General features: G+C 40.8%; 2 protein-coding genes across 3 annotated transcripts; both read right to left on the bottom strand.

The window, feature by feature from the left end:
- Positions 1–15,459: 15,459 nt before the first annotated feature.
- LOC120860493 (guanine nucleotide-binding protein G(I)/G(S)/G(O) subunit gamma-4) lies at positions 15,460–83,601 on the bottom strand. Of its 2 annotated transcripts, none has more exons than XM_040236310.1 (4): positions 83,426–83,601; positions 50,626–50,867; positions 47,984–48,092; positions 15,460–15,615 (listed from the first exon to the last, which is right to left on the bottom strand). In XM_040236310.1, exons 3-4 carry the CDS (start codon positions 48,080–48,082, stop codon positions 15,487–15,489), a joined length of 228 nt encoding a protein of 75 aa, XP_040092244.1. In that variant the 5' UTR covers positions 48,083–48,092; positions 50,626–50,867; positions 83,426–83,601; the 3' UTR covers positions 15,460–15,486. The 2 variants fall into 2 exon arrangements, with proteins under 2 accessions (XP_040092244.1, XP_040092245.1); XM_040236311.1 differs by having other exon boundaries at positions 50,626–50,734.
- A 16,641-nt stretch (positions 83,602–100,242) lies between these two features.
- Positions 100,243–266,844, bottom strand: LOC120860491 (lysosomal-trafficking regulator). The gene is made up of 53 exons (XM_040236309.1): positions 266,775–266,844; positions 240,057–240,146; positions 237,623–237,821; positions 223,383–223,473; positions 219,666–221,742; positions 217,206–218,229; positions 215,191–215,352; positions 213,134–213,290; positions 210,619–210,845; positions 210,047–210,116; positions 203,501–203,610; positions 201,379–201,796; positions 199,971–200,115; positions 198,396–198,569; positions 194,717–194,877; positions 193,704–193,894; positions 191,282–191,527; positions 189,337–189,510; positions 188,270–188,419; positions 184,545–184,682; positions 182,809–183,007; positions 179,592–179,723; positions 176,852–177,479; positions 175,972–176,149; positions 174,102–174,271; positions 172,526–172,756; positions 170,191–170,357; positions 169,355–169,507; positions 165,534–165,725; positions 163,677–163,855; positions 161,094–161,300; positions 154,556–154,732; positions 153,909–153,985; positions 153,575–153,763; positions 151,390–151,535; positions 151,207–151,303; positions 150,385–150,446; positions 148,370–148,425; positions 146,181–146,333; positions 142,816–143,060; positions 136,427–136,493; positions 134,938–135,094; positions 131,469–131,609; positions 128,442–128,659; positions 121,286–121,516; positions 119,541–119,730; positions 116,285–116,421; positions 113,722–113,820; positions 108,589–108,728; positions 108,204–108,301; positions 104,329–104,485; positions 103,175–103,246; positions 100,243–102,250 (listed from the first exon to the last, which is right to left on the bottom strand). The coding sequence occupies exons 3-53, from the start codon at positions 237,812–237,814 to the stop codon at positions 102,112–102,114; spliced, it is 11,391 nt and encodes a 3,796-aa protein (XP_040092243.1). The 5' UTR covers positions 237,815–237,821; positions 240,057–240,146; positions 266,775–266,844; the 3' UTR covers positions 100,243–102,111.
- Between the last annotated feature and the right edge of the window lie 9,303 nt (positions 266,845–276,147).

Raw genomic sequence — 276,147 nt, 5'->3', positions numbered from 1 at the left:
ACTTCACTTTCACTTTTCACTTTCATGCATTGGAGAAGGAAATGGCAACCCACTCCAGTGTTCTTGCCTGGAGAACCCCAGGGACAGCAGAGCCTGGTGGGCTGCCGTCTATGGGGTCACACAGAGTCGGACATGACTTAGCAGCAGCAGCAGCAGCAGCAGGAGAAGGCGATGGCACCCCACTCCAGTACTCTTGCCTGGAAAATCCCATGGACGGAGGAGCCTGATGGGCTGCTGTCCATGGGGTGGCTAAGAGTTGGACACGACTGAGCAACTTCACTTTCACTTTTCATTTTCATGCATTGGAGAAGGAAACGGCAACCCACTCCAATACTCTTGCCTGGAGAATCCCAGGGACGGGGGAGCCTGGTGGGCTGCCATCTATGTCGGACACGACTGAAGCGACTTAGCAGCAGCAGCAGAGCCAGTAAAACATTGGTAATTAAATTTTAAAAATCACTTAAGAGTAACTAGTGCCTTAAAACAACTAGCTCATAACTGATAGGAAATGTGTGGTCTAATGTTTATGAGGCAGACACTGATTATAAAATCAGAATTTTTCTGTCTAGCATGGATTACTTTTTTAAAATTTATTTTTAATTGGAGGACAATTGCTTTACAATGTTGTGTTGGTTTCTGCCATACATCAATCTGAATTAGCCATAGGTATTCACATGTCCCCTCCCTCTTGAAACTCTCTCCTACCTTCCCACCCCACCCCACCCCCTAAGTTGTCACAGAGCAGAAGGCTGAGCTCCCTATGCTGTAACAACAACTTCCCACTAGCTTTCTTTTTTACATATGGTTGATTACTTTTGTTATATACATTTCCTTTGGCTAGCTGTTAGAATTTCTTTATGGAATTTCTATTTTTTCTGCTCCCAAGTAAAGCAGAAGCTACAAAGATAGTTTATCACATCTTTTGGTAGTTCAGTAAACAAACATGCTCTAAAAAACTGAAATAGCTGTGCTAAAGTAAAAGATGTACTGATAATTCACGTTAAGTATATACAAGTTAGTCAAGATTTTGGTGGGCAAATAAACTCTTGGTAATGTGTTGTTGTCATCTGAGTGCTATAAAAATATAATATAGTCTATATTATAAATATCTGACTCACTCTGACCACTAAAGAATTAATCACATATCTGTATTTAAATACAAATATTCTACTGGCAAAGCTTAAGTTTAGTGTTTTGTAAGTGAGTCTCTCATTTATCCTCAATAGATTTGGGGGAACTTATTTTCTCTTAGTCTTCATGATTAGTGGAATATTTAGATCTTAAGTTTACTTTATCAGCTTTTACATTATAGGAGTGCGTTAGTCGCTTAGTTGTGTCCGACTTTGCGGTCCCATGGATCGTAGCCCACCAGGCTCCTCTGTCCATGGAATTTCCCAGGCAAGAATACTGGAGCGGGTTGGCATTTCCTTCTCCAGGGGATATTCCTGACCCAGGGATCAAACCCAAGTCTCCCACATTGCAGGCAGATTCTTTACCATCTGAGCCACCAGGGACGCCCCAAGGAAAGTGCTATTAATGCATAGTTGATCATCACAGAATCATTACAGATTCTGCATCCAGAGTACTCTGTATTAGAGACTTCTGCAACCAAGATGTTTAGAAGTTCATCTCTTCAAACAATTCCCCTCTTCACAAAAAAAAATATAGCCTGCTTTTAGGATGTTTATAAAATGTCAGAGGTCAGCATAGAAAAAGATAACAGCTTTTGGAGGACATGGAATCCTGTTTCCTTCTCTTTCAAGATGCTCTGATGTCAAATTTGTTTGCTTCTGGGAATCCTCTCTCTCTCAGTTTTTCCAACCCGTTCTCTGTTAGTGGAACTGAGTGTGGCCTCAGTAGTAGGTGTCAGGATAATTACTATAAAGCTGTCTCCTTCTCCATAGGTGGGCAGGGACATTCCCAGAGGTTTGTCACCCCTTGGAAAAGTTTTTCTCCCACTTTCCCCTCCTCCTGCCTTTTCTGGTCTCCAGAGTTGGGCTTCTTGAGTCCCAGACAACTAGTTCCAATCTATGTTCAAGTATCCTTGCCCACATCTGTAGAGTTTTGTCCCCAACCCTTCCAAATGAGGCTGACTTGGAAAAACAGTACCTGTCACCTGGTTGAAATCTGTGATGTTCTTCTGATTATGTCCACCATCTCTTCTGCTCATGAGGCCTCTGCCCTGAATCCTCAGGCCTGACTTCTGCCTATGGTATGTCCCAGTGTGCAAAAAGATTAGACTTCTACTGTGGTCTCTACTCGCCATTCGTTTCTGACAAATTCTAGTTCTCCAGACATTACATGAATCCAGATCTTACTCTAACCAGGCCCATCACAACTGGGGCTTGGCCCCGTGACCTGGCTGTGTGCCAGCTATGTGAAGCTTATGTGTTCCCTGTCCCCGTGATGACCGACTGCCTGCTGGGATCCTTCACGTCACTTGCATCCTCGGTCCCGTTTGGCTGCTTGCTATTTTCACTTGAACTCTGGGTATCAAATATTTTCTGTTTTAATTTTTTGGCTGTACCCCACCACATGTGGGACCTTAGTTCTCCAACCTGGGATTGAACCCATGCTCCCTTCATGGAAAGGTGAAGTCTTAACTGCAGGACCATTGGTGAAGTCCCTGGGTATCAACTGTTACCCATTTACTCCAAGAGGTAGCCTGGCCAAGTGGTTAAGAGCATGCATTCTGGCACTAAACTATCTGGGTTCTAGCTCTGCCTGTTCCTACTTGGGTGACAAGACAGTCACTCCACTTCCTGTACCTCATTTTGCCATCTTTAAAATGGGCATAATCATAGTACTCTAAGTATTGTTCACAGGAGCTATAAAGTGATATTTGCAAAGGGCCTAAGAGTTGGATGACTGTGGCTCAGATCATGAACTCCTTATTGCCAAATTCAGACTTAAATTGAAGAAAGTAGGGAAAACCACTAGACCATTCAGGTATGACCTAAATCAAATCCCTTATGATTATACAGTGGAAGTGAGAAATAGATTTAAGGGACTAGATCTGATAGACAGAGTGCCTGATGAACTATGGACGGAGGTTCGTGACATTGTACAGGAGACAGGGATCAAGACCATCCCCATGGAAAAGAAATGCAAAAAAGCAAAATGGCTGTCTGGGGAGGCCTTACAAATACCTGTGAAAAGAAGAGAGGTGAAAAGCAAAGGAGAAAAGGAAAGATATAATCATCTGAATGCAGAATTCCAAAGAATAGTAAGAAGAGTTAAGAAGGCCTTCCTCAGAGATCAATGCAAAGAAAGAGGAAAACAATAGAATGGGAAAGACTAGAGATCTCTTCAAGAAAATTAAGAGATACCAAGGGGACATTTCATGCAAAGATGGGCTCGATAAAGGACAGAAATGGTCTGGACCTAACAGAAGCAGAAGATATTAAGAAGAGGTGGCAAGAATACACAGAAGAACTGTACAAAAAAGATCTTCACGACCAAGATAATCATGATGGTGTGATCACTCACCTAGAGCCAGACATCCTGGCATGTGAAGTCAAGTGGGCCTTAGAAAGCATCACTATGAACAAAGCTAGTGGAGGTGATGGAATTCCAGTTGAGCTGTTTCAAATCCTGTAAGATGATGCTGGGAAAGTGCTGCACTCAATATGCCAGCAAATTTGGAAAACTCAGCAGTGGCCACAGGACTGGAAAAGGTCAGTTTTCATTCCAATCCCAAAGAAAAGCAATGCCAAAGAATGCTCAAACTACCGCACAACTGCACTCATCTCATACGCTAGTAAAGTAATGCTCAAAATTCTCCAAGCCAGGCTTCAGCAATACGTGAACCATGAACTTCCAGATGTTCAAGCTGGTTTTAGAAAAGGCAGAGGAACCAGAGATCAAATTGCCAACATCCGCTGGATCATGGAAAAAGCAAGAGAGTTCCAGAAAAACATCTATTTCTGTTTTATTGACTATGCCAAAGCCTTTGACTATGTGGATCACAATAAACTGTGGAAAATTCTGAAAGAGATGGGAATACCAGACCACCTGACCTGCCTCTTGAGAAACCTATATGCAGGTCAGGTAGCAACAGAACTGGACATGGAACAACAGACTTGGTCCAAATAGGAAAAGGAGTACGTCAAGGCTGTATATTGTCACCCTGCTTATTTAACTTCTATGCAGAGTACATCATGAGAAACGCTGGACTGGAAGAAGCACAAGCTGGAATCAAGATTGTCAGGAGAAATATCAATATCCTCAGATATGCAGATGACACCACCCTTATGGCAAAAAGTGAAGAGGAACTAAAAAGCCTCTTGATGAAAGTGAAAGTGGAGAGTGAAAAAGTTGGCTTAAAGCTCAACATTCAGAAAACGAAGATCATGGCATCCGGTCCCATCATTTCATGGGAATTAGATGGGGAAAGTGTCAGACTTTATTTTGGGGGGCTCCAAAATCACTGCAGATGGTGATTGCAGCCATGAAATTCAAAGATGCTTACTCCTTGGAAGGAAACTTATGACCAACCTAGACAGCATATTCAAAAGCAGAGACATTACTTTGCTGACTAAGGTCCATCTAGTCAAGGCTATGGTTTTTCCAGTGGTCATGTATGGACGTGAGAGTTGGACTGTGAAGAAAGCTCAGCACCGAAGAATTGATGCTTTTGAACTGTGGTGTTGGAGAAGACTCTTGAGCATCCCTTGGACTGCAAGGAGATCCAACCAGTCCATTCTAAAGGAGATCAGCCCTGGGATTTCTTTGGAAGGACTGATGCTAAAGCTGAAACTCCAATACTTTGGACACCTCATGTGAAGAATTGACTCATTGGAAAAGACTTTGATGCTGGGAGGGATTGGGGGCAGGAGGAGAAGGGGATGACAAAGGATGAGATGGCTGGATGGCATCACGGACTCGATGGACGTGAGTCTGAGTGAACTCCGGGAGTTGGTGATGGACTGGGAGGCCTGGCGTGCTGCGATTCATGGGGTTGCAAAGAGTCGGACATGACTGAGTAATTGAACTGAACTGAACTGGCTGAAGAGTTGGATGGACACCTGGTAATTCTATATGAAAACTAGAAAATGGTATTAGTTTGCTAGGGCTGCTATAACAAAGTACCACAGACTGGGTGGCTTAAACAAGAGACATTTATTTTCTCACTGCTCTGCAGGACAGAAGTCCAAGGTCACGGTGTTGGCGGCACGGTTCCCTCTAAGGCGTCTCTGCTTGGCATGCATGTGGCGGTCCCTTGTGCTCTCACGCTGCCTTCCCTCCGTGTGTGTCTGTGTCCCAAGCTCTTCTTCTTATGAGGACACCACACTCATAGTGCCGTAGGTCCCACTCTAAAGATCTCATTTTGGCCTGATCACCTCTGTCAAGACCCTGTCTTCAGGCTTCCCTCGTGGCTCAGTGGTGAGGAATCCACCTGCCAATGCAGGAGATCCCTGATTGGTTTTGATCCCTGATTCGGAAAGATCCCACATGCTGCGGAGCAACCAAGCGCACGTGCCACAACTACTGAGCCTGTGCTCTGAAGGCCGGAAACCACAACTCCTGAGCCCACATGCTGCAACTCCTGAAGCCTGGGCTGGGCCCTCCAGAGCCCACACTCTGCAACAGGGAAAGCCACCCCAGTGAGAAGCGCGTGCACCACAGCTGGAGAAAAGCCCGAGCAATGACGAAGACCCAGTACAGCCAAAAAACAAAACAAATAAATTTTTAAATGTTTTTAAAAGACCCTGTCTTCAAATGTAGTCACATTCTGATGAATTCTAGGGAGCCATAATAATTTAGCCTGTAACAATAATTAAATAACTGGCCCCTGGACTCTGACAAGCCCCTGTCTCTCCCTAGCAGAACCCCTGGGGACCCCCTCCTCCATCCTCCATCTCTCCTCCAGCATCCAGCTGGGACAACAGGGGAACCTTCCTCACCAGTCCAGCCTGACCTACCGAGCCCTTCCTCCATGTCCTGCAGAACCTGGTATCTAGAGGAGGGGGCCTGCCCTAGCCGTTTTGGTCCAGCGTGTATTCATTCAAGATTGTCTGAGGGGGACTTCCCTCATGGTCCAGCAGTTGAGAGTCCACCTTTCACTGTGAGGGATGGGGCTTCCATCCCTGGTTGAGGGACTGGTATCCCATGTGCCACAGGACAGCTAAGCCCACATGCCACAGCTGAGAAGCCCGGGTGCTGCAACTAAGACCCAACACGGCCAAATAAAGAAATCCTAAAAAACTGTCAAAGGTAAAAACCAGGGGACGACAATGGAGAAAAGTCAGTTCAGCCACACAAAGACAGCACTGCCTGGTCATAGAAAGTTCCAGGCATCAGAGAGACTCTTAATGGTTTACTTGCTTGGATGAATACCGTGGTCCCTTCAGAGACACTGAAGCTTTTACCAAACACTTTGTCCTCCTTCAGATAAGCAGTATTATCACTTTTTAAAACAGCAGTTCTGAAGTTTGCAGACTTACAATTTATAGGCCTGACCTCCAACTCTAACGGTCACAATTGCCAGGTCTTATTTCCTTGTCTAGCATGAGGCCCCTTCTTCACAAGGCTGTTCTAGGCCTGGGAACCTCCTACATTGTGTTCATATATAAAGAAGTCTACACTTCTGATGTGTCAAGGTGCTGGACTATGATGGCTGCTCAGCTACTGGCTGCTAAGCTTGACCTTCTCTCTTTCCTTTTTGGTGCCTCTTTGGTAAATGATGTTTTTTGGTAAATTTTTTTTTCTTCTGTTTTTTGGCATGCAAGATCTTAGTTCCCTAACCAGGAATCAAATCTGTGCCCCCTGCAGTGGAAGTGTGGTGTCTTATCCACTAGACTGCCAGGAAAAACCCAAGAAAGTCTTATTTTAAATGCTAAAACTGGTTTTGTTTTCACAATATACAAACAGAGTTTTATTTTAAATTCTGAAGCTGGCTTGGTTTCCACTCTAATAAAAGATCTATATGGTGGTGGTTCAGTTACTAAGTCATATATGACTCTTTGCAACTTCCCAGACTGTAGCCTGCCAGGCTTGTCTGCCATGGGATTTCCCAGGCAAGAATACTGGCATGGGTTGCCATTTCCTTCTCCAGGGGATCTTCCCGACCCAGGGACTGAAGGCAGATTCTGAACTGCAGGCGGATTCTTTTACTGCCTGAGCCGCCAGAGAAGCCCTCAAAGATGTGTATCAGTTCAGTTCAGTTCAGTTGCTCAGTGGCGTCCGACTCTTTGTGACCCCATGACTCGCAGCATGCCAGGCCTCCCTGTCCATCACCAACTCCCGGAGTTCACTCAGACTCACGTCCATCGAGTCATACCATCCAGCCATCTCATCCTCTGTCATCCCCTTCTCCTTCTGCCCCCAATCCTTCCCAGCATCAGAGTCTTTTCCAATGAGTCAACTCTTCGCATGAGGTGGCCAGAGTACTGGAGTTTCAGCTTTAGCATCATTCCTTCCAATGAACACCCAGGACTGGTCTTTAGGATGGACTGGTTGGACCTTGCAGTCCAAGGGACTCTCAAGAGTCTTCTCCAACACCACAGTTCAGAAGCATATATCAGTCCCTATTTATTGAGCATGTGTATGTCCCAGGCAACGCTGAATACTTACGTTATTCCATTGAATTCTTCTAAAATATGTGTTGCTATCCTCATTTTTCTAGATGAGGTCATGAAAGTTCAGAGCAGTGGTGGAGCTAGTAAATGGCAGAGCTGGGTTTTAATTTGAGTCCCTCTGACTCCAAGACTAGGCTCCTTAGCACTCTGTGTGTTTTGGTCCCCCAAATACCTCCAGCCTCGATCATTATGTGTTGACCAAGTGGGACCTCTCCTTTCCTCTTGCATTTTCTTGTTTGCATGTAATTTTTCCTGCAGCAAGATGTGCCGATGGTGATCTGTACTTCTGAGTATAAGAGACCGGGCAGAGCTAAGATGAGACAATGCATTATTTGATCAAAAAACAGGTGTCATACAAGTGGCATCAGCTACAGAGGGCTGACTTTATCAGGGGCAATGATTTTCTTTATTCTGCCTCGGGATTGGTTTCTACTTAAAATTAAGTTAAATGACGTTTAACTGAAAAACCAAAAAGAGAATTTAACAAAAAACGTAAAAGCCCCAAGTAAATGATAAGAATCTTCCGAATGCTTGGGAAAAGTCAGAGAATTAGTACTTAAGCGCACACCTGGGCATGGCAATAATAGGTCACTTTCGTCACAGAAACACTTCAGTACCCCCTCCTCCAAACACTAGGCATTTAGGCCTGAACTGAACTGGCTAATGTGCCTTCATGCTTCGCGGGACAATGTGTCTTTCCTCTTGCAGCTGTTCTTTCATCACTTATCCAGGAGCTGCCCTCCCCTGGCCTGAATCACTACAATTAAACCAGCATTCAGCCAGACAGTGTGAAAGCGGGTTTATAGCACGCAGGTGCTTTATGGTTTTTAAATGGCTTGAAAGCACAATCATACAGTAAAGCAGTGGTCCCTGACCTTTATGGTACCAGGGACCAGTTTTGTGGAAGACAATTTTTCCACGGACCTGGTAGGGGGCATGATTTGAGGATGATTCAAGCATTACATTTACTGTGCACTTTATTTCTATTATTATGGCATCAGCCCCACCTCAGATCATCATTCCAGAGGTTGGGGGCCTCTGCTGTAAAGTCAAGAGGGTTGGGGACTGCCCTGATGGTCCAGTGGGTAAGACTCCATGGGGGCGTGGGATCCATCCCTGGTTGGGGAATTAAGATCCCATGTGCTGTGGGTGCATCACACGGCCAAAAATATAGGCAGAATGAAAATGGAAAAACAAGCAGAAATCTGAAGTTCAGTTAAAGTTGGAAAGACAAATAAAATTACCATTAAAAATTTAAAAAGAACATTCTCCCAGGTTTCCTAGTAGCTTTTTTAAAAACACAGAGTGAAGGATCTGAAAACCTTTAAACTCTTAGACTCTTTGATCTGACTACAGATGCTCCGGTGGTGGTAAGTTAGGACTGACCAGAATTCCAGGCGTCACTTAGTACTTGTTGAGTGCTGGATGAGGTACTTAAACAAAACTTAGTGTCCTCACATACATCTAAGGCATATCCCTCTACAGAAGGAGGATAAGTAATCTTACAACACAGTTGCTGTGAGGATTAAAATGTGAACACCTCAGCAACTAGTGGTTTCCTTCCTTCCTCCCCTTGGTTATTATTTCAGTGTCTTCTGAGGGTTCATTCACACTGGTTTGCAGCTTATGAGGACTTCTAAGTAGAGCCCCTCAGGGTCACAGAAGTGCCGGCAGTGACCTCCACTCGTTCACTGGGATCTTGCTTGCCTGGTTCGCATCGCGTGCCAGGTGACATGTCAGGGGCCAGGGATAAAACCCTGCCCCCGTGGAGCTGACGGTGCAGTCAGGGAGGCAGATGAGCGGCCACACGTACAAATGTAAACCTGCAGCAACGACAGACGGCTTCGGAGCACAGCAAGACCCTACAAATAGATTTGACTTGGTCAGAGGGTTCAGGGAAGGCTGGCACCTTTGGACTTGAGCTCTGAAGAAGACCAAGAGAGGAATGAAGAATGTCCTAGGCTGAGGAAGCAGCAGGTGCAAAAACCCCGTGGCAGCAGGGAACAGGGCTAGTGAAGTGGACTGGAGTAACGACCAGTGCAGATGGAGCACCGGGTTTTGTGGGCGGTGATGTGTGAAAGCGACTTTGGAGAATAAGTAGGGCCTACGAGGCCATTCTGGCTTCCCGAGGGGCTCAGTGGTAAAGACTCCACCTGCCGATGCAGGAGACTCGGGCTTGATCCCTGGGTTGGGAAGAGCCGCTGGAGGAGGGCATGGCAATCTGTTCTAGTGTTTTTGCCTGGGAAATCCCACGGACAGAGGAGCCTAGCGGGCTACAGTCCATGGGGTTGCACAGAGTTGGACACGATTGAGCATGCACGCACACACACAGAAAAGGCCATTCTATGTCACTGGAGAATCTTTATCTTGTCGACGTACAACTGATTGACACTGTTGTGTTAGTTTTTGCTGTATAGTAAAGTAACTCAGTTATACTCTTTGCGACCCCAGACTGTAGCCCACCATATATATATATATATATGAGCTTCCCAGGTGGCTCAGTGGTAAAGACTCCACCTGCCGATGCAGAACATGCAGGTTTGACCCCTGGGTTGGGAAGATCCCCTGGAGAAGAAAGGAAATGGCAACCCACTCCAGTATTCTTGCTTGGAGAATCCCATGGGCAGAGGAGCTGGGCAGGCTATAGTCCACGGGACCTAAAGAGTCAGACACGCGCTTGTGTGTGTGCCCTCAGTCACTTTTTTCTCCTATTCTTTCCCATTATGGGTTATCACAGGATATCGAACAGTTCCCTGTGCTATACAGTAGGACCGTGTTGTTTATCCATTCTAAAGGTAAGTGGTCACAGTTACTTCAGCGTTTAGTTAACTACCATGCATGGACCTGAACATCTTATAAATCAGTAACTTATTAACAGTTAACACAGAATCAAGTGTTAAGGGTTTTATCAGAAATTGGATGGGGTATCGGGTCCTGACCAGCGGGAGTTGACATCAGCTCATCCACACGTATCTTCAGGGACAATGAAACTGGGCAGACCTCCAGCTTATTCCCCACCCTTCCTGCTCTGGCTGTGCACCCTGGGAGAAGGAGCTGGGACATGGGGCAGGGTGGAGAAACGGCCTGTGCCCTGACGTCCTCCCACCACACTGAAGAGCTGAAGATGAGGTACAGGGGTGAAGTCTGCCGAATCTATGACCTCAGCCCATCTTCTCCTCGGGTCAGAACACCAGCTGTTTTTTGTTTGTTTTGGTTTTGTTTTTGGCCACATGACACAGCCTGTGGGATCTCTAGTTCCCCGATCACGGATTGAACCCATGCCCCCTGCACGGGAAGCATGGAGTCTAAACCACTGGACCATCAGGGGAGTCCCCAAACACTAGTTGTCATTATTCCCATGTCAAATTGGAACAATCATCAGAACAAAATTCCCTCTGACCTTTGGTTGGTTCTCTTCCCATGACTCCCTTGGAGGGAAGCTGCTGCTGACTCAGACTCATTGTTGAGTTCTGTGGGGGTGGTGCTCAGCATCAAACGTAAGACCTGTGGATTCGTGTAGCAGGAGTCCCAGCATGAAGTGGCTCTGTGATCAGCCTGAGATTTGATGCATCAGAGCTGCACAAGGGAGAATGGCCAGGCCACCTGGGAGCTGAGAGACAAGGAGCTCAGAATCAATCAGAGGTTTGGAAGGGGCCCAGCATTCCCATGGGCGGGGGTAGAGTCAAGGGAACTGAGTTTCCCCCCATGTATCTCTGGGTCGGGCTGCCTGGGACACTGGGTTGCATTCAGAAGATGAATCATTGCAAAGCCAGCTGATGCCTGTAGAGCTCTTTCCCCGAGGTGGTGTCTGATAACAGGGCTTTGTGGCCTGTTGTCCATTCCTTCCAGTGGTCAGAAGGCAGGAGAGGCTCAGAGGAAGTCATCAGCCTCACTGACAGAGAGGCTGAGCCAAGAGGGAAATGCCAGGAGGATTCCTCACTGTTCTCCCAAGAACACAGATTCCACACATGGCATTCACACGCCCCGTTCATAGGCACTGTCTGCAATACTCTGGGAGCTACTCTCTGTCCAGAGAGCTATGGATTACAAGTATTTTGTATTTCAGAATGTTATCACATACTTAAATGTCCCACTAATGATATTACACCTAAAGAGGAGGAAAAAGTTGAGCTGTCAAAAAAAAGTCGGGGGTGGGTGGGGCAGATGGGAAATAACCATAGGATTCTCAATTGCTAAGCACACTTTTTATTGAAGTACAACATACATACAGAAAAGGGCACAAACCACAAGTGTACAGCTCAAAGAATTTTCACAAAATAGACATGCCCAAGTGACCAGCAACCGGATCAAGGAACAAACATCCAAGGAACACCCTTGTGCCCCACTAAGAGTAACTTACATAACTACTTGCAAACAGCTTTGCCAGGTTTCTCACTTGATGTAAACAGAACTATACAGTACGGATTTTCCTCCTCTTGTGAGACTCACACAGTGTTGTGTGTGTGTCTGCAGGAGTACCCCTTGCTGTGTAGGGCTTCATTGTGTGAATATACTATAACTTGTTTATCCATTCAACATGGGCATGTGGGTACTTTCCAGTTTGGGGTTATTATGAACAGTGCTTCTATGAATTTTCCAGTACATTTCTCTTGGTGAATATACATACACATTTCTTCTGGGTAGACACCTAGGAATGGAGTCTTTAGGTCATATGATAAGTACACTTAACCCAGGCTATTTCACAGAAGAATGAGGAATTTATTGGATGGAGCTTGAATGCTCACCGAAATGACAGAAAGCTAGAAAGGAGAGTTAGGAAGACAGGTGGGGGCCAAGACAGCTCAGTGGGGCCTAGGAACGAAGCAGAAGCAATCTGCTCAGGACTCTGTCATCCCTAGACACTAATACCAGTGGACACCACCACCAGTGGACACCACCCCTGCAGCCTGCTAGTCTTGGAAACCTTCATGACGGACCACTGCCACCCCTGGACCATCACAGCTCCCACGAAATGAATCTCAGCATCCCTTAATTTCTGTGTCACTTGCACCAAACTCACAGTCCTAAGCGTGGGAGTCCAAGGAGTTCACCCGAGGTCACTGGGCACTGCCTGGTCAGTCTGGTGCTAGAGAAGGGGATGCACCTGAGACAGGGAAGGCTTTCCCACTTCAGCATCCATGGTGCTGGAGGCACTGCATCCATCCCACTACATTTGTTTATATGGGGTGATTTCATGATTTCCCCCTTTAGGAAAGGGGTCAGGTGCTGGACAGTCAAGCTGGAAATGCCACATGACAACTGCTCACTACAGCCAGCTTTTTCGGATCCTTACTTCTGCTGGGGGGAGGGTTTCATCCACACATCCGTGTGTCTCACAGCCCATGTGCTGGAGTTCGCCCTTAAGGGCAACACTGAGTTCAGGGATACATTAGAAGGGGCAAGCCACACAAAATGCTGCAGGTTTGAAAGGAAAAGGTGTAGTGAAAGGACAAAAAACATTTCATGGCGGGATGCAAGGCAGACAGGAGGAGAGGGAAAAGAACATAAAAGTGAAAACAAAAGAAAGGGAGTTTGGTGAAGTCGAGGAGCGCGTGCGTTGTTTCTTGACCTGGTTTAGATGGTTTCTGTGCTGTCCCACTTTCCCAGTCTCTCTGATGTGCTTTTATGGATTGTACTTTGCTTGAACAAGTTAATCACATTGACATGGACCACAGGATAAAGAGATTCTGGTTGTAAACCAAAATAGAGGGAGACTGGAAGTCATATTATCACAGACAGCATACAATTATGCTATAGTTTGAGCACACAGCTTCCTAACAGCACTGGTATTGTCAGGGAGCTTTCATGAAACAAAGAATTGATTTCAAAAAAGAAGCGAAGAATAAAAATGTACTAAAATCATTTACAAAGGTAGCAAGTCACTAATTGATCTGAAAATTATATTTGCCTTTTTTGCGGGTTATTTTACATGATTCTTCCAAGTGAACCATGGATCTTTGAATTCACACATTCTAGATCCCTATACTATATCCTGGCATTTAGTACATTTACTTGTTTTAAACGATAATCAGAGCTTTCACTATGTAGCACTTCCCCGTCTTAGAGCAAAGACAGGAGTTCAGTTCAGTTCAGTCGCATCCACCTCTTTGCGACTCCATGACCTGCAGCATGTCAGGCCTCCCTGTCCATCACCAACTCCCAGAGTTTACTCAAGCTCATGTCCATTGAGTTGCTGCTGATGCCATCCAACCATCTCATCCTCTGTCACCCTTCTCCTCCTGCCCTCAATCTTTCCCAGCATCAGGGTGTTCTCAAATGAGTCAGCTCTTTGCATCAGGTGGCCAAAATATTGGCGTTTCAGCTTCAACATCAGTCCTTCCAATGAACACTCAGAACAGATCTCCTTTATGATGGACAGGAGGAATAACTACCCACTATCCACAATCTGCAGACTGGAATGCTCAAGCATACAGTGGCTTGCCTAGAATCACACAGTGTAGCCACTGCCAGAGCTGGGGTAGAAGTTCCCAAACAAATGGAACAGGGCAAACGTGGACAGAGCACTCACTCTCTGCCCTGTGGTTTACTCCCTTCCTTTATTGGAGTGATAGGAGTTTGTTTTAGGTGGAACCTGCAAGTTTGTCTCAGAAAAATCAAAAGCTGTCTAGCCTTCCACATGGGCAGCCACATATCATTTTCCATAAGCTGTCAGAATATGGGACTGACATGTCTGCTCCCAGGGAAGATGGGAAGAGAAGTGTGCTGCTGAGCAGGCCCCAGCGATGGTGCTTCGTGGCACACGGCTCAGGCTGTTTTCAGGTCTCCCTACCTACCTGCAAACAGGTAAGGCTGGAAGACAGTGGAACTCAGGGGCTTAGGAGTCAGACTGTCTGCACTCAGGTCCCAGCCTTCTAGCTTACTATCTATAGCTTTGGGGAAACTACACGGTCTCTCTGTGCCTCAGTTTTCCTCTTTTTAGAACAGATGTATATTGTTGGAGGATTAAGTAAGTGGGTACATGTGAATGCTTCGATCATGGATGCTATATGGTGAGTTGCGCCCCTGACTCGCTCTTCTGGGGCAGGGGCCACCCAGGTGAAACCCTGCAGGGCCCAGTGCTGTGCCCAGAACAGGCCCTTATTAATGCAGCCCCTGCAGGGCAGGATCCAGAATAGGAGGAAGCAGGATGAAGTGGTATTTGGAGAGAAGAAATGTGCCCCTGGCCTGCTTGGCTGGAGCACGTAAAGAGAAGTAGTGGGGGCACATTTATAGTTAAGCTCACTCCAACATCTACCTAACACCTACATTTGCAGAAAGACCACCTACAAAGGGAATCAATGACAATCAGTGGGAAACAGGGGTCTGGGCTCTCTATCTGGGGCTGAGTCTCAGGGCCCCAGATGACCCTATTTAGAAAACCATCCAGTGATGTGGGTTCTTTCTTTTTTAAACAGGATGATGGAAAAGCAGGAAATAGAAAACTTCCAGAACTTTCTCCAGGAAGAGAGATGGAACCTTTACCCAAGGACTTCAGTTGGTCAAAATTCTCTAATTTGATACTGAATGATAGGTAAATGGGGGGCTTGTTGAGTATCTTTTCTCTTCTCAATAAGTTATCCACTGAAATGTATAAACTTGATGTAAGTAAACTTGGCAACTGATGTTTAAAAAACTTAAGCCCTTACACCCATACTTATTTTTAACTTGGCACATTTGTTATTTGGCTATAAAAAATGTGTATTTTCTTTTCTAATAATGAAAATAACAGAAACATGAAAAGAAAAGGTGAAACTGCAGACAATGAAGAAAACCAATGAAAAGATAGGCAGCAGGATAACGCTGGTTGGGCAGGGGTGAGTGTGGGCAGAGCTCCCTAAAGCTAAGAGCATGCGCGGTCTCTACCCGGGATTTTACAGAAAAGGAGACATTTTCATAACAAATGGAGTCAGAGGATGGTACAAAAGAACTTCTTCTCTCGGAAGGGGTTTTCTGATGCAGGCACTGGGATGATGAGAGGGTCCTCCCGCACATGAGCTTCACAGTAGGCCAGGAGGTCCGCCGCTGCCTGGGAGACCTGGGGGGTACACAGCACAGGTGCAGGGTTAGAGGCCAGTTCACGGTGGGTCCAAGGCGGAGGTGTCGGTCTGGAGAGTGGACAAGCCTGAGGATAGGCTGGGCTGCATGCACTGCCAGTGACAAGGCCATTCCGAGGCCTGGAGAGAGGGCTTGTGCAAATCCGGAGGAGACAGGATTTGAAAGTTGCCTCTGAGGATATGTAACAGAGAAGAACAAGCCTGACTCCATATTGGATCTATTCCTTTAGCTCTAACCCTCGTGCTCTGTTATCTGTGCTTGTCATGCAGGCTCTGCATCTTTCATAAAAGAATGCTCCTCCTGAAATATACAGGAGAGCCCATTCTCAAGGCTCTGATCTTTAAAAGTATAACACTTTTCCATTCACAGAGAGATAGAAAGTTGCAGAACAGAGAAGGGCATTTATCTTGTTGGAGGTTTTTGGGAATATTGTGACCAGAGCTATGTGGACAGTTGTGAGAACAAAGGATTCCAATCTAAGAAATTTTGCAATAACCAGCCACCCTCTCTCCTCCTTTAGTATAAAAGAAACCTGAGTTCTAATTCAGTGAAGATGATTCTTTGGGAGACCAGTCCACCATCTTCTCTATCTGCTGGCTCTCTGAATAAAGTCACTCCTCTTTGCCCTGACAGCTCGTCTCTCAACTTAGTGGCCTGTCATGGGTCAAGCAGTACGAGCTTGGACTAGGTGACAGAAAGAGGTGCCACCCAGTAGAGGTGTAGATCAATACTAGGAGAGGTATGAGGCACCATCAGGAAGGTCTAGACAGCTAATCCTACTCGAAACTGAGTGATGAGCGAAGGCTCCAGGCCAGGAGCCTCACCAGTGACTCTGTAAAACTACCTCTAGACAGATAAAGCCAATTTCTGGCCCTGGCCAAACCAATGTGGTTGTAATTATTATTATTAGTGTTATTGTTTTACTGCAGTCCATTCTCATGACCAACCCAGGCACTTGATCCTCCGCAGGAGAACACAGATCATGAGCACATCACAGAGAACACGTACACATAAGCCACGCACAAGCCCACACTGACTTGGAACGGCCACTCCTGAGGAGAGAGTTGCTCCTCACCAGAAACCTCTTTGCTTTTCCTTTTAGGCTTCTCTGGAGCCTACTGACACTTGGCAGTTGTGGATCAAATTATCTTCCAGGTAATCTCCAGGAGCTTCAGGGGAGAAGCAGCTGGAATAGGCAAGGCGCTGGGAAGTGTTTGCTAAGAGGGGGAAGGGACCAGCTCACTGGGCCCGTGGTCTAGGTCACGAGTCCAGCAAATGACTGGTCTGCGTATCGAACCATCCTGCCGGTTAGCTTGTTCTGCCTGCAAGTGCCTATTGGAGGCTACAGGCTGCAGTAAGAATATAGAAGTCAAAAGGAATCCTTTTCTTGCAATTAGTGTCTAAATCTTCCCCAGAATGATCGCTGCAGGTGAATGAAAAATGTTTGAAGGCCCCCAGTACACACAAGCCATACACCTTCCATCCAGGTTTTAAAAATTGGCTGTTGGTACTTCCCTAGTGGCCCAGTGGCTGAGACTCCGCATTCCCAATGCTGGGGGCCTGGGTTCAATCGCTGGTCAAGGAACTAGATCTTACCTGCTGCAGCTAAGAGTTCATATGCTGCAACTATTAATAAAAGCCTCACATGCCACAACTAAGGCCTGGCACAGCCAGATAAATAAATATTAAAAACAGAACAAAAACAATGTCACCAACGCTCAAAACTTAAAAAAAAAAAAAACCGGCCCCTCTTCCAAAATTTTATAGAAAATCTTCTAATTTCCAGCCCAGATTGACCTATTTCAGCGGTGGCTAGACTATAACAAATAATTTTAGTAGAGATATGTAATAAATGTTTCCTTCTGATGAAACAACTAAAAGTTGAGCCAATGAGTCAACCTAAATCCAGACGAAGTCTACATTTGCTGGGAGTGTGGAATGGAGCATCAGGCTTCCCTGTCCATCTGGGCCCCAAGATGACTGTCCAACTTTAGGTAAGTCACTCAAATTCTCTGAGCTTTAGCTTCCTCATTTATAACATTAGCTATCTCCAAGATCCTGTTTACTCTAAACGGTCTGTAGTTTTCGCTCTGATAGCACAAGGGCAGTACTGCAGAGCCTAAATAAAATGGATGTTGGGTTGAATGAGAATGAAGTTTGCAGTGATTTACAGGACACCCATACAGGGATCTCCCAGGTGAGGTGGGGGCCATAAATATAAGGCCACCACAAGGGACTAGAGAACAGGAGCAGGGAAGCCGGCTCTGAAGCCCACAGAGGTGTGATGAGGGGCTTTGCTGGGGGCCCTTGGCTAAGATGCGCGCTCCCAGTGCAGGGGGCCTGGGTTTGATTCCCGGGCGGGGAACTTAATTCCACAACTGCAACTATTATTAGAGCCATGTGCCGCCACTAAAAGATCCTGCGTGCCACAGCAAAGACCTGGTGCAGCCAAATAAACACAGGTATTTTTTTAAAAACCTCTAGACATACAGAAACCCAGAATCACACCGTGAATGCTTGGGTGTGGAGCCTGAGCCTGGCATCGGGCTTGTCTCCTTCTGAACCAAAGCCAAGGGCTCTCCCCTGACTGCCTGGGTCGCAATCCCCTCCTCTCTACTCCAGGCATCTCCTTCAGCCCACAGAGGCAAGGGGTCTTCTCCACGGCCGCTGTGTTAGGGTGATCACAGAATTCACCCAACAGCTCCTCCCACAACCACCGCGAACCGGTCTTCACCACTCCCCAGGCCAGCATGCACAAGAAGGTGGAGATGTCCGAGCATCTATCTTCCTCCCCTAAGAGCCAGGTCCTCTTAGCTCTAACTTCAGTGAGTTCTTCCATGCTTCATTTAAGAAAGTCTTAGGACTTCCTTGCTGGTCCAGTGGCTAAAACTCCATGCTCCCAATACAGGGGGTCAGGTTGGATCCCTGGGCAGCAAACTAGACCCCAAATGCTACAACTAGGAGTTCAAATGCCACAACTAAGATCCGGGACAGCCAAATATAAATAAATAAAAATACATATTTTCTCAAGTCTTATCATCATCCCCTATCTCTAGTTTTCATTTTTCCCATCTATTTCACTTTTGGGGACAAGAACATGCTTCCATTCATTCTGAATTCTCTATAAACCTTACAATTTCATCTAGGAAGCTGTGTGTCAATCCTTTGGCTAATTGAGAGGCTATAGGGAAAAAAATAAGGCAAGACTTGCTTTCCAGGGGTCTGAGAAGACTCAAAAATTGTAACATTACTAAAACAATCAAGGTGTGCTAAAACATCACAAAAGCACAGCTGCACACCTCTGCAGGGCTTTGGAGACAGGGGTGTCTGAGTACCCCGACCCATCCAGTTCCACATGGGGGCAGTTACCCTGGTAAACCTGCCCCTTTTATCCAGAGGCTGGTTCCAGCCAACTGATCCCAGAGACATGATTTTCTAGCAAGCCAAGGATAGCTCATATCTTGTGGCAGATTCATATTAAACAAGTTCAAGAGGCAACTGTATAAAATCATTAATCAAAATAATAGTTGACATGAACTGAGTCCTTACTATTGATATGTGCCAAGCCCTAGGCTAAACACATTGTCGTATGTCTTGTGTGTGTATGCATGCTCAGTCGTGCCCAACTCTTTGTGACCCCATGGACTGTAGCCTGCCAGGCTTCTCTGTCCATGGAACTCTCCAGGCAAGAAATTTGGAGTGGGTTGCCATTTCCTCCTCCAGGGGATCTTCCTGACCCAGAGATCAAACCCACGTCTCTTGCATCTCCTGCCTTGGCAGGTAGATTCTTTACCGCTGAGTCAAAGCTATGGGTTTTCCAGTAGTCATGTATGGATGTGAGAGTTGGACCATTAAGGAAGCTGAGCACCAAAGAATTGATGCTTTTGAACTGTGGTATTGGAGAAGATTCTTGAGAGTCCCTTGGACTCTAAGGAGATCAAACCAGTCAATCCTAAAGGAAATCAGTCCTGAATATTCATTGGAAGGACTGATGCTGAAGCTGAAGCTCCAATACTTTGGCCACCTGATGCAAAGAACTGACTCATTGGGAAAGACCCTGATGCTGGGAAAGATTGAAGGCAGGAGGAGAGATGGATGACAGAGAATGAGATGGTTGGATGGCATCACCAACTCGATGGACATGAGTTTGAGTAAGCTCTGGGAGTTGGTGGTGGACAGGGATGTCTGGTGTGCTGTAGTCCATGGGGGTGCAAAGAGTCGGACACGACTGAGCGACTGAACCGAACTGAGCCACCGGGGAAGTCCCATTATATGTATGGCCTCATTTAATTATTCTAAATACTATTGTTAAAGTCACTTTACAGATGAGGAAACTAAGGCACGAAAGTTAAGAAATCTGTCCAAGTTCATACAACTGGTAAGAGAGAGACCAGGATTGAAGCTAAGCGGTCTGGCTACAGAAGCTAAACACTACAGTAGCTGCCTGATTAATTGTTCATGAAAACTGTACCTGGAAGGTAGCCTGGAAAGTTCTTGTCTGCTGGGCCAGCACACTCTCTTTGTAGACCAGCTACCTGGGAACTCATTTGACCAGAAGGAGAAGTTCTGCAACTAAAATTTCTTAGGTCATTTGTTTAATCCAGGGACAATTTAAAAATAATCTTTTGGTCATGCTGCACGGCATGGCAGATCTTAGTTCTCTGATTCAGGGATTGAACCTGCACCCACAGCATTGTCAGCATGGGATCTTAACCACTGGACCACCAGGGAAGCCCCCCATGGACAATCTTGCCAAGAAAACCATACAGTTGAGTGTCAGCCGCTGGGACTGGCTTCCTCTTCCTTTGCCCTGGCCTGGATGGATGCTCCAATGTTGCTCTGAGACTCCTTCCTCTGAGCTGTGACCTGCATGCTGTTAGTATATAAACAAGGACGCTATTACACTGGGTCGGTGCTAATTCCTTAGTAGCAGCCTTTTTAAACTAAGGGTTTCCCAGGTGGTGCTAGTGGTCAAAAATCTGCCTGCCAAGGCAGGAGATACAAGAGACCCAGGTTCAGTCCCTGGGTCGGAAAGATCCCCTGGAAGAGGAAAATGGCAACTCACTCCAGTATTCTTGCCTGGAACATCCCATGGACTAGAGGAGCCAGGCAGGCTACAGTCCACAGGGTCCCAAAGGGTTGGACATAACTGCGCACAGCACAGCCTTTGTAAACTAATGCCTAAGCCAGAGAACTTGAAAAAGTGAAACTTAAGACCACCACAAACAGCCAGCCAGGCCTTCCCACCTAATGCAACTGCTGAAGCAATTAAACGGTGCTTTGCTTCAGCATCTTCTCTACAAACACCCTGCCCTCTGCCTGTCAACGGATGGTGCTAACTACCTTTGGTTTGGCATTGCCAGCTTCGACTCCACCTATGTCCAAATTAAATAAAAACATTTTAATTTTCTTCAGTTTACCTACTAACAACAGGATCCAGCTGGTCTGAAGTTTGCAAATATCATTAGCAGATATTTTTTGGGTTTTGGTTTACTAAATATTATCACTTTTTTTTTTTTGCCTTTTTGGTTTGCTAAATATTATTACAGCTTCCTTCCTCTTGATCATTTACTTGTTCAGATGCTTGTCAACATCCATTCACTGTGGGCTGCTGCTGCTGCTGCCGCCGCTGCTGCTAAGTCACTTCAGTCGTGTCTGACTCTGTGCGACCCCATAAACGGCAGCCCACTAGGCTCCCCCATCCCTGGGATTCTCCAGGCAAGAATACTGGAGTGGGTTGCTATTTCCTTCTCCAATGCATGAAAGTGAAAAGTGAAAGTGAAGTCGCTCAGTCGTGTCGGACTCTTAGCGACCCCATGGACTGCAGCCCACCAGGCTCCTCCGTCCATGGGATTTTCCAGGCAAGAGCACTGGAGTGGGGTGCCATTGCCTTCTCCGCATTGTGGGCAGATTGACTAATTTTCTGAGAGCGACTGCACCGCAAGGGGGCGCTGCATCAGGCCAAGGCATGGGAGGAGGGGTTCAAAAAATGGGGCTTTAGGGGTCACCCTGCAGAGGTGAGTTAGGACTGGTCTCCTTCCGGTCTCACGGTTGTGTATTTGCTCCCTTCACAGCCCCGGGTCTACAACCATGCCAGTAACATGTGGCCTTGCTAGCTCTCTAAGCAGGTCCAACCTAGGGCTTTTTCTATCATCTATCAAAGGTGATACTGCGCTTGATGCCACAATTTTTCCTTCAAGAAAACACGCTGTTCTTAGAATGCCTCGCGTTTCAGGGTCACGGAAGTGTTTGCTTAGTTATATCTACACGCCTCTGGATTGCAGAGTTCCATCTGGAGCACCAGTACTACAAGAATGAAACCAGAATTGTTAGTACTGGTACCAAGCGATCAGCACCCAGTTTTGCATGGACCTGGGTCGGCTCCACACAGTATTAGTTTTATAGATACACTCAGATTATTGAGAACACCCTACAGCCCAGTATAAGCATGTTAAGTCATTTTACAACAAAAGGAGTTTTCCACCTTTCCCCACCTTCGCCATCAGCTTTGTTTCATGCACTGTCCAAGGTCCCTTTACTCCTGTGTAACCAAAGTATCTTGGATAACCCCTGAAGCTTGCTGTGATGGGATCTGAAAAGACACACACATGTAATGATCATCCTGATGAGACTTCTGCAGGAAAGGTGACGCCCTAACACACAGTTTAGGATCCGGGCGTTAATTAAACTAAAAACCCACTCCTTAGATTGAAAGGGAGGGTTTCCTTAATCAGCCCTAGATTGATTTTTATGGTTCAAAGCTTCCTTCAGTGCATATAAAATATCGCATGCAGACTTCACCATATCCTAGAAACATCTGCCATCTTTGAAACATAAAATAGACAATTTACTTTCAAAGAGAGATCTTTATTCTGAAATTTAAAACTCCGTTACTGTTTATGTTTTCTTATCAAGTCTGAAGTCTGCTTTGTCTTCAAATCCTCTGTTACAAAATGCCCAGAGCATCTCTGCCTCCTCTCCTTAGTACTGAAGTGTTAAGAGTTACATGATAACAGATGTTGAAAAGAGAAAAGAATTGGGAGCTAGGGAACAACTGTGGAATTTTATCATTACATTTCAGAGTAAAAGAGGTGATTAAAACAGCTCAAGTTAGCACATAACCCCATTTGTTGCACTATAATTACAAGCTTCAATGATGGGGAGAAAATGTTGCAATTACTAAGTCACATTCTAGGACAAGACAGATGACATAATTACCATTCTGGCTGTGACACCCACTGCATTTATCCTTTGCATCTAAAGTACAGCGACTCACAACTATTTTTCAGCAATCCTGGTCTATTTAACAATACTACTTGGAATAGATCACAGGCATTCTTGATGGCCCTGCCTGTTCCTCCCTTCCCCACCAAGAAAACAAAGCGGGATTAGAGTCAAGAGCACAGCCGGGTTGCATCCCCCACTGTGCAACGATATCTTTCACAAGGTCAAATCTGATACAAGTGCCAACAGAAGAAATCATGTGCCTAATAAAACCCTGAGGATATTACAGGTCTGTGCCTCACCTCTGAATTCTGAGCTAAAGCTACAGGGTGAATCCTTGTGAATTTTGTTTCTTTCTTCTAATGTTGGATATTATTTGAGATTAACACACCAGTTTTGTTTTGTTTTTTAAAGAATCTGCCTGCAAGGTGGGAGACTGGGGTTTGATATCCGGGTCAGGAAGATCCCCTGGAGAAGGAAATGGCAACCCATTCCATTGTTCTTGCCTGGAAAATCCCATGGACAGAGGAGCCTACAGCTCATCAGGTCACAAAGAGTCGGACATGACTGAGTGACTAATACTTCTTATTTTTTAATTTTATTGTTTTTAAAGAATTTATTGAATTTGTTACAATACTGCTTCTGTTTTAGGCTTTGGGTTTTTTTTTTTTTTTTGTCCCTAAGGCATGTGGGATCTTAGTCACCCAACCAGGGATCGAAAGGGATTGAACCTGGGCCTCCTGCACTGGAAGCACAGTCTTAACCACTGGACTTCCAGGAAGGCCTAACACCAGTTTTAAGGGCATTCTCGAGATACTTCCAAATAATTATGCTATAGACTGAATGTGGGAGAAGGCAATAGAACCCCACTCCCAGTACTCTTGCTTGGAAAATCCCATGGATGGAGAAGCCTGGTAGGCTGCAGTCCATGGGGTTGCGAAGAGTCGGACACAACTGAGCGACTTTACCTTCACTTTTCACTTTCATGCATTGGAGAAGGAAATGGCAACCCACTCCAGTGTTCTTGCCTGGAGAATCCCAGGGATAGGGAAGCCTGGTGGGCTGCCGTCTATGGTATCCCACAGAGTCGGACACGACTGACTTGACTTAGCAGCAGCAGCAGCAGCAGCAGGCTGAATGTGTGTCCTCTTCCCCACCCCCTAAGTTTATAAGTGAAACCAAAATCTCCAGTGCCATGGAGATGGGACCTTTGGTAGGTAATTAGGTCATGACGGTTGGAACTTCATGAATGGAATTGAGATGGGCTGGGACTTGGGACCCTTTGCTGCAATATTTGCACCTGGTTTCCTTGAGCACAGAAAGACAAAGAAACTATAAGGGACTAAAAATAAATGTGCTACAATGTACAGCTGGGGCAAATTATGGACACAAGATAGGAAAAGACCAAAACCAAACTGCCGCTCCTGAAGAGTTGGGAGCAAAAACAGGGTGCTGGGAGCAAAAGCTGGGTACTGTGCATGCCTCTTGCACACAACAGCACCAAAGCGGTGGGCAAACTTCCTAAACCAGCCCTCTGGCTCCACCCCTCACCCCATGTAAGGAGCCGGCTTGCCCCGCCTAGGAGAGTGAGGAAGCAAGGAAACCTGCTACCTCTCTCCTCCAGACCCCCCCACCAGCTGCAGCAGGAGCCCCAGAAAAGCCTTGCTTGAATTTCTTATCTGGCCTCTGATCAATTTCTATTGATTAAAGAGGCCAAGAACCCTGGTAGGTGATAAAAATTAGTGTTCTTATAAGAGAAAAGGTCTCTCTCTCCCTCCCTTCCATGTGAGGTCAAAAGAGGGTAGCCATTTGTGACCCTAGAAGAGAGGCCTCACCAGAACCTGACTGTTGGTACCCTGATCTCAGACTTCCCAGCCTGCAGAGCTGTGAACAGTGAATTTCTACTGTTTGCGTCACTGAAGTCCACGGTATTCTGATACAGCAGACATTTGGCTTCTAGTGGTTTCCAGCAAATGTTGTGTATTGACTAGATCAATACTGGAAATTCTCAATCATTGGGTCCTAGGCCACAACCAGCATCTAGTAGGGAGTAAGGTTATTCCTGGAGGAAACCACAGGGGGTGGGAGATATGTGTGAATACATGATAATATAACACAGAGTCCTTCTCTGAATTCTAAAGTCAAATGTCCAGACTAACGAATGAGCTGCTGTTCACTATCACCAGCATACAGGTTTTTTTCACATCAAAAGTTGATTGCACATTTGCAGCAACACAGATGGGCCTAGATATTATCATACTAAGTGAGATCATACTAAGCGAGCAAGTCAGACACAGAAAGATAAACATCACATGATATTGCTTATATGCAGAATCTAAAAAAAAAAATGATACGAATGAACTTAAAACAGAAACAGACTCACAGACTTGGAGAATGAATTTATGGCCACCAGCAGGGAAGGGTGGGTGGGAGGGATAGATTAGGAGTTTGGGATTGACATGTACACACTGCTATACTTAAAACTGATAACCAACAAGGACCTACTGTAAAAGTTGATTACATATTAAGAGGTAATTCTGAGATACTTGAAAGAGAGTTTTAATATTCCCAAGTTAATCTAAGTAAGAGCTTACTATTACATGGCTTTCACCATCAGGAACTGCAAAGCTCTCAGTTCGTTTAGAGTGATTAACCCAGGTCCACCCAGGATCTTGATTTAACAAAACCCTTTTAACAGGTTGGTATGTATCCTGCATGACTCTGACAGCCTCTCAGCTTTGACACATCACAATTTCCCACAAAGGAAGCCAAAATTCAGTCGTTTTGCAAGCTCACCAAGAGAGTGATTTATGTGGTGACAGAAGCTAGTGAGTCACTGAAGAGTCTCCTGGGACTGATGTCAGAATGAAAGATGAACATAACAAGTGGGTTCTAGCTCCAGTGATTCTAGAAAGCTAGCAGCATCTCAGAAAGGAAGCGGGGGCTTATGAGTCAAAAGACAACGTCCCAGACGGGCTGCACTCAGCGCTGCTGAGCTCTGTCATCTGGGCACTCAGTGTCCACTCCTGTGGAATCAGCGATACCTGGTAGTCTGTGGCTAAATGACACAATAGATGTATTGATTATATGCACAATGTATTATTATTTCATTATTCATTTGGCCACTTTTTGGTAGGGTGGGAGAGCTGTTTGGGCCATAGAAATGAAGTGGTTTTTGTTCAGTCACTAAGCTGTGTCCGCTTCTTTGCAACCCCATGGACTGCAGCCCATCAGGCCGCTCCGCCCCCCACTGGCTCCTGGAGTTTGCTCAAATTCATGTCCACTGAGTCAGCGACGCTATGTAACCATCTCATCCTCTGCTGCCCCCTTCTCCTTTTGCAAGAAGTAATCTCTCAGAAGTGATCAGGGCAATTTGATCTCTGAGATGTCCTCACAAACAATGTCTCCTTGAATTGGGAGGCATGTTTCATCTTCTTGTTCTCCTACTCACATTCTACTCTCTGATTTAACTGAAAGATTTCTCTCCTTTTATCTAATACCTATCTCTCGAAGGGCTCATTCATAACCCCTGTTCTTAATTTTAGTCTAAATCTGATTGTAGAATGTTATCATCTGAATCATTTAACGTCTAAAGGTCTGGGAAAGGGCTACGAATGTTTCTGGTAGAGGAAGGGGAAATGAAGACAAGGGTTAAACCTCAATTGCTAAACTGGCAGAAGCTGGAATAAGAAAGAGCTGCTACAGAGTATAGAAGAGACATATGAAAAAGGCAAAAATCTACAAGCATTGCCTCTAGACTTTTGGCTAGATCATATGACATAATTTATGTTTAATTTTTTTTAGAAATGCCATTCTTTCTACCATAACATCTAATATCTTTCAGAAAATACTTATTTGGCTGAATGACATGCGAACTCTCAGTGTGGCATATGAGATCTAGTTCCCTGACCAGGGATTGAACCTGGTCACCTGCATTGGGAGTGTGGAGTCTTAGCCACCTTACCACCAGGAAAGTCCCTATTATCTTAATTATATCCCTTTTCCTGGACTTCGCCAGACCCTTTAAATCATCCATCAGTGATCTATCAGAACGTGAAGATCTCCCCAATTTTGCTTTTTTAAAACTTGTTCACAGGGAACACCATGATATTTAAGCCTAACTTCTTTTGTTTTAATAACTACTAACTTTTGCTTCAGAATTTTCTGCATTGGCTTCAGAAACTTCAGTTCAGTTCAGTCGCTCAGTCGTGTCCAACTCTTTGTGACCCCGTGAATTGCAGCATACCAGGCCTCCCTGTCCATCACCAACTCCCGAAGTTCACTCAAACTCATGTCCATCAAGTTGGTGATGCCATCCAGCCATCTCATCCTCTGTCGTCCCCTTCTCCTCCTGCCCCCAATCCCTCCCAGCATCAGGGTCTTTTCCAATGAGTCAACTCTTCGCATCAGGTGGCCAAAGTACTGGAGTTTCAGCTTTAGCATCAGTCCTTCCAATGAACACCCAGGACTGATCTCCTTTAGGATGGACTGGTTGGATCTCCTTGAAGTCCAAGGGACTCTCAAGAGTCTTCTCCAACACCACAGTTCAAAAGCATCAATTCTTCGGCGCTCAGCTTTCTTCACAGTCCAACTCTCACACCCATACATGACCACAGGAAAAACCAGAGCCTTGACTAGACAGACCTTAGTCGGCAAAGTAATGTCTCTGCTTTTCAATATGCTATCTAGGTTGGTCATAAGTTTCCTTCCAAGGAGTAGGTGTCTTTGAATTTCATGGCTGCAATCACCATCTGCAGTGATTTTGGAGCCCCCCAAAATAAAGTCTGACACTGTTTCCCATCTATTTCCCATGAAGTGATGGGACCAGATGCCATGATCTTCGTTTTCTGAATGTTAAGCTTTAAGCCAACTTTTTCACTCTCCTCTTTCACTTTCATCAAGAGGCTTTTGAGTTCCTCTTCACTTTTTGCCATAAGGGTGGTGTCATCTGCATATCTGAGGTGACTGATATTTCTCCTGGCAATCTTGATTCCAGCTTGGGCTTCTTCCAGCCCAGCGTTTCTCATGATGTACTCCGCATAGAAGTTAAAAAAGCAGGGTGACAATATACAGCCTTGACGTACTCCTTTTCCTAATTAGAACCAGTCTGTTGTTCCATGTGCACTTCTAACTGTTGCTTCCTGACCATACAGGTTTCTCAAGAGGCAGGTCAGGTGGTCTGGTATTCCCATCTCTTTCAGAATTTTCCACAGTTTATTGTGATCCACATAGTCAAAGGCTTTGGCATAGTCAATAAAGCAGAAATAGATGTTTTTCTGGAACTCTCTTGCTTTTTCCATGATCCAACTTAATAGTACATGTTTTATCTCTTGGCAAAATAAAACCATAAAATATTTTTTTTCCTTCCAAAGAATTCACGAACTGGCGGTGCAGCTGCAACTCTTAGGAAATGCTATAAAAAATAAGGATAACATGTACAGATGTGAGACCTGGACCATGAAGAACAGGCTGAGCATGGAAAAACTGATGCTTTCAAACTGTGGTGTTGGAGAAGACTCTTGAGAGTCCCTTGGACTGCAAGGAGATCAAACCAGCCTATCCTAAAAGAAATCAGTCCTGAATATTCATTGGAAGGTTTGAGGCTGAAGATCCAATACTTTGGCCACCTAATACGAAGAGTTGACTCATTGGAAAAGCCCCTCATGCTGGGAAAGATTGAAGGCGGGAGGAGAAGGGGGTGACAGAGGATGAGATGGTTGTGGCACCACCGACTCAATGGGTGTGAGTTTAAGCAAGCTCTGAGAGGTGGTGAAGGACAGAGAATCTGGCATGCTGTAGTCCATGGGGTCTCAGAGTTAGACACAAGTTAGTGACTGAACAGCAATGTGTTCAAGATGTATCTATTAGAAGAATTATGAGGGAAAAAAACCCTGGTTCAAACACACATGTGAAACAAGAATCATGATAACTTTTGGACACTTTACTGCTGGCTCCAGTAAACAGCTCTGGATTATGCAGGCTGCTGGAGGAAATGTTTAGTATGAAGACAATCCCAACCAAATTTCCACTTCAATTTGGAATATGTTATGATTTCTATGCAATGTGTTTCCATAAGAATATGCTCATATTTTTCACTGGGCAGTTAATCCTGAAGAGATAGGAAGACAGATTCTATACAAAAATAATAATACAAATAATTAAATTGTTCAGCTGAACGGACAGTAGTCAAAAACCACTCCCCGGTTTGAATACAGAGGCTTGGGCTGACGGTGTGGCAGGGAGACCCTGCACGGAGCAGACAGAGGGGCCCCCTTTCTGTCTCCTGCACTAAGAGGTCACCTCGTGCGGCTCCCTCCCCCTTCGGATGCCCTCGTACTACACAGGTAAGAAGTCCAGAGGAGGGACTTCCTGGTGGTGCAGTGATTGAGAATCCGCCTGGCAGGGGATGCAGTTTTGACGCAGGGGATGCCTTGCAGGGGACACAGATCTTAGTTCTTGGTCAGGGAACTAAGATCCCTCATGCCATGGAGCAACTAAGCCTGCCTGCCACAACCAGAGAGTCTGTGCACCACAACAAAATATCCCACATAATCCAACAAAGATTCCTTGTGCTGCAACTAAGACCCAACACAGACGAATAAATAAATAGCTATAAGAAAAAGAAGTTCAGAGGAGGGAGTGAGTGAGTGCTGGGGGAGGCGGCACTTCTGCAGGGGGCATGATTTCCAGGAAGAACTTGACTTTTGGAAATAGCTTTACCGCCTTTATGACAATAATAATCCTTATTTGTTTGTAAAATTACCCCAAAGGACAAAAATGGAAGTAAAAATCAACAGAAACCCTGCCATTTGGAGAGAACATTTGGTGAACATCTTTACAGACATCTTACTACCCATCTTTGTACATATAATGTCACATGCTGTTTTGCAATGTGCTTTTATAATCACTCAGAGCACACATATGTACATCATTTAATCAGATGATACAGTATAACACTGTCTGTATATAACTTAGATGAAATAAAATTCGTATTTTACAGCAAGACAAGAAAAACTTAAGACACAAAAATTTTTCTCTGCCATTTGGCTGTCTCTCTCTCCACTGCATCGTGTATGATGCCTTGCACAAACCTCCCCTTTGGCAGAAATACCTGCTCAACCATGAAGTGCAACATTCTCCTAGCATCAACAAGTGCAGTTCAGTTCAGTCGCTCAGTTGTGTCTGACTCTTTGCAACCCCATGGACTGCAGCACGCAAGGCCTCTCTATCCATCACCAACTCCTGGAGTTTATTCAAACTCGTGTCCATTGAGTCGGTGATGCCATCCAGCCATCAGTGTACTCATGTACAAGCATCAGTAAGACAACTCCTCCAAGATCACATTCCTTCTTGACCTTATAGGGGTCACATGACCCACCACCACTTTGTACTTGCAGACCAGGATTATGTAAATTGTCAATAACACATTATTTGATGTACAGCCATCTGACTTAAAAAACTTATATAACTCTGCTTTGACCTCTAACAAGCAGAACAGTTCTCAGAGCTTTCTGAGGTGCTCGTCCCGGGTTATAATCCTCAATTCGGTTCCAATAAAATCTTCCCTTTCTTTCTGATTAACTTTTTGTTGACACTATTTAACCAATCCGTGTGTATGCTTAGTTGCTCAATTGTTTGCAACTCTTTCCAACCCCATGGACTGTAACCCTCCAGGGTCCTCTGTCCATGGGATTTTATAGGCAAGAATACTGGGGTGGGTTGCCATTCCCTTCTCCAGGGGATCTTCCTGACCCAGGGATTGAACCCGGGTCTCCTGCATTGCAGACAGATTCTCTACTGTCTGAGCCACCAGGGAAGCCCAATCAATCCCTACTGATGGACAAAAAATATAATTTTTTGACATTATAATAGTGTTCTGATGAAATTCTCACAGTCCTTCATTAATTGTGAGATTGTCTCCTTTGGGTAATCCCTAGAAGAGAGAGTGCTGGCTCAGAGTATGCACAATCAACATTTTGATACATATTCCAAACCACTCTTTGGGAAGACTGTAGGTTTCCACTCCAACTATCAAAAAACTGCTCACTTCCTTTAACAGTTGATAACGATACAGGATTTCAGCGACAATTAAAAACATCAATAGTCTGGATCTCAGTTTTTTTCTTCCCCAAGTGCATCTCACTGGTTTTTGGAGGCACAACTCGTGTGTTATTTTCTGGTTTTTTTTTTTTTTTTTGGCTATGCCATGCAGCTGGCAGGATCTTAGTTCCCCGACCAGGGATCAAACCTGCAGTGCTTCCTGCAGCGGAAGTGCAGGGTCTTAACCACTGGACCGCCAGGAAGTTCCTCTTGTATTATTTTTAAAGCTAAATGTCTCTTCATATATTTGACCCTTTACATGTCTCCTTTTCAGATTGCCTATTCATGTCGGTTGTGCATTGTTTTAAAAAAAGGGAGGATCTTTTTAATCTGCTTTATTTTTTCTTAAAAGGGAGGCTGTTTTTTAATCTTATTTTTTCAGAGAAATTAAATTTAAAGATATTAACCTTTTGTTACTCAGGTAGCAAATAGTTCTCTTAATTTGTTGACTGGAAGATTTTCACCATATAGACTTTTTTTAAAAAAATGCAATTAAAACTTTTATTTAATGAACTGTAGATTTTGTAATATGCTTGGCCTTCCCAAACTCACATTATATAAAATATTTGCTTCTATTTTACAGGTACTTTTATGGTTTTGGAATATTTACATCTCTGATTAAAGTTATGGGATGAAATATGTTTCCCCAGACTCATGTTGAAGCCATAACCCCTGAAAACATTAATAAAGGGGAATCTCCAGGCAAGAATACTGGAGTGGGTTACCACGCCTCCCCCAGGGGATCTTCCTGACCCAGGGATTCAACTCGAGTCTCTTATGTCTCCTGCCCTGGCTCACAGGTTCTTTCGCTAAGTCACTTCAGTCGTGTCCGACTCTGTGCGACCCCATAGACGGCAGCCCACCAGGCTCCCCTGTCCCTGGAATCCTCCAGGCAAGCACACTGGAGTGGGTTGCCATTTCCTTCTCCAATGGATGAAAGTGAAAAGTGAAAGTGAAGTCGCTCAGTCGTGTCCAATTTAGCGACCCCATGGACTGCAGCCTTTACCAACCTTACTAAAATGGAGCAAGGAAGCCAGAAGAGGGAGCTCTCAGGCAGAACTGTGCAAGTCAATTATAGGAAGCATTTCAGTTTCAAACACCAGTAGAAGACTCCTCAACAGAAAAGAATCATCAGTTACAAGCCCCAACAGGAAAAGAGGTACATGGAATCTCCTACAAGAAATCCACTACCCCAGCAACTTGGCCAGTGAGAAACTACCATCACTCTGAACTCTCCTTTTTCTCTCTAAAATAAATAGCATTCTTCTCCTTTGTTTGTTGGACTTGCCCATAGTTTCTGCTGTAGCATGATCTTCCTGAATTGCAAGTCTCTGCTATTTCCAAATAAGTCCATCTTTGCTGGTAAAATAGCTGACTTTTATTTTTAAGGTCAATATTCCCAGTCTAACTGTATGTAGAGACAGGGCCTCCACGGAGATAGCTGGCCCTCTGTATTCATGGATTTGGTATCAGTGGGTTTAACCAATAATGAACTGAAAATGTCTGGGGGAAAAAAAGAAAAACAGAAAGTTCCAAAAAGCAAAACTTGAATTTGCTGCACACCAGGAAGTATTTACATAGCATGTATGTTGCATTTACAATATTTACATAGCATTTACATTGTATTAGGTATTATAAGTAATCTAGAGATGATTTAAAGTATATGAGGAACCTCCCTGGTGGTCCAGTGGCTGAGATTCCGTGCTCCTAACGTAGGGGGCCCAGGTTAGATCTCTGGTCAGGGACCTAGATCCCACCTGCTGCAACAGAGTCCACATGCCACAACTAAAGATATCGCATGTCACAGCTAAGGCCTGGCACAGCCAAATAAATACTTTTTAAAACCTATATGATAGGAAGAGTGTGGGTTATATGCAGATACTACACCATTTTATAAATGGAACTTGAGCATTCTTGAACTTTGGTATTTAAGGAAGGCCCTGGAAACAATCCCCTACAGATAAGAAAGAATGACTATAATTCAGGCTAGATGAGGTTATAAGGGTGGCACCCGAATCAAACAGGATTCAGTTCAGTTCAGTTCAGTCGCTCAGTCGTGTCTGACTCTTTGCGACCCCATGAATCGCAGCATGCCAGGCCTCCCTGTCCAGCACCAACTCCCGGAGTTCACTCAGACTCATGTCCATCGAGTCAGTGATGTCATCCAGCCATCTCATCCTTTGTCGTCCCCTTCTCCTCCTGCCCCCAAGCCCTCCCAGCATCAGAGTCTTTTCCAATGAGTCAACTCTTCGCATGAGGTGGCCAAAGTAATGGAGTTTCAGCTTCAGCATTATTCCCTCCAAAGAAATCCCAGGGCTAATCTCCTTCAGAATGGACTGGTTGGATCTCCTTGCAGTCCAAGGGACTCTCAAGAGTCTTCTCCAACACCACAGTTCAAAAGCATCAATTCTTCGGTGCTCAGCTTTCTTCACAGTCCAACTCTCACATCCATACATGACCCCTTGCATGAGTTAATAAGAAGAGACCCTAGAAGGGTCTTCACATGAGCACAGAGGAAAGGCTGGGTGAGGACAGAGTGAGAAGGCAGCTAGCTGTCTGCCACAGGAGAGGCTTCAGCAGACTGCTCAAGTGTCTAAATTGGCAATTAAGTTGCCAACACCTTAACCTTGGACTTCCAGCTTCCAGAAAGGTGAGAAAATAAATTTCTGATGTTTAAGCCACATATTCTGTGGTATTCTGTTATGCCAGCCCTAGCAAATATGGGGTTCCATGGTGAAGCAACAGTAAGGAATCTGCCTGCAAAGCAGGAGACCTGGGTTTGATCCCCGGAGGAAGCCATGGCAACCCACTCCAGTACTCTTGTCTGGAGAATCCTATGGACAGAGGAGCCTGGAGGGCTACAGCCCACAGGCTGCACAGAGTTGGACACGACTGAAGCAACTAAGCAGCAGCAGCAGACACATACAACCCATCTGATACTTATCTGATAAAACTAGTGGTATGCAACTTTATTTTCAAAAGGGTTAGCAATTTCTAGCAACATTAATAATCTGTTCTCTACTGAGCTGAGATGCCATCGGGATTGTACTTCAAATTCCCAATACACTGGGGCCTATTTAGGGACTTCCTATTTTTTTCTGTTGATCTATTCCTAAAGGAGTATTATAAATTTTTAAATACTACAGTTTTATAATAAACTTGTAGGAATATTCTACATATATTATGTTCAGTTGCTAAGTCATGTCCAACTCTTTGTGACTCCATGGACTGCAGCACGCCAGACTTTCCTGTCTTCACTATTTCTCACTCAGAGTTTGTTCAAACTCATGCCCCTTGAGTCAGTGATGCCATCCAACCATCACATACTATGTTGCCCCCTTCTCCTCCTGCCCTCAATCTTTCCCAGCATCAGGGCCCTTTCCAAGAGTCAGCTCTTTGGATCTGGTGGTCAAAGTATTGGAGCTTCAGTATCAGTCCTTTGAATGACTATTCAGGCTTGATTTCCTTTAGGATTGACTGGTTTGAGCTTCTTGCTGTCCAAGGGACTCCCAAGAGTCTTTTTCAGTACCACAACTTGAAAGCATCATTTCTTTGACATTCAGCCTTCTTTATGGTCCAACTTTCACATCCGTACATGATAACTAGAAAAAACATAGTTTTGATTATACGAACCTTTGTTGGCAAAGTGATGCCTCTGCTTTTTAGTAACACTGTCTAGGTTTGTCACAGCTTTTCTTCCAAAGAGCAAACAGCTTTCAGTTTCATGGCTACAGTCACTGTCTGCAGTGATTTTGGAGCCCAAGAAAATAAAGTCTGCCACTGTTTCCATTTTTTCCCCATCCATTTGCCATGAGTGATGGAACCGGATGCCACAATCTTACTTTTTGAATGTTGAGTGTTAAGCCAGCTTTTTCACTCTCCTCTTTCACCTTCATCAAGAGGCTCTTTAGTTCCTCTTCATTTTCTGCCATAAGGGTGGTGTCATCTGTATAGCTGAGGTGATTGAGATTCTCCCAGCTCTTCCTCCTCAAATATACGTACTTCTTTTTTTAAAAAAAAATTTCTGGATATTCTCACAATTTATCTAATTGAAATTAGAATTAAGTTTCCTTTCTTCAAAAACAGTGATAGAATTACTTTCTTTCTCAAGCTGAATAATATTCTGCTGTGTAGATATACAGTATCTCATTAATTGTGCTTCACTTTTTAGCACTTCATAGAAATCACATTTTTATTATTAATAAGATGTGGACAACCAGGCATTGTCAGATGATGATGAGCAACTTTAGCAATTAAGTGCTTTTAAATTTAAATTTCTGTAACATTTTTTATCCACAATGGTATTATTACACACTTAACAGACAACAGTATAGTGTGACCATAATTGTTATCTGCACTAGGAAACCAAAACATTTCTGTGCCTCACTTTGTTGCTTTACTGTGGTGGCCTTTTAATCAAACCCGTAGTATCTCCAAGGTCTGCCTGTATACAGTCTGTTTATCCATTAATCTGCTGATGGACACTTAGGTTGCGTCTGCCTCATAGCGTTTCTGAATAATGCTGCTATGAGGGGTGTACAAATCCCCCTCCAAGGGCCTGATTCCAGTTCTCTGGGATGCACACTAACAAGTGGAATTGATATATCCTACGAGTAATTCTTTAAAAAACTTTTTTGAGAGGAACTTCCATACTGTTTTTCCTAGCGGCCGCACCATTTACTTTCTTGGCAATAGTGCCCCAAGGTTCCAATGTGTTGTTTTCTGTTTTAGTGACAGTAGCCATCCTGATGCGTGTGAGGTGAAGAAAAACATTTTAACACCAATGCTGCTATTTCAGTTTCATCTCTCCTGTAATATGAGTGGGAGCCCAAAGATACAACTGGATGGACTCTAACAAAGGCTTATAGGGAGGAGACTCTGAAGCTGGTGGGAAAAGGCTTCGGTAACTTGAAGAAACAAATCAAGAATGACTAGATGTTTGGCTGTCGGCAGTGACTGGTGCTGTCAAAAGGGATACTGAGGTCAAGTGGACCTCAGCTATTGTCTCACCAATGAACATGGGGCTTTTGATGTCCTAAAGAGCTCTTCACTGGGCTGGGAGCAGACTCTTCAGAGGGCTAAGCTTGCAAGTCCAGCTCCTATAAGAGGCTGAGCTTTCAGTTGAAGGACCCTTTCTCAGAAGATGGGTGGGGTAGATCACCCTGAAGTGGTCCTAGCAGCTCAGCACAAAGTTAGAAACCTCACAAGGCAAGAGTGGACATCTGCCCCAAAGTAGGACCTTCATTTCTTGAAAAAGTGAAGTGTCTGTCATTCATTCATGTCCAACTTTTTGTGACGCGATGGACTGTAGCCCCCCAGGCTCCTCTTTCTGTGGATTTCTCCATTCAAGAATACTGGAGTGGGTTGACATTCTCTTTTCCAGGGGATCTTCCGACCCAAGGATTGAACCCAGGTCTCCTGCATTGCAGGTAGATTCTTTACCATCTGAGCCACCAGGGAAGCCCTTTTGATGTTCTGAAGAGTTCTTCACTGAGCCAGGCGCAAGCTCTGCAGAGGGCTAACCATGCAAGTCCAGCTCCTTTAAGAGGCTGAGCTTTCAGTTGAAGGATTCTTGCCCAGAAGATGGGTGGGGCAGATGACACTGAAGTGGTCCTAGCAGCTCAGCAGAAAGTTAAGAAACCTCACACAGCAAGAGTGGACATCTACCCCAAAGTAGGGCCTTCATTTCTTCACCCTGATCCAAAAAGCATGCTGGCAGCTGTTGCTTTATTTGTGATGTCTGAGCCAGCCTAGTTGCAGTTTCCTGTGCCTTTTGGTAGGAATAAAGTTGATGACATGTGGATGACCTCACCTGACCCTGATTCTCTGCTACTCCTCTGGGCTGTTCTAAGCCAGTCCATCCTTCAGTGGGACTTTCTATGACCCGAGGAATGAGTGGGATCCCAAGACTGGATGACACTCACCCCTGCTCGAAGAAGCTCCTGATCTAGTGGCAATTTCCCCAGAAACTTTCTTACAGTCCTAACATTAATAAATATCACCATGACACACATTGGTATCTTCTTTCATGAAACTCAATTGTGTAAACTGAAGTAATTTTGCAAAAGAAAAGAAGAAGTGTTTGTATTATATTTAACTTTCTTGCCTAATTGAGAATATATTTATATCGCCTGTGAGCTTCCCAGGTGGTGTGAGTGGTAAAGAACCCACCTGCCAATGCAGGAAACACAAGAGATTTGGGTTGGATCCCTGGGTTGGGAAGATCCCGTGGAGGAGGAAATGGCAACTCACTCCAGTATTCTTGCCTGGAGAATCCCAGGCACGGAGAAGCCTGATGGGTTACAGTCCATGAGGTCACAGAGTTGGACGTGTCTAAACACATTGCCTAGGACATACATGACCATTTGGCTGGGTAGCAAATTCTTTGCAGAATTTTAGAATTTTTTATAGAATTTTAGGTTGGCATCTTCTCAACTGAGATGCAGTGTTGTCCAGATTGATATTTCTGCCCTTTCTAGGGGGACACCATAGTTTAATGATGATCCAGGATCTGGGTTGGTATCCCCCATTCATCACGTAACAACTGTGGGCCCAGGCTTACCTGTCTGAGGACTGGGATACCAGTGGCACCCACATCTGAAGTCAGTGTGAAGATTCAAGCATCCGACACGGGTTAAGTCAGGTGTACTTGTCCTAAATGATAGCTTCCCCTGTCAGTACATTTGATGGGCCCATTCAAGATTAAGCAACCTCCGCTGTGGGCTTCCCTGGTAGTTCAGAGGGTAGAGAATCTGCCTGAAATGCAGGAGACCCAGGGTTTCGATCCCTGGGTCAGGAAGATTCCCTGGAGAAGTGAACGGCTACCCCTTCCAGTGTTCTTGCTTGGAGAATTCCATGGACAGAGGAGCCTGGTGGGCTAGAGTCAACGGGGTCGCCAAGAGTAGGACACGACTTAGCGACTAACACTTTCACTTTCAACCTCAGCTGTATGTGTATTTCAGGGTTGCTTATTTTCTGTTGTGTTCTTTTCTGGAATATGATGAGCTGTCTGGATCTGCACATTCCAATCTTCCTTTCAATAGTCTTTCCTCAGGAGTATTTTCTGTTTCATCTGGCCTCTCTGCCAGGAACATCAGCATTCAACATTGACAGGTTGTTGTCAGTCTTATTTCTGTCATCCTCTAACTGCGTTGATCTGTGTCTTTTTCTGCTTACTGTGAGAGTTTCTTAAGTCTGTTCTCTACATCATTAATTTTGATTTTCTGTAGCATGTGTTATACTCTTTGCCCCTTAATTTTTTTTTATTGAAGTATAGTTGATTAATAATGTTGTGTTCGTTTCAGGTGTACAGCAAAGTGACTCAGTTATACATATATTAATATCTGTTTTTCAGATTCTTTTCCCTTATAGGTTATTACAAAATACTGAGTAGAGCTCCCTGTGCTACACAGTAGGTCCCTGTTGGTTATCTATTTTGTAGATAGTGATGTATCTCTCTGTTAATCCCAAAGTCTTAATTTACCCCTCTCCTGCTCCTTTCTCCTTTGGTAACTACAAGTTTGTTTTCTATGTCTGTGGGCCTATAAGCTTATTTGCATCATTTTTTTTAAGCTCCCACAAACAAACAATACTACAATCTGCAAAGATACACGCACCCCAATGTTCACTGCAGCACTCCTTAAAATAGCCAAGACATGAAAGTAAGCCAAGTGCCCATCAATAGACAACTGGGCTTAAGAAGATGTGATATATGGATGTACGTGTGTGCGTGATGGAATATTACTCAGCCACTAAAAAGAATGAACTATTGCCATCTGCAGCAACATGAATGGACTTAGAGAATAGCACACTAAGTAAATCAGGTTCAGTCCAGTTCAGTTCAGTTCAGTAGCTCAGTCGTGTCCGACTCATTGTGACCCCACGAATCGCAGCACGCCAGGCCTCCCTGTCCATCACCATCTCCCGGAGTTCACTCAGACTCACGTCCATCGAGTCCGTGATGCCATCCAGCCATCTCATCCTCTGTCGTCCCCTTCTCCTCCTGCCCCCAATCCCTCCCAGCATCAGAGTCTTTTCCAATGAGTCAGCTCTTCGCATGAGGTGGCCAAAGTACTGGAGTTTCAGCTTTAGCATCATTCCTTCCAAAGAAATCCCAGGGCTGATCTCCTTCAGAATGGACTGGTTGGATCTCCTTGCAGTCCAAGGGACTCTCAAGAGTTCTCCAACACCACAGTTCAAAAGCATCAATTCTTTGGCGCTCAGCCTTCTTCACAGTCCAACTCTCACATCCACAGTAAGTCAGGTAGGGAAAGACAAATATCATTTTATGTGGAATCTACATAATAATATGGCCTTCCCTTGTGGCTCAGCTGGTAAAGAATCCGCCTGCAGTGTGGGAGACCTGGGTTCGATCCCTGGGTTGGGAAGATCCTCTGGAGAAGAGAAAGGCTACCCACTCCAGTATTCTAGACTGGAGAATTCCATGGGCTGTATAGTCCACAGGGTTGCAAAGAGCTGGACATGACTGAGTGACTTTCCCTTTCACAAAATAATACAAATGACTTTATATACAAAAATAATACAAATGACTCTATATATAAAACAGAAACAGACTTACAGAGAAAACAAACTCATAGTTACCAAAGGGGAAAAGGGTTGGGGGTGGGGGTTAATTAGGAGTATGGGATTAACACTACTGTACATAAAATAGATAACAAGGATTTACTGTGTAGCACAAGGAACTATATTATCTTTTAATAACCACAATGGAAAATAGTCTAACATATATACACATAATTGAATCAGTTTGCTATACACCTGAAAATAACACAATATTGTAAATCAACCCTGCTGCTGCTGCTGCTGCTAATTCACTTCAGTCATGTCTGACTCTGTTCAACCCCATAGACAGCAGCCTACCAGGCTCCCCTGTCCCTGGGATTCTCCAGGCAAGAACACTGGAGTGGGTTGCCATTTCCTTCTTCAATGCATGGAAGTGAAAGTGAAGTCGCTCAGTCGTGTCCGACTCTTAGTGACCTCATGGACTGCAGCTTACCAGGCTCCTCAGTCCATGGGATTTTCCAGGCAAGAGTACTGGAGTGGGGTGCCACTGCCTTCTCCTACTTCAGTTGAAAAATAAAGGAAGTAATGTTGAAAAAATGGAAAGAATGGAAATGCCCAAGAATAGGGGACCAGTTAAATAACTGCACATCAGATGATAAAGATATTAAAGATGTACATTTTAGGAGAGTATTTACTGATCTGGATATATAATCACAGTATACTGGTCAATGAGAAATCAAATTGCAAAAAGTAATAAATTGATGAACTAAATTTTACATTTTAAGGCAAGATAAATCAAACACAAAATCCTCTCTCTCTGGGCCTCCTCCCTAATGTGCAGTGTGCGTTTGCGTTAAACATTAACCAGAGCACCTCAAAGATGGGAATGCTTGCTCAACTGTAAAGAGCATTTCTCCCCCCTTTCTTCTGATGCCAGCAATATAACTTCTTAAAAGAACAGTGTCCTTTTCCAATGCTGTAGGGGATCATGGTGACTTGCTGCTCCCTTTCTACCTGTTTACCTGGACTCTCTAACCTTAGTTAACACTATGTAACATATCAATGTGTCATTTTGAGGTACGATCTTTTCTCTTGAAAATGCATGTGACTGTATCTTCTACTTTTAATGGGTAGAATAGTGCTCAGAGCTTCTGAGAGTCTGTCTCCTAGGTTATCAGCCTCAGTTGGCTCAAATAAAGCTTCCTTTTTTCTTGATTGTTAATTGAACTTTTGTCAACAAAATGTACATGATAACCACAATTTTATAAGAAAACTAGGTATAGTTTATAAGTTAACAGCTAGATGGAAAAACAGGAAAATACAGAGGCTATAGTTTAAATTTTCTTTATACTTTTCTATATTTTCCAAATTTTCTAAAATAAGTGTTATTTGCAGGAACAGAAAAATTGCATTATTTTCAAAGTAAGATTTAATGCCCCTAGATACAGATGCCCACTTTCTCACATTCTCATTTCAATTGCTCCCTTTCTCCTTGAGGAGCCTTAAGTATGCTTCAGGGTGTGTCTAATTCTCTATCACTCATTTATGGTTTGCAGAAAAGTTCTAAACGGAATAAGCACGGCATATATAACCTCTATCTTGAACACCCATAAATTCAGTTTTGGGGTCTTTGTATTTCCTAACTAAAGTGTTTTTTGATCATGTACCTGCTTTTCCTTTAACCATCAAACAAGAAAATCTCCAAGACCAAAAGTAAATGGGAATAATCTTTCTCTAAAGCTATTCCCCTTTTCCAAACTGTTTTCACCAAACTTTTCATACCTGTGATGGAGAAGGATTGTGAGCACTTGCCGTTATTTCTCGCGATAGAATCCCTCTTTTTTCATGTCAGTACTTTCAGCACCAGTTTCACTACTGCTGCCATGACTTTGGGTAGCTTTTTAGCCCACTCACCACCTGCCACTCTTCTTGACCTGCCCTACTTTTTTCAGTAGTCTCTAGAAGGGCAGCTGATGGGGACTTGCCTGGTGGTCAGGTGGTTAAGAATCTGCCTGTCAAAGCAGGGGACACAGGTTCGATTCCTGGTCTGGGAAGATCCCACAAGCCATGGGGCAACTAAGCCCGTGCTCCACAACCAGAGAAGCCTCCACAACCAGAGAAGCCCCCACAATGAGAAGCCCCCACAATGAGAAGCCCACGCCCCACAAGGAAGAGCAGCTCCCGCTCATTGCAACCAGGGAAGGTCTGCACGCAGCAACGAAGACCCAGCACAGCCAACAATAAACAAATAAAATCAGAAAAAGAAAGGAGGCCGATGCGGAACAGGGTGATCTGTCAACAATCAGCAAATCAAGCTTAGGTTGACAAAATTAATGTCAGCCTAAAGGCAACCCTTCTGGGTGATGTGAGCACAAACATAGCTGTTTATCTACTAAAGGTGTGTGAGAGAGCTGGGCCTAGCATTGCTTGGCAAATGTCAGCTTCCTGATCCCTGGCTGAGAGCTACTAGTTCACTGAGGGTGCCCATCCTTCCCCAGGGTCTGCCAGGATAGTCCATGGGGTTGGCCCAGTGGCAGGAGAGTCAGGGCACCCTGAGCGGTGCCCAGTGGAGCAGGAGCTCCCAGCAGCCTTCCTGGGGCCTGGGGCCTGGCCTGCTCAGGGCCTCTGTGCCTCCTCCAGGGACGACGACTTCTCTGGAGCTGAAGTCTTACCTCGGGCTGGACAGGTTGGCTCTGGAGACCATTTTCTTCACATAAGCCTCTTCTACTTTGCTTAGCTCATATCTGCCTTCATTTCTCAACAAATTTTCCCTATTTGATGATCCATGCCATGTATATGCTTTCCCAATAGAGTTTTATATTGCTTGAGCCTCCAATGGGTGAAAGTAAGAATCAGGTTATGGGTGTTCTTTTCCAAGGGACCAGAACATTTTCCAAGTCGTCTTTACATGCTCTTCATTTTTGTTAGAATCCTGAGTGCTATTTTCTAAGCTTTCTGTTTTGGGGAAAGCCATACATGTTGAATCTTCCCTGTACTTACAATGAAGTACATATGGATTTTTTAAAAAATTATTATTTTAAAAACTTTATTGGAGTATAGGTGGCTCAGACAGTATAAATCTGCCTGCAATGCAGGAGACCTGGGTACAATCCCTGGGTCATGAAGATCCTCTGGAGAAGGGCATGGCAACCCACAGTGTTCTTGCCTGGAGAATCCTATGGACGGAGGAGCCTGGTGGGCTGCAGTTTATGGGGTCGCGAAGAGTCGGACACGACTGAGTGACTTCACTTTCACTTTTCACTTTCATGCATTGGAGAAGGAAATGGCAACCCACTCCAGTGTTCTTGCCTGGAGAATCCCAGGGACGGGGGAGCCTGGTGGGCTGCCCCGTCTATGGGGTCACACAGAGTCGGACATGACTGAAGTGACTTAGCAGCAGCAGCAGCAGTACAGCAAAGTGAATCAGCTGTATAGACACATATGTCCACTCTTTTTAAGATTCTTTTTCCCATATGGGTCATTACAGAGTACTGAAAAGAGTTCCCTATACTATACCGTAGGTCCTTGTTAATTATCTATCTTTTTAAAAAATATTTTCAAGTGGTTACTATCTGCTAGGCACTTTCTTTTGTTTTGGCTGTGCCTCAGGGCATGTGGGATCTTAGTTCCCCAGCCAGGGATCAAACCCATGCCCACTGCATTGGAAGCACGGAGTCTTAGCCACTGGGCCGCGCCAGGGAGGTCCCTCGTTTCCTATTTTATATGCAGTGGTATGTATACGTCAAAGCAGCTGATACAGGTTCTCAAAGTGGAACACTCAGCTTTGTTGGGAAATGGTCTGGTGAGCTTGGAGGCGGGATGGAGAAGAGTCACCTGAATGCTGGGCGAGACGGCTGAGTCGGGGGAGGCAGTCAATAAACATTAAAGGAATGAAGGTAGTGTAAGTTGCTTTTGGCAAGAAAGAGCTATCTCCAGGGGGCCCCTTTGTCTTATCATTAATCTTAAACGAGGCACCCCCATGCTCCACTCATCTTGGGCCCTGGCACAGCTTTCAAATCTTTTCATCACACAATATCTTGCCTAACTTGTGGGTTCTCTCCGTAGGTCAAAGAAGTATAATAGAAATGAAACATAAGTAACACACAGGTGACCAAATCTCTTCCCTAGCCTCCCCTTCAGGAATCTCCAGAACAAAGTGTGTCAACAAGACAATATCTCAGGGAAAATCACAAGGAATCAAGAGGCCTGCACACAAGCCTGCACGCAGCGGGGGACGGCTCTGATCCCCCATCTCAAGGCTCCACCAAGATTACATCCCGTGTTCCCCTTTAAAAACTTCCATGGCCTAGCAGAATCCTCAGAGGTGGTTTCTAGGTGACACCAAGTCCACCATCTCCCCAGACTGCCAGCATTCTGATAAAAGCAATGTTTTCCTACCAACATTTGTCTCTCTCTCCAGTATTGAGTTTTGAGTGGTGATCAGCTGGATCTGATTTGGTAAGAGTAGGGAGGTTTAAGAAGGATGTTGAGAGTGAGTGTGGGGAGGGTCTCTGTAACATGTGGGGTTTGCGGGATGGCTGGGGGCTACATGGTGAATTCTTCGTTCTATGTCCTACAAAATCTGCAGTGAAGTCTCCTTCAGTCTACTGCACCAGGGCTTTTGTGCAGATAATGTCTGCGGAGACAGACAGGACCTGAAGATCACAGTGGATGTTTCTACCTTTTACCTCCACGAACTGCCCAAACCTCTCTTGAGTTCACACTGATACTTTTTCCTACCTTGGCAACCCAAATAGCTACATAATGCAGTATTCTTCCCCTTCACTCTCCTTTACTGCCCTGAGCTGTAAATATCATCCTTTCCTTCCTTTCCCACGAGATACTCTTCCAAGCAGAGAAAACTATGACGCCTGGAGGCGGGTTCTGCAGTTGGCAACACACCGTGTGAGCCACAGGGCTCGTCCCTGGTTTCCCACCCAACGTGTGTCCTTCCCGGCTGCCCTCTGTGCGCTTCTACCCAGAGCTGGCTCTGTGGGACTCATCATTGCGATTACTGTTCCCACAGGGCCTCCAGCTGTCTCCACTTGTTCATCCGTCTCTCTGGGCTCCGTGGCTGGCATGGCACACAGGGGAACGCCTGGTGTTCCCCTCACTGTATGAGGTCAGAGAGTTCTAGGAACTGCTCCTCTCCTCCTCCCACACAGCTTCCCTCTGTCATTTACCCCCAGGATCCTTTTTTCCTTCTTCATTTCTCTGTGATGAACTCTCACCCACCCTAGAGAGGCCACTTCTTTTTCCTGGTGACACTCTTCCAATTTCCTCCCTCCCCAAGGCACCTATTGGCTTCCCTGCTGGCTTAGTGGTAAAGAATCTGCCTCCCTAATGCAGGAGATGTAGGCTCAGTCCCCGGATGGGGAAGATCCCCAGAGAACAAAATGGCAACTCACTCCAGTATTCTTGCCTGGAAAATCTCATGGACAGAGGAGCCTGGCGGGCTACAGTCCACACAGTTGCAAAAAGTCGGACATAGGGACTGAACAACAACAAGGCGCTTATCATGGTCGATTTGGGGTATCCTCGACAGATCCTCTTTCCACATTCTGTTTGTCGTCTGGCTACTTGATATCAATATACATCTTTTTTCCCCCCAAGTTGCATCAAGTGGATTCTTCCCCAAAGCCCTCCTGTGCCCTGAACCAAGGGGTGTCTAGTGCTTAAAAATCCAGTGTGAGCTTAACACTCATTAGAATGGCTATTATTTTTAAAAAGGAAAGTAAGTGTTGGTGAAGATGTGGAGCAACTGGATCCCCCGTGCGTTGCTGGGGATGAAAGTGAAAAGTGTTAGTCACGCAGTCATGTCCGACTCTTCGTGACCCTATGGACTACAGCTCACCAGGCCAGTCTGTCCGTGGAATTCTCCAGGCAAGAAAACTGGAGTGGGTATCCATTCCTTTCTCCAGGGGAGTCTTCCTGACCCAGGAGTGAGGTTGAGGTAGATATAAAAAGGTATGGCTATCATGGAAACCAACATCGTGGTTCCTGAAAAAGTTGAACATAGAATTACTATGACCCAGCAATGCCACTTCTGGCTATATACAGAAAAGAATGGAAAGCACTGACCCAAATGCATTCCACGTTCACAGCAGCATTACTGACAAAAGACAACAGGTGGAAACAACTCGAATGTCCATCAACACACGAATAGGTAAATAAAATATGGCAGATACACGCAATGAAATACTATTCACCCTTACAAAGGAATGAAATTCAGACACAGGCTACACTGGACAAGACTTGAAGGCAGATGCCAAGTGAAATAGGCCATACACAAAATACAGACAAATACTGTATGATTCCACTTGTAGGAATGAAGTACCCTGAATAGCCAAATTCATAGAGGCATAAAGTAGAAGAGAGGTTTCCAGGGGCTGTGGAGGCAGGGGACGGGGAGTGAGGGTTTAATGGGTGGAGTTTCTGTTTGGGATAAGGAGAAAGTTCTAGAAACGGATGACCCCTTGATGTTGTGGATGTACATAATGTTATTGAATTACACACTTAAAAATGGTAAAAATGGCAAACTATGTTATGTGTATCTAATCACGATTTTAAAATCTTAACGTTTGAGGTTGTGTGAGCACAAACAAAGACACCACACGCGCCTGCACAGCTCTGGCTGGGATGCGGCTCCGGGGGCCACCTCTGCCCTCAGGCAGCCCCGGATCATCTCTGCAGGGATCAAACTCTGCCAGCTCAGAACCAGACCTGTCATGGGCCCTGTAATCGCCACAGAGGCTGTAGGGGCCCCGGGAGGCCTCTCAAGAGGTCAAGGAGCTGCCGTTCCACAACCCAGAACTGCAAGAACGGGACCGCCCGGCCCGTGACACCACCCGAGTAGCACACTGGACTCTGAGCGGCCCTGGGACCTCCGCTCCTTCTCTGGGAGACTGACATACCCTGCAGGGACTCCTGAAGAGCCCTTCCGCATGGGGACGTGTACTCCACTGTGACTCCTGGGGCGCTGATGGTCGCGAGAGAGGACCTGTTCCATGGAGAGCGTCTTCCTCGACAAAACAGAACTCCCCTCCATGGCAGTGGCTTCTGCTGCCCCCTGGCCTCTGGCAACGTTACTGACTGTGGTTAGGTCATCCCACGGCTCCAGCTGCGCACCAGCTGTTTTCATGACCTGTTGCTGTGCACACAGCTGCCCTCCCTCGGTCAGCTCATACTAGCTTTCCCTCCGCCCCCATGTCACTTCGCAACCAACCCCCAGCTCATGGCTCCAGGAAGTCTTCTCTGAGCAACGTGATGGGAACATTCCATTTGTTTTTCCAGCCCAGGGCCGTGCCAAGGGGTGCTCAGGGATCCCTGTCCAACGAGTGCATCCCCTCGCATCCTTGTCCTCTCAGCAAAAGTCTGTCCTGCCTTTAAACCACTAGTGCCTGCAACGCTCATCCTTAGACCCATTTCTACACCACTGGGCTCCTCCTCTTTTAGAACTGTTTCTTTTCTTGCTCCCTCCTCTAGCCCAGGGGTTAAAGATGTTTTATTTGTAGCTAGTATCAGTATGTGCAGATACAGCCAGTCCACTTGGACCATTGTGTATCATCCTGCATTCCCTTCTAGCTTCGTATACATCGTGTCACTTACTGGGCATGTTGCTGCCTCCTTGGATAGCTGGTACCCGAAGCTCCTTGGGGAGGGGGATGGATGGAGGCCGACTGATGGAGCTGGTGTTATCTGGTCATAGCTCTGGGCAGTGGGAGCCTCGGGGAGGGACTGCTTGCTCCACCAACAGAGGGCATTAGGAGTCACCCGCTGGCCCACGGATTCTGTCCCGTTTGGGTGAGAGCTCTGGTTTTATGTCCCCACAGGGCACAGACACAACAGACTGGTGTTTTCTGCTGTGAGATGCCCGATGCACTTCCAGCTCCATTCGAGTCAATGAACCTAACTAAGCTGCATCTCAGGGCTACTCGCTCCGCCTGGCCTCCTGCTCCCTTTGAAGTGGCATCTGGGGAAGAGCTGGCTTTGTTCCCCCAGCGTGAAGACATCTTCACTCTTCAGTGAAGAGAACAGGGTGGGAGGAGGCTGGTACCCTCCTTCCCTTTCCCCCAAGGAGCAGCTGACAAATGCAGACATGATTCGAGGCAGCACTTACCCCAGCACCCCTGTCAAAATACCTGATGTTGTCTCATCTCCGAGTCACTGGACCAGGCAGGAAAACTATGATGGATTGCATGGTTCAACTCCCTCTCTTGCTTACGGGCATGACAACTGAGTTAAAGAGAGCCGAGATGAACACGGGTCTATTTTAGGCGACTCCTTATGGAATTCACGCACACTGTGTATTTTGCATCCCTTGGTTCCTCAGGCATGCTTGGAACTCTGGAGCAAACGCTCGTCTGTAAATGTTACAGCTGCCAGTGTTGGCTGGATGCTCTACGGGGTGACGTGTTCACTCTCACATGGCTGCTTTGGACACGGGGGGACTGCTGTGAGTGGAGTGCTGGTCAGAGGGCAGGCGGGCCTGTGACGCTTACCTTCACCCTGTCCATGCAGGCTTCCATCTTCAGCTGCTCCACAGCTTTCCGGGCTTGGGAGATGCTGGTGGTGCTGTTATTGGACATGCCTTCTTTCATTCTGCTGCCCCTGGAACAACCAAAGCTAAGGAGGTTGGAAGCATTGCTTGTCTGAAAGCAGAGCCCCCCTCAACTTTCTCCCCCTCCCATCCTCTGCAGCTTCTCTGTCCGGGTTGGGGAGCCACGGGAGCAGACCCTCCTGGGATCAGAGGATCACCTGAGTGATGGGAGCAAGACGGGGCTGAGAAAGCCTGACAACAGAGGCCCATGTCTTCCTCCTATCCTTACACCCCACTGCCATAAGGAATACACTGACATCTGTTCAGTGATTTGTTATAATAAATCATCTTCATGCACATTTGTTTTTTTGGCTGCGTGGCATGTGGGATCTTAGTTCGCTGACCAGGGACTGAACCCGTGCCCCCTGCAGCAGAAGCGCAGTCTTAACCACCAGACCACCAGGGAAGTCCACCAGTCATACACATTCGTTCACTCATTCCTCAAGCATCTCTACAAGTTGGCAAAACAGTCTGAGTTTCGTTTTGCACATCAAGAAAGATCAAATCGCAGAGAAATGAAGCCAAGAGCTTCTTCCCACAGCCAAGACCTGTTGGTCTAGGACCCAAACGCAAAGCGCTGACGCTTCGCTCAGGGCTCTTTCCTCTCACAGAGCGCCCCCTAGCTGTTTATAGTGCAAAGCACAAGTTTCCCCTGCAAGAGCTTGCTTTATCATTCATTTTAATTTGCTATTATTCCAAAAAGTGTACATTGTTTTTAAATAACACACACACACCTCCATCCCCTATCCCAAGTACGGAAGACGCCTGTGATGCTAACTGTTTTGCAGGAAAGCACACGCCACAGGTTACTGTTACCCCGTTTAGTGAGAAACTCCCTGGAGACCTACGTGGTCAGGCCTGAGAGCTGGGGGTGGGTCTCGCAGGCAACGGTGGTTTTGTATAGTGCGCAAGGAGGTGTGAGGGGGCTGGGCTGGTCCCGGGGTGTGCAGACCACACTCTGGGTTTCCTCATTCAAGCAATGACTTTCTGGCCCAGATGAGGCCTGACGTCAACTTCGTTTATTCCCAGACAATGTTTGAAAAATAAAACTTGCCTGTTGTGATACGTGGCAGCCACCGAAGTCAGAGTTAACAGGGGTGTGTTCCTCTCTTGGTTGCAAACTTTTATTCAACAAGAAGAGAAGGAGAAGCAAGAGGAGTTGGGGGTTTTGAAACTGGGGGAGCAGCTGCGGACCCCCCACTCTACAGAGATGTGTGTGCATTTCTGCATGTGTGTTTGGGGCTGTGTCCTTGCCTGCGCCCACGTGCCTGACAGGCATACTCTGCCGGCCTGTGTGTGCGGCGGTCCCCGTGTGGGTGTGGTGTTTATACATCCTTGTGTCCACCACAAAAGGAGGGAGAAGCTGCAGGCCGGTTCCAAGCCTCCCCAGCCCAACTGACCAGGGGAAAAGGACCCTGAAATCATTGCCTTCAGGCCCTGATCCTCCTGCCCCATTTCTGAATCCATCTTTCTCTTTCCTTATCACCAGCTGGGCGCTTTCAGAAGTTAGGGGACTTGGGGGTGGCGGGGACCCAGGGGGCTGGTTAGAGGAAGCTGAGGCCAGGATCCGCAGGAGTGAAGAAACGAAGAGGCGGGGGAGGGCAGAGAAGGAGGAGGGGGCTCTTACTGTGTGTGCGTGTCTGGGTATGAGGATGTGTGTGAGTGTGTGCAGGTGAGGGTGTGTGTGTGTGTGCAGGTGAGTGGGGTGTGGGTGTGAGGGTATAAAGATGTATGGGTTGGGGGGTGAGTATGCACACAGGTGTACGAATGTGACGATGTGTTTGAGTGTGTGTGGTCAGGCATCTTTCCCCTCGGGCACATGGATACACTCACACAGACAGCTTGCCTGGGGAGGTTCTGACGGCCACACTTTGTGGTGTGTAATCTGGTAAACTCAGAGTCGGGGGCAGGGCAGCGCATGATGCTTCAGTCCCCACTGCTGCTGATCTGACCTGACTCAGGACAGTCTTTAGTTTCTGGATGAGTGGATGTCATCGTGCCTTTTCAGCCATCCTCCCTAACATGCCTTATCTCCACAGACCCTTGTGAAGTGTTGGCTGGCAGAGCTCTGCAGTCTGTCTCTCCGGGAAATCTCTGAAGGACAGCTATTGCCTTTGGCCTGAAGGGATTGAGGAGCTTATACTGGGGTCGGGGGGGGCGGTGGTGGTGGTTGACCCCCCTCCATCCCCTTTGTCACAGCAAGTAGCTGGCCAAGGATGCTAGCCAGAGTAATCTCTCTGTTCCTAGGTGGGGAAGGACACAGCTTGATTTCCAAGCCAAGGCCAGCAACCCATGGAGATGGCTTGTATCTCCTGCTGTTTCCCCATCACCCACTCACATGAGGGATAATGTGAAATGAGGGGTGAAACAGCCTTCATAAGGCCTTACATTGGGGCTGAGGATGCAGTGATGGCGTGAGGACCCGGCCACACACCGAGGGTCCCGACAGCCAGTCTCACCCCAGGCCCACATGTGCACTGCCAGCAGCGACCCCCGCCCTCCAGAGAACCTGTTCTTGGACAGGGCCCCTCACGTCCTCCTCACCTGCGGAGAGATGGCACAGTGACAGGCCTGGGCCAGCGACCAGCTGGCGGCAGGAGCAGCTGACAGTCGACAGACGAGAGGCTGCGTCAGGGCCCTGCTGTGCGCTCACCTGGAAGCACAACCAGAGATGGGTCACCAATGCGGCAGGAGCCAGCCGATCCCCAGACAGCCCGTCCCTCGAAGTCCTGTCCTCGCGGCCAGCAGCTGTCTCTCCTGGAGCAGGCCACAGGGGAGATGGTGAGCTAAAGGCGGGAAGAGAAGCCCCCAAGCTGACAAAGAGCACAGGGAACGTCCGGAGGCCAAAGAGCACCAGGGGCCTCCCCCACCCCCACTCATTGTCAGACCTCTGCCAAACAGAAACAGTTTATATTTTCTTAAATTCTGAAACAACATGCCCATTGTAGAAAAATGTGAAGATGGAGAAAATTGGCTTCCCTGGTGGCTCAGATGGTAAAGCATCTGTCTACAATGCGGGAGACCTGGGTTCAATCCCTGGGTTGGGAAGATCTTCTGGAGAAGGAGATGGCTATCCACTCCAGTACTGTTGCCTGGAAAATTCATGGATGAAGGCACCTGGTAAGCTATAGTCAATGGGCTTGCAAAGAGTTGTACACCACTGAGCAAATTCCCTTCACTTCCCTCCTCTGGGGCTTCCCATGGTGGCTCAGATGGCAAAAAGCCTTTCTGCAGGAGACTCGGGCTTGATCCCTGGGTCAGGAAGATCCTCTGGAGAAGGGAATGGCTTCCCACTCCAGTATTCTTGCCTGGAGAATCCGCATGGACAGAGGAACCTGTCGGGCACAGTTCATGGGGTCACAAAGAGTCGGACATGACTGAGTGACTAGCACATACTCCCTCCTCCAGAAAGGACAACTCTGGAACAATGGAACTCCCTCCCCCGGAACTCCCAGCACCCTCCCCTGCAGCACCCATCTCCTGGGATCCCAGGGCTGTTGTTTCTCAGTCCTCTCTGACTCTTTGTGACCACATGGGCTGCAGCACGCCAGGCTTCCCTGTCCTTCACCATCTCCCAGAGCTTGCTCAAACTCATGTCCATCGAGTAGGTGATATCATCCAACCATCTCATTCTCTGTCGCCCCCTTCTCCTCCTGCCCTCAATCTTTCTCAGCATCAGGGTCTTTTCTAGTGAGTTGGCTCTTCACATCATCAGGTGGCCAAAGTACTGGAGCTTCGGCATCAGTTCTTCCAATGAATATTCAGGGTTGATTTCCTTTCAGTTTAGTTCAGTCGCTCAGTCGTGTCTGACTCTTTGGGACCCCATGGACTGCAGCAGGCCAGGCTTCCTGTCCATCACTAACTTCTGGAGCTTGCTCAAACTCATGTTGATCAAGTCGGTGATGCCATTCAAACATCTCATCCTCTGTCGTCCCCTTCTCCTTCTGCAGTCAATCTTTCCCAGCATCAATGTCTTTCCAATGAGTCAGTTCTTCGCATCAGGTGGCCAAAGTATTAGAGCTTCAGCATCAGTCCTTCCAATGACTATTCAGGACTGATTTCCTTTAGGATTGACTGGTTTGATCTTCTTTCTGTCCAAGGGACTCTCAAGAGTCTTCTCCAACACCACAGCTCAAAAGCATCAATTCTTCAGTGCTCAGCTTTATGATCCAACTCTCACATCCATACTTAACTAGTGGAAAAACCATAGCTTTGACTATATAGACATTTGTTGGCAAAGTAATGTTTCTGCTTTTTAATATGCTGTCTAGGTTGTTCATAGCTTTTCTTCCAAGGAGCAAGAGTCTTTTAATTTCATGGCTGCACTCACCATCTGCAGTGATTTTGGAACCCAAGAAAATAAAGTCTCTCACTGTTTCCACTGTTTCCCCATCTATTTGCCATGAAGTGATGGGACCAGATGCCATGATCTTGGTTTGTTTAATGATGAATTTTCAGCCAGCTTTTTCACTCTCCTCTTTGACTTTCATCAGAGATCCTAAAGGAAATCCCAGAAACAAAGCCAGACTAGACTCACATGCTGTTTATTCCCCAGGCTAGAGGGGCCTCCAAATGTGTTTTGGTTTGAGGTGTTTGGCCAGTTGTACGGCTTCACAGACACCAATGCCTTCTGTTTCCAAGGTGATTGTTTCTTCCTGTCACAGTAATTTGTTACGTCTAGACATTTCCCATCCCCAAAAGCTGTTAGGCTTTTATGGAGTCTTATTCTCATCTCCTTTCCTGTTTTGTTTTCTCATTCTCTGCTGTTAGAAAACCCTCTGGGGGCTGTAATTTGAAAAGATACATGCACCCCAGTGTTCACAGAAGTGCTATTTACAACAGCTAAGACATGGAAATGATGCAAATGTGCATCAACAGAGGATTGGATAAAGAAGATGTGGTTCATACATACAATGGAATATTACTCAGCCATTAAAAAGAACGAGATAATGCCATTTACAGCAACATGAACGAACCCAAAGATTATTGTACTAAGTTAACTAAGTCAGAAAGAGTTTACTGATACCAGATATATGTGGAATCTAAACTATAACACAAATGAACTTATATTTGTGTAAAATATACAAAACAAATATGCATAAAATATACGAAACGAACTGACTCACAGACATAGAGGACAGTCTTGTGGCTGCTGAGGGGAGTAGGGAGGGATGGGCTGGGAGTTTGGGATTAACGGATGTGAATTATTACATATAGAATGGATAAACAACAAGGTCCTACTGTACAAAACAGGAAACGATAATCAATATCCCAAGATAAACCACAGTGGAAAAGAATTTGAAAAAGAACATATATATATCTGAATCACTTTGCTGTATAGCAGAAATCAACACAACATTGTAAATATTAATAAATTTGAAAAAAGAAAATTCTTTTTGGCCTATTTCCTTGTTTTTTTCACTTTGCTAACAGTCCTCTCAAGACCCACTTCAGCGTCTGTTTTCGAGTTACTGGTTTTCCAAGTGTCACAGGATCAGCAAACTGTGAGGGCCCAGCGGGGTCCTAACTAGAAAAGCCAAGGAGGGTCCAGCAGGTTTTCCATCAGGAATCCCCACTCCCACAATAATCTTCTAAAGGGCCAGCCAGACGGACAGACATGTCCTAGACACCCTCCAGATGAGGAGCCAGATAATGGCCATACCTAAGACTTCCATGACCAGGGATGTTTTCTCGTGGAGCCGGTCCCACCTCAGTGACCCGGACCTCCACTTCCCTCTCTGCTCTGCAGAGAGATCCTGACATCCTAAGCCTTCCAAGCAAGGCACGAGTCCACTGGCTCTCAAGCTTTGCTGTGCATCTGAGTCACGTGGGGTCCCAGCTAGTCCTCTCAAGCCACACACTCCATCAGCAGGGCAGGGAGGGACCCACAGCAGCAGCCCTGGGGGCTGGGGGGCTGGGCGTAGGATCTCAGCCCCACCCAGGCCTGCATGGAATCCATATTAACCGGAGTCATTCACATGTACCTTGTAGGTGGAGAAGTCCTCCATTGGACTAGATCTTGAGCCCAAGACAACGAGACTTTCCCCAAGACACCTGAGTTGGTAGTGAAGGTGGAGGGGGGGGGGTGGTCACTGCTCTCCTGACCCTCAATGTGAGCCATAGTCCCTTCCAGCTTTGGGGATTCCTCTTTCAGACGATTAATTCTGGTGACACTTTATGAGACCACACATCAGGAAAAAGCTGTATTGATTTCATCCACTTGGCATTTGCACACAGTGTCTTCCCTCTGATGCTTGGAGCGTCTTTCAGATGTCAGCCCACCAGCTGCTCTGGTCCCTTGAGGGGCTATAGGGTCACCGCAGCTTTTCAAAGGCGGACAGGTGTTGGTATGCCCAGGAACCTAGCTCCTCACTGGCTTCCTTGATCTGGTTGCTGAAACATGCTCTTTTTCTTTAATTGGAGGATAACAGCTTACAGTGTTGTGTTACTTTCTGCTGTACAACATGTGACTCAGCTGTACATATACATGTATCCCCTCCCTCTTGGACCTCCCTCCCACCCGACCATCCCACCCCTCTAGGTCATCACAGAGCACCGAGTTGAGCTCCTTATACTATACAGCAGCTTCCCACTAGCATCTATTTTATGGTGAAAAACACTGCTTTTTAATAGCACTAAATGTTACCATGATGTTTTTCAAAGCTTTTTTTTTCCTCCTGAAGAAAATATACTCATCCCTAAATAAAATGCTGTGGTCTCACTGTAGGGGCCTGGGAAGATCTACCAGGTGGCCATGGGTTGGGAGGAGGCCCTGGTGCACAGAGGTACATGGATGCCTGGGTTCCCAGAGCCAACACAACCCAGGTCCACATGGACATAACTCTTGCCTGGACAAGAGCAAATCCAGGCTTCAGAGCAGTGATGTTAATTATCCATGGCTACTGTTGTTTCAGATCCTAAATGGAGCTAATTTAGCTCCTGGATGTGAAGCAGGGTAACTGCAATCACATGCATTTGCTGACGGCAATGCTGGGCCTTGAGGAACAAGAGTCACGGTCTCTGTGGGGTGGGGGGGGGGTGTCACACGTGGTTCCAAGCATCGGGTTGATGGATGTCTTCTTACACATGGCAGCATGTGTTTCTAAGTGGATGTAGAACCAGAAGACTTGATGTGGACTGGAGCATATGTGTGGGTTTCTGTGAAAGACTATGAGGCCAGGGGGCACAAGGCTTGCCTGTCCCCAGAGAGAGCTCAGGGGCTGGAGGAGAATAACTAAGGCAGGGCTGTAGGGTCATAGGTGTACACGAGCATCCAACAGAATCCACTCTCCCCTTTTCTCATAATAATTGTGGCTGATAAAACAGATGCTCACATACTGAGGTATGGGGAGGTCATTCTGGCTTTCATACATGCATGACTTGAATTTTAGACTAGCTAAAATAGCCTGTTTGTGGCTGATCAAACCTACATTGTACAGTGGCTTTAAAAAAATTTCTTCCCCCAAATGTTTAAGTATCCTCTTGCATTTTCCAGCCCCTTTATTTTTTTCATTGCATTTTGTTATTTTTATTTTATTAATTTTAGGCCGTGCCATGTGGCATGGAGGATCTTAGTTCCCTGACCTGGGATCAAACCTGTGCCCCCTGTATTGGAAGCTTGGAGTCTTAACCAGTGGACTTCCACGGAAGACCCCAAACATCTGCTTTAATTACTAAAGAAAAGGGCACACTGACCATGTGAAAAATAAAGATTAAATGCCCCTCTACTTGGGACATTAAGGCTGGGACTCCTTTGATAACAAAGACTCCCTTCCCAGGTGCCAAGGTCATGCTGCCTTGCTGTGTATGTGCTGGTCTATTTGTTTTTTAAAGTTTGAAGGAATGTATCCCTAACTTCAGAGAAGGCAATGGCACCCCACTCCAGCACTCTTGCCTGGAAAATCCCAGGGATGGAGGGGCCTGGTAGGCTGCAGTCCATGGGGTCGCTAGGAGTCAGACATGACTGAGCGACTTCACTTTCACTTTTCACTTTCATGCATTGGAGAAGGAAATGGCAACCCACTCCAGTGTTCTTGCCTGGAGAATTTCAGGGACAGAGGAGCCTGCTGGGCTGCCGTCTATGGGGTCGCACAGAGTTGGACACGACTGAAGCGACTTAGTAGCGGCAGCAGCAGCATCCCTAACTTGTTTAATGTTCTTTGTTCTGACAACATATAAAACTGTGCTGAATACCTTGAGAGGCTGTCTTCTGAACTATATCTTCAGTAGAATTCTTTTCTATTCCTATTATAGATTGTTTGTTGATCATTTTCAGTGACATGGCCACGAACTTGACTTTCTCCAGCTTCCCCAGCAGGTAGGTGTGGCTTTGTGAGTCTTCTCATCAGTGGAAAATGAGTGGAAATACAGGGTGCCACTTCCCTCCTGGGCCTTAGAACACTACGTGCGTGTGTGTGAGTGTGCGTGTGTGCCTCCACACACCTTCCCCACTCCATAATCTGGACCACGGATGTGTCGGCAATCAGCCAGGGCAGGCAAAGACAGGCCCCTGGGCAGTGGTTCCCCAAGCAGGATCCCTGGACCAACAGCCTTAGGATCACCTGGGAGCTTGTCAGAAATGCAAATTCTCAAGCCCTACTCAGACCTGCTGAATGGGAGTGGAAAGCTGTTTAACCAGCCCTTCAGGGGGTTGAGGTGCTCAGGAGAGACTGAGGACTACAGTCCCAAGGCAGGAGTGGGAAGCAGATTATAAGGAGCCTGTGTCTCTGACATGCACTTACAGCTCAGCTGCCCCATCCAGCTGGGCTGCTCACCTCTGGCCTTGGAGGTGATGGAGAGAAATAGTTCTATGCATTTTACATCACTGTCTTTCTGGGGCTCTCTGTCACAGCAGCTTTGCATCTCGCTAACCAATGGTGCTGGTTTAGTCACTAAGTCGTGTCCAACTCTTGTGATCCCATGGAATACAGCCCACCAGGCTCCTCTGTCCATGGGCTTCTCCAGGCAAGAATACTGGAGCGGGTTACCATTTTCTTCTCCAGGGAATCTTCCCAACTCAGGGATCGACTGCACACCTCCTGTATTGGCAGGTGCTCTCCTGCGTTGCTGGCAGACTCTTTACTGCTGGGGCACCAGCTAAGTGTTTCAGTAGAAGTCTGTAGACTGCGCAAGGGAAACACCATGGCTTTGAAAAGACTTTTGAGTCTTGAGACAAAAGTACTAACTTAATGCTGAGAATGACACAACATTAATAAAGGAAACTGAAGATGACTCAAAGAAATGGAAAGAGGAGGAGTCAATATTGTTAAAATGGTCATACTTCCCAATCTATAGAGTTAATGTGATCCCTATCACATTATCCATGATATTTTTCACAGAACTAAGGCAAATAATCCTAAGATTTATATGGAACCATAAAAGACCCAGAATTGCCAAAGTGATCCTAGGGAAAAAGAACAAAGTTGAAGGCATAATCCTCCCAGACTTCAGGCAATATTACAAAGCTACAGTAATCAAAACAGCATGGTATTGGCATAAAAACAGACAAATGGACCAATGGAACAGCATAGAGAGATCAGAAATGAACTTACACACCTAAAGTATATTAATTTTTAATGAAGGAGCCAAGAATATATGATGGGGAAAAGACAGTCCTTCAGCAAGTGGGGTTGGAAAAGTTAGCTGCATGTAAATCAATGAAGCAAGAAAACATCCTCACATCATAAATAAAAATAAACTCAAAATGGCTTAAAGACTTAAATGTAAGACATGACACCACAAAATTCCTAGAAGAGAACAGAGATGAAACATTCTTTGACATAAATCATACCAATGTTTTCTTAGAAAATGTTTTCTTAAAAAAGAGTCAATATAAAATGAATAATGCAATAAATGAGATCAGGGACACTCTGGAGGCAACAAATAGTAGAATAACAGAGGCAGAAGATAGGATTAGTGAAATAGAAGATAGAATGGTAAAAATAAATGAATCAGAGAGGGGGGAAAAAAACGAATTTAAAGAAATAAGGACAATCTCAGAGACCCCCAGGACAATATGAAATGCTCCAACATTCGAATTATAGGAGTCCCAGAAGAAGACAAAAAGAAAGACCATGAGAAAATACTTGTGGAGATAATAGTTGAAAACTTCCCTAAAATGGGGAAGGAAATAATCACCCAAGTCCAAGAAACCCAGAGAGTCCCAAACAGGATAAACCCAAGGCGAAACACCCCAAGACACATATTAATCAAATTAACAAAGATCAAACACAAAGAACAACTATTAAAAGCAGCAAGGGAAAAACAACAAATAACACACAAGGGGATTCCCATAAGGATAACAGCTGATCTTTCAATAGAAACTCTTCAGGCCAGGAGGGAATGGCAAGACATACTTAAAGTGATGAAAGAAAATAACCTACAGCCCAGATTACTGTACCCAGCAAGGATCTCATTCAAATATGAAGGAGAAATCAAAAGCTTTACAGACAAGCAAAAGCTGAGAGAATTCAGCACCACCAAACCAGCTCTCCAACAATTGCTGAAGGATCTTCTCTAGACAGGAAACACAAAAAGGGTGTATAAACCCAAACCCAAAACAGTAAAGTAAATGGCAACGGGATCATACTTATCAATAATTACCTTAAATGTAAATGGGTTGAATGCCCCATCCAAAAGACAAAGACTGGCTGAATGGAAACAAAAACAAGACCCCTATATATGTTGTCTACAAGAGACCCACCTCAAAACAAGGGACACATACAGACTGAAAGTGAAGGGTTGGAAAAAGATATTCCACACAAATAGAGACCAAAAGAAAGCAGGAGTAGCAATACTCATATCAGATAAAATAGACTTTAAAACAAAGGCTGTGAAAAGAGACAAAGAAAGACACTACATAATGATCAAAGGATCAATCCAAGAAGAAGATATAACAATTATAAATATATATGCACCCAACATAGGAGCACCACAATATGTAAGACAAATGCTAACAAGTATGAAAGGGGAAATTAACAATAACACAATAATAGTGGGAGACTTTAATACCCCACTCACATCTATAGACAGATCAACTAAACAGAAAATTAACAAAGAAACACAAACTTTAAATGATACAATAGACCAGTTAGACCTAATTGATATCTATAGGACATTTCACCCCAAAACAATGAATTTCACCTTTTTCTCAAGTGCTCACGGAACCTTCTCCAGGATAGATCACATTCTGGGCCATAAATATAGCCTTGATAAATTCAAAAAAATTGAAATCATTCCAACCATCTTTTCTGACCATAATGCAATAAGATTAGATCTCAATTACAGGAGAAAAACTATTAAAAATTCCAACATATGGAGGCTGAACAACACGCTTCTCAATAACCAACAAATCACAGAAGAAATCAAAAAAGAAATCAAAATATGCATAGAAACGAATGAAAATGAAAACACAACAACCCCAAACCTGTGGGACACTGTAAAAGCAGTGCTAAGGGTACAGTTCATAGCAATACAGGCATACTTCAAGAAACAAGAAAAAAGTCAAATAAACAACCTAACTCTACACCTAAAGCAACTAGAAAAGGAAGAAATGGAGAACCCCAGGGTTAGTAGAAGGAAAGAAATCTTAAAAATTAGGGCAGAAATAAATGCAAAAGAAACAAATAAATGCAATAAATGCAAAAATCAACAAAGCCAAAAGCTGGTTCTTTGAAAGGATAAATAAAATTACAAACCATTAGCCAGACTCATCAAGAAACAAAGGGAGAAAAATCAAATCAATAAAATTAGAAATGAAAATGGAGAGATCACAACAGACAACACAGAAATACAAAGGATCATAAGAGACTACTATCAGCAATTATATGCCAATAAAATGGACAACTTGGAAGAAATGGACAAATTCCTAGAAAAGTACAACTTTCCAAAACTGAACCAGGAAGAAATAGAAAATCTTAACAGACCCATCACAAGCACAGAAATTGAAACTGTAATCAGAAATCTTCCAGCAAACAAAAGCCCAGGTCCAGAAGGCTTCACAGCTGAATTCTACCAAAAATTTAGAGAAGAGCTAACACCTATCCTACTCAAACTCTTCCAGAAAATTGCAGAGGAAGGGAAACTTCCAAACTCATTCTATGAGGCCACCATCACCCTAATACCAAAACCTGACAAAGATGCCACAAAAAAAGAAAACTACAGGCCAACAGCACTGATGAACATAGATGCAAAAATCCTTAACAAAATTCTAGCAATCAGAATCCAACAACACATTAAAAAGATCATACACCATGACCAAGTGGGCTTTATCTCAAGGATGCAAGGATTCTTCAATATCCACAAATCAATCAATGTAATACACCACATTAACAAATTGAAAAATAAAAGCCATCTGATTATCTCAATAGATGCAGAGAAGGCCTTTGACAAAATTCAACATCCATTTATGATAAAAACTCTCCAGAAAGCAGAAATAGAAGGAACATACCTCAACATAATAAAAGCTATATATGACAAACCCACAGCAAACATTATCCTCAATGGTGAAAAACTGAAAGCATTTCCCCTAAAGACAGGAACAAGACAAGGGTGCCCACTTTCACCACTACCATTCAACATAGTTCTGGAAGTTTTGGCCACAGCAATCAGAGCAGAAAAAGAGATAAAAGGAATCCAAATTGGAAAAGAAGTAAAACTCTTATTGTTTGCAGATGACATGATCCTCTACACAGAAAACCCTAAAGACTCCACCAGAAAATTACTAGAGCTAATCAATGAATATAGTAAAGCTGCAGGATATAAAATCAACACACAGAAATCCCTTGCATTCCTATACACTAATAATGAGAAAGTAGAAAAAGAAATTAAGGAAACAATTCCATTCACCATTGCAACAAAAAGAATAAAATACTTAGGAATATATCTACCTAAAGAAACTAAAGACCTATATATAGAAAACTATAAAACACTTGTGAAAGAAATCAAAGAGGACACTAATAGATGGAGAAATATACCATGTTCATGGATTGGAAGAATCAATATAGTGAAAATGAGTATACTAGCCAAAGCAATCTATAGATTCAATGCAATCCCTATCAAGCTTCCAGCGCTATTTTTCACAGAGCTAGAACAAATAATTTCACAATTTGTATGGAAATACAAAAAACCTCGAATAGCCAAAGCAATCTTGAGAAAGAAGAATGGAACTGGAGGAATCAACCTGCCTGACTTCAGGCTCTACTACAAAGCCATAGGCATCAAGACAGTATGGTACTGGCACAAAGACAGAAATATAGATCAATGGAACAAAATAGGAAGCCCAGAGATCAATCCACACACCTATGGATACCTTATCTTTGACAAAGTAGGCAAGAATATACAATGGAGAAAAGACAATCTCTTTAACAAGTGGTGCTGGGAAAACTGGTCAACCACTTGTAAAAGAATGAAACTAGAACACTTTCTAACACCATACACAAAAAATAAACTCAAAATGGATTAAAGATCTAAACGTAAGACCAGAAACTATAAAACTCCTAGAGGAGAACACAGGCAAAACACTCTCCGACATAAATCATAGCAGGATCCTCTATGACCCACCTCCCAGAATACTGGAAATAAAAGCAAAAATAAACAAATGGGACCTAATTAAAAGCTTCTGCACAACAAAGGAAACTATAAGCAAGCTGAAAAACCAGCCTTCAGAATGGGAGAAAATAATAGCAAATGAAGCAATTGACAAGCAACTAATCTCAAAAATATACAAGCAACTCCTGCAGCTCAGTTTCAGAAAAATAAATGATCTAATCAAAAAATGGGCCAAAGAATTAAACAGACATTTCTCCAAAGAAGACATACAGATGGCTAACAAACACATGAAAATATGCTCAACATCACTCATTCTCAGAGAAATGCAAATCAAAACCACAATGAGGTACCATTTCACACCAGTCAGAATGGCTGCGATCCAAAAGTCTACAAGCAATAAATCCTGGAGAGGGTGTGGAGAAAAGGGAACCCTCTTATACTGTTGGTGGGAATGCAAACTAGTACAGCCACTATGGAGAACAGTGTGGAGGTTCCTTAAAAAACCGGAAATAGAACTGCCTTATGACCCAGCAATCCCACTGCTGGGCATAGATACCGAGGATACCAGAATTGAAAGAGACACGTGTACCCCACTGTTCATCGCAGCACTGTTTACAATAGCCAGGACATGGAAGCAACCTAGATGTCCATCAGCAGATGAATGGATAAGAAACCTGTGGTACATATACACAATGGAGTATTACTCAGCTATTAAAAAGAATACATTTGAATCAGTTCTAATGAGGTGGATGAAACTGGAGCCAATTATACAGAGTGAAGTAAGCCAGAAAGAAAAACACCAATACAGTATATTAATGCATACATATGGAATTTAGAAAGATGGTAACAATAACCCTCTATGAGAGACAGCCAAAGAGACACAGATGTAAAGAGACTTTTGGACTCTGTGGGAGAGGGAGAGGGTGGGATGATTTGGGAGAATGGCATTGAAACATGTATAATATCATGTAAGAAATGAATCGCCAGTCTAGGTTCGATTCAGGATACAGGATGCTTGGGGCTGGTGCACTGGGATGACCCAGAGAGATGGTATGGAGAGGGAGGTAGGAGGGGGTTCAGGATTGGGAACTCATGTACACCTGTGGTGGATTCATGTTGATGTATGGCAAAACCAACACAGTATTGTAAGGTAAAATAAAGTAAAATTAAAAAAAAAAAACCAATACAGAATTGTAAAGTAAAAAAAATAAATTATATATAAAAAATTAATAAATAAGTAAATAAAAATTAAAAAAATAAAAGAAAAACAATACAAACAAATGTATCTACAAAACAGAATCAGACTCACAGACACAGGCGAGAGACTTGTGGTTGCCAAGGTGTCAGGGAGGGAAGGATTGGGGGTTTGGGATTAACAGATGCAAATTACAGCATTATATATAGAATGGATAAATAACAAGGTCCCACTGTCTAGCACAGGGAATGATATTTAATATTCTGTGATAAACCATAATGGAAAAGAATATGAAAAAGAGTACATATGTAAAACTGACTTGCTTTGCTGTATAACAGAAATTAACACAAGCTTGTAAATCAACTATAAGTCAGTAAATTTTTTTTCTTTTTTTACTAACTTAAATAGGAAAAGGAGTATGTCAAGGGTGTATATTGTCACCCTGCTTATTTAACTTCTATGCAAAGTACATCATGAGAAATGCTGGACTGGAAGAAACACAAGCTGGAATCAAGACTGCCGGGAGAAATATCAATCACCTCAGATATGCAGATGACACCACCCTTATGGCAGAAAGTGAAGAGGAACTCAAAAGCCTCTTGATTAAAGTAAAAGAGGAGAGTGAAAAAGTTGGCTTAAAGCTCAACATTCAGAAAACGAAGATCATGGCATCCGGTCCCATCACTCCATGGGAAATAGATGGAGAAACAGTGGAAACAGTGTCAGACTTTATTTTTTGGGGCTCCAAAATCACTGCAGATGGTGATTGCAGCCATGAAATTAAAAGACGCTTACTCCTTGGAAGAAAAGTTATGACCAACCTAGATAGCATATTCTAAAGCAGAGACATTACTTTGCTGACTAAGGTCTGTCTAGTCAAGGCTATGGTTTTCCCAGTAGTCATGTATGGATGTGAGAGTTGGACTGTGAAGAAGGCTGAGCGCCAAAGAATTGATGCTTTTGAACTGTGGTGTTGTAGAAGACTCTTGAGAGTCCCTTGGACTGCAAGGAGATCCAACCAGTCCATTCTGAAGGAGATCAACCCTGGGATTTCTTTGGAAGGAATGATGCTAAAGCTGAAACTCCAGTACTTTGGCCACCTCATGCGAAGAGTTGACTCATTGGAAAAGACTCTGATGCTGGGAGGGATTGGGGGCAGGAGGAGAAGGGGACGACTGAGGATGAGATGGCTGGATGGCATCACGGACTCGATGGACGCGAGTCTGAGTGAACTCCGGGAGTTGGTGATGGACAGGGAGGCCTGGCGTGCTGCGATTCATGGGGTCGCAAAGAGTCGGACACGACTGAGCGACTGAACTGAAGAAATTCTATTTAGAAAACCCAATACAAGGAGGCATCAATTATAGCAAGGATTCCACCGTGAGAAGCTGTGTTCATGTCTGAATGACATTTCTGGACACAGACTGGTGGGGTCAGCCTGCTGAGTCTCAGGGTTGCTCAGGAAAGAATCAGATTACTGGAGAGAGAGCCCCTGGATTAATAGCCACACCTGGGGCTGGAGCCCCAGTTTCTGGTCCCACATGGTGTCTTCACGTAGATTTGCTCTCTGATCCAGTCCTCACAGGTTAAAGGGGCTACAGGTAGAACATAAAGAAGTCACTTTGTCACCCTGAGATCCTGATGCTTGACCTACAGGTGACAATGCTTCTGGCATGAAAATTGGGGAGAGGCTCTCCCAACATTCAGAGTCATCATCTAGGATCCCTTCGCAGCTTTTGGATAAATTGGTTCAGAATTGTCACAAAGATACTATGCACTGAGTGCACATTTTGGAGTACTTCATCCCTCACCTGCCCTCCGCAATAGTGCAGGTCACATATGCTTCAAAACAAAGGATCACTAAATCACCCCAAGATTCACAACTGCTAAAGCGGCAGAGGGTGCAGACTTCTACATGTATATATGGAAGCCCAAGTGGTGTGTCTAGCCTCACATGACAACCTTTGCTCTTTCTCAGTCATTTTGGGATGGAGATGATGTCTGGACCACTGGAGGGCAGTGGCAGAGAAGCAGGTGCTGTCACACGTACTGGACCACTTGAACTCCACGTCTTCAGTGGGAACATGGTCCCCTTGGTCCTTTGAGCAGGGGCAGGGCCACTCCCACTCCTGCTAGAGCTGCTTTGCAAATTAAATACAGTTGTACTCAAGCTTGGTGCATTCTACAATCTGGGTCTCAACTACTCAATTTACATCTTGATTGCCTGATACCATCTGCCTGATCTAATAATAACTAATCACACTGATGCCAACCAGGCACAGGGTAAGAATCGTTCAGCATGGTATGTAGTGTAGATTTGAGAGACAAAGGGTCCTTAGGAGGAACACACTAAGTCTGAATGATGCTGGAGCCTGCTGGTTACCAGTCCCCTGGTGACTGCCCTTCTTGTCTGGTCCCAGTCCCATCACTTCATGGCAAATAGATGGGGAAACAGTGGATGACCTGTTATTATTCTTCTGGGCTCCAAAATCACTGCAGGTGGTGACTGCAGCCATGAAATTAAAAGATGCTTACTCCTTGGAAGGAAAGTTATGACCAACCTAGACAGCATATTAAAAAGCAGAGACATTACTTTGTCAACAAAGGTCCATCTAGTCAAGGCTATGGTTTTTCCAGTGGTCATGTATGGATGTGAGAGTTGGACTACAAAGAAAGCTGAGCACCAAAGAATTGATGCTTTTGAACTGTGGTATTGGAGAAGACTCTTGAGAGTCCCTTGGACTGCAAGGAGACCCAACAAGTCCATCCTAAAGGAGATCAGTCCTGGCTGTTCATTGGAAGGACTGATGCTGAAGCTGAAACTCCAGTACTTTGGCCACCTGACGTGAAGAGCTGACTCACTGGAAAAGACCCTGATGCTGGGAAAGATTGAGGGCAGTAGGAGTAGGGAACAACAGAGGATGAAATGGCTGGATGGTATCACTGACTCAATGGACATGAGTTTTGGTGAACTCCAGGAGTTGGTGATGGACAGGGAGGCCTGGTGTGCTGCAGTTCATGGGGTCGCAAAGAGTCGGACTGAGTAACTGGACTGACCTGAACTAAAGCCAAAAAAACTAGAGAAGGTTGGTAGACCAGCTGTCATATTTAAGAGCGCTTGACGAACTGGTGCAGAATAAACAAGAGATTTATCTTCCCTGTGATCCTCTGGCCCAAACACTCCCTAAGTTTTTCTTTGGCCCTTTCAGATGGAGTCCAAAGTCTTAATAGACAGAAACAAGTATTAAAAAGTCTAATAGAGCAGCTTCCCTGGTGGTTCAGTGGTTAAGAATCCACCTGCCAATACAGGGGACATGGGTTCCATTCCTGGTCCAGGAAAGTGAAATTCAAGATCGGTCATGCCTTGGAGGAATGATGCTCATGCTCTAGACCCCGTGCTTGGCACCTAGAGAAGCCACCACAATGAGAAGCTAGGGAGTAGCCCCCACTCATGGCAACTAGAGAAAGCCTCTGCCCAGCAATGAAGACCCAGTGCTGCCAAAAATGAAGTAAATAAATTACTTATTTGAAAGTCTAATGGTGCTCTACTGCTTTTACACTGTGGGCTTCCCTGTGGCTCAAACAATAAAGAATCCACCTGCAACGTAGGCGCCCCAGGTTCGATTCCTGGGTCAGGAAGATCCCCTGGAGTTGGGAATGGAAACCCACTCCAGTATCCTTGCCTGGAGAATCCCATGCACAGGGTCTCAAAGAGTTGGACTCGACTGAATGACTAAGCATGGTTTTACAGCAGCCCTCACAGAGCATGAAGTCACCTCTTTCCTGCCTGCTGGGTTACATGTCCGAGCTGCTCAAGCTGGACCATGATGCTGAGATGCTGAAGGAGGCGGGAGAGTTGGTGTCACAGCTGGAAATCTGGAGATCCCGCATCCGCTGGCAGGCTTTGAAGATGGGAGGGGGACCTCAAGGAAAACATGTAGCCTCTAGAGGCTGGAAAAGACAAGAAACTGGACTTTGGCTTAGGGTCTCCAGGCAGGGCTGGTTTCTTCTGAGGACCCTCTCTGTGGTCTGCAGGTGGCTGCCTTCTCGCTGTGGCCTCAAAGGGTCTTCGCTCAGTGTGTGATGGTGTCCTAACTTCTTCTTTTTATAAAGACACTACATGACCCCATTAATTAGCTCTTTAAAGGCCTATCTCCAAACAAAGTCATTCTGAATTTTGCGGGGCACACAATTCCACTCATTACCCTCTAGCCTGTGGGTCCCCCCAAACTCATGTCCTTCCTGCAAGAAAATAAGGTCACCCCATCCCAACAGGCCAAAAGTCTTAATCTATTTCAGTATCAACGTGAAGTCCAAAATCTCATCTAAATGTCATCTAAATCAAGTTTGGGTAAGAACTTGAGTTATGATTCATCTGGAGGAAAAAATTCCTCTCCAGCTGTGAACCTGTGAAATCAGACAAGTTATCTGCTTCCAAAATACCACAGTGACAGGCATAAGACAGACATCCCCATTCTAACACGGAGACATCAGACAGAACAGGGTCATGGGGTCCAGGTAAGCCTTTAGAAAGAGAGCCTGGTGCAGGTCAGACTATGTTGCATTCCACTTTGACATGACATTATTTCAACAGAAAAGCTCCTTTCCAAAATGGAAAGTGGCTGACAGAAGATGATACTTTTGAGTTTTCCATGTAATTCTTGATTGAGAAAAGAATAAATGCTCTCATATGTCCACTCCTAGCATTATTTAAGAAGAACAAATTTTCTGTAGGCATTCTTAGGGGAAAACATTCATTTTCACATTTCTGGAGAATTCATCTTTTCAAAAAAAATTTAAGATGATTTTGTTAGAAAGCATCAATATTTTACTCTATATTGTGAGTGTGTGTGTGTATGTCAATTATTTCCAGTATTATTAGTTTCCCATGAGAGTTTAGGAGTAAAACAGATCAAATAAGATTTCTTTGTTGTCTTTGGCTCTCTTTAGCAACCTGCTAGTTGTCTTGGTCAAAGGTGCTATTTACAAACTGGATCTTCAACACCAGAGAGGAGGACAGAGAGTAAACTGTGGCTCTTGGGAAAACCTGTAACACATTGGTGACTCTCTTGAACCTAGGGAAGAACTGACCTTGAAAGTAGCTCCTAGCAGGGGAGTGGACAAATGTATGACATGTATCCACAATCACAGAAATCAAATAGAATAGTCTCATTGCCAAAAAACTCTTTTGAGAATTTGTCCAAACCCATAGAATGTACAAAACCAAGAAAAAACCCAGATGTCAACTGTGGGCGTTGGGTGATGATGGTGTGTCAGTATGTGTTTGTAACTTGTAACTGTGTCTGATTTGTTGAGACCCAGCATCAGAGTCTTTTCCAATGAGTCAACTCTTCGCATGAGGTAGCCAAAATATTGGAGTTTCAGCTTTAGCATCATCCCTTCCAAAAAAATCCCAGGGCTGATCTCCTTCAGAATGGACTGGTTGGATCTCCTTGCAGTCCAAGGGACTCTCAAGAGTCTTCTCCAGCACCACAGTTCAAAAGCATCAATTCTTCGGCACTCAGCCTTCTTCACAGTCCGACTCTCACATCCATACATGACCACAGGAAAAACCATAGCCTTGACTAGATGGACCTTAGTCGGCAAAGTAATTTCTCTGCTTTAGAATATGCTATCTAGGTTGGTCATAACTTTTCTTCTCAAGAGTAAGCGTCTTTTAATTTCATGGCTGCAGTCACCATCTGCAGGGATTTTGGAGCCCCCGAAAAATAAAGTCTGACACTGTTTCCCCTGTTTCCCCATCTATTTCCCATGAAGTGATGGGACAGGGATTGGGGGCAGGAGGAGAAGGGGACGACCGAGGATGAGATGGCTGGATGGCATCACGGACTTGATGGACATGAGTCTGAGTGAACTCCAGAAATGGTGATGAACAGGGAGGCCTGGCGTGCTTCGATTCATGGGGTCGCAAAGAGTCGGACACGACTGAACGACTGAACTGAACTGAACTGATAGTGGGGAGGCTGTACACATGTGGGAGGAGGGGGTCCCTGGGAACTCTGTACCTTGTGCTCAGTTCTGCTGTGAACCTAAAACTGCTCTTAAAAAAAGTCAATTAAAAAAAAAAACTGGTCACATTTAAAAAGCCTGAAAATAATCTGGGTATTTTCCAAGAAAAAAGATGCAGAGTATGACCTGAGTTTTTCTTTAATGTATCAATACCCTGCTGAAGATCCCAGGAAAAGCAGTTGTTTGTGGAGAGTAGTCCCCAAAGGAGAGGAAGCGGTGGAAACTGGCAGGGCTGGGGCTGGAGGCAAGCAGAGGTAAATTCTCTGTTCCCAGCAGCCAAAGGAGCCACAGCCTCCAGGAGATGCTGAGCTGATCTGACCTGTGCCAGCTTCCCTATGCGAAGCATTGGAGGAGAAAAAGCTCTTCCTGTACCAAATGGTTGGACCACACTGTGAATGGCCTGAGCCATGTCTGAGTAAGACAGTGGGCCAGGGAGGCTGGCTCTGGCTATTTCTCATTTTAATCAGAAGTCAACTGGCTGTTGTGAAGAGGCATCTGAGATGGGGAAAGTCTAACCGAGAAAAGACTATAAAAAGCAAGAAAATGGGGACCTCCCTGGTGATCCAGCAGTTAAGACTTCCTCTTCCAATGCAGGGGGTGTGGGTTCAATCCCTGGTCAGGGAACTAAGATCCCACATGCCTTACAGCCAAAAAATGAAAAAGCGTAAAGCAGAAGCAATTTGTAACAAGCTCAATAATGACTTTTTTTTTTTAAGTAAGGAAATGATGTAAGTGGTCCAGCTCACATACAAAATCTCTGTAAGTAAATAGAGAAGGATGCAAAGACCAATGTCCTGTGAACAGCTAGGGACTTGGCCATACAAGGGACTCCCCTCAATCTCTCCTTCACTATTCACCTGAAACCATCACACTGTTAATTGGCTACTGCATGCATGTTAAGTCACTTCAGTTGTGTCTGACTCTTTCCAATCCTATGGACTATAGCCCGCCCAGGCTCCTGTGTCCATGGGATTCTCCAGGCAAGAATACTGAAGCGTGTTGCCATTTCCTTTTTCGGGAGATCTTCCTGACCCAGGGATCGAACCCACGTCTCTTATGTCTCCTGCACTGGCAGGCGGGTTCTTTTTATCCCTAGCACCACCTGGCAAGCCCCAATACAAAATAAAAAGTTAAAAAAAAAAAAACAGTACCCTAATCTGATAAGCAGATAAAATGAAGCTCTGCTCAAACAAAGGCTCACCTGGGGATGGGAGGAGACTCCAAACCAGAGAGGGGTGGGGAGGTCAGGTCCCTATGTGATGGCGCAGTTCACCCTGCTGATCGCTAACTAGTTCCCACTTGGCCAGGGAGGGTAAGGGACCAACAGCCAGGTTCAGAACTGCCCTCTACACCTACCTGGGGAAGACCCCTCCCCTGAGGGTCTGCACTCACTGCCTGTGGAAGAAAGGAAAGCTGCTTAGAGAGTCTTCCTGCTCTGAGGCCAGCGGCTGATGTAGGAAAGCAATGAGGAAAACATCGACAGCAAAGATATTTCTCCATGGGACTCTCCAGGCAAGAAAACTGGAGTGGGCAGCTGTTCTCTTCGGCAAGGATCTTCCCAACCCAGGGATCGAAACTGGGTCTCCTGCATTGCAGGGAGATTCTTAACTGTCTGAGCCACCAGGGAATTCCTGCATATTTAGAACGTTTACCTTAAAAAGACATCGTTAATGAACGGAAGGGATTTCACAAACCATGGTTTCAGTAGTTTAAGCATACGGGTCCCTTCCAAAACAATACTAGTAATGAAAAATGCAGCTTCCTTTATGTCAGTACTTATTCGTTTATACACTTGGCTGCATAAGGTCTTAGCTGTACAGGCGGGATCTTCAGTGGCAGCATGCGAGGTCTAGTTCCCTGACTGAGGTCTCCTGTATTGGGAGGGCAGTCTCCCTGGACCACCAGGGAAGTCCCCTTTATGACAGTACTTTTGATAACCACTGACTCAGGAGATATAAAATGATCTAAAGAACTCAGCAATAGACTGAGATTCATTGTTACCATATCACTGTGCAGGAAGCATCACTATGAACAAAGCTAGCGGAGGTGATGGGATTCCAGCTGAGCTATTTCAAATCCTAAAAGATGATGCTGTTAAAGTGTTGCACTCAATATGCCAGACAATTTGGAAAACTCAGCAGTAACCACAGGACTGGAAAGGTCAGTTTTCATTCTAATCTCAAAGAAAAGCAATACCAAAAATACTTTAAGCTAGGCTGTGACAGTAGGTGGACTGAGAACTTCCAGATGTTCAAGCTGGATTTAGAAAAGGCAGAACCAGAGATCAAATCACCAACATCCATTGGATCATAGAAAAAGCAAAGGAATTCCAGAAAGATGTCTATTTCTGTTTCACTGACTATGCTAAAGCCTCTGACTGTGTGAATCACAACAAACTCTGGAAAATTCTTAGAGATGGGAATACCAAACCACTTTACCAGTCTCCTGAGAAACCTGCATGCAAGTCAAGAAGCAACAGTTAGAACCAGACATGGAACAAGAAACTGGTTCAAAATTGGGAAAGGAGTACATCAAGGCTGTATATTGTTACCCTGATTATTTAACTTACATGCAGAGTACATCATGTGAAATGCCAGGCTGGATCAATCACAAGCTGGAAACAAGATTGCTGGGGGAAATATCAACTATCTCAGATGTGCAGATAATAGTCTAATGGCACAAATCAAAGAGGAACTAAGGAGCCTCTTGATGAGAATGAAGGAAGAGAGTGAAAAGCTGGCTTAAAACTCAACATTCAAGAAACTAAGGTCACGGCCTCTGGTCCCATCATCTCACAGCAAATAGATGGAGAAAAAGATTCTACATTCTTGGGTTCCAAAATCACTGTGGATGGTGACTGCAGCCATGAAATTAAAAGACGCTTGCTCCTTGCAAGGAAAGCTATGACAAACCTAGACAGAACATTCAAAAGCAGAGACATCACATCCATATAGACAAACCTATGATTTTTCCAGTAGTCATATACGGATGTAAAAGTTGGACCATAAAGAAGGCAGAGTGCCAAAGAATTGATGCTTTCAAACTGGTGCTAGAGAAGATTCTTGAGAGTTCTTGAACTGCAAGGAGATCAAACCAGTCAATCCTAAAGGAATCAACCCTGATCATTCATTGGAAGAACTGATGCTGAAGCTCCAATACTTTGGCTACCTGATGCAAAGAGTTGACTCACTGGAAAAACTCTGATGCTGGAGAAGATTGAGGGCAGGAGGAGAAAGGGGAGACAGGACGAGATGGTTGGATGGCATCATCGATTCAATGAACATGAGTTTGAGCAAACTCTGGGAGACAGTGAAGGACAGGGAAGCCCGGCATGCTGTAGTCCATCAGGTTGCAATGAGTCGGACACGACTTAACAACAGAACAGCAACAATTCAAAAGCACAGCATCCTGTGTTCAGTCTCCAGGGTTCCTGGTGGAGATGCGAATTTAGAGAACTCTTGCAGTAATTCTAGGCACCATGCTGAGGAAGCTGCAGGCTGGCAGAGGGGAGGTAACTTAAGTCCCTTAACTTCTTTTAACCAGCCAGTCAGTGGTTGATTATCTGGCCTCACTACACTGCCTGGATAATAGTTAGGGATCTTTCCTTTCAATTCCATCTCAGGGACCCTGAGGGTCCTTCCTTTCCCTAAACAGGTGAATCCAGACTAGGATGTAGAAGGAGAATATTCTGATACTTCGTCTGTGCTTTATTTCCATGCTTCCCTGTTCAGTTCAGTTGTTCAGCTATGTCTGACTCTTTGCGACCCCATAGACTGCAGCACGCCAGGCTCCCCTGTCCATCACCAACTCTCGAGCTTGCTCAAACTCATGTCCATTGAGTCGGTGATGACATCCAACCATCTCATCCTCTGTCGTCCACTTTTCCTCCTGCCTTCAATCTTTCCCAGCATCAGGGTCTTTTCCAATGTGTCAGTTCTTCACATCAGGTGGCCAAAGTATTAGAGCTTCAGCGTCAGTCCTTTCAATGAATATTCAGGACTGATCTCCTTAAGGATGGACTGATTGGATCTCCTTGCTGTCCAAGGGACTCTCAAGAGTCTTCTCCAACACCACAGTTCAAAAGCATCAGTTCTTCAGTGCTCAGCTTTCTTTACAGTCCAACTCTCACATCCATACATGACTCCTGGAAAAACCATAGCTTTGACTAGACGAACCTTGTTGGTAAGGTGACGTCTTTGGTTTTTAATATGCTGTCTAGGTTGGTCATAGTCTTTCTTCCAAGAAGCAAGCATCTTTTAATTTCATGGCTGCTAGTCACCGTCTGCAGCGATTCTGCTTCCCTGTACTTAACCCTTCTCAGTCGGCCAGAGGCATCCACAATGCCTGCTCGAGAGCTAGGATTATTAAAGCGAGAAGAGAAAGACAGAGGTGTTTTGCTTTTCACTTGAAGGTAGATTCTGAAAGCCCTCCTCAGAAAGGAGTTTTGGTGCCAAACTTTTGAACTGTACATGGGAGGCTCTCATCTATGTCCTCAGTCCTTCCATCATGTCTGACTCTTGCGACCCCACGGACTGTAGTCCATCAGGCTCCTATGTCCATGGGACTCTCCAGCAAGAATACTGAAGTGGGTTGCCATTTCCTACTCCAGGGTATCTTCCTGACCTAGAGAGCAAACCTTGGTCTCCTGCATTGACAGGCAGATTGATTATCGCTGCGCCGCCTGGGAAGCCCCTCTCATCTATGAGAGGACCCCAAAGGCACCTAGAAAGGGAGCAGAGGAAGGCTGGGACTGGCCTGTCTCTGGACCCCTGTGTTGAGAGAGAGGAGGTGAGCAGGACAAGACAGCCCAGGGGCCTGGGGGGCACGTGTAAGGAGAGCGGTGGGCACTGAGAAGCAGACCCTCCTCGTCACACTGGGAGGCCAGGCATGCGGCAACCTTCGCATGTCTCAGCAACAGCCAAGGGTGCTTCCTGACTCCAGAGCAAGCAAGGGCACCACCTGCAGGGTGCTCAGGACCGTGGGGTGCTGCTCGCTGTGGGGAGGGAGCTGGGAGGGGATGCCTGTGTTCCGAGGTGCGGGGGCAGGTCTTTGGGCGAGAAGCTGACTTCCCCATTGAGGAGGCTATCTTGTGAAACTGATGCATGCAGGCATCCTAGAGTCCCCGGAAAACCTGAGCTCCTGCAGGTGGTGTCTGCTGAGAGTTACATCTCCTGGCTCCAGGGGTGGGGTGGGGGAAGTGGGAGAGCCCAGCCTGGGAAACAGGACCCCGGGATGCTTGAGCAGGCAGGGGGTGATCAGACGCAAGGAAGAAGGACCCACAGAGACCATCAGAGGTTTGCAAAACTCAAAAGACAATCCTGGGAGCTTCCCTGGTGGCTCAGTGGTAAAGAATCCACCTGCCAATGCAGGAGACATGGGTTTGATCCCTGAGCTGGGAAGATCCCACATGCCACAGAGCCACTAAGCCTGTGCCCCACCAATTACTGAGCCTGTGCTGTGGAGTCTAGGAGCCACAACTGTTGACTCCCCTCCACTGCCTGCTTCTTCCACTCTGCATTCCTCACACTTGTAAGGTGCAGTCAGGAAAACAGCAGAACAGAGAGAGTGAGGACTGTGAAAGAGAGAGAGAAGCCCCACCAGGAGCACGTTTCACAATGAAAACCAGAGGGAGCCCAGGCTGGACCCGGGCCCTGGGCCAATCTGTGGGCAGCTTAGGTGAGTTGCCATGGTTACCGTGAAGCCTGGCCAGGGGCCACCAGAGCTTGGGGGTGAATAGAGAGTGACCAGGAGGTTCTGGAAAAACAGAAAACAGAGACTCACCCTTGAAGACAAACACGTTCGCACTGAAGGCTAATAAACTGTCATCCCCGACATCAGCGAGTGGTGAGAGGTGGCGTGAGCAGCCTCGGATCAAACCTACCACATCAGGGGGACCAAGGAATCGTAAACAAGGAGCAGGGCTGCAACTGCTCCAACGGCAGAGAGAATGAGTCATCCAGGGAAGCGGGGTGGTGGTGGTTTGCTGTGGCTTCGAAGAGGGGCGGGCTGAGCAGGCTCAGGGACTGCTGGGCAGCAGGGTGGGTCCCTTCTAAGGGACAAAAGAACTTGCAGTAGAAACAGCATGTATTCTAGAGAATCACTTTTGTTTTGTCCGAGACTTTGCATCTGTTCTCTGAAGCCTTGGTTTCCCTTCTACCCTCCAGGTGGGCAGCCTCACCTACCACCTGTTATCACCTGGGTACCAGTGCAGCCAGACTTCTGCTCCCCTGGAGGGCAGCTCTCCCCACCCTCCATCTCCTACTCACTCCTCACAGCAGGCACAGAGTGCCAGGGTTGGGCCCTGCTAAATCCTGCATCTGCTGAACACCTGCCCCAGGGCCCGCTCCTCCCAGAGAACACGCTTCCATCTGCCGCTCATGAGTCTTCATCCCTGGCTCTGCTCTGCCTGCTCCCCTCTCCTTGCTGCACTCTCCTGACTCTGAGCCTTCACACAGCCTGGTCCCTCTTGCTCAGAAAGCCCCTTCTCCTTTGTCTGGATTGAGAACTGTGACTCAGCTTTCCAGGGCCAGTTAAGAGCTAAGCTTGCTGCCAGGTTCTTGCTGCACCCACCGCTCCCTGGGAGAAGTGATGCTCCCAGCATCACTGCTCCCACAGCACTTTAAATGTGGCTGTCAGAGTGCTAACCTGGGGTGGGTGAGCTGTTTACACACACGTACTTCCCTCTAGATTATGAGTTCTTTGAAGGGCAGGACTATGTCTTATTCATCTTTAAATTGCTAGTGCCCGGAATACCTAGTGCCTGAACTCAACTGCTTGTCACACGTTCAGTAAAGGAACATCTTTTTAAAAAAAGTATTTGTCTATTTATTTGGCTGTACCGGGTCTTAGTTGTGGCGTGCATTATCTGTAGTTGTGACATGAGGGATCTAGTTTCCTGACCAGGGATCGAACCCAGGCCCACTGCATTGGGAGTGTGGAGTTGTAGCCACTGGACCACTCGGGAAGTCCCTAGTAAATGAACATCTTGAAAGTATATGATTTACAAACAAGTTCCCACTGTATAGCACAGGGAACTATATTCAATATCCTATGAAAAACTATAATGGAAAAGAATTATGAAAAAGTATATATACATACATATATGTACAACTGAGTTACTTTGCTGCACAGCAGAAATTGACACAATATTGCAAATCAACTATGCTTCAATAAAACATAAAATAAAATCGGAAGGTCACATTTTTAAAGAGTTCCCTCCAGTGGAAAAAAAAAATGTATGGTTTACATACAGTCTATCAGCCACACATCTACCACTTTCAGCAAAATACATGCATTGAGAAAGTCCTTTCCTGGTGTCCAGCAATCTGGATGAATGTAGATTTCAGCAGTAAAGCTCAGGAAAAGCAGAGAAAGGCCGGCCTCCCTGGGAAGGCTGGTCACAGTAAGGATTGGCAGACTCCGTGGGGACAAATCCCCTGACCAAGAAAATGTGTCTGGGTCCAGGCCAACAATCAACTTATTTCAGACGCTGTTCACAAAAACAGCTTTCAGCACAAGGAGAGAAGCTGGGGAGTTCAGGGGAGTCTGACCCCGAGGAGAGCACAGTGGACCTGGGGGCTGGACAGGGCACACAGTGCTTTTGTCCGATCTCCTCTTAACAGGTCTAAGGTGTAGAGACACAGCTGTGGTCACACACACTGCATGTGGATGGACGAAGCACAGAAAGGTCCGTGGGAAACAGCCAGAAACAGGCACAGCTCGACAAGACCAACCAGGTGGAGAAGAATGGAGCTGAAACATCAAACCCCAACTGCAAGGGAGATGAGGTGAAGCCCCTCAGAGACCCGGCTGGGGTGGCAGGGTCACCCGGGAACCCAAAGTCCAAGTCAACAGAAGACTCCGGTGATCCTGTCCTGTCGGATAAAATTCAGCTGCAGAAGAAAATACAGGAGGCTGACGAAGGCCGGTTTATGTATCTGCACCTCACCTAGTTCTAGAAAGAATCTGGTGGCTGATGTCACTGTCCGCTTCCCTCTGTTATTTCCCTTGAGGTTCAATGCTTTGGAAATCTCCACTCAAGTTCCATCAGCCTTTCCTGGCCACAAAGCCATTAAAACTCCGGAAGCCTGACTGTTTTTACGTCTCTGCAACATTTGCTTCCACATCAAACATACACAGACACACTTCAGTAATCCGTCTCCTTAACCAGGACACAACCCTCCTTCATTGGCATGGCCCCACAGGTGTCAGGGGCTAAATGAGCATCTACCAACCACCGGAACCCCTGGGTTATAACTACAATTAACTGAGGCATAGAGCAAACACAATTTTCCCAAGACTGATGAACAAAAACTAAAAGCAAAGAGAGGTTAGTCATGCTGGTTTTGGATGCTACACTGGCTGAGGGCTTCAGACTTTGCTAAGGAAAGGTTCTGCTAGAAACCCCAAGGCGGATCAGAATTTTATTGTTGTTTAGTCGCTCAGTTGTGTCTGACTCTTTTGTGACCCCAGGGACTGTAGCCCACCAGGCTCCTCTGTCCACGGGATTCTCCAGGCAAGAATACTGGAGTGGGTTGCCATGCCCTCCTCCAAGGGATCTTCCCGGCCTAAGGAGGGAACCCAAGTCTCCTGCATTGGCAGGTGAATTCTTTATCACTGAGCCACCTGGGCAGCCTGGGATCAGAATATACCATCCACAAATGGAGCCACCTTGGTATAAGGATTATTTTGAGCTAAAGGCAGCAGCATGCAGGAGGAACCCTCTGGCCTCCCCCTTTCTACCTAAAAACAGGACATAAATTTCTTTGGGGGAAGGTTTTTCCACACTCCCATCACCCAGGAGAAGGAAAACAACCAGTATTACTGAAGAAAGATACCACCAAGCTAGCCCTACCCAGGTAGACCTCACTAAAATAACTTATGTGTCATTGACTTTTGCCACACATATGCCCCCCCCAAAACTTACCACCCCTAGAAGCTCAAACCTCACCCCACTGCCTTTGTCATTTTCCCACAATTCACCTCCCTTTGTTAAAAGGGTATATAGGCTCTGAAGTGTATTCTTTGGATTTTTCTCCTTTCCTGCAAAGGACCTGTGTACATGCATAATAAACCTTTCCCCCTGTTAATCTAGCTCTATTCTCCTGTTATTTTCACCTGTCATTAGTTTAATTTGCAGGCCCCAGGTACAGAACATAAGAGGGAAGAGAAAAAGTTTTTCCCCCTCTCCTACGCTCCCATAAAAGGTATACATAGCATGTAAAGTTTTTCCCCTCTCCTACATCTCCATAAAAGGTATACACAGCAGGTACTCCAGAGCAACAGGACAGAGGCCTGTCCTGGGAAAACACTCCAGAGGACACCAATTCTTGGGTATGCCTGGACCCTCATACAGATAGGATGGGAGGGTGGAGGCCACTGTGGGAGTGGGATCCACAGAGAAAAAGGGGGCCCCTCCAGGATGTGAGTGTCCTGACATCACCCACTGTCTGCCATCCCAGTCTCTGCCCCTCCAACGGTGTCCAGACTTGAGTCATAGAGGCTGAGCGGTCATCATGGAAAAGAACCTACCGGTAACAAACTGCCCTCAGCAACTTCCATCCTTGCTTCCTACCCTTCTCGACACTCCCGTTCCTCCCTCCTCCCTGTTTTCTGATTCCAGTTCTCCTACTTGAATCTTTACACTCACATATTGCTTTGACAAAAATCTCTTGATTGTACATACGTGTGCGATGAAACATTGGAAGAAGTAAATACAGTTGAATTCGGGAGCTACAGAGGGCACATTTATTTTTCACATTAACGCCTTTTTGCTGTGGCTGTAAAGGTGTTCTAATAAGAATTTTGGAAACAAATTAAAATGTTTTCCTTCTTCCTATCGCTATGGCCCTGCTCCTTTTCCTTTGGTGGTGACCCTGGGGAGGGGTTGAAGAGAAGGCCCCACAACTGATAGTTAGACATGAGTGCCAGGAGGCGGCTCGGGGACTAACGAGAAGTGCAGAAAGCATGGTTCCTGCCAGGTGCTGGATTGAGGGCTACCGCTCTGCATTGTGCCTGCCTTTGATGGGGCAGAGAGAATCACCTGGGCCCCAGAGTGATGTCTGAAGCATTACTTCTATAGTCTGTCTCTTCTATCTACTTCTTCAGCCTCACAGCACAAGTCCCATTTAGTTCAGTCGCTCTGACTCTTTGTGACCCCATGAACTACAGCACGCCAGCCTTCCCTGTCCATCATCAACTCCGGGAGCTTGCTCAAACTCATGTCCATCGAGTCGGTGATGCCATCCAACCATCTCATCCTCTGTCATCCCCGTCTCCTCTTGTCCTCAGTCTTTCCCTAATGAGTCAGTTCTTTGTATCAGGTGGCCAAAGTATTGGAGCTTCAACTTCAGTTGCCCCAGTGAATATTCAGGACTTATTTCCTTTAGGATTGACTGGTTTGATCTTGTAGTCCATGGGACTCCCAAGAGTCTTCTCTAATACCACAGTTCAAAAGTATCAATCCTTTGGAAGAAAGATCCCCTGGAGAAGGAAATGGCAATCCACTCCAGTATTCTTGCCTGGAGAATTCCATGGACAAGAGAAGCCTGGTAGGTTAGAGTTGCAAAGAGTCTGACCTGACTGAGTACATGCGTGCATGCACACCCACACACAGATGCACTTCCTTGTTTAGTTTAAAAAGTCACCATCACCCACAAAAAGCCTGCCAGAATACTCCTGGATAAAAAGGACACCAAGGGCACACTGCTGTCATTGTTTTGGCTAAAGAGAAACCTTTAACCTGAAATTAGAAGACACACCCAGATAGTGTACTAAAAAGCAAAGACATCACTTTGTTGACAGAGGTCCATATAGTCAAAGCTATGGTCTCTCCAGTAATCACGTACGGATGTGCGAGCTGGACCGTAAAGATGCTGAGTGCCGAAGGAGTGATGCTTTCAAACTCTGGTGCTGGAGAAGACTCTTGAGAGTGCCTCGGAGAGCAAGGAGATCAAATCAGTCAATCCTAAAGGAAATCAACCCTGAATTCATTGGAAGGACTGATGCTAAAGCTCAAGCTCCAATACTTTGGACTCCTGATGTGAACAGCTGACTCACTGGAAAAGACCCTGATGCTGGGAAAGACTGAAGGTAGAAGGAGAAGAGGGCACAGAGGATGAGATGGTTTGATGAAATCACTGATTCAATGGACATGAACTTGGGGCAAACTCCGGGAGATGGTGAGGGACAGGAAGACTGGCATGCTGCAGTCCATGGGGTGGCCAAGAGTCAGACACGGCTTGGCAACTGAACAGCAACAACAAAGAGAAACCTTGCAGTGAGCTGTGAGGATTAAATGAGATCATCCACACGATGGGCCCAGAGGAAGCCTGGTCTTTCCTCCACCTGGCTGCCCCATGCTCCCTCTGCCGTCTGGTCCTCCCAGGTTGGGGCACTGGTGGCTTGCAGACACCTGGGAAAATCAAGGCTTTGGGCATAGATTAGTTTGACCACACTCCTCACTTCTCTTTGGACACCCAGGGCCCATTCCTCAAGCATCATATCTTCAACACACCCACACTCCCCCAGCCTCACAGGACCTGCCATTTTGTTTGCCAAGTTCCATCAGGAAGACTGACTGCATACCCGCTGCCATTTGACCTAACAAAAGCTCCTGGACAATTAAAGGGACTCGGAATGCTCCAGCTAGCTTGTTGAATAATCTGTTTTTAAGGACCCATTGTTTTCCTGTGTAATATTTTCTTTTCTTCCAGCAGTACTTCTTGCTTCTACTTTCTTCCCTAAATGCAAACTTCATTTGCACGTCTTCACTTCTGATCATTTAAAAATATATTTGGTTTATTCTTCATATAGCTTTAACCAGCTACTTAAGACTTTTCAGTTGTTATTGTTTAGCTGCTAAGTTATGACTAACTCTTTGAGACGCCTTGGACTGTAGCCTGCCAGGCTCCTCTGTCCGTGGGATTTCCCAAGCAAGAATGCAGGAGTGGGTTGCCATTTCCTTCTCCAGGGGAGCTTCCCGAACCAGAGATTAAACCTGAGTATCCTGTATTGGCAGGCAGATTCTTTACCACTTAGCTATCAGGGAAGCTCCAAGAACTTTCAGTAGCATTATGCTAATTTCTGTACTATAATTGATTTCACTGTTTTTCTTTCCTGACACTCATTCAGCTTCTCTTGACTTCCAATCAAAATTCCTTTGCTGGTTATTGTTGAAAGGATTTTTTGGTAGTATTTTTGGTGTATGAAAGAACTTAAATTTCAGTTTCTGGTTTAAGAATACTGAGCAATCTCTCTACCTGAATAATAAGCCTCTTGCTCTTGATGTCTGAATATGTCTAGAGTGGAAAAAAAAATGGAGAAAATGTGCAAGGTTAGATACTAGTAAATTCTCATAAAGGTGTTCTGAGAACAAATCAGGTAATATCTTAAAGACATTTTGAAATTCCATTAAGAAAAAAGGGCAATCTACTAGCAGGTAATGCATTATAAAGTAGTCTCCCTTCTTCAACTAGAACAAAAATGAGACAAGGTAAGAAAAATGTGACAGTGAAATGTGGCTATAAATAAATGAGAATGATCTGTCTAGTAGACTTCAGTCTTTTCTCAGCCATTTGGCTGCGTTCTTCAGTAAGCAGTAGTTATGTGGTGAGTCAGCGCGCGCGTCTGTGTGTGTGTGTGTGTATGTGTGTGTGAGAGAGAGAGAGACATCATACACAATCACTCCTAAGCCCAACCTCATCCTCCAGAGACAGCTGTCAGGCACTTGCTTCCTGGGAACCCGGGGAACAAGAGGACAGTGTCCAGTTCTCACCATTTCAAAAAATGTAGTAAGATTTGGGAGGCACCATGGATTGTCATTTTGGCTATAAAAACTGTAAAATGAATATAAGGAAAAGCTTTTTCCTTGTTTCTCCACCACTGCCTTGCATGAGATATTTGAAAGGCAATTACCCGGCCAATCACGGCATTACTGGGAATGACCCTTTTGCAGTGCTTTTTCTCTCAGCTGGCCAAACATCTTCCAGAGGCTTCCCCTGAGCAACTGGATGTTAAAGAGGCTGAGGATTCGAGCCATGTGTGGGTGGAGGCGAAAACAGGAAGCTGGTTGTCCTAAATAGTCATTTCAGCCCAATAACCTCAATGTGAGGCTACTCATTAACTAGGAAGCACCACAATAAACTTGTATTTACATGAACTAGTTATGACGTGCGATATCCATGTCTCATCACAACTGATAGCTGAGCCAACCTCACACTTCGAAAATAATTGCCAGTTTACAATGTACCCTGTCTTGTTTCTCAGGACTGAAACAGGCTTTCCATTTATCACCTCGGTTGCTCCCACAGTAGCCTCCTGCAGGGAACAGGGTCACATCAGAAGGTGGGTGCCTCCCTTCCCCCACACCATGCAAAAATCAGGAAAAGGATTTCCCCAAAGAATCAAGAAGCCAGCCAAAGAGCCCGAGTCCCTTCCCTGCCTCTCTGAGGTGTCTGCCACTGAATTTTCTATGAGAAGGAAGCACCACCCGTGAGAGCTCATGAGCAGATGATAAGACTGGCACGTTTTAATGGGAAACACCAGCGCAGCCCAGCAGGCCCTTCGCTCGGACTGAACCGGCCAGCCCTGTGCCAGCCTTTTACAGCTCTGGGAGGCGACAGAAAGAGAAGAAAACCGGTGTCGGTGGGGAGCTGGGGAGAGGGTGGGAGAACGCGTGTCCACGATCCACTTTATCACTTGGTGAAACTTTAACATTTTTGCATTTCTGAGCCTCCTAGCCCAAGACACACAGAAATAAGCAAGTCCTCCTTATTTTTAAATTACGAAGTCTTCTCCAGTCACACCTCTGCCCGCCGCCCCATCCCATCCTTTTGTTATTATTCCTAAGGTAATTTAAAACAGTAAACCAAAGCCTCCCCAACGCTGCTGGTTTGCGAGTGGCGAGCGCAGCCCATTTCAGCACCAGACTGGAGGACAGACGCCATCAGGGGCCCCTTGGTCCATTGGCGCCTCCGGAACTGCTCCCAAAGCAGGTGTCCCGGTGATGAGGAATCAAGAGGGCTTCTTCGGGCCCAGAGAAATTTCCCCCAATAAAATGACCAACTAGCCATTCCATCTCTTCCGCTACTACTAGCCCTTCCACCACTTCTTCAATGGGGGACCGTCCCTGCCATGACCTACTTACGGAAACAGGGTCCCCAGGAGCTTCCCCTGCTTCAAGCCGGACAAATGGGGCGCCCGCGACCCCCAGGAGACCCCTTCAACGTTCCGAGTTGTCTGTCCAAACCTGCGCTTGGGTTTGAGAGGGGCTTTGCGGAGGGTCCCGGATTTGAGGAGCCCCCGCCGGGCCGCTGATACCCACCTGTGCCGGCGCCGCGAGGGCCGGGCTCGCCGTTCGTGGCCAAGATTATCACAGGTGTGCGTTTCGCCAGCTTCCTCCGACAGCTGTAGGACGACGCAGGCACCAGACCCGTCTCTCCAGTTCCAGAGACGGTCCAGCCCGAGTTTCCCTTTTGTCTCCGGCTCGCCCCGAGCTCACAGGAGCAAGGGCTGTGCCATCCGTTCCCCACCGACACGCCCCGACCGACCCGCCAGCGGGCGCCCACTTACCCGGGCCGAGGGCGCCGCTCACGCGCGGGCTTGGTCTCCGGGGCGGTGCTCGCGGGGGGCGGCCAGACCGAGCGGCATCGCCCCTCAAGTCCGGCGCCGGTTCCGCTCCGGGACTCGCGCACCTCGATACTGACCCGCTTAGCGGTGGAAACGCGCGCCCCGCGCCGCCCCTCCTCCGCCCGCGGGGTCTCCGCGCCGCGTCACCGGCCCCGCCCCGCCCCGCGGCTCCCGGCCCGGGCGGGGGAGAGACCACGTGAGGCCGGGCGGGCGAGCAGGGGGCCGAGCCCCGGCCCCGCTGGAGCGTGCAGTCACCCGGACTCCAAGCACTCTGCTCAGCACCCCAGGCCGGGCTCCGGGAGCGCGTCCAGTCCCGGCCCCCGCAGAGCGCGGACCCCCGGCCCCCAGCCTCCTCGAGTCCACGTTTTGTCGCGCCCACTCCACGGCGGGGTCCCGCCGGGCGCCCGGGAGGGGCCGGGAAATCCCGCCCGCCGCCGCCGGCGTCACTGATGCGTCACCGGGGCTCCCGCACCGGGGCTCCGCGCCCTGCGCTCGCCCCTCGGCCCCGCTTCCGGACCCCGCGCTCTGCTCCGCGCGCCCCCGGCTCGGCCCCGCGCCCCCCGTCTGGCCCCTCGTTCCACTAGGGGCGCGCGTAGCGCAGGGGCTGGGGGAAGGGAGATGAGGGGTAAAGGCAGGGTCTTAGGGCCGTGGTCCTCGCGGGCCTCGGGGACCTGAGCCTTTGGCGTCTTCATCCTTGCTTGCGGGTTAGTTCCTGGACCAACCGTGCTGGGCGCGGCCAGTAGCCATCCATTACTAAAGAATACACAATATACCACCCCACCCCCATGGGGGGCAGTGAAAGGAGAAATGCTTAACACAAGGCACTGTAGATTCACAGGGCATTGTCTCCACTTACCAGGACGTTGCTAAGTAACGGGAAATGAGGGGACGACCGCGCCAGCCCGGCGCTTTGGGAGTGGGGACGAGCCGCGAGCTGTGCTCCTGGGCTGCGACCAGTGTTCGTAGACAGCAGAAGCTGTTTCCGCGGGGAAATCCTTGGCGATGCTTCATGCCTTCTGAACTGTAAGCGTTTTGCGATGGAGATGTTTTAAACTTCTGCGTTATCATCCTTTTCCTTTAGGGAGAAACAGTATAGGCGCCGTCCATTTTTCCAACTCCTGGTAAAATAATACAAAACCTTTGGGATAGGAAAGCTACTTTACACTTCAAGCAGTGTTAGCAAGATTGGTAAGAAAAGGAGGCCAATACCGCCCTTCCGTGCGGTAAAGGACGCGCGGTTCACTGGTTTCTTAGATCTCGAATCCGAGTTGACTTGACATTTGCCTTAGACAAATGTGCACCTTCTAAGACGCCAAGTGTCTGACGCAAATGCAGAGGTCAGGAAGGCCCACCTGGGGCCAGAAAACAGCTCACATAGATTTTATTTTTTTTTTCCCCCACAGCTTGGAAATGCCCATTTAAGGCACATAATTAAACTATGGTAAAAGGACTCAGCCACTGCACTGACCTTTTTGAAAAAATGAGAAAGATAAGTGAGTACTGCATTTAAAATTCAACAAATCTAAAAATGGGCTCGTTATTTCCACCCCAAATCGATTTCTTCTGTATTTCCTTGACTCAGAGGCACCACTCCCCAGGTAGCTGGCTAAGGTTGAATCCTCCGTTCCCTTAGTATCCCAACTCCCATCTCAATTAATTCTAATCAGTCGATTTTAAGGGAAATCAATATCTACACTTTCAGATTCCTCACTTATTTTATCTTTCGAATTTCTTACAATATCCCTTAAGATAGAATTGTCCATTTTAAAGAGAAAGAAGGGGATCCTTCGGAGCCAGTGGCTCCCCCAGTGAATCCATTGACCAGCAAGATCAGCATCATCTGGGGGCTTGTTAGAAATGCAAACTTTCAGGACCAATCCCAGCCCTGCTGAATGGGATGCGGCCCAGCAGCTGGTGATGCCAGCCTTCCTCTCCAGGTGATTCTGATTCTGTCTTATCTCTGTCCATCAGCCAGGACTGCTGTGTTCACAAAAATTCAATTAACCGTCAAGCTGAGAAGAAAAGAGAATTTTATCTGAGCCAAACTCAAGATTACAACCCAGAAGATAAACTCAGAAAGCTCTGAGAACAGTTCCACCTATTGGAAGTCAAAGGCACAATCATATACTTTTTCGAGACAAAAGATTGTATATCAAAATGGCATGTTGATTTTTTACATGAAGTCCCCCAGGGATATAGGATATTATAGTCCAGGTAAGCCCATACATAACCCCCTACAGAGCTGAGAAATAAGCTTCTTAAAAGTAGCTGGTCTTTTAAGAAGTTACATTGATAGAATCAGAAGAAAGCGTGGAAAATGATCTTGAGGCATGCACTCTCATCTTGGAGAACCGTCTTGATAATATGCAACAGAAATGTGCACTGCACATTTGGGAGGGTGGAGGTCCAAATGGACAGAAAGAGACAATTTTGTGTTTAAATGTTCTTGTCCTGCCTAAAAATGTAAATTTTATATCCTTAGCTGCTGTCACCTGCAACCTGGCTCCAGACCCTGGACATCCATTTCCCTTCCTTTGTCCTGGGGTCTGATATCTTTGATATCCATATAGCCACACAGATTTCTTACAATGGTGTTTGCATGATGTATCTTTTCCCACCCTTTTAAACTTACTTGTATCTTTATTCTTAAAGAGGGAGTCTCTCTTCTTGTAGTCAGCAGAGAGTTGGAGCTTGCTTTTATATTCAGCCTGACAAACCTGGCCTTATTAATTGGAACGTTTGGATCACTTACTTCTTATGTAATTATCACGTATTTGGGTTTAAATCTAGAGTCTTGCTATTAGTTTGTTTTCTATTTGTCCTATCGTTGTTCAGAAGTTTTCGTCTTTTTTTTTAATTGAGGTATAGTTGATTTATTAATACAATATTATATTCGTTTCAGTTGTGCAACATAGTAATTCAAAATTTTTATAGGTTATACTCCATTTAAATTTATTATAAATATTGGCTATATTCCCTGCTGTATATCTTTATAGCTTATTTATTTTCCAGATGGTAGTTTGTATCTCATAATCCCAAACCCCTATTGTGCCTCTCTCCAATTTCCTCTTCCCCATGGGTAACCACTAGTTTGTTCTCTATGTCTGTCTGTTTCTGTTTTGTTATATTCATTCTTTTTATTTTTTCAGTTCAGTTCAGTTCAGTCGCTCAGTCGTATCCGACTCTTTGCGACCCCATGAATCGCAGCACTCCAGGCCTCCCTGTCCAGCACCATCTCCTGGAGTTCACTCAAACTCACGTCCATGGAGTCGGTGATGCCATCCAGCCATCTCATCCTCTGTCGTCCCCTTCTCCTCCTGCCCCCAATCCCTCCCAGCATCAGAGTCTTTTCCAATGAGTCAACTCTTCGCATGAGGTGGCCTAAGTACTGGAGTTTCAGCTTTAGCATCATTCCTTCCAAAGAAATCCCAGGGCTGATCTCCTTCAGAGTGGACTGGTTGGATATCCTTGCAGTCCAAGGGACTCTCAAGAGTCTTCTCCAGCACCACAGTTCAAAAGCATCAATTCTTTGGCGCTCAGCTTTCTTCACAATCCAACTCTCACATCCGTACATGACCACTGGAAAGATTCCACAAATAAATGATAACATTCAGTATTTGTCTTTATCCTTTTATTTCACTAAATGCCCTCCAAGTCCATCCATGTTGTTGCAAATGGCAAAATTTTTATACTTTTTATGGTTTAGTAGTGTTCCATTGTATATATATATATATATGTTTATACACATCTTCTTTATCTAGATTCATGTGTAGGTGGACACTTAGGTTGCTTCCATATCTTGGCTATGGTAAATAGTGCTGCTGTGAACATTGGGGTGCTTGTATCTTTTCAAACAGTGTTTCCATTTTCTTCAGATTTATGCCCAGGAGTGGAATTACTGGATCATATGGTAGTTCTAGGTTTAGTTTTTTGAGGAACCTACAAATGGCACCCCACTCCAGTGCTCTTGCCTGGAAAATCCCATGGACCGAGGAGTCTGATGGGCTGTAGTCCATGGGGTTGCTAAGAGTCGGACACGACTGAGCGACTTCACTTTCACTTTTTACTTTCATGCACTGGAGAAGGAAATGGCACCCCACTCCAGTGTTCTTGCCTGGAGAATCCCAGGGACGGGGGAGCCTGGTGGGCTGCCATCTATGGGGTCGCACAGAGTCGGACACAGCTGAAGCGACTTAGCAGCAGCAACAAGCTCTTTTCCATAGAGGCTGCAACAGCGATATGTCCACAACAGTGTAGGTGGGTTCCCTTTTCTCCACACCATCTCCCACATGTATTATGTGTAGACTTCTTGATAATGGCCATTCTGACTGGTGTGTGCTATACCTTACTGTGGTTTTGATTTTCATTTCTCTAATAATTAGCAACGTTGAGCATCTTTTCATGTGCTTGTTGGCCATCTGTATATCTTCTTTAGAGAAATGTCTATTTAGATCTTTTGCCCATTTTTTGATTGGGCTGTTTGTTGTCAATTATATCTCAATAAACTGGAAAAATGTAAAATAAATCACATAAAATCTAATTGTTTTTTTCATTTCAGATACTTTATGTTTATCTCTAGAATTTCCATTTGGTTTTCTGGAATCTTTCATTTTTCTCATTAGATTTGTTTTTCTTTAAATCCTTGAGCATACTGAACATATTTTAATAGCTATTTTATTATGCTTCTCCATGATCCACTTTTTTTCCTTTCTTGATTTGTTTCCTTCAAATGAGTTTTATCCAGTTTAGGGTCACATTTTCTTATTTCTTGCCTTATCTAGTAATTTTTAAATTGGATGCTAGACATTACTAATGTATGTTGTTGTGTGCCTAGATTTTGTTGACTTAACAGGGACTTTGTCCTGGCAGGCAGTTAACTTCCTTACAGATCAGTTAGACACTTTGGAATCTTATTTTAAAGAACTTCAGCCTCTATTCTAAGACTAGTTTAGCCTTCCTACTGTGATGTGACTCTTCTGAGGTATTGACTGGATACTTGTTTGTTCAACAAAGTCTTTTCCTCTGATTGGTTAGAACTCAATTCCCCTGGGAGCTCTAGGACTTGTTCAGTTTACAGCTCCCTGGGAGTTCTTTGCTCAGACCTAGGGCATTTCATCTTCTGCACACACGACTTAGCATTCAGCCAGAGTCTCCAGGGGCTCCACAACCGGGAACCTGGTTCTCTTTGTCTGGGCAGCAACCTTCTGATCAACTCTGTGCCACAAATTCCAGTTTCTCAGCTTCCCCAAACTCTAATCTCTGATCTTCATTTCAAGACTTCATTATTCTTCAGGAGGAGCCCCTTCTGCACCGTGGCTTGTAAGTGCCCCCAGGCAGAAAGCTGAAGCAACAACAGGATTCATTTTGTTTGTAGCCTCTTTCTCAGGGATCACGGATCTGTGTTGTGTGTATTCCAGTTTGAAAATCTTTGTTTCACACAGGATCTCCAGTTTCCAGTTGTCTATGATGGCAGGGTGAGTCTGATCCCAATTTCCCCAAAGTGGATGGGAGCAGAAGTCCTTGGTTTATCTTTTTAATTTCCCCTCATTCCCTCACTTTCACCTTCTGGCCCTAACTCACTGACCACTTTCACTTTCTTATACCTTTGAGTCTGGGCAACACTGGTTTCCTTCTGCTGCTGCTAAGTCGCTTCAGTCGTGTCCAACGCTGTGCGACCCCATGGACTGCAGCCCACCAGGCTCTTCCATCCATGGGATTTTCCAGGCAAGAGCACTGGAGTGGGCCGCCATTGCCCTCTCTGCTGGTTTCCTTCTACCCTGGTCCAAATCTAGTAAGTTTCCTTTTTCTTCAAAATTTCTTATAAATATTTGTGTCCAGTATGTCTAACTCCTGTCTAACTAGGAGTACACATGAGTGGATTTTACTTGGTTGTAATAAAACACTGTGTGTACAATATTATCTATAGAAAGCACATAGATAATTAGCTAATCCTCTAAGAAGAAAACAGAAGTCTTGAAATGAAGATGAAATTAGCTGAGTAACCTAATCTGCCTCTTGAGAAATCTGTATGCAGGCCAGGAAGCAATCTGTATGCAGGCTAGTTAGAACTGGACATGGAACAACAGACTGGTTCCAAATAGGAAAAGGAGTACGTCAAGGTTGTATATTGTTACCCTGCTTATTTAACTTATATGCAGAGTACATCATGAGAAACGCTGGACTGGAAGAAACACAAGCTGGAATCAAGATTGCCGGGAGAAATGTCAATAACCTCAGATATTCAGATGACACCACCCTTATGGCAGAAAGTGAAGAGGAACTAAAAAGCCTCTTGATGAAAGTGAAAGAGGAGAGTGAAAAAGTTGGCTTAAAGCTCTACATTCAGAAAACAAAGATCACGGCATCTGGTCCCATCACTCCATGGGAAATAGATGGAGAAACAGTGGAAACAGTGTCAGACTTTATTTTTTGGGGCTCCAAAATCACTGCAGATGGTGACTGCAGCCATGAAATTAAAAGACGCTTACTCCTTGGAAGAAAAGTTATGACCAACCTAGATAGTATATTCAAAAGCAGAGACATTACTTTGCCGACTAAGGTCCATCTAGTCAAGGCTATGGTTTTTCCAGTAGTCATGTATGGATGTGAGAGTTGGACTGTGAAGAAGGCTGAGCGCCGAAGAATTGATGCTTTTGAACTGTGGTGCTGGAGAAGACTCTTGAGAGTCCCTTGGACTGCAAGGAGATCCAACCAGTCCATTCTAAAGGAGATCAGTCCTGGGTGTTCTTTGGAAGGAATGATACTAAAGCTGAAACTCCAGTATTTTGGCCACCTCATGTGAAGAATTGACTCATTGGAAAAGACCCTGATGCTGGTAAAGACTGAGGGCAGGAGGAAAAGGGGACGACAGAGGATGAGATGGCTGGATGGCATCACTGACTCGATGGACGTGAGTTTGAATGAACTCCGGGAGTTGGTGATGGACAGGGAGGCCTGGCGTGCTGCGATTCATGGGGTCGCAAAGAGTCAGACACGATAGAACAACTGAACTGAACTGAACTGATCAGCCTTCAGAAATTTTGATAAGAACAGTTTAATTTACTTTGGGAATGAGCCAAATTTTGCCGCAAAACACTCTTTTCTAAACTCATCTCTCATTAACTTTGTTCATGAGAGAAAAAACAAGCTCAGCACTTGAGCAAGGATACTGTAGCCCAGACTCAAATGATCTCCTAGTCATTTTTGGCCTCAAAGGACATATTGTATTATTTAGTTTCTCTGAAATTGCTGAGTTGCAACCCAGCATCCCCAAATTGGCAGGATGTATTTTTCTGTTCAGCTCATGTAACACAACAAAATTAGTGGTACCTCCTTTCCAACTCCATGTACAGTCAAGTGTATATATTTTGTGTCGACAGGTGTAGCTGCTTTTTAAATTGTGAAGTTTTAAATTGAATATAACCTGGGATGGGGGAAGCTGATAAATGCCATGCGTGTTTGTACTCTGTGTGTGATACTCTGAAATACAAGTTTATGCTGAACCTAAAATCTCTCTGCTTCCCTTTGACCTCAGTCTTGGATGGTTATTTCGAGTGGCCATTCTTTGTTTTACTACCCCATCATCCCTCCCCACCCCAACTGCTCAGGCAATTTTTTAAGCCTGTTAAGTTTGAAATGCTTTGGCTTCATAGTATATGGAGTGTTGACCTAACTGGTATAGTGGGAAAAAAAAATAGAGTTGCTCAAGGATTAGACAGTTTCCAAATAAATAGGGATATTTTGCCTCCAATTTGGGACACACTGGAAATAGTTGAAGAATAATCAGCAAAGTAAGGGTAACGTGGATAATTCAAAACCTCCAACAGTTTCAATCTCCAGATGTTAATCTATTGAATTTCTTTCCTCCCTGCTCACTTTTCTAAATATTACCTTGTAACCGTTCTTTCACTTTTGACAGTTTAATTATAATGTATCTTGGTGTGGGTTTCCTTGGGTTCATTTGGAAGTCTCTGGGCTTTCTGGATCTGAAGTTGTTTTCTTCCTCAGGTTAGGAAGTTTTCAGCCATTATTTCTCCAAATAAGTCTGTTACCCCTTTCTTTCTTCTCCTTCTGGGATCCCTATAATATAAATATTGATCTACTTGATGTTTTACCACAAGTCCTTTAAGCTCTCTTCACTTTTTAAAATTTCTTTTTCTCTTAGCTGCTCTGATTGGATGAGTTCCACTGCTATCCCTGTCTTAGAGTTTGCTGATCTTTTCTGGTGCTTCACTGAATCTATTGTCGAACTCCTTTATTGTATTTTTCAGTTCAGTCATTATATTCTTCAGCTCTGTGATTTCTGTTTGGTAGTTTCTTTCATTTTCTTTTTCTTTGTTGATATTCTTGCTTTGTTCATGCATTGTTCTTATACGTGTCAACAAAAAATGATCAACAGTCAATCTAAGAAAAAATGGAAAATTTTCTGTGAGCCAAACTGAGGACTGTGGCCCAGGACACAGTCTCTCAGAAAGCACTGAGAATGGTTCTGAAGAGGTGGGGGTGGGGGATGTCAGTATATGTGATTTTGGTGATGAGTACCTGAAATCAAACATTCATCTCAGTAGAAGGCTGCTGCCAGCCATGACGAACAGACATCCTAGTTAATGGATCTAGTGCTTTTCCAAATTGGGAAGATGCAAGAATCCAGCTTCATAAAAAATTTCTCCTGAAAATATCTAACTATCATAGGGCCAGTTCTGTCAGTTTTCCCAGAGCACAGAGCACCTCATCCTGATCTTCACCCTGAATTCCTTTCAAAATGTATTATAAGTCTGTGACTGTAGGGACTTGATTCTAGGAGAACTGGATGGCAAGCAACATTCTGTATGGTACAGACCCTTCCCTTTTGGTCTTAATTTCGACCAAGATTTGGGAAGCATTTTGTCTTCCTATGCTTGGAATGCCCACCCCCAGGTCAGGCAAGGATTTCGTTGCTAGGCCATTTACTGGCCTAGGGCACCTTAACAGTAATCCCAAGCCTCTGGACCACCTGTCTTATCTAGTCTGTTATGGTCCTGAAAATGGTTCCTTCTGGTTGCTTCTTATCATTTCTAGAGTTAAACCATTACAGTCACTGCTCTTATAGAACTATAAATCTGGTCAGTTGCTTCAAGTTGCCTAATCATCTTAATTTTTATCTGAGGCTCAGTCATACATTTGGAAACGCAAGAAATAATCATAATATAGCTAGTAACATTAATAAGATCCTAAGTAAACATTTGGGATTCCCAGGTGACTCACTGGTAAAAGAATCCCAGGAAGATCCCCTGGAGAAGTTATGTAGCTGGTGCCAGGAGGTGGCCATGGGGAAGATCTGGGCCACGGTAAACGCAGATGCACCGTGCACACTGTGAGGAGGGAAGAGGAGGCCCTAACCTGCGGAGAAAGAGTTTTATGTTTAATTTTTTCTTGTCTTTCCTTAAAATGTGAATTTTTATTTTATCAGTGCACTCAGTCCTCCTGCTCTCAGTGAACATCTTTATGACTTTTCAGCAGGGTATAAACCTTGGCCTCGGTCAACTCTCCCCTACCCCCTGATGTTGCTTGTATGCCTGAGTGCAAAACCAGTTTTAGATTGTCAAATGAGCCTCATCTGGGGAATTTTCAGGGCAACACTTCTTTGTATCTTCCTTTCCTGAGACCCTTTTGATGTCTTAGAGAGGGAATCCCTTCGAGTTGTCAACACTGGGAATGTGGCTCTGCTGTCTAACAAAAACACAACTGGGGACTTCTGTGGTGGTCCAGTGGTTAAGACTCTGCCTTGCAGTGCTGGGGATGTGGGTTCAATCCCTGGAGTGGGGGGACCAAGATCCCACATGCCATGCGGCATGGCCAAACAAGACAAAACTCAACTGGCTCTCCCCCAATGTCTAGGGTAACTAGGGCTCCTCAAGGAAGATGGGGGGTTTCGATGGACCAGTTGGGGAGCCCCCAGTCTGCTTCTTTACTTAACGGGAGCTGAAAGGAAGGAGGTTTAGCTCAGGTCTTCCTTCTTTCTTGCAGTAAGTGCACTGACTAGGAGCCAGCTTTGCTGGTAGCCTGCTTGTCCCACATCCCACGTTGGTGGCAGGGGGTGCTGACCTGTGAGGCTTTGTTATTCTTTCCTCCTGGGTTCCCTGAGGTGATGGGCAGCACTGCCACAGACCAGGCGGCTTGCTTCTTCATCTTTTTCTTCTGTAACATCTTGGTTATTGAAAACCTTTTAAAGGCCACCTCAACCATTTGGGAGGTGGGGGTGTTAGGCCCCACTGTCACCTTCTGAAGTTTGTGGTGAGTATTTGGAGCACTCGGGGCAAAGGGAAATAAATATAAGGGGTCTTCAGGGGGTCCTTTCCACAAGGAGAGTGAGGTCTTCTTCCTTGAGTTAGACAGCAGGCCTAAGTCTGCACTTTTCCTGGAGTCCCTGCTCTGGTTAAAGGCCAGAGCATTGCACATAGGGAATCTCACGCCAATTCTCTTCTCTCACAGAACAAGCCTAACTGGAGCATGGTGCTATGACTTAACAAGCCGTTCTCTGGCCATTTCTCCTGGTCACTTAGTTGGTATTCTGGCCAGACAGTATTACAAAAGAAGAAAGTTGTTTCTTCATCACTGAGGTGGAGCCATAGTTTCCAGTGACTCAGAATGCACCCTGATGGGCTGGCCAAGGGGACTGACATCTGGTTGCCCATAGCTTGCGTCTCAGTTGAGGATCTGCCTCTGACTACACAGAGGTCTAGACTAAGCTTTGGTGGAGACACAGATTCTGCTGTTCTTGGACCACTGAAAATTTCCTTCTCTGGAGAGTTGGTCAGTAAGTTCTTCCGATTGATGAAAGTGTACTCTCAGGTCTACCAGTTCAGTTCAGTTGCTCAGTCGTGTCCGACTCTTTGTGACCCCATGAACCACAGCATGCCAGGCCTCCCTGTCCACCACCAACTCCCGGAGTTCACTCAGACTCAGGTCCATCAAGTCCGTGATGCCATCCAGCCATCTCATCCTCTGTCGTCCCCTTCTCCTCCAGCCCCCAATCTCTCCCAGCATCAGAGTCTTTTCCAATGAGTCAACTCTTCGCGTGAGGTGGCCAAAGTACTGGAGTTTCAGCTTTAGCATCATTCCTTCCAAAAAAATCCCACGGTTGATCTCCTTCAGAATGGACTGGTTGGATCTCCTTGCAGTCCAAGGGACTCTCAAGAGTCTTCTCCAACACCACAGTTCAAAAGCATCAATTCTTCGGCGCTCAGCTTTCTTCACAGTCCAACTCTCACATCCATACATGACCACTGGAAAAACCATAGCCTTGACTAGACAGACCTTAGTCAGCAAAGTAATGTCTCTGCTTTTGAATATGCTATCTAGGTTGGTCATAAGTTTCCTTCCAAGGAGTAAGCATCTTTTAATTTCAAGGCTGCAGTCACCATCTGCAGTGATTTTGGAGCCCCCCAAAATAAAGTCTACCACTGTTTCCACTGTTTCCCCATCTATTTCCCATGAAGTGATGGGACCAGATGCCATGATCTTCATTTTCTGAATGTTGAGCTTTAGGCCAACTTTTTCACTCTCCTCTTTTACTTTCATCAAGAGGGTTTTTAGTTCCTCTTCACTTTCTGCCATAAGGGTGGTGTCATCTGAATATCTGAGGTGATTGATATTTCTTTCAGCAATCTTGATTCCAGCCTGTGCTTCTTCCAGCCCAGCGTTTCTCATGATGTACTCTGCATAGAAGTTAAATAAGCACGGTGACAATAGACAGCCTTGATGTACTCCTTTTCCTATTTGGAACCAGCTGTTGTGCCATGTCCTGTTCTAACTGTTGCTCCCTGACCTGCATATAGACTTCTCAAGAGGCAGGTCAGGTGGTCTGGTATTCCCATCTCTTTCAGAATTTTCCACAGTTCATTGTGATCCACACAGTCAAAGTCTGTGGCATAGTCAATAAAGCAGAAATAGATGTTTTTCTGGAACTGTCTTGCTTTTTTGATGATTGAGCAGATGTTGGCAATTTGATCTCTGGTTCCTCTGCCTTTTCTAAAACCAGCTTGAACATCTGGAAGTTCACAGTTCATGTATTGCTGAAGCCTGGCTTGGATAATTTTGAGCATTACTTTACTAGCATGTGAGATGAGTGCAATTGTGCAGTAGTCTGAGCATTCTTTGACATTGCCTTTCTTTGGGATTGAAATGAAAACTGACCTTTTCCAGTCCTGTGGCCACTGCTGAGTTTTCCAAATTTGCTGGCATATTGAGTGCAGCACTTTCACAGCATCATCTTTCAGGATTTGAAATAGCTCAACTGGAATTCCATCACCTCCACTAGCTTTGTTTGTAGTGATGCTTTCTAAGGCCCACTTGACTTCACATTCCAAGATGTCTGGCTCTAGGTGAGTGATCACACCATCGTGATTACCTTGGTTGTGAAGCTCTTTTTTGTACAGTTCTTCTGTGTATTCTTGCTACCTCTTCTTAATATCTTCTGCTTCTGGTAGTTCCATACAATTTCTGTTCTTTATTGAGCCCATCTTTGCATGAAATGTTCCCTCGGTATCTCTAATTTTCTTGAAGAGATCGCTAGTCTTTCCCATTCTGTTGTTTTCCTCTATTTCTTTGTATTGATCACTGAGGAAGGCTTTATCTCTTCTTACTATTCTTTGGAACTCTGCATTGAGATGCATATATCTTTCCTTTTCTCCTTTGCTTTTCGCTTCTCTTCTTTTCACAGCTATTTGTAAGGCCTCCCCAGACAGCCATTTTGCTTTTTTGCATTTCTTTTCCATGGGGATGGTCTTGATCCCTGTCTCCTGTACAATGTCACGAACCTCCATCCATAGTTCATCAGGCACTCTATCTATCAGCCCTTAAATCTACTTCTCACTTCTACTGTATAATCATAAGGGATTTGATTTGGGTCATACCTGAATGGTCTAGTGGTTTTCCCTACTTTCTTCAATTTACATCTGAATTTGGCAATAAGGAGTTCATGATCTGAGCCACAGTCAGCTCCCAGTCTTGTTTTTGCTGACTGTATAGAGCTTCTCCATCTTTGGATTTAAAAAATATAATCAATCTGATTTCGGTGTTGACCATCTGGTGATGTCCATGTGTAGAGTCTTATCTTGTGTTGTTGGAAGAGGGTGTTTGCTATGACCAGTGTGTTCTCTTGGCAAAACTCTATTAGCCTTTGCCCTGCTTCATTCTGTACTCCAAGCCCAAATTTGCCTGTTACTCCAGGTGTTTCTTGACTTCCTACTTTTGTATTCCAGACCCCTATAATGAAAAGGACATTTTTGGGGGGTGTTAGTTCTAAAAGGTCTTGTAGGTCTTCATAGAAGTGTTCAACTTCAGCTTCTTCAGCATTACTGGTTGGGGCAGAGACTTGGGTTACTATGATATTGAATGGTTTCCCTTGGAAACAAAGAGAGATCCTTCTGTCGTTTTTGAGATTGCATCCAAGTACTGCAGTTCGGACTCTTTTGTTGACCATGATGGCTACTCCATTTCTCCTAAGGGATTCCTGCCCGCAGTAGTAGATATAATGTTCATCTGAGTTAAATTCACCCATTCCAGTCATTTTAGTTCACTGATTCCTAGAATGTCGACGTTCACTATTGCCATTTCCTGTTTGACCACTTCCAATTTGCCTTGATTCATGGACTGACATTCCAGGTTCCTATGCAATATTGCTCTTTACAGCATTGGACCTTGCTTCCATCACCAGTCACATCCACAACTAGGTATTGTTTTTGCTTTGGCTCCATCCCTTCATTCTTTCTGGAGTTATTTCTCCACTGATTTCCAGTAGCATATTGGGCACCTACTGACCTGGGGAGTTCCTCTTTCGGTATCCTATCATTTTGCCTTTTCATACTGTTCATGGGGTTCTCAAGGCAAGAATACTGAAGTGGTTCGCCATTCCCTTCTCCAGTGGACCACATTCTGTCAGACCTCTCCACCATGACCCGCCCATCTTGGGGGCCCCCACAGGGCATGGCTTAGTTTCATTGAGTTAGACAAGGCCGTGGTCCATGTGGTTAGATTGACTAGTTTTCTGTGATTATGGTTTCAGTGTGTCTGCCCTCTGATGCCCTCTCACAACACCTACCGTCTTACTCGGGTTTCTCTTACCTTGGATGTGGGGTATCTCTTCACAGCTGCTCCAGCAAAGTGCAGCCACTGCTCCTTACCTTGGACGAGGGGTATCTCCTCACCGCCGCCCCTCCTGACCTTGAACGTGGAGTAGCTCCTTTGGCCCTCCTGTGCCTATGCAGCCACCGCTCCTTGGACGTGGGGTTGCTCCTCTCGGCCACAGCCCCTGGCCTCGGGTGGGGGATAGCTCCTCTCAGCCACTCCTGCGCCATCGCAGCCTGGCACTCTCAGCCACCGCCCCTGACTTTGGATATGGGGTAGCTCCTTTCGGCCGCTTCTGCGCTGTCGCAGCTCATAGAACAGCTCAAAAAGTTTGCATCAAATTGTGTATTTCCCTTAAGGAGGAACGGAGTCCTACAAGTTACTGATCTCAGCAGTAACTGCTTGAGTTTGCTCCATGGGAGTGAGTGAAGGCCTTCGAGACTAAAGGTTTTTGTTTTTCTAAAGGCTGATTGGAGGCTGGACCCCCAGGCAGTGGCTTTTAAGGCACACAAGTAGCCTTCTTTCTGGGGAAGACTGGGAGAGGCACAGGAAGCCCTAGGACATAGTTAAGAAGTGTTCCTTTGCTACTGTCCCATTGAAGCTGTGAACACAAGTGCTGCTGCCCACTACAGCCAGGCTTTCAAGGGATGTGGCCTCTGGGTGGCAATGCTAGAGACGTCAAAAGTGCCTTTCTCTGAGACGCTGGAAACCTGGGCAGGACAGAGGGCCAGTATGAATGTGATACCCACCGGCCTCCCCAGTGCCTGCAGTGACCTCAAGATGTGTGCTTAAGCAGCACCCCCTCTCCTGCCCCATAGCTGTGAAAATAAGGTCACAGGCCTCCTTCCTGGAAAGAAGGGAGCTTGTCTGCTGCTTCTGTACCGTTCCCTGGGTGGTGGCTAGTTAAGAACTGTTTCTCCGTTTGTTGCAGTCCCGTGGAGCTTGGGAAAGTAAGCCTGGTTGGCTACCAGAGCTAGGGGATTGAAGGGGCATCCCTCTGGGAGGCAGCCACAAAATCTGGGGCCCCAGACCTGTGCCTTCCTAGGAGATCCTGGGAGGAGAGCAGCTGAGCACGATGGTGCCTGCCAGTCTTGGCTGTCTTTGGGGAGTATTTCAGTGGCCTCTAGAAGTGTGTTAAATGACTGCCCCTCAGGCTTTCGAGATACGCAACAAGCCTCTTACCCAGAGACTTGGCACCTTTCAGTCTGAGGCCTCCGTGCCGGGCCCTGGGGTGCTAGCCTGGTGGGTCTGGGAGAGCCCCCGGAGACCTGTTTCTCAGATGCTATAGGCTCATGGGTGTTATGGACCTAGTCCATAAGACTAGGCCCACTGGCTTTTAAAGCTAGATGTTTTGGTTGGGGGTGCATCTCTCAGGTACAGATCTTAAAAGCTTGGATACCGATGTGGGGTTCAAATCCTCCCCTCCTCAGGGAGCATCTGGGAACCGTTGGCCCCCCGCCCTGACCGTGGGCTGCTGGGCTGGGAGTGGGGTTTGTGGTGAGAGCGTGTCTCAGCCTCTCCTATCCATTCTGATGTGAGTTTTGCTCACCAGCTTCTCAAGACTTGCTTCGCAAGCTCTTGGGTTTCTTTCAGAGGGAACTGTTCAGTGTGGAGCTGGAGAGTCAGGGTGTCTGTGGATGGGGGTAGGCTCAGGATCGCCCTATGGCACCCTCTAGAATGGGAACCCCTGCAGCTCTTCTGTCTTTGACTCAAGAAATTAACAGGTCATCCAGACTGGCGACGAACAGATCTGAGGGGCTGGGAAGAGCTTCCCCACTGCCCTTCCCTCCCCCTCACCTATATGTGGGCTTGCACTGTGTGCTGCGGAGCGGAAGAGTCCATCTCAGGCTTGCAAGTAAAGCGAGGATGTCCAGCTGGGCCGGATCACACTGACACACGCTGCTCCTGAGTTCTTTTAGGAACAGACACTGAGAAGCAGATGTGCTCTTGGCTTGAGAATCCTTCAGACACCACAGATGCAAAGCAGAAAGAAAGAGTACTTCTGTGCTCCTGGAGTGCGGCTGGGCGGATGGACTCAGCCACTGTTTTGCAGGGCCCTCCAGAGAAGCCGAGGCGTTTCCTTCACTGGACATCTGCTCGCTGATGGTTCTCAGTCCTTGGCAGACGGATGGCATGGAACACATCTGAGTCCATCTTCACCTGTCAGGGTTCTCATCATCCATTCGTTGTCAATGACAATTTGACTTTTCTGGATCCCCTTGATCTAGATTGAATTCTTCAGTTATATTCTCTCAGAGGGCTGTCTGCTCCTCTTTCACAGCACTGACCACGTTTTGTAACAATTCACATTGTGTTACTGACAGCATTTTCTCTAGGAGTGCAGGGAACCACTGTACCTCAGCACTTAGTGGGGCCCAGTCCAGATGTGCTATTGGTGGGGGAGGATGATGGGAGGGGCAGACATTCTTTTTTTAAAAAAAATGAATGGTTTACCTTAGGATTTGTCTAAACTCCATTTAAAGGTTAAAACATAAAATTTCTCACAAAGACCACAATTCAGAAATGAAAGTTATCCTTTCCAGTGACATAAATTTATAGGGGGGCTAAAGAGAAACTATATGAGTTACCAAGAAAAGCCACCAATTTGAGATGTGGTCATAATATTTAAACTGTATTAAGAACAGGTTCTTAAATCTATTTTTATGAAATTTATTCCCAGTTTGAAGTGGCAGTGTATACAAAGGTAACAGAGCTTGTGATAATTTACAGAAATATTTGCTACAGCATGCATGCACATTACGGTGTGTTTCAGACATATACATATTAAGTTCATGCTGAATAAATAATCCCCCAATTTATTTTTTATTTTTACATAAAAATATAATATTGCACTCTTAACAAGACCAGTTATTTTGCATATTTTCTCTTCAGATAAATGATGAAATTCAGCTTAAAAAAAAAAGACTGAGTAGCATCCTGTTCTAATAAGGAACTAATTTAAAGTTCTCAGTAGAAAAATGAATGCTAGACAATAGCTGCATTTTTTTTTTTTAAACAAAGCAAATCACTTCAACGTGAATAGGAGTAATTTCATCTCTGCACCTAATTGGACCTCAGAATTGATAGCTGGTCTGTGCAAACCATGATCTGAATGTAGCCGTGGAGTGTTCTTACCTATGAATGCAATGGAAGGTTACCAGCACAGATGGCCACTTGCTTCCTCTTGTGTTTATCTTGAGAGCAGAGACTTTGGAATTGTATATTATACAGTTTTTAAGCAGAATGTTTTAGAAAGTCTGGAAGTTACAAAAGTACTTCTGTAAACACTATATGAAGTAAATTTCCATAACAAACACGCAAGTTATTCTTAGCCAGGAATATATTTTTTTATCTCATGGTAACATTACTGAGCTTATTTTACAGTGTTTTCAAAGCCAATAAAGCAGCACCCCAAGTACTATCCTGATAGAAATAGACTATTTCAGGCTTTTCAGGAATTCTGTCTTTATCATGTGTAAGTTTGCTGTGGCATACACAGATTTTTCTACTGTTCCTAGAATAGGTTAACAGAAACAGTGGGAACTGCTTTCTAAAAGAATGATTCTGCCTCCTACTTAAAACAAAGGAAGCTATCTCCTTTTCTTTGTAATTCTGTTTTGGGGAAGAAAACTCTCCAGCATATTAGATTAAAAGCCTTATCTGGATTGCATTGCTAATACCTGTGCAAACTTCTTTTGTAGTGGAGGCTTTCTGTTGCAAACTGTTAAGCATTTAATGCTCTGTAATGCCAGATATTAAAAAGAATTATCATTTTGTTTATTAAATCTTAGTGCCTCAACTAAGGATATTCATTATCTAGTGTTGCGGATTTTAAGTACGATTTTTATGAACAAACAGAATGTGTCTGAAAATCAAAGATACCTGTGTTGTTTGTGGCTGTCAAACAAATTCTGGTTCTCCTTTGAGCTAAGGCAACAGGCAAAAACTGCCTAACACTGAGATTCAAATATTCAGATATTCCAAAAAATGTTTGGTGCAGAGGCACCTACTGAACTCCTTACTGCTCAAAGAAAGCAATAATCAAGTCCTGAATTCTCTCTCCTTATCCTTCCTTTTTTGGGGGGAGGGGCGGGTGTGTGTGTTATCTTGGCAGAAAACTTTAAAAAATATAATCTTTTAGAGCAAATTTTATGTAAACAATTAACTAATTTAAATTCTACTGGGATTTTTTTGGGGAATAATAGAAAATAATAGAAAACAGAAATAGATGTTAAGTTTTTCTTTAGACTCCACTATGGAAAAAAAAACTTCAAGGATATGATTTTAATTTACTCTGCCAGACTTCAACCTTGATACAACTCTCCAGATCATCACTAAATTAGAACAAAACTTTCCTTTCAGGACCTTGTGAGGCAGCAGAATTTTGTGGAGATGGACAGACTGTATCATTACTTGGATTTGTTTGGTCATCCCTGTCTTCAGGTTTGACCTCCTGAAACTGGCGAAGTCAGTAAACGTAGCCTGGAGTTAAAGTGCTGTGGAGAGTGCAGAGTTCTCATCACTCATCCGGCTGCGTAGCTGCTGAGGAAGGAATAGAACATTGGATGTTTCAAGCGCTGTTGGTCCTTCCGACACCAGGCGATCACAGTCCCATCGCTGTTCGCTGTATACAAATGGTGGCCATCACAGGAAAATGTAAGGCTGTTAAAAAAAAAAAGTCCCATTTCTACGTTGTGTCTCTGAAACCTGTATCAGCATATTGGTGATCAAGTGGAAATTGGTGTAAGAAGTTAAGAGCCTTTACTGGAGCAGAGAGACAGATAAAACGACCACCTACGAGTGGCTTTAACTGTAATAATATAGTTTAATGGTTCTGCTGCCAAGTTTGTGGTGCTCATTCTAACCAGCTGATACAGACGAAAACCAAGATAAAAAGATTGGCATACTCTGATCCCTCTTTGCATGTTTTCTTTTCCTTTCCTATTTAGGGTTATTACTTAACAAATACATGAGTATCGGAAACTTCAAAAAATATAACAGTACTACATTTTCTCTATATAGAAATAAATGAGGATTATTTTATGGAGGTATTTTATTTCCCTGAAAGAGGAAAAGATAAAAAATGTGTTATTAATATATAATTTCATTTCATTACACTTTACATTTAGTGGACTAAAAATAAATTTATTGTAATGCAGTAAAATTTGAATCACTTACTGCAATTGAGTTTTTAAAGTCATATTTGTTTATGGAGCAGAGAGGTAACAGGTTGTTTATCAGTCTTGTCTAGCACACTCCTGTAGCTATCAGTCACCATCATGGTATTTTCAATAATGAAAGGAAAAAATATATAACTTCCACAGTTCAAGAGGCCTTCCCAGGCATGATCCCAGCATGCCCTTCTGTGAGGCTCTGAGCTCCTGACCCAGATTTTAAGCTCCATGAACACAAACGCTTTGCCTCCTTCTGCCATGGGGTCCCATACATCCTGGTGTTCGATAAATGGCCAGTTGTTTATAATGATCCTCCTTATGTTCCTCTTTACTTCTATGTGCTTTACTATCTCTCCAACAAAAACAGTCAAAGAGTATAGTGTGAAACAGGGAAGGGTGGGGGAGGTTTTACCTTACAATAGGTTTATTTGATTTAGGAAACGTAATTTCCCGCACAGGCTTTAAGTCCCAAGTACTCCATAACCTAGAGGAAGAAAAAAAGTCATCATCTAATTACACAAACTCAAGTTTCCTTTACTAAAAATTTAACCGATGTGTTTATTTGTTAAAAATCATCTGGTAAGGAAACACAATAAACAATTAATATGGTTAATTCTAGGCAGTTTGCTCAGGTGGGTATGGGATTAAGAATACTTTGTGTATTTTCATATTGTTAATCTCAACAATTAAAAAATGAAGATCATGGCATTCAGTCCTATCACTTCATGGCAAATAGATGAGCAAACAATGGAACAGTGACACACTTTATTTTCTTGGGCTCCAAAATCACTGCAGATGGTAACTGCAGCCATGAAATTGAAAGATGATTGCTCCTTGGAAGAAAGGCTATGACGAACCTAGACAGCATATTAAAAAGCAAAGATGTTACTTTGCCAACAAAGGTCCATCTTGTCAAAGCTATGGTTTTCTAGTAGTCACGTATGCATATCAGAGTTGGACCATAAAGAAAGCTGAGCGCTGAAGAACTGATGCTTTTGAACTGTGATACTGAAGAAGACTCTTGAGAGTCCCTTGGAGTGCAAGGAGATCAAGCCAGTCAGTCATAAAGGAAATCAGTCCTGAATAGTCACTGGAAGGACTGATGCTGAAGCTGAAGCTCCAATACTTTGGCCACCTGATGCAAAGAACTGACACTTTGGAAAAGACCCTGATGCTGGGAAAGACTGAAGGTGGGAGAAGGGGATGACAGCTCATGAGACGGTTGGATGGCATCACCGACTGGATGGACATGAGTCTGAGTAAGCTCCAGGAGTTGGTGATGGACAGGGAAGCCTGGCGTGCTGTAGTCCATGGGGTTGCAAAGAGTCAGACACGACTGAGTGACTGAACTGAACTGAACCATTTATAGTTAAACAATATAAAATTTCAAAAATGTACAAATTACTATTTAGTAATAAAAAGGAAACACCAGAAGAACCTATATCCTAAGGTGATTTTAAATCTCTAAATATTAAATATTATTATGTTTAGATAGTAAAAAAATATTTTTTGAAACTGCTATGTCCTTATGAGCAAAAGGACACAAAGAAATCAAACTCCTCTTACCTTACAATTCCATTTTCTAATCCCCCAGCAATCACATTGATAGATATTCCCTCAGGCTGGTTAGAGAAAGCCACGGAACAAATGATCTCTCTGCAGTGGACGTGTCCAACGAGGTCCCCATTCACTGTCCAGAGTCTGAGGTCACTGCCTCCACCAGCTAAAACACCACAAAACCCCACAGGTCACCAGGGTGTGCGTGTTGCAGAGCCCCCCCACATTGGGCCCCAGAGGGGAATCCCTGAGGGCCTCGCTTGTCTGTTTGATGAAGTTCATAGGCAACTCATGACTGGAGTGTGTAAGTGAAATTACTGCATAAGGCACACAGAGTTGGCCTATTTATCTAGAGATGATGACTAGTGAAAAAAATAAAAATAAAAAATTAACCTACAAGGTAGAGCAACAATGTAAATTAACCATGAATTTCTTTGTAGTCATAATATCTTAGCATATATGCTAAACTGCCAAATCTAATTCTGAAAGTACCTATAAAGCTAAGTAACCTCCAAAAAGAGAAGAAAATATTCTGTGTAACTACAGTATCTTTAAGAAGTGAGTTATAGGACTTCTGAAGAAAAAATAAGTTACAGTAAAAGTTGAGTTAAAAACTAATTCTTAAAAAGAAAGCTAATTCTTCAGAATGTCCAAGAGTAAATCTTATAAATCAATGTCTTATTAAATGAATTTTTCTTTTCAAAGATCAGGAGTAATCAATTTTTTGTAGTTTTCCAGGAGATGGAGGAGGCAGTAATTGCTAGCCATCCTCAATAACTGGGGCTGGTGGTCTGGAGCCTATGGTGATGTGTCCAGCCTTTCTGGAGAAATGTTCTCATACTGATAAAGAGAAGGGTTAAGAGGCATGATAAAGTTGGGATGACACAGTATGTGTTACCACACTTTATCTCTCCATTAGAACTAACATTAAAGTAGAGAATTTATTTCTCTCCTTTATTAAGGCAGTGAAAGGATTTCATATTTTATAGCAAAGAAATAAGTATTAGAAATACTTCTTCACCTACAGAAATGCTAAAGACCATCAAATACCACAGACCAAAATGCCTAGTGTGTTGCAGTATTATTCACAACAGCCAAAAGGTGGGAACAACCCAGATGTTCATCAAGAGGTGAATGGATAAACAAAATGTGGTATATCTAAACAATGGAATTCATTTTTATTCAGCCATAAAAAGTAATGAAGTTCTGACAACAACATGGATAAATCTTGAAAATGTTATGCTCAGTCAAGTAACTGAGGGGGTAGGAGAACTACCCACTACTCTGAATTTTACAATATTATATTAACTTTATAGTACCACTGGTGACAGGAAAAGGCTATGAACTCTAGTTGAAATGCATGTATTTTTGATATAGTGGCAGAATGATTTTTTAAAGTACAGAAACCATCTACTATAATATTTATAGTTTAATAAATTTTATATCTTATCACTATAAAAACCACATCCCATAATAAGCCCTGGAAAATCAGGATAAGGAAAGAATGAGTTTGCCAGTGTGTCTTTAGCTGCAATACAGAAAAATTTGAGATTATATATGTGTATATACACACATATACATATTATATATTGTATACATACATATATATTTATCTTAAATTTTGATTTTAAAGTTACTTGGATGGTTCTCACTAAAGTCAACATTTTTTGATAGGTTAAATCTGGTTAACTTTCTTCCCTTCCTAGAGTATAAGAATAGGAGAATGAAAGGTAGTCCAGGTCACTAAACATGAATTTGTCCTCTTTTAAAAAGTCATTACTTTTATCATGCTCTCTACCAAATGCTCTTTATGACTCCTCTTGTATATGTATCAAGAGGCCTCAAACAAGTTGAGAAGGCCTTTTTGTTCAAAGTGGGAAGAAAGTTCTACCCATTACTCTATTATACTGTGTGTACTGCCTACGGACACTTGAAATACCCTGCTAGTGATCTGGTAAATATAAGCAAAAGTAATTTGGTTTCTTGTTCCCATATGACTAGCTGATATAATATCATAGATATAAATCACTACTGGCAACAGGAAAGTAATTAACTTTACAAAATTCAGCTCCTTCAGGGTCAGTTCTAACTTCCAAATGTTGCCAAAACAAGAAAGTAGAGAACTCTAGATAAGTTATCACTATCTTTCCCCCCCAGATTCCCTCTTGATATGTGTGACACACTAAAAGCCTCCAATGTACAAATCAAGGAAGAATGGTTAGCAAAGTCATCAACCATCTGTGCACACTTTTATTACCAAAGTCAACTGTTTAAGATCTTTCCCTTTAGTTATGCTGACTGGGGAATAAGAATGTGTTCATGACATTCATTACTTTATGACTGGGGGCTAAAGCCTGGCAAATATTAATACTTCACATCTGAAATCTTGAAGCATGACTGAAGACATTACTTTTCTTGAATATAAGAATGATGAGTGTTTTGTAAAATAGAAAAAATTCAAAGAGATAAATAAATATATATATATATTTGAACTTTGACCCACCACCCTGGCATAGAGCTCCTAAACTCTTGTTAATTTACTGTCTTTTGTATTAGGGAGATGACTCCTGGGGAGGTCCTAGACAGCTTCAAGTGGGGGCTGGCCAGCAGAGAAACTGCCCTTACAGCACCTCCCACCTCTGGGGAGGGGGGAGGGGCTCCAGGCAAAGGTCAGTTCCTAATGGCCAATGATTGAATATACCAGGTGTACATAATGGAACCTCAGAAAAACCCCTAAACAACGGGGAGGAGACTGATGAGCAGAGTCATGGGCCAGGAGGGTGGTGCCTTCTGACGCCACAGGAACAGACCTCTGGACCTTTTCTTGTGGCTGTTCACTTTGTAATGAACTACAGTAGTAAGTACAGTGTTTTATTGAGTTTTGTGAGTTGTCAGAATTACTGAAACTGGTGGGGACCTTGAGACTCCCAAGTTTGCCAACTTCAACTAGTTAGTGTCAGAATTGAATTGCACTGTTGGACACCCATTTGGTGTCACAGAACCGGAGAAGAGTTTAGTGTCTGGAAAGACCACACATTTGGTGTCAGGAAAAAACAATATAAAAAATGCAAGCAAAGGATAAAAGACCACCCACTGCAGATGTGTCAAAGATACCTGTTCTGAGTGGACAAAAAGAAACAGTTTTTTGAAGAATGCTTTCAATTAATGGAAATGCAAACAGAAAACTTATGAGCTTGCCAACTGTTCTTACCTACTGGATGTATCAAGTTTTTTAATACATATACATGAAAATAAAACTAAAAGTCAGACCTTTGATTAGGAGATCTATCTTTCTCATGTAAATTTGGGGCACATTATACCTCCATTGTTATTCTGTAATACTGTCTTGCAGGAACTAGAAGACACATATAATACAAAGCTGATCCTCTGCTGATGCCCTGGAGGAGGGTATGGCAACCCACTCCAGTATTCTCACCTGGAGAATCCCCATAGAGAAGCCTGGCAGCCTACAGTCCATGGGGTCACAAAAAGTCGGACACGACTGAGCAACTAAGCACAGCACAAACCTAAATTGATGGACTCAATCTTCTTTATTGCATTTTAATACACATACGACAGAGGATGAGATGGTTGGATGGCATCACCGACTCAATGTACATAACTTTGAGTAAGTTCCGGGAGTTGGTGATGGACAGGGAAGCCTTGCATGCTGCTGTCCTTGGGGTCGCAAGAGTCAGACAGGACTGAGCAACTGAACTGAACTGAATACACATACATGGTATTCCCTAAGTATTCAGGTCTGGCAGGGACCAGAGGGCTGTAACGGACGGTTTAACCTATGATGATGTAACCTATGGTGATTTAAGCTAGCTGAGCACACGTTAGTGCAAGCGCTCCGTGCTTTGGGTCTGGGGCCAGCTCACCTGAGTCACACACTGTAGCAATGTCACCTGTAGTCTCGCTGGCAGAGACAGCCGTGACTGGGCTTTTGTGTCCCGCCAGACTTTGTACGTAGCATAATCTGAAAGACCAAAGACATGAATTTGTGTATGAACATTAAATATAATTACATTCTTTTATTTATATAATTCTTTTGGTAAGTATATGTACCTACTATTTATAAGGGATTCCTGACTCTATTCCTAACTGATCTATTAATTCAATCAGATTACAAAGGTAAAGTCTGTATTTCATGCTTAAAGTTATAATGTAAAGATATTATTTTACATTAATAAAAATGCATCTGTTTCTCACAGTAAGAACTGGAACATTAAAAACAGCTATTTTAGAGTTGGAAATCTTCTGTACCTGTTCAAATCCCATACGATGCAGGTTCCATCTCTGCTCACACTTATCATTATACTATATGGTTTGCAGACAAATAAACTGGTTATCTCTTCTGTGTGCCCATACAGATGTATCTGAGACTCCATTTCTATCTCTGAAGGCTAAAATTTAAAAAATAAGTATAAGATAAAAGCCATGACAAAAGGTATTCTAGTACTGTTATCTCAAAAACAAAACAACCCAAGTGACTCAAACATTCTTCTCAAACAAATTTTTTCAACCTAGCTCAACTTTTTCTAAAGAGTAGAACTAGTTAAACATTAAAAAAAGTTTTAATTGACCGTAATCTCATCAACTGATAAGCTTTTCATTTTTGTCTATTCTTTTCCAGTCTGGCCGAATATACATGTACTTTAATAGCTGTGATTATCTCCATATAAATAGTTCTCTATTTCATTTCATACATTCTCCCATAAGCATTTCTCATTTTTGACAGTGTATTCAAAATGATTTTTAAGTGTTATGATATTCTATACAGTTAGTATACCATAATTTACTTGAATATCCTTTATTGACAGATATTTAAAATTGTTTCCAATGTTTGCAAAATGTTAGATGCCATAAATAAATAAATTTTATTTTTATTTCATAATTTTTAAATTTATGTACATAAGTTTTGTTCCTCCTCTATATCACTCCTTTAGAATAAATTTCCAGAATCCTCATAGTGGATCAGTGAATATTAATAATTTTACAGTATTGATAGTGTACTTGCAAAGGCTTTGCACTGACTCCTGATGCTACCAATGGCAATGTATTACTCATCAATAGTTGTGGACTGATTTTCAGAATCAAAGCTTGCAAACTGGTGTTCCAAGGTCCACATTGTTCACAGATGCCGGATGTCCACAGGGTATAATATTTGTTTTATACTAGGTTTATACTGTCATAAAGTATTTCAATATTTCAAAGAATACAGAAAAGTAGAAAGTATAAATACAATGAAAATCTGTATACTGACCACTCAGTTAAACTAATCCTAACATTTTATAATATCAGCTTATTTTTTAAATATAGAAAACATTAAATATTACATAGTGTATATACTGTTTTACATCTTATTTCCTCTCCCTTCTCAGAAGTTATTATCCTGAATTTTGCATTTGTTTCCTGTGTATTTAGAATTTATGTCCTACTATATGCTACTATAACAATAAACAACATATTGGGTTTCATGTCGATAAACTTTATAAATGTGGTACTTATTGTTCTTTAGACATCCGATCTATTTTGCCTTTTTTGATCACCATTGGTTTTAAAACATACCTATGTTGACTTTATTAGCTGCAGCTCATCTGTTTTAAGTGCTTCATAGTCCAGTGTCTTATTCACATAACAATATATATTTTTTACTTAAAGACTCAAATGACCAGGCAATACCAGTCTTCCTTGGAACCACCGGCCTAAGTTGTGTGGCAGTGGCTTCTGTTTAGCTAGGGCATGTGGCCTTCAACTGAACACAATCACAGCAACAAGATGGCTCTGAACAAGGGCATGAGTCCTGGGTCTGGGCCCCTTCTGGTTTGCCTCTGGGACCCTCCCCACAGGGCCAGGAGTCTGTGGGGCCATGGAAATGTGCCAGCATCCTTGCAGACCATGCTTCAGGGTGCCTGGGACTGAAGAACTGACTGTTCAGAAAGGCTTAAGCCCTTTCCTTCTCTGCTTGGATTTGTGTCTCAGTGGTCATTCTAAATCTTTGAAAATTTCCCAAGTTTTAAATGGCAATCAAGGTTGCTTTTAATTGCATTTCTCTTATTATAACTATTAGTAAGCTTAACTTTTTCACATATTCATTGTTTATCTGTAAATTGTGTGCTTGGTTTTGTATATTTGTTACTACATTAGAAAATTATTTGTAGGGATTCCTCTATTAGTGGAATAGAATGCAAGCACCTTCCTCGTTTCTCCTGGATGACCTGGATCACCATGCCAGTCTAGGGATGCCATATTCAAAGTTTAGTCTCAAGGATCCTGGACCGCCCAGGGAATTCCAACCCAGGCTGTATATCCAGGCAAGAGTTGGCCCCATCTGATTCATCCTCACTCTCCGGGACCGGCCTTTTGGGCGAGAACCTCCCTGGGACTGCCCCCCCCGCAACATCATTTTGCTCTGTCCCTTGTTGCTGTTTTCTACTCCTCTTATAAGGGGCTGTCTCAAGGTCAGTGTCAATATTCTAGGACTGACAGTTAATCCAAGAATATCTAACTCAAGGCTAGAGCTCCCTCCTTGCTTGTTAAAATATATATACATATGTATGTGTATTTTTTTACTTCATGACTATAAATAATATTTATGGGGTAAACAGAAAATAGGTACCCTACAGTGGGTGCTGAAATTTTAGATTTTGCACTTTACAATGATTCTAAGAGTCAGTGTTACTAGATGATTCCCTGAGGGATCAGAAAATAATTTCCATGGGTAGAACAGAAATCTTCTGCTGGCCTACTTCTTCACAAAATGTTCTTGAATGGTTTGATACTACCTTGGATAAACTGTATATTTATTCTCCCTGCCATCAATTTAGAGAATAGAAATACAGGTGTTCACTTATATAAAGATGACATGGGCACATTTAGTGAAAAACGACTCAAAATCAGTTATTTTAGGATCAGTTATCACCTTTGAAGACATTCTTCTCTAATATATAAAGGGCTTATAGGTAACGGTTCCCTATAACCAATCAACGTATTCATCATTTGGTATGTAGAATGCATCTTAGCAGACTATCTTGGGAGATTCAACAGAAACAATGCTCAAAGTCAGATGTGCTTCGCTAGCTTAGGAAAGTATTTCATAAGATTCCCTTGAAAATATTTTCAAGCAACAATTATTTTAGTTATAGCCTTCATGGCACTTGGAAGCCTGTCTTTTGCTGTGTCAAGGGCAACACAAACAAGAACATAAATACTTTTAGAACCATGGCATTCAGTGGGTTTGGGCAACGGAAACTAGTGAACATGAGGTGCTTCCTGCCAACCTCACAGGCACAGGGTCACATCTGGAACTTCATGGACCCCCAAATGATGAGATGGTGCCCAAGAAAAAGCGACAACAATACCCACAAAATCCCAGGTAACCTTCCCTTAGATCAACTAATGATAAAATCACACAGCTAAGATACACTTTTGGACATGGTTTAAATAGTTAACTGTTTACCTCATGACTTGATTACCTATTAGGAGAAAAAGAAAACCCTTATATATAAGCTGAAAAATCAACTTTTGGGAAAGGGTAGAACTGAGGAAAGGTATGCAACATAAGACTTCACAAGCCTACAATAATTTCAAACTAAAAGAAGCACACATCTTGCTGTATTCAAATGATAACAGCTACACCTTTGATCTACTGCTTCAGAGCTATGCTGTGTACAATTACTTCTATATTGACAACTTAATCCTTTTTTTAAAAAAAAAAACCCAATACTGCATACTGTGTTAGTGTACAATTAAAAATTTAAATTGTAGGGAGAATGGAAGTAAGGAAAACTAAGAACAAGACTGTTCAAAGTGTTGGGAAAAGAAATAAAAGATGGAAGATAGTTTTTGGATGACAAGGAACAAATGATCTGAGCACACAAGCAGAGGACTACTCTGCAGATCAGAATGTATGTGCAGGAAAAAGGAAACAGAAAGGTGTGCTCAGCAGCGGAAAGGCAACGGCAGCAGTAAATATCAGAGACATTACCAAACTGACATCTGATTTAGGCCTTGGGGAGCAAAAAGAAAATGAGACACTCCAAAAGTGAAGGCACACCCCTCTGCCCAGACTCCCTAGCACTCTTCTCGTTGTGGCCTATGTATGAGACCCTCACCTCTCTCTACTCTCCTGCCACTCCTCCCAGCAGTCCTACTCTGAACTACAAAGTATCTGCCACTCCCGAACTACCACGCCTTTAATTCCAAGTGGTGAGTGTACTCTGATGAAATACTCTTTCCTCTTTTCTCCACTTAGTAAAATGATCCTTTAAGATCCAGCTCAAGTGTAATTTTTCAGGCTCCTTGACACCTGGTTGGGCCCACTTCTGGCTCTTTTACCCTGTGTGTCAGTCTTAGAGCACACACCCCGCTCTTCTGCAATAATCTGTAGGAGCCCACCTCCTGCTATAGAGTCCTCGGGATAGCTGCCAGCATCACCACAGCACCTTTTAACTGGTACCCTTCCTTCCAGTCTCATGGCCCTTTAAATGTTTTTCCTTGCAGGCTCTACAATGATAGTCTTAAAATGCTGATTGGATCATATCACTTCTGCTTCAACCATTTTAATGACTCGTTAGACTGAGACAGAAACAATATTATGGTCACATTTATACCCTAAGGAAGGTGGCAAAGAACCTTAACGGGTTTAAAACTGAATAAACTTGCTCAAAAAAGTAAGGAACCTAGTGTCACCCTATGCTAGGAAAACAGGTTTCACCCAGTAGAACATGTTTTATAAAATAATGGACAAAACTGTAATTAAAAAAAAAAAAAAGGCACATAGAATGTTCTAGAACAGAATGGTTATCACTGAGTTATCACTCTAAACTTGCCTCTACTCTTCAATGGCACCACAGACAGCTGATTCAATAAAGAAATGAGAGTAAATTAAGAGAAGTATGGCATAATGTCTTCTTCACTAGACTGTTTTAATAATTTAACTCACAAATCTTAAAAGATTCAGTGAACGGCTGAAAAAATTTCTTCCAGTAAGTGGTAGAATAGAGACTGGCTACTTGGATTTTTCTGTCATTTAATTCACTCAGTGTATTAGGAATGTTAGGAGTTCTGCACTTCTAAATTTTACAGAATCTTGTGGGATACCCTTTAAGCATTCAGTTCGATACTGAGAACAGAAGGAACCATCGAAATGTCACGAAAAAGCAGAGCATAACTCAAAATACTTTCTGTTTCTGTCCGTATACAGTTATTTTAAAAATTCTTTTATGATCCTAATAAAAGAGTTAGATATTGACCTTTTACATTATCAGAGCTTCTGTGAAGAAGAGATTAAAGTACAAAAAATGTAAGTTGCTCTTATACTAAATAAATTATACTTTATAAAGGGTTTCTTCCCCTCACTGACATGAAAATCCCACAAATGTGCCCAGGACCTACCGTGCCGCTTGTGAACCTGTTTGAGTAAGCTGTGATGACACCACATTTGCTCCCAGTGAACAGCTGGCAGCTGTCAGGGACCCAAGCACAACTAGTCACCTAGGAAAAGGACAAGTCAAAGATGAACATGCTTAAAAAGCATGAGAAATGCTTCTACTTTTCTGACATTTATTTTAAAAATATATGCTCATGAAATTAAGATAAATATTTTACTTGAAATGATTAGAATGGTGCAAGACATAGTAATAGAGTATTATGTAACTTTGAGATGTCTAAAAGCTGTAAAATGTGATATAAACTGTCATCTTTTGAGAAAGTATAAAAGAAGACTAGAGACACTGTTTTTTTCAGTTGTCATTGAACACAGTTGGGAATTCAGAATTTTTCATTTTCCAGTGATAACAGAAAAGAAAAGAAAATTGACAGGAGTATGTTTCACAGTTAAGAGATCAATCAGAAGATGAGGCAAAGAGAGAGCAGGACTCTAATATGTAATAATGACAATAATGAAATTGATCAGATAAGCGAAATCACAGAGTGTGGGTCTTTGCATGATAATACCCTGGACAAATTTTCTCAAACTAAAGAATTAATAAGTGAATGACATATTCCAAGAACAAAATGAAATATGATATTCTTATCTAGGTAGTCATTTGATTGGAAGTACTTTATCACACCGCATTTGCTCAAAATCTGGATCATCCTGTTTTGCTGAAAGGACTTGAGAAGAGTGTGTTTTTTCATCTTTAATGATGTTTCTCTGCCCAATTTTACATGACGGAAATAATTTTGCAGTGTTTAAATTCTTACTAAAACTTCTAATAAGGTTGTTTTTCACTGTCCTTTATTCTTACTTTTGTTAGTTTACTAGTAAGCCAGATGACAAAAGGCAGTGATGTGACCTTTTTTCAGGCATACTGAAGATTAAGCAAACAAGTCATTGCTCTCCTTTTTTTCACTGCCAAAAATTCCCTACAAGTAGCTGACTCCATTTCTTTCTTCTTTTTCTTTTAAACACTTCGATTTATTTACTTCTGGCTGTGAGGAGTCTTTGTTGCTGCACGAGATCTTCTCTAGTTGTGGAGAGAGGAGGCTACTCTCAAGCTGCGGTGCACACTTCTCATTGCGGGGGCTTCTCTTGTGCAGAGCACGGGTTCTAGATGGGCAGCAGTTTCAGCTCCTGGGCTCTAGAGCACAGGTTCAGCAATTGTGGTGCACGGGCTTAGTTGCTCCAAGGCATGGGGGATCTTTCCAGATCAGAGGCTGAAGCCATGTCTCCTGCATTGGCAGGTGGATTCTTCGCCACTGAGCTACCTGGGAAGCCTTCCGTTGACTCCATTTCTAAGGTGCTCAGTGAATGGTGACAAACATTAGGATGTGTGAGTAGGCACTGACTCCATTTCTAAGGTGCTTGGGGAATGGTGACAGATGTTAGGATGTGTGAGTAGGCACCAGGTTTATGTAGGTAATGGAAGTCAGAAAGCAGTAAAAGAACTTCCTATGGAAAGACAGTCAAAGAGAGAAGGTTTAGCATACAATTTAGTCCTGGGAAAAGTTGTGGCAGTACTGTGTGTGTGTGTTTGTGTGTGTATATCGTTGTTTTATAGTTTACAATATACTTTCACAAACACTGGAGACATTTTTACAACAGTTTTATGAGAGAGTAGTGGGAGTATGACTACTCCCGTTTTAAGCAGGAGGAAAGAAACTCAAGCTGGGAAAGGTTAAGTCACTTGCGAAAGCCTACATAGTAAGTAACAGAGCTGGACACTAACATAGATCACAGGGATGGCAGGGCTTTAGCAAGGCCCAAGGCTCTTTCTACCATATGGTGATGCCTGAATTCTCGGTCCATTTAAAAAAGCCAGGTACAGTAGATGATGCTCTGGTTATTGAAAATGACATATAACAAAAGGCAAGTTAACAATGAGAAAAAAATCAACTGTGATTTTGTTCCAACACTGCTGTGAGCTGATGCTGAGTAGATTATGATACAGTCTCAACAAGAGATGGGAAGAGCAGGGGTCCCCCACTCCTGGGCCACAGACCAGTAGCAGTCCATGGCCTGTTAGGAAGTGGGCCACACAGAAGCAGGTAACTGGCTGGCAAGTGAGGGAAGCTTCATCTGTATTTACATCCGCTCCCCATCACTCATATTACTGCCTGAGCTCCACCTCCTGTCAGATCAGTGGCACTTGATTCTCATAGGAACACGAATGCTACTGTGAGCTACATATGCAAGGGGTCTACGTTGTGGGCTCCTTAGGAGAATCATCCTGAAACCATCCCCCTATTCCCTTCTCTGTGGAACAAGAGTCTTCTGTGAAACCAATCCCTGGTGCCAAAAAGGCTGGGGACTGCTGGGGTAGAGAACAAACTTTGGGGATATAGTCAGTACAGCAGCAGTTAGGAAGGCTGTCAGCACTGTAAACAAGGCATATGTCTAGCGTCATCAGCTTCTCGACTAACTACAGGATATTAAATACTAGCTGTCATCAGTCTGACTCCCTTCTAAAGCATTATGTTTAATTATTATTATAAAGTACTTCATAAAAATGTTTACCTGATATTGCTGTGAACTTTGTATAAAGTTTATTGGAGGCTCGCTTTGTTTACTCTTCAACCTTAAAATGTTATCAGCATATCCCCAGCTCAGGATGGCTGACCACTGAATGTCAGTACTGTTCATGCTTCTCACACCTCAAGAAAGAGAAATAAAAGTATTAGTTGCCACTGAACAGTTATCATTGGACAGCCCACTGAAATGGCAGGTTAAAGATCATTCTGGCCTTTAAGGCCTGAAGTTCACATAGCAGAACATGGTCATTCCAGTGCAAAATCATCTTTATAGCCATAAGATGGACCTATTTATGTTAGTTTCATTTCTTTAAGGCTAACAGGATTCTAAGGTTGGAACTGTATTCTTTTTCACCTGTGTTATTTTAGTAGGGATTTATTTGACTTAGAAATAAAATTTCTATTAAGAAATTTTTATAAAACACAATGATAACTATTTATGTTCTGTGATGCTTTTTCTTCTAATAATAAATATGAACTAGGTAACGTTTAAATAACTTTCTAGATACCCCATACTGAAAAATCAATATGGAGAACTACTAATGCTAAAGAGGGACCATTGCTGGAGCAGAAGCAATCCTGAGAAGAATAATTTAATCCTGCAACTGCAAGGATTTTGTATGGGGGAAGTTCATATAATGAGGTTCTGTTCTTCTCTTGTTCTACTCTCAACATAATACTACATCCTTTTGGGATAAAGGTCTGGACATTCTGACATCCTTTTCCAGTGTTTCTCATAATCTATGGCTTGTTGGCACACTGACTAGGGCAAATGCAGCATAAAAGCTGCAGGTAGCTGGTGCTGCCTGTACAACTAAGAAGCTTTGAGTTCCTTAAGGAGAATGTGAGTACCTCACTTAATATATAGCTGTATCTATAATATATAGAATGTGAGTACTCAGCATAATATATAGCATAAAACATAGCACAATATAACATAATATAAAGCAATAAAACAAATAAATATTTGTTTAATGAATCAAGAGCACATTAAAAATGTAGTTCACAGATTTCTTTTTGCTTTGTTGAGTATAATTCCAAATGTGGATATCAGTTTTGCAATACAGAAATTAGGATAGCCTTGCTACATATATGCTCCTCTCTAGATAAGCCTCAGGACTTCCCAGATTTTACTATGAATCCTGGCATGTGGTAAGAACTCAATAACTGTCCCAGATTTCTCATTCCAGCAACACAAGATGCACCATGGTTTTTTTAAAAGAAAAATAAACTTTTTCTTTACTTATTATAATAGTAGATCTTACATAAGTGTTTGCAAGAAAATGACTTTTGCAGCATGTGCAGATTTAGACTCAAGCCCCAGAGATTCTAATTTGGTGTGTCTTCAGTGGTATACTCAGTAAACCAACTGAGTATACTTGGGAAAAAAGCACCTCAGACAATTTTGAGGCATTGTTAGTTCTCAAGTAATTGGCCTGTACTGAGCTAAAGATCATTAAACCATGGCAGTTTAGTTACTACACTGTATTACACATGTGTAACTAGAGGGCAGTTATTTAATATAACAGTGCTCGACACACATGACCTCCCATCTGCCAGCTGCCCTCTCAGTCACTAGGAAATGCCCCTGTGGATGGTTCTGCACTGAGTATGGCAGTGAATGCTCAGAGTCCCTGGCTCCAGAGTGTTCACAGTCTGATGGACATTTATTTATTAAGCACACCAGAGTCAGGTGTTAACCATTCCTTATGTTATTTCATTTAATAATTATAGTGAATTACCCTGTGAAGTAAGTCCTTTTATTATTCCCATTTCATAGATTAAAAGCCAGGACTCGAGAAACATAAGTAATTTTCTCAAAATTACACAAAAATACACAGGTATTAGGCAGCAGAAGCGGGGTGCAAATTCAGGCACTGTGCCATGTGAGCTCATGGCCATAACTTGTATGATACCACTTCCTGGACACACCTAGATTCTGTCAAATCCCACTTACATTCTATGAGGAAATAAAGTGTAATTTGAATGAACACAGCTATCACTTGTGACTGTAGTGGCACAAATAAGGTAGGTTAGCTATTATATTGGACATATTTAAGTCCCACCATGCTAAGTAATAATAACAGCCCCTTTCTCTCTGATCAACAGAGATAAACTTCAATCCACTCTAATTAATTTCTTAAAGCCAAATTATTCACATATTTCGATCCTCTAAGTGTTATTAGTAGTAAACTACTTGTGATGCATATCATAGCTGACTGCAACATGCTAGTGAGAATAAACTACTGATATTACAATGATGATTAAACAGATTTACCTTCCCCTCTTAGTTCACTAAACTTTGATAAAATGGTATGTGGCTTCTTTTATTACTGGCAACTATAAAGGTAATCATTCATCTCATGACAGAAGGGAGAGTGAGTTTTTTAAAAGAACTGTGGTCCAGCCAGCACACTAAATTCCTTGAAGTGGCTGATGCTGGGGCACGGGTGCTCCAGTGGTGGGCGGGGCCGTGAGGACTGGAGGAGCACAGCGCACAGAACCAACACCAAGAGGCGTCAGGCCCACACTCTGGTTTCCAGGCAAATCTGCATACCCCTGACAGGCACAGATGGGTGCCCTCAGTCATTCATTTTAGTGCTTAAAGCCCAGGCCTAGGAAGTAGGGAGAGTTCTTTCCCATTAAGTAAAATGATTAATTTGGAAGGGCTGAGGAACTGCTTGAATGGAAAATGTCACTAGTTTTCCAGTGTATAGGTGACATTTAGAAATATCAAGAGGGCCTCTATTGACAGCACTTTCCCATGTGTTGCTTTTAGTGAGTCAGTGCAGAGAGGTGAGAAAAAGATTGCTTTCCAGACATATGTATTTTTAAAACCTATTTTCAAGGCTATCATGATTTCCTCATTTTGTTTTACTTTCATGATTGTCTCTTCTGAGGTACTAGAACTATTGGTCAAGTAAGTCGTTATTCTGGGATTCAAGAACCTCAAAGTATATATTTCTATAAAATTGATAATGTTTTCATCTTGTGAGACATTTATTTATTCTTGTCTCCTTCAATTCTTCCTCTCATTTCAAATGACACTGCCTTTAGTTCTCATTTTTTTCACGTAGTATGTTTTAATTCCTACTTTGCATTAAATGAACACAAATTTGAGTCTGGTTTTTCACCAAGGACTCAGAAAACTCAGAAATGAAACAAAACAGCAGCATAGATGAGGGGAAACATTCACATCTCTTGAAACATAGACCTAGGATGATTTTCATGTTTTATTTTACCTTGCTCTTTGCTATATGTCATCAGAAGACAGAAATTTTCGGACAAACCACATATTGCTCTAGTGGGCAGAGCCTGGAGACAACCAAATCTTTCTCCGTGGGGCTGGCTGAAGCAGACCACAGGAACTGGAGCACTTGGGGAACCAACATACTCCCCCCATTTCAAGCCTTTTATCCATGACAAAGGACTCTAAAACCAAGAAAAGTAAAAAGTACATTTAAAAAATGGTAGTAAATATAGAATCACTCACGGAAATATGTGTTCCTGGTGGTTAGATACAGTGATAAACAAGACAGATGAGGAACACATATTTCCATAGGTGGTGCAAGTGCTATGAACAAAGTCTAAGGAGGGGGAGAGGACTGAGAAAGAGAGTTGCTAGTTAGATGAGGGGCTGGGAAAGAGTCTCTGAGGCAAGCAGACAACCTGAGTGAAATAAAAGCACATCAGGGCTCTATCCAGGGACAGGGCATGCCAAGTGGAGGGAACAGCCAGTGTGAAAGTCCTGAGGTGGGAAGGAGGCAGTTCAGCATCCATTCCTATTACAAACAGACATCCTGCTCAGGTCCTGCATATGCACCAACTTTAATTAGCTAATGAGCAATAAGTATAGTGGCAAATGAAATGGTATTTATTACTTTTCAGGGCTGTACTGTTAAATTATTTTGACATGTTAAAATAATAGATTCTAGTTAAAAATAATGATCCTGGTAATGATAATGACTAAAATGATTTGTAAGGCTTCAAAATCATGAGTTACACTGACAAGTACACACAGAACCAGAAACACAGCTTTCAACTATGGAAACAACATGGGCGGTCTGGGTGCAGCAAAGCAACACTGTCTATCGTACTGATCTTTTACAATTTCAGTCTTACTAGTTATGTAAGTTCTGCTTGCATTTAACATGCAAACATATGCAAATTTGATATACACGAGCTATGAGCATAAAGAGTTTACATTTAGTGTTCTACATCTGGTGTATTTAAGTAACTTTATAATAAGAAACAGTTGTCAAAACAAGGTCTCTAAAAACCATTTCCTCTTAAAGTGGATCACAGATGACTGCAATCTGAGATCTCTGCTTTATCTTACAACCTCTTTCCTTTTTCTTCTCATTTTCTATGATTCCCTTCTGCAAACCTCTTTAACACTTTACAATTCACAGGCTCCCACCTTAAGCTGCTTTAATAATGAAGAATTTAGCTGAGGATTAGAATCCATTTTACTCTTAAGGCTTGCTTGCTTTATTTTTCTATTTCAGAATATTAATTAATACTTAATTCCTACTTTAAGAGGCAGTATTTCTTATCATGACAATCTAGAGGGGCCAAAAAATCCTGCGAGATTTTCCCCTTAATTGTAAACTCAAACATTGACACTTCTGGTCACTACTTCTGGTGGAAGCTGACAACCAGGACCACGCTAGGCATGCTTGCACTGGTTCCTTCCCTCTCATTTGCAATGCCTGTTATGTCACTGCCTGGTGGGGCTTTCTCCATAATAGCCCTCAGGAAGGTCACAATCTGACCGGAGCTCCCAGAGCACGCTCTTCATGTCACTAACGCAGCATCTTCTACACACACAACTAGTAATGCGGGCATCTGTATTCACTGCCTGGTGCACACCTTCAGGCTGGGACCATGGTACTCAATTCCCGGCCTCTAAAGCTTGGGAGAAGGTCTGATGTCTCAGGAGTTGAGCCATATTTTCCTGAATTCTATTAAAATCCAAATGACATACCGGATAGGTAATTTCCTTGACCTGTTCTCTGGTTTCCCTGAAAGCAAACTGCACTAACAACCCCACGGCGGCAGGAAGCTCCCCTTCAATGTTGAGCTTGGAGCCAGGTCTGCTCGCGTGGGCTGATTGGAACAGCTGACGAGGGGTCTGGCCGTAGGTTTTTATCATGGTTTCTAGTGCTCGTCTTTGAACTGGATCTTCAACTGCAGAGACATCCATTCCAAAATATGTCTGAAGAGAAAAAGAGAATGAAAGGAACGTAAAAAGCAAGACTTGGTGATAGTACCAAAGGGGAAACAACTTGTTTTATTCTCCAGGCAATGGACAATGGAAAGGATTTCCTTTCTCAAATTTCAAATGGAAAGGATTTTTAAATGTTTTTGAACAGGGTGATAATCATTAATAGTCTCAAAGAGATCAGAATAGGAATCATCAATGCTTTTGAATGGATGAAACAAAAATAATGTATGTTGACTGGTGTTAGTTAGGTAATTTTATAAAATTAATTTCTAATTTAAGAGAATATCATGTAAGACTTCATTTATTTGCACAGCAAAAGGAAACCATCAATAAAATGAAGACAGCCTACTGAAGGAGAGAAATTGTTTACAAATCATGTACTGATAAAGGGTTAATATCCAAAACATATAAACAACTCATACAACTCAACAGCAAAACACCCAAAGATCTAATTAAAAAGGGGCAGACGACCTGAATACTTTTCTGAAAAAGACATACAGATAGCCAAGAGGTACATGAAAATATTCTCAGCATCACTAATCATCAGGAAAATGCAAATCAAAACCACAATGAAGTATCATCTCACACTTGTTAGAATGGATAGTATAAAAAAGACAGAGACAATAAATGTTGGCAAGGATGTGGAGAAAAGGAAGCCCCTGTGCACTGCTGGTGGGAGTGTAAATTGATGCAGCCAGTATGGAAAACGGTATGGAGGTGTCTCAAAAAATTAAAAATTGAACTATCATATGATCAGCATTTCCACTTCTGGGCATTTGAAAGTGAAAGTGAAAGTTGCTCAGTTGTGTCCGACTCTTTGCAACACCATGGACTATACAGTCCATAGAATTCTCCAGGCCAGAATATTGGAGTGGGTAGCCTTTCCCTTCTCCAGGGGATCTTCCCAACACAGGGGTTGAACCCAGGTCTCCCACACTGCAGGCAGATTCTTTCCCAGCTGAGCCACAAAGGAAGCCCTCTGGGCATTTAAACAACATTAATTTGAAAAGATGTATGTACCCCTATGTTCATTACAGCCTTATTTATAACAGCCAAGATATGGAAGCAACTTAAGCATGTACACATGGAATGGATAAAGAAGAGGTAGTAAATATATGCAACTAAATATTATTCAGTCATAAAAAAGAATGAAATCTTGTTACAACATGGATGGAACTTAAAGGCATTATGCTAAGTGATATAAGTCAGACAGTCAGTTCAGTCGCTCAGCAGTGTCTGATTCTTTGCGATCCCATGAATTGCAGCACGCCAGGCCTCCCTGTACATCACCAAGGAAAATACCAAACAAGTAAGTATGATTTCATTTATATGTGGAATCTAAACAAAAGACCAAGCTCATAGGACTGGTAGTTACCAAAGGTGTGGGTTGGGCAAAATGAGTTAAGGGGGCCCACAAGGTACAAATTTCCAGTTATACAACACATAAGTCATGGAGATGTAATGTGCAGCATGATAACTACAATTAACAACACTGTGTTGCACATTTGAAAAGTTGCTAAGAGAGTAAATCTTAAAAGTATTGATCACAAGAAAAAAATTTTTTGTAACTAAGTAGGGGGTGGATGTTAACTAGACTTATTGTGGTGATAATTTCACAAAAAACTGAATCAGTATGGTTCAGTTAACTGGAAATTAATATAATGTATGTCAATTATACTTCAAATTGAAAAAAAAAGAAAAACAAAATGAGGTTTTTCTTTGGTCTTGTCTTTTAGTAAGAACTCATTAAAAAAAATAAACAAATTTTTCAATTAAGTTGATCCAAAATAGCTTCTGCAGGCAATTAGTAAGTGGATCCATTTTTTCTGTGGCTGTCTGTCAGATATTGGTCAGAAAACTGAGTCAACATCATTTCAGGTGGTGCACAAAATCAAAAGAGATAACAGAATTCAAGGATATGACAATATGGAGTCTGAAGAAAACCAGAGGATCCTGCCCCACTCCAACTTTCTCAATTCATAAGGATGAGAACTCGAAGTTCAAAGCCACATGTGTCTGCCTGAAATTGTGTGATATTCAGATGCCCTTTTGTTCTTTGTGTGAATATGCTCAAAGAAAGAGTTGGATTCCTCTCAAGACACAATGGCTGGCGTCACAGGATGACTTTGTGTTGCTAACTGATATCACATCCCCCGCATCTTGAAGATGTCTACAAATGTCAATTATTGAGATATGTTTTCTTACATACAGAGACATTAGTAAGGAACCTAGATTTTTGTATGTCTATGTCTCTTCTCTTGTCTGGGTTGAAGAATCAAGAGTCTAAACACCAGTAACACTGAAACCCAAGCAAAGTCTTTGTGGTTTCCATCTTGTAAGCTCAAGGGCAACACAACCATCCTTGGAGAGGATTCATTTAATTCCAATTCCCTCTCTGTGTGTTTGCTTTTGAGGTTTCCACATATACTGCTGAACCTGACAAGAACCTGGCAGTGAGAAGACTGTAATATGATGTATATTCTTTCAGCCTCCCCAGACAACTCGGTGAGGTTGTCAGTGGAGGAGGAAGGACAGCTTCACCTCCCAGGCAAGGGGCAGAAGACTGGCTGAGAAACAGTCAATATATTCTATCTTTAACCACAACACCGCAGAAAGGTCAGCACACAGTATTCCTGGGACTGGTGTCCTCCACGCGGTCACCTTTCTTAGGACATGAAGCTAAAGAGAAAGGTGGGTTAGGGCAGTAATAAGTCTAGAAAGGGAGTAAAAATTCAGGATTTGCCATGCCACTGTCCTTTTCTTTCCCACCTAATGTTGGTAGATACATCTTTCAAAAAAGACTTCATCTGTAATACTACATTGTTGAAAAAGTCACTTGTCCAAAACGATATATAGGAAAAGGCAAAAATGAAACTGAGATACAACGCTGCCAGGTAGCTTAAGATAGTATTATTTAGGTTCTATAGAAAACTAAAAGAGAATCTCTAAGAGTAGCAGTGAGAACTGCAACCTCTTCGATGTAAAGGGTGTTATTACACTTTTGTTCTTAGTGTTAAGAGTCAGACGGAGAGTGAGGTGCATTTTTTAAAAGTGAGGTGCAAATTTTTAAAGCTGGGTACAGATCTGTCACGTTTGTGTATCCTGCTTGTATAATTTAACTTTCAGTATTTAATCAGGAAGCAAATTCCATTTTCGTATCTACAAATAACATTTCTGTAAATGCCAAAATAAAGTTTCAAAGGTTCTTCAGAATCTTCGACATCTCCTCCCCTTGCCCACCACACTCCCACCACCACAAGCGCTCCAACAGCTGTTATAGATGCTTATCTAAGCAGGCTCATTCTTCACAGTTGTTTAATTTAATAGACTCAAAAATTCAAGAGATTGGAATAACCTTATAGCCAGAGCTCTTAAAATTTACTTTAAAATAGTACTTCTTTACCTTCTGTGTATCAGTTTCTAGTGAACCCCGTATACTAGTGAATGATGAATTAAGATCAAAATGCATTTTTACATTCCTTTTTACAGAGTTAACATTTATACTTAATTGGATGGCAGGCATTACCCTGTAGGCATTTTCTTATTTATGAGGTTGGTATTACTGTTCACATTTTACGAATCTGCACAAAAGTATAGAGAGGTTAGGGTGACACTGCAGGTCATACAGCAAGTAGCAGAGTCACAGAATGAGGATGTGAACTCAAGCCTGGGTTCAGAGACCGTGCACTTAAATGCTACCCTTCCTTTTGTCCCACGAATTGAGTTTTATTAAATTTCTAAGACAGGGCATCACTGGTGGGCCAGTGGTTAGGACTCCGTGCCTCCAATGCAGGGGGCAAGGGTTCCATCCCTGGTTGGGGAGCTAAGATGCCACATGCCATGAGGTGTGGCAAGAAAAATAAATTGTATATAAAATTTCTAGAACAATGGTACAAACTCTATCCTTTATAAAGTCTCAAAGAATTAATGAAAAAATCTAGTAAGATGAGAATTAAATGGTATATTTCAGCATGTATATACTTTTAATGTGAATTTTAAATGAGAATAATTGAAAATTTGTGCCAGTATTATAGGCACAGAGTATACTAAGGTTCATGTCCAAATTCTTAATTGCTTTTCATTTGTATTGGAGTATAATTGCTTTTCAAGGTTATGTTAGTTTCTGCTGTACAACAAAATGAACTTAATTGCTTATATTTTTATTTGGCTGTGCTGGGTCTTAGTTGCAGCATATGGGATCTAGCTCTCTGTCCAGGGATCAAACCCAGGCCCCCTGCATTGGGAGTGCAGAGTCTTAGCCACTGGACCACCAGGGAAGCTCTTAACTGCTTTTAAAGTTACATTTTAGATCAAATATGAAGCTTAAAAATTATACCTCAGTCTTTAAAACCTTTAAAGCTTACATATATACTTCTACAGAGGTATATTTTACACACAATAATAAAACACTACAGATTTTTAAATTATCATCTGATGGAACCATCATGAAAATCAAGGTACAGAGCATTTCTATCACCCAGAAAGTTCCCTGATGTCCTTTAGGCAGTCAATACCCTACTCCCTGGAGGCAACCACTGTTCTGATTTCTACCACTAGGAGATGAATCTTCCTTGTTCTAGAATTTCAGGTAAATGGAATGGATTCATACAGGGTGCATCAGGTTTCTTTCAGTCAGCATAAAACATTTCCTCTTTATTGTTGAGTAGTATTTCATTATTCAATACCTGGAATTGTTAGTCTTTTATTTCGAGTCATTCTCAATGATATAAAGTGGTAACTCACTGTGGCTCTAATGTGCATTTCCCTGATGACTAAAGATATCATTGTTGCTTAGTTGCTAAGTCATGTCTGCCTCTTTTGCGACCCGATGGACGGTAGCCCACCAGGCTCCTCTGTCCGTGGGAGTTCCCAGGCAAGAACACTGGGGTTGGTTGCCATTCCCTTCTCCAGGGGTCTTCCTGACCCGGGGGTCAAACCCGCATCTCTTGCGCTGGCAGGCGGATCCTTTATTGCTGAGCCGCAGGAAAGCCCCGGCGACTAAAGACGCCAGCTTTTTTTCATTTGCTTACAGGACACTCATATATCTTCCCTCCCTGTGTGAATCTTATTCACCTTTGCATCCCCAGAGCCTGGGGAAATAAAAGCTTCCTGACTAGGATAGGTTAAAAAATAAAAAAATGTAGACTATCTAACAACATTGAAAAATATACATTAAAGTGTAACAATTTGGCTTCTGGGAATTTAACTCAAAGACGTAAAGTGGTACATAAAGAAATAATTGAAAAAAAAATTAAAAAAAAGAAATAATTGGAGGAATATTAATTTTAGTAGTAGAAGAACACTAACAAAATATCCAAGAATAGGGGACTAGTTAAATAAATTACCAGATATCCATACTTTGGAATAAAAAGTAGCATTAATATTATTATATAAATGGGGGTTTCCCTGGTGGCTCAGTGGTAAAGAATCCACCTGCCAATGCAGGAGACAAGGGTTTGATCCCTGATCCAGGAAGATCCCACATGCTGCAGAGCAACTAAGCCTGTGCACCACAACTGCCGAAGCCTGCATGCTCTAGAGCCCGTGCTCTGCAACAAGAGAAGCCATGGCAGTGAGACGCCTGCGCACAGCAACTGGAGAGTAGCCCCCGCTCTCCATGACTAGAGAAAGGCCTGCACAGCAGCGAAGACCCAGCACTGCCATAAAGAAATAAACGAAATTATTTTTTAAAAGATGCTATGCTAAGTCACTTCAGTCGTGTCCGACTCTGTGCGACCCCATAGACGGCAGCCAACCAAGCTCCCCCCGTCCCTGGGATTCTCCAGGCAAGAACACTGGAGTGGGTTGCCATTTCCTTCTCCAATGCATGAAGGTGAAAAGTAAAAGTGAAGTTGCTCAGTCGTGTCCAACCCTCAGCGACCCCATGGACTGCAGCCTACCAGGGTCCTCCATCCATGGGATTTTCCAGGCAAGAGTACTGGTGTGGGGTGCCATTGCCTTCTCCGTTTTAAAAGATAATATTACAGAAATAAAATCATTATATAAATGAAGTGATATGTGTAGGAAGAAGAAAGTGGTTTTGATTTTTTTAAATATAAATTTATTTATTTTAATTGGAGGTTAATTACTTTACAATATTGTATTGGTTTTGCCATACTATTTATCTTTAGATGATGATATCAAAGTTGATCTTAAAATTTCTTCCTTTTGTAGTCTGTATCTTAGATATTATTCTAACAAGGCACAGATATTGTTTGTACAATAAGGAAAGGGGACGCCATTTAAAAACAGAACATGAAAAGAGTTACACAGCAGGCCTGAACTGCTCTCCTTGGGAAGGTGTGTCTGGAAGGCTTGTCCTTGGCCTTGTCTGGGAACATGGATTTCAGAAGAGTTTCTACCTTTTTTACCTGATAAAAGTGGTTCACTGCACCCAAGCTGGACAATGTGGTGTATCCTGAACGAACACCTGGTTTCCTTCTGAAGGCCCAGAACTTCTGGATGTATGAGAGAGGGTGCCTACATGACCAGTCCTCAATAAAAACCCTGGCACTGCAGCCCTAATTCTGTCAGTTCGTTGCTGGAGGAACGGAGTGAGTTCTCTGTGACTCACTGGGATAAGTCTCTTGGAAGCTGGTGCCTGGTTTCCTCCAGCTCTGCCCCACGTATCTTTTCCCTTTGCTGCCTTTGCTTTGTACCCTTCACTGTAAGGACAACTGTATGCTGAGTTCCTGAGTCCTCATCCAACCTGGGAGTAGTCTTAGGGAATCTCTGACAGATAGTATCTAAGTTATTCTTAAAGAGGCGAAACATAAACCTGAAAAAATCTTGGGCAAGTTCAGTGTCTTTGTCAATTATTCTCTTTGATAACTTGAGTATTGTAAAGAAACAGTCTAATTTTTAAATGTTCAGGTTCTACCTTATATAAATGCACAGTTTTAAAAGAGTCACTTACAGCAGGATGAAAAACATTGATGGCTTGGACAGAGGCCTTCCCTTTTTGTTTATACCCGAATACCAAGTCAATCCACTGACAGATGTTCTGGGACACGTAGTCAGACTCTAGAGCCTGTCGATGGATGAGGATAAAAAGACGGGGATCGTTACGTGCCCAAGGAGGGAGGTTGACGTGATTAACCCGCTCACCGTTCTGACGCACACCAAAATCGAAACCTAAAAGAGAAGATTAATATCAATGTTTATCTCCAGATCATGCTTCCTTTGGCCCACTGAGCAGACCTGAGAGTTCACAGAAACAGCTATTGTGTGTTATAACCAGGAAAAGGAGCATCCAGAGGATAGTAACACTGTTGCTCACCTGCTGACTTACTACTCACAGAGCTGCATGGATTAACACTATCCTAACTGAATCTGAAATCTTTCAAATTTACTCGTCCACCACTTCATGTCATATTGAAAAGCAGCAGAAAATCACTGCCTGCTAATTCTAATATTTCACTTATCAAATCTTCAAATGCACCAAGTGTGAAAACATCTCAACTGTAATCTTGATTAAAATAAAGTGAAGGTTTTTGTATAAGTATTTCAGAATTATTGGTGTTAACACATAATAAATTTAAGGCTACTTGTGTGGTAAATGTTAGCATTCTGCAATTTAAAAAACTCAACAAAGTATATACATTCCAAGAATGAACTTACTCTATTTATTTCATGGTAAATCTATAGGTCTGTTTTGATTTCATCTCCACTAAGCATTCCCATAGACAACAAAATTATACTAACATATTAAAAAGGTTGTTCTGTGATGTAAATAAGGTGTTATCTAATTGTCTCATTAGACTGCTAGTGTAAACAAAAATCTCAGAAGTGTTTCTTTAAAAAAATTGTCCTGGGGGAGTAGGAGGGAGCCTAGAGAGGGAAGGGATATATGTATGTATACATAAAACTGATTCATGTTGTACAGCAGACACTAATACAACATTGTAAAGCAATTATATTCCAGTTTAGAAAACTAAATAAAAAATTAAAAAAAAATTATCCTAAAGGAAATGTTACCTTTGAACAGAAATTTTTTGCGCTACTTTTTATGGAAAGAAAATCTGATCATCATAGCAGAACACAAATTTTAAAAAGCCTCTTAAAAGCTGATTATGCTCCATATGAAAGTAAGTTGCTGTCTGACTGCTTTTTGATCTTGTGAAAACAACTGGAAGGATCTTCACTAATTTTGGAGGCACCTGGAAATGATATATGATATGATACGAAATATAAACCAAGAGCTTATATAAAATTAACAAGGGGTGAGGGTGAGGGTCACCTCAAAAAGCCCAGCAGTCATCTGACAGCTGCAGGGTGACAGTGTCAAATGGACTGGCTGAGCACCTCCAGACTCTGTGTGGCAGCTTCAAGGGAGGCAGCAGAGATTCACTGATTGAACTGATTGAACAGTAGTGATGAGGCATGTAAGGGTTGAGCAGGAGAGGGGTGAGCAGCAGGGGGCTTGATGAACTCAAATCGTTCCTAACTTTCCGGGGCTCTGGACATATCAGAAGGGTAGACACTTCACCCAGAGCGGGTACCTGGAGGTACAATGAAAGGCCTACAGGAACACTCATAGGAAATCACAGGATGTATGCTATGGCAAGTTATCTTTTCCAAAAATGGCTATAATAACACTTGCTGCTGTGCATGCTTTTCTAGAATCTCACTACTTCCCTATTAAGTGGCAAAGTCTATGTCTCCTTCCTTTTGAATGTGGGCAGGCCCTCGTGACTACCTCCCAAGCAGAATGCACTCGAAGGCCATGCTGTGGCCTCCAAGGCTAGGCTGGAAAAGGCCATGCAGCCTCTGCTCATCTCTCTCGGGACACTCGTGTTAAGAGCCCGGAGTTGCCAACTAGGATGTCCGAGGCTGCATGCTGCAAGAAGTCCACAACAGTCCATGTGGAGAAACCACACAGAAAACTACAGACACTAAAGAAGGAGCAGCCCGCCAGCCTGATGCTGCTCTGTTTCCCTGATGTTCCTGCTGCAGCCAATCTGAATGTAACTGCACAAGAGACCCTGAGCCAAAACCACAAAAATCACCTGGCTGAGCTGCTCCTGAATTTCTGACCTGCAAAAACTATCATGTGTGAAACATTTAATGTTTTGAGTCACTAAGTACTGGAGTTACCTGTTATACAGCTATAGATAATGGGAACATACATATAAGAAACCACGGACAGGGAGACAAGCAGCAGACTGACTGAGGCAGGAACCACAAGGCAGGTACCCCAAATTGAGGGTGTTGATATTTCACTGAGGCATTTCTTACTTGGGCAACACTATGAAACATGCTCTAAGTAATTAGCAGCACAGGTTTATTAGTGATTATCTAAATAACTCCAGAGAAGCCAGTTAATACAGTAAAAAATTCTGAAGTAATTGGCCAACACTTTAACTTCCCTAAAGATATAATTCTCAATTTCACATATTCCTAAATGTCACATAAAACTATGAAATTAAGTAATGAAAGAAAAGACACCTTATAAAGGATTAACTGATCTTACATTAAACAACAGGTATGATTAGCTGAGATTGTTGGTCACTGGCATCACAGAAAATCTGATTTTATTTTCTAGTGTCACTTTTCATTATTCAGTAACTCTAGTCAGAGTGTTTTACTTCTAACTTAGTCATTACTCATAAAATCATTGACATTTGGTTAATTTAGATTGTTCTTTAATAAATTCATGACTTTTAAAAATAATCAGCATATTACAAATTTTATAATTGGAGAAGAAAATAAAGCAATTTCTGTAACAAAATTAAAATATACATGTTTACAAATGCTTTTAATAGTTAATATTTAAAATCCTCAAGCTCATTTGGAAATAAAATTACATGTCTAGTAAGTAAAGCCATTTCTCTTATTTGGGGACTCAAATTTTAGAACTTACGAAAGTATTTTTATTTTTGGAAAATTATAAAGTAAGTACAAACTCTAAGAAATTTAAATTAGAAATGATTTATTGCTGTACCTTCACGGTTAACTAAGAATTCTGGAAGATAGAAAAACTCTGGGATAAGTTCTTTCACATCAGTCATGGACTCAAAAGATGAGAGGCGCCAAGTTGTATTTGTAGAATGAAAAGTTCTGTCTGGAATGTCAAAACTTTGATCTAAAAATAAATACAAATAACACACTTAAGACACAAAGACTTGATTCCATTTGAAACTTGTAATAATTAATTTACTTTCAATACTTCAAAAATATTAAAATGATTTTATTTGTCCATAATGTAAAAGAGGTTATTTGTGTTCCTGAAAATAAATATTACTCTACATAATTTGAGACTGTATTATCGTTAAACTGTATTACGCTTTCACGTGTAACTAGATAAATTTTTATCACTTGTTTAATTGATTAATATTAAGTGTCTGCCCAAGAAGAATGAAAGTTCCATAAGAACAGATACCTGGGATATCAACCATACCAAGCACATTCTAGGAATTAGATAATTATTTATTGAATGAATAAATATGGAAGGAAAATTAAAATTTAAGTAGGTAAAAATAGTAGGTAAAAATAGTTTTTACCCCATCAAGAAACAGAATTATTCCTTTACCTCTAATCAGTAAGACTATTTTTCTTCTCTCTTTCTGGGGTGACAGGGGCACTGCTTTTAAATGTCCTAACTCTTAGCTAAATAAGTAAAATTCCCTATGAATGAAAATAAACTAATAGTTACTCTTTTGTTAAGCTTTCCTTGTGTAGACTATTGACAATCAAGGACTGAATTTCAATTCTGTCTTTTCTGTCAACAGTTAACAGACTTTCTAGCCTAGAATATGAAATGGTATCTAAACTCCAGCTCTTGAGAACATCAGCAGTGTGGATTCTTCTTAGGCACCACGTTTACCATCTAATACTCCCCTCAACCTGTTGGAATTTGAACATTTCTTTTCACCTGGAGACTGTTAGAGACTAATTTCAGCATCAAGCAAGGCACAGTTTTTTTAAAAATATGCTAAATCTTCCCCAAGCCTGACCTGCTTTGCCAAGCAATGTTTTCTATCACTTTTACTACTTTCTCCTCTCTTCAGCTGAATCAGTTAGAATTGGCTGGGCACTAAATAAAATCTGGAGCTTCCCTGGTGGCTCAGATGATAAAGCATCTGCCTGCAATGTGGGAGACCCAGGTTTGATCCCTGGGTTGGGAAGATCTCCTGGAGAAGGAAATGGCAACCCACTCCACTCTTGCCTGGAGAATCCCACAGATGGAGAATGGTAGGCTACAGTCCATGGGGTCGCAAAGAGTCAGACACGACTGAGTGATTTCACTTTCACTTTCTAAATAAAATCTGGGATGAAATAAGGTTTGTAAATTGTTTTGTTGTTTTTTCTCAGAAATTAGGGAGGGCCACTTAAAAAAATACTAACTCGCTCAGGATAAAAAGTTATTAATCTAAATGGAATCCAGAAAAATTAAAGGCAATTCTGTGAGGCTACGGTGGAATCACAATACAGAGCGCCTACAGAACTGTGGAAACGGAGAAACACACTGAAGCTTCTGTTTGAATTTTTAAATTCTCTGTAGTTTCTTAACTTTTTAAATAAGTAATACTATACTATAATCTAGAACATGTATGAACTCAAGTGGCAGTTGTTAACTTAGCACTTTTGTTCCCCAGGGGACATTTTTGGTTCTCATGGCTGGTGAGGGATGCCACGGGCATCTAGTAGGTCAAGGCCAGGGATGCTGCTAAGTGACCCACAGTGCACAGGACAGTCTCCATTACAGAGAACTACGTAGCTCAGAACGACTACAGCACCAAAGTGAGAAACCCTGGTCGCAGAGTCGGACATGACTGAAGCGACTTAGCAGCAGCAGCAGAAATAAATTAAAATGCCATCACAAATCATTTTAAATTAATCAGAAGAATAGAATGGGGACTGAGCTAGTCCCTGTTGTCTTTTTAAAAAATCACTCTTAAATACACAGTGAGGAAAACCTAGCATAATAGTTGATTGAGAGTTTTATATTAGATTCTTGGACGACATGAAAAAAAATGAAGGGCAATAACAGTTCTGTTATATACTGCCGTTGTCCCAAACCACTTCTGAAATATTCTTTCATTTTTATTATTATTTTGGCCATACCACCTGACTTGCAGGATCTTAGCCCCCTGACCAGGGATTGAATCTGTGCCCTCAGCAGTGAAAGTGTGGAGTCCTAACCACTAGGACTGTCAGGGAATTCCTGAAATATCCTTTTTTATTCTGACTGCTACTTTTTAATAACAGCATTCACAAATCAGAACACATCCAGAAAGATGAGCAGAACAGTGACAGGTTTGGAAACCAGAGCAAACATCGCTTAAATAAGTACAAAACTATCTTATTTATTTCTGCATTCCTTGCAGCAGGCCTTGTATATAGGAGGCTCTTAACTAAGGATAATTAGCCTAGGGATAAACAAGAGTGAGAGGAGGAGGAGGCCAGGGTAGTAATATTCAAATATTTGGACAGCTGTCATATGCAACATTTGTTTTGTGTACTGACATACAGAAGAGGGACAAATACAAGAAAGCCCCTTTCACAGACCAAGTGGTCTACAGAACACAAAATCTTTCCTCCAAGAGGTTGCATGCATATGAGTAAATATATAGAGAAGTTCAAGAAGAGTCGAGTAATTGAATGGATAATGATTCCACAAAGGATTCTGTTCCAGGAGGAACAACTACAGGGCTAGTACCACTGACTCACTAGAAACTGACAGGGTTTCTCACTAGAAATCATTGTTCTCACTAGAAACCTACTTGCATACAAAGCAATAAATTCACCTGTATCGAAGCCATCTTCAGGTGTGTGGGCTGCCACTGAAGATTATTCCCTAGGTAGTTACTATGGTGAAGGTGGCAGTGCAGGTCTCCTAACAGCCACTTACTGATAACAACTTAAAATTTCCCTTTAGGGGCCAAAGATAACAGGTTATCTGAAATCATTAAGTTGAACATTTTAAAAAAGTGAATTCATAACTTTAAAAGGGAGGGTAAAGTTCTTCCTATGTGAATGACATCTTAACTTTTAAAAAGTGAACTGCATTTTTATAAATGTAGGAAAGTTCAATTTGAGGCTGAAATCTGAGACATTATCGAGATGATTTGGCTTACTGCAAGTTTCTCTTTTAAAAACTTAAATTTATTGGACTGCACGTGGGATTTTCAATCTTCATTGCGGCATGCAGAATCTTAGTTGAGGCATGTGGGATCTAGTTAGTTCCCTGACCAGGGATCGAACCCAGGCCTCCTGCATTAGGAGGGCAGAGTCTCAGCCACTGGACCACCAGGGAAGTCCCAGCAGGTATCTTACGGAGACTTTTGTTCAGAGAGTAAGCAGAATTCCTTTCCCTACGGTTTGATTAGTTCTAACACACTCTCAGGATGTCAGCAGGCCGGTCCCCCGCTGCCCAGTCTGGCCTCAAGGCGGTCAGCAGCCGTGCTCACCTTGGTATGCCAGGAACATCTTCGTGAAGGGCGGCATCCTGACCAGGAAGTGCAGCACGGTGCCGCTGTTGGAGTAATGCGAGCCGTAGTGGTAGGGCTGCACCGGGGGCACGGGGTCGTCGTCCCGGGCGCCCCTGCGGTACTCCTCCTCCAGGTACTGCGGACACGGGCCGGGCGGCGACAGTCAGCTCCGCGTGCAGCTGCACAGGCCACCCTCAGCTTCTGGCCATCCTTCTCTACTGCCCTTCAGGTGCCATCCTCCATAGCTTGCCCTCAGCCTTCTGGAGCTTCTGGGGGCCTCCTCCTTGGCGTCCCAGGGAGGGCTGGCCACTCGAGAAGCATCTCACCATCTGCACGTTTACCCTCTTAGTCCCTCATAGAAAACCCACCTGTTCTGCATGGTAGTTCTCAGCCCTCTGGTTCCCCACTAATGGCTCATAATGTTTAAACTGATCAACAAATAAGAACTTCCACTTCCACCAGAGATGTCTTCATTTTAAGAGGGTTTCAAGACGTAATGCTATGTTCTTTAGAGAAATGCTTCTCTCACAGAGGAAATGCAAGAGAAATGTAAAAACTGTATCACATTATTGAAATTCTTTACTTTACCATTTTATAGCTGTTTTGCAGTAGACTTACACAGAAATAAAAAAGAATTTGGTGATCTTTCAACTACTCTTATCTTCCCATCATAAAGTAAGAAGCTCAACCAAAGTATTAATATCTGTCACTATTCTCATCTCCTATAGTTTCTGTCTCTAATAAAGTCAGGTGAGAGTGAATTTTCTGGAGTCATTGCTTTTTGATTTCCATAGCACTGCCCCATTTTTAGCTACACAAGAATCAAGCAGTGACAGCTGTAAGATTCCTGGAGGGATCTTTCTGAAATTTTGACATAAGATAACATGGTGAATATGAGAAAACTGCTTCAACTGCTCCTATCTTTATACTGTGTGAAGAATACAACATATGCCTAATGAGTTTTTGTGAATTTCCAACAGGATTCCATTAACATTAATTTCACAGAAATGGATAATTAACTTCTATTTTAAACTTTAAAATCCAGTATTTTTTGTTAACAAACCTGTATACAATTTGCTGAGATGAAAAACAAGGGGTTATGGTAAATTACAAATATATTGATATTATTATATATAACACTAGGGAATATAAACAGGTCCCTGGACATTTTTGTGATTTTTATAAGGAATATAGTTATTTCATACATTTGAATGTAACAATGGATTATGAGCTTCCAATTTACACAACAATAAGTGTATTTATTTGGGGGGGGAAGTGTTTTCAGAGAATTGAAGACAGAAAAGAATATTTAAAATCACATAATGATTTCCAGTTGCCTGTCAGTTGCACACGGAAGTGGGAAACAGAAAAATCAATACTATACATTGAAAATTAGGTAAAACACAAGTCCCCAAACCAAAAATCCAGTTTTAACTTATCAAAATACACAAGGAAAAACTGAACCTACCTTGTATGTGTCCACATAACGGTCTTCTTTTTCTTTATACTGCACAGCTATGGGCTTGGAGAGATTTCTATAAAGGAAGAGATGATGGAAAGCATTGGAAGTATGTTAATACTGTCAGGATTAAGTTGCCTCAGATGTTTACAAGTAAATAAGTGATCAACAAGATACTTGGCCCTTGGTTTAGTGCTTACACATGTTGCTTCGCCACTAACAGTCACCGTTCACAATTATAATTCTATAAACTGTGAAGACAGAATTTTTCTAAACAGATGCATATCGGTATTATGAATTTTTGACTTACAAGTAACCAAGAAGAGCTTCTCCCTCCTCTCCCTGGTTCCTCTACTTCCTCAAATCGTAACTGATGCTGCCCATGGCAGATGATTCCCTGGAAGTTTCTGTCCCCATTTCCTGACCCTACACCCAGTTAGGCAATGAAGAGTGAAGGGCAGTTTGGCCAGGAGTATGATCATGAGGAGATGTTATGTAACTATTAGGTTAGTGAAAACTGAAAAAAACAACACGTGCTCACAGTGACTATGTTGAGATTTGGAGTGCAAGTATGAAATAAACATTTTATCTAATTCATGGATAGTGAGTGACGCTATGTGTCTGGTGGAGAGAATGTATGTAAGCATGTGTATGTCTGTGCTGGTGTTTATACTGTATCAGGAAGGCAAGAAAACTGGATGAATCTCCACTTTTAAAAGCTACAGAGCCAAGCAGCATGTCTGTGTGGCCCATGAAAGAGCAAGAGAACAGGAGCCAACAAAGATGGACATGCTCCGCTGGCTGAGATGCCCTCTGGTCTGGCACCAGGATGGAGCCACCTGGAGGTTCAACATCTGGCATGACAACTAGATCAACATGAAGATTTGCTCACATTTCAGTATGCCAAACCAGGTCTGCTGAGCCAGGGTGGATATATCTATTTTGGAGGAAAATTATTTCATAGGGATATTAAAATTAGCAATTAGCAAACACATTAATTTCATTTTTGAAACTTTCATAATCCTAAAAACTTTGTTAAAAAGTAAAAACAGTTTTATATCAATAGAATAGATAAAAAGTCACATCTCAATATAGAAGAAATCATGATCCTGGCATGCAACTTTTTCTAAACAGTATAAATAGTTCTTTGTGAACACAAGTAGTGTTGTTGTGGATGGAAAATCAGAAGTTATTGATGAGGCAAATAGAATAAACCAAAAATCAACCACAATATATCACTACAGCATATCTGGAAAGGTATATGTTTTCCTCCTTATTTCTATATGTATATCACTTTAAAGTAAAAAGAACCCCCCATAATATATATTTCTACAGTATCATTTTTAATGACTACAATGTAGAACAATTTACTCAAACCGAGCATTGTACATTTAGGTTGATTCTAAATTTCAGTTACTTTAAAAAATGATGTGAGGACTAATATTTGCTTGAAGTGCCAGGCACTGTTATTAGCAATGAACTGGCTCCTGCACTCATGAAGCTCACTTCCAGGCATAACCCTTCCGGTCAAGCACATTTCCTAAAGTATTTCCTAAGAAAATACTCTAAGAAAATATTTCCTAAGAAAAAAGTCCTAGAAGTTAAATTGCTGAAACAGAGTATGCAATTTCTAAAGAGTTCTTTGGTTATATACAGTCAAACTGTCTTTCCGAAAGACTGCATCTCTTTATATCAGTAGTGTATAAATTTAAATGTACATTAGCAGAGTACAAAAATGTCTAAAAGAGAAATAATGTACCATCTGCTCTTTTTAAATTGACAAATACATTAAACTGAATCTGATTTCTTGAAGTTATAATTAAAATATTCTAATATAGTAAGTAGTATATTTGCAGTCAACTTTTTTTTTAAACTAAGAGAAGTGTAACTGACATATAACGCTATATTGGTTTCAGGTATCCAACATAATGATTCAATATCTGTATATTCAAAATTACAAAATGATCATCCCAATAAGTCTAGTAAACATCTGCCACCATATATACTTACAAAATTTTTGTGCTGTGTTAGAGAACTTTTAAGATTTACTCTCTTGGCATATTATTAACTATAGTCACCATGCTCTACATCACATCCCCATAACTTATTTCATAACAAGAAGTTTGTACTATTTGACTCCCTTCACCCATTTTGCCACAACTCCTCCCACCCCCACCCCTTAATGCTTCTGGCAACCACCAAACTGTCCTCTGTATCAATGAGCTTAGCTTTTTGTTTTGTGTGTTTTCACTTTTAGAGTTCATATATAAGTGAGATCATACTTCAGTTCAGTTGCTCAGTCACGTCTGACTCTTTGTGACCCCATGGACCGCAGCACGCCAGGCCTCCCTGCCCATCACCAACTCCCGGAGTTTATCCAAACTCATATCCATTGAGTCGGTGATGCCATCCAACCATCTCATCCTCTGTTGTCCCCTTCTCCTCCTGCCTCCAATCTTTCCCAGCATCAGGGTCTCTTCAAATGAGTCAGTTCTTTGCATCAGGTGGCTAAAGTATTGGAGTTTCAGCTTCAATATCGTCCTTCCAATGAACACTCAGGACTGACTTCCCTCAGGGATGGACTGGTTGGATCTCCGTGCAGTCCAAGGGACTCTCAAGAGTCTTCTCCAACACCACAGTTCAAAAGCATCAATTCTTCAGTGCTCAGCTTTCTTTATAGTCCAACTTTCCCATCCACATGACTACCGGAAAAACCATAGCCTTGACTAGACGGACCTTTGTTGACAAAGTAATGTCTCTGCTTTTTAATACGCTTAGGTTGGTAATAACTTTCCTTCCAAGTAGTAAGCGTCTTTTAATTTCATGGCTACAGTCACCATCTGCAGTGATTTGGGAGCCCCCCAAAATAAAGTCTCTCACTGTTTCCCCATCTATTTGCCACGAAATGATGGGACCAGATGCCATGACCTTAGTTTTCTGAATGTTGAGCTTTAAGCCACTTTTTCACTCTCTTCTTTCACTTTCATCAAGAAGCTCTTTAGTTCTTTGCTTTCTGCCATAAGGATGGTGTCATCTGCATATCTGAGGTTACTGATATTTCTCCCAGCAATCTTGATTTCAGATTGTGCTTCATCCAGCCAGCGTTTCTCATGATGTACTCTGCATATGAGTTAAATAAGCAGGGTGACAATATACAGCCTTGATGCACTCCTTCCCCTATTTGGAACCAGTCTGTTGTTCCATGTCCAGTTCTAACTGTTGCTTCCTGACCTGCATACAGATTTCTCAAGAGGCAGGTCAAGTCAGGTGGCAGGTCTGGCATTCCCATCTCTCAAAGAATTTTCCAAAGTTTGTGGTGATCCACACAGTCAAAGGCTTTGGCATGGTCAATAAAGCAGAAATAGATGTTTTTCTGGAACTCTCTTGCTTTTTCGATAATTCAACGGATGTTGGCAATTTGATCTCTGGTTCCTCTGCCTTTTCTAAAACCTGCTTGATTATCCAGAAGTTCATGATTCACATACTGTTGAAGCCTGGCTTGGAGAATTTTGAGCATTACTTTGCTAGTGTGTGAGATGAGTGCAATTGTGCAGTAGTTTGAGCATTCTTTGGCACTGCCTTTCTTTGGGATTGGAATGAAAACTGACCTTTTACAGTCCTGTGGCCACTGCTGAGTTTTCCAAATTTGTTGGCATATTGAGTGCAGTACTATCACAGCATCATCTTTCAGGATTTGAAATAGCTCAACTGGAATTCCATCACCTCACTAGCTTTGTTCGTAGTGATGCTTCATAAGGCTCACTTGACTTGGCATTCCAGGATGTCTGGCTCTAGGTGAGTAATCATACCATCGTGATTAACCAGGTCGTGAAGATCTTTTTTGTATAGTTCTTCTGTGTATTCTTGCAACCTCTTTTTAATATCTTCTGCTTCTGTTAGGTCCATACCATTTCTGTTCTTTATTGAGCCCATCTTTGCATGAAATGTTCCCTTGGTATCTCTAATTTTCTTGAAGAGATCTCTAGTCTTTCCCATCCTATTGTTTTCCTCTATTTCTTTGCACTGATCACTGAAGAAGGCTTTCTTATCTCTCCTTGCTATTCTTTGGAACTCTGCATTCAAATGGGTATATCTTTCCTTTTCTCCTTACTTATCTGTATGGTATTTGTCTTTGTCTGACTTTTTCACTTAGCATAACGCCCTCAGGGGCCATTCATGTTGTCACAAGATTCCATTCTTTTCTTTTTTTAACACTAAATAGTATTCTTACGTGTGTATATGTGTCTGTGTGGCATTTTCTTTTTCTGCTCATTCACTGATGAACACTTAGGTTGTCTCTGTATCTTGGCCACTATAAATAATGCTGCAGTAAACATGAGGGTGCAGGTATCTTTTAGAGTTAGTGTTTTAATTTTCTCTGGATTAAATATCCAGAAGTAGAATGGCTGGATCATAGGATAGTTTTAATATTTGAGGAGCCTCCATAATGTTTTCCACAGTGGTTGCACCAATTTACATTCCCAGGAACAGTGTACAGGGTCTCTCTTCTCCACGTCCTTGCCATGAGTTGCTATTTCTTGACTTTCTGATAATAGTCAGAGAATGTTATTTAAAACTAAAGAAACAGAATATTCCCGCATCACCTATGGCTATTTGGTTACTCTAAAATGCAACTCTTTCAGGAAAGGCAGGATAAAAGCTTAATTCTTTTCCTTAGCTGTCAAATCTCAAAAGTAGAGAATTGTTGCCCCATCCAACAGCAACCAATAAGTTTAGTTTTGCTTTGTTTTAGGGGCCTTTGAACAGGGAGGCCTGGCGTGCTGCGATTCATGGGGTCACAAAGAGTCGGACACGACTGAGTGACTGAACTGAAAGAGTATCATTATTAACTTCAGTATTTTCTTTTTACTTAAATGTGTTTCAATCAGTTATGGTCTTTATACTTTTTGATGCTCTGATTGTCCTATCTTTGGCAGTGAGAGCCACTTCAAGTTGGCTCCTAAGTCCTTTATTTTTTTATAATTATAGTAAAAAAACACACATCACTGAACTTACCATCGTAGCCCCCCTCCAGTACCTAGCTCAATAGTGTTAACTAATTTACACTGTTGTGCAATAGATCTTTAAAGCTTTTTCACTTTGTAAAACTGAAACTCCACACCTACTGAGCAACAACTCCCCATGTCCCCATCCGCCCTCCTCCGCCACTCCCCAACAAACACCATTTAACTCTCTGACTACCCTAAACAACCTAAGTAAGTGGAATCACATGGTGTTTGTTTTCTTGTGGCTGACTTATTCCATTTAGCACAATATCCCCAAGGTTCTTCCATGTGACAGGACTTCCCTCCTTCTTAATGTTAAATAATGTTCCATATTACATATGTACCAAGTTTGCCACAACTATTCATCCACAGATAGACACCTGGGCTGCCTCCACCTCTTGGCTACTGTGAATAAAGCTGCAATGAACATGGGTATGCAAATATGGCTCCCACTCTTTTGACAAGACTATATTAATTTTCTTGCTCTCTGACACAACAAAATGTCCCAGGCTCATCTTATGTGCTTTCTTCTAATAAATGTACAAGAAATGAAAAAATAGGAAATCACTATTTGGTAACCCCCAGTGAAATCACAGACTCAAGAAATAATCATCAATGAAACAAACAAGTTCAATGGGGGGCTGAAGCCACAGATCAGCCTAAGCATCCTTAACAGTGGGATATCACATGCCTCCTGATATGGGGCAAGAAAAAGTTCACATCACTACCTCTAGAGAGTTTTTGCTTAAAAAAAAGTTGAACCTGAGTCTAAGCAAGCCTTTAGAAGTAATTTCCAGTACCTAGGAAATACAGCAGCTAGAGGAAAAAGCTAAATGCTAATGTGGAACGGGGGACATTCGACAAGATAAATGACCTTTTTTTCCTTAAACAAGCCAATGTTAGGAATAAAGAGAAAAATACATACATAAAACTAAGGGCTGTTCTAAGATTTATGTCTTTAGAGACAAAGCAACCAAAGGTGATAATGAGCCTGATTCAAGCAAATCAACTATATAAAGAGACATCTTTGATATAATCAGGGGACATTTAAAAATAGGCTGGATATTAGATGATACCATGAAATTGTTTTTATTTTCTTTGATATGATAATGGCACTGAAGTTATGTAACAAAATGTTTTACTTTTTTCTTAAGAGATGTATACTATAGAACATACGAGTGACATAAATGTGTGTGATTTGTCTTAAGGAAAAAAAGATGATGCAAGTTCGGCAAAAATTTTCATCATTATTGAGTTGGGGTGATGATCATATGGGGGTTTATTACACATTCATTCTGTTTTTTGCATGTTTGAAAATTTTCACAAGAAGAACTTTAATGACATAAATTCAGCACGTTGACAAAGCCAATAGGTGATGATGTCTTCAGTTACCTGTAGACTGATGGGTCGCTGAGGTCAAGGGTCTCACTAACATAGTCTGCCAGTATGAACGGGAACACTGGATACTGCATGAGATCATTGAAAGATCGGCCGGCATGTTTGTTTAAGTGAGTCAGATACTCAAAATTAGTAATTTGCCCAGTATACCACAAATTTGTCAGAGCGGTGATATTGCCATATTCCAGAAGATTAGGGAGGTTATTGGTTAGTATACTGTGGTATACATCATCGCGAACCTAGAACAGGAGAAAAAAAAACAGCCCAGATTTTATTTTTAGTCTTGACACTTTCCTCCAAAGAATCCATGATATCATAGGCATGTTACTAATCTCAAGTCCTTCAAGAAAACACTTTTTGCCCAAGAACACTGACTAGTGGGGAATTAAAATTCAAATCTAGGTCTTCCTCTAAAGGTTGTGCTATATATATTTATTTATTGAAGTACAATATTATATTAGCATCAGGTGTACAACATAGTGATTCAATATTTTTATAAATTATACTCCATTTAAATCTTATAAAATATTGACTATAGTCCTTGTGCTGTACAGTATATCCTTATAGTTTATTTTCTACATAGTAGTTTGTACTTGGTAATCTCCTCTGCCTGTTCTCTCCCCACTCATACCACTAGTTTGTTCTCCTCATATTTGAATCTGTTTCTGTTTTGTTACATTCATTTACTTTTGGCTCTTAACCACTATGTTTTGCAGCTGGAGAAATCAGTAAGAAACTAAGAAGTCTATACAGAAAAATCACTTACATACAGACCCTAAGGGAAAAAAATGTCAATAAAAGGAAATGAAGTGTCTTCATCTATATAAATGAAACACGCTGTAGCAGAAAGAGCACGGTTTTCTGAATTAGACAGACCAGGTCTTTTTTCTTGCTTAAATCTTTTGTGCTGTAGTTCCCATACTGTAATATGGGGATGCTGCTGCTGCTAAGTCGCTTCAGTCGTGTCCGACTCTGTGTGACCCCATCGACGATCTCTTACCAGGCTCCTCTGTCCCTGGGATTCTCCAGGCAAGAACACTAGAGTGGGTTGCCATTTCCTTCTCCAATGCATGAAAGTGAAAACAAAAGTGAAGTCGCTCAGTCGTGTCCGACTCTTAGCGACCTCATGGACTGCAGCCCACCAGGCTCCTCCGTCCATGGGATTTTCCAGGCAAGAGTATTAGAGTGGGGTGCCATTGTCTTCTACAAATATGGGGATAGTAAGATTTATTTCATGAGAATGAAATAAAATATCCTACATAAAAACAGGATACCTCATTTTCACTACTGATGGAAAACTAATATATGAACTCTTTTTTTAAGAGATTCAGAAAAGTTCTGTCACAGAAAAAGGGTGTTCTGATTTCTTCTAAAGCAATTAAATGATAATTGGTAATAAATGGAAAAAAAATAGAGGAACCAGGCCTTTCTAAAAACAAATTTGAATTACCCCTCTTAAATGTGTATATGCTTCAGGCATAGGAAGATGAGCCAAAGATGTGGATGATTAGAGATGAGACTAAAAGTGAATGAGAAGAATGAGCTTAGTTATGGAACAGGCATAAGATCACAGGGTATTTAAGAACCTAAACCTGGAGGTCTGTTTCACAACAATGTGAATATACTTAACACTACTAAACTGTATGCATGAAAATGGTTAAGATGGCAACTTCTATGCTATTTTTTTTAATCAGAATAAAAAATTTTAAAAAAAGTTCAAAGCAAAAATAAAAACCTAAACCTACAGCCTAAATCTGAAGGTTGCCAGATGCTGAAGCTAAGGTTGGTGGGAGAGAATTTATGACAGTTTGCATACTAAACTCTGCAAGGAAAAGGAAACATTTATTCATTCAACAAGTATCGACTGTGCACCTATATACCATGCTACAGCTGTAGCACTTAACAAAACGGTCTTTACATTCTGCTGGGCAGACACTGTTGGATGCTATGAAGTTCTCTAGAGAAAAGAGGAAAGTCAAGGAGACAAAGGGATTCCTGGGGGTAGGAGTGAGAAAGGGTTGCTGTTTTAAATACATAATCAGGGAAGTCTCTCTGATAAGAGGTCATTTGATCAGGGAACCTGAAAAAAGTAAGGGCGTGAGTCATGTAGATTTCTAAGAGGAAAAGCATTCCAGGCAGCATTTTAGGGAGCTGTAAGTGCAGAGGCTTTCAGGAATCAGTGTGCCTGCTATAGTCAAGGAAAAGGAAGTCTCCACAGATGGACTAGAGACAGTGAAGGATAGAACAGTAGAAGATAAGGTCAGAAAGAATAAGGAAGTGCTAGGTTATTCAACTGTAAGGTCCCGGCTTTTAATGGAGTGACAGAGACAGTGGTCAGAGGGCTCTGAGGAGAGGAATGGCACAATCTGACCCATTTTAACTGCTGTGTTGAGAGCAGTCTGAAAGAAGAGGGAGTGCGGAAGCAGGGAGGCCAGTGAGGAGGCTAGTGCAATGATTTATGCAAGAGCTGACAGTGCCTTAGACCAGGATGGCAGCAGTGGAAACACTCAGATTCTGGGTATACTTTGAGGGGCGAACCAACTGAATTTACTGAAAAGAGCAGATGATTAAGAGGAGTCAGAATAAGTAGGATGACAGAATAAGAGGAGTCAAGGATAACCCCAAGATTTTTGAACTGGCCAAGCATAAAGGGTGGAGTTGCCATTTATGGAGCTGGGGAAAACTGGAGATTTTAGGGGGAAAATTAGAAGTTCAGTTTTGTCCATGTTAAATTTGAGATGCCAATTAGACTTTAATGCAGAAGTCCAGTGAGGAAGGTTTTCCCCCCACTTTCTTTAAAGAAAGAATAATCAGCTGTGTCAAATGCTGCTGCTAAGTAAGATGGAGACTAAGAAACACAACTGTGGGGTTTAGCAACATTCAGGTCACTGGTGATGCTGACCAGAGGTCATGGTGGGGTGGTGAGGAAAAAGTCTGACTGGAGCATTCCAAAAGAGAATCTGAGGAGAGGAACTGGAGGCAGCAAGCACACACAATTTCTTCCAAGAGGTTTTCTATCAAGACAAGCAGACACACAGTAGCTGAAGCAATGTGGTAGTCAAGAAAGGGTTTGTCAAAAATGAAATCTACTATCAAGGTTAAACTACTTCAGGTTGGTTATACATTCATTTATTTACTTATTACAGATACAGTCACTCTGGGGAATAAAAATTTAATACAGTCTTGGAGGACAAAAATAGTAAAAGATTTACTTTAATCAGTACTAAGAAATAGGGTAATTTTCATTTGACTTCAGAAATAAAGTTCAAATAAGTTAAAACTTCATTTAGTCAGTATGAGTGTAACTAAACTGATTCCATTATCTTTTTGAAAAAGTATATCAATATAGGCAAATTTACCTTGGTGTTATCAAATGCTAACAGGAGTGTTCTGCCATTTGTTAAAAATATTTCTACAGCATTATCCCTCAACTGCCACCAACGCTTGTGAACTTCTTTAATTTCTTCATATGTCCAGGAAAACGATGCTGGTTCCAATTCTCCTTGAAGGCTCTAAAGTCAAAGGAAATAACATGAAAGCATTTGCTCTACATGAAACAGAATCATTTTAATTTTACATTTTAAAACACTATCAAAATGCAATATAAAGCCTTCCTTCTGTGGCAAAGTGGCAGATAAGACTCTCTAAAAATCCTCCTGCTACTAAACACTTCAAAATGCTGGATAAAATCTAAAAAAAAAAAACTGAGTTAATAAACTTCATTTAAACTTTATTAATAGGCTGTATTTTCCAGAGAGGTTTTCTGTGTATAAAACTGAGCAGATAGTATGGAGTTCCCACATATGGCTTGTCTGCGCTCAGTTTCGCTACAGTGAACATCTTGTACTCACGTAGTACATGTGTTACAAATGATGAGCCACTATTGAACAGATTATTCTTAACTAAAGCCCACAGTTTAATCTTGGTGTTGTATAGGTCAAATGGGTTTTGACAAATGTTTAATGACATGTGTCCACCATTACAGTATCATACAGAATAGTCTCGCTGCTATGAAATTCCCTTCTGCTCCACCCAGCACCGCTGATTTTTTTGTTGCCTCTACTGGTTTCCTTTTTCCGGAAAGTCATATGGTTGGAATCATAAAGTATGTAGACTTTTCAGACTGATTTCTTTTAGTAAGCAAATATTATTTTAAATGTATAGCTGAGCATGCAAGAAAGGAAGGGAAAATGATATCTCTAGGAGTCAAAAATAAAAAGGAATTTGAAAAACAGCAGTAAGGAAGAAGTGACACTTTGGTCTGCTCTATGTGTATCTTACCATGTCCCAACTAATTTTTAGAAATGGAGGCAGGAAATATATTACAAGGAAAGCAAAATGTTTTAATGAAAAGGTAATATTCTCATTCTTAAAACCAAATTCTTCCCTGTTTAGCTTCAACACTCAACATACTTTCAATTTAACAAACATTAATTAAGCATCTACAGGCAAGGTGCTTGTAAGTGCTTTGCATGAAATAAATCTATACATGATAAAAAGGGGGCACAGGATATTTGCACATGCTTTGGAAAGGCAAGACAGCAAATGTCACACAGGAAATAAGCACAAATGCTACAAAAGTACAGAGAAAAGAAGGATCCTTCAATTTATTAAAAAGCAAGGGTCTTTTTAGAGCTTCCATTTGGGTGGAAAAGGTCATCTTTTGGACCCACCCAGGAAAAAAGCTGATTCATGTATCAACTATTAAACTCTTGTTCTAAAAAGATACATCTTTAAAAATAACATAACTGTACTTTTGCTAGCTGGGATAAATACTGTAGTAATGCTATGTAAATCACGAAATAATGCCTATTCAATTTTGGGGGATTATATGAAAGACCTTAATGATTTTTTAACATGACTTACTTTACAATAATATTTTATGTTTTCACTCCCTAATTTCTTTGAATCAAATATGTATTAACCAGTAAATCATACATAATCTTATTTAAATGCATCCTTATGAATTCCTGGCTTTAGAACTTCTGAAACAAAGAGCCTTATTTTTCCTGTTACAGGACTCTCAAAGCAGTATTTTAATGGCATGTAAATGAATTCAAACAAATAAAAAGTTTATTGTACCAAAATGTGACTTGAGTCTTTTTTGTTATTTTCAATTAATATAAGTATTTCCAGAAGAATAAAAATTATGACTACTAAGCTATGTGAACATTGTACTTAAGTTGTTAAATCAGACAATATTTTTCTTTCTTTTTGAAGGCAAATGTATGTGACAATAAACAGGGAGTGGCAAGAATTCTGATGCTACAGAAGATAGTAGTGAGAACGAATGGACATAAACTGAAATAATATGAATGCTTCAGAATCTGACCCACAATACTTGCTGCTATGAGGCTCAGAACATGAGTCAGAGGGGATGGCATGGTCTTTTTAAAATTATCTTAAAAACTGGAATTCAGACAAATTTACACAGCGTGTGACAAGAAATGAATTCTTAACAGTTCTACCTGCTTTCTGGCTGTATTAAACTTATACATGTGGGAATTTGTCTAGATTCATATAAATGCAAATTTAAACCGCTACTCACAGAACTCTCAACTGTATCAGAAGCATTATCTTCCACAAAATACATTCCACATTTACCTGCAGAAAATAATTGGCTGTGAGTTTAAAAACGTCTGTGCACTATTATCTTATATAGTTAAAAGCACCTCTAGAGTCAATTGGACCGAACATGAATCCCAGAACCCAGAAGGAGTTCTTAATACTCAGTAAGTATGGTTCAGAGGTTAAAGCGTCTGCCTGCAATGCTGGAGACCTGGGTTCAATCCCTGGGTCGGGAAGATCCCCTGGAGAAGGAAATGGCAACCCACTCCAATATTCTTGCCCGGAGAATCCCATGGATGGAGGAGCCTGGTAGGCAACAGCCCACAGGGTCACAAAGAGTTGGACACGACTGAGTGACTGCACTTTCACTTTCATTTTTGAATAGTGTCCATGAGATCCTGGGCAAGCTGCCTAACCCCACTGTGCTTTAGTTTCCTTATAAAAAGAATGGGGTAGGGAGAAGACTCTATTTCATAGAGTCACTGTGGGAATTATATAGAATATATGTAAAATGTTTATTAACAGTGTCTGGTGCTTAGTGCTAAAAAAGTGTTGGCTGTTTATTACCAGTATTCTTCTTAGGTTACTAGCATATTACTTTTATTTTGTACACATTAACTGAATTCAAGTTATAAACTAAATTTTCTAGCAAAAGAGGAATCCTTAATTATTTTACTGATTTAAACACTCAATAGGGCAGAAAAGTAATGTGTTAGTCGCTCAGTCATGTTTGACTTTTTGCGACCCCATTGGCTGTAGCGCGCCAAGCTTCTCTGTCCATGGATTTCTCCAGGCAAGAATACTCGAGTGGGTAGCCATTCCCTTCTCCAGAGGATCTTCCTAATTCAGGGACCGAACCTGCATCTCCTGTGTTGCAGGCAGATTCTGTACTGTCTGAGCCCTGATGGAGCCCTAATTTTCCTGCTTGATAGGTTGTTGTTAATGCACATCCCTCCATCACATATCCAAACAGTGGGAACTTCCTGGAGCTCTGCACTGGATGCTGGTCACCCTGAGCCCTGGCATGGACAGCTCAAAAAAGGGCACCATCTCCATCCTAGTGACTGTGGGGCTCAGCCCTGGCAAGCTTGAAACTCTGCATGTTAGGGCTTTGAGGCTATATAACTTTAGCCTACTGCAGTGACTCTCCAATTTGAGGGTGTGTCAGAATCGCTGCTGGAGAAGGAAATGGCAACCCACTCCAGTGTTCTTGCCTGGAGAATCCCAGGGACAGGGGAGCCTGGTGGGCTGAGGTCTATGGGGTTGCACAGAGTCAGACACGACTGAAGCGACTTAGCAGCAGCAGCAGCAGCAGAATCACTGCAAGGTATATAAAAATGTAATGTCTGGGCCCCATCCACAGAGTTTCAGATTCAGTGGCTCTGGGCAGGGGCCTGAGAATTCGTTTTTCTTAGATGTTCCTATGTGATCTGGACGCCCCTGATTTGAGAACAATTGGCCCACAGCATACAAATCAGTTCTTTAAGGAAATAGAGACTATGTGGTTTAACGCTATTCCTTCATGTCTTGAGGAGAAAATTTCTCACTAAATATAACTATCCACAGATAGTTTTGGCCCTTCTCTCACAAGTACAGTGAAGAATATAAATTAAGAATAATCTCAAGGTGGATATATTTCATGTGTATAGGGATATCCATTAAAACAGTAGGCATATAAACATACTAATGATTCTTTAGTTTAGAATTAAAAATTGATACATAATAAAAGAAACAAATTTAAAAATGTATACCCATGAACAAAGTTAACTTTATAAAAATTAAAATGCCGTTCATATGCTTTTCAAAAAATAAGACTGTCATTTCTTCACATTCATGAGTCATATGCGTTATGACAGTGTTAAGGCAAAATAACCTATACAATATTAGAGACAGTTTACCTCATTTAATGGCAGTCTGTTAAAACAATGTTTTAAATTATCTAAGAATAAAATAGGCACAGTGAATATGTATAAAAATCTTCAAAATGTAACTTACCTAATAACAATTCACCAGCTGTCTCTCTAGATGGTGCAACGCTGATACACCTTCGATTGACTCTGTCAAAACATATTTAAAATTACTATGATTATATGTTTTGAACAACTTCAGAGAATAAAAGCTTTATTTTATCTAGTAGAAGATTTCAGCAGAGCAGGCAAGAGTTTCAAAAGCACAGAATGTCTTGTTAGAGTCCACATGAAGATATTATCTCATTTCTGACATTATAATAGCAGAGAAAATAACGGAAACTTTTAGAAAAGGTGAATAATGCCTACACCCTACGCAGAATACAAGGACTCAGTTATTTAAGAGACTTCAATATTTCATATTTTCCAGGAAATAAGCAAACATTGGCTCGTGCCTCTGAACAAACCCAGGAAAGAAATGGAGCATTATAGGAGAAAAGGGGGATTCAGAGTCAGAAAAATTCTATTCTTTAGTCTAGTCACTTAATCTTGACTCTCAGTTTTTTATCTATAAAATGGGCCTGATAACAACCTCCACTACAACCAAGTGACAGTCCTATCAGTAGTTACCATACTGACCCACAGTCCTCAACAATGCTATGACATGTTAGATGTGACTTATCTTCCTCACATAACAGACTAAGACTGAAGTCCAATGAAAACTCCCTATCAAAACTGTCTGATCTCTTCGGATTTTGGCCATTCAACTTTGTCCTCTCTTGAGCCATGTTCAGGTCTTTTCTTAAACCACTGCATTATCTAAAATAAACATCACATAAGCACTGCAATAGACTATTGAAGTCTCTAACACATTCAACAAAAGAGAAGTTTCTTATGGATTCAAATTTACCTTATAGACTCACTTGCAGCTTTGTCTTTTACAGTAGAAGAGAAAGAAGAATGAGTTTTGTCTTCAAATAGGTAAGAGAGTGGTGGTTTGACCACATCTGTTGAGGAAAAGAGATTACATCATCTTTGTGTAATGACCACCATTATCTACTATTTATATGTTGAGTCAAGAAGTCACTATTACCTTCTGATTTCTGTCGATCCCTAAGCAGATACTTATTTGGAATAGTTAAGTAACATCTCTGTAAACGTCTCCTCTCTCGATTTGGCCCTTCTGTTGGATCCAACTGCCATGAAGTTGGATAGTAGATGGGGTCATACCAGACTGCTCTACAGGTAGAAAGAAAAGGTTCAAGTGGCAATTTGAAGTACTTATAACTTAAAAAAAAAATGTAAAAATTTAACACGTAATCAAAACGGATCCACTCAATTGAAAAATCCCAACTATTGATATAACTAGACAGGGATATGCACACACATGGCTTTCCAGGTGGCTCAGTGGTAAAGAATCTGCCTGTCAATGCAGGAGTCTCAGGCGACGCAAGTTTGATCCCTGGGTCAGGTAGACGCCCTGGAGGAGGAAATGGGAACCCACGCCAGTATTCTTGCCTGGAGAAACCCATGGACAGAGGAGCCTGGAAGGCTGCAGTCCATGGGGTTGCGAAGAGTTGGACACAACTGAGCGACCGAGCACAAACACACTGCATACACACAGTACACAAGAATAACAACAAAAAAAGTATCCCTCTGCTCTGGAGTCCAGTCTCCTTGTCTCAAGGCAAGCAAGAAACTGCTACTAGTTTTTTGTACCTATTAAATTTTTAAAAAGATACAGCATGACTACTATATATGCTTTGTGATATATTAGACTTAGTATGGTCAACTAAAGAAAAAAAATCAATTTCCAAATAAATTTTTTTCATTTCCCATTTTGCCTATTATCTAATGTAATAAACAAAATTATTCATTTTTCTAGTAATTACATTTCTAAAAATGTTTTAAAATAAATTAACATTTGAAATGAAAGGAAATAGTTTATAGAAATAGATAAGAGAAGTAAATTATCCTTAATCCTACTACCCCAAACATACCAAAATATTGTTAGTGATTTTCATTTTTTAAAATTACAGTTATAACTCATATACACACATATTTTCTTATATACACATTCCTATATCCTGCCTTCTTTATTACCATTTTAAGTGGCTAAAATTATATTGAGTGAAAAGATCCTACTGTATTTATTACTATTGTTATATACTTAGTTGTTTCCAATTCATTCACTAACATAAAAAATGCAGAGATGAAAATCTTTGTTTATTGATTTTGCATATTTTGAATATTTTCCTTAGGACAGAATCACTAAAATAGAATAACTGGAACTAGAAATAAATTGTTTATAGGGTTCCTGATATATTATGTCAAAGTATACCATGCTACCAAACCTCTGATCAAGAGCTAAGATACATTATTCCTACTGTGGAGATGAGTTCCTAAAAAAACTTTTTATTTTAACATAAAAGGTAAAATATAGTATCTAAAGATTTTGAAAAACTAAATTAGCCTCTAGCAATATTCAGTTTTTCCCATCTGTTTATTAATTCTACTTGTCTTATGTGAAGAATATATTCATGTCTTTTGCTCAAACTTTTGGGATTTTAATTTTTATTTTCAAACTTTATGAAATTTTAAAATAATAAAAATACTAACTTTGAAATACATGCTGAAAATAAATTTTGTTGTGGCTATGCTTGTTAAATACACTGGAGAAAAATTAAAGTTCAAAGCCATTCATTTCTTCTTTGTAGCTTCTTCAATTGTGTTTGATCTTAGGAAGTTATCTATCAGAGTTGATAAATACTCTATTTTCTTCTGCTTTGTAAACTTAAGTTTAATTTATTCATTCACCTGGAATTTGCTTTAGTACATAGCTCCTCAAAGTCATAATACTAATCAGTTATGTTAACCAAATTCAGAGAATAATATTTTAATTTCCCTCTTTTCACTATTTGTGATGCATCTTTTTAACTGTGTTACTGAAGTCTTAACTAGAAAAAGATGTATTTCCCAACTGTCTTGTTTCAGTGATTTCCCTATTCTTTTGCAAAGATTGTATGTTAAAAAGAAAGCCAATAAACAGATATTACTCTCTGGAAGAGCTAATGTCTCTCTCTCTCATTATTTTTTCTCCCTCCCAAGAATTAAAAAATTCTCATAGGCATATTCTTTAAGAGGAAATAAATTACAAATGATTAAACAAAAATATTTAAGCTAATGAGATAGTATTATGAATCTTTATTCTAGAGTGAAAATAACATCAATATAAAACATTTGTGCAAAACCACTGAAAGCCCTCCCACATTGCCCACCTGTCATGCGTCAGTTGTTGAATAAGCTCCTGCCAGTGTCTGCTGGCACTCAGATCCACTTTGTACATTCCTCTGATATGCTGGATCACCTTTTTTCTCTCAATTCCTTGGGAAAGAGACACTGCCTGGGTGATATCTGCAGCTATTTTAGATATATCCTTTGATTTTGAATCCAAACGCTGAAAGAGACTAAACAGACAAGAAGCCTGTAAGTTAAGCATATGTATAGGAACATTAAATGTATATCAAAACATGGTACATTAAAACTAAAAGCATATGCAAAATATAATGGGGCTCCTAAAAGACATAACTTTTAGCACACATGAAATCCTACCTTTGCTGATTATTATTAACTGTTTTCTGCCAGCTGGCTTTATTCACACTTTCTTCAGTTTCATATTTCCTTTGTTCCTAAAAGATTTAGATAATAATATACTATATAAAACTTATTATTTATCATTTAACACTGGCACAGAACCCAGCAAACTAAATTTAAAAACAAGTAAACAAAGGAAAAAAAATTGTCTCCTGGAGACCAGAATATTAAACTAATCAGCTACTTAAATAATGTTCTAATTCCCCTTTGTTTCCACACACTTTGGGTCACAGAAATTAGGGTGGAATAGTTAACTAGGGCTGCCAAACCCAATGGGTTTGCATAGCTGCTTGCTTCCTTATTTTGCTTTTTCACTAAAGAACTGAGAACTTGAGGCTGATGATTCAACTTGCTTGTCACTATTAAAAACCTTTTTCTTCCCTGAAAGCTAGTGGTAATGAATATGGATGACCACAGAGAATAAAATGCTCCTTAAAATAAGATTATTTGTTTTCTCATAAAAAAGCAATATAAAGTATAAGAAAATTATCATTTGAAATTCACCATCAGTGGTACTCTATAGTAAAAAAATCTCTCAATCATTCTTTAGTTACAGTCAATGGGATCTCCTAAGAAAGCCATTTCTTTTGGTTTCACTGACTCACCTCTTTGATCACTCTAATAAGGTCTGATTTTGTTGATGCACTGGGAGGGATGCACTTATGACCACATAATTTTAAAGCATTCATAAGCAGTTCTGCTGTGTCTAGTTCTTCTTCAGTCAATTCATCTTTGTGATTATGTATCAACTCTGACAAATACAAAACTAATTTGGCTCCATGCTTTAAAAAAAAAAAGTAACAATTTTTTTAATTAAAAAAATTTTAAGTCATAAAGAATTTGTATTTTTACATTTAAATTCTTTAACAGTTACAACTGAAGAAATTCTCAAATGATTATGCACTGAGTATATGATGACATTAGAGTATATGCTTGGAGAAGGCAATGGCACCCCACTCCAGTACTCTCGCCTGGAAACTCCCATGGATGGAGGAGCCTGGAAGGCTGCAGTCCATGGGGTTGCTGAGGGTCGGACACAACTGAGCGACTTCACTTTCACTTTTCACTTTCATGCACTGGAGAAGGAAATGGCAACCCACTCCAGTGTTCTTGCCTGGAGAATCCCAGGGATGGGGGAGCCTGGTGGGCTGCCATCTATGGGGTCACACAGAGTCGGACACGACTGAAGCGACTTAGCAGCAGCAGCAGCAGCAGAGTATATGCTAATTTTGTTAAGTACAATGTTGTTATGGTGACATAAAAAAGTCTTTTGAAAACAGGTTGTGATTTATATAATTTGCTTTAAAATACCTCAGGAAAAAAAATTATGATAAATATGATAAAAATACTAACAATAGTTAGACCTATGAGATGGTCATATGGTATTCATTAAGTATTCACTAGTCTATTTTTCTTAGTATGTTTGAAAATTTTTATTGTTAAAGGTAAAAAAAAGGGAAGAAAAAGAGGAAAAAAAGAAGAAAGGAAGAATAGAAGTAATAAAGGAAAGAAGGAAAAAAGCACACAAGCTTTTGGGGAAAGAATTTTAGAGAGGGTTTGCTAAAGGAATACAGAAAATAAGCTTGGGATGAAGGAAAATAATTCTTAGTTCTTCTCATAGAAATACTGAACTGGAAGGGAAACTTTCCTTTAAATCTTAAGCTAAGAGTCTCTTTAATTTCTGCTTGGGAGAATAAACACTGGAGAAAATACCAGAACAAAAAAGTATCTTTGGATCCATTTGTAAGCATTCACTATTCCCTGGGGAGAACAAAAGGTGAAAAACTCCAAAACCAGTTAAGATGTCAGCATTCAGTATGTGAATATTTGGGAGAAGGGTTGGTTTAGGTCAGTCTTTTATGAACAGGCCCTACAGACAAAATGAAAATGTTACTTAAGAAAATGAAAATGGTCCTTCCTAGTGTACAACTAAACCAAACTCTGATTCACGATTTCTTAAGTGGATCTTTTTTTTTTGAGCACACATGCATACTTTTATTATCTATGCTGGGATTCCAAAAGACATGGCTACCATTTTTGCTTTAGACGATTATTTGACTTTGGAAACATGTGAAATTTTATTTTTAGATAAGCTTTGTTTATACCAATTTTATGGGCCTCCCTGGCAGCTCAGACGGTAAAGATTTGCCTGCAATGTTGGAGACTAGGGTTCAATTCCTGGGTTGAGAAGATCCCCTGGAGAACAGAATGGCAACCCACTCCAGTATTCTTGCCCGGAGAATTCAACGGACAGAGGAGCCTGGGGATCTATAGTACATGGAGTCACAAAGATTTGGACATGACTGAGTGACTGATATGCACACACGCCAGTTTTAGTGCTTTTTATTCACTGTGCAGATCAAAGCTTTTTTCCGTTAAGTGGCTCGTTCATGCCAGAGATATTACACCTGATTGTTAAGTGTACACTATATATTATTTAGACATTAACTTTGCCAACAAGTTAAACATGCGTAATTTTATTTTTTAACAATTTGCTTTCATACAAATATCACTGTATTTGGCTTTACGATATTTTTAACTGTGAATAGTCAACAAATGGATTTGGAAACTATTACATTTTAGGTGATATTTAAATTCACATGCTGAATCACATCATGTCGTTTCCCAAAAGCATAAGATGAACATATGCAATGATGAAAATAGCAAAGCTTATTTTAATGCAACATTTTAAATTAGTCAGGAGACAGCTGTTAGCTGACCAAAAGAGAAAAAGGAACAGATGCTCTGCAAGTAAAAGGCCTGAAGAGTTGGCAAATAAAGAGGAATGGTAAAGGACTAGAATATTTTCATATGTGCATCTTAAAGGTAATAATCTTGATAGAACTCTAAAAATATTTGTTTAGTATTCGGTGACATTTTAAAATCATCTTGAAAAACTATCAGAAATGTTTTTTTTTTTTCATTCTGAATGTCCAAAGAAACATGATTTTCCTAGACATTGAAGCTGTTTCTAATAGCTCATTTTAACATCTTCTGATCAATCATTTATTGACTGTAGTTTCTGGGACTAGAAAAGTTGTTTTTGGAGACACAACACACATAGAAATCTTATTTCCTGCTCTCAGGAAACTGATTTAAGGAATTGAATTTAAACACAAATTTTTAGAAAATAATACAATGTATAAAAATAAAATTTTCGATGAAGTTTCAAGAAGGAAGAGTTCTGAGTAGACTAAAAGAAGGAATGAAGATTTTGAAGGTGGTACCATATGATGTGGGTGCATGGCTAAATGGACACAACAGGCATACAGACAGACAAATGGGAGGAGAGAGTGTGTTGCGTGCTGTGGACAACATGAAGAAAGCAGCTATCAGAAGGACAACAAGGGATATGAAGATGTTATGAGAGAAAAGATGAGGAGCCACAGACTGGCTGGAGAATTAACCAGATTCAATTGAAGAGAAGCTTGGAGCTTTAAAAATCAGGCAGACTACAGATGGAATACAGCTTGTAGGCAGTTATAAAAAAGGCATAAGAAGAGCTCTCTATACTGCTGCAGAACCACTGCAGGATATATTGTTAGCTGAAGAAAGTAGAGTGAGAAGCGTGTGTATCATTCATTACCTTTTCTCCTATAAAGAAGTGAGAGAGAGAACACATACGCATGCCCATGTGTGTGTGTATCACAAATTTGCTTATATCTCCAAAACAAATAAAAACCAAATAAGGATGGTAAGCTACAGGGAAAGGGAAAGAATGAAGGAAGGCTACAGAGATAAAAACTAGAAACTCTTCAACTGTGCTGTATTTCACAATTTTGATTTTGAAACCAGGTTGACATTTTACAGATGGCTCAGATGGTAAAGAATCTACCCGCAATGTGAGAGATCTGGGTTTGATCCCCGGGTTGGGATGATGCCCTGGAGAAGGGAACGGCAATCCACTCTAGTATTCTTGCCTGGAAAACCCCATGGACAGAAGAGCCTGGCAGGCTACAGTCCATGGGGTTGCAATGAGTTGGACACGGACTGAGCAACTAACACTTTCACATGTTTATCAGCTTTGCCCACTAAAAACGCTGAGAAGAAATGACAATCCAATAGAAATGAACATACCTAGTCCTTAGATTTGTAGTTTCTAAATACTATTATTTCATTAAAAGGAAATGGGCTTCTTGGGGAAAAAGTTTGGTTGCAGGTCTAGGGAAGGAAATATACAAGATGAGCCTGGGACATTCTTTGCTCCAGAATGGAAGGAAGTTAATAAAGCTGTGCTGTGCTCAGTCGCTCAGTCGTGTCCGACTCTTTGAGACCCCATACACTGTAGCCTGCCAGGCTCCTCTGTCCATGGAATTTTCCAGACAGGAATACTGCAGTGGGTTGCCATTTCCTACTCTAGGGGATCAAACCTGCATCTCCTGCCTCACTTGCACTGGCAGGTGGATTCTTTACTACTGTGCCACCTGGGAAGCCTCAAGTTAATCGTATTAACCTGTTAAACAGGCCATGTTAAAAGTATACAACAACTTGAATCTACAGACGTGTTCATTTGAACCTGAAAGATAAAAATAACTGCAAAGATTTGAAACTACTTATAAAATTTATAAAACAATATCTGAATTCATGACAACATCTTAAATATAAAAACAAATACAAAAATTAGAGTTTGCTAGGGCACCAAGTTATTATTCTAAAAACAAACAGATGAAAGAAACAAGCCTTTATCTTGCCTTTCCTACAGAGACTATATTTTAGGGTAGCCAAACAGCTACTAAGGGAATATTCTTCCCTATAGAAGAATCAGAGCTAACAGATGATGGTGGAATGAGAAACACAGAGAAATCACTATTTTGAAATTCCTAATGAAAAAGTGGATCTTGGCAACTTTCATTAATGGTTACTAAAATAATTAAGGACTGAGGGTGAACTTTATAATCGATGAATCAGGCTGCTACCATCTCAAAAAAGCAGAGCAACCAGATGTTTTCTGCCTGTTGCCATGATATAATGGAAAATGAAGTATTTTTTAAAAAAACAAAATAGGAAATAAAAAAACTGGAATCTAGTCAAGCCTCTAGATCTAGAACCACAAAGATACAACTAAACAAATCCAGAATGTGGGAGAGTCTATAGAACAAATGACTCAGTTTCATCAACAAATAATGACAGTTAAAAAAAAAGATTGGGGACAGTAATTACAAGGATTAAAAAAATGTAGCACACATCAAAAAAATATTGTGTGGGCCTTGTTTGGATCCAGAATCAAGAGAATTATCCAAAAAATTAAAAGAAAATTGGGAAAATTTAAACATTGGGTATTAGATGATAATAAGTAAGTGAGCCAACTCACTGGAGAAGACTCTGATGCTGCAAAGATGGAGGGCAGGAGAAGAGGGCGACAGATGATGAGATGGTTGGATGGCATCACCGACTCAATGGACATGAATTGGAGCAAACTCTGGGAGATAGTGGAGGATAGGGAAGCCTGGTGTAGTGCAGTCCATGGGGTCACAGAGAGTTGGACACGACTTAGCGATTGAACAAGAAGAAGAAGGAATTACTGTTACTATCACAGAGAGGGATAAGTTAAAATAAAGTCCTATTAGCAGAGATTCAGACTGAAGTATTTACAGGTAAAATAATCTGATACCTGACTTTATTTCAAAGTACTACAAAGAAAAATTAAAGTCAGGTTATGGTCATGTGGGGTTCTTTTTTGATTTCATCCAACTTTTAAGTTTATTTGAATGTTGCTATAATAAATCTTCCATCTGAACCATGAGGGCTTTGCTAGTGGAATCTGGGTCGGGAAGATCCCCTGGAGAAGGAAATGGCTACTCACTCCAGTATTCTTGCCTGGAAAAATCCCATGGACAGAGGAGCCTGGCGGGCTACAGCCCTTGGATTCCACAGAGCCATACACAACTGAAGTGATTTAGCAGGAAGGATAATAAATCTTAAAAAATTACCAGATAGAGTAATTTGGTCTTGAGGTGGAGAGGAGGCTATTGTAGTGATCCAAGCATTAGGGGTGAAAGCCTAAAGTGGGGGGTGGAGTGTGGGCAGAATATAGGGAAAGACAGGACTAAATAAATGACTGGCCTTGGTGATACAATAGATTCAAGAGAAAACAAAGTCAACCACAGTTGCAATGTTTCAAGCTGAAAGCAGTAAGGATACCACCAACAGAAACGGAAAAGTGGAGAAGTGAAGCTGGTAGAAGAGAACTTGAAACATCATGGTTGGATTCAGAGGGATGGCAGCTTAGCTGAGAATAAAGCAACAAAAGAACAGCTCTTTGACTATGTCTTAATTTTGCCTGTTCTTGGGCTTCATATGAATGGAATGATAAAATGCCTGCTCTTTGGTGTTTGGCTGTCCCTTTCAATGACACCACGATTTTGAGCTTCATCCATATTGATGGGTGCATCAGTAGTCAGTTCATTTGTATTGCTATATAACAGTCTAATGCATAAATATACCACAGTTTAGTTATACATTCTCCCACTGACAGATACTTGGGTTATTTCCCGTTTTTGGCTATTAGTAAAAAGGCTGTCATAGACATTCTCCTACTAGTCTTTTTATGGACATATGCTTTAATTTCTCTTAGGTAAATATCTAAAAATGGAATTTTAGCATCACAGGCTAACCAGTATATTTAATTTCGTAAGAAACTGCTAAACAGAATGGTTACACCACTTAAATCCTCCATCTACTGCTTGCTAAGTGATACAATTTATAGATTCCAAAACAGCTTGAGTATTTTGATTTTACCATTCCAGATGATCAACAAATATTTTAACTTACTGTAAATATTTTTGAAATATGTTATATGTACTGTTACTTGGGCCATTCAGTATAGATGTTTCATGGATAATATAATGCTTTAAAAAGCCTCCAAACTGTTCTTAAAGAAAACACTTCAAGATTTAGTAACATACTATGAAGGATCTTATAAGAACTCAGGTATAGAACTTAAACACTGGAAAAAGGAAGGGGGATTAAACAGATTAAACAAATTGACTCTGGTAAGTGGCATCTGAAAAAAGACCTCAGAAAATATTTGTTTAGTTAGAAAACTATATTCATGGTATTTGGCATGAAAATACAGTTTAGATTCAGTTCTTGATTTGTATAGTTTTATAATAGCTGTTACTCATGAAGTATTGGGGTACTTACTTGCAGGGATGGGCTAAGACAGTCTCGCAGTATTTCCTGATGATTTGGTTCACGAACTATTTCAAAAATTTGCTTTCTCTCTTGTGAAGGGTGGGCTGGAGACAACATATGCACGAGCAGTCTCCCAAGTTGCATTCGGAAGGTTTCCTTACAAGACGATAAGATTTTAGCCCACTGCTGTTTGGAACTACTGGTTTTACCTGAAGCCTTAAATCAAAACAGGAATGAATTAGGATCAAATATCTTAAGCAATAATATAATAACCCTAACACAGCCCTAAAAAATCATGGAACATGTTTTATTCTAGAATTTTCAAACAGCTGAAATTAGGAAGATATACACATCCACACAAACAGGGTTTTAAAACAGATGGATGTGCATCAATATTTATAGTGGCATTGTTCAAAACAGCCTAAAGGTAGAAACAATTCAAATACCCATTGATGGATGAATAGATAAACAAGCGCAATATATACCAACAGAACAGTGGTTTATCAGGGACTGGGGGAGAGACTAATGGGGAGTTACTGTTTAACGAACACAGAGTTTCAGCTTCCGATAACGGAAAAATTCCTAGGGATGGACAGTGGTAATGGTTGCACAACAATGTGAATGGACTTAATATCACTGATTTGTACATTTAAAATTGTTAAAATAGCAAAATTTATATTATGTATGAGTGAGTGATGTCGTTCGGTCGTGTTCGACTCTTCAAGACCCCATGGACTGTAGGAGCCTACCAGGCTCCTTTGTCCATGGGATTTTCCAGGCAAGAGTACTGGAGTGGGTTGCCATTTCCTTCTCCAGAGGCTCTTCCCAACCCAGGGATCAAACCCGGGTCTCCTGCATTGTAGGCAGACACTTTACTGTCTGAACCATCAGGGAAGTCTTATTTTACCACAATTTAAAAGGGAGAGATAAAGAAGCTAAAGTCCTAAGACACTTAAAAAAATACCCGGGGTTTGGAAATTTTAAATGGCAAAAAAAAAAAAAAGGAACCATTAAAGAACAACAGTAAATAAGCCTACCAGGATTTTACAATATAAAAGAGAAGGATTCATAATAGAGGCTTGAATTAGTACTAAAATATTGAATATTTTAGTAATATTTTAGCTGTTGTTGTTTAGTTGCTAAGTTGTGTTTGACTCTTTTAAGACCCCATGGACCAGGTGATGCTGGTAAAGAACCTGCCGGCCAATGCAGGAGATGTAAGGGACCCAGGTTTGATCCCTGACTTGGCAAGATCCCTTGGAGAAGGGCATGGAAACCCACTCCAGTAGTCCTGCCTGGAGAATCCCATGGACAGAGAAGCCTGGCGAGCTACAGTCCATAAGATCGCAGAGTCAGACATAACTGAAGCAACTTAGCATGCATATATAGACTGTAGCCCATTAACTTTCTCTGTCCATGGGATTTTCCAGGCAAGAATACTAGAGTGGGTTGCCATTTCCTGCTCCAAAGGATCTTCCTGACCCAGGGATCGAACCCTTGCCTCCTGTACTGGAAGGCAAATTCTTTACCACTGAGACACCAGGGAAGACTGAAATATTGAGTAAAACTGTCACAAATTAAGAATTGTATATAAATTGACCATCAATATCCCTTAACAAATAACCAAATAAGCTGTGCTTTTGAAGGTAGTCCCATAAGGGTTAACCTAATCTTGATCAAATATCCTTTATCTGGTTTAAAAATTGGAATCAGTACAGTTTAGAGTTTATTCTGTTTTGGAAATGGCTCTCCAGTTACTCCTAGTCCTAAGGGCTCTTTGTGAATGACTCAGTTCTAAGTGGAACCTGCAGACAACCAAATCTAGTTATACTGGCAGAATCATGATTTATGAGTTCTGCTAGAATTAGATTAGCCTTTGCTATCTATGAGTGTACTGACCAATTTCTCCCCTATGTTCAACTATAAATGACCACAAAAACCTAAGTGAGTTGATGATAAATGGAGCCTGATGCTTCTCAGTATTCTCTACATAATTTTGAAGATATTAGACCTGTTTAAGCCAACATCTGCACTTCATAATTATCCATAATAATAACTCTAGAGTAAGCAGCTATAAATAAAGTCCTTTAAAACAGGTTATTAGTTTAAGCTCTCATAGTAATCATCAAATTCCTATTCTTTTCTGATGCTGATTTTATTTAATAAATTATAATATTAGAAAATAGCTTTTGGGTTATAGACTTAAAAACCAATGCTGCATGAAGTGAGTAGTTCTGAAAAAGGCAAATTAGCAGTACGTTTTACTTCATTATTAAAATTCAAGTTGTCTGAGTTTCAGAAAAGTCTGTGATAGTGTAAGAATATGATTTTGAAAACGTGTAATACAGACACTTCTACTCCTGAGAGAGAAGGGGACGACAGAGAATGAGATGGATGGCATCATCAACTCAACGGACATGAGTCTGAGCAAGCTCCGGGAGTTGGTGATGGATGGGGAAGCCTGGCGTGATGCAGTCCATGGGGTCACAGAGTTGTACACGACTAAGCAACTGAACTGAACTGAATACAGACACATAAAACCTCTACTCCTTCTTTGTGAATGAACATTTCCCAAGTAACTAATTTACTCACACTAGATACTTTGAATCCTTCTACCAGATACATGAACATTTCTTTCTGAAATGGATTGAAAACAGAAGGCTGTTCATGATGAATATTTTCTTCAGAAATTTCAGTCTGGGAAGCTGAGGTCCTGCTTTGAGTTGTACTTTCTGGAGTACTCAAAATGTCAATAATATCTGGATTAAATTCTTTGAATTAAAAGAAGAATAAAAAATTAGTCAATTCACTAATACTGAGCCATTATAAATGATAGTGGCAAAAATATTCTATGTAATTACTAATTCCATTGTCACAATATAAACATGTAATAGCTGCATTTGACGTGAAAAATACAATATGCTAAAGAAAGTGAATTCACCTAAAACAATGCAGAAATTTAAGCATACATGAGTCATGTAATCCTAAATTAAAGCTTTGTTTTACTAATGAAGATGAATTAAACTACAAAATTATTAAAGTCATGGAGGTTCTTGTACAATAGACCATGTGATATTTACATTAGATAGATGTGAAGACCTGTTTAACCAGACATGCTATCCCATTAAATGCTGTGCATGTGATAACAGTTCAGTTTCACAGTTTACTCTAGAGGCTGGTTGTCCCAAATATAAATTAGAAAAGTTAAAAAAAAAATGGGTGTCACTTGAAATTTTTTAGAATTTTGGCTTATTTGTATTGTTTTTGAGTATATTTCTTTGCATAGCTTTTTTAGTGTTTGTTGTAGGCATTAAAGTTCATACATAAACATATAAATCATTAGCTCCTGTAGAAGTGCACCTTGAAACCACAAAGTTATAGCCCAACATTATGTATCAGAAGGACTAAAACGGAAAACAGTGAAACTTCTAATGCTGGTGAAGACATGCAGAAAACTGGATCACTCATACATTGCTGGTAGGAATATAAAATTTTACTGCCACTCTAGAAAAAGTCTGGCAGCTCCTTAGCAAGAACAAAACACACAACTATCGTTCCACCTAGAAACTGCACTCTTGGCTATTTATCCCAGAAAAGCAAAGACCTGAGTTCACACAAAAACTTTCACACACATCTTTATAGCAGCTAGCTCTGTTTGTAACAGCCCCAAACTGGAAAGCACCCAGACTGTCTTTCAACAGGTAAATGATTAAACTGTACACCCATACTATGGAATATTACTTACCAAAAACAAAAAGGGAACAGATTATTGATACATGTAACATCCAGGATGACTCTCCAGAGAATTATGCTGAGTGAAAAAAGTCAATCTTACACATACTGTACAGTTATATGCTGTATGATTCCATTTATTTAACATTCTTGAAATGATGAAAATACAGAAATGGAGAACTGATTGATAGTTGCCAGCGATTAATGAAGGGGTGGGTGTGGGAGAAAAAGAGGATGTGGCTCTAAAAGGCAACATATTCTTATTCTTATAGTGATGGAGGTGTTCTTTTTCTTGAGTGTAGTGATGTCAATATCTGGGTATTGATACTGAACTATAGTTTTACAAGATCCATGGCGGGGGGAAACTGGGTAAAGGGCACACAGGATCTCTCTGTAGTATTTCCTAACAATTGCATGTGAATCTATGACCATTTCAAAGAAAAGTTTAAAAAATATATTGGAAGTACTATACTATTTTAAATTTCAATGGTCAGTCTAGGCCAGCATTTAACATATTAAAAAAGTAGAATTTTATTCAAGGATACTGGGTCCAAATAAATTCTTTTACTAGTATGGATACTAAAAAATTTTTAATGCTGTTAAAAAATCTGAAATTTAGTCAGTTCTCTTTATCGTCTGAGCCACCAGGGAAGCCCCTCTCTTAAATTATGCTCATTTCAATATCTGAGCAAGAACACATTTATTCTCTAGTCCTACCTTGATAAACAATCCTGTTAACTGCAAAAACGGTGAGCCTCTGCAGCCTCTGTGCAAGCTCTGTTTCAGTCGCCTGGACAGGGTTCTCTTGGCTCATTCTCCGTTGCATCATCACATGAAGTTCATCACTTGCTACTGAACGCATTTTCATCAGAAGAGAGTCAGTTTGAGCAAGGAGAAATTTTCGAGGACCTTTAAGTATATAAATTAAAACATCAAGTGCTGGAGTTAACAAGGATCAAAGAAATCATTTCTGCTATAACTTTTTCATTATCAGACAATGAAAAGAACTTTATTTAATTCAAAGGTAATTTATACAAGGAAAGAGTGATTAAGAGAAAGTGATTTTTCCCTCTTTGAAGAAGTGCAACAGTACACTCTGATTTCAAAGTCCTAAATAACAATGCTATAGCTTGTGACATAGCTTAGTAGGATAGATATCCTTTGGAAAAATTTTAGCCCTCTGAAAAACTCAATCAGAAGGGTGTATATATTCAAACATTTTCAAATACCGTTTCACTTCTTCGTATTCCAAAATAATCAATAGTTTTTTTAAAGCATATCATGTTTTAGCAAGAACATTACTATTTTTGAGTAATTAACATTGCTGAAATGGCAACCCACTCCAGTACTCTTGCCTGGAAAATCCCATGGACGGAGGAGCCTGGTAGGCTGCAGTCCATGCGGTCTCAAAGAGTCAGACACGACTGAGCGACTTCACTTTCACTTTCCACTTTCATGCATTGGAGAAGGAAATGGCAACCCACTCCAGTGTTCTTGCCTGGAGAATCCCAGGGACGGGGAGCCTGGTGGGCTGCCGTCTATGGGGCCGCACAGAGTCGGACGTGACTGAAGTGACTTAGCAGCAGCAGTAACATTGCTGAATTTTATAAATTATTTTTGAGACGTGTATATAGTGACATAGTAGAAATCAGTCAAATACAGTGAAGAACTCAGAAAGGAGAGTGTAATTTCAGTAATTTATTATTAAAATGATTTGAAACATGCATCACATGTGATTCAGTCCTACAAAAAGCATTTCCTGAGAAAGGTTTCCTCAGGCTGAAGAGGCAGGGGTGGCTTCCTGCACCATTACTGCACCTGCTCCAAGAGGCACCCCACAGGGAGTGGATCCAGGAGAAAAGGAGGTAACTGAGTCTTGATTTAGCGGACTGAAGAAGGGCATCGGAAGATGACCATAGGAACCAAAATGACATCTTGGTAGGTGAGGAATAATGGAATCCTTCATTGGAATTGAACCTTTTTTTAAATTATGAAAGTATATATCAAAGTCCACAAATAGCCTCTATAAACATTACTTACAATAGGATTTAATGACTCATCCTGCAAGATATTGAAATATTTTACTAGCATTTTAGATCGTCCAGTATTTTAGGTAATCAGTATTTTTATCAGTTAATACAGCTTGGTGTGTAGAGTCACCTTTGAGACAAAAATGGAGCAAATATAAAGAGAAATTCATATCTGGGATATATTCAAGGATAATACTATCAGATTACATTAGTTTAAGCAAGTCATCCTAATCTCTGATATGACAGACCTGGAAGAAGTGGGTGTGAAAGGACACAAAGAGATGGGTGTGGGGCCTCCATCTAGCAGTTTCTAATTCTAGGCCTTGGTGGATCTGTGACACGAGGAAGCTGGACTGGATGACTTTCAAGGTCTTTTATCAAATTAAAAATTTTTAGGATACTATAAGCCTCATATATGTGGCTGGAATGTGAAGTCAAGTGGGCCTTAGGAAGCATCACTACAAACAAGCTAGTGGAGGTGACAGAATTCCAGTTGAGCAATGAAAGATGATGCTGTGAAAGTGCTGCACTCAATATGCCAGCAAATTTGGAAAACTCAGCAGTGGCCACAGGACTGGAAAAGGTCAGTTTTCATTCCAGTCCCTAAGAAAGGTAATGTGAAAGAATGCTCAAACTACTGCACAACTGCACTCATCTCACACGCTAGTAAAGTAACACTTAAAATTCTCCAAGCCATGCTTCAGCAATATGTGAACCGTACATTTCCAGATGTTCAAGCTGATGTTAGAAAAGGCAGAGGAATCAGAGATCAAATTGCCAACATCTGCTGGATCATCCAAAAAGCAAGAGAGTTCCAGAAAAACATCTATTTTTGCTTCATTGACTATGCCAAAGCCTTTGACTGTGTGGATCACAATGAACTGTGGGAAATTCTGAAAGGGATGGGAATACCAGACCATCTGACCTGCCTCTTGAGAAACCTATATGCAGGTGAGGAAGCAACAGTAAGAACTGGACATGGAACAACAGACTGGTTCCAAATAGGAAAAGGAGTATGTCAAGGCTGTATATTGTTCCCCTGCTTATTTAACTTCTATGCAGAGTACATCATGAGAAACGCTGGGCTGGAGGAAGCATATGCTGGCATCAAGATTGCTGGGAGAAATATCAATAACCTCAGACTTGCAGATGACACCACACCCTCATGGCAGAAAGTGAAGAAGAACTAAAGAGCCTCTTGAGGAAAGTGAAAGAGGAGAGCGAAAAAGTTGGCTTAAAGCTCAACATTCAGAAAACTAAGATCATGGCATCTAGTCCCATCACTTCATGGGAAATAGATGGGGAAAGAGTGGAAACAATGGCTGACTTTATTTTGGGGGGCTCCAAAATCACTGTGAATGCAATCATGCAGCCATGAAATTAAAAGACGCTTACTCCTTGGAAGGAAAGTTATGACCAACCTAGACAGCACATTAAAAAGCAGAGACATTACTTTGCCAACAAAGGTCCATTTAGTCAAGGCTATGGTTTTTCTAGTAGTCATGTATGGATGTGAGAGTTGGACTGTGAAGAAAGCTGAGCACCGAAGAATTGACGCTTTTGAACTGTGGTGTTGGAGAAGACTCTTTAGAGTCCCTTGGACTGCAAGGAAATCCAACCAGTCCATCCTAAAGGAGATCAGTCCTAGGTGTTCACTGGAGGGACTGATGTTGACGCTGAAACTCCAATACTTTGGCCACCTTATGTGGGGTGCTGACTCATTTGAAAAGAGCCTGATGCTGGAAAAGATTGAGGGCAGGAGGAAAAGGGGACGACAGAGGATGAGATGGTTGGACAGCATCACCGACACAATGGACAGGAAGGCCTGGCATGCTGCGGTTGGTTCATGGGGTCGCAAACAGTTGGACACTACTGAGCGACTGAACTGAACTGAACGTTAAGATAAAATCAAAACTCCTTAACATGGCCTGTAAGAACTGGTCCACACCATCCTGTAGCATCTCACCTGGTGGCACCATCTCATCAAGGACTACACTCCAGCTACATGGCTGCCTTTCAGTTCTCTGAACAAGCTTAGCTTTTTGCTACCTCGACACCTGCACATCAGCTGTTCATTCTGCCTATAACACTCACTGACTTCTCTAATTTGTTTCTCATCCCTTGTATTGAAATCTTGCTTCCTCAGAGACTTCCCTAACCCTACATGTAAATCAGGTTGCCCTGCTCTGTATGGTCTCTTATTTCTATCCTCTGTATTTCTCTACCATTTTATGGTAGAGAGGTAGGATCTGTGTCTTTCTTAATCCTTGCATCTTTAACATTTAACACAGTGCTTGGCACATGGTAGGAGCTCAAGGGATAACTGAATGAGAACAGCACTGAAGAGAAAGCTAGAGAATAATTTCCTCTTGGAGGAAAACCTTCTCAAACACTACAGTTTAACTTCTGAAACAAAGCAATGTTTTTTAAAATGTGAGTGATATAAGAATATAGGAGAGTCAAACTACTTTCTATGTATAATTAGTAAAATATTATTTAAATACTCACCAGCAACGCTCTTTCGCTTTTGAAACATTGTATGATGGGGAGCAGAAGGCGACTGAAGTGAATCTGTAAGGTTTTCAGAGTCATGATTTGCAGTGGTCCTTATAAATTCCATAGCAGCCTGGAGAACTCTAAACTGTAGAGCAACAGCCATATCTAAAAACAGAAGATACTAGAATGTTTTCAAGCTATGTGATTGTAATTGAGTTGACTTTTATATTAATACTAATGCAATATCGAAAGTGTCAATAATGTTTTATTAGACGTAAATTTCAAAATTTTGATCATGGGTTCTTGATGGTAGTAAACATTTTTTAACTGTCTTTAAAAGCAACTTTAAAGCAAATTTCCAAAGGATCACTATAAAAAATTTTTAGCTAGTATTTTTCTAGCTCACAAATGTGTTTCATTTCATGTAATTGTCTTAAAAGAATAGGCTTTTTAATACAGAAGGCAAAAGTTTAACCAAAAGTTTAAAATATGAAATTCTCACATTTTTATGCCCCATATTCACTTTCATATTCGCTACCAAAGAAAATTAAAGGGTATTATTAGTCAACATAAGCCTTTTAATTTTACTTGGCAAGAAAAATCAGCAGTTTCTTTTAATGATATGTTGCCAGCTACTAATTACATTAGGGTGTCACTTGTAATTTTTCCCACTTAAAAAGGCTTCTTTTTAAAGCCAGTAAACAAAGTTAAGGGTGAACATTTAGTAGAACAGTTTCCTCTCCTCTAATCCACTCTCTCTATAGAAGCCAGAGAAAGAGATGAGGTTCTGATAACAGTTTTGGCTATTATACAACTGCTCCCCCCAATCCATAAAAATTAAATCTTACTTTGGGTCCTCCTGTTTTTGCTATTTTGAAGATATCCAAGCAGTACAATAAGATCTTCAATAACTCTAAAATACTGTGAGCCTGAGGAACTGCAAGCATGAATTGTAACTGCTATGAAAAGTTGCTGTATATCACAAGCAAGTAATCTGTATTCATTCAAAGGAATGCTAAAGAAAAAGAATAAATAATTTAAGGCAAAAAGAATTGGTTTAAATTCCTGTTCTGTTAGCATGCACTCATTCATGCATTCATTTGATATTTATCCATGCATACTCTATGGCAGGTCATATGAACTACAGGCTAGGGACAGATAAAAAGATAGACTTTGACTCGTGTCAAAATTCAGCTTGCAGAGGACCAGACAAGTGAACAGGTAACTATAACCAGTAAATGGTGTAAGTGTAACAACAGAGACTAACACAAGATACTGTGGGCGTGCACCACTAGGTTCCCAGCCACCAGGGGTTCTATGGGTGTGAAGAGGTATATTCTGAGGCGCCTCAAAGATGGTGACTCTGAATAAATTAATTGACCTCTCTGAATCCCACTTATACAAAGTATGGCCATTTTACGGGTTAAAAGAGACAAAGATTTGAACATGTATTAGTCACTTGCACGTGTGCTCAGTTGCTTCGGTCGTGTCCGACTCTTTGCTACCCTATGAACTACAGCCTGCCAGGCTCCTCTGCCCATGGAATTCTCCAAGCAAGGATACTGGAGGGGGTTGCCACGCCCTCCTCCAGGGCATCTTCCTGACTCAGGGATTGAACGTACGTCTCCTACATCTCCTGCACTGCAGGCAGATTCTTTACCACTGAGCCACTGGGGAAGCCCACACTAATCACTTATAAGTACCTAAAAAATATGAATTAGTTACTTCTGTCCCTCAATTTTTAACCTTGATCATCCACCTCAGTGTGTGATATTAAGCTTCCCCACTCCACGTTTTCAAAATCAAGCAAGAGTTAGAAATGATAACTTTTGAGGCCAATCAATAGAGTAGCATGTAGGGACATTCTGTAAGCACAATTTATTTAAAACAACAGCAGTAACAAACAGCTGTTAGAAGGAGCCTGCTGGTACTCTTTCCAAGTTCTACCAATTTCATGTACTGTACTGTAATCAAGACTAGATGTTTTGAGGAAATACGTTGTATTTCTCATCTGCCCAAGACACAGACCCTAAATAAGACAGGTGCCCAGTGAAAACTGAACTAAGCCGACTATGAATCCTCTCTTGTACCAAGAGAGTCTCCCTGGCCTAGTGAGTCTCCCGGGCCTAGAGAATCACCGAGGATATGCTCTGCCTTCTCTGCAAAAGTATATTAATATTTAATGCTTTAACATGCAGTAAGATGGTGCTTCTGAAGATTTGTAACATTAATATTATGCTAATAAAAATGTTATTCTGTATATCCTAAATGAGGACACCAAAGGCACAAAACCCAAATAAAAATACAACCTCCTAACATATTTTTCTAAATTATTAATCAATCTGGTGGGCAACCATTTGCCAATGTTCTTCTGACTGAGGAGACATATGTATACTTCCGGCTGATTCAGTTGATATATGACAGAAACCAACACAACATTGTAAAGCAATTATTTTCCAATTAAAAATAAATAAATTAAAAAAAAGTAAATTCAGTATGGTAGTTAACAGTGGGAGAAAACAGTAGTAGGAAAAGTGGGAGAGTATGTTGACTGTAAAGCAGAGCCTTTTGAAGTGAGAAGATTCAGCCTCAAGTTCTCTATTTACTAGCTATATGATCCGCAACAAGTTATTATATCTCTCAAATTCTCAAATTTCCTATTCCAGAGGGGGATAATACTTTCTATAAGACCATAGTGGAAGCTTGGTAAATATATCTGAGGACAGGTAGATTGGTTCAGGGGCTTCCTAGGTGGCTCACGTGGTGAGAATCTGACTGCCAGTGCAGGAGATGCACGTTCGATCCCTGGGTCAGGAAGGTTCCTCAGAGAAGGAAATGGCAACCCACTCCAGGATTCTTGCCCGGGAAATCCCATGGACAGACAGGCCACAGAGTCGGACAGGACTGAAGTGACTGGGCACACACACAAATTTGTTCCTTGTTTTCAGGTTCTAAATACCTAAATGTAGGTCAGATAAATATCTTAAAAAAAAAAAAGAAACAAACTTTATTGAAAATTATAGAAAATATACCCTCTCAAATCTAATCTAATCAGATCTGAAGGAAAGAAATTCTTTGAAAATATTATGGAATATCAGATGCTTTAAAGTAACCTGCTACTGAAGTTTTTTCCTTTCCAAAGTTGTTAATCAGAGGTAGTTTTAAAAAATGACTTAAACTTACATCTTTTCTAATCCATTCAGGGTTGCTACTGTATTACATAACACGTAGAGTAGACCATTATCCAACAACATATCTGCTACCTTAGAACAAGAATTTAATATTTGGAGAAGAAGTAAGAGAGCATTATGCAAGAGCACACTGTCGTATAAGGAGGTCTCTAGTAGTCCCAGCACAGGAATGACAGACCACTTCCGGAAGAGTCCCATGTTGTTCACAGCTTCCAAATCAAACCTATAATAAATGATACACAAGAGCATGTTAGAAGCTACTAACCATGAAATAAGGAAAAAATGATTGCAAAATTGGCCATTTTGTTGATCTGATTTTGAGTTCTTGTATACTATTTGCCTCTGTGATGGAGGTTATGGTTTTTCCAGTGGTCATGTATGGATGTGAGAGTTGGACTATAAAGAAAGCTGAGAACTGAAGAATTGATGCTTTTGAACTGTGGTGCTGGAGAAGACTCTTGAGAGTCCCTTGGACAGCAAGGAGATCCAACCCGTCCATTCTAAAGGAGATCAGTCCTGGGTGTTCATTGGTAGGACTGATGTTGAAGCAGAAACTCCAATACTTTGGCCACCTGATGTGAAGAGCTGACTCATTTCAAAAGAGCCTGATGTTGGGAAAGATTGAGGGCAGGAGGAGAAGGGGACAACAGAGGATGAGATGGTTGGATGGCATCACCAACACAATGGACGTGGGTTTGGGTGAACTCCAGGAGTTGGTGATGGACAGGGAGGCCTGGCGTGCTGCGGTTCATGGGGTCGCAAAGAGTCGGACACGACTGAGCGACTGAACTGAACTGAACTGAACTGATGGAGGGAAGTTATTGACGTGTTTTACACCTCATTTTCCTTATCTGTCAAATGTGTGCGATGACATCTGCTCTACTTTCTTCTCAAGGCTGTTGGGAGAATCAAATGAGATGATGCAGAATTGCTTTGAAAAAGCCAAAAGCTTATGCAAATGAAAAGCAATACTGTCAGTGCTACAATTAGTAGGTCAATTCCTTGATGTTTGAACTGGCCTACTTGCAAACAAGTATCAGACACATTTCTCTCTACTTTATCAGACATAGAAATAACAGCTTAACATTTCTGCCAAACTTTTGGCTTGGGAGAAAAATGTTCTTTAAGTTTTGCATTTATTCATTAATCCATGAGCATTACACCAGGGTCAAAGCTCAGGAGTCGGTATGCCGGTTTACTCTTCTCTCAGATAACCAGCATCCCTGAGGGGAGTTAGGAGCTTGTCTATGGATCCCGCATGTAATCTGCTGCTGAGACTATGGGGGCCACCTTCTTCTCAGGTTAACTCTGTATGCCAAAACTTAAATATCACTTTCTTTTATTTGATGCAGCATTTCTTTCTTTTCAGTGCCTAGCTAGTGAATGAAATGCAAAGGAAGAAGTTATAGAAAGAATACCACATGGAAAATAAAAAATTGGTTCACCTGGAAAATGACTTCTAGCAGATTTTTTCTAAAAGTGATAGAATAATTTTAAGAGTCAGTTTAATAAATTTTACATTTAAGACAAAAGATCCCCAATTCTGGTGAAGGGAAGAATGCACTTACTCTTCATCAAGGCCAATACGTCGCCCAAAGAACATTTCAATGAAGCATTCTAATAATTCCTGAGTTCCCCGATGAAGATACAACTGGTTGGCTAGTAAAGAAAACCCACGATTCTTCAGAAATTTATCTTTTTGTTCCTTGGATGCTCTATTAAAATATGCATCTAATAGCTAAGGAAAAAAATTAAGACAATTTAGATAATATATTAAAATTTTATATAACACTACAAATCACACAGTGTACTATACCTGTAGTTTTAAGTTGTTTAACTTCACGTGTATAGAACATACAAAGCTCAAAAAAGAGGGCCACCTCTTCAGCAAAACAAACAAACCTAAAACTTTCTCTGTGACTACTACAGAATGCTAAGGATGTCTTGGAGGTCTTGGGTAGCCTTAGGTGAATATAAGTAGAACATTTGTGCCTAATTCTGAAAAAAGAAAGATTAGTCAACACTGTACAATGCTTTCTCTCAAAGAACAAAAATATATATCCTAAACCTCTATTTTCTAGACTTTCTGACATTTTATTTATTCTAAGCATAGGCCTAAATTTTTACTCTTTCCCAGTGTCTTAAATGTAACATATATATAATCAAAGTAATTATTTTTCCTTCCAAACTCACTTCTTTCATGGTTCTGGTATTGGAGCACAAAATCACCATCCTCCTAGACTCTAAGGCTGATCTCACTTTGGGCTTCTCTCATCCTGACTGCCCACGTGTGATTAGCACGGTCTCTCTCCTCTATTCCAGGGAACGTTTCTCAAGTCTGTCAGTCCTCTGACTTCCCACCTCCCCAGATCAGGGACTCAATATCTCTCCCCTGGATCACAGTGCGAGCCTGTGAACACAGTGCTCCCAACTCTTTCCCCTGCAATCACTCCCTCACAGTGGTGATAAGACTATTCTTTCCTAAAACACACATCTCTTTACTGCCCTACTTAAAAATCTTTCTAAGTTTACAGCATAATACAAAATACACCTTTTGCATGAATCCTGCCCTTGTTCACCCATCAGAATTATTTGGTTTTCCTATGCTTCCATTCTTCTTTATTAAGACTACCACTGAAGCATCCATCACAGAAGTTCTTACATTTTACTTAGTTGTGTATATGTCTCTCTCCCACACTGGTCTATAAACTCTTGAATGCAGGGGCTTATTCCCTTTTATATCCCACAGAGCAACTAGCCCAGTGTTTTACACATGAGATGGAAGCTATGTAAATACTGGGTTGAACTGAGACTGCTTACACAATGTCCCACATCAAATTAAAACAGTGGGATTCTTTGAAGATCCTTTTAAAGGCTTGTTTCCTAATGGGAACCATTCATATCAAACCTTTATTCACTCAATAATGTACTTAGGACCTTTTATAGAACAAACACAAGATACCTACCCTCATGGAGCTTATATTTCAGTGGGAGAGTAATAAAAAGTACATAAACAAATTAAAAAGGTAATTATAAGATATAACTAGGATGCTATTATAAAACAAATGAGGAGTAGGGCTAGACAGAAGATGATTAGGGAAAGTCTCTCTGAGAAGGTGACATCTGAACTTAAACCTGAAGTTAAGTGTCTAACATTTGACAATAATATACTCAGGAGAGACCTCCAATGATCTATGTGTTCCTTGTAAGTAGTAGATTTAAAAAACACACTGATACAAAGCCATATATGGAGGAAGGCTTAAAATTGGATGATAATACATATAAAAATTGGGATAAGCAGTAATAAATTATATCAGCTCATGATGCTTAAGAATAAAATAAGATTTCAGGTCTATTTGAATACATGTATTCAAACTTTAAAGTACACATATATTTATTCTTCCAAATTAAAGCAACATATTTAGTATCTGCCCTTACTTTAATAACTTCTTGTTGTACAGCAGGTGATGGGTGGTTGGCGAGGACTAAAAGCGTATCTGCTTGAATGAGCCCGTCCATCACATCTTCCAGCATAACATCAGGCAGGATGAGAAGAACTCCACTTAGGAGTTCATACAACCCACAGCATATAGGTACCAAGCAGTCTTCGGTTACACTAAAACAGAGACCCACAAAGGGTCATAAACACAATATCAGGGGAAAAAAGTAGTGCATCATGACTACCTCACGAACAGTGATGAGCAGTAGTAATTTTCACATGTGAAACATAAGTTCATAAGGTTTAAAAATGTTTCCTGATTTAACTGTGATTAACAGATTTGCCATCACCTTTTAATTACCAGTAGTTTTTAGATATATAGTCTACTAAACACTAGTCTGCTCTACCTCTGTGATTTCCAAGTGCCACCTGTGCTGTTTAAACTATTTAAACATTCAGTTGCTCGGCTGCACTGGCCACACTTCACGTGAGCATGTGTCTTCTGAGTGGACAGCACCAGCGACCATTCCCATCACTGTGGAAAGTCTCACTGATGGTGCTGATTTGGGGAACAATAATAAACCGTACAATCTTCCTAAACTGAAGAGCTTTTCTCTAATAATCATATGGAATTAAATTAACCATAAGATAATCATTTCTTCAAGAACTATTTATGGTTTAGCCTTTAGTTAAATATGGAATTATCACCTAGTATTAAAGTAAGGAGAAAGGCATCTTTGCTTGTTGTTAACATACACGTTGTACTATGTTACAGAATAAAGAGGTCACAGCATAAAGAGATTTCTACAAGTACAGAAATTCTTCAAAGAACAGTTTAAAAAAAGGGAGGAAGTGGTTGTCATACAAAAACACATGTACCTGTGAGCACCTGTAGTTCGGCTGTGGTGTGGCTCATAACCGACAGGAAGAGCAAAGTTTTCCCAGTCGTCGGTGTTCCTGTCAACAAGACTTGGCCACCGGCCGACAGCCGCAGAGCCGTTCTGAGAGGGGAAAGCTAGCCCCAGGCTGGCAATGGTGCTGTGGCTGCGCTGGAACGAGGCCAGTCCCTTCAGGTAAAGAGGTCGGCGTGGGCAGGACTCGTCCCCAGGACTGTCGTCGTCTGATCTGGGCTCTGCTCCGAAGTCTTTCTGATCTATGTTGACCGCTGGAAGTTTCAAGACTCCTTTTGGGGCATCACTGACAGAAGCTTGGGCCGAAAGGGCAGCTTCCGTTTCACAAACCGTTTTTGCAGACTCACAGCTACTGATGAAGGCATCTTGTTTGGTTTTTTCCAGTGTCTCAGAACTCCTCAGAGGGCTCCATTTCTCTGGCTGGGAAGCAACGCCATCATCTACAAAACTCTGTAACTTGTCAATACTACAACCCAAACTTCCAGTCAGTTTCCGTGGCTTTATGTGAGGTGAAGAAGTAGGAAATGCTGGGAGGCTTCTAGAACGCAGCATACTGGCAGCTACCTGCTTTGGAACAGCACTGGATGACCTGTTTCCTGGTAAGAGTGGACAGGGAAACAGCACTGAAAAGTCAGCTCAGTGGGATCACTTCTCTTTTGTACCGTCAGTCTCAACCACAGTAATAACCCATTTATCCAGTGATGTTAGTGAACACATACAGGATAATGACTGTAGTGACTAATGCTTAAAATTTGTGTTAAAACTATTTTTGTTTCAACTACTTTTAATTAAAAATTTCCCAAAATACCTATCTCTTGTTTCCTTAATAAAATACAATATTGACTGAGTGATTCAAAGTTATTGGGGTGAATGGTCCTAATGAAGTGAAATTAAGTGAATTAAGTGAAAATCCATTTACCTCAGGCTAACAGTCACTAGGATGCAGTTTGTTTTAGATTTTCTTTTTTGATGTGGACGTTTTTTTGAAAATCTTTTTTGAATTTGTTTACAAAATGTTTCTGTCTTATGTTTTTCTCTTTTGTTGGCCACAAAGCATGCAGGATCTTAGCTCCTTGACCAAGGATTGAACTTGCATCCCCTGCATTGAAAGGTGAAGTCCCCAGGGAAGTCCCGAGGATGCATTTTAACACAGTGGAAAGAATGTTGGCTTTTTGAAGAGACGGTTCTGTTAATTAGGTGGCCCTAGGTAAATAATTTAATTATATGAGTGTTCATTTCTTCAAAGGTAAAATAAGCACATAATAAACGTGTGCTGAATAAATAGCAGTGATAGCCGTACTTGGTGTTATTATTACCAGGCTAAATGTCCCTAGACTGTTCTCTCACTCCTCATTTCTGCAGCCACTTTTTGCTGCTATTATTAAGAAATAATAATATTTCTCTTCTTGCCACAGCTCTCCATTTTTCTGCTCCTCATATTCTACACAGAAGGAGATCTCTCATCCTTAGTGTATGGGATATAAATGAATGCTCCTGAAGGTGTGGTCTGTGGGCCAGGAGCACGGGTATCAGCACCGCTGCGTGACTGCTGGAAATGTACATTCTCATGCTCCACCCCAGACCTACTGAATCAGAATGTAGAAGGCAGGGGCCAGGGATCTGTGCTTTAACAAGCTTTCCAGGTGATTTTTTTCAGCATCTAAAACTTGAAAAGTGCTGATATACAGTAAATAAGGACTGAATGAACTGTTTAGAGCTCAGGCTCTGTGGCAATAGAATAGCTCCATAGTTCAGAAGTTCTTCCTAGTTATTTCTGGATTTTGGCTGGAGGAATAAGGCTGCCAAAAGGGTCTGTTCAAATGACCTGGAAAAAATGGGGGCATGATTGTACTAGAAAAAGTTTCAGAATGATGCTCAACGATTTTAAGAATGACACATCCTATAAAATTCCAAATAAAACTAATTAAAACACAGCCTTAAAATATTATAATACAAGGCCATAAGATGTGCTAGGGAATAACCGAAACTCTTTGGGAGAGAAATAAAATTGGAGCTTAATACCCAGATACCTTCACCTACTATCCATGTCTCTATCTTACTGGCCTATTTAATAATTTGTATCAGAGCTGGAGGTGGGACCTAGTCTTTCATTGGCTAATGAAATCTATGCTGAAAGAAGAAAAGAGGCAGAGAAAACTTGGGGATGATGAAAAAGAAACCAGAAAGATAGGAAGTTGTCATAGAGAGTGGGAGACTGGAATTTCAGAGGTGGGACGTGTTCTTTGATGATGTTCAAGATGGACACAAGCAGACTGGAAGGTAAAGTAGAGGGAAGGTCCCCAGGGTCAAGGATCTCAGTGAGGCTGCGGTATGGATGGCCACTCACATGGTAAGTGAAGTTGTCCAGAATGAGTTCAGATGGAAAGGAGACAGTAAGCCAAACAAAGTTTTTGAAGAAAATGAGAAAATAAATCAGAAACTTAATGAAAGACTGATAAACGGGGACAAAGAATTCCAGAATAAAATAGCATGAGCCTCATCCATCTCCTAAGCTCTCCTGAGAATTACTTGCTATACTGACTGTGAGTTACTAATATTAGAAAGCAGTAAATGGAATCCTTAAATATATTCTGTAAAGTTTAGCTTTCCATTTATTTAGTTTATCAGGTTGTGCAAATAGGCATCTATATTCAGAACTAAATAGGAAAGGGCTACACTTTCAGTATCACTTTTGTTTGTTTGTTTACCTTCAGGTGGTGAAGCAGTAAAATCTGATGGGCTTATTATCATAAATCCAGGGCTAGTAACAGACTTTCCTCCACTGCTAGAATGCCTCAAGTACATGATTGACTGCACTTTTTCCTGAAAGATCTTGCCATCTAGAATCAAAATAAATTTTGAGAAAATTTTTAAAATGGATAAAACAAAAATACAACGTTAAAAGCAAGTCATTAAATACAAATATCTACAAAAATATTCAAAGTCAAAAAAATGGTATCAGTTCAGTTCAGTCGCTCAGTCGTGTCTGACTCTTTGCAACCCCATGAATTGCAGCACACCAGGCCTCCCTGTCCATCACCATCTCCCGGAGTTCACTCAGACTCACGTCCATCGAGTCCGTGATGCCATCCAGCCATCTCATCTTCGGTCGTCCCCTTCTCCTCCTGCCCCCAATCCCTCCCAGCATCAGAGTCTTTTCCAATGAGTCAACTCTTCGCATGAGGTGGCCAGAGTACTGGAGTTTCAGCTTTAGCATCATTCCTTCCAAAGAAATCTCAGGGCTGATCTCCTTCAGAATGGACTGGTTGGATCTCCTTGCAGTCCAAGGGACTCTCAAGAATCTTCTCCAACACCACAGTTCAAACGCATCAATTCTTTGGCGCTCAGCCTTCTTCACAGTCCAATTCTCACATACATACATGTCCAGAGGAAAAACCATAGCCTTGACTAGATGGACCTTAGTCGGCAAAGTAATGTCTCTGCTTTTGAATATACTATCTAGGTTGGTCATAACTTTTCTTCCAAGGAGTAAGTGTCTTTTAATTTCATGGCTGCAGTCACCATCTGTAGTGATTTTGAAGCCCCCCAAAATAAAGTCTGACACTGTTTCTACTGTTTCCCCATCTATTTCCCATGAAGTGATGGGACCAGATGCCATGATCTTCGTTTTCTGAATGTTGAGCTTTAAGCCAACTTTTTCACTCTCCACTTTCACTTTCATCAAGAGGCTTTTTAGCTCCTCTTCACTTTCTGCCATAAGGGTGGTATCATCTGCATATCTGAGGTGATTGATATTTCTCCCGGCAATCTTGATTCCAGCTTGTGTTTCTTCCAGAGCAGCGTTTCTCATGATGTACTCTGCATATACTTTATACTAATGCACATTTTGATATGTGAGGATACTCTACAATTTCTTACTTTAGATTCTTTTGTTAACTAACATTAGCTACATTAACTTCTATTTTCTTTGAATTCTGACTGTACTCATAGTTATTTCTATAGTTTAACAGCTAACTGTTCATTTTTTATATGCTAACATGATCTTTCCAAGGATCACGTTCATCTCTTCATTACTTGAGGGAAGGTCTATGTCTTCTGTTTTTACACAGCCCTAGTATGACTCCAAAAATTAATACATCCAGCTTAATCTTCCTTTCTGAGCTTCATACTTCTAAATTCAACTGCTTGATTTCTTAAATGCAACACAAATGCAACAAATCTAAATGTGAGTCACCTTTCTGCCCTAAATTCACTCCTGCATTGTTCTCTGGTTCCCATGGTAGAAGTACCCGTGTCCCATGCAGGATCTGGGAGCCACCCTTGACCTTTCCTTTCCTTTACCCATGTCAAGTCAGTCTCCAGGTTCTACTGACTTTGTTTCTTGAACTCTTCTCATCCCTAGCACAGTGCTATAATGCAGGCTTTTATCATCCGTCACCTGGATTATCATCACAGACTTCTAAATGATATCTGGGATGGACATCTGGCCACCCTCAAATCCTCATAGCTACCAGCATTCTCTCCATTAAATGGTAAGCTCTGCTTAAAACCTTCCAGGGCTCTCTGTTGCCTCCTTACCACTCTAGATAAAGTCCAAGTTTCTCATCTAGAGCAATCTCCATGAGCTGTCTCCATGCCCCTCTACCAGCCTTCTTCCTTAATGTCAGCAACACCAAGCCATTTGCTTTGCCTGGAAGGCCGTTCCCTTCAACTCCTAGTCAACTCAACTCAGAGCAGGTATCTCCTCCTTCAGGAAATAGCCCCTTGCAATGCATTGCTATGCTTTGCACATGTTATACTTACCTGTTTATGCCTCTCTTCCCTTTACTAGACTGTAAGACCACACACATTTAACTCATCTTTGCAACTACCCTGTGCTACCAGAATCTGGACATTATTCACTAGATGTTTGCTGAACCTAATACAAAGTCATGCTGTATAATTTCATTTGGCTTTTTACTGTAGCTGTATCATTTTATTCACTATTACATGGCTTAAAATGGCTGTTTACAATCAGTTTCCCTCTCTAAATTTACTATTTAGCTTTCTCACATGTATACTCTGGCTTGCTTTCTTACCACATCACATTTTCCGAGTTCTTTAAAAAATCTGATTCCATTTTTTTAAAAAATACTGAGATTACTCTTTCTTGTTCCATCCTTTAAATAGTATTACCAATAATTCTATCCTTAGCTTCCTTTTTCCTTCTTTCTCCCAACAGTTTTCTTCAGTGGTCTCATCTGTTCCCTGAGCTTCAACTCACTTCTATGCACATTGTTCCTCTATGCTGAATTTTATTGTAATAACTTATACAGGTTGGCTCAAAACAAACACAACAAAACAAAATCCTTCAATTACTCCTGAGAAGAACACAGGTTCAAGTTCTCTGCTCTTATATTCAAGGACTCATTTAATATGATTTTGTGTGTGGTTGAATAAATGATGATCCAAAACTACATTTATGATATTATTTCTCTACTCCTTTACAAATCTCCTATATTAGCTAAAATTCACTATTCTTTATTTTCTCTATTTTGCCTTGCTTTAAGTCACTCTCTTCACCTGATAGTAATTCTCTAATCTATTAATACCTATCAAAATTCTTCAATGCCCATGGCAGATTATTAATCTATTAAATCTCTCTCCACATCTGAAGATGAAACCCTAACTCTCCTGAAATCAAATCAGTTCTTCTTTTGTATCTATTAGGTACTTGCCAGATATTATTTATTGTAATTATTTCAGCACATACATTTACCCTCACCTCTTGGCTTTTAAGTTCTCTGAAGGCAGAGACTATGTCTAGTTTACTGTATGGCCCTCTGTCCTGTCCCAATTCCAGTGTGTAACTGAGCAGTTTCTAGCACAGAGTTCATTCAATGAATATGAAGCAAACATGATCAAATGGGAAGAAAAAAACTAAAGTGGAAATAGCCAAGATCTAAAAAAAATGATTATACCTACCTATGTGCAAAGAAAAATAGAAGTTTGTGGGGTTGTGACAAACATAAGTATTAGTAGGAGGATGAACTGCTAAAAGGAAATTGAAGATAATCGTCAATAATTCCAAATCTGGAGGAGATCCAAGGACTTCGGCTATAATTTTCACAAATGATTTACAAACCTCTCGGGGCATGGATATAAGCTGCCCCTCTTTGTGTTCCTGAAAAAAAAAAAAGAAAAACTCTCCTTAATTTAAAAAGAACTGTCAACTTAACTAATATTTCTCATTTAAGCAAGATAATTTTGTTTAAGATAGAACTGTGTTGGTTTCCTGCTCTAGACTAGATATTTACCATAAAACTGAGTTGCTATTTCTCTATTCAAGCAATCTTGCTATTAAGATGTATTAAAACCATGGCCCCATATAAATGTTAGCTACTACTCACTACTGCTTCTGCTACTACTGATTTGGTTCAAACGAGAAAATTTCTGATAGACAAAACTGGTTACATGAATAGAGTGTGTTCCAGTCTACAAAGTTATTACTCACAGCAGCTCAGAGAGGTTTTATCCTTCATTTCTACAATATGAAGACCTGAAGTGATTGTATATCTAACTTAAACCACATAGAAAACATCTCAGTAGTGCAGCATAACTCACACTTAGACCTTTGATCTCCTTCTACTGCACCATCTACTGCCTTGAATAATCAGACCTGGCAGAATGCTACATAATTACCAAAAATAAAGACAGATATAAATAAATTACTTATATATTCCAACTCTACCTCCCCAGTGCATAGCAGCTGGCTTCTAGATCAAGGCTAGATCTTTCCTCTCTGTCCAAATACACAGTATATCTCTACATCCACTCTTCTTCATATATTCTTTTGAATTGCTGAATCAGAAAACTTAAAATCTAGATATTAACTTTAACACAGGTTAGTTTGACTACCTCAGATATACGGAGAGAACAGGAGTCTACAAAAGTCAGTCAAGATCTCACAATGGCCAAGTCAAGACAAGAACACAGATCTCCGAACTTGCAATTCAGTGTTATTTCTGCCACAACCATCTTTTTTTTTTTTTTTCTAAATCGTACCCCTGTGACTTCCCAGGGCTCCTGGTTACCACTTCAATCACTCATTCTTGAGTTCAGCCCAGTCTAAGCTTCTTCAACTTTGCCCTCTCCAATGACTCCTTACAAATAGTCACTGGTATCCTGCTGCTGCTGCTGCTAAGTTGCTTCAGTCGTGTCCCACTCTGTGCGACCCCATACACGGCAGCCCACCAGGCTCCCCCGTCCCTAGGATCCTACCTCATTAAAAAAAAGAAACAAAAAACTCTTAAATTGACCTATTGTGAAGCTTTTGTTAAGTCTGTTTCTCTTTCCTTTTGCTGTTGGACTTCCTAATAATCATGTATTCTCACTACCTCCAGTGATCCACCATACATGCTTAAAGTTCCCAGAAATCTGGGTCTTGCCTTCTTCACTCTGATGAAATATTGTAAGCTATTAAGAATTTCCAAGCTGACGGCATTCTCTCTGTCCACATTCTCTAGGAACTTTCTACCTCATTTGGCTCTACAGACCACCCCTGTCTGGGCAGGTTCTCCTCTCTCTGCCCATTTTCTTTACCTCTTTCACAGAAAAAAATCTCATTGGAAGTTCCACAGAATTTCAGTCCATGGTACTGAGTTATTAAACAAAAATCACTGCAGAAAATACCTCCAGAAGTAAAATTACATAAGGAGTACCTGCAAAACCTGGCAGGTCAGTAGAAAGTGATGAACTACTCGAGCTTTCAATAACTGCTTAATATTAAACATCTGCTGCTGGTGGTCTGCTCTGATGAGGACTTCTAGGGCTGCCAGCAGAGCTTCCCAAACACCGTGCTGAGAAAACAAACATATGCACAGGGTTACTGAAAAACATGGCTCGTGCTTTTTAGAAGACATGCAATACATCAGTTTAACACTGTGTAAACACTCACAATTTGTCAAAGATTAAATCTGCCTGAAAAAGCAAATCTAAAGATTTATTCCAAGATTATTATTTTTTTTGACAATAGGTCATTTCTAAAAATTTATGTTCAATGCAATGCTGCATTAGGGGCTTTAGGACACTAACCTTTCTGTGGCATTAAATGATGCACAGTATTTTCAAAAGATGAATTATCTTGGGGAACTTATTTACCGTTTACTACAGAGAAACACATTATCCATATAAATTGTTTGCAAATAATTTATTTTCAAAGAGCATTATTAAAAACATATAGACTTCAATGCTAATTTGTATACTCAGCATTTAATCAAATACTTTTAGAAAAAAAATGTACTAAACTGAAAATATTTACTGACAGTGTAGAAATTCTGAATTTTGGATTTACTTTTAAGTCCAAATTATAGAATCCTCCACACAATTACTAAACATGCAGTTTAAAACTATAATTAGCATCCTCTTAAGGTACTTTAAAATGCTTCTCCCATAGTATTCACAATAATAATGAAAAAGAAATCTTACATAGATAACCACTACTGAAAATAATCTTCACCTCATTTTATTACTTCAAATAATCTTTCAATAAAGCTATCAACAAAAAGCAAAATTAACGGGTTTGGGTTGTAGGTTTGCTGCTTTTCCGGCCATTACATGATGGAAATGAATAATGAAAAGGCCAAGGAATTGATAGACTTAATCATACTATTCTAACCAAGGCCTCTCTCTTAATAGGACAGGATCAAGATGCCCTGAAAGAAAAAGGCATATGAAAATTTGAAGACAAAGCAGCTCAAATATGAAAACCTGATTCAGGCCTGAAAAATAATACTAAAATAGAATAGTGCCTAAGCAAACCAACAACCAGACAACCAACAAACAAAAACCAGAACAACTCAGCTAAAAAAGCAATTAGAAAATTAAAAAATAAAAGAAAGAAAATTTTATCTCAAATCCATAGAAGTAACCATGCATATCAGTTTTGAATTTGACCAAAAAATGCTTTGCTTATTAGTCAAACTTTTTTAATGCTCAAATTAGCATCCTCTTTTGAAATACTAAAATAGCTGTCGATTTTCAGTTAAGATTCCAACTCATAATCCACAATTGAGAGGTTTCTTTACTACATGTTTACAGTCATTCCGCCTTTGGTCCAGTTTGTTTGCATCTACTATCACTATGTGCATTAGCTTTCTCTCCTTGCAACATCATGTGTATTTTTATACATACGTAAATTTGTTGTTATTGATTAGTTGCTAAGCGCTGTCCAACTCTTTGTGACCCCGTGGACTGTAGCCCATCAGGCCCCTCTGTCCAGAGGATTTCACAGGCAAAAATACTGGAGTGGGTTGTCATTTCCTTCTCCAGGGGATATTGCTGATGCAGGGGTTGGACCTGTGTCTCCTGCACTGGCAGGCAGACTTTTTACTGCTGAGCCAACAGAGAAGTTCACAAATGTATACATATTATATGTGAATGTACATGGAGATGTGCATTCTGAAATTCTGAAAGAGAATTTATTCAGAATGAGAAGTCACAATGAAATAAAAGTTTTAAAAACTGACAAATACCATAAAATCTAGAAAAAGCTAGCTGCTTGACACAGCTCCATAATACTTCCCGCTGTGTTTTGTAGGAGCATATTCTTGGACTGCTTCTTCATATAACAATAATTCGGTAATATAATTTTATACAGGGAGAACAGAATAATCTGTCTCTCCTCTAACATATTTGGTCAAAATTTATTTTTGTTAATGATAGGTTAGAAAAGTTTTCTTTAGCTTCATAACTCATTATTGATAGTAAGTCTGGGGTGACTGTTGCCAAATTTGGAAGTAACCAAATATTTTTAAATTGTAAAGGTATACACATTGAATTGGTCTTCAGCTACATTTGACGATAATGGTGTTACACTCTAAGTAACTCTAGACAATCTACAGTCTACATTAGAACTGAGGAGGCTCTACGAACCAAACCATGAAGACTATACTTTAGCTAGGGCAGAAGGAAAAAGCCCCACATTCATTTTCCTTGCTGGGTCCTTGTGAAGACCACACAATCCATCATCCAGTTGTTAAGACTTCCTAGATCTAAGATCAAAGCATGCTCCTTAGCTTGTGCCTACCATGAAGCCAAGACTTCACAGCCTTGCTCCGCAAACAGATACAGCTCTGACTTCTGGAAAACATGGCTCCCCTACTCAGAAGTGTGTCCGTTTCCCTCTCCTTGACTCAACTCCACACACTTTTAGTAGGATTTCCTTTGAGAGTTTATGGTAAATGCAAGTCTCCAATTGATTCAAGTTTTCCAGCCTGAATACTGCTACTACCTGCAGTCAAAGTTTTGATCCTGATTCTCTAGATCAACATTATCTATGGCTGTCTAAAACCTTGCACAGAAATTAATCTCTAGATTTCCATTTACAATTAATACTACACTGAAGCAGTAAATTTGTTTTGTTTTTGAGAAGACTGATTAGATGAATATTTAAAAGTACATGTTTCTCTGTGCAGCAAAGAAAACAGTCAACAGAGTGAAAAGGCAATACACAAAATAGGAGAAAACACTTACAAACCATATATGAGATGAGGGATTAGTATGTAAAATATATGACTCTTACAACTCATTAACAGAAAATCAAATAACTCAATTAAAAAATAGTCATATGACCTGAATGGACATCTCTCCAAAGAACATATACAAAGGGTCAATAAGTATATGAAAAGATGCTCTTCATCAACCAATCATCAGGGAAATGCAAATCAAAACTACAAGTTATTATTATTACCTCATATCCTACAGAATAGACACTATCAAAAAATAACAATTGTTGGTAAGCAGGTAAAGAACTTGGATCCTTTGCACATTGCTGGTAGGACTGTAAAATGGTGCCTCTCTTACAGAAAATAGTATGGTACAGTAATTCTATTTTTAAAAAATTAGAATTACTATATGACTTAGCAATCCTATTTTTGCATATGTATCTAAAATAACTGAAAACAGGATCTCAGAGGGATCTCTGCACATTCACGTTCACGGCAGCATAATTCACAATAGCCAAAATGTGGAAGCAACCTAAATGTCCATGACAGATGAACAAATAAAGAACATGTGGAAAACACATACAATGGAATAGTGTAAGAAAGAAAACAGTCTTGTCATATGTTATAACACAGATAACCTTTGAGGACATAATGCTAAGTCAAATAAGCCAATCATAAAAAGGCAAACACTGAATGATTCCACTTGGATTAAATATCTAATACAATCAAACCAAAGAAACACAATGTGGAATGGTGGCTGCCAGGGACTTGGGGGAAGGGAAACAGGGAGCTGTTGTCTACTGAGTCGAGCAGTCAAACCAAATGAAAAGGTTCTAGAGATATGCCACATGACAAAGCATATATGGTTGGTGCTGCACATGTAAAAATTGCTAAGAGGGTAAATTCATAACAAATGCTTTTTAACCACATAAAGTACATGCCTCCGCTTTATTCCATATCTTCCAGTCTAGCAATAGTTCCTCTAACAGTTTAACATCCTGGATTATAGCATTAGACTCTACATCCAACTTAAATTCTCCATTCTCATTGATATGAATAATATCTTCACCACAGCAACCTTCAAGAAGGGTCTACGGAAAAACAGCATTAATACAAGATGCATCAATAATCAATCCAAAAATTCAACAGAAAGACGAAGCTTTCTTAGCACTTAGCACTCATAACATTAAATTCAAAAGAAAACTACTGAATAGCTCAGCATTTCACAAGGTATCTTTACCTTGTTTTGTAAAACAATTCAAGTAATAAGAAAACCCCCAAATTTCAAATATTTATAAATGACTATTTAGTTTCAAATATGGAGTAAAATAAACTACATCCTATTTTTAAAATTCAATGAATCTGTTGAGTTTTAAACTTTTTCTAAGAAGTATTCATGCCACAAGTGTATGGATCTTGCTCATTTTAAGAGTTGGAGTCTGGGGGCATGGGAATAGGCATTGGTCTTTTGCCTTAATACTAGAACCCTCAGAAAGAAATACTTTCACAACGTTACCAAGTGCTTTTAATTAGAAAGATATTTAAATATGTGATTACAGTTGGGTCAAAATAAAAAGTTAATACAGCTTCAAGATTCTAACTCTATAGCAGCATTGCCTCCCAAGAACTGCACAGCACTAGGTGTCTGGAGAACTGGGTTCACCCCCATACCCGTGGGTGCTGAAGCAAGCAGCAGTCTGTGTATGAGTCACTATCACCAGTCTACAGAATGAGGGGCCAGCCCAGGAGGTATCACTGGCTTATCAAGATCTAAAAACCTTAATTTTTTCTTATATTTTTCTAAAATGTTTTAGAGGAAATGAAAATGTAATTATTTAAACGACGAAAAACCCAGAAGAGCCTTCATTTGATTAAATACATATTATCGAGTTTCCTTATTTTTCTTCAGGAATAAATGAAACACGAAACATCTATTACTAAGAGACTTAATGAAGAGGTAAGTATCACTGCATATGAAACCCTGAGAATAAGTTTTATGAGAACGTACCTTCAAAATGTGAAAGCCAACAATGCATTTTTGTTTTATCAACACCTGATGAATCATGCAAAGTCCATTACAGTTTTCTAACTCATGTATTCTCTGTTGGTTGTATTTAATTAATGAGAGTATAACTCTCAATGCTAACGCTTGAGTTTCTTCACAGCTACTGAGTTCCACAACCTAAAAACAAAGTAGATAAATTTTTTCTAATTTGTCGAGATTAAAAATTTAACATGTGGGGTTATCTTTCATTATGTAATACCAACCTATCAGTCTCATTTGAAAGTTTTATTTTTTATTGCTGACACTGTTTATAATTACTTAAGAATTTTAAACAAATAAAACCAATAAGTTCCATGCTCTTATGTCTCAAATATGCTATAAATTAACTAAAATAACATTGATAACCTTAGAAGTCGTGGCATTTTATTGGTGATCTGAAGTGTCAGCGAAATGCTTCATATTTTTGATGCTTAGTCAACAAACAGGCTCTATGTTCTATGCTATGGAAGATAAAATGATAGATAGACTGCTTAGACTGTAAATAGGCAGACTACCTACCTCCTGTGGGGCCTGCTGATAGGTCAAAACATAAGACAGAATAAAAACTAACGATTGTGACTTGTACTTCAATTCCCCCAATGCTTTCTGACAACTACTATATGTAAGAAACAAACATCCTATTATGATTTGAAAAAGCAAAGAAGAGTGAGACAATATGAATGCATGAGAGCATAAAAACTATTTCTGACTCCACCCTGCTCGGGATGGGAAGCCTATGTGAAGATCACTGGGAGAGAGAGGAAAACCACAGGAAGCAGGGATAAACAGGTGTCCAAGTGTGGGACCCAGGAGGAAGAGAGATGAAGATTGGATTCATAGTACATTTAGGAGGCTGCAGGTTGCCTATCTGGCTAGATGGAGCAGATTAAGCTCAAAAGGTAGGCTATACCTGTAAGGGTTTTAAGGAAACTGAATTTTACTTTTGTAGGGGAGGAAGGATATAATAACAACTAACATTGATATGTCTCTTAGCACAAAAAGTAATCAAAGGTGCCCCCACTAAAGAAAAAAAAAAGGGAGACATATGACAATGGTGCAGAAGTTACACTTAAGCATAAAATTTGGAAGTGAAAAAGATCAGGGTTGCTTTAATTAAACAAGGGTTTGGACCACAAGGAAGTATAAATGATTCGTACTGAAGCGAGACCATTTGTACCCTCTATTTGGATTTTAGCAGTCCTTGAAACAGTCATGTACACCACTGTCTACTTCACCTCAGGAAAAAGATTGTTCCAGCCCATAGATGGCTAAACACAACAGATAAATAAACATAATTCTCTAAAACAGTATCCATGGCGTGGGTCAAATTTTTTGACTTTCTCCTCTTTCAAAAAATTTCAATCCCAAATAAGTTATTTTTGTACTTACTTGTTGACCTTTATTTTTCCCCAAGCATCTGGAAGTTTCAAGGGAAAAACAAGTTTCACAATTCTTCACATTTCTTTTCTACTTTTATTATAGCATTTTTTTTCTCATTGGCAATATTAAATCTTATACACTTAATACTTAATGGTTCGAATTACATCTCTGGATACAGAAAACATCTTCATAAATTATTTACTTATTTACTTAACTGCACCACATGGCATGCAGGATTCTTAGTTCCCTGACCAGGGATCGAACCCATGCCTTTGGCATTGGGAGTGGAGTTTCAACCACAAGAAGTCTAAGGAAGTCCCAAATCTCCATAAATTAAAAAGAAATTTTAACAAAAAAATTACTGTGGCAGAAACTTTGATGACATTCTAAACAATGTGTGCTTTTTTAATCTTGAAAGTTTAATACAATTGATACATAGCATTACTGTTAATCAAAAAGGAATCCTAAAAGTTATCAATAAAAAAGAAGTAGTTTATCTTTAAATAAAATTACAATCAGTGATTCTTACCCTAGCAAAGAGAAAGACAAATATACCAGTTCCACCAATCTCATGCAGAACGCCTTGAAGGGTTTTACATTCAGTGGGCTGGAGATTCTTTAGATGATGAGGTTCTAGTAAGATACTGTGAACTTCTTTTGAGCTGAAGGGTCTTTGAGAGAGTTGGGGTTTCATTTGACCTTTAAGTCTAATAACTGGCTCATAGATGGTGTACTGAGCAGGACAGTAAGTTGTATATACAACTGAAAGACTTTCCTGAAACACAAATAATTTCCTTCAATAACTAAACAGTTTAAAAAGTACATTATCAACTAGCAAATGGATTATTTCAAAGTGAAAAGACAAGCAAAAAATCTTTTTCTTTGTTTTAATAAAGACAGTCACTGCACAAAACAAAGATGGACATGAAAAGCAAGACAGCTCTCCACAAAGAAAAAGATCCATTTCATTTAGGAGTGGTCAATACATGTAAACCATATGAAGGCTGAGAAAAATTCCAGCTTTGATCTTTTGAGAATAAACATGAAATTATACCTATCACCAATAACAAATCCCTACCATACTCATGTCCTATGAACTGTTCTATGCATTTATAAATAGTAACCAATCCTTACAATCCTATGAGATGGGACTCTGGGTCAATGTATTCAAATATATTTTGGTACTGAATTTGCTCATGGGCTGCCTACTCATTTAAATATGACTCTATAAACTAGAGCATTCTTTCCACTAGAATAAAACTCCAAACTATCAGCATACCTAACAAACTGAGTATTTCTCCCAAGCAAAGGGTAGTTTTGATTAGGTTCTAGCTCTCTGTCAAATATTCTATCAATTACTTTAAAAATTATGGTAAACTTTAAAAACAAAATGTACTCTGAGATGCTCTCAATGAAGGCCGCTACAGAAGATCACGCTTATGGAAAATCGTGTAGCAGCTGGGGGCTTTGGGCTTCGATCATTTTCAACCCACTGTGATTCGAGTATAGTTTCATTAGACATCATCTAGCACATTTGCATACCAACCAAACTGATGGCACAGTCTACTGTATATGATTATGCTGGGCAAAACAAAATCATAAATCTACAGTAGTTTTCATTAAAAATCTGATAAAATGCCTGGTTATCTGAAACAAGTCCCATCTGATACCAACACCTTGCTAGGAGGGCACCATGTCTGTCTGACCTCTTACTCATAACCCCAAAATACCAAGCTAAAAAAGTCAGGCTTAAAAAAAATATGCTTTCAAAAAAGATTTTTCACATAAAACCTGTATAATTTTTACTTGTGATAATTTCTGTTGAATTTTATGAATTATAACCTCTATTTTGTTCAGGCAAAATAAAAGGTTAAGAATACATATTTTTTGTGAAAAAAGGATTAGCCAAAAACCAGAGAGCTAAAATTATCTGAACAAACATCCATTGTATGAGCTCCTTGGTCTTCCTAAAGCAGAGATACTCAGTGTGTGGGCCCCAACCAGCAGCAGTAACATCACCTCAGAAGTTGTTAAAAATGCAAATTCTTGGGCCACACTTCAGGTCTACTGAAGCGATCTATGTTTCGGCAAGTCCTCTGGGTGATTCTGGCTGGATACTACCCATGCACCGTAGAACATTTACAATCTCTGGCCCCCGTTCAATAACAGTGGACAGCCAAAATGCCCCTAAGCTCCATTTCTGAATACTCCTTACGGAGAAAAAGATTGTGGGTCTAATACCAGATCTTTAGTTAAATTCTATATCCATTTTACCACAGATACTTAATACCACTCAAGACTTACATGTTTTAGACTATGAAGGATCAGTTTCCTAGTTGCTATAATGAAAAGTATCCATCACAAGCTCCTAAACTGTGTATTAGTATAACACTGTATTAGAATAATGTATAAAATGCAATCAAGAGTCTCATATAAGCAGAATTAGCAATAATTTGAAAGCAAAATTCCTAGTTGCTACTGATATTAAAGAATAAAGTAATAACCTCCAATTAAAATAAACTTATATTAAAAAAAGAAAGAAAAAAAAGAATAGTCTAAAATCTGAATATGTATAAAGTTAATACAAATAAAAATTAGCACTTATTTTTAAGTATGGAAAGGAAATATAATAAGCAATTTTTAAGGCTAACATGTATTATATTTTTATTATATCATAAAAGTTTTTCTTGAATGATTAACAACAGGTATAACCTAAACTACTACTTAGTATAGAAATATAGTTCCAAGGAAAAGCAGATGAAAATTTGAAACCTGAAAACAAATTTTGAGGAAGTCAAAGTATTTTAATTAAAAAGAAAAACATTTGTAAGTAAAGAAAATGTTGAGAAACAGAAAAGAAAAACTCTAAAAATCAAATCACAGCTAATTCACCTTCAATAAACATACATAACAGTTACTAAAAAGTTAAAACCTATAAAATGAAAACTTACAATTAAAAGACCAATGTCCACATCTTTGTTGGTCATAAAAAGTTCTCTGATTTGTTCACATTGCAAAATTTCTTTATTAATGTACTTGGAGTAGTCATTCACAGGCTTGCCATATTTACACGGCATTATGGACGTATGGTTGGGTCCACAAGCATATAGATAAAATGCCTCTTGCGAGCCAATCTTAGCCCCTGAATAGCAAAAAACAAAAAACAAGAAAAAAGTTCCTTATTTAAAATACTCCAGAATTTTTCATAAAAACAAGAAATCAGAGGAGTTTTTTTGCTAGATTCTTCAGTTGTTCACTGTATCTTTCAAAATTAAAGCCTCAATTTTCAAATTGGTGTAATGAGCAAGAAATCTATAGCAACTCTAGATGTAAAATGAATTAATATACATATATATGTATATATATAAAACATTATCTGTAAAACTCTTGGTAAAATAAAGTAATAATATTTATATTTGCTCCTTAAGCTAAAAATAGGGGATTTTTTGGTTTTGTCTTTTTTTTTTTGCAAATGGAAATTTTATCTCAGTGAATTCCTTTTAAAAACAACATATAGATTGGTATCATCAGTCCTTCATCCATCCATCTATCTATTCAATAAACACTGTCTAGATGCTATTATGTACCAGGTTGAGTAATACATTTTTAAAAATCATGTATTTCTTCTTCACCTAAAATTTGGTATTTTTTATGTAATATACTAAAATTATAAGTAAGAGAGACAGCCAGTCTAACTGCACCTGCTATAATGCATTTTCCAGGATTATAAAGTGATTTAATATAGGCTTCTCTTTGGCAGGCGGGTGGGGGAGGATATGTGCTTTGCATTAAATATATGTATCAATTGTCTCAGAACCACTTATCTTGAAATCTAGGAAATACAGTACTTATTAAGTACAAGTGAAGGAACAGGGATAAACACTTTATCCAGGACAATTAACTTAGTTTAATACTTGTTAACTGAAGGAAAAATCTGAAAATGCTCTGAAGGGGAAAAATATACCATTGAAGAGGAGTAAATTTCCCAGGCCCCATTTTCCAGCCAATTGCAAACATTCTTCTTGGGATGATAAACAATGGCCGATCATGCAAAATGTTTTATTGCTGTCAGATGACAAACTCGTTTTTCTTGGAAGCATAAAATCCAAAGTAACATCAGGCTTCCTACATTGAAAACAAAGTTAAATCAATTACTTCAGGGATTTTTAGAGTGTTAATGTTTAATAACACAAAATTCTTGAACAAGTTTTTTGGCTCAGTATTGGATAATTGGTAATGGGAGAGAGAGAAGGACTGATTCTCTTGTCTCTTGGTCCAAGGTGCTGGTGGTCCACAATCCCCCAGAGGAGAGGAAGGGACAGAGATGCCTGGTGATCCACACCAGGCCATGGGAAGTACTACCGGACATTTGTGGCAAGTTTCCTTTGCCACTTGACTTCTGCATATTCGCCTTCCCGGTTTAAAATACAAATCTACCACCTCTCCCTGATTTTACCAGAAAGTCTCCCATCTCAGTACACAATTCCTAAAACCTCATGCCCTCTTCAAAAACTAATCAGGAAGAGTATCACTTCTTCAGGTTTTGCTCTGACAAGGCACTGAAATGCCACTGCTTTTTTGCATTTTCTGTGTTTTCAGCAGTAAATATTGCAGAGCTTTTGATTAATCTCTTGCTTTTCTTCACGGATAAAAGTTATAGGAATCCTCACAAAAGGCAAAGTAGGAAAAGGTAAACTAATGCTTTCTCCTAGAGACACACACGATGGGAGAACTTCATCTTCTTGTTTAAATTGCAGAGTGCCGAGCTCTTCCCTCATTCTAGACTGTCTTAAACTCTCTTAAGATAATGAAGGTAGCCTGTAAAGACAAAGTCTGTGAATAAGACAAAGCACTTAGAATAAGCTAATAATGAGAAATTCTATTTTGGTATATATTTACTTAAAAAATTTCCCTTAAGGCTTTCTATTCCATACTTAATAGCTATTTAGCTATTTAAATAGGAATATTATTAACAAAGGAAAGATGTGAGCTAACCTTTTTACTGAAGTTCAATTGACATACAACATTATAGTGAGATAACTTCTATTACTGTGCAGGCATCTCTTTCTTGAACCAACTAAATGGCTGTAACTGAAACAGTACTGCCACCTAGTGGCATTATGACTTAATTCAGTTCTTAAGGGTAAAGAAAACCTGTAAAACCAATGCAAGAGGAGTTCAACAAACACTAAAATAATTCATACTATCTAATATGTGCCATATATTCCTACCAGATTTGTGTTCTGTTCATCAAATAAAAATTAGTAGAAAGCATTAACAATTTTTTTTCAGTGTCGTTACATCTTGAAATGTATTACTTGTAGAAATAATTGTATTAGTTCTGAGAGAGATATAGTGCCAAATTTAAATCAAAGGAATAATATATTTCTTATATTCCTTGGTCACTTGCTCAATGCTATATTACTAGATAAAATCATTAACTTATACCAAATGGTAAATTCAAAGTAATGTTCAAACAAGTGGGTGAGTAAAAATTGAGTGCTAGGATTTTAACTTCAGAACCGGCCACGGAGAACATCTAGACACTCATTCTGAACATATGTAACAATTAGTTTATGATTCCTGTGTCTGTCAGCCTGCCTGACTCACCAAAAGGCTGTAGGGTTAGTAAAGCATGTATGTGGATGGTCAGTTGTGTCCAACTTTTTGTGACCCCATGGACTGTAGCCTGCTGGGCTCCTCTGTCCATGGGATTCTCCAGGCAAGAATACTGGAGTGCGTTGCCATTTCCTCCTCCAGGGGATCTTCTTCCTGCATACCCTGCACTGGCAGGCAGATTCTTTACACCGAGTCACCTGGGAAGCCCGTTAAAGAAAGCAGAGGGTTTTAAAGCAGGGCTCTATCCAGGCTCAGAGTCCAGGTTGAGTTTCAGCCACCCTCCTCACTGCAAGCAGCATTTTGGGTTTCTGCTGCCTCACATGAAAGGGTAGAGGCATCTCTTACTTTGTTGTGCTGCTAGAAGGACTAAATGAGGTCATCTGTGCAAAGTGCTTACTACACTGCCTGGTAGGTGCTGAGAGTTCCAGAAATGAGGAGCGTGTGCAGCAGACTCTCACAGTCCCATCCCCAATCCCAACCAATTTAACTCAAGGTTCTGGAAACATATACTGATATGCCACAGCTCCCTTCAGGCTTAGGCAGTTGTGAAGACAGAACTTCTCAGAGAATATTTTCTTTGGATTATAGAAATTGAGATTCAATGACATATTTTCATGTACTTTTTAAAATGAATAAACTGTTTCCTTTGGCAGACACTGCGGACTGGCTACCCCAAAGCTGTTCACAAGCCTCTTCTCCCAGCCTTCCTGAGGCTGCAAGGCTGTAAGCAGTCGACTCCTGCAGCCTCCACAGCAGAGCTGGCAGGCACACAGGCTTCCCTTCTTTCTCACAGGCCCTTTCCTCTGCCTGGCTCACTCTTCCTCCCTCTTGTTCATGCAAAACTCCATCTCCTTCCTTCAGATCTCAGCTTAAATAATCTGTTTCTAGCTAGGTCTTCCCTGATGCCCTTCTCTTAAGCAGGAAACCAGGTATTTTCTGTCTCGGGACCCATTTGTTATCTTCACAGTACTTGTCATGATTTATACACACTCGTTTAATTGTGTACCTTGCTGTCTGCTTCTTCACTGAACTATGAGCCCCCAAAAGGCAGGGAACATGTCTGTCTTGTTTACCAAGCTCCCAGCCTTAATACTGCACGTGCTCAGCACATAGCAATTCCTCAATAAATACTGGATGAACAAATGAATGAAAAAATCAATTACTTTGTGCTAAGGGTATATGTTATCTCTATGATCTAATCTACTCTTGAGAGACTTTAGAGAAAACTGAACGATAAAGTATATAAAGCACCTTGCAAAAGGTCTAGCCGCCTCATCCCCGATTCAAAGCTGCTGTCACGCAGCATCACCATGCCCATTCATTTTTCTTTCTCATCATTCAACTTAGATATTCCTTCCAACCAGCTCAGTCCTCTCCTGTGTTATACTAGTTTCCAGTTCTGTATTCCCTTTCATGCTATTTCATTCAACAAAATACTTTCCAACTCTTATAAATCCAAGTACCTTACAACTCTCTTTGAGTTAAACTTTACATTAAGATATTTCACAAGATATTTCTTATTATTTTGACTCACAGTTCTCCTGGTTTGTAAAAATCAAATAGTACTATAACCAAACTTATCACCTGGTATGTTTCTAGGTTTCTATCTTAATCTATCACCTGATATACTGGCTTATATTTTTTTCTAGTCATTCTAATTTCTTTTGAAACTCTGATTTAATTTTGGTATTAGTTTTATTAGCCACTTAATTTAAATAATTCCTTATGGATTTATCTTGTAATATATGGGCTTGATGCACTAAATTTATAAATGTCTAAATGTTCAGATTTGTACATGGTCCCCCAAATCCAAATATTAATCTTAAATGGTTTCTTCTAAGGCAAATTAATTTTGTATGTAAGTGATTAAAAAAAAAAAACAGAAAAATATCTCACTTGACAGATTCCTATTAAAATATGGTAAATTTCATCTATAGTCCTTTTGTAATTTGTTTCAGAAGCTGTAACAGAATAATTAAAATTATAACTGAGATTATTAAGTATTTACTAAAAGTGTTTCATACCTCTGTCCAGAGATCCATATGGAGAGTTTCCCATGGATATTCTTTTTCCCTTGGGGCTGCTGTAAGTAAGTTAGTACTAAATGTTGCCATTTGCTTGGGAGGAAAATATTCTCCTGTGATTCAACCTGTGCTAGTAACACAACTTTTGTATCATCGTTTGAATCCATGCAGACACTGACAAAAAAAGAGTAAAGGTACAGGCTGAAACATGAAATTTCTGATATCAGTTTTTAACATGTATAGTTAAGTATAACTCTAGATATTTAAGTAAAATTTAAAAACCAGTTCTAGTATTAAACCAACTTGAAAAGTCAGGAGGTCTTTGTTTTATATCATAATCTGCTTGATTATTTTATTATACTATAACCTCATTTCATGAACTTAAAAATAGATCTGGCTCATTTGCTAGTATTAACACTTTGGGCAATAATCTTCAGGATTCAATTTGCAAAAAAAAAAAATTATTATTACTATTTATATACTCATTGCCCTTTTAGTGCAATGTTTGCTTCATACAGAAATTAATACATATACATAAATATCTAAATGCTAGTATGTATCATTGGTCTAACCTACTCTGAGGGATTACTAACAGAATTAAGATATAATTTACATAAACTACCTAGTAACCTTTATAACATTTACAGAACATCCCTAAGTAACATATTTTACTTAAATTTTAATAAACATTATTGTAGTTCAGTTGCTCAGCGGTGTGCGACTCTTTGCGACCCCATGGACTGCAGCTTGCCAGGCCTCCCTGTCCTTCACCATCTTTGGGAGTTTGCTCAAACTCATGTCCATTGAGTCGGTGATGCCATCCAACCATCCTGTCCTCTGTTATCCCCTTCTCCTTCTGCCTTCAATCTTTCCCAGCATCAGGGTCTTTTCCAATGAGTTGGCTTTTTGCATCAGGTGGCTGAAGTAAAGTATTGGAGCGTCAGCTTCAGCATCAGTCCTTCTGATGAATATTCAGGACTGATTTCCTTTAGGACTAACTCGTTTGATCTCCCTGCAGTTGAAGGGACTCTCAAGAGTCTTCTCCAATACCATAGTTCGAAAGCATCAATTCTTCAGTGCTCAGCCACCTTCTTTATGATCCAACTTTTACATATTTATAAAAATAGTATAATACTGTTCATACTCACTCAATACAAATAAAAGACTTGTATCTATACTAGTTAACAAAGGAGGCAAGAAAAAAAGGACAAGACAGCAATGAGAACCTAAGTCTATGAGATAATGGCTATTAAATGTATAATCTGCATGAAAAACAGTTGCCTGTTAACAACATCGTAAGATCACTGCAATCGGATAGAATACCTCCATAGATAAGCCTTAAGTAAGTATTTGGTCCAAGATACACTGAGAATTAACATAGTGAACTTTAGAGTTTAATTATATATTATTACAAAGATTATAATAATTGTTTGAATCTACCTTCTTTTTTTAAAATTAAGAGTTTTCTATTTTGTCACAATGATCTTTATAGCAGATTTCACATTAATGTCTTTTACATAAATTATTTAAATACCTAAGCTACTCCTGGGGGGAAGGGTTGAGGATAATTATTACCGAAAAATAAAAGTGCCGGTGTGGGGATCAGCCCACACTTGGATCATCAGTGCTTTGGATCCCAATGAGATCATATGAATACAACCTTCTTCTATGAGCCTTTCACTAGGATTCACATATGCTGCACCTTCCAGTCTGTTGTTCTCTATGAAAAAAAGATGTTAGGATGATTAGTCAAGCATCTGACAAAAACTGAGTGGAAAAGTAATGTAAATTGAATTTTGCCACCTAAGAATTGATAGCTCTAAACAATGTACATGTGATATTACTGATGAAGGTGCTATCTAATGTACATGGAGAGTTTTCTGTATTAGGTCATTTTGCTCTGCTCTTTCGATGTACAATTTATAAAAGAAAACTCTATTAACTATCCAACACATTAAATTATCTGCTAAGATTTCTTAAAAGTTCAATTTCCTAGGCTAAACCATAAAAATACCTAAGTATGCTATGCTAATAACTTGGAAATATGTCTGTGGAAAAGTAGATTCAGAGCTCCAACTGTAGATACCAGGTGACATTTCCCACCCTTCAGTCTTGACAGTGTCATTAAGGTTTTCTTTTCTATCTATAGGTCAGTGGTAGAAGCTGTTCCTAGAAACCAAATACTGGGGAAGGCCTAGTGTCCTGAAGCAGAGGCTCCAGTGGGGTGTGTAAACTCTGTGGAATGAAGAGCTATTGAGACTAGCACCTCCCGATCATGATAACCCTCCAAACCTCTGGCTCAGTCATTTCATTCATTCCACAGACCATAAGAATTAGCCCACTTTCCTACCACCATAAACTGCTTTTTAACGAACAAGTTCTTTCTACCTAGCAGTTTCATAGTCACAAAAGAGTGATTCAATAGGCTGTAGAAAGAACTGGAATGAAATTTATTCTCACTTTGGAGGTTGGCTGATACGGTTACACATTTTGTGACAGGAACTAGAAGAGAGGCACTGAGGAAAGATACAGCGTAAGAAGGAGAGCTTGAACTACAAGAGAGAAAGGAGATGAAATGGAGGTGGAATGACAGGAGACAGGGAACAGGTAAGAGAAGGATGGAAAAGCGGCTACAGGGTTCCACGCCTTCCTTTTCAAATATCAGGAGCCACCCTAACCCAGCGATGGGACCACGACAGAGGCATGAAATCGGGTTGGTGATCCCAAAGCAGTTGCGTGTGTGGTGGTCCACCTGCCTCCTTCCTCACACTCCCTCTCCCACCCCACACTAAGCAAAAGTACAGAAGAAAATGGTGTTTAAGGCTGTCCGACCATTCAGGTTTGGGTACGTCAGAACCTACCATCACTAAGGCATTCCATGAAGAACGTGTGGGCAGTAAGTCAGAGTACCACTGTGTTCCTAGTGCTCAACTAAAACTGCCTTCTGAAAAGTCTTAGTACACAGATAATGCTGTTGTCATACCTGTTCCATCAAAACTACTGTCCAGTAAAATCAGTGACTTGTTTCTTTTCCTTGTCTTCTTCCCTTTTTCTGTGCTACTCTCAGGTTCGAGGATACACTCCACATTAAACCACAGGGAAATGCTGAAGCCTTCTGACAGGTGTGGCTGTCCGAGCAAAGGCAAGTGGACTGGGGCTATGTGCCAAGAGGAAAGCAGCTGCTGGGGAAAACTCTCACTCTCGCCCTCTTTCTTACAACGTGACACTCGTGCTCTTCTCAACAGCCCCATGGCCTTACTGTTGAGAATCCCGGGGCACTTTTGTGATGAAACACCATTGCTTAAATTTGGAGTATACAGTAAAGGGAAGGTTAGATACTGTGAAGGACTCATAGTAATGTCACTTTCAACAATTTTCAGAATACCCAGAAGAAGAATTTCCTAAAGGAAGAGAAAACCAAACAAAACTTTACAGCCATGTTACAAGGTATATAATAATCTTGAAAATCAGGTTATAAACAAAAATACAAACATAAACATATGTATATCAGCATTTATATTTAAATAACTTCTTACCTACTATATCATTAAAATTTTCATTTTTGTGTGTTACGATATTGGCTCAGATGGTAAAGCATCTATCTACAATGCAGGAGACCCAGATTCGATACCTGGGTTGGGAAGATCCTCTGGAGAAGGAAATGGCAACCCACTCCAGCATTCTTGCCTGAAAAATCCCATGGACGGAGGAGCATGGTAGGCTACAGTCCATGGGGTCACAAAGAGTCGGACACAACTGAGCAACTTCACTTTCACTTTTCAAAATATGAAAGAGATTTGTCTTAAAACATATAATCTCTTGTGGTTAATTTGTTTTAGATTTAGAAGATTTTAAAAAGGTTCAAAATTAAAAAGTTCTGAGCTGGTTTTAAGTGTTAGAAATTAAGTACAATGATTGTATTGAGAATCATGTCTACCAAAGAAAGGTGTTTATTTCCAGGTGCACTACAGTTACTTCTCTCAATTATTTTTAAATGAGGGATAGAACCAGAGACCTTGCAAATTCTTTAGGTTTCTGAATGGTATTTATGGTATGACTGACTTCCTAAAATTGATTGCTCAGTTACTTTCCACCTTATTTTACATGCCTTTTCCCTAATCAAATAAAAATTTTTCATCTTTTTAGATTTATTTATAATTACAAGTTTCTGGTTAAACTGAAACACAGAATGTACAAAAGAGATGAGAGGAAACAAGTATTTAATTAAAGAGAAAAGCAACAACTAAGGAGACTAGTAAAAAAATAGAAAAGATTAACCCAGTACCATGTCCTATCCATTCATAAAACAACATCTAATGTCGAATACTATGATAAATGAACTCAGAAAAATAGAATACAAACATCCCATAAAAATATAGTCAGTTCTCAATTGTCTGCACTAGTGGTTTTTAACCTCATGTTCCACAGAGCTCCTTCAGGGTCTATAAGGCTCAAGTAAGGTGGTGAAACAGGCAGGGCTCAGGAACATTCTCCAATCCTACTTCAAAGAAAGTAGCTCCAAGGCCTTCTGTTTTAATGTTTAAGCGTTGAGTCCAGATTTCATTATAAAAATGGGCTTCTCAGCAAAGAAGAGTCTAAAAATCACTAAGTTGCACCAACAGACAATGAAGAGTGAATAATAATTTTCTAAAAAAAATGATAACCTTCAAAATGGTTATCATTACTCATAATTATCTTTAGTAATTAAAATTATTCAGCATTTCTTAAGCACACAGACTTGGGGTGGAATCAGGTAAAGGGATTATGACCCCAATGATATATCTAGTTTGCCAAAACAGAAGTTAAATCGTTAAAATTGTATAAATAATAAAATAATTGAGAATTTTGTATGGCAAAAACCACTACAATATAGTAAAGGAATTAGCCTCCAATTAAAATAAATCAACTTTTTAAAAAGCCTGCAGGGAAAGACCCAATATTAACAGCAAAAAAAATTAAATTAAAAAAATGAGAATTTCACACACAATAACATGGAGTTGACTGTATAACAGTTATCACATCAAAAGAGGGAGCTTAGTGATTTCTAAAAAAAATAAAATTCTATTAGACATCAGTGAAAAAATGTCAAATTATAGCATATTTACTGTACAAGGAGATTTCTCCAGAAATATTCTCAAAAGAAGGGTTAGCTCTTCTGAACATGTTCTTGAACTCATCAAAGATACCAAAAGATCCACCAATACTCTCTGGCATGCTAAATTAAAGAAAGAGAGAGGGGAAAATTTAAACCAATATACAGTAATTAAAGGAACTGAAAAAACAATTTCACTGAAAGAGATTAAATATCAATACTATTGTCATATCTTAAATGGATCATAATTAATCTAATAATCCAAATATCTGCTGAAGAAATAGCAATATCACTAAATGAAAACCAACTAATCAGCTGACAAAAAAACAACAAAACCACTTTTCTGAAAGAGTGGTTAGCTCAAAGTAAAATAAGAGTATTTAAAGAAGCATAAATTAATATAGTATTTCTTAAATAAGCTGATGCTGTTAGGTACTGTAAAACAATCTGCTACCTTCTCATGTTTAAAATGTTTAATTTATAACTTTAACTTTCTAAAGAGAAAATTAGATGCTATAAACAAAATTAGAAATATTAAAAATTACAAAAACACTTAAATATCACTAAAGATTAGTTTGAACACTTTATTCTATCATGAGGCTTAGTATGAAACATAACTGGTAATGTACAAATTCATAGAACTTTTGAGAGTAAAATACTGAATAATATTTATAACATATATATTACATATGCTATATATATTACATGTATAATACACAAATTCATAAAACATTTGAGAGTAAAATAATAAATAATATTTGTAGCATACATATTGCATATATATTACAGAGATCAAAATATATTTACATGCATTATCTCAGCTGATCCTAAACAAAAAGTTCTACAAAATAAATACTATCTCCCTTTTGGATATGAAAAAATAATTCTGATATAAAACCTAAGAACAGAAGTCCTGTTTCAGCAACATGTTTTATAAAGAAGCCATGAACTGACATAGAAAGGAAATTGCAATGAGACTAAGAAATAGCATGGACTTTATCCTATTAAGTCATCATCAGATGGTCAACATTGAAATCAGATTGATTATATCCTTTGTAGCCAAAGATGGAGAAGCTCTATACAGTGAGAAAAACAAGACCAGGAGCTGACTGTGGCTCAGATCATGAACTCCTTATTGCCCAATTCAGACTTAAATTGAAGAAAGTAGGGAAAACCACTAGACCATTCAGGTATGACCCAAATCAAATCCCTTATGATTATACAGTGGAAGTGAGAAATAGATTTAAGGGACCAGACCTGATAGATAGAGTACCTGATGAACTATGGATGGAGGTTCGTGACATTGTACAGGAGACAGGGATCAAGACCATCCCCATGGACAAGAAATGCAAAAAGGCAAAATGGCTGTCTGGGGAGGCCTTAAAAATAGCTGTGAAAAGAAGAGATACGAAAAGCAAAGGAGAATAGGAAAGATACAAGCATCTGAATGCAGAGTTCCAAAGAACAGCAAGGAGAGATAAGAAAGCCTTCCTCAGCGATCAATGCAAAGAAATAGAGGAAAACAACAGAATGGGAAAGACCAGAGATCTCTTCAAGAAAATTTAGAGATACCAAGGGAACATTTCATGCAAAGATGGACTCGATAAAGGACAGAAATGGTATGGACCTACCAGAAGCAGAAGGTATTAAAAAGAGATGGCAAGAATACACGGAAGAACTGTACAAAAAAGATCTTCACGATGAAGATAATCATGATGGTGTGATCACTCACCTAGAGCCAGACATCTTGGAATGTGAAGTCAAGTGGGCCTTAGAAAGTATCACTACGAACAAAGCTAGTGGAGGTGATGGAATTCCAGTTGAGCTATTTCAAATCCTGTAAGATGATGCTGTGAAAGTGCTGCAGGTACGCCAGCAAATTTGGAAAACTCAGCAGTGCCACAGGACTGGAAAAGGTCAGTTTTCATTCCAATTCCAAAGAAAGGCAATGCCAAAGAATGCTCAAACTACTGCACAATTGCACTCATCTCACACGCTAGTAAAGTGATACTCAAAATTCTGCAAGCCAGGCTTCAGCAGGACATGAACCATGAAATTCCAGATGTTGAAGCTGGTTTTAGAAAAGGCAAAGGAACCAGAGATCAAATTGCCAACATCCGCTGGACCATGGAAAAAGCAAGAGAGTTCCAGAAAAACATCTATTTCTGCTTTATTGACTATGCCAAAGCCTTTGACTGTGTGGATCACCACAAACTGTAGAAAATTCTAAAAGAGATGGGAATACCAGACCACCTGATCTGCCTCTTGAGAAACCTATATGCAGGTCAGGAAGCAACACTTAGAACTGGACATGGAACAACAGACTGGTTACGAACAGGAAAAGGAGTAGTAGGTCAAGGCTGTGGTTCCAAATAGGAAAAGGAGTACATCAAGGCTGTATATTGTCATCCTGCTTATTTAACTTATATGCAGAGTACATCATGAGAAACACTGCGCTGGAAGAAGCATAAGCTGGAATCAAGATTGCCAGGAGAAATATCAATCGCCTCAGATATGCAGATGACACCACCCTTAAGGCAGAAAGTGAAGAGGAACTCAAAAGCCTCTTGATGAAAGTGAAAGAAGAGAGTGAAAAAGTTGGCTTAAAGCTCAACATTCAGAAAACGAAGATCATGGCATCTGGTCCCATCACTTCATGGGAAATAGATGGGGAAACAGTGGAAACAGTGTCAGACTTTATTTTGGGGGGCTCTAAAATCACTGCAGATGGTGACTGCAGCCACGAAATTAAAAGACACTTACTCCTTGGAAGGAAAGTTATGACCAACCTAGACATCATATTCAAAAGCAGAGATACTACTTTGCCAACAAAGGTCCGTCTAGTCAAGGCTATGGTTTTACCAGTGGTCATGTATGGATGTGAGAGCTGGTCTGTGAAGAAAACTGAGCACTGAAGAATTGATGCTTTTGAACTGTGGTGTTGGAGAAGACTCTTGAGAGTCCCTTGGACTGCAAGGAGATCCAACCAGGCCATCCTAAAGGAGATCAGTCCTGGGTGTTCATTGGAAGTTCTGATGTTGAAGCTGAAACTCCAAATCTTTAGCCACCTGATGCAAAGAGCTGACTCACTGGAAAAGAGCCTGATGCTGGGAAAGACTAAAGGCAAGAGAAGAAGGGGTCGACAGAGGATGAGATAGTTGGATGGCATCACCAACTCAATGGGTGTGAGTTTGGATAAACTCTGGGAGTTGGTGATGGACAGGGAGGCCTGGCATACTGAGGTTCACAGGGTTGCAAAGAGTCGGACACGACTGAGCGACTGAACTGAACTGAACTAAACTGAACATGAATCAGTTCCAGGTTTTAGAGTAAGAAAATAATATGACCAAAGTAAAGTGTATGTTTGTGGATTTTTTTTTTTCAGTTCAAAACTAATAGGTTCCAGTTCAAAATGGGGGACTAGACACACACACACACACCCCTCTATCACCACAAAGTCACTGGACTAAAAGTACAGAAGAACAAAAAGGAAGAAACCCATAATAGGAAAAAAGCAGGGGAGGCAGTGGGCACTAGCAGCACATCAAGTGAGAGATTTAAAAGTATTTCCTACAGATGGAAGGATAGAGAGATAAAAGAGAAAGCTGCAGCCTAGGATCTCTCTGAATTACAAACGGACTCAGAGGAATGGAGAGCCGAACTGTCCAAAATCTGGGGAGAAAGTAACAATAGGGCTGCTACCACAGGGATTAATAAGAGGTTTGTCTGTGAACATGCACCTCTCTCCCTTATTCTGAATATTTAGCACAGATAACTCATCATTTACCATTACGCCCCAAACTTGTTAACTGTTCTCTAAAGAAACTGAATGGATTCTGCCAACAAAAAGCGGAGATATACGGCAGGATGTATGCATTAGGGCTTCCAACTATAACTATAAAGTCTGCAGACTGGCCAAGTTGCCTAACCAAGGGTAAAAACAGCAGCAGAAGAGTTGCTATGCAGGGTATACAGAGAATAACTAGAGCATACAGAGAATAACTAATACTCAACAACAAAAGAAACACCCTGATTTTTAAAAAGCATAAATGATTTGAATAGACATTTCTCTGAAGAATATATACAAATGGCTAACAAGCACATGAAAAGATGATCAACATCACTTATCATTATGGAAATGCAAATAAAAACTACAGTGAGACACACAATGAAAAAAAATCAGACAAATTCCAGTAGGAAGACATCATGATCAGTCCTCCTTAAAACTCTCAAGGTCATTAAACAGGAAAACTCTAAGAAACTGTCACGGCCAAGAGGGAACCTCAAGAGGTATGACAACAAAATGCAATGCGAATCCTGGATAAGGTCTTTAAACAGAAGAAGAACATTAAGTACATATGAAGGCAATTTGAATAAACTACGAACTTTAGTTAATAATGTAACAATATAAATACATTAACTATAGCAAATATACTAATGCTAACCTAGGTACTTTCTGTACTAGGCTCAAACTCTCTGTAAAACTTTCTTTTGGGGTGACAGAAAAGTTTTAAAATGGGCAATTCTGAATCTACTAAAAGACAGTGAACTGTATACTTCAAATGGGTGAACTATATAGTATGTTAATTATATCTCAAGTACATGAATTATACCTCAATAAAGCTGTTATTAAAAGATAATGGAATAGAATTTTTCAGAGCTAAGATACAAATAAGTCTTCATATCAAAAAGGTCCATTAAGTGCCAGCACAATATATAAAAATATAGCCATAACTAAGTAAATGCAGAAGAAGGGAAGGCTTTCCTTACAGTGTAATTCCAATTAAGAAATGAAGGAATCATGGAAATAGAAAATTACTATTTGACAAATACCACCATACCACCATACTAATTATTTCAGTCAAAAATCGTCAATGGATACTAAAATGAGTAGGTTAAAGTAAGATAGAAAAAGGATATTTACATAGTCTCAAGTTATCTCCCCACAAGATACTTACTAATTATAAAGAGAAAATAGTAACTTAACAGTGGAAGCACCTTGCAAGATATTGTCTTAATCAAGTGATCAAAGGCAACATCATCATTGCTAAGATACAGATATCATGAACCCCTGGACATGATGTACTGAGGTATGCCTACCCAAAATGCATAACTTGAATTTAACCATGAGAAAATATGTGACAAGCCCAAACTGACATTTTGTGTATGTCAGCCTTAATCCTCCAATTAAACTTTAGGTTTCTACAGCTAAAATCTAGGGTTCTATCTAGTATATATAAAATGACCATATTACATATTCATTATGAATTTCTCAAATGTCTGTGAAAGTACAAAGAGAGAGCAGGCATTCAAGTAATACCTGACAGAGCAGCAATCTTTTAGACTGGGTTACAGTCTCGTAAGAAACAACAGACATCAAACAATGGACTGGTTCAAAATTGGAAAAGGAATACATCAAAGGTATATTTTGCCACCCTGCTTATTTAACTTAAACACAGTATATCATGTGAAATGCTGGGTTGGATGAAACACAAGCTGGAATCAAGTTTGCCCGAAGAAACACCAATAACCTCAGACATGCAGATGACACCACCGTTATGGCAGAAAAAAAGAAGAAGTAAACAGCCTCTTGATGAAAGTGAAAGAGGAAGAGTGAAAAAGTTGGCTTAAAGCTCAACATTCAAAAAACGAAGATCATGGTGTCCAGTGCTATCACTTCATGGCAAATAGATGGGGAAGAATAAAACAGTGAGAGACTTTATTTTCTTGGGCTCCAAAATCACTGCAGATGGTGACTGTGGCCATGAAATTAAAAGGTGCTTGCTCCTTGGAAGAAAAGCTATGACAAACCTAGAGAGCATATTAAAAAGCAGAGACAGTACTTTGCCAACAAAGGTCTGTCTAGTCAAAGCTATGGTTATTCCAGTAGTCATGTATGGATGTGAGAGTTTGACCGTAAAGCAAGCCAAGTGCCAAAGAATTGATGCTTTTGAACTGTGGTGTTGGAGAAGACTCTTGAGAGTCCCTTGGACTGCAAGGAGATCAAACCAGTCAATCCTAAAGGAGACCAGTCCTTAATAGTCATTGGAAGGACTGATGCTGAAGCTCCAATACTTTGGCCATCTGATGTGAGGAGCTGACTCATTGGAAAAGACTCTGATGCTGGGAAAGACTGAAGGCAGGAGGAGAAGGGGATGACAGAGGACAAGATGGTTGGATAGCATCATCGACTCGATGGACATGAGTTTGAGCAAGCTCCGGGAGTTGGTGATGGACAGGGAACCTGGCGTGCTGCAGTCCACGGGGTCACAAAGAGTTGGATACAACTGAGCAACTGAACTGAACAGTCTCACAATGCCACTTCTAAATACATGACCCTGAACAATTCATTTGATCACTTGGAATCTAGATTTTCCTCTCTAGAAATTCAAGATACTTATATCTACTGTATTGGTTTGAGAAACGGGAGAGATGCTGCATATAAAGCTACTTCTGAAACCACATGGCACTATGCCAATGAAGCTATTATTGTCAACTTTTCATTTCACATAACAAAATTATTTCAAAGCTATTGTTTAAAACCAAAGTTTCAACGCACCTTGAAAATCAGAATCAGTCTGTGTTAAAATACTCAAGAATCCTCCTCCTAAAAGATTTTTCACAGTTCCCTGAAGATTAAAAAACAAAAAATAAGAAATTAAATTTCTTACCTCATGAACGCATGAAGAAACTATAATGTCATAATAAATTACTTGATAGTATACTGTATATACCTATCTAGATATTTTAAAATAAGTGGAGAGAATGCTATGTGTAGGGTTATACATAGTTTTCATTTTGTTTTTCATACTGTTTTTTCTGATTTTTCAAAAACAATGATCATGTATCAAAATTAAATGCAATTTAAACAATATTACTCGTTTTCAGAAATACACTAGGATTCTTATAGTTAGCCAATGACAACACTGATTTTTATCCTACTTTGGAGAACTATGGAAGCAGAAGATTTTTAGACTATCACTTGTACTAAAAATATACCATAAAGTGTTATAAAAGGTAAGTAATCATCTCAATTTTCAGACAAGTTGGGTTATATATAAATAAAGAGATGAGTAATTAGGGCATGTGTGTGATAAATACTGATCACATTTAATTAGATACATTTTTTACCTGTTGCATGAGTAGAAAAATATTCTTTTCTTTCTGTCTGATGATTTTCAAAAAACTCTCAAATACATGGGCAAGCACATCAAGTTTAGCTTTACCAGTAGAAAGCAAATTTAATTCCAACGTACAAATCTCAGGATAAATTATTTCCCCTTGAGCGAGGTTTTCAAGTAAGTCATTTGGACTGCTTGATGCAATGAAACTTTCTGCTTCAGGCTTTAAGTCTACCCCTAAAAGGAGAAAAATAAAAGGTTATTTTTATTCCCGTCCTAAGCACTGAAAAAAATTTCAAATCTCATTCATCACTTAGGAGATCTAGTGGCAAAAGTGCTATTTATAAGAAGATGCTCACAAAAATCTTTTCCTACTACTTGATTTTTGACTACAATAATTATCCTGAATAATCAAGTCATATGGATATTTTGATGATAAATGAGTAGCCTTAAAAGTAATTTTGATCTTCACTAGAAGCACAAGTACTATCAACAGTAATTTTTATAGACATGTGATGCAGATTTAATATACCCCTTTGAGACAACTGGAAAAAAGTACTATCCCAAACTTTCTGGTGCCAAAATATCTAAATCATAGGCTTATATCTCTGTGAAAACAGTAGGTTTGGCTATTGGTTGGATAAATTTTATAGTTTGCCTTTTTTATCAGTGGGATACAGACACTGCCTCACCAAATATTACATTCTGGAAAATTTAACTGTTATGCTCTTTAAAGAAACTGCTGTACTCTTTTTAAAAGTTCATATAGGTAAGAAATTTATAAATTTCTAACTGGACCAAAATTCTTTAGATCTAGTGAGCAAACTTAGACAAAGGAGGGTATCTGTCATTATTAAATCATGTCTGTACTACGATAAAACTGACACTATTATAGCAATATATTTCAAAAGCACCTGTTTAGGGGGGAAGGGGGAGTGGGAAGTGGAAGAAGGTGGTCAAAAGGTATAAACTTCCAGTTATAAGATAAACAAGTACTAGGGATGTAACATACAACATGGTGACTATAGTTACTACTGCTGTATGATATATGGGAAAGGTGTTAAGAGAATAAATACTAAAAGAGTTCTTATCACAAGGAAAAAGTGTTTATTTCTTTTCTTTGTATTGTATCTATATGAGATAGTGAATGTTAACTAAAACTACTGTGGAAATCCTCTCACAATATATGTAAATCAAACCACCTTAAACTTATATGGTGATGTATGTCAATTATTTCTCAACAAAGCTGGAAAAAAGTTTGTTTAACAAACCAAGTAAGTCACATGAATATATATGTATGAGGCTTTCAATCTGTGGCTGTTCCTTTGTTCTTTTCACTCTCTTTATGGTAAAAAAACAACAAAAAACAAAAAAACACCTGCTATGGGTCCATCAAAGCCCTTTAAGTAGGACATCAGTGATTATTCCAATTCACTCAATTTGAAAGAGACAACAGCCACTGAAGAAAATAACTACTGCAAACTTAGTGAAGACTAACAGTATTGGCACAGTCATAAAACCAGCAAATAAAAAGATGAAGCCCTCCCAGAAATCTCCTGGCTCTATTCAATCCATATCTTCCATTCTACTCCACTCACGTTTTCGGCCTGGAAACAAAGGATCACATGCAATGTTATTTCCATCTTAAGGACAAGCTGGGCTGTGGTGAACTAAGAAACCTATGCTGAAGCATTCTTGGATGCCACAAAGAGATGTCTGTATTCCTTTTATTACTTAAATCTTTGTAACTAACTGTTTTCAAAGCTCTTCCTGTCAATGTCCACTGAATAGATCTTTTCTATCAAGGCCTCAATGTAAATACATCTTCAGTGAGGCCTTCTTTGACTACCCAGTCACTATCACATCATCCTGTTTTATTTCTTCATATTGCTTATTTCTGGTATTTCTTGTCTTTTCCACTAGAATCCATATGAAATTAGAGACTTCTTCCACCCTGTATTCTTAGACACTCCATCAATATTTGTGATAACAAAAATATATTTCATTGATTTAAACTGCTTAAACTGCTTACAGGGGCTTCCCTCATAGCTCAGTTGGTAAAGAATCCACCTGCAATGCAGGAGACCCCGGCTTGATTCCTGGATTGGGAATATCCACTGGAGAAGGGATAGGCTACCCACCCCGTATTCTTGGGCTTCCCTTGTAGCTCAGCTGGTAAAGAATCCACCTACAATGTGGGAGACCTGGGTTCGAGCCCTGGGTTGGGAAGATTCCTCTGGAGAAAGGAAAGGCTACCCACTCCAGTATTCTGGCCTGGAGAACTCTATGGACCATACAGTCCATGGGGTCACTAAGAGTCGGTCACGACTGAGCAACCTTCACTTTCACTTTCAAACTGCTTACAAGAACGCCAAAATTTGTTGTCAAGATCAAATAAAATAATGATGTAATACACTTTACAAATATAATTCAATAAAAGTTCTAAAGTGATATTATTAAGAACCATTTGCTAGTTAATAATCTGACTCTCAAATGAAGTTACAAGTACTTCAGTGATATTTTACCATCATCCCAGGATTCACTATCCTCAGGATTGCTTTCACTATCTGCTTCATAACCTTCTTCTTCAACCAGAAGTTTAAAACTGCAACACTGAGAATCCTCAGCTTCTTCTGAAAAATCACCAGGCTGGGATGACAGTTCTTCTTCAGACTGATGACTCTATAAGATCAGTACAATTAAATTAAGACAAAAATTACAATGTTTGTTCATTTTTCTTAAATAAGATATTTATTACTCAAAAATCATTTTGAAGACAGCTTCAATATTTTAAGAAAAAAACATTAGGAACAGATATTAACCATTATACATTATGATATTCACACAGCATAATTCTCCAGAATTTCTTAGCCAATTTGATTAACACCTTTTAGGTGTCCTAACAAATTAAACTATAGGTCATTTCAGTTTTACTGAAAAGTAAGTCTAAGAAATTTCATTCTAGCTATGTAAGAGGAGATGAGTAAAAACCACAATGACATGGAATTATACTTCTTATAACTTAATGCAAATAAATACATATTATATTTACATATTTGCACAACAAAAGATTTTTCCAAAGGTTTTTATAAAGTGTTTCATAAATTAGATAACTAAAGACATGAAAAATTTTCAAAGAAACTGATTTTAAGATTTCAGAATGCAATTGTCTACATATAAGCATCTCTGAAATCAGAGTTCCAGCATTAACTCCCTGTGCACGTATCATGTGGCATGAAATTTTCCTTTTCTTATAAAAATGCTAATAATATCTTCACTTAAAAAAAAAACCACTTAAAGAAGCTCAGAGTACTTAATCATTGCAATATTTTAAAAAGAAGAATAATCTTTTTTTTTAATAGGTAGGTAGATATTTTAATCTACATAGGTATTCTGACATTTCAGGTAGGTATTTTAACATTTTCCAGTTAACCAACTGATTCAGTAATATGATTATGACATTAGTAGTTATTTTAGTAAGTTTTTACATTATATGACAAACAGTAATGTAAACTATTATGGCAGAAGATTATAAAATGCCAATATGTCTAGACCAAGGAATTGAAAAAGAAGTCACACAAAGATAAAGGTAAACAAACAACCTAGATGTCCATCAGCAGATGAATGGATAAGAAAGCTGTGGTACATATACACAATGGAGTATTACTCAGCCGTTAAAAAGAATACATTTGAAGCAGTACTGATGAGATGGATGAAACTGGAGCCGATTATACAGAGGGAAGTAAGCCAGAAAGAAAAACACCAATACAGTATACTAACACATATATATGGAATTTAGAAAGATGGCAATGATGACCCTGTATGCAGGACAGCAAAAAAGACAGATGTGTAGAGCGGACTTTTGGACTCCGAGGGAGAGGGAGAGGGTGAGATGATTTGGGAGAATGGCATTGAAACATGTATAATATCATGTAAGAATCGAATTGCCAGTCTATGTCCAATGCAGGATACAGTATGCTTGGGGCTGGTACACGGGGATGACCCAGAGAGATGTTGTAGGGAGGGGGGTGGGAGGGGGGGTTCATGTTTGGGAACGCATGTACACCTGTGGTGGATTCATGTCAATGTATGGCAAAACCAATACAGAATTGTAAAGTAAAATAAAAAATAAAGAAAGAAAGAAAGAATTCAGAAAAAAAAAATAAATAAATAAAATAAAAATTAAATTAAAGTGAGAAGAGAGTTCTGTAAATATTAACCATATCACTATAGAATCAAATAAGACAAAGAGGACAGCTGAGTCATCACTATCCGTGCATTATTACTTAATAAACTATCAGTTATATATGAGACATCAAATAATACTTCCATCTTACTGGAAGCAATTCTCGGTAAATTTCCAGATTAGATGAAGAAAAGCATGTCACACTGCTCTCCTATGTTTTATGAGATATAAATACAATCCATCCCAGAGGATGGAGACAGAACCCATTGAACTCATCTGACCAAATCCTGGCCCATATGTTCTAACCACATCACAGTGTCACACTCTGAACCCACACACTTCTGCCTCTGCCAGTCACACCCAAACAATAACAACACAACTGTATGTTACTCATACCTTCTCAGTCATAGAATCATCATGCTCAAAATCTGCTGAATGATTCCCCAGTGCAACTCGAAGCAGGGCATCAAATAAAGGCTTTGCTAATTCTGTTTCCATAACCTTTGACTTGGCAAGATGATCCCTCATTTCATGCAATATAGTTTCCACAGACAAGTTCTAAGGTAAAAGCAAAGAAACTAAGAATATCAACATGCTTTAAGAAAAAAAATAAACAGTGAGAAAACAAATGATAAATTAATATTTACATTAAGTAAAAGCTAGTCCATTTATTTGCAGTTGATATGAAATTAAAATGACTATATAAATATCCAGTGCTTATACAAATATCCTCCTGTTACAATTAAGAATAATTAATATTTTAATTTATCCAATGCTTTACTTATCTTATTTGCTTTTGAATTTGAATGTATCATAAATTAATTGTATCAGGGAAAAAATGATTAGTTGAAACTCAAGGTTTTCATTAACCATTTCTAGATTTTACTAATTCCTTTTCTTAGTGATTGCTTAAGACTCTAAGAAGCACTTATATTCTAATTCTTTTCTCTTCCTCCCTTCTTTACTCCTTCCTATCTGTCCTGGAATGGAGCTCTCACTGCTTGTTCTTCTGTTAAGGGATGAAGCCATAAGGATAGATAGGAAATTGACTTCTCCCTTAACTCTGTCCAGTGGGAGACACAGATACACACAGACAAGATATGATGGAGTAGGAAATGGCAACCCACTCTAGTATTGTTGCCTGGAAAATCCCATGGACAGAGGAGGCTGGTTGGCTACACAGTCCATGGGGTTACAAAGAGTTAGATGTGACTGAAGTGACTTAGCATGCAGGAAGAAAAGAAGGGATCTACCATATTTGAAATTTCCTTAGAAGCAGGGCCTAAAACTAAGCATTCCTTTTTGGCTGAGATGTGCTCTCAGGGGAAACTTGTAAAGGCATGAGGAAGGCAGAATATGCTGGGGGAAGAATCCAGGCAAAGATGTGCTTTCAGAATAAATGTGTCACCCCAGCCCAATTCCATGGGAAGCTCTGGAGCCTGAACTGCACCACAGAGACTGCCACTCCCAGAGCCATACCCATCAGTCACTGGCTCTCAGCACCCCACACTTTGGGAGATGGGTGCAGATGGGAGTCCTGAGCAGCCAACATCTGCAGCAGAGGTGCACGGGTGGATCAGCTTGGCAAGGGATATAGGCAGGGCACCAAACAGAACCACACCAAGACTGTTGAGTGTGGACGTTGAAATACAATAGCTGGGGAAGGAAATGGCAACCCACTCCAGTATCCCTGTCTGGAAGATCTCATGGACAGAGGAGCCTGTGGGCTGCAGTCCATGGGGTCGCAAAGAGTTGGGCATGACTGAGCAACTAACACTTCAGTTCAGTCGCTCAGTCGTGCCCGACTCTCTGCGACCCCATGAATCGCAGCATGCCAGGCCTCCCTGTCCATCACCGTCTCCCGGAGTTCACTCAGACTCACGTCCATTGAGTCAGTGATGCCATCCAGCCATCTCATCCTCTGTCGTCCCCTTCTCCTCCTGCCCACAATCCCTCCCAGCATCAGTCTTTTCCAATGAGTCAATTCTTCACATGAGGTGGCCAAAGTACTGGAGTTTCAGCTTTAGCATCATTCCTTCCAAGGAAATCCCAGGACTGATCTCCTTCAGAATGGACTGGTTGGATCTCCTTGCAGTCCAAGGGACTCTCAAGAGTCTTCTTACCCATTATTACTCATCTGACATCTGACATTTAAGGTGTATTTAATGCCTTTTAGGGTTGGTAAATTTTGTCACATGGGTTCTGTATTCCAAACTAAACCCTAAGCTTCTCGAGGGCAAGAACAGGGTCATGTACTCCTCTGTGTCCACCACAGTACCTGGTACTGTGCTAAGCATACAGGAGCACCTCAAAACTCAGAATCTTTGGAAAAACAAAATGACAACAGCATTACATTATAACTTTAAAAAAATTTACATTACACAATGGTTAGATGAAAGATAAGTTCTTACCTGACTGGGTAACTCCAACTCCATCTTTTGCTGACAAGCTCTGGTGCCATGAAGACAAATGGCCAGAAGGGCTTCCAAAAATCGTATGCCCTGAAGTGAGGTTTCGCTTTTTCGACTCATAAAGACTTCTGTTTCCTCTGGAACAGCTTCCACAGCTGGAATCTGTTCCACATTTACAGAAGAAAGATGCTCTGACTCGAATTCACCTAAACTGTCAGCACTCTTTTTCAGACTACTCAGTTCTGCTGGTGTGGGGTCACTTTTTACAGTCAAAGATAATAAATCTTCTTTCACAGTGATCTCAGGTTGAGAAATTCTGTTTAAATCTTGATTTTCACCCATGTTTCGATCTCCTTCCCTTCTCCCTTGCTCCTCTTCAGGATTTCTGAACAGTTCCTGTATTACCATAAATATTAATTTATGGCATACTTGGAAACCACCAAGCCTATAAAACTGTTTCTGGAAAATGGGACTTAACATGTAGATCCAACGACACATGGACCAAATGTCAGCTGCTTGGTGCATGTGTTTGGGAGAGGGCAGGACGAGGCTCTCAAGAGAGAAACACGGCAGCATGTGTTGCAAAGGCTCGCTCGCTGTACTGTCATAGCCAGAAGTATCCTCTGAATCACTGGCTAATTCTCTGTCAGATTCTGCCTCTTTACTTACACACAAGAACGCCACACAGAGGAAGAGGTTAATTGTGTTGATATGAACATCCTGCACCACAGACTTTCGTTTCTTTGGATAAGCATCTTTGAGCCGGGCATAAAATTTACTAAGACTCTGAGAATCTGAATAAGCTTGCTGGTTATACAAAGTACTGACATTTAAAGATGACAACTCCTTCTGTTCAAGGTCTATCCCGTCAATACCTGGAATTGAAGAATCTTTCTGTTGTTCCCCTAGGCTGATTATCAGAGTTTCAAATGCTTTTAGTGAGTGATTTCGGATACCATCTAAGTAATTTAATTCAATTATTTGGTTTACTCCATTACAACTTAAAAACAAATCTCTTATTACCCTGTGAGAGAAAAAAAGTACAAAAGATTTACATACAGGCACATCATTCATACACTATTTAAACATGTCATTGCTGCATATACTAAACACTACCTATTTCAACTTTATCAATTATCTGGCTGAAGTCCTTAGTTAGATATGACCAGGATTTCAAGTTGCTTTCTAACTACTTTTACACCCTTCTGCAAACACTGCATATATAATTCCAGTAGCATTTGAAAAGAACAGATTACATGCCTCTCAAGTGAAACGAAGCAATTCAGGGAAGAATATTTTTCCCCAAACGGCATATTTCTCTATATAAATTCTCCATGCCACAATCACCTCCATATTTGAGACGGACACTCTGAAAGCAGGGAGGCCTTTGCGGGTCCATTCATTTGGCTACTTGGTGGTTCACTCAGGACTTTTGTTTATTTTAAATCTGTATGTCATCAAGGGAAAGAACCAAACTACAGATCTGAAGTTTTTCAGCTCTATCTCAGGTAAAACTCACAAGTCTGGATCACTGGAATCTGAGTAATAATTTTAGTATAAATCATCTCAGCAAAGATCCAGGCTGTCCACAAATATGCCACAGAGTTATAAAACTGTCAGATCAAAGACAGTTCTATTTAAACAATGTCAGAATGTCAGGATTTTTTTTTCTAATGATTGTGAAAATAATGATTACAGATATGTTATACTTTACTGTAAGTTTTAAAAATGGTATATGCATTAATTTCAAAGGCCAACTACCTATCAGAAGCAAGCTTCATTTACAAAATTATTTTTTAAGTATGAGAGCTGACAATCACAAAATCTGCAAAACTCACTGGTGAGATTCTAAGTATCTTAATTTTCTTCATTTTGCTTACCTGTATTTTCCAGTTTTTCTACATACAGGTAATAAATGTAAATATGGTATTCAAAAAATAATAATTCCATTAATTTCACTGTTTTGATCATTATCATGCACATACACACTTTATGTACTATATATATTTTTTCACAGTAAATAAATGAAACATTTTTTTACTTTTTGTATGTTACTGATAAAATATTATAAGCATTTTCTCATGTCCCAATAGATCCTAGCTAACATTATTTTTGGCTAATAATATTACATCCAGTATATATAATTTAATTAATTTAACTTTGCCCCTGCTGTTGGGTATCTGCATCTTATCCATTTTTTCTCATATATATATATATTTAAAACTTTACTTTTTTTTCAGAGAAATTAAAATCAATGGCTCTGTCCTCTTCCCTATAAACACCCCAGTAAAACAAACAAATAAATAAATGTTTAAAAAAAATCTGACATGGGATGGGAACTTTTTTCATTGTTAAACTAAAATTAAATCCTAGGAAAAATAAATAATAAAGATATTCAAACATCTTTGAATATGATTTTTCAACAGTGAGAAAAAATATCTACACATATATATAACAAACCTTGATTTAAGCAGCGTAGGCAGAGTTTTTAAATAGATCTGAAGTACTTCCTGGGGCAAACACTGGTTATGATGGCTACAGACATGAGTCTGAGCTGAAGTAATGCTAAGCTGTTGACAGTGATGTGCTAATTCAACTCCTCTTTGCAGCACAGGATTAAATACGCAGTTATACAGTTTCCACTGAACAACAACATTGCCTTTCTGGATCAAACTGCAAATGTGATTTGCAATCTGTACACTCTGTAATCTGTCCTCTTGGAAGACAAACTTCTGATAAGCCTCTAAGGCATCCCATTTCCACAAGCCTTCTGACCCACTGCTGGGCAGGACGCCTTGAAATCTGTAGGGTGGACTAGACACAGCTGAGGGAGGTCCAGCATTGTAAGAGCTTCCCTGCAGGGTCTCCTCTAATTTGGCTAGTTGATCTGAGTCAACAGTACAGATGTTGCAAGCTGCTTTTTTAGTTTTCTGCGGTATCTCAGCTCCTCCTAACTGGTCCAAAATGAGTTTGTGAAGAATATTCAGTATATGCTGCTGACAGCTTTTCAGTGCTGGCAACTTAAAAGCATGGAGGAGAGGAACAATTACAGATTTGGGATCCATACAACAGCATATGCCGATGTTCTGAACCCCTGAGAGGATCTGGACACACGTGCTGCTCAAGGAAGCCTGCTGCAGTAAGCGTAAGCACTGGTGGGAACACACAGCAATGCAACAGCACCGCTCAGGGTAATACACGTCTCCATCTGCCGTCTCTTCAAATGGGCTCTTGGAAACCTGGTTTTTAAAAGCCGAGACCAACAGACCTGAGAGGTCTCTGTGGTGATGCATGAAGTGGGAATATTCGCAACGTCTGTGCCTTTTTCTTGTACACACTGAATGATGCAGCTGCTCTGACTTCACTTTTTTGACAGTGCTCATTATTTTCATGACATTATTGATGAGGGCTTTCAAATGTCCTGAGGCCTCGGGAGGAACCCCATCTCTTACAACCAGCCATTCCATTTGAAGAACTGCTGTTTCAAATAAATGAAATCCGTGATGCTGAATGAATTCTTGGACCAGATCCATGGCTTGACTGAAGAAGAACGGATTTGAAGTTGCACTTTGAAGACAACAGATCAGGATCTGCAGAACTCCCTCCAGCAGCTCAGGTAAAAGAAGCACTCTATGACGATACTTGGAAAACACAAAATCTTCCTGACCCTCTTGTAGTGTTTTCTTCTGTCTTGGGGCAAAAGGGTCAGGTTGCTTTCCTAGGCAAGTTCTAATTTTTAAAGCTGCTCTAAGCAATTCTGTTAAATTTTTTCTGAGATTTTCTGGCATCACCTCTGCCGTACTAATATCTACTGACATCAGATGCAGTACTGTTCGGAAAAGCATCCGTTGAATCAAAGCCACTGGTTCTTCAGTCCAACCTGCAGAAACCATCTGACCCTCCAAATTGTCACTGAGATTACAGCAGTCCCCAAAACCCGCTAGGAATTCAGTCAGTGTGGGCACTACACTGGCTGCGAGAGCAGAATTATGATTCAAGGTAATGTCAAACTTACAAACTTTCTCTAATAAAGATAACAAAACATGACATAAGTCAAATGGAGAATTGTTCATGTGACTGATGGTAGACAAGGCAGCTGGCTCACTTAAAATGTCAGTGTTTGACTCCTCTCTTGGAATCATTTCTCTGGAATTTTCCAAAGCCATGGTGTCAGGAGGAGTCTGCTCTTTGGTTGATAAGTGGTTAAGCTTAGCTGTAAGGTGGTCTTCTTTAGGACACTGTTTTACAAAATGCTGTAGCACATGGGACCTTCTGTATTTAGTCATTACTATACTTTTGTCATCTGAATTGGCTTCTGAATCTGAGGTGGAGAGCTGTGTCTTTCTTGCATCTCTTACAGAATAACGATGGGTAGTTTTACGTTGCCGCCTGCTTTTTCTAAAAACATTTACTTTTGCAGAAACCTGACCAGCTGGAGCACTTCCTTCTAAATATAATTTTTCCTGAGTAGATCTTTGAGAACTTGAGTTCTTTTCTTTGGTCAGGATTATACCAGCTGAGAATGGCAGATTAAAGTCTGACAAAATGAAGAAAGAAAATTTAGAATACCTTAATATGTTTTAAAACTCAATATGCATAGGTGATTATCCTCTTCTTTACTTTAGGAGTTTGTCCTCAGTATATTTTTATTATGGGGCTGACTTCTTTTAGCTTTTTGGTATGTCTCTACTCCCCTTCCTCCCCACATCACTTCATTTCCTTATCCTGCTTATATTAAATACCAAGTGGCCCTGAATCAAAGAACACAAATTGATTTTGAAAACAGGGAGAACAGAGTTAGGAAAGCAATGCTGGTATTTAGCATTACTATTCTTACCACTTTACAAATCTCCTCTAATAACACCATTAATTAAGACACAGAGGTATACTCTATCTTCAAAACAGTATTTAGTTTATAGCTCTGATATAACTTAGGAACCTTAAGATCTCCCCGAATTATTTCAAAATCATACAATAGATACAAATGTTCTCCGAGACTGGGGTTAAAGAGTTACTCATTCACAGTATTCACTGCATGTGCTACGCAAGGAACTTGGTATAGGTGCAAATATTGCTGTTTCACCCTCAGTGCCTAAAACCTAGGGCTGCTGTGTGGTCATCACTCAAGACCTATATCTTAGAGAAAAGAATAAATTTTCCATACTAATTAAAAAGATAATGATGCTGGGCTTTTTCCTTTGCAATAATACAAAAGGTACAGTTATAATTTAGAATGAATAAATAAAAATCTAAATAAAAGACTTGTGCTTTAAGGGAGAGAGGATTAAAAGGAGTCTGACAAATTCCACATATGCAAAAGATGCAGGCAATGAAGAGAACTTCACCAAAAGAACACAAATTAGAGTTCTTAAGTGATTAACAATTTGTGAGTTCATAAATTCAGAAGAAAATAAGAGCAGAGTCAGTGAATCAACAAAATAAGCAGGATAATATTAAGACAAGACCTTAGATAAATCCCTTAAAAGAGAGCTCCAATCAGAAATACATTAAAAATGCATATAGGCATTAAATTCAAGAGATTTTTTTTTTTCAATCTGAGAGATCCTTAAGCATTTCACAATATGCATATTCCAGGAATGGCCAAGGGGGAAAACTGTTAATCCCTCTACTAAAACATTTAAACTAAGTTTCATGTACTTAATATGATATATATATTTTTTTCTGAATCAGAAATTAGAAATATGTTGACCTTAAGTGTAATAATCCTGTCTAGTCCTAACACAAAACATTACTTCAAATTTATCCTTTAAAAGCAGCATTAGAAAACCTAAACTGCAAACGTCATTGATAAGAGTACTGGTAATGGAAAGCAGTCTTTAAAATAAGCAGAGAATCTTTAATTTCTTCAAACTTTTCACTCTCCATTTTTAAATGTTAGGCTGCACATACAGATTTACTCCTTTTGCTAAGTGTTCAGCTTCTTCATCTATTTTCTAATCATCAGTATGTTCAAGGAATTCTCTACCATTTTTATATTATTAGAAGAAATGAAAATGTATTTGCCTAAAGAATTTTTCATATTAAATATCACACTAATATATACTGCTTTGATTTTGAGCTGCTATCAACCATCACAGCAGAAGCAACCTTTCAATATAAGTTTTTCCCCAGTAGAATTTTGATAACACAAGTGATATGACAAAGAAAAGAAAATACCTGTTGCCTTTTCTTCTTGAACAGGTATCTTCCATACCAATGGAAGGAGTGACAGAAGAAGGGTAAGGAGTTCTTCTCTGCATGTCAATGCCTGTATTAGAAATAAAAGAATCCTTCATGCTCTGAGGTCATGAAACACAGTTATTCCTAATACCTTAACTTTAAGTTGAAAAAAAAAATCCCGTTTCTTGAGGAGGAAGAATCAAATTAACCTATGTTAAATCGAATTAAAGCTGTGATACTTTGCAATTTATAAACCTTCCCAAGGATAGAAGAGTGTAAGAGTATTTGACGGTATTTAGCACATTCTTGCTGCTTTTTCCGAAAGTAGCTGTTATTACCACCATGCACATTGTAAGAATTCCTCACCTACAAAAAGATAAATTTGCTAGGTGCAAATGAAAAGTTAAGCCCTATTAATTAGCAAACCAGTAACAAAAATTACTAGAAAAACAAAAAGGCTTCATGCAGTTAAATTTAAAACTCAGAAAACACAATTTTCAAAAAGAGAAATGGACATTATTAATACAATAGTATATGTAAAGAGAGACAGACTTATTAGTGAAGGTCATCCGATAAATAATTTATTGACTGCACACTAGGTCCATCCACAGCATTTACTGTCTTACCCTTTCTGGAGGATATGGTCCAAGCCCTGGAGAAGGTCCCCTCATTTGGTCCATAGAACACATACACACAAAACAGTTAAAGAACAGAAGGCACGCAGCATGTGTACATCCCCAGGTGTGGCGCAGGCAAACAGTTTAGGAGTTCAGAAAAAGGAGCAATCACTATCAGAGGTGTGCAAGTGCTATACCTGGGAAACTTGGGACATGGGTGGTCAAGGAATTAATGACAAGTCAAGTGCAAATTCCTCGTGTCAATCTGTGGGGAGGGGGTCAGAGTGGGTCAGGGTGACCTAATCAGATTTGCCACTATATAGACAACAGAACTGGTGGGGAGGGGAAGGGACTAATCAGTGTTAGAGGCAGGGAAACAGTAATACAGACGAGAGATCATAATTACCTGAAGGCTCAGACAGTAAAATTGAAAAGGAGGAGACATATTTGAGAAACCATAAGGGAGAAATGAAATGACTTGCAGCTGATTATCTATGGGGCATATGAGAGGGGGGAAAAAAAGATCCAAAAGAACTTGAAAGTTTCTGATTTAGGCCACTAGCTAACGAGTGATAACACAGTCATCAAGACAGGACATTTAGCAGTGGTGTTAGGTTGGGGAAAAGATGACGGATTCACTTTTTAGATATACTAAGTCTGAGATGTCTGTTGGATCTCCAAATGGACTCAGCTTTTCAGTAAACAGTTGAATATACATGACTGGAACTTAAGAAAAAGATGTAAAGTAAATAATTGGGGCGTCATCTGAGCAGAGGTCAAGGACATGGGTGAAATTTCCTAGGAGAGTATGCAGGAGGAGAGGGGCAGACTTCCCAGAGTGGCGTTCTGGAGAACAGCACTGAAAGAACTGCAGATGGTGGTGCTGAAGAGCAGCCTACAAAGGAGACTGAGACGCTACCTCTCTCCAAAGAGGAACAGAACAAGAAATATCAAGGGAAGGGAGCAGTTCAGAAAAGAGAGAAAAGTTAATCAAGTCAAGAGTTGTTGATCTTTAATTGTGTAAGATGATGGTAGGAAAGCACTTAGCAAGTACAGGGTCACTGGTGACCTTAACAAACACAGTTTTGATGGAGTGATGAGGGTGCAAATCAGATTACAAATAGGCTGAAGAGTAAAGGGGAATGAGAAAGTCGAGACAGGATTCAGATTATTACTTTCTAGCATCCTGGTTATGAAAAGGCTTAAAATTCTGCAAAAGCAAAATCTAAATCCCTTCTCAGGCCTGGAAGACCCTTCATGACATGATTCCTACTGACTTGTCCAGTTTTAACTCCTACCACCACAGCCAACCCCTACCTACATGTACTATTAAGGTTTCCTGAACATCAGTGGTCCTTCAAACGTCTTCCTCACATGCACTGCTCTTACAATTCTCTCACCATCCTTCCATCTGCCAAGTACCAACTCATCCTTCAGGTCTTAGTTCCTCTGTGGAAGACTTCTCTAATCGCTCCTAGGTCAAGTAAGGTTTCATGCCCTTGATTTAGTATAGCAACCAATTTGCTGAATGGTTAATGTCCAAATGCCCATTTTCTTCTTTCATTCATTCAACAAATATTTATTGAGCCTCTACTATGTGCCAGATATTCTGGATGTAGTGGTGAACACGGAAGACAACACTCGCATCCTTACAAAGCTGACACTAGCAGGCGAGACAGAAAACAATGGTGACAGATAAGAAACTTTCAGACAGAATGCTGTGATATGGAGAAAATTAAATAAGATGGAACGAGGAACATTTAAATAGGCTAGTCAGGATGGACCATTTGAGCAGACCCTTAACCGATGAGAAGGAAGAATCCATGCAAAGACATGGAGGAAAAGAGCTCATAGGAAAGATACAAAGGGTGGGAATGGATTTGACTTTTTCATAGAATGGCAGGCAGGAGAGTGTGGCTGGAGCACAGCAAGGGGGAGGGCACTGAGAGAAAAGGCTGTAGGTCAGCCAGGTGGACAGTGCCCAACACAAGGCGGCCTTAGGGAGGGGGGTCACATGAAGGGGTTTGGATTTATCTCTAAATATGATGGGAGATTTTTCCAAACATACTTTGCAGGCCCCTCTCAGAGCATGAATTCAGGGCTCAGGCCCTAGTTCTTAGCAATCACCTCCCTTTTTCCCACTCAATGCCTAGTACACAGCTGGATGTTCATAAACATTACCTGCCTGAATGATTTTGAATTCTGGATGCAAAATAAAAATTGTATCAAAGGGCCCCATTTCTATGAGCTTTACTTCAGTATCAGCAGATGTCTAGATAACGATTGTATGCAGAGCTTGTAAACGGTACCTATCTCAACATTTTTTAAGATGCCAGCAAACGATCCATTATCTTGCAAAAACAAGTAAACCAATTTTGGACAGGTACATTCCCGCCTAGTCCCTCTAAGCTGAATCTTTATCTTTAGTAGAGGAACTAATAACATTCTAACAGAGCTTGCCAAAACCTCAAGGGTGTGTGAAGAAGCGCTACAGACAGGCTGTCCTTGGAATTCAGTGCATCTTCCTGCACAGTACACTGGCAAATCACCGCTGCTGTGAGACTGGCGTTCCTGCCCCTGGCTTCTGAGACACGCGGCCTGGAACTTCTCTATTTCCTTCCCACTCAGCTCAAGCCTCAGTATGCCAAATTAGGCAATATACGACCCAAACAGAGCCATTCCCTGGCTATTCCTAAACTATCCGATCTACAGAAACCACATTACTCCTCATCTAATACTTACAATTTTATGTTCTCCCTCTGCTTGGAAAATGACCGTGTCACACATTTTTTTAATTCCCCATTGCAATAACAAACAGTGAGATCACTCTCATCCAGGTGGTAAGAATCATGCTCATGCTCCGTATCTACCAGGTGCCAGGCACTGTCTCTTTCACAATTCTATTGTTTTGATTGTATTTTATATTAACTGCCTATCCTAACCATCCAAAAGTAGTGATGGCAGGATGGAAGAGAAAGGGCAATTTTATCGGGAGGAAAAGCTGAGATCCCAAATTAGAGGCGATGTTTAGAAAGCTGCAGGCATATGGGCACCAGATCAGTGGGATTCAAGGATCTCAGGATGACATGTTAAGGAATTTGGACTGAAGTTATTTTAATTTATATTAATGGCATTACTTTCAATTTTAACATGCTGAATTTAATGTTCCAGACATAGCAGAAATATACGTGCTATTTGGTTAAGTCCTTCATTTCTTCTATCAGAATTTTATAATTATTTCTTAAATGTGTATCTATACACACATATGTGAACATTTCTTCATTACTACTGTAAACAGAATCTTTTTAAAATGTTCTAGTTGTATAGCTTTAGCTAAAGGAAACAATATGTTTGTCTTATATTCTATAATTCTGTTGAACAGTTTTCTGGATGATCTTTTGGATTTTTCTGTACACATCAGTTTAAAAATTAACTTTTATTTCTCCATCTTTCTCACATTTAGCTGTCACTATTTGCATATTCCACTTTATTACTGCATGTTTTGAAAACATGATATCAATCAGAATAGTAATAAAGTTATTCTTATGCTGGTTCTATTGCAGAGCTTATAAAAAATTATTTTGATTTTTTCATACAAACAGCTCACACAACTTGATAACAACGAAAAACACCCAGTTGAAAAGTGGAAATTTTCAAAAGTAGACATTTTTCCAAGCAGATGGCCAGTAGGCACATGAAAAGATGTTCATCATCATTAATTATCAGAGAACTGCAAATCGAAACTACAATGGCGTACCACCTCACACTGGTTAGAATGGCCACGATTTAAAAAGTCTGCAAATAAATGCTAGCGAGAATGTAGAGAAAATGCTCCTGCACTGTTGGTGGGAGTGTAAACTGGTGCAGCCACTATGGAAAACACTACAGAGGTTCCTCCAAAACCCTAAAAATAGAGTTGCCATGTGATCCAGCAATCCCACCCCTGGGCATATACCCAGATGAAACTATAATTCAAAAAGATATGTGTGCTCCTATGTTCATATGAGCACTATTCACAATAGCCAAGACATGGAAACAACCTAAATGTCTACTGACAGATGAATGGATACAGAACATGTGGTATATACATGCAATGGAATACTACTCTGCCAAAAAAAGAGAAATAATGCCATTTGTAGCAACATGGATGGACCAAGAGATTATCATACTAAGTGAAGTAAGACAGACAAAGACAAATACCATATAATAATCACTTCCATGGAGAATCTAAAATAGGACACAGACGAACCTATCTACAAAACATAAACAGACCCACAGACATAGAGAACAGACTTGTGGTTGCCAAGGAGTTGGGGGGATGAGGAAGGGATAGATTGGGAGTTTGGGGTTAGCAGATTAAAACAGAATGGATAAACAACAAGGTTCTAGTGTATAGCACAGGGAACTATATTCAATATCCTGTGATAAGCCAAAGTGGGAAAGAATATGAAAAAGAATATTCACTGAATCATTTTGCTGTACAGCAGAAATTAATACAACATTGTAAATCAACTATGTGAAACTTGCTCAGTCCTGTCCAACTCTTTGCTACTCCATGTTGAAAGTAGCAAAGACTTTTTGCTACTAGTAATACTGTACTAGTAGCCCACCAGGCTCCTCTGTCCATGGGATTCTCCAGGCAAGAATACTGGAGTGGGCTGCCATTCCCTTCTCCAGGGGATCTTCCTGACCCAGGGAATGAACCCAGGTCTCCTGCATTGCAGGCAGGCTCTTTACCATCTGAGCCACCAGGGAAGTCCTACTATACCTTAATAAAAACAAATATAAATTTTTTTCTTTTTTTCTACTCTTTTTAGATGAAACTCTCTATTCTTAATCTATTTTTAGAGTTTTTGTCAAGAATAGATGAATTCTGTTACATGTTTTTGATGTCTCAGGATAATTACATGTACTGTTTTCCCTACTGATGTCAAATACTGTGTTTTGAAAAAAAATAGTTTTTCTTGATTTAGACCAGAAATTGCAAACTTCTTTTGTAAAGGGCCAAAATGTAAACATTTTAGGCTTTGTGAGTCATATATGGCCTGTGTCCCATATTTTTGTTTCTTTTAACAGTGCTTTAAAAGTGCCAAAACTCTTCTTAGCTTGTGTGCTGCCCACAAACAGATCAATGGCAACAGGATTTCGCCTAGGCTATAGTCTGCCCAACCAACTCCCAATTCCCTCTCCCCCTCTCCTCCCATCAAAAATGGGTTATTAAGTGGCTATAATACTAAGAGTATTATGTCACAACCACAGAAAGACTTAAGGTGGTACCTAGTAGGCCCAGAGATTGCACTCATCTCACACACTAGTAAAGTAATGCTCAAAATTCTCCAAGCCAGGCTTCAGCAATACGTGAACCGTCAACTTCCAGATGTTCAAGCTGGTCGTAGAAAAGGCAGAGGAATCAGAGATCAAATTGCCAACATCTGCTGGATCATCGAAAAAGCAAGAGAGTTCCAGAAAAACATCTATTTCTGCTTTATTGACTATGCCAAAGTCTTTGACTGTGTGGATCACAATAAACTGGAAAATTCTGAAAGAGATGGGAATACCAGACCACCTGACCTGCCTCTTGAGAAACCTATATGCAGGTCAGGAAGCAATACTTAGAACTGGACATGGAACAACAGACTGGTTCCAAATAGGAAAAGGAGGACGTCAAGGCTGTATATTGTTCCCCTGCTTATTTAACTTCTATGCAGAGTACGTCATGAGAAACGCTGGGCTGGAGGAAGCACAAGCTGCAATCAAGATTGCCAGGAGAAATATCAATCACCTCAGATATGCAGATGACACCACCCTTATGGCAGAAAGTGAAGAGGAACTAAAGAGCCTCTTGAAAGTGAAAGAGAAGAGTGAAAAAGTTGGCTTAAAACTCAACATTCAGAAAACGAAGATCATGGCATCCAGTCCCATCACGTCATGGCAAAGAGATGGGGAAACAGTGGAAACAGTGGCTGACTTAATTTTTCTGGGCTCCAAAATCACTGGAGATGGTGACTTCAGCCATGAAATTAAAAGACTCTTACTCCTTGGAAGGAAACTTATGACCAACTTAGACAGCATATTCAAAAGCAGAGACATTACTTTGTCAACAAAGGTCCATCTAGTCAAGGTTATGGTTTTTCCAGTGGTCATGTATGGATGTGAGAGTTGGACTATAAAGAAAGCTGAGCGCCGAAGAATTGATGCTTTTGAACTGTGGTGTTGGAGAAGACTCTTGAGAGTCCCTTGGACTCCAAGGAGATCCAACCAGTCCATCCTAAAGGAGATCAGTCCTGGGTGTTCACTGGAAAGACTGATGTTGAAGCTGAAACTCCAATACTTTGGCCACCTGATGTGAAGAGCTAACTCATTTGAAAAGACCCTGATGCTGGGCAAGACTGAGGGCAGCAGGAGAAGGGGATGACAGAGGATGAGATGGTTGGATGGCATCACCGACTCAAAAGACATGGGTTTGGGTGGACTCTGGGAGTTGGTGATGGACAGGGAGGCCTGGCGTGCTGTGGTTCATGGGATTGCAAAGAGTCGGACATGACTGAGTGACTGAACTGAACTGACTGAGTAGGCCCTGTTAGCCAGACAAAAGTAGAGTATTACTAAAAATTTTGAAGGTGTTTTTTCACATAAGCCTTACATGCCCAAAGTAGAGATCTGTCTGAAAAACAGAAAAAAGTATGTTAGAACACCTGCCTAGTTGGATTTCACTGGATGAGTGACTGCGAGTGCCTTCTCTCACTCTCCCTTGTTGAATGCAAGTATGTATTGTGGTTAACTTGTTCCTATCTCATCACTGTGTACAGGGTGTGTAGGAGTAGATAATCTGTCTTTTTAGTTCACGAGTCTCTCAATCAAGAAGAGCTGCTACTAAAGTCCTGCACCAGGAAGCCTAGAGTGCATAGAGAACTGATGCATACCGTGAGCTTGCGGACTTCCGACTGGATGCCATGTGGGAACATTACTTGGAGAGTCCTGGAAGGGAGTATGGGAGAGATGGTAATAATCATGGCCAGAGGGAAAACACTATGGTAGATAAAACATGGCCATAAGTGATTTCCTCCCATCAAGTGCTGGAGTCTGTGTTCTCATCTTTTAAATCTGTGCTGGCCAAGTGACTTGCTTAGACCAACAGAATGTGGCAGAAGTGAGATTATATGATTTTCTTCAGCCTCCCCCTCAGCCTCTTGGAATACTTCCACCCATGGAAAGAAGCTGAGACTAGCCTTCTGAAAGATGAGAGGCCACATGGATAAGAAATGAGGCAGCTGGCCAACAGTCCCATCCAGCAGCCCTCAGTCTTCTGCCAACCAACTGCACATTCAGATGTAATCCCTGCTGACACCATAAGGAGCAGAGGTGGTGATCCCAGCTGAGCCTGTCTGAACTGCCAACCTCACAGAATCATTAGCAAATAAGTCATTTTTTAATGCCGCTAAGTTTTTGAATTGTGGTTTGTTACATAGCAATCAGCTGATATACTCACTGCTCCCGTCTACCAGCCCAGGTGTAAAGGAGACAATGCAATGGATTATCTACTGCTGTCCAGTGGCTACCATTTCCACTGTGATCACACTCCCACTCCTCCAAGAAGTAGGAATGTCAGCATCTCATCCCTCATCCCTGTTAGACCAATCATACACAGGTAAATTCAGAATCTGCAGAACTAGATGTAGTAATTTAAAATTCATTCATTGTTATTACCTTTACTAAATTGAAAAATGTGCATTATTCTCCAACAGAAACAATTCTTGCTAATAATATTACCAGTGACTGACTTGTCAAATCTGAAGAATACTTTTCACTCCTTATTCTCTTACTTAAAAACCTCCCTAATATTTTCAGAATAAAATTAAGATTCCTTACTATGGTAGACTGACTTACTATTGTAGAGCCAACTCTTTGAAAAAGACCCTGATGCTGGAAAAAACTGAAGGCAACATGAGAAGGGGGCGGCAGAGGATGAGATGGTTAGACAGCATCACCCACTCAATGGACATGAGTTTGAGCAAACTCAGGGAGATAGAGAAGGACAGGGAAGCCTGGCGTGCTGCAGTCCATGGGGTTGCAAAGAGTCACACATGACTGAGCAACTGAACAACAAAACTACAGTAGACAAGGTTTGCCATCAGTTTCAAATCAAAATCAATTGTCATCAGTTTCAAAATCAAAATCAAAATAATTGTTATTTTTTTAGGCTGGGCAATTTTCAAGTTTACAAGTTTTCAAAAAACTTGTAAAGATCTCAGTATAAACTTTCAGTCTGTTATCTTTAATCATTAAAAAGATTATATTTTTGCTATTTAAGCATTTTTTCCCTAAGAATAAACAGATTAACATATCTGTATATGATAAACTATGACCAAATTGGGTTTATTCCAGGAATGCAAAGTTAGTTCAATATTTAGAAACCATCAATGTAATCCACCTACACTAATGGAAAAAAAATAATATGATAGTGTCAACAGGCACAGAAAAGGTATCTGACAAAATCCAACATTCATTCAGGATATGAACTCTCAACAAACTGGGAATAAAAGAGAATTTCCTTATTGTGATAAAAGGCATCTGGGAAAAATCTAGAGTTAACTTTAGACTTAATGGTGAAATACTGAATGCCTTTCCTTCAGGCCAAACACAGGCAGGCAGTCCACTGTCATCACTTCCACCCACCTCTGTACTAGAAGCCAAAGAAAAACACAAGAAAATGAAATAAAAGGCATACAAATTTGAAAAGAAGTGAAATTATTTATAGATGACATGATTGTTTACACAGAAAATCCTAAGGAATGCACAGTAAAACTTCAAGATAGATAAGTAAATAAATTTAGTAAAATCACAGGGCACAAGGTCAACATACGAAAATCAACTGTATTTCTATGAGCAGCAAGCAGCAGAAAAATAAAATTTTTAAATGCCATTTATAATGTCATAAAAGAAATAAACTATTTAGAACAAATTTACCCCCAATTACATAAGACCTCAATGCTAAAAATCACAAAATACTGTGGAGAAATTTGAGAGGACTCAAATAAAGAGATTTATATCATGTTCATGGATTGAGAAACTCAGGATTATTAGCATGTTAAGACGTTCATTCTCTCCAAACTGATTTCTGGATTCAACAACATCACAACTGAAACCATAACAGGCACTTTGCAGAAATAATAAGCTGATTCCAAAATGTACATGGGAAGGCAAAGGATCTAGAATGTTCTTCAAACATTCTTGAAAAAGAAGAACAAATTAGAGAACTTACACCATTTAATTTCTCGAATTACTATAAAAGTTACAGTAATCAGGACAATATAGTATTAGTGAAAGAAGATGAACAGAGTAGGAGAGAGAGTCTAAAAATAAACTATAAATATATGGTCAATTGGTTTTTAACCAAGATGGCAAGGTTTTTCAGTAGGGGAAAGAACAGACTTTTAAGAAGAAATGTTGTGGAACAAATGAATGGGCGGGCAGAAATCAACCATAATTCCTACCTCACACCATATTCAAATATTAGTTTAAAATGGATCACAGACCTAAAAGATCTAAAAATAATAACAAAAAAGCCCCTAGTGGGAAAAACATTGGAGAATATCTGTGTAACTTTGGGTTTGTAAGACCAAGATTTCTTAGACAAGATATAAAAAGCACTATTCACACAGGGAAAAAGTTGGCCTTTCTAAAGACACTGTTGAGAAATGTAAAGAGGGGCTGTCCTGGTGGCCCAGTGGTTAAGGTTCCATGCTTCCAATACAGGAAGCACAGGTTCCACCCTGGTTGGGGAACTAAGATCCTGCATGCCTCATAGCTCAGCAGGGAAAAAAGAAAGAAATGAAAAGACAAGCCACAGAGAAAGTATTTGCAATTCAACAAAGAGTTTTATCCAGAATACATAAAGAATTATAACAACTGGATTATAAACAAATAACCTGAGCTTTATTTAAAATGAACACAAAACTTGAACAGATATTCACAAAAGAAGATATACAAATGGACATTAAGCACACTAAAAAGTGCTCAACATCATCAGTTGTCACAGAAATGCAAATTAAAATTGCAGTGAGACACTACTTCACATTCACTTGGAAGGGCTACTACTAAAAAAAACTGGCAATGTCAAATATTAGAGAGGATATAGAACAACTGGAATTCTCATACACCGCTGGTAGGAATGAAAAGTGGTACAACCACTTCGAAAAACAGTTTGGCAATTTCTTATACTGCTAAACACCTACCCTACAGCCAAGCAATCACACATGCCTGGATATTTACCCAGGAGAAATGAAAATATATTCACACACAGACATTTATAAGAATATTCACAGCAGCTTTATTCACAATAGTCAAATGTAAACAACCCAAATGGAGAAGAAAATGGCAACCCATTCCAGTATTCTTGCCTGGGAAATCCCATGGACAGAGGAGACTGGTGGGCTATACAGTCCATGGGGGTCACAAAAGAGTCAGACACGATTTAGCAACTGAAGAACAACAACAAAACAACCCAAATGGTTAAACAACGGGAGAATGGTTAAAAATTATGGTATATCCATACAACAAAGCACTAACCAGAAACAAAAGTAACGAACTACTGATTTAAGCAACATGGATGAATCATCTCTGAGACACAAGCGTACATACTGCATGATTACATTTACAGGAAGTACTAGGACAAGCAACACTATACTTCGATGTTAAAAGTCAGAAGAGTGGTTATCTTGCAGTGGGGGGAGGGGAGTGGCTGAGTGAAAAGGAGTATGACAAACCTTTCTAAGAGGGTGGAAATTTCTAACCACTGATTTGGGTGGTGGTTATAGAGGTTACAGATTTGTCAAAACTTACCCAACAAAATACTGTGCATTTCCTATACATATATTATGTACCAATAAAAAGTCTGCTTAATTCCTTAGATTAACTATCTGTTAATAAAGCAGAAGTACTGCAAGGATTTAAGCTGCCTCTTCTCCAGAGTATCCAAGAAGTGTTTCAACATATGAGAAACAGATAGATAAGAAAAGCTAAAGTTTCTCTGGTACAGCTTTGAATCCAGTGCTTTGATTTCATTTTAAATGATTAAATCTTACATAGTTAAATTCCCATTTAAGAGCCTAAAGATCATTCTCCATTTTCTGGTTTAAATAATTAAGTCTTGGGAAGTCTTATTTTTTAAATGGCTATTCATTAATATTTTATTTTCACTCTACTTCTACTGTCCCTACCAGCATTGCTACAGATATTCCAAAAAGTGAGTGACTAGGGAGAAAGAGGGCATTAAAAAAATATTGCCATAGCAAAAAAATGCTGCAATTATGAGTTGAATGATTTCAAACATTTAATGGGCTTCAGACAGTAAAAAATCCACCTGTAACACAGGAGACCTGGGTTTGATCCCTGGGTCAGGAAGTTCCCCTGGAGAAGGGAATGGCAATCCACTCCAGTATTCTTGCCTGGGAAATCTCATGGACAGAGGAGCATGGCGGGCTACAGGCCATGGGGTCGCAAAGAGTTGGACAGGACTGAATGACTTCCACATTCCCATTCAATCATGTAACAGAACAGTAATAGATACTTCACAACTCAAAAGAGAAAGGCAGAAAGTAGATCAGTGTTTGCTGAGGGCCAAGGGGGATGGGAGGGACAGGGAAGTAATGGCTAAGGGCACCGGGTTTCTATGTGAGGGGGTGAAAATGTTCTAAAAGTGACTGTGGTGACAGCTGCATTTCTGTATGACTACATTAAAAACCACCAAGTCGCACATATGAAATAGATTAATTCTTTGATATGTAAGCTATATTCCAATAAAGCTGGCATTCAAAAAAGCTATTGAAAGTTTGATTGGGATTATATTGGAATTTACAGATCAATTTGGAGAATAAAATATATTTATTATATTGACTTTTTCCCAGTACATGAAAATTATGTAGTTCTGCTCTTATTTGGGTATTCTTTAGTTTCTCTCAACAACATTTTATAGTATTTTATAGAGAAATCTATATATAATTTATCAGATTTATTCCTGGATAACTGGTATTTCTGATGCTATATAAATAGTATCTTTAAAAAAAAGAGAGAGAACACAGAATTGTTCTAATGTGGGGAAAGAAGATAAATAGAGCATGATATGTATACTAACTCATCAAAATTTTGAAATATAAAATCATCACATGTGGTCTAACAAATCATTTTTTATTTTAAAATTTATTTATAGAAGCCATACAAATATTTAAAAATTAAATTCCATTTAGTCATATTTGATCAATCACATTAAAAAAGAATAAAATTACATAAACCTATATGTTATAAATCAATGCTACCTCAATAAATAAATTAAATTTAAAAATATATAAACCTGAAAATATTCTGAAAAACTCGATGACAGGTAGACACCACAGTGAACAAATACGTCCTGATTTATATTGTTAGGTTTCTTAGCTTATAGTGAAAATAGCTGCTTTAATTTTAGTATCCATATTTACCCAATATATGTATTTCTTAGCAAATGCTTTCATGACAAGGAAATTTTATTTTACAACAGTTAAATTTACCCTTAAAGTGTTTAAAGCTGTCCATCATACTGGTGCTACAGAGTGTTTACTATCCTTTAAATTTAAATTAACTGAAATATTATTACCTAACAACATTAGTTAGTAGATGGTGAAAGCAGATGGTGGGCTTTTCTTTCATAAAATAAATATTTGTTTTCTAATAAAATGAAATGGATAAAAATTGCATTTAGGCTTCAAGTTAACCTTGTTTGAGTTATTTAATGTTTCTGGATCTCAGTCTTTCATCTACAAAAGGAGGTTAGATGAAAACATCTCCATAGTCCCACCTAGCTTTAAAATTCTGTTAATTCCATAATGCTAAGTTGCTTCAGTCGTGTCTGACTCTGTGCGACCCCATAGACGGCAGCCCACCAGGCTCCACCGTCTCTGGGATTCTCCAGGCAAGAACACTGGAGTGGGTTGCCATTTCCTTCTCCAACGCATTAAAGTGAAAAGTGAAAGTGAAGTCGCTCAGTCGAGCCCGACTCTTAGCGACCCCATGGACTACAGCCTACCAGGCTCCTTCGTCCATGGGATTTTCCAGGCAAGAGTACTGGAGTGGGGTGCCGTTGCCTTCTCTGAAGGAAACAGCAAAATACCATATGGTCTTACCATTGTTTAAGCAAACACAGTAATGTATGAAAACCAGATGATTTAGTAATTATTAGTTTACACAAAGGACTCTGTATTTTCACCCCAGAATTGGCAAGTTCTCTAAATATAATTTACACTACACTTTAAAAAAATACACCTGATGCTTACTCAAAGTACTAATCACGATCTTATCCTTACTAACAACCATAGTTATCTCACACTGATATTAAAATTAAAAAGCATACTGTATATGAAAGCATTTTAGAAAAAAGGCTGTTTATAACTGTAAGATATTTTAGACATTTTGGAAAGTATCCAAATAAACAATATGTTCATAAATGGAGTTACTTTTCCTTGTCTGAGTGAGGTGAGAGACAGGACTTTATCTCAAAGAGACTATCAGAAATTATGCAACCTAGAAATTACTTATCTATAATTAAAATTTACTGATGAAAAAAATGATTTGATATGAAAATGTTACCTGATCAATGATAGAATTTAGCTTCGTAAGTAACAGAAATCCTCGGCCATGGACAAGGTATTGTCCGAGGGTTGCCATGTGGGTTTCCTCTTCTTCTTCCTCCCTGGCCTCCACTCTCTGGACCACTGCATTGCAAAGCCGGTTGACATCGGTCAGAAACTCACGCGCCAGTGAGTTACTGTCAGTGCTCATGACCGAGCTATAAAATAAATATTACAGAAAAGATTAGAAAAATAAAAATGTTGCATAAAACTATTAATACGTGTTTTTGTTGCTATTTGTTTTTAATTGAAGACTGACTTTAAATTATATAGTAATTTAAAGGGCATTGGTACCTAACCTTAAAATCTTTCAGACATAGTTCTGATCTAGTCTGGTACTCCTTAAATATTCCTGCAAAGCAGAAATTAGTCCTGGGTGTGAAATGACTAAGCAAGCATGGGTAAGTGAAAGTGCTGGGAAAGAAAACACTGGGTGGGTGGTGGCGGTTAAAGTCAATGCTGACTTCCTCTCTAAAAGGGCCTCACTCTAGAATAAAAATAAACCCATTACTTATAAAATACTCTTGTTGTACATATTTTGAAAGATAATTGGATCTTTAAAAATATACACTGTTTTTCACCTGACAGAACCCAAAGACGCTGACATCATTCTGTAGGTTTTGAGGCTGTGCAAGTTTTTCAATCTTACCAGAGGAGACTGGTAGAAAGTAACTAACCAGGAAACACGGAAAACTCATCAGGTGTAGTGCTGACAACGCACACAACTCAACTGAGGGGCTGACACTGTGAACAGCTATGACCAAGCTCATTCAAGGGTACGCAAGAATAACCAGCTCTTCCACAAATGCAGCCCACTGACTATAGAAGACACCAGCAGTTGCAAGGCACGCTGCAACTTTAGAAATTTTTAAAAATGTGAAAAACAAAAAAACTGTGGTAATAATTAGGGCCTATCTTCTAGAAATTAAAATAATAGAAATTAACATGAATTTTTAGACAATTGAGGAGGAAATAATTTCAATCCCACTTCCTAAAAGCATAAGATGCCATGTCAGTAAAAAGTATTATATGCAGAAACATTTTTCCATATTTAAAAATGTATATAAAATACATACACAGTTACATATATAGGGTATCATACGTAAATGATCTATTACCTGATTGTTTCATTTAGATAGTTCGGAAATGTTCCCCTGAACTCTTTCTCTGTTTAACAGCTGTATGCTTACTTTTTAGTACATTCCACTGCATGTGTATTTTACATATAGTACATGTGTTTCCTTAGTAGATGTACTGTAACAATGTAGCCAATTTGTCATTGTTGAATATTTAGGTTGTTTCTAGCTTCTTACTATCATAAACAAACTGTAATAAATACCTTATAATACCTGCACATTTACCCCCATTATTTCCTTGAAGTAGAAATTGCTGTTATATATTTCTGTTAGGTTTATTCCAGGTGTCTTATAGTTTTCATCTTTATTCTGAATGGGATTTTATTTTCCATTATATATTCCAACTAGGATACAAAACTGGTATATAGGAGGCCTATAGTAAGTAGATTTATTTTGAGATATCCAAACCTAACTCCTGTATCCAAACTTCCTACTGAACTCTCTTATTGATCTTATTGGAATTTCCAGATCTAAAACCGTGTAAACTACAAATAACAAAATATGTGAACTTTTCCATCCGATATTCACACACTTTTCACTCTTCTAGCTGCAGTAGTTATTAACAGCACTAGCAGAACAACACTGGCAGGAGTGATGGGGGTACTTCTGCTTGGCACAGTAAGAAATACTTATTTCTTCCCACGCATCTAATAAGAATGCTGAATTTAACTGAATGTTTTTCAGCCATTCTGAATGCCAACTGAAAAGATGATTACATGGCATTTTTTAAAGATTTTTTGGGAACATTTCAAATGCCCAGAAAAAAAAAAAGATTCTATAACGTGAGGTTATAGCAAATACTCAGACTTCAGATCTAGCAAGTATTAACTATATTCAGTTCAGTCCTCGTGCATGGGGGGATGGGTGTGTGCGTGTGCACGTGTGTAGAGAAATCAAACTTTATAGTACAGGAAAGCTACACTCCAGCCATACCTCTTCCACCTCCTTAGTTGTTGTTTTATCATTTCCATATATATTTTTATAATTTTGATACATCATAGTCATAAAATATTCAGTATCATTTATTTTTAAAAGTATGCATCTTTTTATAATTTTGCTTTTCCCTCTCAACATTAAGTTCACTCCTTTAGGCCACTGTGCAATGTGCCATAGTATGAATAAACCATAATTTACATGTCTAGAAAGTTTAGGTATTTTCACTTTGGGTTTTAATTAACATCATATAACTATTAGTTTCAAAGTCTTAGACTGAATCAAGTATTTTGGCTGTTAATATATGTTACATTAAATACTCACCGATCTTTCAACACTTCTGTAACATTTAGGGTCTTTATAATTTGAGTTCATGAACCGGACGAAACAAATATTCTTAGAACAAAGCTACACCTACCAAAAAAAAAGAAAACAGGATAAAACAAAACAAAACAGGATAACAATTAATGGCGATAGCTAAACACAAATAATTTTAAAAATTAAAATTTTGACATAAATACCAGAAGCTAGTCTTCATATTTGATGTATGAAACAGCCAACAATTTTTTAAATCTCAAGAGCACACTAAAAAGTGCCTGTAGCTTTAAGAATGGGATCTTGAGAGATGAAGTCTTGGGACATATTTGATCTGCACAAGACAACCTGATCACAGCTCCCTACACCTCCTCTCCCAACTCCCAACTTATAGCCTCCAGTAAACCACGACAAAGGAGGAAGAATTGGGCACCATCTGTCTTCTTAATAATGAAATCTAGACGGCAGTAGAATATCATCTATATACTATGACAGTCAAGTTATTACTTTCCTGTAAAAGATATTTGAGGATACATGAGAACTCAGAAAATACTACACAGCCAACGAATGAATAAACCACCTCCAAGTTTCCTACCCTTTCTGAATTTTAAAAAATGAATTAATCTCCTACGTATAACACAGTGAAGGCTATTTCTAGAATACCAAAGGATAAATTCCTACTTCTGGGATAGCAAGAAGATGCTTCTCTGTAGTTTTCTCCTTTGCTATAACTTTTACCAGGCAGAGGCATGAAAAATATTTTCTGATTATAGTTATAAGGCAAACAGTAAGGTTTATTTTGAGCCACAAGCTTTTAAAATCAAAATGACCTTTAATTGCTTGAAGTGAAGTCCCTCAGTCGTGTCGGACTCTTTGCGACCCCGTGGACTGTAGCCGGCTAGGCTCCACCGTCCATGGGATTCTCCAGGCAAGAATACGGGAGTCATTTCCTTCTTCAGGGGATCTTCCCGATCCAGGGATCAGACCCGGGTCTCGCGCATTGCAGGCAGACGCTTTAACCTCTGCACCACCAGGGAAACCAGAGCACTGTCTTGAATTCCGTTCAGCTTGACAGACGGTTCTTGTACTACACAGTATTCTAGGCCCTTGAGAATAAACTAGGCAAGAAATAGGACAGAACTGCCCTAGACTACACAGGACTTTGTGTGAATTAGGGAAAAAACACTTTTCCTGGGCTGGTGCAGTGCATGACACACAGCTGTCAAAGCACAGGCTGGGTCTCAGTCTTACCTGCTCACTCCACTGGCCATCCGCCAGGGCATCGACTACCCCACCAAACAAAACAGTCCTGGAGTGGAGTCTCCAAACGCCTTCCACACCTGCTCCTACTGCATCACCCTCATATTTTTAACTCTAGAATTACAGACAAGGAAATCACCTATCGAACAATGAGCGTAAGGAAGTACTGTATGAATTGCTCTGACTACTGGCACCCTCTAGCCTGGATTACTACACGATGGAGCCATTTATCCCAGATGCTAAAACGATTCCAGCCAACTCAGGCTGGCTACTAAAAGTGAAAGTTGCCAGAAAACTGGATCCATCTGTTTCTCTTACTGAGAGACATTTCCAGGCCAAGCTGAGGGACGTTCTAATGCTCTTAGAAAGCCACTGACATGGCTTCTTTATTTCCATATTGTACACGGCCCAGCTTGGATATCCATGGAGTTCCACTCCATCCAAAATCACAACCCCACCTGCCACGGCAATGAGCTGTGTCCTCCTGCACTCTGCCACCACTCATTATCCACAGCTGTGTTTTGACTTAAAAAAAAAATCACTCTATATTATGCTAGGTGTCCATAAAGTATGGAAATACAGTTTTTTAATAGATTTAAAATGTGCCTTTTAGAACATTACATGTTTTTGCCCCTGTGTAGCTACTTATCTGTATGACTATCTTACCTCCTAGGTAACAAGTTCCTTAAGGCCAGGGACCCTGTCTTGTTACTTTTTGTACTTTATAGCAAAAATGCCAAATTTCAAATTCATCATTACAATTTTAAACTTGTAACTATTGTTATAATATCATAATAAATAAAACTTGCTCCCAACAATATTACTAGAATTTTTATACTCTTAAAATTTTACCATAAATGAAATGCATCCTAGCAAAATGCCTATAATTATATAAATGACCTTTTCAGAAAAACAAGAGGCTTCCCTCTCTCTAATTCAGCGACTAGCAAAGTGTAAAATATAACCAAAACAAACAAAAAACTGACAATGTATCAGTTACACCCTCTGGTTTTATGTCATTACAAATGACATAAGTGTCATCATCAGTATGCCATTTAAACAAAAATTTATTGAACAGTTACTATACACCAGCTATTATTTTTGACATGAAAAGAAAAATCCCTATCCTCATGGATTCTAGTGGGGCAGAGATAGAAAAAATAAATGTAATGCCAGCATAAGACAGAATAAGGATGCAGAATGACAGGAAGGCTACTTTAGATAGGGTTGGCAGGCAATGTCTAAAGAGGACATTCTCAGCAAAACCCTGAATGAAGTAATAAAACAGCCCATGTGAGTATCTGGGGAAAAAGTATTCCAGGGCATTGAGACTAGTGTATATTTGATGCACCAGATACTGAGTGCAAGAGAAAAAAAGAAGTTAGATATTACTACAAAAGTGTGAAAAGTCACTCACTCCTACTTATCAGGGATTGGAGGAAGATGTAGAAAGAAACAGGGGTGTTCCTCTGGAACCGTCTCTCCCGAACAGTGGAAGTCTCCTTCCTGCCCACCCTCCTTTCCCTGCCTAACCTCCAAAAATTTTTTTTTAAAAAGAGAGACTACCAAGTTTTTTTTATGGCTGTGTGAGGAATAGCCCAGATCATTTACAGGTAAGACTGGTTGGGAGAGAAAGTATAATAAAGTTTACCCTTAGCTCTGTCAAGTCTGACGGGTCTCTTAAGAAGCAAGCAAAGGGTATCAGGTAGGCAGTTGGACATAACAAGCTGGGTTCAGGTGGGAGGCTGGAACAGGTGAATCAGTTTGGGAGTTATCAGCATGCAGATGCATTTTAATGAGATAATATGAATGAAATAACCCAGAGCAATGCCGTCTGAAAGAACTTTCTGCAATGATGGGACTGTGGCTAGTGGCTAGAGTACTCAACGGCGGGAGGCGAGGGGACCCAGAGAATGAGTGCAAGTGGAGCAGAGAATAGGATCTAGGAGTGAGCCCTGGAGTTTACATCACTGACTTAGGGAGACAAAGAGGTTTCAGCATAGGAGACCAGGAAGGAACAGCATGTGATGCAGAAAAGATTCAGGAGCATGGTCCTTCCCAGAAACCAAGTGAGGAAAACCTGAAACAGGAAAGAGTGATCAACTGTGTCAAATATTGCTGAGAGGTTGAGTAAGATGGAAATGGGGAACTGACCATTGGATTTAGCAACATGGAAGTTACTGACAACTCTGTCAAACAGTGTCTCAGTGGAGTGGCAAAGAATGGTGCAGAAATGGAGGCAAGGTGTTTAGAAAACCCTTTAGAGAAGTTCTGTCAAAAAGAGTAGCAAGGAAATAGGTGGCAGCTTGAAGGGGACTCTGGATAGGGGAATCGTTTAGTTTTTTAAGAGAAAAAGATATTATGGCATGTTTGTAAGCCATCATAGCGTATTCATGTAGCATGTTTCTCCAACAGAAAAAGGAAAACAGATGAAAAGCTACAACGAGAGGAGATAATACCAGCAACAATGAGGAGGCAAAATAAAGAGGATCCAATATGCAAGCAGAAGGAACAATGCAATTCAATCAATGGAGTAAGAAGCATGACAGAGTTCATGAGTACAGACGCAGGAAGATTCGTGTATCTGGCAATGGGAAGACCAAGATTTGGAGGCTTCTATTTTCTCAGTGAAATAAACCACAGGGTAATCCAGCTGAGAGGGAGGTGTTAAACTGATGAGTGGAACAGTGTCAAAAACAGCAGCCTCTAAGAGATTTCCCACACAGCTGCAATAACTAAAATCAAGTTCCACTGTTCAATAACTGTACCTATACTACAGTCCAGCTCTCCACGTGTCCCCCGAAACAGAATGATAGAATAGATGACATCAAATACCTCATGGGATTCAACGTATATTACAGCTGCAGCATTCTCTTGATCTGTACATGTACATCCCCATCAAAAGCAGAAACTGGGTCATCTGCATGAATTAGTTTTAGAGACTCTCCTTAACCTTTCCTGTCCATCTATTCTTTCTGTAAACATTTGCAAATCTTTTAAAATGATCTTTAAGAAGCTTTTCTGAAGATAATTTCAAACTCACTAAAGTCTATGGAATCTACATTCTTTTTTATAATTTTGGAAGTTTATTCCTCACAATCTTCTAAAAGTTTTCAAATTCACTGTAATAACTCAAAGATTACCAGTTGAGCAATGACATTAACAAATTTTCTCAGAATCTGAACCTGAGGTGTGAATTCATTTAGAACAACCAGAGGTTCTGGTACAATCTCCTCCTCAATCTTGGGCTTACATTTTCTCCTATTATTCTTCTTATTTCTACCCTTATTAATCAGTGTATAGATCATTCTTCATGTTAGAGAAGATGGAAAGAAAACAGAAATTGAGAAGTTTTATTTATTTTCTGTCTCTGATTATAGGGTCAGTTTGTTTAAAAGAAGAATCTAGTACAGCCACTATGGAGAACAGTGTGGAGATTCCTTTAAAAACTGGAAATAGAACTGCCTTATGACCCAGCAATCCCACTGCTGGGCATACACACTGAGGAAATCAGAATTGAAAGAGACACGTGTACCCCAATGTTCATCACAGCACTGTTTATAATAGCCAGGACATGGAAACATCCTAGATGTCCATCAGCAGATGAATGGATAAGAAAACTGTGGTACATATACACAATAGAGTATTACTCAGCCATTAAAAAGAATACATTTGAATCCATTCTAATGAGGTGGATGAAACTGGAGCTGATTATACAGAGTGAAGCCAGAAAGAAAAACACCAATAGAATATACTAAGGCATATATATGGAATTTAGAAAGATGGTAACGATAACCCTGTATGCGACAGCAAAAGAGACACAGATATATAGAACAGTCTTCTGGACCCTGTGGGAGAGGGAGAGGGTGGGATGATTTGGGAGAATGGCATTGCAAAAATAAATAAATAAAAGAAGAACCCATTATTTGCTTGTTATTTTCATTTTCTATATAAAAATTGTAAAGGTCAGTTTTGACATTTTAAAAATCTGAGCTCATTACTCTCAGAGGGTTGTGCTCCTCTTTTATATATAAATCATTTTGTTTTGTTATTTGCTTCATATCCTTCTTTCCTTGTCCTGCACATGTTATTTCAAAATCTGAGTTCATTTGGCCACTTTGCCTCTACTTTTTCTTCACGTATTATTTCCAACTGTTCAATAAAGACTCTGTCTATGGACATCTTACAACCACTTTCCCTTCCAGAAACTACATGTGGCACCTTACCTATCTTTTCTTTGCTATTTAGGAACTCTGTATCTCCAATTCTCTATATTCCAGCTTTGCTTCAAGTCTTCTGTTTATTATTTATTCACTTACCTATCACTTACTAAACACCCGCTTTGTGCCAGGCACTAAGAGTACAAAGTGGGAAAGCAGTCCCAGTCTCTGCCCACCCCCAGGAAGATCACATTATGTGGCAAAGGCAAACCAATACACAGGGCACTGTGTACTGATAAGAAGTACTGAACGCAATCTGAGTGGTCAGGGAAGCCTCATGAACAAGATAATTTTGAAAAAAGTTGAACAGGTAAAGGGAGAAAAGGAGAGAAGAAAGGCATTCCAGACAGGAAGAGAGGCTCAAGTCAAGTCCCCAGAATTACAGTAAGTTTGGTATCAAAAAAGCAAGACGAGAAGCAGGAAAACAAAGATGGAGAGAATAGTGATCAAGGATAAATAAAAGGATTTCCTGGGGTGCTGGCTGAAAACTGTGAATTTCTGATGTGGTCAATTTTCGCAAATGTTTCAGATTCTCCAGGATTCAGCTGCTTGGATCTCATAATAGAGAATACAGATTGTATCACTGATCTTGAAATGAGGGTTCTGGTGAGTGGAAGGCAACAGAAGCATAAGAGGAAGGAATCAGGGGTACAGGTGAAAGAATAATTCATATGGTCAAAAATGGGGTACAGGCTGGAAGGCACATGTTGACACACAAAGAGAAAATTCAGGTACTCAATCTCTATGAGAGAGAACAGAGAATGTAGCAAGGAAGATATGGGAATTTGTAGATTTCTGAATCAAACAGTTTCAGATGATGACAACATCCAGAGTGTGACTCTGCATGTCAGTGTTGGAGGGGAAGCGAAAGGTCACTGTAGTTGAGTAATCATGAAGTTAGTTTTCTGGACAACAGATCATTGTTAGCTCTTCCCATTATGTTCACTAACTAAGCCCTCACAGAGGGTCAAAATTAGGCTCAGAGTATCAGCTCCCCGTTTATTTCCTTTACCTTCTGGAAATGTAATGGTCAATAAAACAAGCTTTGCTTTTACTGATTGAGACCTCCCACAGACATCTTAGGAAAGCTGACTTTGATATTTTAGCTCTGATCTGGTTCTGGTTCTGCCACAACCTATTATCCAAAAGATCACAGAATTATGCTATCATCCTCAGTACAATGTATTTTCAAACATTTACCTTCGTGAAATAGGGCTACTTCAGGCCCCTACCCAAGTCATTACTACATATTCTTAACTTTTAGGCATTTAAAAAATATATTATCAATTCTATGCATTAATCAGTGCTATTAATGATACTACATTTACCACAGAAGATAAAATCTCAACAATATGGCAAGAAGTACTCCAGCAGTCACTAAGTTTCCTCCTCAAGAACTATCAAATAACGAGTGGTCCTGGTGAGAAGGAGGTCAGAGTCTATTGTGCGACAGTGCACTTTTTCACTAATTCATTAATTCAACCAATATTTATTACTTAATAAATATTTTGATAAATATGTACTAGTCTGATTATTCACTCTGTTTTTGCTAGTTTCTGAATCTGTTCTGAACAGTCAAATTATTGGTATTATAACAATGGTGAAAACAAAGGCGGGAGATTTGGAATCAAGCAATTACTGTCCAGTCACACAGAGCTCTATGTGTGAAGTTTGACTTCCTCTCCATAAAATGTCCATCCCACGGAGTTGCTATGTGGATCTTCGGAGATTATATGACATCAGGAAACATTTTTGGTAAATGTTTTATGCAGTTCAATTTTAAATGCTTCTGTAAGGTCCATACCATTTCTGTCCTTTATTGAGCCCATCTTTGCATGAAATGTTCCCTTGGTATCTCTAATTTTCTTGAAGAGATTTCTGGTCTTTCCCATTCTATTGTTTTCCTCTATTTCTTTGCATTGATCACTGAGGAAGGCTTTCTTATCTCTCCTTGCTATTCTATGGAACTCTGCATTCAAATGGATATATCTTTCCTTTTCTCCTTTGCTTTTCGCTTCCCTTCTTTTCACAGCTATTTGTAAGGTCTCCTCAGACAGCAGTTTTGCTTTTTTGCATTTCTTTTTCTTGGGGGTGGTCTTGATTCCTGTCTCCTGTACAATGTCATGAACCTCCATTCATAGTTAATCAGGCATTCTGTATATCAGATCTAGTCCCTTAAATCTATTTCTCACTTCCACTGTATAATCATAACGGATTTGATTTAGGTCATACCTGAATGGTCTAGTGGTTTCCCCCACTTTCTTCAATTTAAGTCTGAACTTGGCAATAAGGGGTTCATGATCTGAGCCACAGTCAGCTCCCGGCCTTGTTTTTGCTGACTGTATAGAGCTTCTCCATCTTTGGCTGCAAAGAATATAATCAATCTGATTTCAGTGTTAACTATTTGGTGATCTCCATGTGTAGAGTCTTCTCTTATGTTGCTGGAAGAGGGTGTTTGCTATGACCAGTGCATTCTCTCGGCAAAAGGACAGAAATGGTATGGACCAAACAGAAGCGGAAGATATTAAGAAGAGGTGGCAAGAATACACAGAACTATACAAAAAAGATCTTCATGAACCCAGATAACCATGATGGTCTGATCACTCACCCAGAGCCAGACATCCTGGGACAAACAAAGCTAGTAGAGGTGATGGAATTGTAGTTGAGCTATTTCAAATCCTAAAAGATGATGCTGTGGAAGTGCTGCACTCAATATGCCAGCAAATTTGGAAAACTCAGCAGTGGCCACAAGACTGGAAAAGGTCAGTTTTCATTCCAATCCCAAAGAAAGGCAATGCCAAAGAATCCTCAAACTACTGCACAATGGCACTCATCTCACACACTAGTAAAGTAATGCTCAAAATTCTCCAAGCCAGGGTTGTTTTAGAAAAGATGTTTTAGAAAAGGCAGAGGAACCAGAGATCAAATTGCCAAAATCCGCTGGATCATCGAAAAAGCAAGAGAGTTCCAGAAAAACAGCTACTTCTGCTTTATTGGCTATGCCAAAGCCTTTGACTGTGTGGATCACAATAAACTGTGGAAAATTCTGAAAGAGATGGGAATACCAGACCACCTGACCTGCCTCTTGAGACATCTGTATGCAGGTCAGGAAGCAACAGTTAGAACTGGACATGGAACAACAGACTGGTTCCAAATAGGAAAAGGAGGACGTCAAGGCTGTATATTGTCACCCTGCTTATTTAACTTCTATGCAGAGTACATCATGAGAAATGCTGGGCTGGATGAAGCACAAACTGGAATCAAAATTGCCGGGAGAAATATCAATAACCTCAGATATGCAGATGACACCACCCTTATGGCAGAAAGTGAAGAGGAACTAAAAAGCCTCTTGATGAAAGTGAAAGAGGAGAGTGAAAAAGTTGGCTTAAAGCTCAACATTCAGAAAACGAAGATCATGGCATCTGGTCCCATCACGTCATGGCAAACAGATGGGGAAACAGTGGAAACAGTGTCAGACTTTATTTTGAGGGGCTCCAAAATCACTGCAGATGGTGATTGCAGCCATGAAATTAAAAGACGCTTACTCCTTGGAAGAAAAGTGCTATGACCAATCTAGATAGCATATTAAAAAGCAGAGACATTAGTTTGCCAACAAAGGTCTGTCTAGTCAAGGCTATGGTTTTTCCAGTAGTCATGTATAGATGTAAGAGTCAGACTCTAAAGAAAGCTGAGCACCAAAAAATGGATACTTTTGAAAAGCAAAAATGCTTTTGAACTGTGGTGTTGGAGAAGACTCTTAAGAGTCCCTTGTACTGCAAGGAGATCCAATCAGTCCATCCTAATGGAAATCGGTTCTGAACAGTCATTGGAAGGACTAATGTTGAAGCTGAAACTCCAATATTTTGGCCACATGTTGCAAAAAGCTGACTCACTGGAAAAGACTCTGATGCTGCGAAAGATTGAGGGCGGGAGGACAAGGGGACGACAGAGGATGAGATGGTTGGATGGCATCACTGACTCAATGGACATGAGTTTGAGTAAACTCCGGGATTGGTGATAGACAGGGAGGCCTGGCGGGCTGCAGTTCATGGGGTCACAAAGAGTCGGAAGCGACTGAGTGACTGAACTGATTTTAAATGCTTGACACTAGCTTAACATGTTCCAACAGAGAGTGCCATCTAGAGGAAGAAAAGATCACTACACCCTTTCCTCAGACCAGTTTGCAGGAAATGGTGGCTCAGAGCTTAAAGCAGCTGCCTGCAATGCAGGAGACCTGGGTTCGATCCCTGGGTCGGGAAGACCCCCCTGGAGAAGGAAATGGCAACCCACTCCAATATTCTTGTCTGGAGAATCCCAGGGACAGAGGAGCCTGGTGGGCTATAGTCCATGGGGTCGCAAAGAGTTGGACACGACTGAGCGACTTCACTTACACTTTCACTTTATGATGATGGAGTTTCCAAGGAAACACTGAAAATAAAAGCAGAAGGTATCTGCATTTTTTGCCTTTTCCTTGTCTTGTGACTTCTACAGTAAACAAGAAGAAAAAGGAAAACAAACAAGAAAAAATGTTATAATAATGAACTTTATTCTTATGGCCTGATTAAAAAGCATACTTTTTGCCATCTAACACCACTAAAGGACTCAAATTCTTAATTTTTCATTGAACACCAAAATTTCTGGTAAATTGTCTTTTAAAATAATATTGGACTGGCCAAAAAGTTCATTTGGCTTTTTTGCATGATGTTATGGAAAAACGCGAATGAACTTTTTGGCTAACCCAGTATTAGGTACATACTTACCTAAATCTGCTAATTACAATAGTATTAGAGAAATTATCATCACAAAGAATATTTTTCAGAAATGTATGAGGTACCAAAAAATAGAAGACTACTAAAGATCATAGGATTATTGTGAGACTTACACAAATAATACACAAAATAATTAGTACTCAGTGAATTCTTACTGAATCAGAATCTGTTGCAATTTGAAGCAGCTTTCACGAAAATAAGGGTTGTTCACATGAACTCTTAACTATGCTAAATCCCATCTCGTCACAGAGTTTAGTATATATTGATTATAAACTGATTTATGACTTTCCCAAAGATCTCACATATTCTTTGCAACATATCACGAAAGATCAAAAAAACTTGAGGAAAAAATGATAACACTATTTTTTATCACTTTGTGCACGTACACAATGGCAGAAACTTTCCACTTCATACTCTCCAACCCCACATTCTATAGGTGACAGTAACAAAAGCCAGCATTTCAAGGTCCCATGACGATTGTCTTGGGAGTTATATTTTTGGAGCTAATTAACTGGAACTAAAATAACGACATTTAGAAAACACAGCGTTTCTTCTGTCAGGTCAATTAAAAATCAGACAGTGGGCAAGGAAGTTTCCTTAACACTAACTGTCTCTAAACGTTGCCCAGAATCTTTACTAAAAGTTCACCAGTCTGCAATCTGTACGCCTGCAAACGAGATTCAAAAATCTCTCCCTACACACTTTTGTAACCATAGCACAGAGCCAAACATACAAGAGATTTGGATGGGGGAAGGGAGAAGATATTAGGAAATGATCTTGTTCAGATAATAGAATTCTCTTTAAAGAATCAGCTAGATAAGACATATTGGTTGAGTTAAATTATATAACATCTAAGAAGCAAATATCTGCTAATCTAGGCTTTACCTTGTAAATGTTTGGTCATACTGGATATATTAAATAATAACTATCAGAATGATTCCCAACTACAGACTTAAGACAGAAAGTTTACGATGATATTATTTACATACCAAATTATTTTCTTCTTACAAGTAGCCTACTTGCTTTTATTCTAATTGAAGTATAGTTGATATACAATAATATTACATTAGTTTCAGGTGTACAGCATAGTGATTTAATATTTTTATAGATTATCTTCCATTTAAAGTTACTACAAACTAATGGCTATATTTTCCTGTGTTGTACAATATACCCTTGTTGCTTATCCATTTATTACATATATTTATTAATATAAGCATGTTTACAACCTATGTTATAGTGGAAAATAAATATTTTCTTGAGAAAATCGAATTAAAACTTGATAGTCATTGAATATGAAAAAGTAAAACATATTTCATGGGCTTATTTTTATAAAATGCTTGGAATTTAAAATGAGAATTAAAGGGTGTGACACTTCAACAAAGTTCTAAATTAAATAGCTGAATCGGAGATCCATAAAAACTACCTTAGTGATAATATAAACCTTTTTTGCAAGATAAATCACAATCCCATAATTACTTATAATTCACCATACTTGAGGATGATGTTCAACTTCCATTTAATGATTAACTTCAAAGAAATTATGACAGTTGTTTCAGATTATAGCTGTTGTTTAGAGCTCAGGCGCTTCTTGACAAATATTGAACTTGATTTTCTGAATTCTGCATGAAAGAATATCTGGTTCACAGTCAGGATGTCACACATTCTTATGAAGTTTAGACTGGTCTCCAGCTCCTTGAATACTAATGTGGTATTCATGGGAAAAAAAAATGTCATTAAGGCTTTGAACTCTGGACCCTAAGGAGTCTGAGTAACTACCCCAGTCCCCCTGGGGAACTGAACTGACAGTTCCAATTTGGATGGCTAACAACACACTTGTCAGGGCCCCCCACCCAGTACCCTGTCAAGCAAGGGGAGAAGGTGTTCCCACACATCCAAGTCACTTGGGGTGGCTCTGATGATCAAGGAAAGGGCTCCAAAAGCAGGGCAGCACGTGTGAGGCAAACCCTAGGGCTCTGAGTTAAGTTAAGCTTGACGACGTTAACACCAGCACTTCCCCAAACCTTCTTCCCAGGGTTCTCACAATGCCACTTTCAGGGACACTGTAGTTTAAACAACCTGGAGAAGAGCCTTATAGATATAAATACCTCATATAACATGGTCTGCAAAGGCAAGTCATTTCCAGTCTGAATAACTATCTTAACAGAGCCCCCTCCAGCACTCTTGCCTGGCAAATCCATGGGCGGAGGAGCCTGGTGGGCTGCAGTCCACGGGGTCGCTGAGAGTCAGACACGACTGAGCGACAGAGCAGCAGCAGCAGCAGCAGCAGCATCTCCCTCAAAATTTTCCATTAATAGATAAGAACTCTAAGGCAGACGGAGGTTCAGAGATTTCCCAAAAGTCACAGGGCTTTACATCTTCAGATTCCTATCCAATGTTCTTCCTAATACGGCATGAAATTTTTGAGAAACTTTGCATAGCCAAACCAAAAAAAGAATGCCTGCAATGCAGGAGACCTAGGTTTAATCCCTGGGTTGGGAAGATCCCCTGGAGAAGGGAAAGGCTACCCACTCCAGTATTCTTGCCTGGAGAATTTCATGGACTGAATAGCCTGGCAGGCTATAGCCCATGGGGTCACAAAGAATCAGACACACTTAGTGATTAACACTTTCACAGCCAAACTATATCTTTTAGAATATTACCTGTCAGAGCATTCTAGTGATTGGGTCTGGCACTAAGTGTAACTATAATTAGGTAGTAATCATGCCTATCTGTCCTCCAGGCAATATATCCTGCCATCCTAAACTTCTCAAGGTCTTCTACAGGTTCATGTTATCATTTTCCATGCTTCCTCATGTCTCATTCACATCAAGAAGTGAACTGAAAAAAAGAAAATTCTGCTCCTCCTGGAAAGAAGTATTTATATTTTACCAAAAAGTAACACCTTCCACTCTAATGGGGATTGCAACATAAGAGGGATAAAAGTTGACTGGCTCTGACCTAGTGTTCCATATTAAATATATAGGACTATATAATAATCCTTAACTAGTAAATGTGGAGGAAAATTTGATTGGCTCAGAAAGGAGAGGTCATCCTGGCTCCTTGTACAAAAAAGTGGCCAGGAAATAAAGGAACCCAGGCACAGTGTAGCAAGGCAGAATTTTAATGGAAATTCCAAGAAAGTCACACCCAAGTGTATCATACTAAAGCCCTTCAACAAGCAGTTCGTTTTCTCTAAAACAAACTGGACAAACAGATAACTCAAAAGATTACCTGTTCTTGATCCTGAGCACCATAAAAGAATGGGAATTTTGAGACACTGTGGCTGCACCAAAAGGAGCGACAAAGGCCCATCAAGTAAATCATCTCTCCGGGCTGTACATTTCTACTAGGAATAATTGTGCGAGAAGTTTTATAGTGAATAGCTCATCCATCTTCGTAACAGATCTCTAGATTTTTACAGAATGATAATGATGGTGATACACCTAATACCTACCATGATTAATTACTACACATTGGGCACTTCCGTAAACACTCTATTGGAGTGATTGGTTTAACCCTCATATACTCTTATCTGTCACATGTTGGTAATTGAAGCACAGTGAGGTTAGGTAAGTGCTCAAGGTCACAGAGCTATAAGTATCAGAAGCAGGATTCAGAACCAGGCAGTCTCTCTGTATTCTATCAAATTTCTCTTCTTCAAAACATTGACTCCTCCCTCCAACAAATCAGCTCTTCCTTCCTCATTCCTATTTCAGTTAATGGCCTCTACCCAACCACTCATGAGAAAAAAAAAAAGAATGGCACTTCATCTGGGGCCTAGTCAATTCCTCCTGACAGCTGGCTGGTTCGCCTCTGCATCTCCTACTTGTTACCTCTGTGACCTCAGACTTGATTTCCTCTAAGTCTCAGCTTCTTATCTATGAAACGGAGTTCCTAAGAGCACCTCGAGTTGTTGTGAATGTTAAAACTAAATGAGATAGCACTCTGCCTGGCAGACTGTGGAAAGATCAATAATTGTCAGCTGTTATGATCATCACCTTGAATCTGGTCCTACCCCTCTCATCTTATGATGAAGCATTCTCCGGTCCTCATCTCTCTCACTTGCAATACCAACAACCTCTTAATTGGTCACTTTTCCTGGTGTATTTCCATTCAGTTCAAATTCTACAACTGCTAAAAATGTCAGCCACATTTCTTAAAATCATAAATGGCACTCCAATTCCTAGGGAATAAGATCCTAATTCCTTATTATCATGCTATAGAATTTCCTCCGCTATCTTTTTTTTTAATCTCTCAACACATCTCAAAACACAATGTACTATGCCGTAATTCCCCCTAAAAGGTTCTCAACATTATTTCACTGTTTGGTTTTTTTAAAATTATGTTGCTGTTAATTACCATTACTTTTCTAAATGCCTGTATCTTAGGACTCACTACATTGTATTACAGGATTACACTGTTTCTTTCAAAGCTAGATTATACTTTAAGAAGGGAAATCAGGTCTTATTTGTTTTAAAATAAGTCAAATAGTAAGAGCTCAATAAATAGAAACCAATTCATTTAATACTAACTTTGACAGTAAACATTTTGTTACTCAAATTCCTTTATGAAATATTCCCACACCTAAAGCAATGAGAAATACAGACACATTTACAAAAGCCTTTCTCCATTCCACGACAAGAACTTAATGTATTAAGGAAAGTGCTACAGAAACACCTAAAAACCTTTACTAAAATTTTTTAGATTAGAAACAAAAAACTTCAGCAATAACAGTGTAGATGTTTATTCTTCCTATGTTAAAGAGTATGATTCAGAGTTTACAGTTTCAAAGTTCTTTCAAATCAACAGTAGACATGGTGGTTTTCCATACCTCCTAAAGAAACACACACACACAAAATCCTGGAGCCTTATGCTAAATGTGAAACAAAAACAGTAAAAAATAATTTATAGAGTGACATCATAATGATGAACAGTTTTTAACATATATCTTGTATAAGGTAAAGGCCTACAAAATAAGCTTCAGAAATACTGAACACAGATATTGACATGCTTGAAAGACTTCTTGCAGATGCAGTTGTACTAGTTTCCTCATTCCTCTAATTCTTACAGACACAATGAAAATTAGCTTCCCTTCTAAAGAAAAAAACTCAGCGGAGGCAATTATAGACAAATGTGTTTACTGTTACACAACATTTCACATCAAGAAAAACAACAGTAAGACTAACTGAGATCTGGTTGCTTCATCTGCTGTTCTCTAACCATTCCTGAGGATGGACAGATAGTAGGAGAGAAGGGCACAGGGACTGGCAGTGATAGAGAACAGAAGTAAAACAGAAATATATATTAAAAAGTTTCTGAGAGAATGCATTTCAGATTCAACCTACACTTTACACTGCTTTTCAACCACACTGGTATCATTACAATCTAGTTTCTATCACTGTGAGCTGCATGTAGACATGAGCAAAGAAAAAGGGTTAAAGTTACACGTGACCTACATACTAGAAACCAAACACCATTGTTTTCCATGCCGTATAAGGCATCTTTTGGCTCTGGGATTACATTTTTAAAGTGTATTAAAATATTCAAGAATTTGGTGGTATAGGAGAAAGAATACTAGACTAAAAGTCAAAACACTTTGTTTTCTGTTTTGCGTCAAATTCTTTAGGATCTCAGGCAAAGTGCTTTTCTGATCCCCATTCTTCTTATACATATTCAAACAAAGACAAAAGCAGATGATCTCTAAGTATTTTTTAGGCTATGGACTTTTGTAACAGTACAATAGTCAGAAAATAGTAATACTGTAATGCTTTTGAACTGTGGGGTTGGAGAAGACTCTTGAGAGTCCCTTGGACAGCAAGGAGATCCAACCAGTCCATTCTGAAGGAGATCAGCCCTGAGATTTCTTTGGAAGGAATGTTGCTAAAGCTGAAGCTCCAGTACTTTGGCTACCTCATACGAAGAGCTGACTCATTGGAAAAGACTCTGATGCTGGGAGGGATTGGGGGCAGGAGGAGAAGGGGACGACCGAGGATGAGATGGCTGGATGGCATCACTGATTCAATGGACATGAGTTTGGGTGAACTCCGGGAGTTGGTGATGGACAGGGAGGCCTGGCATGCTGCAGTCCAGGGGTCGCAAAGAGTCGGACACGACTGAGCGACTGAACTGAACTCAATAGTCATATAGTAACAGTAAGCATCAAGATTAATTTAAGATTAAAATTACGCATTCTAAATGTTTCCTTAAATTGCACATCATTAGGTTTTGTCAAAACCAGAGATGCTATTTAAAAAAAAAAAGATGTAGAGAAAATAAATACATTTCAGTAATATGGAATGTATGACTTTAGAAATAGTCTCCGAATTTTTTAAATAAAGCTAACAGAGAAAAGCAAGAACAGTTATCAACCTTACTGTCTTTGGAAGCATCATTAAGAGGAAATCCAGAAAATGGCAAAGGATTTTAATCTTTAATAGACTAAAATAAAAGTCATAGTGTATTAAAGGTTCAGATAAGTAAATATCAAAAAGCAGTGTAAGAGTGAGCTGACAAATATAAACAGCTGCCCTACAAGTCACACCAGCAAAATTTCCTTTTACCATTGGCCAGGATACACTGATTTTTGCACTTCAATGAATGAATATTCAGAAGACGTAATAATGAATGCATTTTATGAACTGATTAATGTTCTGCTTGCCTTTCAAATAAAGCACATAGTTATAATAAATGAGGAACCCATTCTCACCATTGTTTTAATTTTACACTCATCTAAACTCTGTATAATAATTATGTTGTTGAAAAAATATCTATGCAATTAGGGCTTCCCTGGTAGCTCAGACAGTAAAGCATCTGCCTACAATGCGGGAGACCCGGATTCAATCCCTGGGTCGGGAAGATCTCCTGGAGAAGGAAATGGCAACCCACTCCAGTACTCTTGCCTGAAAAATCCCATGGGTGGAGGAGCCTGGTAGGCTATAGTCCATGGGGTCCCAAAGAGTCAGACACGACTGAGCGACTTCACTTCACTTCACTTCATGACTATTACTCTTCAACCTAAGGAACCAACACAAGTGAACTACAAAATTAATAAGAATTCCACTGCAGCAAATTACATTTTGATCAGAACAAATTTAAAGCGGGAAGAAAAAAATTAATATATTATTATTGCTCTTCACACGTTCATAACAGAAAACACATATATAGATGTGAATTCACTTTTGTTAAATAGAAATTACCAAAACCAGTGAATCCAGCCAAGAATCAAATGTAACCACAACAGAAAACAAATATACTTAACCAGAAAATATTTCCAATGTACAAACACAGTTAACTTTTTAAAAAGTTAATAAGTGAGAATTATGAGAACAAATCCATAGATAATAGCAAATCCATTCTAATAACAACCTTGGAGGTGGAACATGGTTATATTATTCCAAAAAAAACCACAGGATTAAAAGTAGAGGGGAAAAAACAGAAACCTAGAGTTAATCCACAACCTAGATGTCACTTTCCAATATTTCATCCAAATTAGGAATTCCCTCCTTTCTATAAACACTCTCCACCCATTCCAGCTTCTGACAAATTATGGTTATTATGAAATTTGTCTTCCTTGATCTAAAATATTTCTTCCTCTCACTTTCACCCTTCTGATTACTACAAAATTACTGACTAGACATTATTAGGAGGCACTGCTAGCACTTCCATTTTCTTCTCAGTTTTTAACCCTTCATCTCCATTGGTTTTTTCTCTGCCTATGTTTAAAAAGAAAGAAAGAAAAAAAGCCTGTTGACACCTTCCTCTTTCAAGATTACTCAAGGGTAATCTGCACTGGAAGTAGTCTTTTCACCTTCCCCCCTGCCCCCCACCACACATACACACTCTGTGCACGGCAGCTTGGCTTTTGCCCATACCACTCTACTGAAACTATTCAAGTCAAGACCAACAATAAACTTCTAACTGCCAGACTCAATGAAACGGATATCCTTATCTTGTTTGACCTCTCTGAGGAATATGAGGCACCAGTCAGTCTGTCAGTTCAGTCACTCAGTCGTGTCCGACTCTGCAACCTCATGGACTGCAGCACGCCAGGCCTCCTTGTCCATCACCAACTCCCGGAGTTCACTCAGACTCATGTCCATCGAGTCAGTGATGCCATCCAGCCATCTCATCCTCTGTCATCCCCCTTTCCTCCTGCCTTCAGTCTTTCCCAGCATCAGGGTCTTTTCCATGAGGCATGCTGCTAAGTCACTTCAGTCGTGTTCGACTGTGTGACCCCATAGACGGCAGCCCACCAGGCTCCCCCGTACCAGGGACTCTCCAGGCAAGAACACTGGAGTGGGTTGCCATTTCCTCCTCCAATGCATGAAAGTGAAAAGTGAAAAGGAAGTTGCTCGGTCATGTCCGACTCTTCGTGACCCCATGGACTGCAGCCTATCAGGCTCCTCCATCCATGGGATTTTCCAGGCAAGAGTACTGGAGTGGGGTGCCATCGCCTTCTCCATCCATGAGGCATATGAGATTATTAATCACTCATTCTTAAATCTCTCTTGTCTCTTGACATGTGTGTGTTCGTGCTAAGTTGCTTCAGTCATGTATGATTTTTTGTGACCCCGTGGACTGTAGCTGGCCAGGCTTCAGTCTGTAGCCTGTACAGCCTACAGTCTGTCTATGGGATTCTCCAGGTAAGAATACTGGAGTGGGCTGTCACGTCCTGCTCCATCTCGTGACATGGAAGATGCTAAACCTCTTTTGGTTTTCCTTCTGCCCCTCTGACCTCTCCTTCTGTATCCTTGTCTGGATGCTTCTTCACCAGCTCCTTCACATTGGTGAGCCTCTGCATTCTCCCCTCAGCCTCACTTCCCTTTGTGTTCTTTGACAATCTCATCCATCCAAGGTTTCAGGTACCATCTATATAATAATGGCTTCCAAAATTTCCTCTAGAGATGAATTCATAACTTCCTTCAAATTTCCAGACCCTTATAGAACAAGACATACCCAGAACATTTCAGGGCAGTATTGTGGGGTTAGAGAATAATCTTAGGCTAGTAAGCTCCATTCACGTGCCTCTAATTCAAGGCTCAATTCATTTCCCAACATCTACAACCCCTTTCCAGGGCGGTATGTCATCAGGTTACCAATGACTGATATGACTAAATACCTCGATTTGCCCAGGACAGTCCTCCTTTATGCTTGTGGTCCCACAGTAATTATTGATGTCTTTTCATTTTCAAAATAACATCTGTTTAGTCAATACATTATATAATCAGCCTACCTGCCACCATCCTTTCAGATTTTTAATGCACATCTAGATGAGTCCTCCTGGCTCAACTCTGAATTCTTTACTCCCTACCATTAGAATCCCTAGTTCTGTTGCTAAGAAACTTCCCTATATCCTCTACCTCCACACAAGAGGATCACTTCATCTTCTTCTCTTAATAAATCACTATGCACACCCAGACCCCAGGCCAGGAAGACAAGTCACTACCATTCTGGTTTCCAAAGGTGATTTGGACATTATTATCCCACTCCATCCCCCTTTAAGGCTATAACTATCCCACGGAAGGAGGAGCCTGGTGGGCTGCAGTCCATGGGGTCGCACAGAGTTGGACACGACTGAGCGACTTCACTTTCACTTTTCACTTTCACACACTGGAGAAGGAAATGGCAACCAACTCCAGTGTTCTTGCCTGGAGAATCCCAGGGACGGGGGAGGCTGGTGGGCTGCCATCTATAGGGTCGCAAAGAGTCGGACACAACGACTTAGCAGCAGCAGCAGCAGCATCCCACTCCATCCCCTTTTAAGGCTGTAACTATAGTTACAGTTGTCATTGACTGACCTTTGAGTCATTCATTTATTGAGAACTTTGTCATACAATTCCTGTCTTCCTCTCCACACAAGATCTGTTATTCCAGGGCTTCACTACCCATGAGAAAAATTAATGCCAACACACTAGGATTTAGAGTACTTTGACTTCCTTTTCTTCAATGACCCCTACTTGGCAGAAGGCCAGCCTGATTTAGGAGTTGGGCATAAGAGTTCTGGGGCTAGAAAGACTCAGGTACTTCCAAGCTGTGTGCCTTGGGGAAAATTACTTAATCTCACTGAGCCCCAGTTTCTTCATTTGTAAAATGGAGCTCCTAATATGTGCTTCACAGGATGGTTGTGAAAAATAAGTTTGATTTATTATTAAATAATAATAATGCTCACAGGTTTATTATGAGAAGCTCATAATTAATCTATAAGAAGCATTCAGTATAGTGACTAGCACAAAGCACACAACAGTTGCTTTTATTAGTATTATATTGTAATTAGTGCTACTCGTCTTGGCTACCCACCATCATTGGTCATACTTTGGCTCTTATTTCACCTGAAATTGTTCCAGCACAAGAATCTTAACTTTAGGACTCTCACATCACATTTTTCCATCTCTCATACTCCTTTACTTCCACTAATCCTACAGCTTACTCATTGGGATTCTTCATCCTCTTCATTCTCCACATTTATCAGCCCGGTCATGGCTTCACTTTCTTCCTTAATCAAGCAGGATACTTAAAAGTTCAGCCCTTCAGTTAACAACTTCATCACCACCAGTAATCCCTTGACTTCACACCACCCTCTACCCAAGTTCTCCATCATACCTTCCCTTCCAATCCCCATCCAGGTTGAGCCTATTTGCCTTCTGCTCTGTTACAGGAACTGCTGGAGAAAACTGCTTCAGCATGGACAGCCTCTTTCTATATTTGTGATTGCAGGGGCGTTAAACACTATCAGCGATTAGGTCGCTTGTCCTTGGTCAAGGCCACTTTCCAATCACAATGGTAACTTTTCCTTTTCCCACAAAAATACCCCAATCCATGTTCTTCCTTCTCAATCTCAGCAGATAACCTTGCTCCACAGAAACAAATGAAACTATCCTAGCTACTCATTTGTCTCTGTGTCTACTCCTTATATACTTTTCTTTTAAGGAATATGCATCACTACTTTTCTTCAGGATAACCCTTCCACCTGTGCACCTGTACTCTGTTTCCGAATCCTTCCACTGTCTGAGATTATGTCTATTATCTTCTTTCTCTTGTGACTTCAATTTTCTCTCCTTTTCAATAGCCCCTTTCCTTCAGTCCACTAAAGTATCCTTTTTCTTCCATGTTTAAAGAAAAACAAAGCTTCCCTAATCACATCTCCCTGCTCAAATCTCCACCCACTGTCCTCCCTGCTTTACCAAAAGTATTTGAAAGAATATATTTACTGAATGAATGAAAACTTTTTTACTTGGTTCAGACTTCTCTCCTGAGCTCCAGACCTACATATGTTAAAATTTTAAATTATATATGACTCATTCCAGATTCAGTTTCAAGAAACAAAACAGCTACTTCACCAAACTGATGTTAACTGATGTTGTTAACATCTCCCTATCTACTCCTCTCTGTCTTTTTAGAATATCGATTACTAGCATCACCACTGGCACCCCACTCCAGTACTCTTGCCTGGAAAATCCCATGGATGAAGGAGGCTGGTAGGCTGCAGTCCATGGGGTCGCTAAAAGTTGGACATGACTGAGTGACTTCACTTTCACTTTTCATGTATTGGAGAAGGAAATGGCAACCCACTCCAGTGTTCTTGCCTGGAGAATCCCAGGGATGGCGGAGCCTGGTGGGCTGCTGTCTATGGGGGTGCACAGAGTTGGCCACGACTAAAGTGACTTAGCAGCAGTAGCAGCAGCATCACTATTCACCTAATCCAGAATCCTTAAAGCCCTCTCTGATTCCTCCCTCTTCTTCCCCTACCTCATATCTAAACAAGTCCTTGCTAAAATCTCCCACAAAAGTGAAAGTGTTACTCACTCAGTCATGTCCAACTCTTTGTAACTCCACAGAGTGTACACCTACCAGGCTCCTCTGTCCACGGAATTCTTCAGGCAAGGATACTGGAGAGGGTTGCCATTCCCTTCTCCAGGGAATCTTACCAACCCAGGGATCAAACCTGGGTTTCCTGTACCGCAGGCAGTTTCTTTACCATCTGAGCCACCAGGGAAGCCCCAAATCTCCCATATGTGTCCCCTTTGTGTCTCCCCAGGATCCCTAATGTTGAGGCCCTCCTCCCCTGATAGTACTTAACAGGGATGATGCGAAGGTTAAATGAGATGCTAAATGGGAATGCACTCTGTAAGATGTGAGGCACTCACAAAGATTATTTAATATTATTATATCTTTGGCAAAATGAGCATGAGGTTAGCATAATATGATGTATTCTTTAAAAATCAATTCTGTATCTTAGTAATCAGTAGTTTATTTTCTAATCACAAATCACAAAGCATCTGTTTGGCAATCTGGTCTACAATTTTTATAGAAATCAGTCAGTGCCAAGATGTTTAATGTATAGTTTCCAGACTTCACCTCCTCACACATTTTTTTATTTAAAATGTGCAACTCTTTGGGTTTCTGGCAAAAATCTTCTATTCTCTTTACTTTTTATAGATGAGTGGCAGTAGTTGTAGAGAATATGTGTAGTACTTACTCTACCTTATTATTCATCTATTTCTTCCACTTATCTAAAGTGGCTAAAAGTTCTCTAATTTCCTGATCTCTCTTGAGTTTCGACTTCAAAGAATCACATTTGAATGGAATAATGACTAGCCTTTTGGAAAACTGATTTCTTTCTTGGCTAATTAAGATGGTTACACCTTTTAAACACTACTCTTTCATATTATTAGATAAGATTTTTCTTTCTTTCTTTTTTTTTTTTGTCTTCCCAGAAATTAGGCTTGGATAGCATTCAAAATTTCCCATTGTCTCAATTAAAACAAAGCCAGGAGAATTAAGAGGCACAGGATAAACACCGGTGAGAAGCAATAGCAAAGAGAATACAGACACCTTATCAACTCTAAGATCAGTTTATAGCTGTTTATGTATGGATGTGAGAGTTGGACTACAAAGAAAGCTGCATGCCGAAGAATTGATGCTTTTGAATTGTGGTGTTGAAGACTCTTGAGAGTCCCTTGGAGCACAAGGAGATCCAACCAGTCCATCCTAAAGGAGATCAGTCCTGAGTGTTCACTGGAAGGAACTGATGTTGAAGCTTAAACGCCAATCCTTTGGCCACCTGATGCAAAGAGCTGACTCACTGGAAAAGACCCTGATGCTGGGAAAGCTTGAAGGCAGAGGGAGAAGAGGACGACAGAGATTTAGATGGTTGGATGGCATCACCAACTCAATGGAGACGAGTTTGGGTAAACTCCAGGAGTTGGTGATGGACAGGGAGGCCTGGTGTGCTACAGTCCATGGGGTCGAAAGAGTTGGACGCGACTGAACTAAACTGATTTTTATATACTTATGTAACATACTTATCTAATGTATTTTTATATACTTTCATATGTTTTGGTTAAAAATCTTTTTTAAAATATTAGTGTATTACTGGGATTCTGAAAATGTTAAGGGGTAGACCTTAAATTTTAAGACCATAATATATTTTTCATACAAGTTGTACAGATCAAATTCTATTGCTCCAAATACTGCATAATTTGATGAAGATCTCCACCGAATATGTGATGGCCCATTTATGTCAAGTCATCTTTAATGAAACAGAAGAATTAGGATAATCTTTGTATATTACTGACTACTAATAAAGTATTAAAAATACAGGTCATTTCCATTGTAATTTACAAATGGCCAAGTGAAGCCACATTTGATAACAAGATTCCTGAAGCCTGAAAAAATTCTTGAACTTAAGCCAGGTATCCAAACACAATTCAGAAAAAGGTTAATCAGATGAAATTGTTCAAGTTAGATACAACAACAAATGAAAAATGTATTCAGAAATTCTGGATTATATGGCTTTCTCTACAACTGAAACAGATGCTCTAAGTGCATGCAAGTAAAAACAAAGCTACATGTGATGAAAAAGATGATTAGGTTGGTCCAAAAGTCTAGAAAGAAAATGAGTATGAAAAAAAGTTGGCAGTTCATGGTTGAACATATTAAGTCCCTATTATAGTCAAGATAACACAGAAGGGTTTTCAATACAAAGTCACTGGGTCTACTACTACTAATCTCCACTTGGAGTCTAATTTCATTATTGTCTAACCAACTCCTAACCTTCTCTCAACCAAGTTGCTCCTCTCATGAACCTCAACTCAATATATGTCTACTCCATTTATCTACTTGCTCAGGACAGAAATTCTGGTATCTTTTAAGTTTCCTGTTGACTTTACCCTCAATTTATTAAAAAATCAACCACTCCACCAATTCCACTATGGTCTAAGGTACAACCTCTCTGGCCTGGATTATGGGAAGGGTCCTGGAATTGACATCACTGCTTCTGCCCAACACCTCACCCCACCCCAGATAAAATCTATTCTCCATCCAGCCACCACAGTGACCCTTATAAAAGGCAAGTCTGATTATATGTCTTCTCTATTCAAAAGGATGAGCCCCCTTCTCCCTCAGAGTGGAAGCCCAAGTCCTTCAAAGGCCTACAAGCCCTTGCACAATCTGATTCCCCATTTCCACTTACCTCTCTTCTGCATTTCCACTGCTTTTACTTTGCTCACTCACCACAGCCAAATCAGCCTCTGCTGTCCTCAAATGCGCCCAGTACACTCCTGCCTCTAAGCAGTCTGCTAGTGCCTTTCTTTCTGCTTGAACACTCTTCCCTCAGAGAGGTGTAGAGATTGCCCTTTCACTTCCCTGTAGTCTTCTAGGGCTCAAATGTCATCTTCTCTAGGAAGTTTTCCTTGGCTATCTCTAATTAAAGCTGCATGTCTCTTAGAGAACAGATCTGTGGTTGTCAAAGGGGAGGGGACAGAGTGGGAGGTTGGGGTTAGCAGATGTAAGCTAGTATATGGATCAGATAAACAACAAGGTACTAATGTATAGCACACAGAACTATATTCAGTATCCCATGGAAAAGGTATTTTAAAAAAAGAATGTGTGTGTGTGTGTGTGTAAAACTGAATCACTTTGCTGTACAGCAGAAATTAGCACAACGTTGTAAATCAACTATACTTTGATAAAACAAAATAAAACTGCAAGTCTACCACATCCATGCTTTTTCTCTATAGTACTTAACACCATCTGACAAAGAACATATTTTATTATCTGCCATCCCCTACTAATGCAAACTCCCTGCTGGAGAGGGTATTTATCTGTTTAGAAAACTGGTACACAGTAGGTACTCAAAAATATTCACTATATTCACATATAATCTTATAGCTTACAAATTCACTTTAATGTAAATTAAATTATATAGTAACTCATTTTCTCCCTATGCTCCCCCACTTCTCCAAATTTTCCAATCTTTGTAGTAACAACGTGGATGACAACAAAGAGCTGTCAGAAGAAAAAAAAAATGTTGCTGGCTACTTGAAAAGCTCTTTAAAACAGATCCCGCGTATTAATTAACTACATTTATAAGATGAGGGCACAAAGTCAACATCTTTATTAGCATAAGGTTCCTGGGTGTGGAAGTTTAAAGTAACAGAGCAGAATAGCCAAGGATCATCAGGAAGAAAAGACCAATTCAGTTTGTGCCATCAATCTGCTAAGCAAACCCCAAGGAAAGTGCAAGCTGAATTCAATATTCAAGGAAACATTCTGGTCTGGATTCAACACCAAAGTATTCAACACGAGATTCAACTCTCTTAAAATGTTGTATCTGTTTAAAACAACCTCATCAACTACCAAGTGCTATCACTGGGTGTGTATGGTTGTTTTGTTTTGTTTAACCCAGTAAGACCCAGAGCTAGGAAGCGTTTTTTAAAGCCTCTATGCTTACCCGCTCCGCCACCAAGCAAACAACTGGCCTCCACACTGTGGTGCGGGGGTCTCCCTGGGTTATTTCCCATACAGAAAATTATACAGTTATAATCCCACCAGAGGCCAACCCGCACCTCAGACAAGGCGCCAATGATGCCCGGGACAGACGGCAGATGTCTCAGAGGATCCTCTGAAGTCTCTCGCCCGGGCAAAGGGCTTTACAGGCAGGAAAAAAAGCAGCGGGCTGAGGCGCAGAGGAGATGACAGGTGGGCGAACACCCGCGGGGCAAGATCTTACAGCGCGACCCGCAGGGTGGTGGCGCCGAAACTGTCAACTCCAGCCGTCAACCTGCCGGGGTGGGCCCGGCCCGGGTGCAAGTTTTGCCGGGGTACAGGATAACAAATGCAACCGAGATCGCGGCAAGTCGCCGCCAGCCTGCCTGACCTCCGCCCTCCAAGCGCCGGGAAATAAAGTTAGTGGCCGCTGGCCGCCGCAAAGGTCCAGAGAAGCCGGGCAGAGCTCGCGCCCGCGGCTCAGGTGCTGTCCCAGGCTGCCCGGGCGCGGCCGGGAGACGTCCCGGAGCCCCAGAGCCGGAAAGAAGCCTCGGGCCGGCGCGTCGAGGCCGAGTCCCCCGCGCCCTCAGCCCTGCCACCGCGACCCCCAGCCGGGGCTGACTGCCACCCCCACCGCCTTCCCTGCAGGCCACCGATAGGGGCCGGGACCCCTAACAGCGGCCGGCATGCCCGGGCCCGGCGGCCGCCTTTACCTGCTCTCTGGCCGCCACTGACGCGCGTTCCTCCTCACCGGGAGAATCCCGAGTCGACGCCGCTGACGCCGCCGCCGCCGCCGCCACCGCCGCAAATTCCCCACCCCCCGCCCCCTCAGGTAACCCAGGAAACCGGGTACACCACCCCCTCCCACCCCCCGTCCGGCCCCAGACTCGCTCCTGCGCTTGCGCACTTGCCAGCCTCGCGCGTCCCGAGCCCCGCCCCTCGCCGGTAAGGCAGCGCCAGCGTCGCAGGCGTAACGCATGAAGGCCGGAGCCAATGAGGAAGAGAGGAAGGCGGGCCGAGCTCCCGGGGTGGGGTCGGGGCTGGGGCTTTCTCCTCGCGGCGGGGTTGGGTGGCTGGTCCCGCGTCCTCGCTGTTCCAGGGCTTTGCGAGGCGGGTTGCGTCACACCTTAGGGAGAGCCTGCTCTGTTTGAAAAGCACCAGGTCCATGCGTAGCGTCCTCTCCCTCCGTTCAACATAATCATACTGTGCCCCTTCTCTGGGTCCGGAGGATGGGAGTAGAAGAAATATGGGAAGGGGTTGGGAGAGGGAGAAAGGGTTACCCACGAGGAACTGTGCCCTTCCTCCGGGGCCTGGAAAAAAGAAACATTTTGCAAAGGTTACTGTAGGCTTATTACCAAAACGTAAAGAGGTGTACGAAGCTACTTTAGAATTAAGTGCAAAGGTGTATGTTTAATCCTCTTCACACACAGTATTAGGCAGTGTGCACTGACAAAGTTGTGTGTCTTACAATAGCAGTGCCTCCAGAGGGTGGGAACCGTAGGTTAAATATAAGAATATTTTAGCTTCATCACTGACTGTCAGGTCCAGCATATGGCTGACCAGGCTACTGATGCCGTAGTTTGGCATCACCACCTAGTCACTGTGGCTGGCCTTGCGGTGGAATGTCTAAGATACTGGAAAAGAGCCTGAGCTTTGAGGCTTGAAAGTCTGGGGTTCAAGTCCTACCTAATACAAGGTACAGCTGATCCTTGAACAAGAGGGAAGCTGTTAGGGGCACTGGCCCGCTACTAGTTGAAAATCCTGCATATAGCTTTATAATCATTATCTATGGATTCAACCAACTTCAGATGGTGTAGCACTGTATTACAGATTTAGTGAACAACTTTTGCATGTAAGTGGACTGGTGCCCTTTCAAACCCGTTGTTCAAAGGTCATCTGTATAAGCAATGGTTTACTAATTGAAATGAACTGGTTTAGAATCAACAACTTTACATGGGACTCTAGAAATAATTCAGGATATTGTATCCCAAGGCTGTATACCAAATGCAACTTCCATCTGCTCCAGTGACTAAACAAGTAAATAGGTGCCCAGTGATGTGGTTTGAAGGAGCTCTTGGAGAAATCCCAGACTTTAAAATCTTCCCACTGACTTCTGAAGTTCAACCATTGACAGTTCACCCACTTCCTCCCACAATCTTTCAAAACTGGACTACTCCAGGGAAGGGCAATACATGAAATCTCCAGCAAGTTAGTGAAAGAGATGCTATTTACTTAACAAATATATAGTGACACCTACTTGTGTTGGTACTGTGTGCTAAGTGCCTAAGATACTTTGGTGAATTTCCCTGAATTCAGAGGAAGAGGAAGCCAAATGACCTATTTCACAGTTTTATCTGTAACAGAACCTGCTCTTATTTATACACCAACTTTCACACACTAATCTCAAAAACACCCTTTTTTTTTCTTTAATGGTCAGAAGAGATCAGAAGTGTCAATTAACAAGCTAGTTTCTGTTTCTCAAATGGGGAATAATAGACAGTCATGATTTTGTTAAAGACAAAGAGAACAAAACAGACTTTATATGACAATGGTACACAGTTGGCCCTCAAAGTATTATTTTCTTGTAAAAGGCACAAAGTAATGTCTTTTGTGACTATTCTTTTCTCCTTATATCTGAGTTATAAAGTATTTTAACCATAGTATTAATTCTGTATAAGAGTATCTTAGAACACAGATGTTAAATATACATATTAGATAAAACTTATTTAAAATATTTCAGATGAACACACAAAATAATGTGTAATCAAGCACACGCAATAGAAGAAAGAATAAAGACAAGTGATAGATATCTAGAAGGAAGCCCTACTTATGCATTTATCACATGCTGGAAAACTTCATAAGTGGGCAGTTCACCAGATAATTTGACTCTAAAATTAGTTTCTAAAGGGAGATTCTAAAATCAAGGTTTTAAAAGATGCAGTTAATGTATATGTGCATAATTTCACATCCAAGTCACCAGAATATGTAAAAATAATCATTTTGTGGCCACATGCATGTGTAAATCAGACCATGTCACATTTCTGCACAGAACCCTGTAGTGGCTCCCCATTTCACTCAGGTAAAACCAAAGTCCTTACAATGGCTTGCAGATTTCTGCACCATCTGGATCCCCACAACTTCATCTCTTCCTACTCTGACATCTTGCAGGCACACTGGCCTCTTTACTGTTTACCAACCACTCTAGATACATTCCTATCCTAAGGCCTTGGCACTGCCTGTTCCCTCTTCTTGAAATGCTTTTTCTCCAGAGCCACAGAGATAACTCCCTTACCGCCTTCCTTTCTTTGCTCAAATTTCATCATCTCAATGAAATTTACCTCAACACTGCCATTAAGCCTCAACGAGAGGGGACTCTGCCCATACTTAAGTCTCCCTCATATCACAAATACCATTGAGTCCCGCTCCCTGTACCAAATTCATAGGTTGGAGCCTTAACGCATATGTGACTCAGTTTGGAGACAGAACCTTAAAAGAGGTAATTAGGGTTAAATTAGGTCATAAGGGTGGAGCCCTCATCCAGTGGAACTAGTATCCTTATGAGAAGGGGAAGAGTCACCAGAATTTTCCACACAGGCATACAGGAAAGGCTATATGAGAACATAGTGGAACTATGGCCATCTGCAAACCAGGAAGAGCGGTCTCACGAAAACAAACTCTGCTCGAACCTTGATCTGGAACTTCTATCCACACGAATGATGAGAAAATAAATTTCTGTTGTTTAAGCCACCTAGGTTGCAGTATTTTGTTATGGCAACCCTAGAACTTATGAAATGTTATCATAAGAAATCCATGTTTACTATCCATTTCTATTCAAAAGTCAAGAGCGCAGGGAATCAGCACAGATTAAAAATTCACAAGAACCCTCATGGTAGCTCATTCAGAAGACCAGAAAAACAAAGGAAGAGTTCAAGGTATCAGAAAGTTCACAGAACAGAATATTACTTGACCAATTCAAAAGTTGGACCAGTCAGGTTCAATGTGAGGAACAGGTAAAGATTTACATGTGTTTCACTGCCTACTCAAAAGAACCCTGTGCTATCTAGTTCAGTTCAGTTCAGTTCAGTTGCTCAGTCATGTCCAATTCTTTGAGACCCCATGAATCGCAGCACGCCAGGCCTCCCTGTCCATCACCATCTCCTGGAGTTCACTCAAACTCACGTCCATTGAGTTGGTGATGCCATCAAGCCATCTCATCCTCTATCGTCCCCTCTTCCTCCTGCCCCCAAGCCCTCCCAGCACCAGTGTCTTTTCCAATGAGTCAACTCTTCGCATGAGGTGGCCAAAGTACTGGAGCTTCAGCTTTAGCATCAGTCCTTCCAAAGAAATCCCAGGACTGATCTCCTTCAGAATGGACTGGTTGGATCTCCTTGCAGTCCAAGGAACTCTCAAGAGTCTTCTCCAACACCACAGTTCAAAAGCATCAATTCTTCGGCGTTCAGCCTTCTTCATAGTCCAACTCTCACATCCATACATGACCACAGGAAAAACCATAGCCTGGACTAGACGGACCTTTGTTGATAAAGTAATGTCTCTGCTTTTGAATATGCTATCTAGGTTGGGCATAACTTTCCTTCCAAGGAGTAAGCGTCTTTTAATTTCATGGCTGCAGTCACCATCTGCAGTGATTTTGGAGCCCCAAAAAATAAAGTCTGCCACTGTTTCCCCATCTATTTCACATGAAGTGATGGGACCAGATGTCATGATCTTTGTTTTCTGAATGTTGAGCTTTAAGCCAACTTTTTCTCTCTCCTCTTTAATTTTAATCAAGAGGCTTTTTAGTTCCTCTTCACTTTCTGCCATAAGGGTGGTGTCATCTGCATATCTGAGGTTATTGATATTTCTCCCAGCAATCTTGATTCCAGCTTGTGCTTCTTCCAGCCCAGCGTTTCTCATGATGTACTCTGCATATAAGTTAAATAAGTAGGGTGACAGTATACAGCCTTGACGTCCTCCTTTTCCTATTTGGAACTAGTCTGTTGTTCCATGTCCAGTTCTAACTGTTGCCTCCTGACCTGCATATGCTTTGCTACCTAAGAAGATTCTTAATTTACATTCTTTCAGTAATCTCATACATGCCATTAGTTTGGACCATCAAAAAATATCCCTAATTCTACCTATCGCCACAAACGGAATTCACTAGTAGGACTGTAATTAACACTGAGGCATTATTTCAGGCCATCATTCACTTACTGAGTCTTTTCAGTGTACTTGTGATGTCTGAGGCTTTGAGATGCAGAGACAGATGAAAGACATTCTACTATGGAGAACAATATGGAAGTTTCTTAAAAAGCAAAACTAGAGTTACCATATTATCCAAGAATCCCACTCCTGGACATACATCTGGTGAAAACTATAATTTGAAAAGATACATGCATGCCAATATTCATAGCATGATATGGAAGCAATCTAAATGTCCATTGATAGATGAATGGATAAAGAAGATACATGTACATATAGATGTGTGTGTGTACACATACACACACACAATGGAATGTTACTCAGCCATAAAAAGAATGAAGTGCTATTAAATTTTTATCCTAAGGATCCCCAGGGATCCCTGTGGAGAGACATCCAACCCCCTCCCTGGGATCAGAAAAGACTTCCCAGAGACGCTGACTCTAGACTTGAGAGTTAAAAGCCTCAGTAGACTTCAGGAAGGGCAATTTTTTCTAACTGATTTTAGTGCTCCTGTGTGCATGCTAAGTCGCTTCAGTCATGTCTGACTCTGAGCAACCCTGTATGGACTGTAGCCTGCCAAACGCCCATGGGATTCTACAGGCAAGAATATTGGAGTGGGTTGCCATTTCCTTCTCCAGGGGGTCTTCCCAACCCAGGGATCGAATCTGAGTCTCTTAAATCTCCTGCATTGGTAAGTGGGTTCTTTACCACTAGCACCACCTGGGAAGCCCTAGTCTAGGGTAAAATTTTAAAAATGAGACCAATATAGTGAGTTTTTCCACAAAGTCAAGTTTATTCAATTCAAAAGGTTGTCCTCTATTCTGAAACTCTGCCCTTCCTACTTTTTGGAATTCAAATAACCTTTCTTTATGATATGGCAATTAGAGCCTGACATATGTTTAATGGCCTTTCTTGACCTTAATCGGCAATAAAAAGTTGGGAAGCTGATAGGTCCCTGAAAGAGTTTATTGTTTTGTCATTAGTATGGTTATTACTTTTACTTTTTCATAGACGTCTCTAAAATCCGTATGTCCAAAAACCGAAACAGGCCTGCAGGATGTTCTAAGCTCATGCTCCTCCATGGACCAGCAGCATCAGCATGTGAGAAGTCCAGAAACTAGGGCCATGCCCCAGACTCACTGAGTCATACCTGGCATTTCAACAAGATCCTCAGATGGCTTCTCTGCACACTAAAGTTTAAGAAGTACTCCTCCAGAAGAAGAAAGAACATATGTAAAAACCAGTGAGAGGGCAGACACAGAGAACAGACTTGTGGTGGCCAAGAGGGTGTGAGGTAGAGATGAATTGGGAGTTTGGTGTTAGTAGATGCAAACTATTATAAATAGAATGTATGAACAACAAGGTCCTACCATATAGCACAGGCAATATATACAATATTCTGTGATAAATCATAATGGAAAAGAATATGAAAAAGAATGCATATCTATGTATAACTGAATCACTTTGCAATACAGCAGAAATTAACACAACACTGTAAATCAACTATACTTCAATTAAAAAAAACTGGTGAGAGAGATAACAGGGCTTGAAGATCCTTTTTAAAATAGAAAGAGTAAAGGCCACATTTCAGGGAGGTTGACAGTGATGCTAGGAAGGCAGGTGGGTGAAGATGGCTAATATATCCCTCTGTTCCAACTGTATGCAGGTCAAGAAGCAACAGTTGGAACCAGACATGGAACAATGGACTGGTTCAAAATTGGGAAATGAGTACATCAAGCCTGCATATTGTCACTCTGTTTATTTAACTTATATGCAGAGTACATCATGGGAAATGCCGAGCTGGATGAAGCACAAGCTGGAATCAAGATTGCTGGGAGAAATATCAATAACCTCAGATATAGAGATGACACCACCCTTATGGGAGAAAGTGAAGAGGAACTAAAAAGCTTCTTGATGAAAGTAAAAGAGGAGAGTGAAAAAGCTGGTTTAAAGCTCAACATTCATAAAACTAAGATCATGGCATCTGGCCCCATCACTTCATGGCAAATAGATGGGGAAAGAATGGAAACAGTGAGAGACTTTATTTTGGGGGGCTTCAAAATCACTGCAGATGGTGACTGCAGCCGTGAAATTAAAAGACACTTTCTCCTTGAAAGAAAAGGTATGACCAATCTAGACACCAAATTAAAAAGCAGAGACTTTACTTTGTCGACAAAGATCCACCTAGTCAAAGCTATGGTTTTTCCAGTAGTCGTGTATGGATGTGAGAGTTGGACTATAAAGATAGCTGAGCACTGGAGAAATTATGCTTTTGAACTGTGGTGTTGGAGAAGACTCTTGAGAGTCTCTTGTACTGCAAGGAGATCAAACCAGTCAATCCTAAAGGAAATCAGTCCTGAATATTCACTGGAAGGACTGATGCTGAAGCTCCAAAACTTTGGCCACCTGATGTGAAGAGCTGACTCTTTAGAAAAAGACCCTGATGCCAGGAAAGACTGAAGGCAGGAGGAGAAGGGGACAACAGATGAGATGGTTGGATGGCATCACCAACTCAATGGACATGAGTTTGAGCAAGCTCTGGGAGTTGGTGATGGACCGACTGACTGCTGCTTCAACTGACTGCTTCAACTATAGCCAGGTAGATAATTGCTCCCTATTTCAACCTGGTTGTTTCTAGCTAAGCTATGTCCCAATTTGCTTAAAATGTCTAGTCACTTGTTGAAGAACCTCAAAGCATAGGTTAAACTCTGTAGGACAAATAAATATCTTCAGTTCAGTTCAGTTCAGTTCAGTCGCTCAGTCATGTCCGACTGTTTGCGACCCCATGAATCGCAGCACGCCAGGCCTCCCTGTCCATCACCAACTCCCAGAATTCACTCAAACTCATGTCCGTCGAGTCAGTGATTCCACCCAGCCATCTCATCCTCTGTCGTCCCCTTCTCCTCCTGCCCCCAATCCCTCCCAGCATCAGCGTCTTTTCCAATGAGTCAACTCTTCGCATGAGGTGGCCAAAGTACTGGAGTTTCAGCTTTAGCATCGTTCCTTCCAAAGAAATCCCAGGACTGATCTCCTTCAGAATGGACTGGTTGGATCTCCTTGCAGTCCAAGGGACTCTCAAGAGTCTTCTCCAACACCACAGCATCAATTCTTCAGTGCTCAGCCTTCTTCACAGTCCAACTCTCACATCCATACATGATCACTGGAAAAACCATAGCCTTGACTAGAGGACCTTAGTCGGCAAAGTAATGTCTCTGCTTTTTAATATGCTATCTAGGTTGGGCATAACTTTTCTTCCAAGGAGTAAGCGTCTTTTAATTTCATGGCTGCAGTCACCGTCTGCAGTGATTTTGGAGCCCAAAAAAGTAAAGTCTGACACTGTTTCCACTGTTTCCCCATCTATTTCCCAAGAAGTGATGGGACCAGATGCCATGATCTTCCTTTTCTGAATGTTGAGCTTTATGCCAACTTTTTCACTCTCCTCTTTTACTTTCATCAAGAGGCTTTTTAGTTCCTCTTCACTTTCTGCCATAAGAGTTGTGTCATCTGCATATCTGAGGTTATTGATATTTCTCCCGGCAATCTTGATTCCAGCTTTTTCTTCCAGTCCAGCATTTCTCATGATGTACTCTGCATATAAGTTAAATAAGCAGGGTGACAATATACAGCCGTGACATATCTTGGGCCTATTGTGTAGCAATTAGCGAGGTGCAATAAAGCATATCATAATTATAGTAATAGGTTGTGCTGATTCTCCAGAGGGGCTGGTGGAGAGTCTGTTTTAATAAGGACCAGACATGGGACTTCTCTGGTGGTTCAGTAGCTGAGACTCCATGCTCCCAATGCAGGGGGCCTGGGTTCAATCCCTGGTCAGGGAACTAGATTCCACATGCCACAACTGAGAGTTCACATGCCACAAAGATCCCTTGCACTGCAATCAAGACCCAAGAGAGCCAAATTAAATAATAAGTAAATATAAAAAAATAAGGACCAGCACCAAAGGATAAAGGTTTACCCTAAGCCAGGTACGACTACATCACACAGATGGAAGGAGTCTACCCCACTCAACTGCTTTAATGTCTCAATTAGTCTTTGTCCTATGTCAGCAGAAGACTGTCGTGAATGCACAAAAGGCGCACTCTTGCCCGTTTAGTATTTATAAGTTAAGATATAAAGTATGCATTTTCTCTTTTATCTGCTAAGAGGGAAAGAATATCCCAAGTACATGTGACAGATAAGCCAGAACACAATTCAATACAGTGGTCTTTCCTTTTGTCTGTTAACTCCCAGTGAGGCATGCGTGTATGTGTGCTCAGTTATGTCTGACTCTTTTTGACCCCATGGACTATAACTTGCCAGGCTTCTCTGTTCATGGAATTTTTTAGGCAAAAATACTGGAGTGGGTTGCCATCTCCTTCTCTAGGGGATCTTCCTGACCCAGGGATCAAACCCATGTCTCCTGTCGTGGCAGGTGGATTCTTTGCCACTGTATCACCTGGGAAGCACTGTAACTCCCAGTGTGTGTGTTATAATCACTCAGTCGTGTCTGATTCTTTGCAACCCCGTGAACTGTAGGCTACCAGGCTTCTCTGTCCATGGGATTCTCCAGGCAAGAATACTGGAGTGGGTTGCCATGCCCTCCTCCAGGGGATCTTCCAGATCCAGGGATTGAACCCAGGTTTCCTGCACTGCAGGCAGATTCTTTACCATATAAGCCACCAGGGAAGCCCGTGACTCCCAGTATGTATTGTTATTTTTGTAATTTTTTGTCTTCTCAAATACACTTTGAGTTTAATAAGTTGTGAGGACTGCATTTTAACTTTCTGTATTCCCAAGTGCCTGAAACAGTAGCTGCCCAGTATGTTTTTATTTTAAATAAATGAGGCACAGGTGCTATACAGAAGAATATAGCACCTGAAAGAATTCTCT

The sequence above is a fragment of the Oryx dammah genome, unplaced genomic scaffold (genome assembly GCF_014754425.2).
Source record: "Oryx dammah isolate SB20612 unplaced genomic scaffold, SCBI_Odam_1.1 HiC_scaffold_11077, whole genome shotgun sequence".
Taxonomy (NCBI): Eukaryota; Metazoa; Chordata; class Mammalia; order Artiodactyla; family Bovidae; genus Oryx; species Oryx dammah.
Note: the sequence above shows the minus strand (reverse complement) of the source record. Positions and strands in the feature narration are given on the sequence as shown.

Bases quoted from the DNA above. Each gene is read 5' to 3' on its own strand.
- LOC120860493 (XM_040236310.1), bottom strand. From the start codon at position 48,082: ATGAAAGAAGGCATGTCCAATAACAGCACCACCAGCATCTCCCAAGCC. The intron at 15,616-47,983 runs GTAAGCGTCACA...TGTACCCCCCAG, and splicing joins CCTGCATGGACAGGGTGAAG to GTCTCCCAGGCAGCGGCGGA.
- LOC120860491 (XM_040236309.1), bottom strand. From the start codon at position 237,814: ATGAGCACTGACAGTAACTCACTGGCGCGTGAGTTTCTGACCGATGTC. The intron at 198,570-199,970 runs GTAATAATTATC...TTTTTTTGTCAG, and splicing joins ACCGGCACTTTTATTTTTCG to TGTCTGCATGGATTCAAACG. The intron at 169,508-170,190 runs GTAAGATTTAAT...TTCTGTTTTTAG, and splicing joins CAAAAACAGGAGGACCCAAA to ATATGGCTGTTGCTCTACAG.